Source organism: Sinohyriopsis cumingii, chromosome 17, assembly GCF_028554795.1.
Source record: "Sinohyriopsis cumingii isolate HCF-2022 chromosome 17, ASM2855479v2, whole genome shotgun sequence".
Taxonomy (NCBI): Eukaryota; Metazoa; Mollusca; class Bivalvia; order Unionida; family Unionidae; genus Sinohyriopsis; species Sinohyriopsis cumingii.
The window spans coordinates 70,299,844-70,545,753 of record NC_142977.1 but is presented as its reverse complement, the minus strand read 5'-3'; the positions used below and the strand labels follow the sequence as shown (position 1 = coordinate 70,545,753).

Below are 245,910 nucleotides of genomic sequence, written 5' to 3'. Positions count from 1 at the left end.
ATACATTTTGTAGTTTAATACATGGTCATATGGTGATGCATTCTGTAGTTTATTATATGGCCATTTGGTGATACATTTCTTAGTTTTATACATGGTCATATGGTGATACAATTTATAGTTAATACATGGTCATATGGTGATACAATTTGTAGCTAATACATGGTCATATGGTGATACAATTTGTAGTTAATACATGGTCATATGGTGATACAATTTGTAGTTTAATACATGGTCATTTGGTGATACATTTTGTAGTTTAATACATGGTCATATGGTGATACATTTTGTAGTTTAATACATGGTCATATGGTGATACATTTTGTAGTTTATTATGTGGTTGTTTGGTGATATATTTTGTAGTTTAATGCATGGTCATATGGTGATACATTTTGTAGTTTATTGCATGGTCTTTTGGTGATATATTTTGTAGTTTAATGCATGGTCATATGGTGATACATTTTATACTTTAATACATGGTCATATGGTGATGCATTTTGCAGTTTAATACATGGCCATTTGGTGATACATTTTGTAGTTTAATACATGGTCATATGGTGATACATTTTGTAGTTTATTACATGGCCGTTTGGTGATATATTTTGTAGTTTAATGCATGGTCATATGGTGATTCATTTTGTAGTTTAATACATGGTCATATGGTGATACATTTTGTAGTTTAATATATGGTTGTTTGGTGATATATTTTGTAGTTTAATACATGATCATATGGTGATACACTTTGTAGTTTAATACATGGTCATATGGTAATGAATTTTGTAGTTTAATACATGGCCATTTGGTGATACATTTTGTAGTTTAATACATGGTCATATGGTGATACATTTTGTAGTTTAATACATGATCATATGGTGATGCATTTTGTAGCTTATTATATGGCCATTTGGTGATACATTTCTTAGTTTTATACATGGTCATATGGTGATACAATTTATAGTTAATACATGGTTATATGGTGATACAATTTGTAGCTAATACATGGTCATATGGTGATACAATTTGTAGTTAATACATGGTCATATGGTGATACAATTTGTAGTTTAATACATGGTCATTTGGTGATACATTTTGTAGTTTAATACATGGTCATATGGTGATACATTTTGTAGTTTAATACATGGTCATATGGTGATACATTTTGTAGTTTATTACATGGTCCTTTGGTGATATATTTTGTAGTTTAATGCATGGTCATATGGTGATACATTTTGTAGTTTATTGCATGGTCTTTTGGTGATATATTTTGTAGTTTAATGCATGGTCATATGGTGATACATTTTATACTTTAATACATGGTCATATGGTGATGCATTTTGCAGTTTAATACATGGCCATTTGGTGATACATTTTGTAGTTTAATACATGGTGATATGGTGATACATTTTGTAGTTTATTACATGGTCGTTTGGTGATATATTTTGTAGTTTAATGCATGGTCATATGGTGATTCATTTTGTAGTTTAATACATGGTCATATGGTGATGCATTTTGCAGTTTAATACATGGCCATTTGGTGATACATTTTGTAGTTTAATACATGGTTATATGGTGATATATTTTGTAGTTTAATACATGATCATATGGTGATATATTTTGTAGTTTAATGCATAGTCATATGGTGATACATTTTTTAGTTTAATACATGGTCACATGGTGATATATTTTGTAGTTTAATGCATGGTCATATGGTGATACATTTTGTAGTTTATTACATTGTCTTTTGGTGATATATTTTGTAGTTTAATGCATGGTCATATGGTGATACATTTTATAGTTTAATACATGGTCATATGGTGATGCATTTTGCAGTTTAATACATGGCCATTTGGTGATACATTTTGTAGTTTAATACATGGTCATATGGTGATACATTTTGTAGTTTATTACATGGTCGTTTGGTGATATATTTTGTAGTTTAATGCATGGTCATAAGGTGATTCATTTTGTAGTTTAATACATAGTCATATGGTGATGCATTTTGCAGTTTAATACATGGCCATTTGGTGATACATTTTGCAGTTTAATACATGGTCATATGGTGATGCATTTTGCAGTTTAATGCATGGTCATATGGTGATTCATTTTGTAGTTTAATACATGGTCATATGGTGATGCATTTTGCAGTTTAATACATGGCCATTTGGTGATACATTTTGTAGTTTAATACATGGTTATATGGTGATATATTTTGTAGTTTAATACATGATCATATGGTGATATATTTTGTAGTTTAATACATGGTCATATGGTGATACATTTTTTAGTTTAATACATGGTCATATGGTGATATATTTTGTAGTTTAATACATGGTCATATGGTGATACATTTTGCAATATAATACATGGTCATATGTCTGATTCAAATGTTATGGTAGAGTCTAAAAATATAAACATCTATTGATTTGAAATATACATGTTTTATAAGCTAAAATGAATTTAACCATATAAATGAACTGGAAATTGTTCTTTACAAAAGTGTTGGAACCATGTTGGTCCAAATGAAAATGATGCAAATCTGATATCCTAATGTCCAGAACACAAATTTTACATTACCCTCAGTTTAATACACAGTCTCTACCCTCAGTTTTATACACAGCTTCTACCCTCAGTTTTATACACAGTCTGTACCATGTTTTCTAGAACTCTATTTACAACTGATATCTTTCAATTTATATGCATTCTTATATCCTATGGGTCAAGGTGCTGAATTTATACACTGCTTGAATTTTGTGGTCAAGAACATTTAGTTTTTATCACAATTTGAAGATAATGGTTGGAACTCTCACTTCAGTACATAACTTATACTGTATGATACAGATCTCAATTTCTTATACAAGTCAGTCCTAATGGTATAGAACTCTCTATTGTATACACAATGTATACCGTATGATGGAACTCATTGTATGCACTACTTATGCCACATAACTTCCACAGTATGGTCTAGAACTCTCTTGTGTATACACAATATATACTTTATGATAGAACTCAATTCATGCACTAATTATACCACACAACTTATACAGTATGGTCTAGGACTCTCTAGTATATATACAGTATATACTTGATAATATAACTCATTGTATATACTACTTATACCACATATTACTTAAAAGGTATGGTCTAGAACTCTCAGGTGTATAAACAATATATACTTTATGATAGAACTCGATTCATGCACTAATTATACCACACAACTTGTACAGTATGGTCTAGAATTCTCTAGTGTATACACAATATATACTTTATGATAGAACTCATTGTATGCACTACTTATACCACATAACTTATACAGTATGATCTAGAACCCTCAATTGTTTACATAATATAGACTCATTGTATGCATTACTTATACCACACAACCTATATCTGATGTTCTAGAACTCATAATTTGTATACTGCAGTGCATATATCTTGTGATGAAAAACTGGGAAATGTTTTACTCAGCTTATTCCTTGTGGTATAGGACTCATTCTATACACAACTTCTATCGTATGGTCTAAAACTCTCAATATGTACAATGCTTTTACCATATGTTTTAAATTATAAAAAATATCTTCAGCTTCTACTGTATGGTACAGAACTCTCAATTTTATTCACAACATATACCCTATGATGTAGAACACTCAGTTTTGTACACAAATTATACCCAATGGTCCAAAACTCCCAGTTTTATAGATAATCTATATTCATTGTTCTAGAACCCTCTGATTGTATGGTACTTATACCTCCGATTGTACGCTAATTTTACCTCCGATTGTACGCTACTTTTACTTTTGATTGTATGCTACATCTACCTCAGATTGTGCTCTTCTTCTACCTCAGATTGTATGATACTTATACCTCCGATCATATGCTACTTTTACCTCCAATTGTACGCTACTAATACCTCCAATTATATGCTACTTATACCTCAGATTGTACGCACGCTATTTATACTTTAGATTATACACTACTTATACCTCAGATTATATGCTGCTTATACCTCCGATTGTATGCTAGTTATATCTCTGCTTGCACGCTACTTATACTTCAGAATGTACACTACTTATACCTCAGATTGTATGCTACTTATACCTTTGATTGAATGCTACTTATACCTCCAATTGTATGCTACTTATACCTCCAATCGTACGCTACTTATACTTAAGATTGTACGCTACTTATAGCTCAGAATGTACACTACATATACCTCTGTACGCTATTTATACCTCAGATTGTGTGCTACTTATACCTCTGATTGTATGCTACTTATACCTCAGATTGTATGCTACTTTTACCTCAGATTGTATGCTACTTATACCTCAGGTTGTATGTTACTTTTACATCAGATTTATGCTACTTATACCTCAGAATGTATGCTACTTATACATCAGATTGTACGCTACTTATACTTCAGATTGTACGCTACTTATACTTCAAATTGTACGCTATCTATAACTCAGATTGTACGCTATTTATACCTCATGTTGTATGCTACTTATACCTCAGGTTGTATGTTACTTTTACATCAGATTGTACGCTACTTATACTTCAGATTGTACGCTATTTATACCTCAGATTGTGTGCTACTTATACCTCTGATTGTATGCTACTTATACCTCAGGTTGTATGTTACTTTTACATCAGATTGTACGTTACTTATACTTCAGATTGTATGCTACTTATACTTCAAATTGTACGCTATCTATAACTCAGATTGTACGCTATTTATACCTCATGTTGTATGCTACTTATACCTCAGGTTGTACGCTATTTATACCTCAGATTGTATGCTACTTATACCTCTGATTGTACGCTACTAATATATCAGATTGTATGCTACTTATACCTCAGATTGTACACTACTTCTACCAAATGGTGTAGCACTCTGTTCATACATAACCTGGGACATACAGCATATAAATCTCTTCTATATGCAACATTTACTCTTTGGTGTAGAAATCCCAATGTTCTACACTACACGTACGTTACGATCCAGAACTGTCAGTGTATACACTACTTTTACCCAATGGTCTCACATGGTTCCCACACTACCAGAAAATCGGGGAAAAGTTAGCAGAAATAATAGGTTTGTTACAGACCAGGAAAAGTGGGTAGCACGAAAGACTCCAAACTCCACCAAAATACCCCACAAACTACCCCAATCTATTTTAATGTAGCCCAAACTATGTGATATTGCTCAAATCTGTATGTAAAAACCAGTCATTCGTTCCTAATGCTATATTCAACGATAGCATTAGTTTAGTCAATCGGAGCTGTTTTATGTCTCTTTGTTTTATCATCATGACACATTCTTGTTTGGATCGCAACTTACTGCTTATTCAGCCGTGTGTATTTTATGTATTTTTAATTTTTATGAAATATATACACATTTGCATATTTGGAATATTTTTTTCTCCATATAATATGTCCTCAATTCAAGTGAAACGTTGTCATAAAGCAAACAGCCACTCACCCCCCCAAGTATATCTGAAACTAAGTTTCAATATATTTTTAATGGAGCAAATTATTAAGTAGACTGGAAATAGGGGTTTGGCATTTTTGGTTCTATACGCGTCGCAACCTCCATCTCCCATGACTTTGGCCCATTTTAGTAAGCAAGCCGCACACGTTATGCAACCCGTGGATTATTAGCATTACGATCCATCCCTATAATAGGGAATCTGCATTGTGAAACGGGTCTTTTCATGAACGTTTGAAGGCATAATGTTATAGTTTCCGACCTCTTATCTCTCATCACTCATGGTTCTGCTGCATTGTTTACAAACATTCCTTTATAGCAGATAAAATATTATCATCATAAGTGTTTGTATATAGTGTAAAAAAAATTAGAAAATTAGTTACATGATTTAGTTCTTTATATATATATATATATATATATATATATATATATATATATATATATATATATATATATATATATATATATCGCCTTTATAAATAGGAACGGAAGTCGAAGTTGCTGCCATTATGCTTTTAGCATACAAATGACCTTTTAAATAACAAGTTCGAGAAATATAAAAAAAAATATGTTTATTCATATAGGGTATTAGTTTGGCTGCAGGTATTACGAGAATAAATATGAACTATGCTCACATTAGATTAAACGATATGAATCTTTGCAGCGTATTGACCAAACAAGTCAAACAAATTACAATACTGAATAGTGTTAAAACCATATTCCATTCAAAATGCAAAAGCATGCAGCAGAAGTCATAAAAAAGATGAACAGTACAGTGGTTGAAGAAGTCAATAAACCTTTCACGCACAGCCACGTAACTCCGAGCAATTCGTAGCTAATGTACTTTCCAGTGTTAATAAGGAAGTCATCTATGTTCTAAAATTCCAACAAAATTGGATACCCCCCCCCCCAAGACTATCAGGGTTATGGAGTTGTGAAAAATGCACATTTTCTAAATCTCTACTATGGAAAATAAAAGATTGCCAAGAAAGCCACCAAAAACATGATTCTGTGAACATATTATATGCAACAATTCTAGGGAAAGTCATCAAAATCACATATTTGATCGAACAGCTCCTGCGAAACATTTCTGCTAGAGCTTGGTGCCACCAAATTTATTGTACCGCGGTAGTTTTAAACATATCGCTATATCTACCACGGTAGACTGCATTTATGCTAGTACCAACAATTTAATTTTCTGGGGCAGGAGCCTGGGATTTTTTAATGTTTGTTTTCACATTTCCGGATCGCAAATAGCTGTAAAATTAACTTGTTTTGATTTAATGGAATAAAACAACAAGATATTATATCCGTTCTGTTATTTGGAATCAAATTATCTTAGAATAAAATAAAATATCATGGCTCGAAAGGAAATCGTAGTCCACCGAAGAAAATCCAACCTGTCACATATAGTAGATGAATATGCTACGTGTATGTTAACTGTTGCATACATTGTCATCCAAAAAAATACATAAGGTAGAATCATTCAGCTTATATAGCTGACACCTTTTAAAAGACACTGTCCTGACATTACAAAGCTTATTAATAAAACTTGGAAGACTGAAGCTAACGCCTGATACCTACAATTTACTGCTTACATTATTACTAGGCAGGGAATCTTTGAAAAGGATGGTAACAATCAGGACACGATGTCTAGCACAGAGAGAGAGAGAGAGAGAGAGAGAGAGAGAGAGAGAGATCATGAAACATACGGGCTCAGCAAATGAGAAAATATTTAGTTGACCAGATAGATTACGTGAAATTCGAACAGAGAAGAAATGGTTCCCTGAAAATCCTTGGATAGTTTTCGGTCTTAAAAATGAATGCTTGTACACACACACACACACACACACACACACACGAATATAATGCTTTTACTTACACACACACACACACACGAACATAATGCTTGTACTTACACACACACACACGAACATAATGCTTGTACTTACACGCACATACTAACATAATGCTTGTGCTTACACACACACACACACACACGAACATAAGTTACAATAACGAGAAAGATGGCAATTATTTTTTATTCCGAAAATTTTACATCTTTAAACATAATTTGTAAAATTGGGCAGGGTTTCTTCTTAAGTATGTATCGGCCAGACGCTAAGCATGTATATGTTAACTGTGCACGTAAATTGTAGAGAAATTATAATCGTTTCATATAAAACAATTTTCCTGCATTGATCATTAAAATGATATAAATTATAAATGGAGGAATAGTATGCAGTTTTAACATTGAAGCATATTTTTATAACTAGCAAAATGAAAAACAAATGTATGATTGCAAGCGTCTTTGATTATATAAAGATATTGAAAACTAATTTTCATCAGCTACGTATCCTAAATAAACTGTATACGTTTGCAAAAATGTGTACAATTAGTTCTATACATATTGTTGGTAATTTAGTGACATATTTCTGCATTTGTGATACGTAGTTACTTATGTTTTGTGTATAACACGTACACTTAATAAATGAGTCTTTATCCTTGTACATTGTAGTCATTTGCAAAAATATGGGGTACTTTAGAAAACATGATACAATTAGCAAGCTTTGTATGGCTGATGGTCTACATAAAGGGGAAATACTAGACTAAATCCTATATATATCGTGCATTTTGCCTTTAAACCATTATTTTGATACCAAGAAAGTGGTTAGAGATATAAACTTATTATTTAATCAAGTACAGGCATCTGAACCACCAACTGTGGTACACTATATATATATATATATATATATATATATATATATATATATATATATATATATATATATAGTGTTATGACCCTATCATCAAAGTCAAAACGACAAGTTTTGTACAATTCAACAAATAAATTATTTCCTTAGAATGCACAAGTGAATCTGTTAAAAATAAACTTACGTTATTGCGAATTAAATCACAAATTGTCCATTAATTTCTAGCGCAAGTTCTCATGATTAAAGTTCTGAATAAACTTTAGTGGTATTACAAAATAAATCAAACGCTGAAAGTGTTCACGTGCCTGTGATGGCCTGTTTCATAGTGATGTGCCAGCAGTCATTTGTTGAATCATAATAATGCAAACCAAGGATATATCCCTATTTGAACTATACTATAACTCCAAATCTCGATTTCCAACAATGTTAATTTTGATCACTTTGTATTTCCAGAGAAGAAATACTTGAATTAAATAATTTGAATAAATAAATTCCAGCCCAAATAAAATACTGGACACAACTATAATACAACTGAATCTGATTATATCTTGCAGCGCGAACGAATAATTTCTAGATAACCACCATTATATAGTCCTCCACTTTACTTCAGGTCACAATTAGCATTTTCTATGAAAACTATTACTTAATGGAAAATTTAATTCTGGAAGGTTCCAAATATTTACAAAATAAAATCTTAGTCATAATTAGAAGGTCTCTTACTAGAATTATATTACAAAATGTGGTAAAGAAGAGGTAGACCCGGTATTTCATGGTCAATTTCCAGTGTTCTGGACTCTGATTGAGATAATCATATTGCTTACAAAACTGAAATCATGACAGGTAGGAAATGACCTCGATTTTGGACAAGGTCAAGACAAAAATACATTTATACATAACATTTAATGAATAAAAAACCAACTAAAAATTCATATAAAATATACATAACAATAGACGGATGGACAAATAGATATATGTAAAGCATGCACATAAATACATTTGAGCAGAAAATATGAAAATATTCCAGACTTTATTTTGGGGACCATCATTATGTTTGGGACGAAAAATTGTGTCATTATTATCATTACCAAAATACATGGAGAACCCGTGTTATTGTCTTCGTCATAAAATGCAGCTTATGGCCAATACACGTCTACCATACTTTTTGTTGTTGATAAGGTTATTCGGGACTAATTTAAATCCATTTTATTTGGCAAGTCCAGAAAAACTGCCCGTTTTCAATTTCTTCTAGTAACATTCCAAGTCCACATCTAGCCACTAAATGGATTATTCGTTAGTGTCAGTGACATTTCATTTTCACTGTATCATACATACTCCTTTGTACATTGCATCGAAGTATGTGGATGAAAGGTTACCGATTTTCGTTATACAAGTAATTTTTTCATGAATGTTGCAGGATGCTTTACTGAAAGAAATTGGACATCACTATTACCATCAGTTGTAGGCATTCTTCACAGAGTACCATCCCCACCCACCTATACTGAAATTTGCGTTAACAATTGGCTTTAAATATCGCCCATATGGAGTGTGCTACTTTAAACCCGGAAGAATGTCCAGCAAGTTTTAATATCATTTTCCGAGTAGTCACTATATTTATTATCACATGACATGATCTAGTTTAACCGGTACACATGAAACCGATAAACATACATTGTTAGCACGTGACGTAACTCCATGTATACATGTACATTTATATGGACTATACTCACCTGTACGTCAGGGCCAATTGCAAGCAGCATAGGCCCTGATCTGCTGTCGCATACTACGCCAGCATATCAACGTCTACGTTGTTTGTTCTACTAATTACTGGTAACAAACTGCATAGACTCAGAATTGCTTGAGCATCATGCTAAGGTAGATATGGGTCTATGCATATTTTACTTGGACCCGACTTGCACGCGAGTATAGTTGATAAGGGGGCGGGGTCACCTCTCCCAAATACGTTAGTTACAATTAGAACGCTATATGTATTTAGCATTAGAACGTTATATGAAGCTTTGCAGTACAGTGATGTCACGGTCATAATAGTAATGCATCTTAGATAAAATGTGATACTTTTTACCATCTTATAATTAGTCAAATTAATAAAATGTTGACTGTTATGAATATGTCCCTTAAATTTATTGGCGCCGTTTCTTAAAATACATAACTTTTGTACCCCTACAAACAGCATGTAAGTAACATTAGATTGTTTTGAAACATAATTATTTAGAATTTGTGAATTAAAGCGATAATCGATGATTATTTTATCCAATTATATTGGAGTTTAGCATATTGCTGATTTACTCCACCATAACAAACAATAGCACCGGGTCCATTGAATTTCGTTTTACTTGTATAATTCTGCTATCTTCTGACTCCAAATAATCCAATAATTACGAAAAATTGTGTTTCCTTTGAAATCATTTTTATTGTGTTGGTACTCGCACATACGTTGTTTACATTACTCATAAATCAAAGTTTTAGTCAAGATTAACGTGTCCATGGTACTATTCTTTCAAGGTCTGCAAAAAGTCTACAACTCTTAGAAGACAGGTTCTAAATGCTGTCATGTTTATGACCTAATGATGACACTAGTTTGTGTTTCCAGTTATTAATCATGATCTGTGGTGTGCATCTGTGATATTGTTTCAATTTGTGCATATTAATATATGCAGGGTACCATTTTTCCTTTGTAAAGAAACTTAAAGTAGGTAGTTATATGAAAGGTTAGACGCTGTGCTGTTGTATTGTAACAAAAACAATCCGTCCTGTCGGTTAAGTTTCTGAGAAGACACATAGCCTCTTTTTCTACCTATTTGATCACAAACGATTTCCATCCATTTTTCTTTCTTCTGCCTTTCTTACATTTAATAATAATAATAATAATAATAATAATAATAATAATATTGTTCTTATTATTTTGTGATTGGGCTTCAATCGCTTGTCTGCATAATATTTTGTTAAATCCGCATCGATTTATGGACAAATGGTGTAAAACCTAGATGATAGCAATAACACGCTAAATGATATCGCAGAGGAGCATATACGGTCAGATAATTGGGCGATAACATCTTGATCTTCTGAGCTCTCATGTTTCCCCGATTCACAATGAAAACATATTGAAAAATAAAACGTTGCATTTGTACATACTAAGAAGAAACTGTTCACTATTTAATTTATCTTCACCGTAAAGAATGTCTGTGCTGTAGTACATCGTTTAATGCAACATAATTAACATGGTGATTGAAGTGCATTCCTTGCTGGATCGTCGTACTTTTTAAAGTCATTGTATTGCCAGCCATACCTTGTATGATTTGAATACGGTCCCGAACACTCTCCAAAGGCCATGTGTAGTGTGGCGTGAAGTTTTAGCTTGATTCTACTGACAAATGTGAAGGCTGAACTGATTGCTCTACGTTTTTGTGTAAGAACTGTGCAGATAGATACACATTACTTCGAGTATAACAGGACTGGTACAGTCTAGACTGACTTCGCTATACGTTTGTTAGTGATAGGTCATGCCAGAATTGAATATAGTTCACATATTGGATGGATGCCTGTCATTTTCATTGGGTTCAGCACACATCTTTTTAAGTACGAATTAGAGTGTTAAAGTCAAACTGAAGTAATGTTTTACGCTGGTGAATCCATGACATAATACACTTTTCGAAATCTAATTGATAGATGCATTTGCATAAATAAGATGGCGTATACAACATGAATACTGTGTATTTCGTGTTCAAAGCCAAGAAAGGACCATTGTCAGAAGTTTCAGTCAAAGAAAAGAGGAGTGCTACTACCACTGAGTGCGAAACTGGTTACAAAGAACACGCGTAGTCGGGTAGGTTTTTACAATTAAGCTGATTTCTTGATACTTTCTTGATTTCAAGATGCCTCCACTATGCACTTATTGCCCTCGCGAGGTAGAGCTATAAAAATGTGTTCACTCAAAGCAAGTAATGTTCCATTAGCGCGAACATGGCTTGTCGCTGGTGAACACATGTTACATATATTCCCCTAACAAGGAAAATACATTGTTTATTATTCTGAATATTTATATTTGGCAATGCGGATTTATTGAAGGATATTTAGACTCTCTCCGACACACCATTATAAAAATTCTCTCAGTAGCACACACTGCAGAGGGAGCAACTCCTCGAATTCCAAACTGTTTTGTCCATTTTGTTTTAAATAATCCCTAAGTACTGCAATAATTGTGTTCAGCGAATCTGGTTTTACCCAGATTAAAATGTATTACGTAGTCATTTAATACTTATATAGGTGACCTGGCGTTCGATACTGATGTTCGTTCTGTGATTCCGTATCGCTCATCGTAAAATTTCCGTACAGCACACTCAACCAGGAAAAACTTTTACAACTTAAATTATTCCATAATATTAAACTTATACAATACAGGAAAGGATCTATTGCTTTACATTTTAAGCTATTCAAAAATGCAAAGACGTATTGTGAAGAAATCCGGCCATATTGGGTGCAAAAATGTCGCTTTTGCTGCAAGGGAATATGAGGGAATGCCATAGGAAAGTAGCGACGATCAGATTATGGACTTTTAACGGAATCTACCGCCGACAAATGAGAGTTTGATTATTTAAGATTAACAGCAATATTTTGGAAAGAATGTTTGACATTGAGTTCTCAGATGAAGTTGGTTTGCAGAGCAACATCAACCGTGTGTGTGTGTGTGTGAGAGAGAGAGAGAGGGGGGGGGGTACTTTGCCGCTTAATTATTGTATTGAAATTTAAAAAATCCAGACAAATTAAGAAAGACGCAGTCACGATAAACATATAATTATGGGACAATAACTTTTTAACTTCAAGAATGTAGTGTGCTAGAAGCAGTGCTGTTATGGTAAACTAGACTTTCCTACTGCTGTTTCAGTATCCGAAATACCAGAGATAAGGTTGATGTCTAGGCTGCTAGATGTAGGTCTGACAAGTGAGATAAACGAGTATGATGTAGTATGCATGTAAAGGAATAAACACGTGTCTGTAGAAACAGGCTGTCTTCTCTCTCTCATAACAAAACAAGAACATTACACCAATGAGTTTGTATGTCAAGGAATAAACACGTGTCTGTAGAAAGAGGTCGTATCCTCTCTCATTACAAAACCCAAAAATTACACTTGTCTGCAGAAAGAAGCTGTGTCCTCTCTCATTACAAAACCCAAAGAGTACACATGTCTGTTGAAAGAGGCCATATGCTCTCGCAGTACAAAACCCAAACATTACACTTGTGTGCAGAAAGAGGCCGCGTCTTCTCTCATTACAAAACCCAAAGAGTACACATGTTTGTTGAAAGAGGCCGTATCCTCACTCATTACAAAATCCAAGCATTAAACTTGTCTGTAGAAAGAGACCGTATCCTCTCTCATTACAAAACCAAAACATTACACAAATGAGTTTGCTAATTGCCACAAAATGCCGAACTCTGGGCGCAAACACAATTGTCTAAGAAACAGAATAACAAAACCCCCTGAATCCGTTGTTATTGCTCAAAGCTACAGCAATGATCACACATACGCAATTCCACAATATAAATCATCTAAAATTCCGAACGTGACCCAAATCCATTTCAACTTCATTTTTTGTTAAACTATTTTGTAAGGAGCAAGTTTAAGTGGAGGAACTTTTCAATTTGTCAGATCACCGAGGAACCGAATTTGTTTAGCAAAGCTCGTGATAATTCGCATCAAAGAGGTAGTCATACCAAATAGAGCAGTAGGTGTTTAGACTGTGGTGTAAATTTAGAAGAATGACATTGTTGAGACCTTTATATCACTGGGGTACACGCAGGGAAGTGAATTTTTGATTACTTTTTAAACTTTTGCGACTGTTCAACGTAGAATATTATGAATATTAAAAATCAAGTATCCTCCTTTTCTTAACATATATTCTTAACTTATCTACATTAAGCTGAATGCATAAATAATTTCTTGTTTTATATGAAAACATAAAAATACAGACCGATGACGCAACTAAACAGAGAGTATATGTGTGTGTGTGTGTGTGTGTGTGTGTGTGTGTGTGCTTAGCCCCGTTTATGTATGTCATATATCTCTCATAAAGCTCGAAATGCCTTAACTCATTTTTTTTTTGAATATACATTAAAAAGATCATAAAGATTATGTGTGAATAAAACGGGATATGTAATAAGACAAAAGCACATAAGTTCGTTGTTCCGAGTCGGTAGAAAGAACGGCGTAATAACAAAAGTATCGGCCTGAGGGCCTCACATTTGCATGTCCTATCAGCCTTGTTCTTTGCGTTCACTCCGAACAAAATACCTGTGTAGTTCCTCTGCTTATTTCCTCCGCATTCAGAATGCTACAGCGGCTGAACACTACCTTCCTTGTCTTCTGCTTGTCATTATATACTTGGAACACATTAACAGAGAAACATAAACTGGAAATATGATCCTCTGCTGGTGATACTGTATTTTTTATTTCTGAAACGTGACATCATCAACGACATCGTTGCTTTTATGAGATATATAATAAAATATATTACGGGATATTGCATGTAGAAGACATGCTTAAGATGCTTCAGACACAAAGAAACATACAATTTTACATTCGCAATCTAAGCAAGTTAAGCGGGAGAAGAAAAAAAAAATTAATTAAAAGTTGTCTTAAAGGAACAACATGCATCCTATAGCATATTTACATGTACATAAAAATTTGCATACAACATACCTACAACCAACCTAGGGGCCCCGAGTGGCCGAGTGGTTTAAAGCGCTCTCCATTTTGGATCACTGCATCTCACCTCTGTCTGCGTGGGTTCGAGTCCAGGATTCGGCCAATGTGGGTATGTGAGAAAGCTTGCCAGTAGCTTCTCGTGGGTCGGTGGTTCTTCTCGGGGTTTTCCCGGGTTCTTCCTGCACCATTAATACTGGCCGCCATGCATAGCCTATCTTGTGCTGAAAAATGGCGTTAAACCCCACAACAACAACAACCATCCTAGTACGGCAGATGTTTTATAACATCATACTCACATATACACCGATATACAACATCCAAAATACACAGAAAATCATACAAATGAATTGTACGATCTTGATCAGGTGGAAAAATTGAAATAAATGCAAAATAAATAATAGGTGCAAACGAAGCGATATCTATATCTATCTATCTATCTATCTATCTATCTATCTACATATAACGTCGGTTTTTGTTGTATTTATATACTCTCATACTTTTGACTTTATATTCTTTCATGACTAATCAAGCAAGTGATTTCTGTCTTTGCTGTATTTTTCTTCCTTCTGAAACTATCGAAGTCGAATTAAGTATTCTTTTGTATGTACATTTTGTTTTCACTATCTGATCTAACATAATCTTACTATGGAACCCAACTGTGCTTACAGTCACTTTTATTCTTTCTGACATAACTTGTAAAGCTTTACTGTATGCGAATGGACACGTTATATAGAAGCAGAGATTAAAATAGTACGTTCAACTGGTAGAAATCCTTAGTGCAAAAGCTGTATTTAGACAAATCATATAAAAGTCTAACGGCAACGTCAATACTATATTTGCAACTACGCAAATATTTACCACATATAAAACAAGCTAATGCATGTATAAGCTAATCTTTATCACCAATCCAGGTAAGATAATGGACAACATAGATTAGCTTATCATGCTCATCAGGGACAAGGTAAACCACGCTTATAATACACTGGCGGAACAAAGGGTCACTGCTCTCATTTCCATTTGTTCCAGAAAGTTAAGATACATTTTATAGTGAAACGATCAAAGAAACAATGGCAGTCCTGATTTGTTTTGGTGTTCTAAAAGTTTTGAAAGAAATAGTACTATTTCTAGTTAGCTTCAAAGACAATCCGATTGAAAACAGACCTTCCCTGTCCTACGTGAGGATCTGACAACGACCAGTTAAGCGTCATGTTCTGGTTACCCATGTTATTACCATAATCGCTAATTTTATCAGCAGCAGGGGGGGGGGGGCGAATCCGACATTTTGTCCAATCGTCATTTGGCTTAATTAATATTTCTGCACTCAGCGGATCCGGTGTAGTCAGCGCCGGTAAAAAAAAAACGACGACGGTCCATCCTACACGACGGTGACGTCATTTGGTTCTGCGAGCCGATCCCAGCGTCGTCAGCGTCCGGTAAACACAGCGACGACCGCGTCGATGTCATTTCCCCCCTGCTGCTAAGTGGTTATTTACAATGATCTTACAAACAGAGTGATTACTAACTCCTCCTCTTGTAGATCAATTAGGTTATTTGACTGATCGGTAAGTCTAAAATTAATTCTCGTTAAAAACCGATTATGGCATCGCATATAGACCGGATTAATCGGGCTCTCAACGATTAAGAATCCGGGGAGGGGCTGTTGGTGAAAATGAATAAAGGATATACCCCTGTTGAGCTTGATTTGATTGATTGGTATCTACCTGGTAACTCCCTTCGATAACATCGCACACTAGATTGATTGCTATCACCGATGCGATATTTACATTGTATGGGGCAATATGCCTACCACCATCTCCGTTATCGTGTTTGAGGATAGTTAATGGATCGAGAAAATCATTAAGAGACTTTCTTAGTTCTGGCGCGTTGTATCCTGGAAACTTGAAATCGGGTAAATCGGCTTCTGTGATATTATACTCGGTTAGGAATTTTTGTTTATTACCATCGCTGTTAGCGGATATTATTTTAACGATTCGTTCATTGATATATTCCATGTCTGATATAAGTTGATTTAACACCTCAACGTGTTTTCGTGCTTTTGTTTTCCGTAGTTGTTCTAGTTGCAATTGGTAATTACGATTAATTTCAGTAAAAAAACTATTGATATCATTTAAATTAACTGTTAATATGACGCGCGATTCAGGAGTTACCTTATACTGAAAATACCAATATATGGCATTCCTGTCTTGAAATATAAACCAACTGGGAAATAACATGCTTTTCATAATAGACAAATCATCTTGATAACTGGTAATAATTTTATGATACGATTGCGCATTCGTGTGCAAGTCCGCGGGGATTTCATTAGGTGGATTCATGGGCCAACCTAGTATGGTTCTTATTGAACTGTTATAAATATCAACCATATACCCCGGTGTGCTTATTTCAATCGTCGACGATAACGTCGGTTCATGAACCGTAATAGCGATTTTTGATTCTTTTCCTGTGATCGATTTTATCCTGCGTTGAAATTCTTTATTGATTTGTTCTACTTGGTATGACCCAGTTGGTATTGTAACCTCATTCCAGTCTGGGGTCCCATCGGGTTTATTTGTCCATGCAAAAACCAGTTATTAGGTTGTTGTCCATTAAATGCTTCCGCTCGGATATTAGGCCAACTGTGATATATTCGCAATTTTGCCAGCGCTATTTCCTTCACTGGAATCGGAGAAGGGAAGTTTATACTGAATTCTGGCTTCGTTGATGTTATCGATATCATACTTGTTTGTACCGGAGTGGTGTTCTCCGCGATCCGTTGAAGTAATTGAAACCCATCGGGGTTCAGCGACATTATTATTATTCGCTGTTTCTAGTGTTTAATTTCAACACCGAATATTAACAACCTGCTTGTTTTCAGGAGAATGTTTTAAGCCCATTGAAGTGGTTTCAGGAGAATGTTTTAAGCCCATTGAAGTGGTTTCAGCCACGTGGTTTCCAGCTTCCAGTTGAAAATCCTCGATTTTTGACATCGCGGAGTCATACAACTGGACCATCGTGGAGAATTCAACATCGGATATAAACGAATTATCTATCGCCAACGAGATCGACCCGGATAATTTCGAGTACGCGTCGGATACTATTTGATGTTTTACTGTATACTCGTTGAGTTTTTTCTGAGAACACGATGATATCTTTCTAGTGATTGCGTTGGCGACTCCAGCAATTGTTGTCGCCGCGGAGATAGCGATTGGAACAGCGATCGGGGCCATCATGGTTACCGTGGATAAAATAACACCGGTACCGGCTACTATACCCGACACCGAGTACACGACCGCGTCGATGGTGGTTATTTTTCGACGGTATTTTTTTATTTTTACACGGTATTGTTCGGAAAGCGTTTTCAAATTCGCGGAGAATTCTTTTACGGTATCGAATCGATATTGATGTGACGTCGGTGATACCTCTGATTCAATTACCTTGGTGGTCATTTTTATTTTAAAAGAGCTAGTGTTTTTAATTACTTAGATCCGCTACAAATTCCACATACCATGTAATGTTTGCCCTGGTTAAATTTCTATCAACGGCTCTAATTGTAAACGGTTCAGTTGCGTCTTTGTCTATAATTGTTGATATTGTATTGTTAAACCCGGATGAACTTGACGATGATATATTAAACTGCATCATTGAAACCAGTGTCAATCGATAAATACCCTTGACGGTTGCGGTGATATTTATTATATTCTGTGTAGGAGTCCAGATAAATGTTCCATGCCGAATTGTGTATACCGAGTTGATGGTGTTTTCATGAGGGGTTTTTATTTTTGTCACCTTCGGTTGTCTGTCTTTAATCGCTGCAACATCAGTTTTGATTGTTCTTATTTCATATGCATGCGCGTCTATATCCCTTTCGTTCTTTTTAACATTAGTTTTGATTGTTCCTATTTCCTCCCGATACGCGTCTATACCCTTTCTGTTCGCTGCAACACCAAGTTTGATTGTTCCTATTTCCTGTGTATGCGTTTCTATATCCCCTTTGATCGCTTCAATATCAGTTTTGATTGTTTCTATTTCCTGTGTATGCGCGTCTACACTCTTTTTGTTCGCTGCAACATCAGTTTTGATTGTTCCTATTTCCTGTGTATGCGCGTCTACAGCAATTTTGTTCTCTTTAACATCAGTTTTCATTGTTCCTATTTCCTGTGTATGCGCGTCTACAGCAATTTTGTTCTCTTTAACATCAGTTTTGATTGTTCCTATTTCCCGTATATGCACGTATAACCCCGCTTTGATCGTTTCAACATCATTTTTGATTGTTTCTATTTCCTGTCCATACGCAGTGATATCATTTATAGTTATTGTAATTTCATCCGGTTTGGTATTTTTTTTTACCAAAGAATTTATCAATGGTGTTATCAGCCCTGTTAAAATTTTTTCGTAACATGTAAAATTGGCCCGACAGCGTTGTAAACTTCGAAATAGTACTTTTTATCCCCACAAGATTCGGTTCGGTTACCGTCGGGGTTCCAAAAAAACTAGCAGTAGTGAGTTGTATATCGGTGACAGACTTTTGTATCCCCTCGAACTGATTTGCTTGCGCGTCAAATTTATCATACAAATTTTTTAACGAATCCGACACGGATATATAATTGTTGCCAAGTGTACTTATTTTTCCATTTATCGTCAAGATGGATTCACCTGATTTAAGTCGTCCGTCATCGGTATACAACACGATATTGTTCTCGGTGGCATCACGCTGTCGTATTAAAACGTCATTCAGCGACACATTACTGGATTTCAATTTACCCTGGCGGTCTTGAAATACAACTATTTCGCCCGGGTCAACACTGGTTAAATTTAACGTATCAGCGATTTCATCCTCGATTAGTTTTTTTATGTCATCGGTGGCGAGCGTTTCCGTGGGTTTTTTCAGCGCCGAAACCGGTCGTCCCCAGATATCAATCATTATTATTGTAAAAAAAACAGTGTTTTTAATTAACCCGCCAGGCCTCTACGACCCCACTAGTGTATTCGTTTACAACCACATGAGGTGGTTTCCGCGATGATGAAATCGCCGCGAGTACGTTCAATACCTCACGGCCGCATATCGGTGGGTCACTTAATTGTTGTGTTGGCAGCGTGGAATAAAAAACCGGGGCTGAACACGCCCGGATATACCGCATGAACTCGTTTGGCGGGGCTAACCCGTATGAATCAAAATAGACGATCGCACGCGGATCAATTGCGTATGCAACCCAATGAGTCCCCGCTCCGGAGGATTTATCGAGGTTAATTATACCGGTTTCAATATTCCTTGGTTTTGTCGGTAATTGATCCCTCATAAAAACACCTCTGAAGTTTTTTATCGCTAACGCGTTTGCGGCATCTATTAAATCAAAATTAGACATAGGAGTCATTAAACGGTTCCCGGTAGTCTTAGACCCTTCCCCGAGTACCATGAATACGGGGTTCCCGGTAGTCTTAGACCCTTTCCGGCTACGGGTCGTTTTTTTTTTATAGCCTTTCCCGGTTGCCTTCTTCAATGCCATTCCCGCCGCGGTACCAACGGCCCCCAACGCCGCCGCCTTCGCCACTGCTGGGGCCGCCGCGGCAATCAACGCTGGAATCGCAGCTAACAGCGGAAATATCCCACCGGTCTTTTCCATGTTTTTAATCGCTGCGGCTGAAAAATCTATTTGAACACCCTTTTTATTCTTCATCGCATCACTGAAATGTTTTATTTGACGCGCCGTCAACGATATCTTATGATTACCACCTGCCATCTGTGACGGCTTTAACGTTATTGTGGTTCCACATTGTTTAGCCGACTTTGATCGTAATTTCTTGACTTGACCATAGGTCAACTCTACACCGACAACATTATACGACATTTTTATTGTAAACGCGTTTATGTTTTCAATTACGTTTTCCACTGGTGCATCAACGATTCTCATTCGTCCACCAACACCTTCCAACAGCATTGATTTATCGCTGAGAATGACAGCAACCGCTCTATAATTAACAACACCCGGGGCTATACGAGCTCGGAAGTGTATATCAACGACGGACTGTCTCGTTAAATCAAGATGTTCCAACGAAAAGTAATAAATCGGATACAGGTTTTTAAAATCAAGTTGTGATATTTGCAAACCGGTGTCAACGTTTTGATCACGCGCCATAAATGACAGCAATCGATGGTACACACGTGCGACATGGTTGTCGTCGTAATTAAGCTGTATATCCTCGGATGGTTCCTGTTGTCCGTTTATTCTCAGCGAAACCTCCCTGACTCCTAATCGATCAAATATCATATGACTGTGTTCTTGATTACCCAATCGTTCCCTATTCTGTAACGCAACAAATATATGACGCGGGGCTGAAACGCCTTGTTTTGATGCTAGGTGCCATGTAAATGTATCGCCGACATTATCCTCTTTAGCATCAGTTGTTACCGCTAGCCAACTCAACAACGATTTTCCCCCCTGTTCCATAAATGATAACAATCGTGCTTCCGTGGTAACTGATGGAGTTAACACCGGCATCCACAATGCTATTTTAGTTAAAATGACTTTACCGGCAGCGACACCAGCAGCATGCCATATTACATTGTTATCATCGCCCCTTCGCGATAGCGCAATTGTATGCTTAGCCCCATAGATAACTTTTCTGACATTTCTACAAAATCCGAATATGTGATGGAGTGGAATCGCGCATGAAAACTGTCGGCGTTGTCCTTGTAATGTTGCTACTCGTGTTGCAAACCCTAGATTGAAATCACTGTTAACACTTCTTATAACAGTGAAATTAGCGAGTGGTTTTACTCTGCGGTCTGGGTTAGCTGCTTCAGCCTGTGGGTCAACTACGGTATCTTCTTTCATCAGCAAATTAATGTACTGAATATGATCAGCGTTATTAGTGGTATCCTTCGCGAACATCATAGATGGACCCGCCGATCTTGTATAATCATCAAAATATCTTGCTAGCCCGATTATCGTTGTTGCAACATCAACATCGTTTTCTATTGATTCAATTTCTCGTCCGTCAATAAGATATCTGGCACTCTCAAATAACGCCATGATACCGTTGTTGACGAAGCCAACTCGAACACGAGGGTCATTTGCGTATGGTGTATTATCGGCAACATTTGTTACAAGTTCTCCCTCAATTTCGATAAACGCTTCACACGGCAAAAAGTATTTACTGGTATCTTGGACTTGAAGTTCAATTCGCGATCGTAGGTTGGCTTGTGGTGGTTGATAGGAATAAAATTGATAATCACGGACAGAATCATCCCTGCGCACTGGGGCGTCCATATCAAACGCGGGATCAGCGGTTCGCGCAAACATTTTATTATTTATCATGTTGATGTTTAATTCATCAACGTCGTTTTCGTCGTAGGCCACTTCCCGTTATCGCGTTCATGAGCGCGTTGGTTGTTGCATCGGTGGATGGCTTTGCCAGAGCCGCCAACGACTCTAGTTTTTCTTCTACGGCGTTATTTATTACTTTACTGACATTTGCAGGCATCACTGTCGTTGATGGCATCACCGGTGGTTTCTGTTTTCTTTTTCTCACCAACGACATTAGTTTATCTCGTGCTGCAGAAAACGCCCTTCCGGCAACATCTCCAATAGCACTAATACCCTTATCACGAATAACATCAATAGCCTTCATTCCTAATTGTTTAGCTAACGGCGCCACTTTTGGAGCCATTCTTGTAAATAACCCCGCAATGGTGCTACCGAGACCGTCTCCGTACCACTCGCGGTATACGGGTAATCGTGAGTTTACCACGTAGACGCTGACTGGTTTATCATGGTTGTAGTGTATAATCATCTTTATTATAAAAAACACCAGTGTTTTCCAATTAGTGATTGATCACCAGTGATTGATCACCAGTGATTGATCAATCGCTGTAATGACCGTGGTCCACGAGTTCGTCTATGAGCGTTCGATATACATTAATGTCCATGATACCACCGGCAAATAACCGCCTGCAAATATCAGCGGCCTCATTGATTATTTCCGGAGAGTTATTTCCGGCTCGTTTTCCTCCGATTAGTATTTCTAGCCGTGATATATCACTGAGAACATTACCAGGACAAGTAACGCTAGCGTTGAAACCAGAAGAGTATCCTTTTCCTTTTTTTGGTCTTTCACTTTTTACTTTATTGTGGAATATTATATAATTATTATCACGCGGTGGTAATTCATTTTTATATTTATTTGCCAAATACACTATTCTTGTCCAGTCCTTTAACGACCTTATATTTTTCTCGTAGCCGCTATTGATATGCACATCTCGTGTGTCCTTAGCAAAATTTGTAACAGTAAAATCAACTAATTCTTCGTAGCCGAGATTTCTAATTGTGTCTATTGTGCTCTTTTTAAGCACATTACGGGGTATATTCCCCTCTTTCTCTATTTCTTCCGGTATTTCTTCCGGTATTTCTTCCGGTATTTCTTCTTCTGGTTCTCTTGCGGTGGCGCCTAGTTCTTCTTCATCGGCTATTGTAACATAAGGTTCTTGTGGGTCCGTTATAGCGAGTGGTGGCGGCCTCTCCCTCCGTTGGTGTGTTGTAGCAACCGCTATTTTCGCAGGGAGTGTTTCCAGAGACTTTTTTGTTTGTTCGGTCTGAGCCGCTATCTTTTCAAGCGCACCGAGGACGGGCACAGTTGCCGCCGTAACATCTTTGGTCGCTTTAGTTACCGGAGCAAAGAGTTGTTCGCTTCCAACAGCAAAATCAGTTTGTAGTTGTTGCCGCGTTTGAAGTTGTTTTCGGACCCTGTCTCGTAACGGTATGAACTTTTTAAGCGCTACTAGCCGCTCTCTGGCTAGCCGAGTAGTAAGTGATTCGCCTACCATTATTGCAATTGCTCCGTAATTTCTAATTTCCCGCCGAGTGTGGCGGGGGGGATATGTCCCAGGGGCTCCACGGAGTTTTCGTCTATAATCCTTCTAATGTTTTTAATTTTATTAGAGATTTCTCGACGTCGTTCAAAAGCCTGTCCGAGTTTTTTTCGTACTGTCTCAACGGCAGTAAATAGTCCAATAAATGCATTTACGTCATTGCCATACAAGTTTTCATTGATCGTATATTGTAATCGCTTTATAAAAGAATACTCGCGTGGCAAGGTATATCGACCTTTCTTTGATTGCTCGTTAATAATTTCATAATCGGACAATATTTTTTGGTTATCAAGCTTATCAGATAATACAATTCCTTGATTTTTTAATTTTAAAATCTCGGTTAATATATTATTGATGTCTTCGATATTCATATTCTTATAAAACATCTTATTTCTAAATAAAAAAAAATTATTTTACAAAATGAACCCTGCGCAGTGTGTTATTTATTACTATTGATAGTATTTAAACAATTACAGACAATTCGTCATGGTGACCTTATTTATATACGAAAATCGAATTCTGTGTCCGGTCCTTTTTGAGATCGCTGTTTGATATACTCGTTCTGCTACTTTTCGTATTGAGGCGATACAAATGTCAAAATATTTTCCTGCCTCATTCATCGACTGAAATATTTTTTCCTCGTGAGTTGTTGTATCAAATGACTTTACGGGTTTTGCTTTCTTTGAGTGTTTACCAGTTCCGCCTTTTTTGGTATTTTGACTTTGCGAGATGGCTTGCAAGTTTATAAGAGAATTATCAGTCTTATTATTATTAATATGATCAATCACAAGCCCATTCTCGATTAATCCGTTGAATACTTCAAATACCACCCTATGAACATAATACTTCTTCTTTCCGGCACCAAACATCAAATACCCCTGATTATTTACGGTACCAACCGGCTTCTTCAGTCTACAATTTCTAACAACGCCGTCGCGAGATGCCTCGTAATTAACGAGCACAGGATGCGGCTGAAATTCTTGGTCCATTTGTATAATAATACTACTTGTCTAATTCATTACTTGGTTTAATTATAAACCTTGCAATGTAGTCCTGAGGAGTTTTGATGACTGAGTCAGCGGTGGGGTCAATGACGGCGTTTTTTATTCGTTTATCATAATAACGTTTTAGTTCCCTGTATCGTTTGCCGCCACAATTGATACATAATTGCGATTTTCCTCTTACACCAACGTGGCAAACCAAGCACGGTAGGGGGCCATTTGAACCATTACGAACGCTTTGTAAATGATACCCGCAGAATTCACCTCTACATGATTTATTGCACGGGGTTGTCGACCCAATCATCAGCCATTTGCAGTGATTCATTATACTATATTCTTTCATTTAAATACTTGTTTTAATTATATGGAGGAGTTCGAGAGATTAGCAGCAATTAAACCCTGGAAAAATATTAAGTTTAATCTCGATAGAGTCCTCAAGGACGCACCAAAAGCGTTAATAAACGATAGAACCCTGTTGAATAAAATACGCGACTGTATCAATGAATTCAAGCGTGATGGTGCATCTCATAGTTGGTCAACATTTCGAATTGATGGCGTTGTTGATGCTACCATGAACGACAAACGCGCGGCAACGATAATATCACAACTTGACGGTAAAAAGTATTTCTTCAGAGTAAAATTCATTGTCCGGGTGGAATCAGGTAATTGGATCATACGTGATAAATTTGAACCGGTTCTCAGCGACAAGAAAACAGTTATTGTTAGCCGCGACTCCAAGCCAGGGCTGTTAACCGGAATTGACAGACCATACTATGAACGAGCGTATCCTGAAACAGCAGTTGTCTATGGAATATACCCGTTAAATAAGAAACCTGATATCGGAAAACTAGCGCCGATGAAACAGTCAACGGGGATAAATTGTGTAGCAGAACGAGTAATAGAGCATTTTACAAATGCGTGTCGAGGAAACAAATTGACTGATTTACGACGTAGCAAAATAAACCAATGGGAGGAGACAGTGCGCGAGCGAGGAGCAACCATCAGCGACATAGCGAGATTAGAAACGTCGCTGAGATTTCCAATAACCGTTACAACGATAACCGGTGAAGTATTATATGAATCAAAGTATAAATCAAATGGAGCCCCAATCAAAATTATTGATCATAACGAACACGCGTGGACGCCCGCGGTCACAATATTTCCACGGGATAGAACAGTAAAGTATATCCCCGGGGAATTCCTGGGAGAGGATGGTTTTCTCGCGGAGAGGAAACTATTTGATGCTATTGCCTGCTTGTGTAAAAACGACCCTGTATCAGTGTGGTTACTTCGAAGCGCTGAAAACGATGTGGATACCTTTGATCAGTTTGTAAGACCAAACGGTGAATTATATCGCACTGAAACGTTTCACAACAAGATGAAAAAAACCGCCATGGAATTTGAAGAGCATGATGAACAACTGCTAACAAATTGTTTTACGATTCCATCGGTTGCGGCTCATGTTGCAGCAAGGAAAAATGCGTGGAGACCAACGCGCAAGGAATTTCTACCGGATGTACAATCCAGTTGTTTGGAATACTATCACGGTGGACTATGGAACACTGAATACAACCGCGACGCTATGATGTCGGTTGATATGATTGCCTGTTATCCAGCGAGTTTTCTCGGGTATGGATCCGCCGCCGAGTACTTAAAACGATTTGGACACCCCAGACATGAAATGACTCGTATTGCTATTAATGGACCACTGCCTGATTTTGATTTAACCGGATTCGCTCGCATAGTATCATTTGAATTCGCGGCAGGACTTCATCGCTGTTGTTATATTTGGATCGGTAGACACATGGCTGAAAAGAAGTAGCTCCCAATAGCGCTGCTACGGTATATGATTGATTGTAGCATGCTTGTATCGTTGATTGTCAGTGACGCGATTATATCATATCGGGCGCAGACTGAAGTCTGGTTACCAGAACCAGAGCGTCTAGATAGCATAATTGACGAATCCAGAAAACACATTGATGCCGACGAGGAATATATCATCGAATGGTCCAAAAAGATATTCAACCAACGAAACCGCGAGGCAAAAGATCTCGGTAGAAGAATAATTGGTAAGTTCACACAAGGTGGAAAAAACTGCGACTACAAACGATATTGCTCACGGCTGATTATAGATGACGCAGAATATGATTTCGTAATCAAGGACGCAGTGGCAAAAAATAGATACGTGAACTGCAAAACAGCTTTCTTGTCCAATGGAACAAAGTTGGGTACAGTTGTTACTTACGCCGATGGAGACAGCCCGGCATATCCGCATTTGAGGGCGTCTATGCTGGGTTACGCCGCTATCAATTTATTCTCGATGATAAATAGATTCCCCGACACCGCGGTTAGAGTAGCCGTTGATTCATTTTACATAGACGTAAAGTATAAGGGAAACATAGCCGAGTTTACTAGTCCGGACGAGAGTTGGGGTATATGGAGAATTAAAAATGAAATACGACGCGATTATTCCCCGTCAGCAAATGTCACCGTTGAAAATAATTACTTACGCGGTGATAATTTATCAGAATGGTCTAATGCACCACCGTGTCCTGATCCAATTTGTAAATATAAAACAGTTTATTTAAGCGGCTGTGGCGGGTCAGGAAAGACGACTCAGGCAATTGAATTATTTCGAACGCGGGCAAGTATAATCGTGCTTACACCGACCCATAGACTAGCGCGAGAGATAAAACAACGAAATGTTGACGCCGTTACTTATCACAGCTTTTTTCGATACAGCGGCGGTGAGTGGACTCCTGATCGAATGGGGGAAAAATTTATTCCTGAGGTTATCATCTGGGATGAGATATGTACTGTTTCGTTAGATGTTTTACAAATGTTTCTTGAGTGGTTGCTGCGCGCGAATACAGCGGTAATCATGTGTGGCGACCATGGCCAACCACCACCATTTGTCGGCGAGGGTCCACATGATTGGTTAAAGAATTTTGTGGACTATTATTAAGAAACCGATACTGATTACCGAGCACTTGATGAACAACTGCGCGAGGTTAAAAAATTAATCAGATTACAGCCGGATAGAGTTCAATGTGAAATAATCCGCGAGGTGATTCCGGAAACGCCGTTAAATGAATTCTGGGAAACATGGAGACCAAACGATTTGATTGTAGCGAGTAGAAAGATAGTCAGAGACACACTTCAGCGGAAGTTGTTTACGTTGCATAAGGAAAAGTTTCCAACGCGCCCAGTGCCGTTATGTTATAGACCCGCGGACACACGGCGGCAGAACATTGAAGTTGAAATCCCGGGCCCGACAGCGTCAGGGACAAAAAAACAAATTCTCGTGCTGAATGATATTGTGCTCGTTGATATCAGCGTCGTCGAGGACGCGCTACGTGCTGATAAATCCCCGTGGACGCTAGGATACGCAACGACAATACATTCCTCGCAAGGATTGACTATCACGGATACAATTGTTTGGATAGTTGATAATCGCATCGAATGGTCAAATCTAGTCTATCTTGCAGTGTCCAGAGTACGGAGAATGAATCAGCTTCGAAGAATTGTTATTGATGAAGCCACCGACGAAGCCGGCGACAACGATGACATTATTGATGCTAGCGTCATTGATAGAAAACTCTCGGGTTACCGCCAACAGGATAAAAAAAAACAGCGGCGTTTTGATATTGATGCCGAATTAATAATTGCGTTACGACAACAACAGAATAATCACTGCGCGAGTTGCAATTGTGTAATGCGCTGGCGTTATTCGGATAAAGACGCTCGCCAATTTACCGTGGACAGGATCGATAACAGTCTCGGTCATGTCAAAAACAATGTGAGGTTAACTTGTCTTGAGTGCAATAGACGCAACGGCGCTAGTTAAGACCACGCGGGGGCAATTGAGTATCGTCAGGTATCACTTGTAGTTGCTCGCGAGTAAATCCGCGCTGAGGAGCAGTTGAATCCAGTCTATAGATCGGTGGTCTACCAGTTGATCGTGTTATCGTTGATATGTTATGTGTGGTAACACTCCAAATAGGATCAGTAGCTCTTTTTTTACCGCCTTCAAGCTCTCCTGGTTCATACAGATATCTAACAGTGACATCGCCGAGAATCGGCTTGGAAACGCTATCTATTTTTGATCTTCCGGGTATGTACTCGTATTTAATCGCGTCGCTGGGCTTCATGTTGATTGCTCGGGTAATCTCGTTATTTAACGCTGCAATTACGCCTGGCAACCTTTTGACCCATTCACGAGATCGTTTTTCTTGGATGAATTCCTTCGCGTATTGATATCCAAATAACCGTTCAGCAAGAGTCCGATTGAATCGTTCAACAATTGCCTGATCACGATGTAGCGCAGTATGACCTCGTCGTATCGCGACGCTATGATGTTTCAGCGTTGATAAAACAGCGCCGCGAAATTCATTGCCAGGATCAACTTGTAATAGATTTGGCCAGCGCAGAGGACCCCTTCGGTAAATCCGCTCAAACGCATCGGCTACTTCAGTTGCTGACTTTGTTTTTAACGGTTCCGCTTGTTTGTATCGACTCGCAACATCAACTACGGTTAGCGCGTATTTGTAACCGTTGTCATGCGGCAGAAATAATATGTCAGCTTGATGAACTTCATTGGGTACGGTAACATCAAAGTGCGAGAAGTTGATTTGTTTAGGTGGTGGTAGATAAATTTGCCATATAGCCTGTTTGGATAACCAATTAGCCGCAACGGCCTTTGTTACCTTTGCAGCGCTTGCGAGTTTACCAATTGCGGCCTTCCCCTTCCAGTATCCTCTCGGAGAATAATAGATGGATTCCATGTTGTTATTATAAACGTTAGCGTTTTCAATTACCAGCGCGAGAAGCTCCGCTTCCAATCATTAATTTACCTTTCATAGCCGATTTTACCAACCATGAAGCCAATTTTTCTTTGAATGATTTATCAGGAATAGCATTTAACGCGTGAATTAATTTTACATCCGCGATATGACGCTGTTGCAGATCGCTACTTTTGTAGTAAGCAACATCATGAGCATGACACGCCTTATCGATAGCGTTTATTGGATACTCACCGGGTTTGGGCTGATTTTGATCATCGAGTCTGATATCTAATCGTGTTCCGGGGCCACAGTAGCTATATCCTGGGAGGTGCTTTTCTCCTGGATACTTTGCCCACGGTGTTCCGGGGAGTTTTGATAACTTGGCTGCAATATCACCTCCTCGCTTTTTTTTAAAGCATCCCCGGGTCTAGCAGAAATAAATCTAAATTTCTTTGTACCGCATTGTACACACTTACCAGTAAGCGCCGATCTGTTATTTCTCGTTGTAACGGTTGTCATATCATTTGTGCCAGTACGCACTCTACACTTCACACAATATAGATCCATAATTTATGTATAGAGATATGAATATAATTGATTTTTCGGCGACTAAAACGAGAGAACCAGTTAAGCATGTTGCAGCGTTACCAAACTCGATCCGGATGATTATCATCGGACCATCTGGATCCGGCAAGACGCAATTGTTACTCAATTTAATAATGAGATGGATGAAGTGGGATAAGTTGTATTTAATCGCCCCTAGCGTGGATGATCAACGATGCTACGAGGTGTTGAAAGATTTTAACGAGAATGCATCAGCGATCGCTGAAAAAAATGTTATTGAGTTTATTACAGATATCAATGATGCACCGGGTATTGATGATATTGATGGCGACGTTAACAATCTAGTCGTGTACGATGATGTTATGTTAGACAATCAAAAAAACCCAGCTAGGATATTTTCCAGAGGCAGGCATAAAAACACCGACGTGATATATGTCACTCAACGATACACTCAGATTCCAAAAGTAATCAGAGACAACTGTAATATTCTTGCTGTATTCAACGGCGTTGATACACACACGCTACGAAATATTTGGCAGACATGGTGCGGCGGTGACATGGACTTTAATGGTTTTCGAAACTTTTTTAGTCATGCTCAGTCGACCCCACATGGATTTGTAACGATAAATTTACATGATCCTCGGACACGATATCGTATTGGACTTGACCAAATATTCGGTTAGTTGTAAATAATTTTCATTGTAAATAACTTCTTAGCAGCGGGGGGGGGGGGGGAAATGACATCGACGCGGTCGTCGCTGTGTTTACCGGACGCTGACGACGCTGGGATCGGCTCGCAGAACCAAATGACGTCACCGTCGTGTAGGATGGACCGTCGTCGTTTTTTTTTTTTACCGGCGCTGACTACACCGGATCCGCTGAGTGCAGAAATATTAATTAAGCCAAATGACGATTGGACAAAATGTCGGATTCGCCCCCCCCCCTGCTGCTTTATCAGCCAATCAGATGAGGCCTTTATTTTAACGTTTGGGAGACTGAGCAGTATGGCTGTATAGCATCAATGTGTGACAAACGATTTGATTCACTTTCAGGTTTCTGAAAGCTGCATTTCCACTGGATAATTCAAACGTCTTCCAGAAAATGACCCTTAAGCTGTCGCGTCAGATGTTTACGTAGGAAAGCGGAGATCTGATTTTATCAGCTTGCTTCAAAGATAGAAATGTTGACTCTTGCACTAAAGCGTCATAGGTGTTGCAGCTGTCATAAAACAGAATGATCGTTCTTGAATGTTCTCGAGTTGGCTAGCTTAGACAAACGACATAGTGTTAAATGCCATTTGAAGCATGGCAGGGTCCATTAAAACTGAAGCACACAATTTGTTTTTTCGTACAAGGTCTTGTTTCCGGCTTTGATAGGATTCATCAGGACAGTTTAACAGCCATAACCATGGGGAAGGTTGACAGTAAATCGGGTAATATATACCCTCCAGCAAGCTTTCAAGCTAGAGAGAGGCTGCTAATAGGTCTCTAATTAGCTTTATTAGCAAGGTTTATCTTTTCATATATTGACCCTATTTAAGTATTTTGGAGGGTGGACACACAAGGGTATTTACAAATGTGATGTATATATATATATATATATATATATATATATATATATATATATATATATATATATATATATATCAGTTTGGGATCTCAGAGTGACAGTTCATCTACCCATTATTGTCCCGTAGGTCATCAAAATGTGAGAAAATTTAAAATGCACATCCTACAATAATGTTCAGTGATTATGATCGAGTCCTGTTCATAACTATTAAGGTAATTCAGTAATAATACGAAAGAAATATTCCAAAAAAATATAGAACGTCAGAGGCACTCATGGTAATAATTAACAAGATAATAATCAAGGCGTGAGTATGAATGAGGTTTAAATTTAATCTTTTCAATATCTTTCTTCTGATTCACACATCCATGCACGGAAATATCTCCCCATGTAGAAATATAAAATATATGTTTGTGTCTGTGTGTGTGTGTGTGTGTGATTTGTCTCCCCATGTAGAAATATCAAGTATGTGTGTGATTTTTCTCCCCATTAGAAATATCAAGTATGAGTTTGATTTGTATCCCCGCGTATAAATATCAAGTATGTGTGTGCATGTGTGATTTGTCTCCCAATGTAAAAATATCAAGTATGTGTGTGTGTGTGTGTGATTTGTCTCCCCATGTAGAAATATCAAGTGTGTGTGTGTGTGTGTGTGTGTGTGATTTGTCTCCCCATGTAGAAATATCAAGTATAAAAATGATCAAGCTGGAAAATAGTTTAGTCAAAAAAGTTCACAGTTAGTGAGTGAATTAGCAAACTAAAGAATAGGTTCAGTATAAATACAAAAATATACATAAGGAAATTCCTAATTATTCATCGGTAGAAATATTGTTTTAGTGGGTGTACAGTACAGCTTCTACATCGTCCGGTTTTCACTTTGAAATCGGCGACATGCATCTAAACTAGCCTTGACAACCCAACATTAGAGAATGGTGATGCGAGAAGACATATTGTATCTATATGATTATTTGCGAAACCGTGTGCATTTGTGATTATTACAGGAGACTTTTCAGTCTCCTGTAATAATCACGTACACAATAGATAATAAATGCTTCTTGTGGGTGCGCAATGTTGGGACAGATCTGGACATTGCCAAACATAAAGCCTTACAAGCTGAACCCAGTCCTTGCCTTTTTTGTCAATTCTGTTTGTCACAGCCGAACATGAGCATGTCCAGTGCTAGGTGATTTATAAGGCATACACAAAACATGCATTTTAAATTTGTATTGTATGTCTGACCCTCATCTGTAACCGAGGGTATGTGTTTATACCTACGTGACTAATGTCATTTTGATTAAAAGTGGATGTTTCCTTTGAATTCAGAATCTTAGTTTTTCCCTTGGAATTTTTATTATCTACGTGATTTTTGACATGTTTATAAGCTTTAATTAGGTTGTTTTTTATAGCTCAGTTCAAGTTCTAGTTTATGTTAGAGATTTAAATCGTTCTGGAAGATAGCTTTTGACCAACATTCTGGTCATTTTATTTTGTCTTAGAATTCAAGATAAGGTTTTAATAATCATAACTATTTCATTCATCCTTTAAATCTAGTCTCTGAATTGATTTTCTGTTGTGTTCAGAGAAAAAATAGATATTTTGGACAAAAGCAAAGTTTTTGGATTATTGAAACTTCATTGTTCATTTTGTTAATCTTGTTGGGTTTTCTTTATCAGTTATTTAGTTTAAGACCGTAGAGTCTTACCAATATATATATATATATATATATATATATATATATATATATATATATATATATATAGAGAGAGAGAGAGAGAGAGAGAGAGAGAGAGAGAGACAGACAGACAGACAGACAGACAGACAGAGAGAGATGCAAGTTATCATTGCTTTTCACTGAGATTAATATAATAAATAATACATGCGTTCATCTCCTCCATATCAGGTAATAAGCACAGTTATGTCATTTCAGGAACTATTAGCAATGCTAAGAACAAGTGATCGGCAGATTTAGCAATTGTGTAGATTCAAATAATCCCTGATATGATCGATGATTTAAAAGTGACTCAATAAGAATGCTTGAAAACGCTGTCCATGATTATCCTTTTTTGATCTTTCATTATTAAATGGACTGAAACATTTCATGACTAAATGCTTGAACACGATGTCCTTGATCAACCTTTTTTGATCTTTAACTAAATGAACTGAAATATTTCAAGACTACATATAATATATTGGCATATCCTATAAGGTGAAATATTTTTTTAAATAACATTAGTCATATGGATATATTTTTCTTGGACACATTAATTAACTCAAACAGTCGCATTAATTCAGACACACCGTTTCATCTTTCAGCTTGCAGTTTTGATGGAGTTGCAAACGGTTTGGAATTATGGTGATAAAATCAAGGAAACTCACTTTCTTTGAAAACTATCCATTAATTTTAACCTCATCCCGTCCTAATGCTTTTAATTTTGTACTTTTTTGAGGTTCATTCTTTTGATACCGGAGCCTTTGGGTGCAATTGAGTTTTCAGTTCATCGTGCAACAGCGTCTTCAATAATGGAAGAAGAAAAATCTGTTGAAGAAAGTACTCTTCTCCATAGCTTTTGTAATCTTTTAATAACTGTTGGCAGGAAAGTTCTGAGACAAGTTGTCATGGACATGTGTGTGTATCCAGAACAGTGTCTTTCGAATTACCTTAAATCAGATGAGGTAATTGTTACACTTCATGACTGTCCCCATTTACACGAGGTGCAGTTAGCCTTGTTGTTTCCTCCAGGCGGAGCACTTTCTGACATAAAAGAATTTGACTTACCATTACTGTGCCAGCTGATATTATTAAAACCCTCCCATGTTGATCCCAAGCTCGAGAAAGTGCAAAAACTCGTTAAAAAAATTCAATCGATACACCATGATCATAGTTTAAATACTAGGCTTCCTAGGAAGGATAAAAGGTCCTACGAACAACGAAAAGATGAAGTCAGAGGTATCCTTAGAAAACTAGTAAAGAAATTGCCGGAAGGACAAAAGTCTGATGAGCTTTCGCAGTTAATAGAAGGTGAAGGAAATGATAGCAAAGGAAGAAACAACGGTGGCGGCTTAGACGAACATTTAAGGTAAGATATTTAAGAATTGAAGTAAGTTGCTGACTCCTGTAAATTCCGTATAAGTTTGTGGAAATTTCATTTGGGACTTGAATATAATATTCAACCCCAGGCAGACAAGTTACATATATTCACCAGGCGTTTGTAGTGTTGAGAGGTTATTAATTTTAGTCAACTGAATTTGAAAACTTGATGGATGGATGGATGTTAATTTCCTGCCTGCACTTAAATATAATGATTACGTCAGACATTGATTGTTCTTATTATTTCGATTGTAGCTGTATAGTTCAGATCAATTAGACGTAAACCTATCTAAAACAATATTTTTCAGTCTAGTCAACTATACTCAAATTTCAAGATAGTCATAGTTGTTCTAATGAATATACATTATTACTCACACTGTCACATATTTCCCGGTATTTAAAATCTAAAGGTGTATCCATAACGATTAATGCTGAATTTATTTATTCAGGGAATACAGTGATATGGACAAACGTCAAGTAACTGCAGCAATTGTTCATTATACAAAGATAACATAGGTTAATAAAAGCTACCCTTCCTTAGCAAGATTCTTCATCGTGAGATTAAAGCAACCAGATATGATCTCTTTGGAAATTCCCAGTGTGGGTTTGGGGACGGAGGACAAGCCCGAAGCTTCCATGCTGAATGTCACGAGAGAAGGAATCCCGTTTGCCCTGAGATGAGTTATATGCCACTAGATGAGTGATTCATTGTTGTCGAGTAGAGGAAAGGCCAATGGTGAACATATAGCTGTAAAACACTACTTTGTCTGAACTTCAGCTACAGGGGTGGTCAGAAGGGCCCTATCATATCAATCGTCTAGTCAGGCCTGGCTTCAGGAACTTTGTTAAATACATTCAATATCGGTGATTTGCATAATTTGCATAGGTCACCTTTGTGACTAAATGTTTCTTTAAAGGACACCGCCACTGTGGACGGTGGCAAGACTCAATTCAATAGTTTCTTTAACCTCGTGTCGACCCAACCATTAGAAACACACTAAAGACCGTACATGTTAGTCTCCTTGTTGGATAGTTACCGTATGGCATTGATACCCGTGTATATACATTTGGATGCATTCAATGCATTCATCCACCCGAAAGAAGTTTGGAACTTTTGAGAGAATGCACTTTGTGCTTGCAATTTTGATTAGATGATTGTCATGAAAAAGAACTTAAAAACTCACTTGAATCGAATGCTTTACTTACTGAATTTGCTGATATGAAGAAACAAAGAAGGAAATTACAGTTATAAAGAAGGAACGATCGTGGTTGTGATATTTATTTAAGTGTGCACGTGTACCTAAACCCTCAAAAGGTAACACAAAGTACTCGAACCTAATTAACTTTGTGAATGAACAAGCGAAATATTACACTTCAGTAAATAACTATGATCATTTAATTGTATAATACATCACACATAACATAGTCAGGCCCTAGAGATAAATAGAGCAACGGAATATTCGAGTGCCAACTATCTTCCCCACAACAAACTACCGAGTCTCTTTATTCTAATCAGTGTTGCAGATGGCTACCACTTGTCGTCGAACAGAAAAAAGATCATGGGAACTCCTGTTTGTTTCAGGAGGCTATTAGTGAAACTGAAGCCACTGAAGTATATGTTCTTTTAGGAAACAACGGTTCTTATGAGAAATTGGAGACCACCCTAGGTGATCGCTTGTCAGGATCTGTCAGTGAGCTATCAGATTGTTGTTCATAAATTGTAGAAACAGCAAATTCAAAGTCTGGCCTATGCAACTATTTTGGCTGGTGATCTAGGGATCAATGAGACTTATCACAGATTTTGAAACAGCTGCATTGGCCAAACATCAAAAGAGATGTTTGTAAATAACGTAGATCTTGCCAAACTTGTGAAATGGTTGGAATACCCATCTGCATCCTATTCCAGCATTTGATGAACTGTTAGGCATAATAATCGTAAAATGTGTCGGTGCATTATCTAAGACAAAGTCAAAATGTGAAATTAAGGGATGACAAAAATACAATGGAGAAGAGTTTTCAGCCTGGAAATAAAGTTCTGGCTCTATTGTCCTTACCTGAAAATCATCTTCTAGCTATGTTTTATCGACCTTATAATGTTAGGAAGCAGATCAGTGACTTAAATTAAATAATTAATACTCATGGTATGTGAATATGTTAAAGAAGTATGTTTTATACAGATAGCCATGCTAATCATGTACTTAATTAAGTTGTACCTGTCCCTCACAGTGAGAATTCAAACGATGGAATGAAATCGGACTGTAGTGACTTTGGTGTAACTATTCCTCTGAATTCAGAAATTATGAATAATCTGTACCAGAAACATTCACATTTACAGCTACAAAAAAAAAAATGAACTAAATCAGCTGTTATTTGAATATGAGCACTTGCTTCCATATGTTCCTACACGAATAAATGAAATATACCATGACGTTGAATCTGTAGATTCCCCACATCTGAAACAGCATCCTTACAGGATGAACCCTCTCCAACGAGAATATTTGAAAACAGGAATTCAGTATTTGATTGAGAATGATTTGATAGAACCGCGTAAAAGTGATCGGAGTTCACCATGTAATTCTGTACCGAAACCATTTAATAATCCCGCATGCGCACCTACTATTTAGAAGTGAATTTTGTGACCAAAGAGATTGATTTCCATTGCCACGAATGGATGACTGCATTAATAAACTGGAAATACAAAGTGTGTCACAAAATTTGACCTTTTGAAAGGATTCATGCAAATGCTGCTGTCGGAAAGGGCAAACGAAATGTCTGTATTGGTAACTCCAGATTGACTTTATCAATATAAAGTGATGCAGGTTGGGATGAAAGACTTGCCTTGTACTTTCCAACATTTAAATAAACATGATTATATCTGGTCTAGATAATTGTGACGCTTACATCGATGACGTTATCATCTACAATGGCACCTGGAAAAATCATTTGGAGACCATTCAGAAATTCTTTGACAGACTCACTCATGAAAATTTGACAATTAATTTAAGTAAAAGTGAGATTTGCATTGCCTGTGTCACATTTCTAGGCCATACTGTAGTACATGAAAAAGTTAAACCTATTTATTCTAAGTTAGAGTCTATTTCTAAATTCCCTGAGCCTATCAGCAAAAAGCAACTGATGCAATGTTTGGGTTCGTCTGTATACTATCTGAAATGTTTTTCCTATTTTTCTTTAATTGCTGAACCCTCGATCAAAATACTGAGCAGGAAAACATAGTTGTATTGATCTGACTAATATCAGGAGACTTTTGATAAGTTAAAGGCCATACTAAACAGTGAACCAGTTCTTTCAGCTTCAAATTTTAGTTTATCATATAAAATGTCTGGTGATGCAATGGCTGTAGGAGATAGTGCAGTATGGATTCAAGAATACAAAAATTGTGTAGATCATCCAGTGTGCTTTTTTTCAAATAAATGAAATAAGCACCAGCGAAATTATGTCAAACATCGAGTAGGAATGTTTGGCTTTGATATTGGCATTGCAACACTTTGAAGTTTATATTAGTTCAGCTCCTTCTCCGATTATTGCATATAGTGATCATAACCTTCTAAATTTCACTGGCAAGATCAACAGAAAACCAACGATTATTAAAGTGGAGTTTGATGTTGCAAGAATAAAATAATGACATCAATCTATTCAGGAGAAAAGACAACCAAATAGCGGCTGCATTTTCACTTGTATATAAATATTCCACTATTTCATGTATAATTTGTATCATTCATAAGGCATATATAATTACGGTTTTATGTTGTCAAGTACAAAAATACTATGTTTAAAAAAATCGACTTTTACAAAGCATGTTGCTTTTCAATCTTTTCTATCACTTATTTTATGAACATATACTCGTAATAAATGCAGTGGGCAACAGGCAGCAAACCCATTAACTTTAATCAGATGGATCACCGGATACCGGTGATCGAACTTAATATACCGGTCATCGGATATAAGGCTTATGTCGTTGTCTAACAATCTACAGAATTAGACAATGCACCAGTCTAATCTAAATGTAACGTATCGATTGAAGTCCACGGTAACATCGCGGTTCTCTACCGGTACAAGAAAGCATCCTGTCCCCTCTTGGGAAGAAATATATCATATCGACTGCCTTTTCACAATGTTTCATTTAGGTCCCTATGGTACCTGATGTCTCCCCGTACCTGGTGGAGAGTCAATAGTTTAAGATGTATTCTATCCCAAACACAGTCTCGCATCATTGATGAATTTACAATGGACTCTATGGTCAGTAGAGTGGCGATTCATACGGTCCGTCTACACTTCCCATTCTGTTTCGTTATGCCACTCTAGTCTTGCATCAAGGGGTACTGCCAACGTTCTTCTCGAAAGAGAAAACAAAAATGAAACGGATAGTCCTATATCGCCTCGCTAGCGGAGATGCTTCTCCTTTTCTATCGTCACCCTCTCTGTACAAGCCCCGCTGCTCAGGCGACGTAATTATGGAGACGTGTATTTCTTTCATTTTCCGGATATGTGTCCAAAGTCTCTTGGGTCAATGAACTCTAGGATCCACTTCATCAAACACTCGGATATTCTCTTTCTTTTTAACATAGATATGGTAAGAAACGTAACGCAGAAGGTGACACAAGGCCAGGAAGCAGCATGACTTTAGACGGTATGGTCCTTCCCCATTTCTACCCTGAAACACTTTGTTCCTAAGGGCAGCTACAGGCATGTGATGTCTTTGCGGCGCCCTCCTTTCACACTTTGATATATCCGTCAAGATCAGTTTTCAAGTTGGGTTGCCGACTTCTCCACTTAGACTGAAAGACAGTAGACCTCCAGTGTTTACGTTTTGCAGTAGTCAACAGATTGGTCCGAAATGCTCCTCTTTGTCCAAGGTTGCAAGTTTTCTTCCCTATATGTTCTAAGAAAATAAATTGCATAGTCTTCAACATCAAGTGTCATTTAGCAATCTCTCCAATTTTATTAAGTCCTCTCTGGTCTCCACCATCTTTGAAAACTTGAGCTTCAAAAAAGATTATTTCGTTCTTTAACGCCATGGTAGAACATTTCGATTGTTCTTTGGCCAGTACCTAAAATATCTTACAAACCCTGAGTGAAGCTTCCTCGAGAATCTCTACCTTAAAGATGCTAGCACGCTTTCCTTTAACGTCACATAGGAGGAGTGATATTCATGTCTTGTTCGTGAAAAAATGTTTGCATACGACTCAGCGAAAATTAGGCTCAGCTTCACTTCTTTGTCCACCCGGCTTCCGGCTTCCTGTCCAAGAATTGTATACTTTCGATAATTCCTGAACAATCTGAAACCCTATGTATTAGCTGCGACTTCTTGTTCTGCTAGAGCTTTAAATTTGCATCTGGCTAAATCAAAATGGGAAAGAAATGGTCAAAACATTCCTTTCTGCCCTTAAAGTTACCCGGATATTTTGATATACGTCATTCCTGAGTGAATTATTCTGACTCTCAAAAGAGCGTATAAGTCTCTCAATCATGGACACCACTGCTTCATAAGAATCAACGTCCATGTTGTTAGAGTTGTTGGTACATCTTGGACCTTTCTTAATCATTCTTCGTTAGATGATGTCACGAAAGCCTCCCTATGGTGACTTCACTCAGCATTCATTTTGTTCAACTGCAACTTACTAGCAACAGATAATATGTTATTGCTGCTAAAATTTGTGTGGGGGATGAGAAAGAGGGAAACGAATTTAAATTTTGCGATAATTACCTGTTAGTTTCATCAAAGGCCCTCTTGGCTCGCCGCTCTGGTGTCCTTTCCGTCTTGGTCCAAGAACAATATTTTGAAATATTGAAACCGCCAAGCCATCGGGCTGGATGTATTTTTTTGTTGTTGGTCTCAGCTTAAAATTGAATTAGTGTTACCCCTCAAAACTACTCTTAACCATTGCTGAATTGTCCTAGACGTCATCTGATTTTATTTTTTGCCTCTTGTTTTCTGTGCACTAACTCAATATTTCGATGATTGCTGTTAATACCCTGTCCTCTTGTTGCAGGGAATAAAGTTGCTTGCATTAGCAGAAAGCATCCACCGCCAGAAATCAATTAAAACTGTTTAACATGCAAAACTGTTTACCCAGAGCACGGTAAAGTTGTCCGCCTTTTTCAGATTTAGTAGGAAACAAACTACATCACTTTATCATTACAACAAACGCTTATTTTACTTCCTAGGAAAGAAAACGAAGAGCAGTGTCCAAATTTGGAAAAGACGGTAATAGTAACAGTAGCACTTCCCAACAACCCAAGACCTGGAGAAATAATCAAAATAGCTTTGGAAGATATGAAGACGTATTGCAAAAGTAGTGAAGGAATGGACAAAGGGTCATTTGGAACTTTGTACAAAGGGGGTAAGGATGCACAGTTTAGTATTTTTTTCTTTCTATTTTGATCCATCCAGACAAAACAGCAGTATAGAGAAAGTAATATTATTATCTAATAATCAAATTCGATTATCATCTTGACTTCGAAACATCTAATGGACAGTGTTTCGTTGTTGGTGATCCTGTCGTCGCTAACTAATATTGTATCATACCATGTATCACTTTTATTGCATCTTTGTGTTACAAATCAAATGTCCTAAACTAAGTAACAGAAAGAAGCAAAACCAACAAGTTTCATAAAAGTTAATAACTTAATTCTCAAAGTATAAAATGAAAATTTAAGAGGAGCTTACCATATTATGAATCAAATCCAGTATAATCCTATAGAGTTCTACACAACGAAAACAAAAACAAACGAGTATACCGAATGAAGTCCAGGTCCTCAAATGTGCTGATATGCCAACAGTCTTGATACATCACAATGACATTGACAAAATAACTCCTTTGAATATACTCACAATAATCCCAGAATACTGTTTTAGTCTAGAGTCAGTAAGCACTATGTAACTCCAATGAATATTCCAATCCAATGTTTCTCTCAAACTATATCTAAACACAGCATTAAACACATGCGTGATCTGATATAGAACATAAGTCGTAAGAATATAGGGATGAATCAATTATTAAAACTGTTGTTCTTATATACACACTACGGCTGTATTTCGAATCTCAGTCGCAGCACATTCTACGTGACCTATGTCACGATACCTTATGTAGCAACATAGCTTACATGACTGAACCATCCAATAGGAAATAACCCCAAACTTGTTAACAAGTTTATAATTAACATTGATTTTATTTTAAAACATTTCAACACCTATTTATAGCTTGCATGCAATATACCTAGACGTGCCAAGCGTAAAAGGCACACTACAGATATACAAAATAATGTTGCAGGAGCTTTGTGCGTTTCCTGTGCTATCATATCGCAACTGAGTCATTGGCTTTAGTTGAGCACCTTTCTATGTTTCAACTTAATGACTGTCATCTACAATCATCATTGTATGCACTCTGCTCTGTATGATGAACATAGATGGATGCACATAATAGTAATTATTACTCAGAATTACATGTCAAAATGTTCACGCAAGTGAAAGCAGCAGTAGAGCCAATGCATTTAGTGATATCGATAAATAGTTCTTGTGCATGTAAAGTATAGTTTTGTGTTCTCAAGTACACATATGTTATGTTTAAAAAATATACTATATAGGTCGGCAAATCAAAAAGTAAACAGCATGGTCTATGTTTTAAAGAACTATCATGAATATTCATTTCAAATGTCTCTGCTATTTTAATCATTGCAGGGTTAGGTCTTAATGTTTGTTCTGAAATAAGAAACCATGTGTCGTACGACTATAGATATAACAATTTATATTTTATTATTGTATAGTGGTAAATAAAGTGACTTTGCAACATGTTAATTACAAAACGTCTAAGAATTCCATCACTAACAACCACGACAAACGTGCTCCATTTTTTACCACTGTGATGAAAACATTCCAGATGAGTTCGAAATTACATTAAAAAATTCCTGTGACAAGGAAAATATTATTCTGCCTTGGACGAGAGTATATGCAAAGATTACCCCGAATAATTACCAGAACATACTGTGATTTTTATTTTGTTCTTGGTACCTATTTTGTTGATTTAGTTGATTTTGTTGTTGTTGCAAATCATGTATTGAAATAGGAACAATGTACATTCATCTATCTGTACAGAAGAGCGGACCCCTCTCCTATCCATGAATCTGAGTTCCGACGGCATTGTATTTTTATTGCAATGTCACCATAATTGATGCCAAGGAAATAGAAATAAATGCCAGTGTATCAGTTAAAGGTATATCGCATGCAATCAACGTACAGTATACCTAGTTATATATGCTATAAAAATTTACAGGTAAGCTTTTGGGTTTGCTTTGGATGTTCATCAGATTGAAAAGGGTGAGTGGGTGATTGTTAAACTCGTCCGTAAATACCATACCAAACGCCATTCTTCATCGAGGTTATTCTGATAATCGCCCAGTTTTTGTTCTGGGGCAAACCCAATAATATACTTGCTTTCAATATTGGATGTTAAGAAGATTCGTCAGACTCCTTTTACCTACTCTTTATTGCCCTAGATCTTAGGAGTTACTTTCAAATACAAATGATCAATATAAAAACAGATCTGTACTAACTATATATTATGTTTTAAAGGTAGTAAGTAAACACTGAGTCATAGTTAACTCACTCAGAGCAAAACGAATTCTTTTTTATTGGCTGCAGTTGCTACTACTACTGCTACTACTACTACGTGCTTCTCTCTTCCAAAGTATTCTTAGTATTAGTTTGACTGCTCTTCCTTGGGTGTTTATGCTATTTCTTATGACTTTATATCTTAAGGACATCATGCAGTATTTTGTTATTCCGATTAGTGCCATTCTTTGCGGTAGGTCTGCCTTTAGAGTTTTTATGCTGTCTTTAAAAGTGTACGGTATTGTCAATAGTGTTCTCTCTTCCATTCTTACTTATCAAGTTTTCCAGACCTTTCCACGTTTTCTGGCAAGGCCACTGTATTTGTTGACTTAGTTATTTCTTGCGTGCGAAGTGAGAGCTCCCTGATACTGATATATCTATGTTGTAGGTCAGTTTCTTCTCCGTGTCGACCACAGCTATATCTGGTCCCATGTGGTGGATCTGGATGTTGATTTGGCTCTTATATTTCAGTCATCCTATCTGCCTTTCAACTGTATCATTTATTTCTGTCCTCAGTGTGATACCACTGTGACAATTTCCATTGAAAAGATGGTGCTAGTTTCTTTTTGCCGATTTTGTTAAACTCACTTGGTCATTTTGTTCATTATTCCTGTGCATTCTGCATCTTGCTGAGACTTCTTGGATCTTGTGCCTACTGTAGTATTATTAGCCATGGATGTTTGGTCCTTTCCAGTTCTTCGGTTTATTTTCATAGTTCTTCCAGTTAGGAACATCTCCAGATGCCCCCCCCCCCCCCCCGCCTGTTGTTGTTTCCGCTATAAACTACCCATGAATTGCATTTTCTATCCATCCAGAGTTTCTCTCTTTGTGCGTTTTCTGCTCGTAATCCTTCTTGTTTCTCTTTCGGACGGTCTTCTTCCTGGACGAATGCTATAACATACTTTATAAATCTTCTCTTTTCTAACACTGCTCTTTCTTTCGGGCCATGTTATCAATCCTCACAGGATAGTTGTATTCTGTTCACATCACGCCTTGGTTGCAGGGCATCATGAATGACTAATAGGTTTCTAATATTTCTAATATATTTCTAATATTCCATTATTATTGTTGTTGTTGTTGTTATTATTATTATTATTATTATCGTACGGAAATTCATTTTCTATTCATGTCCTCAATTTCACAGCATGTGCATGTAACATGGATCGTACAAAAGAGACATTTTTGTGAAATTATTTTGTATTCCTCATACTGTATAATTTCTAATATTATACTACATGTGTTAGGACCAGTCTCGATATGAATATAGCTTTATGATTGATAGGACCAGTCTCGATATGAATCTAGCTTATGATTGATAGGATTAGCTTGCATTAAATAGTCCCATGTTTATTATCGTTTCATATCGAAAGTTAAACGCTGGCAATCATATGTCGTTCGACTTTATGTTGTTGTGGATTTTAACGCCACTTTTCACCAAACCACACGATAGAGACAGTACATGGCAGCCAGTATAACTGGTGAGGGAAGAACCCGGGAAACCCAGGTAGGAACCAACCTCCCACGGGGAGCCGCTCGCAAGCTTAATCACAAACTCACAGTGTCCGTGCCCGAGACTCGAACCCAGGTGAACAGAAGTGAGATAGCAGTGATCGGTAAAGGCGAACGCTTTAGACCACCCGAGCACCTTCTATATCATGTATTGTATCATAGAAGAGTACAAGTTTTCTTTCCAATCATAATTATCTCTCATCTCCTGACTCCAGGAGTCAGCTAAATCATTCAAAACCATTTCAACTGATTTCTCTCGTTAACGTACAACAATCATATAACTGGTTTCCTATTCTTTCATGGCGCGTATCTGAGTATTCTTCATCGGAGCCATTGTGACCAAGTTGCAGGAAATTGTTTTGGTGTAGAACAGGAACCCATCAAGCATTTGTAGATTTATACATACCAGCTACTGTTGTACGTGGATTGACTGTCTTAAATTAACCTAAAAAAGATTATTAGACAAAAGTAAAAATGTACAAGATGGCAGGTGTAAACTCCTGTCTACAGGATTCATAGAAATGTGCTTATCTCATATTTTTTTTTCTTATCTTCCATTAACAAGCATATAAAGATATTGTATATCACACATACTTTGGAACCCTTGTCAACACGAATTGTAGGAATGTATATATCGTACATTTGATACAATTCGGACCCCTATCAATCCATGTACACCCTATCAATATATGTACACCCTATCAATCCATGTACACTATCAATCCATGTACACCCTATCAATCCATGTATACTCTCAATCGATGTATACCCTATCAATCCATGTACACCCTATCAATCCATGTAAACTCTCAATCCATGTACACCCTATCAATCCATGTACACTCTCAATCCATGTACACCCTATCAATCCATGTACACTCTCAATCCATGTACACTCTCAATCCATGTACACCCTATCAATCCAAGTACACTCTCAATCCATGTACACCCTATCAATCCATGTACACTTTCAATCCATGTACACCCTATCAATCCATGTACACTCTCAATCCATGTACACCCTATCAATCCATGTACACCCTTTCAATCCATGTACACCCTATCAAACCATGTACACTCTCAATCCATGTACACCCTATCAATCCATGTACACTCTCAATCCATGTACACCCTATCACTCCATGTACACCCTATCAATCCATGTACACCCTATCAAACCATGTACACTCTCAATCCATGTACACCCCATCAAACCATGTACACTCTCAATCCATGTACAACGTATCAATCCATGTACACCGTATCAATCCATGTACACCCTATCAAACCATGTACACTCTCAATCCATGAACACCCTATCAAACCATGTACACCCTATCAATCCATGTACACTCTTAATCCATGTACACCCTATCAATCCATGTACACTCTCAATCCATGTACACCCTATCAATCCAGGTACACTCTCAATCCATGTGCACCCTATCAATCTATGTACACTCTAAATCCATGTACACCCTATCAATCCATGTACACCCTATCAATCCATGTACACCCTATCAATCCACGAACACCCTATCAATCCATGTAAACTCTCAATCCATGTACACCATATCAAAGCATGTACACCCTATCAATCCATGTACACCCTATCAGTCCATGTACACTCTAAATCCATGTACACCCTATCAATCCATGTACACTCTCAATCATTGTACACCCTACCAAAGCATGTACACCCTATCAATCCATGTATACTCTCAATCCATGTACACCCTATCAAATCATGTGCACCCTATCAATCCATGTACACTCTCAATCCATGTACACCCTATCAATCCATGTACACCCTATCAATCCATGTACACTTTCAATCCATGTACACCCTATCAATCCATGTACACTATCAATCCATGTACACCCTATCAATCCATGTATACTCTCAATCCATGTATACCCTATCAATCCATGTACACCCTATCACTCCATGTACACCCTATCAATCCATGTACACCCTATCAAACCATGTACACTCTCAATCCATGTACACCCCATCAAACCATGTACACTCTCAATCCATGTACAACGTATCAATCCATGTACACCGTATCAATCCATGTACACCCTATCAAACCATGTACACTCTCAATCCATGAACACCCTATCAAACCATGTACACCCTATCAATCCATGTACACTCTTAATCCATGTACACCCTATCAATCCATGTACACTCTCAATCCATGTACACCCTATCAATCCAGGTACACTCTCAATCCATGTGCACCCTATCAATCTATGTACACTCTAAATCCATGTACACCCTATCAATCCATGTACACCCTATCAATCCATGTACACCCTATCAATCCACGAACACCCTATCAATCCATGTAAACTCTCAATCCATGTACACCATATCAAAGCATGTACACCCTATCAATCCATGTACACCCTATCAGTCCATGTACACTCTAAATCCATGTACACCCTATCAATCCATGTACACTCTCAATCATTGTACACCCTACCAAAGCATGTACACCCTATCAATCCATGTATACTCTCAATCCATGTACACCCTATCAAATCATGTGCACCCTATCAATCCATGTACACTCTCAATCCATGTACACCCTATCAATCCATGTACACCCTATCAATCCATGTACACTTTCAATCCATGTACACCCTATCAATCCATGTACACTATCAATCCATGTACACCCTATCAATCCATGTATACTCTCAATCCATGTATACCCTATCAATCCATGTACACCCTATCACTCCATGTACACCCTATCAATCCATGTACACCCTATCAAACCATGTACACTCTCAATCCATGTACACCCCATCAAACCATGTACACTCTCAATCCATGTACAACGTATCAATCCATGTACACCGTATCAATCCATGTACACCCTATCAAACCATGTACACTCTCAATCCATGAACACCCTATCAAACCATGTACACCCTATCAATCCATGTACACTCTTAATCCATGTACACCCTATCAATCCATGTACACTCTCAATCCATGTACACCCTATCAATCCAGGTACACTCTCAATCCATGTGCACCCTATCAATCTATGTACACTCTAAATCCATGTACACCCTATCAATCCATGTACACCCTATCAATCCATGTACACCCTATCAATCCACGAACACCCTATCAATCCATGTAAACTCTCAATCCATGTACACCATATCAAAGCATGTACACCCTATCAATCCATGTACACCCTATCAGTCCATGTACACTCTAAATCCATGTACACCCTATCAATCCATGTACACTCTCAATCATTGTACACCCTACCAAAGCATGTACACCCTATCAATCCATGTATACTCTCAATCCATGTACACCCTATCAAATCATGTGCACCCTATCAATCCATGTACACTCTCAATCCATGTACACCCTATCAAATCATGTGCACCCTATCAGTCCATGTACACTCTAAATCCATGTACACCCTATCAATCCATGTACACTCTCAATCATTGTACACCCTACCAAAGCATGTACACCCTATCAATCCATGTATACTCTCAATCCATGTACACCCTATCAATCCATGTACACCCTATCAATCCATGTACACCCTATCAATCCATGTATACTCTCAATCCATGTACACCTTATCAATCCATGTACACTCTCAATCCATGTACACCCTATCAAATCATGTGCACCCTATCAATCCATGTACACTCTCAATCCATGTACACCCTATCAATCCATGTACACCCTATCAATCCATGTACACTCTCAATCCATGTACACCCTATCAAATCATGTGCACCCTATCAATCCATGTACACTCTCAATCCATGTACACCCTATCAATCCATGTACACCCTATCAATCCATGTACACCCTATCAATCCATGTACACCCTATCAAACCATGTACACTCTCAATCCATGTACACCCCATCAAACCATGTACACTCTCAATCCATGTACAACGTATCAATCCATGTACACCGTATCAATCCATGTACACCCTATCAATCCATGTACACTCTCAATCCATGTACACCCTATCAAATCATGTGCACCCTATCAGTCCATGTACACTCTAAATCCATGTACACCCTATCAATCCATGTACACTCTCAATCATTGTACACCCTACCAAAGCATGTACACCCTATAAATCCATGTATACTCTCAATCCATGTACACCCTATCAATCCATGTACACCCTATCAATCCATGTATACTCTCAATCCATGTACACCTTATCAATCCATGTACACCCTATCAATCCATGTACACCCTATCAAATCATGTGCACCCTATCAATCCATGTACACTCTCAATCATTGTACACCCTACCAAAGCATGTACACCCTATCAATCCATGTATACTCTCAATCCATGTACACCCTATCAATCCATGTACACCCTATCAAATCATGTGCACCCTATCAATCCATGTACACTCTCAATCCATGTACACCCTATCAATCCATGTACACCCTATCAATCCATGTACACTCTCAATCCATGTACACCATATCAAATCATGTGCACCCTATCAATCCATGTACACTCTCAATCCATGTACACCCTATCAATCCATGTACACTCTCAATCCATGTACACTTTATCAATCCATGTACACTCTCAATCAAGTACAATTGGTAAAGAATGACAAACTGCCTCATTCCATGCCACATTCCAGAACATTAAACATGTATCTGTTTTGATATTTGTTTCCATCTTTATTCATTTTAAAGCAAAGATAAACAAGGAAGAGTTGGAAAAGTACCTGATAAAAAAACTCAAGCTCACAGATGAGGATCGTGAGAAGACTTATTACACGGTAAGTAATAAGAACATACGTAGGGTATGTTAAATGTAAATTTCTTGTCTTATATTGCTCAGCTTTTTCTCAGCTGCTGAATTGATGTTTCGATTTTATTTTCCATTTAGCTCATTTATAGTGAAATATGTATTACAGTATCATTAATATTAGCTGTCAGTATTTTAAATTAGATTCCTTAGGTTCCTACCACATCCCGCTTTCTCTTACCAAAAGTTTTAAAACCTGACATGTGGAAACGTTAAGGTATACTGAAAAAACTCCAGGTAGCCAATTAGTCAAATGATCAAATATCTTGGTCAACGTGGATGACATTGAATGTTGGCGAGGCTAACATATTTGTGGAAAAAAAAAATAAAGAAATAATCTATTTATTAAATGTGATCATGTTTACTAAAGCTTTTAAAAAAAATGTAAAACTTTGGGGCTTTTACATTCTTCCGTATGCTTATGCAAATGCATGAATATAGATTTGACGAAATTTTTTATATTCTTTGGTTCCATTGAGTTCAAATCGACGTCCCGTGCTGTTTAAAAATAAAATTTGTAAACAGATTGGTAAAATAGTCCGCGAGGTACCATTAACACTGGCATGATATTATCGACATCCTTAATAAAGCATCTCTTTGCTCATTACTCAGATCCAGGAATGAACCCTGTTTATAAAAGTGCAAATTACAAATAGACAAGTTTCCCGTTTTTGAAGAGATATAGCAAGTATAAAACATAAAGCAAAACCAATTTATGCTGTTTTGTTTTGCTTTTACCCTTGAATCTGAAGGCACGCAACACTAACAATTTCAATTATATTTCATTACGATAACAAATATGAGGAACCCAATAAATGAGGTTATTTTAATTTGTTTTAAAAATGGCTTTCTTGCATAAATTTGTATCCACAATGAGGCAATAGACCCTTTTTTGTAAATTATCGTTCCTTTTATAAGCTTTATTATTGCAAACATTCAACTTTACATCCAAAAGGCTGCCGATTGCATGATTTTTGAGTGATATCTATTAGTCATATAACTCTTGAAATTTCTTTGACATTTGTGTTTCGAAATAAAAGGCACTCGTCTCTACTAATAAACAAACTGGACAACTTTAGATGCGCGATTGCTGTGCCAAACGCCCAAGCAACACAAACTACGTTAATCATCTATTGTTTACGTAATAATTACAGCTATTGTTTACGTAATAATTACAGCTATTGTTTACGTAATGCAGCTATTGTTTACGCAATAATTACAACTATTGTTTAGGTAATAATTACAGCTATTGTTTACATAATAATTACAGCTGACCAATACACATTTGCTATTTGGCAAGAAAGTCGATGGATACAAATAAGTGTTCTTAAATAATTATGTTGTGAGTATCCATTGATCATTTAATTATTCTAATTTTCATTATTGTTGAAATAGTCGAAGGAAGAAATGTACTAGAGTGTATAAGCAAAGACACAAACCTTGACGTATTACAAAATTATTAAAATTAACTTACCATTGTTCTATTCTTGGTTATATGTGACTATTCAGTTCAAGGTCTGTTATTTCAACCCCGAAATCCCTGGATATTTCCAAAGCCTTTTAATTTGTACGTCTGTATGATGATAACATAACAGACGTTGAAATCTGTCTTTGTTCTTGTCAACTTTATATGTGTTATAACCATACCACGTTTCTCATCTTTGAATCTTTTAACATTTACTACTTCATATTTTTTTTTATAACCGTGATTATTGGCATATTGCATTAATGAGCAAACAAAGATTAAAATTTTTTTTAACTTGTGAAATAAACGTAACGAGATTTCAATTATACATTTCATATTTTATGTTACCCTCCCCTTTAAAATGTCTTTATTGTGACTGCTCCGGTGGCCTAGCGGTTTGAGCGTCTGTTTCGGATGCGGGAGGTCGCAGGTTCGAACTTCGGCCGAGTCTTACCAAAGACTTATAAAAATGGTAGGAACATCTGCCCCGCTTTACGCTCAGCATTAAGAGTTTAGTGTGAGGATAGGTGGGCCTGGTGTCAGGATAATGTGACTGTGTGGGACATCATGCTACATATCTGCATCATGATGCCCCAGTGCTAGACATCACTATAAACTGACACACTGCAGACATCGTAGCGATATGACTGAAAAATTGTTAAAACTACGTTAAAAAACCAAATCAAACACTCTCTCCCTCTCTTTCTCTCCCTCTCTCTCTCGTCATTGTGATATTGTGTTATATTTTTTCGGGAAATTTCATCTCCCATGAGCACGTTCAATTTTCCACACAGATTGCATTGTGACAAGCTCTAATATTTTTCCACACCCTGAACACTATAAGTTGCATGTGTCAAGGTGTATTCATGCATGAAAAAATTATATGTGAAAATTTTACTATCACCTGATGATCTAGATTGCTAGAAGTCACTAATCGGTTGAAGTATTTCAGCTTCAGACACTAATGTGAACGAGTTTAAAAAACTATAATAATAATAATAATAGTAATAATAAATTACTGCTTCTGGAAATAAGAGAGCTTGAAAAACAATTTAGTCGATATTACTTTTTTTTCTAATCTCTTGTAGTTTCTTAACCTTCATTTTTCTATGGGAATTAACTGTAGATAAAAGGATTTAATGTTGATTTTACAAAAGAACAATAAAAAACAAGAAAATATAAAATTGTGACAGCTTCTAAGAACAAATTTCATGTCTTGATGCCACGCTGTTTCAGAGAAATAGATTTCATATTGCAGATGCCAGTTTAGTTGAGCATGCTAGAAAAAATAATGTTCTCTGTAAACAGAAATCTAGGATTGACGACTTACCTATATGTAATTGTACTTTCTTTGAATTTTAGTTTTATCTGAAGCCACGGTTTTGCATGTAGCTATATGACATTTGTGTCTGATTTTAAATTTCAACAGCGATTGACGATGTTGTCAATCAATGCAGACTTTACTATTGTAGCTGAAGAGTAGGATATCATAGACTACCGATATAGTGTATTAGATGGTAGACTACCTCTATAGTGTATTAGATGGTAGAGTACCGATATAGTGTATTAGATGGTAGACTACCGATATAGTGTATTAGATGGTAGACTACCGATATAGTGTATTAGATGGTAGACTACCGATATAGTGTATTAGATGGTAGACTACCGATATAGTGTATTAGATGGTAGACTACCGATATAGTGTTTTAGATGGTAGACAATTAATATTTTTGATAGTGTTAATGTTCATTTTATGTGAAGCTGGTGACAAAAAAAATTAATAACGTTTGAATTGTCCTTTATATTAAGATTCTAAAACAATTTATACAAAACAGTTTTAATATCGCTATAGTTCTTACAAAACTACAAATTATTGCAATAGGAACAAAAAGATACATTTTGAATTATGTAAATCAAATATAGTTATAGTTAGGAAATTTGTTAGTAATTGAATATTTAGCCCTATGTTTATGTATATATGTTTGGCCTTGGCTTACCACAAATCACAAAATGGCATAACGTTATTTATTCTGCTTAGTTGGCATTCTTCAATGAAATATGTTATATTATGCTCACCTACTGAATATAGGGTTTATTAATTATTCTTTAAATCTTTGTGATTAAACGCTTTTGAAAAGAGTTTCCCCCCAAAATGTGCACAAAAAACCCATGTAAATATTCTTTCTCACTATGTAAAATCAACAAACAAATAAGCATGTCCTAAGGTCCTTTTTCTATTGGGGCGTCTCACATTAACTAATATATCACCAAAAAGGATTTCAGTATTTTTCAATATATAACTTTGGCTGGAAATTACTAACAATATACTAGTTCGTCTAGAATTAGCGTTTTGTCGTCCAAGCATCTCTACACATGTTGGTACATTTCAAATGTATCAGTTGTAAAATGTTCGGTGTGTTGTATGCATCTTTAGCGGAACAATTACTATACCAACACCCTCAGTGCAATCATTTCCACAATAACTCTCGTAACCCTGCCTTAAAATGAGTCAGATCTTTACTCCGAATGTCCCTGAAAGTGCACTTATACGTAGTAGACTGATAACAGAGTTTAGCCTGTGATGACGTGCACGAGAATATTGTGATGACGTGCGCAAGAATGTTGTGCAGCAGTGAATTTTGACCTGATAACCAGACAAAATCAGCATTCCGATCATTTGTTGACATTCAGCTGAGTTCAAAACATGAATCCATATTTACGTCTTACTAAAGTTACTTTCTGGTCAGAGCGTTTAAAAATCACCTGAGTAGCTATTGCTCCAATCCACCTAAATTGAACGTACGGGTAAAATATAAGACCGGTTAATACATGGGGGTGGGGGTGGCAGTTGTGACAACAAATATGGCAAGTTATAAAGCATTGCTCAATGTCTTGGAGTTCTTGGTTGATCTGACTTCTAAGTATGAATCCGTCTCTTTCACAAATATTTATCTCGGCATAACGCAGCTCTTTCAAACAACTGTCCTTGTAGCTAATAGAGCTTTACGAACAATTCGTTCATCATTGTTCAGGATTATGGCTTTCATACGATAGGTGGGTCATTTTGTCGTCACTTTGGTATGTCTGATGTACTTTTAAATTGGTCATGTTTTCATGTTTCTTCTAAGTCTTTCACAGCTAGCAGCACTTAAGTTGTTGTATTGTAATCGACACATTGATGAATACATTTTGCCATGCACAAAAACTAAACCATTGTAACCTATTTTGCTATTTCCTATAAGAATCACTTGAAATGAATGTATAATTTATATATTCATCATCAGATATTCATGTATACGTTTCAGCAATAGTTTTAAAATTCTAACTATAGATGTCGAATATTGAAAAGTGAATGCATTTTATAGAAAGAGGTAATACATGTATAATAATAATCTGGTGAAAATTGAACATACAGACATGAATGGTATATGATAATATGGTATGCTATTTACCTTTTAATACTCTATAACAATGTCAACATTTGAGCAATATTTCTTCTTCTTTTAAAGGAACTTTATCACGAAACAATACTTCACCCTCACGTCGTCCCTATCATAGCACGTGCTGAAAATATTTTAAAACCTCACAGGTAAGCAATCACGTTGGCTCCTCCCGTCCCAAAAAAGTCCTTTGTCGGATAACCAGAGATAGTGCTAAACATTTGAGTGGAATCTAACGAATTTCATTAAGTAAAGGTTAGGGCACTTTTAATCTCAGACTAAAGGATAAATGTGCCTAATATTTACCTCCTCCATATTTTATTTTGATTTAATGAAAGTTTGTAAAAAAAATGATACTTTAATACGTCGGTACATCTGAATTCAGCTGACAATTGAATAAAAGATTTTAGAGACTTACTTTTGAAAGGTCGTATCATTTGCCTCCCCTTTCTTTGGATTCTTTTCTGTTAGTGCCTTTCGTCACCCACTCGACTGCCATGTGTCAATATGAGCATAGTATAGTAGTCGTAAATATTAATCAGTACGTCTATCCGAAACATTGTACTTCTTACAAGTACTAAAATAACGAAGTTCTTGTCGCGAATTCATAAAAAAATATGCAAATGTACAAACCTAATTCTTAGGACTAAAGGTTAGGTCATTTCATTATAACTATCTGATGAATATGTACCACAACAATGCTTCTTTCGTGTGTCGGACTTTTCTTTAAAAGAGGTCCTAAAACTTTATGGTGCCAGGGTAATGTTTTTCTTTTTAATGGCACCCAGCCTCTGGAGGTGAAAACACTCCGAACGTGCATGTCTTAAGCAAGAAGATGCACATTTTTCCAGAAACTGTTCAACCATTCGAATTTGACATTTTGATTAGCAAAATATTACATAGATTTGCAGCCAGAAGTGTCCATTGTTGCTCGATTGGAAATAACTTGAAATGCATATTCTAACCATGATGTAATCATTTCAATGTAATTTGGCAATGTTTTGTTACATTACGAAAGGCTCGTCCGCGTCTGTTTAATCAACGTTTATTGTACAGTTTGAAACGATATGATTATTTTATTATACACTTAAATATGAAAACTAAAAAAATGGCGAAATAGTTTTTATATTTTCTTCATTCCGATATGTTCACTTGAAAAATGTATCATCACATTTTCATGAGAAGCTGAAAGATTCCCGTAATGCCATGCGACTATTGTGTATGTGCCTAAAGAAGTTATAATTGCAACAAGAAAAATAACCACTGAATGAGCTAGAAGAAATATATGGAAACTGCATTACCTTCCAGTAATGGAAAATAATTTTTTGTTGTTGATGAAAACTTAGTCAACGCCATTTGAAACCACCTATGAAGTTATTCCCCTTACCACTAATAATAATGATGAACCAGAGATGACTGATACAAGCTTAATGATGAATATGAATATATATATATATATATATATATATATATATATATATATATATATATCCCAAAAGATCACTCATATGACCAGTTTTTACACCGGACCATGTCAATCATACTACAAAAAGTCAAAGTAAATAACTTTAAAACATTTCGCTGTATGCTTGATTCTCGGCCTCTGTGACTTACGGTCATGAACAGAATGAGACAAATTCTGACTGATTTTAAGCCTGATAAATTTGTCAATTTATTTAGCCATGTTGATTTTTTTTTAAGGAGCACCAGATTACACTTACTGGCCCCGTAAAGAAAAGAATTGCCATAAAACAACCCCCCACTAAGAAAGTAGCGATTTTTCAATTAAAGATTTAAAATTAAGTGGTTATTTGCAATTCATCAATTTTGGGGCAGTAACATTAATTTGGTTCAAGGCAGAAAATTTCGATGTTAGCTTGACGGGTTCAAAAATATATCAGGAGTGAACTGAGCTGTATATATGTCCGATTGTTTCATAGAAGGAATATCACCCTGAGATCATAGGTCAGATGGGGAACGTAGTACTTGGGGAATACTTACTTTGTCTCTTGTACAGTACGAATGGTCCCAGTTTAAGAATGGGACATAGGAATACTCTAAGAAACTCTTGGCACGTATCATAATTTCGTTTTCTCTACTCGGTTGGATTTTTTTTCAACAAGTCTGTGGGTACGAGACCTAGGTATAAAATTTCAATTTATGACCTGCCGTAAAACAAGTTAGGCCCAAAATGATATAAATCAGCTACCAAGGTTTCTATCACGATCTTTAGATTAAAATGCATGAATTTGTATTTAGTCATTTGCCTATTATTTTATCAGAAATTGTTCCCACATATTTTAATTTAATGACTTAATAATTTGGAATATGTAACTAAGATTGTTGTAAGAAAAACACGTCATTTCGCAATTTTTTTAAATATACAACTTGGCATCTGTTGGATTATTTGCTATGCAAAAATATACATTTGTAACAAATATTTAATACTCCGACAGGGTCTCGAGTGGCCGAGTGGTCTAAAGCGTTCTCCGTTACGGATCACTGCCATCTCACCTCTGTCTGCGTGGGTTCGAGACTTGGATTCGGCCAATGTTGGTATGTGAGAAAGCTTGCCAGTAGCTTCTCGTGGGTCGGTGGTTCCTTCCGGGGTTTTCCCGGGTTCTTCCTCCACCATTAATACTGGCCGCCATGTATATTTTATCGTGTGCTGAAAAATGGCGTTAAGCCCCACAACAACAACGATAATACTTGGACATTTCACTAAGCCACCATGCTTAAGATCTTCCGACTCAATAGAAATAACACTAGTCACATTAAAAAAAAAAAGTATCTGCTCATATGAGTTTAACTTGAGAGGAAACACTATTAAACCAGAATCTACCCTTTATAAAAATAATAAAATATACAAACAAGTCCAGAATAATAAATACCTTTAAATATGATCTTTAAATAAAGGTTAACCAGCAAAGCGTGTTAGCATTGTTTCTTTCATTTAAATAAAATGGTGTCACATGTCATTTCAATTTGCTCATAATGGACAACATATAGGTGCCACTTTTAAACAGGTTCACTATATTTTCGCAAACCTAAGAGGGAACATTCATTTATTAACACAGTTAATTTGATACAAATTATATTGATTTTCTCTCCTAAGTGCCAGTGAAGGGTAACCTTGTTCACTTCCAAAATAGCAGTCAAATAATCTTACATGAAAATATGAAGAATATTATGTCACATTAGATAGATGTCACATTAGAGAGCATCATAGTATTAAAAACTTTGAAAGGTTTACAAACAATTCTGTAATCGAATAAAACTGTAAAAAGTAACAAAAGGACTTCTCGATATATCTTGACCTATTATTATTATTACTGTTGTTGTTGTTGTTTTTGTGTGCTGTCAAGGATGTGAAGAATCTCAGACCCGCAATTTTGTATTCTTAGCAAAGTGGGTGGGGTGGGTGGATAATTAATCTTTTTTGTACTAATGGAGGGAACATATGGGTCCTGGTACAGTGATCTAGTTTTGCTACAATTTGAATCATATACATACCGTGATGACATTGATTGCTGTCACGCCAGAAGCTTTTGTGCTTTTTTCCCATGAATCGTTTTTCTTTTGAGTTTCAATGCATTACAGTCGAGATCTAAAGTTTATGCAGAGTAGATGTCTCGTAATGAAGAAGATGGTCTTGACATTTCATCAACGTGTACAGTTTTCAGACATAAGCATTATTATGAAAAACATATGTTAATATTCCATTCGATTTGTTACGCTAAATAGAACCAGTCTGTTTTCACTTTCAGGGTTGTATATCTTATGTATCCTTACATGGAGAAAGGAAGTGTTCGTGATAACATTTTACTTGAAAATAAAGGGAATCTTCTCAGTCCTGAGTACAGAAATTGTAAAATCTGGTTACGATGTATGTATCAGGTAGCTCACGCCTTGGATTACCTACACAGCCAAGGAAAACATGGAATAAGGTTAGTTCCTAATGATTTACACCTTTTAAATTCAACCTTAGGTTTCACTCACCTTTCCTAGCTTGGGATTAACTCTTATTTGCGTTTCAGTCTGATTAAAATCAGATCTCCACTACATCTATGACAGTGGAGATACTATTGTATGCGTCTGTATTTGATTTTCCGTGTTTAATACACATCGTCCGTACCTTTATCCCACTCCACAGACTATATTTCGGGACAAAGGATAGTGTACCTTAACAAGTAAGCTTATTAATACAAATTATGAAGTGCTAAAGTATTATATATATATATATATATATATATATATATATATATATATATATATATATATATATATATATATATATATATATATATATATATATTCTGCATCTGAATGTTTAAGACTTTTACCGTGCTGATGGTTGAATGTCCATAGTTTAATTTACCCAAGGATGACATCCAAGCTTACAGAATATTAACTAGATCGTCCAAGATCTGATAGGCGATGCACGTTTCTATTGCATACGCTGCAAATACTATTTCTCCATTGAATGTATGCTAATTTATGAATGTTAGAATATCCTCTTGATTAGACTGAAGATAGGGCAAAAGTAGATAATAGTGATCACAGACACTTCCTGTATAGAGTCATAACATTTGGGATTTAAGTTATCACATTTGAAATCACTTCACACAGAAGGTATATATATATAACCTTTCCAGTCCAAGTATCGTCTGATCTTTCCCATCGATATGTATTGAAAAGAAGAGATTCATTTTCATCAGACTGGGCTCGTACGTTGTCTTTTTAAAATGACGAAATAACCTTTAAATGTTATGATTGAGAAGATAAATATTACATGTGTATCACATATTTTGGTATACTTCATAAATAGCGTGGGAAGTTTAATATTTTTGATATTGGTATCATGTTAATATATCATTTCATGCGAATCTTATTGGTCCAGAAATGTTTAGGAAATTCTTTAGTAGTGGTTCTCTTTACTGATTGACTGCAACCGTGAAAATATCCTTTACCTCGCCTTCACAGCCATTGGTAGGACAGATTGTTGAACGTGCATTGCCAAGAATGCTTTTGTCGGAATATAGTCCGTTTATCACACATATGCTCGTTACAAATACATTAAAATTAATGGTGAATGGAAAGAGGGCTGGGGATATAAATCTTTAAGAGGAACCATTCCCTATGATAAACATGGTTTAAATGTTCAGTTACAGGAGTAAATAAATTCACCCCTGTTTAGACAAGAGTACGGACTGATGTCGGTCTCCAAACTGACAGAAAGTTACCCAGCCACAGCATAGTTCCGAAGCTTGTTGTTGTTGTTGTTGTGGGGTTTAACGCCATTTTTCAGCACGATAGGCTATACATGGCGGCCAGTATTAATGGTGGAGGAAGAACCCGGAAAACCCCGGAAAGAACCACCGACCCACGAGAAGCTACTGGCAGGCTTTCTCACATGCCCACATTGGCTGAATCTTAGACTCGAACCGCCGCAGACAGAGGTGAGATGGCAGTGATCCGTAACGAAGAGCGCTTTAGACCACTCGGCCACTCGGGGCCCCAGTTCCGAAGCAAATAATGCAAATATATGGCAAGATAAGTTGATTCTGGAATTAGAATACTCAGCAACACCTTTAATCTAGATTTCATATAAATTTCTGCATTTAGTACTCATTCATACACAGGAACTGGGATGCCATGTTTTCTGCCATATACAATACTGCTTACATAATAGTAGATTTGACACACTTTGTGTGCAAATATTGTAAACATTTTCATGGAAATCGATGTATTCTGGGTCGCCTGACCTGGCCCAAGTGAACTAAGGAACATCACAGGAATTTACGTAGGATGTCCCATGTTGAAAAATCATGTTTTCTGTAGTAAATGGTTACTTCATTTAGATGGACAGTTGCTATTTGAAATGTAATTTGTGGAAACAAATCTAAACTACTTCTTATGTCACTGGTTACAGAAGTGCTCATTATTAATTGAACTAGCGTCTGGGATTATTTTTATTTTTCTCGCAAAAATTCAAAGTTGCAGGTTCTAAGCCAGAAGAAACCAATTTATTTCCTCTTCTTTCTAAAATATGTCCGTCAAAATAAAAAGTTAATGCGATAAATAGAATCTTAAACATGTAATGATTAAATATTTATGATACGAAACCGTTGGATAATGTCCAACGTTTGAGAGCCTTATTGTATTGCTACGTTTCCTGTATAGGTTGTAAACAGTTTTGTGATCTGATACTTACATACTATCAAGATAAAAGATGGCTTGCATGATAATACTGATGGAAACTTAGAAAGCTCTCTTACAAGACCTGATCAGTACTGGTGGAAACACAAATAGCTCTTATACATAACTTGATCAATTTCTATAGTACATGTCTTCGTAACCAATGATCAGTGAAACCCAGTTTTTGTGACTATACTCTGCTCATCTAGCAGAAGACAAAACATTGCTTTTCTACTCTTATGTCCGTTAAAGATTTCCAGTAATCGTATAATTACAAAAACGCAGAAATAATGTATTAAACACAGTCTTCATAACGCATGTATTTTGATTATCGTGCCAAGGCAATCAAATGAACAGAACAGTGCTTTACTCGTTGCAAGATAAAAGCGATATTTTCTGAAAAATTCATTGTATTTACTAGTTCGTGTCTGTATATATGTTAGTATTCGGGTTTATTAATTTCTTACCAAAGTGTTATCGAGGTTGTCAATACTCTTTCTGATCTACCGCTCAGACTTAAAGACACAAATGAATACATTTTTTACCATATAAATATGGCGCATATACTTTCGTTTGATACAAGCCTGTTCGAAAAGATAACATTTATTATTTTAGTTGTATTAAATAAAATATACCAGAATATATAATTCAGGTATCTTTTATTTCTCTCTCAGGGGACCAATCTTTCATCGGGATCTTACGTCTCTTAAAATTGTTTTTAATGAAGACTTTAATGCAAAACTGTGTGACTTTGGAAAAGCGGTTGAGGCTAAGCACAATGAAAATGATGCAAGTGTCGTCAAATTCAACAGGGTACGGGGATATCATCCAAGCAATGTGGATCAAACACCCTACAAGGCTTCTTATGATGTGTACAGTTTTTGTGTTGGTTAGTATATATAGCTGTGGTCACGTTCGTAGAGGATAAGATAGATGTATTTAGCACTTTGATGTTTTAAATATAGATTGCGTATGTGTAAGCATCATGAATTTGTCTTTACGCTGCTTCAGTCGGCCACATGACTCTTTACCTAACTTTACTTTGTGCACTTATTTCATATTTCCAAGATGTTCATTTTAGTTCATTATTTTTGTCTAGTTTGTTCCATATAAATATCCAGGGAGCAACTGCTGTATCAATTAATGTTAATTTCTTATTGCTTCCTGTATTATATATATATATATATATATATATATATATATATATATATATATATATATATATATATATATATATGCATATGCATGCACACCGTTTCCGATCACTTGTTGAAAAGCGTCTTACAGATATACCGTTGTTCAAGAAACGTACACAAAAATGAATTCCACAAGTGTAAAGCCAACTTTAAATAATGTCATGAGTAACATGTAACTTGCTTCAGACCTCTCCAACTCTATCAAATCACAATTTCCAAATCGATATATCAATTTGTCTAAAGAGACCTAACGAGGCTTGGTGACCTTGAGGCTTATAATAGATTACTTAGATTGTGAGCAATATTGCTGATCTGCAATTCATAAATACTTCTAATTCCGAGAATCTCCCTCTCCCTCGTGTTTTGCATTCGAAAGTGACAGCATATCAGTAACTGTTATTAAACTTTTATTTTATTATTTCAGTACAAAGTAGTTTCAACTTTGAATGTAAGGCTTCAGACACAAACGTATTCACATCAAATTGAGATCCTTGTTCATATCCATCATTATTACAAATAATTGCACTAAATGAACGTGTAGCTTTTATAAACTGTAATAACATACGAATATATTCGAAATAAGTAAGTTATTATTGTAATAATGTTAATAAAGAAACATTCTAATTTTGCAAATTGTTACATTTTGATAATGCTAGTTAATGCCGCTCAATTATGATTAACATTGTATTTTGCCTCCTTTCCCTTTTTATAGAACGATAGCGATGTTGTATTAAGTTATTTCATTATATTATCACACACACACACACACACACACACAGACACACACACACATATATATATATATATATATATATATATATATATATATATATATATATATATATATATATATATATATATATATATATATATTCTTAAAGACAAGCCGATGGGTGCCGTTAATTATATATATCGTGTTCATTATGTACACAAATAATACATATCCATCTTCTTGTTTTCCTTCCTCGCTTTAATGTGATTCTTTAGTTGTAAATCTCCTAACGGAGAAAGTGAACGAATTAATGAATGAATGAAGGAACGAACGAGTGAATTAATGAATGAACGAGGAAAGGGTAAATAATATAATGTTTGTGTTATATGTTGGGGATGGGGGGGGGGGGGGAGAAGCAGTGACTTGTCATTTCAAAAATAGCTAAGATTCCTACCTTATAGGTGGTTATACATCTACAATTTATATTTGGGTGTGTAGCGTAAATAAATCATAATGTCTTTATTACATTTTTATATTTCAAATATGTCAGGCGATTTACAAAATACAAATCCTCTTTGATGGGAAACAGATGTAATAGTTAAATAAAAATGGAAGTAATTTAGATGTTGCAGTGGTTGGAATTAATGGATTATAACTTGTATTCAGTAAAACCAACACAATCGATACCTCGCCAAACTGGCTTCTTTTTACAGCAATGCGACATATTTTCTTGAAGAATTAGGAACCGCTAATAGATTTAACAACAAATATAAACATTTTGTACTTCCTTCTCTCCACACACCCCTGCTCAAATACACATACTAACGAACGGAAAAATAACTTTAAAAGTAATACTTTCTTTAGTCTGAATGTAAAGACATTAACTGTATCTGAGTTTAATACACGAAACAAAATGCAATACATAAAAGGAAATAGTTCTGTACAGTTTTCTATTTTTTAAAACATTTTATGCACGCATGAGTCAATTTAAAGAATCGGTCAACATTGTTTTGCTTGTTCTTTTTCGCTGGTCTTAGCGTCACGTTTAACACCTTATTGACTAAATCATGCTGAGGAAATGAGATCTAAGTGCCCTTTGCAAGGACACACATGGTCAGCCGATTTAGACAGGCCGAGACAGGTATGGAACGCGCGACCCATATATTACGTGTCTGCCGCTGTACCAAATGAAGTACCTCCGTTTCCTACCGCAGGTCAACATTACATGCCTATTCAATTGACTGAAACTAAGTCCACATCTATTGATATGCACATAGGAGTATTTAATGGGGCACACGTAAGCATGTATAATTAAAGGATCTACGCATTTCAGTTGAAGCTATGAAACCAGTTTAATGTCAGTACCAAATTTGATTTCAATATGCATTTTAGTATAATGACTGTTGCGTGAAAATAATTACTGGTCAGAAATCAGACTATTTAATTTATGTACATACAACAGGATACAACCATACAAATGGCTTTTGTTTTATGGAAATAGGAAGTGTAACATATCTTTTATAGATGAAACAAATTGACTTATGAAAAAATGTTGGTTTTTTTTTTATCTTTTCAAGTAATGCCCATTTTCAGTGATTCTGGAGATCCTAACAGGTGACGTTGTGAAGGGTGAAAACACTTTTGCAGATTATAAAAATGATTCAGATTCCACACGTTTGCTCCAGAACATCGTAGCTGTAAGTAAAGGATTTATTTTCTTATATATTCATTCACGATATCGTGGCAGTGAAACGTGGAAGCTCGTATTTATTTCTTTGATACGAAAAATTAGTTTGATACAACGCTAATACTGACCTCAAGTACAGTAGCATACCAATAGCTACAACACCACAGTGAACGTATATAACAGTTCTAAATATCCTTTGGTTTTATCCACGTGGTTTATCATCATATCAATGTAATGTCCGATCTTAAGACAACTTCGCCCATTGCATCATGCTAGAGTAAATCGATCTGAACAGAAAATACATTACAGCGCCATTCATTTCATGCATATATCCAGTTAAATTAAAAAAAGAGATTTTACTTGGCACAAATTTAACCAATATCCAATACTAAATTTAAAATCATGTCGGATAGAACTGTCTAATTGATAAGGAAGAAAATCCTTAACACGTGTATTGTACTGCAATAAACACATCAGCAAATAACTGATTCATTACCAACCATATGTATAATATTCGTTGTTAAAAATTAAACATGAATATCCTATTTGTTGGCTCTTTATTATAAATCTCAAGATCTTTAATTGACACGCTTTGGATCAGTTTGAAGCTGAAGGAGATTTTACTTTATCTGATCGTTCTAGAAAATGCTAAAAATATTGCCATTCTTTAATAGTAAGTGTAATTTAAGGATCAACTATTTAAAAGCAATTAAAATAATTAAGAGAGTGACAGCAGGGAGGTTTGGGCGTTTGCTACTGTTTACCTGTTAGCAAACAAATAGACCTATAAGCCATATACGTGTCGTATTGTCTCGTATTGGTTACCTCGAAGTACATCTTTTATGACCCTAGAGTCGGTATTAGCCCTGGTGTCGCACGAACAATGCAAGCAGTAAGATTAATAGCACATTCTAGTGCCATCTGCCAAATATTTCAAAATTAGCACATTATACACTAAGGTTGTTAATAACAAACGATATGGAAAGGGAGTCAGTATCTCAGGAACAACTAAAATAAAACACATCACCAAAAGATGGTGCTGTGCTTTTGAAGGCAAATGTTATCATTAGTTATTTACAGCTTGCATTCAAGTTAAAAATTACTCCATACTTCACCACGTGTGCAAAGTCTTATAAGAGATGACTTTTTATAGCCACCATTCTTCTTTTTCTAATTGTTAATTCTTTTTGACATGTACACGTGTTTATACAAGCGGACATCAGTTCTTGAACAAAATCCGTTGGTTCTCAATTCGAATAAAACGTTTTTCCTTTCTAAATGATCATTTTTATTTGACGAGCAGGGGCATCGTGTGTTACTAATGTAAACATACGAGACACTTTTCAGATTGAGCTATCTTGTTTGCATTCACAAATTATTTACACCTTATCGATGCACTTCTGAGTTACGTACGTTGCCTCCCTCACACAAATCTATCTAATGATTCTGTATGTAAAGTTGACCTTTTGTTCATTACAGAGTTTTTATTCAGATTTTGAGGTAGCATTACTTACTGGTCATGCAATACAAACATCAAATTTTATTTTATTTGAAAACTAAAGATTCAGGGAATTGTATCAAATTATTATCATCTAATTCAAGTTCATTCTTAAACAATACCCGTAAATCAGACTTGCAATAATCACAAAATGCGAAACGAATGCATTCACAACAGATGTGGTTTGACCATATTTACAGTTACTTTGCATAATAAATGTTTGCTTTGATCAAAATACTTCCCTTAGCTCTATTGATACCAGATTTCAACTATATGTATCAGCGCGTTCACCTTTTAATTTATGTTAAGTTTGTATACTCTTTTCCGTTCCTGCCGCCGCACTAAACAATTAGCAATATACACCAAAACCTCAGAAGCAAATATTTCTTACACTTGAAAATTACTAACAAATCTAAATTACTGATATATATATATATATATATATATATATATATATATATATATATATATATATATATATATATATATATATATATATATATATATATATAAGCAATTTTTCTTTAATCAGCGTCTCATCCTACGTGCAGAGTTTGTGTAACTGAACCTTTAGGTGAAAACCATTAATGAAACAGATTACATCCTGGAATGGCACCTATATCCGATCTTTACGTTATACAGGTGGCCAGGATAGATTGCCTGTACGAGATCTCTTCAAGAAGCTTATAAACAGATATTCAGAAATACTTCCAGTATACCATATATATATATATATATATATATATATATATATATATATATATATATATATATATATATATATATATATATATATATAATTTCCAACCTACAATTATAATGGCTTGCTAAATTAGGCAGTGCACTGGCAATCACTTTTGTTCGCTTCCCAAACTTGGTAAAATCACAGTCTGTAGATATCCATTTCATGTTAAATCCCACTTCAGAGATTGTAATAATGTTCTGTTGAGAATGGGCTCATGTAACGGTTTTTATTTCAGCTAAACTCTTAGTCAATTGAAAAGTTTCTGTACTGCTTGCAACATCAACAGAAGATACCTTTAATTTCACTCCATGAATGTTTGCAGCTGCCAAAACGAACATCTAAGTTGCTGTCAAGATATAATTTTCTACTGTTGCATGCATGCTGATCAGAGTAACAATGTACTTCGTATGCTATTGCAGGACCTCTCGCCATGGCTTGTGGCCAAAATGCAATTATGCTACATGTCGGTAGCCATGTTTGCAGTGGCACATATTAGATTCTTGACGTTGTTTTATTGGCTGGTTGCCCCATCACTGAAACATATGATGTTCTTGAAGGATGGTATCATGGTCCTGAAAATGTGTATCACGTAAATGAATGTACAGATGCAGTGTCATGTTGGAGATAATAGAAAAAATACAAAACTTTTCAAGCGTTTTAGCTCGGTCTTCAGTTTGTAATATACTACAAATTGGTTAAGTGTGACTTGTAAGGTGTCTCAGTAATAGCCTTCCAAAGCATCTGTGGCAATGCACATGTAGTTTTAAAGAAAGGTCAGTAAGATAACATCTTCATCTTGAGTGTGATCATCCTTTATTTAGTTGCATAAGTTGGACTGAGCTTTATCAAGACAGTGGAGCTGCCACATACAATCACATGCATCTGTTACTATCTGAATGAACTCGAAAACTGACACTGGTAGAAACAGAAGACTGTCTCTGTCAGTGTGAACCCACTGCTTGTATAAAATTAAATTTTTAAATCATGTGAAGTGAATAAATCTGATAAATAATCAAAACAGCAGTTTTTCAGGGGTATGGTTTAGAAAAATAGAGCATACAATTGCAGTTAACAAGCTTTCTTCAAAATGTAATTGTTTCTAGGAACAGACGTTGTTTTAAGTTCTATATTCGAGTACTGTTGACAACTCCAACAGGACGCATGCTAGATGCAGTGACTTACAACACTATATTTGGGTCTTAATTCACAATACTTAAAAAATACAACCTTATTGTTTTCGTGGGAGGGGGCATGTCTTATGTACACAATGTAAAGTTTCTGGGATTAGTTAGCAGCAGACATTTTTGCTTATACTCTTTCAAATCATTTACGATGATTTTTGTTTCTTCATGCCAGGGAATATCCTAGAGTAATCATCCTACTGGTGTACATCCAAATCCTAGTCAGTCATTCGTGTCAGTTTCAGTTAAGATACCATTTTCCTTCTTTCCCTGCTTGGTTCTCTTTATGACATTTTCTGTAGCACTGAATTCCGAAATGGTCCTCTCCTTTGTCCAGCATTCTGGTGTTAAGGTCGATAACCTAACCATTTTTGTCTGATAGAAAATGTTATATTGTCTTTTAATTCACACCAGTTTGCTGTCAGAATTACTCGCATAAGACTGGTAAAAATCCACATCCCCGTCAGTCACTCCCTGGGAATGCTTCTCCCTTGTTTGTTATCAACATCGGCTAAGACACCCTTTTCCTTTTATTAGTTTCATGTCTCTTTGCCATATTTTTCGTAACACTGAATTCCAAGATTTACCTCTCATTTGTCCCACTCGCTGGTTTTAGGGCCAATAACCAAAACTGATTCCTATCTCGCTGAATGGTTTATTCTGTCTTTTAGAAGAGGTATCGGTCTCCCCAGCTCACTGCCAGGGTCGCTATTGTCTTCTGTGGTCTGAATTAAGTCATTTCCAGGTCATGGGCATAGGTCTGAAATTAAATCATTTCCACGTCCAGGGCATAGGTCTGAATTAAGTCATTTCAAAGCCCAGGTCGTAGGTCTGATTTAAGTCATTTCCAAGTCCAGGGCAGAGGTCTGAATTAAGTCATTTCCAAGTCCAGGTCGTAGGTCTGATTTAAGTAATTTCCAAGTCCAGGGCATAGGTCTGAATTAAATCATTTTCAAACCCAGGGCGTAGGTCAGAATTAAGTCATTTCCAAGTCGAGGTCGTATGTCTGAATTACGTCATTTCCAAGTCCTGGGCATAGGTCTGAATTAAGTCATTTCCAGGTCCAGGGCATAGGTCTGAATTAAATAATTTTCAAACCCAAGGGATAGATCTGAATGAAATAATTTCCAAGTCCAAGTCGTAGGTCAGATTTAAGTCATTTCCACGTCAAGGGCATAGGTCTGAATTAAATCATTTCCAAGTTCAGGGCATAGGTCTGAATTAACTCATTTCCAAGTCCAGGTCGTAAGTCTGATTTAAGTCATTTCCAAGTCAAGGGCACGAGTCTGAATTAAAACGTTTTCAAACCTAGGGCGTCGGTCGGAATTAAGTCATTTCCAAGTCCAGGTAGTAGGTCAGATTAAAATCATTTTCAAACCCAGGCCATAGGTCTGAATTAAGTCATTTCCAAGTCCAGGGCATAGGTCTAAATTAAATCATTTCCAAGTCTATGGCTTAGGTCTGAATTAAGTCATTTCCAAATCCAGGGCAAAGGTCTGAATTAAGTGATTTCCAAGTTCAGGACATAGGTTAGAATTAAGTCATTTCCACGTCCAACGGCATAGGTCTGAATTTAGTCATTTCGAGGTCCTGGGCACAGGTCTGAATTTAGTAATTTCCAGGTCCTGGGTATTGGTCTGAATTAAATCATTTCCATGTCCAGGGCTTAGGTCTGAATTAAGTCATTTCCAAGTCATGGGCATAGGTCTGAATTAAGTCATTTCCAATTCTTGTGCATAGGTCAGAATTTAGTCATTTCTAGGTCCTGGGCAGAGGTCTGAATTACGGCTTTTCCAAGTTCAGGGCATAGGTCAGAATTAAGTCATTTCCAAGTTCAGGACATAGGTTAGAATTAAGTCATTTCCACGTCCAACGGCATAGGTCTGAATTTAGTCATTTCCAGGTCCTGGGCATAGGTCTGACTTAAGTCGTTTCCATGTCCATGGCATAGGTCTGAATTAAATCATTTTCAAACCCAAGGCATAGGTCTGAATTAAATCATTTTCAAACCCAAGGTATAGGTCTGAATTAAGTCATTTCCAAGTCCAAGTCGTAGGTCTGATTTAAGTCATTTCCAAGTCAAGGGCATGAGTCTGACTTAAACGTTTTCAAACCTAGGGCGTCGGTCAGAATTAAGTCATTTCCAAGTCCAGGTCGTAGGTCAGATTTAAATTATTTTCAAACCCAGGCTATAAGTCTGAATTAAGCCATTTCCAGGTCCAGGACATAGGTCTGAATTAAATCATTTCGAAGTCTAGGGCTTAGGTCTGAATTAAGTCATTTCCAAATCCAGGGCATAGGTCTGAATTAAGTCATTTCCAGGTTCAGGGCATAGGTTAAAATTAAGTCATTTCCACGTCCAACGGCATAGGTTAAAATTAAGTCATTTCCACGTCCAACGGCATAGGTCTGAATTTAGTCATTTCCAGGTCCTGGGCATAGGTCTGATTTAAGACATTTCCAAGTCCAGGGCATAGGTCTGAATTAAAAAAATTTCAAACCCAAGGCACAGGTCTGAATTAAGTCATTTCCAAGTCCAAGTCGTAGGTCTGATTAAAGTCATTTCCAAGTCAAAGGCATGAGTCTGAATTAAAACGTTTTCAAACCTAGGGCGTCGGTTAGAAGTAAATCATTTCCAAGTCCAGGTCGTAGGTCAGATTTAAATCATTTTCAAACCCAGGCCTTAGGTCTGAATTAAATCATTTCCATGTCCAGGGCATAGGTCTGAATTAAGTCATTTCCAAGTTCAGGGCATAGGTTAGAATTAAGTCATTACCACGTCCAAGGGCATAGGTCTGAATTACGTCATTTCCAGGTCCTGGGCATAGGTCTGATTTAAGTCATTTCCAGGTCCAGGGCATATGTCTGAATTAAATAATTTTCAAACCCAAGGCATAGGTCTGAATTAAGTCATTTCCAAGTCCAAGTTGTAGGTCTGATTTAAGTCATTTCCAAGTCCAGGGCATAGGTCTGAATTAAATCATTTCCAAGTCCAGGGCATAGGTCTGAATTAACTCATTTCCAAGTCCAGGTCGTAAGTCTGATTTAAGTTATTTCCAAGACAAGGGCATGAGTCTGAATTAAAACGTTTTCAAACCTAGGGCGTCGGTTAGAAGTAAATCATTTCCAAGTCCAGGTCGTAGGTCAGATTTAAATCATTTTCAAACCCAGGCCTTAGGTCTGAATTAAATCATTTCCATGTCCAGGGCATAGGTCTGAATTAAGTCATTTCCAAGTTCAGGGCATAGGTTAGAATTAAGTCATTACCACGTCCAAGGGCATAGGTCTGAATTAAGTCATTCCCAGGTCCTGGGCATGGGTCTGAAGTAAGTCATTTCCAAGTCCAGGGCATAGGTCTGAATTAAGTCATTTCCAAGTCCTGGGCATAGGTCTGAATGAGGTCATTTCCAGGTCCTGGGCATGAGTCTGAATTAAGTCATTTCCAATTCCTGGGCATAGGTCTGAATTTAGTCATTTCTAGGTCCTGGGCAGAGGTCTGAATTACGTCTTTTCCATGTTCAGGGCATAGGTCAGAATTAAGTCATTTCCAAGTTCAGGGCATAGGTTAGAATTAAATCATTTCCACGTCCAGCGGCATAGGTCTGAATTAAGTAATTTCCAGGTCCTGGGCATGGGTCTGAAGGAATTTCCAATTCCAGGGCATGGGTCTGAATTACGTCATTTCCAAGTCCAGGGCATAGGTCTGATTTAAGTTATTTCCAAGTCCAGGGCATAGGTCTGAATTAATACATTTCCACGTCCAACGGCATAGGTCTGAATTTAGTCATTTCCAGGTCATCGGCATAGGTCTGATTTGAGTCATTTCCAAGGCCAGGGCATAGGTGCAATTGGCCATAACATTTGTCTTTAGCTGCTTTACGAACGTTCTGCCATATGACAACATATCAAGCTGAGTAACATGTCTTGTAAGGAGTACAGTATAATCAAGAGACTGGTCTGTTTTGTTAAGAGAGTTCACTGATGTTTCCACTTGATGGTATTTTTTATCGGGCATTTCTGGCTAATGAATGATTTTGTCTTTCATTTTTATTTCTCTTAAAACGTTACGGGGGTGTACAGATTTGTCGAGGCTTTAAGTGTTGCCGATGGATTGCTGTCTGATCACCTGTTCTTAGGGACTCTTTAAAGCACAAAATCGGGAGATTATTTACTTGAAACTTTTATTTCCACTAGCACATTGGATATTGATGCTCTGTAACAGTTTGAACATTTACATTAATGAGAAAATAAATCACATATTCTTCGGCCAAAAACAAATGTGTTTAGAAATAAAGATGACTTTTACAAAAGTTATTTCAGTAATTAAGTCACCGTTATGTTCCTTATACAATGTAAAACAAAACTATCAATCACTAACCAAAACCTTTCTCATAAGTTTAAAAAAATCAAACTTACTTGTGATACGCTTCTTATGCCTACAAAATTAATCCAAGCAATAGCTTTCAAAGTTTTCAAAAGGTGTTAGAAATACCTTTTCGTTGTTGTTGTTGTTCTAGGGTTTAACGCCATTTTTCAGCACAAGATAGGCCATATATGGCGGCCAGTATAACTGGTGGAAGAAGAACCCTGGAAAACCCAGGAAAGAACCACCGACCCACGAGAAGCTACTGGCAGGCTTTCCCACGTACCCACGTTAGCCGACCTTTTCGTGATGGAGGCTCATTTGGTCGCTGTCTTTATAGGATCTTTACATTGAATTTCATATCGCCATTGTAGTACTTTCTTATCTACTCGCATGAGGTCAGAAACAGTAACAAATCATGTGTTTCTACTGTATGTCAATATTTGAGACTCCACATTTAGGCATTTTTCTGTTGTACAAGATCATTTGTCTGACACCATCTGTATGCTCAGTGTAATAGAATGTGTCAATTTACAGCATCATTAATTCTGCTGATGATGCAATATTCCCACCCAATAATTACTAGAAGATGAGACAATGATTATGCAATACTCTTACCAGGTGATGCAGTATCCCCGCGAACTGAACATACATCCAGTGCTAATAGATGACGCAATATTCTCTTAGAACTTGACAGAATATTTATTGTACGTAATAAACTCTTAATGTAGCATAGGGACTTGAAATATGAACCAATAACTCTGCTGTCTAAATATTTTATAACCATTGTATTAATATAATTCCTATTTTATATCAACTGTACGTTCACGTGATTAAATGAAATAAAAAGTTAATTTGCAAATATTTGCAATTGCTCTTTCCTTATGGTGGTATTAGATATGCTGATTTTTAGCATTGTCGCTAGCTTGAAATACGAGTACAAATACAAAATGCTTTAAGGCTAAAAGCACTGGCACAAGTAGTTGAAATCTGGCACAGCAAGATATGTATCTTGATCGTATAAAAACTCATTACGCGAAATAATTGCATACATGACAATGCCACCTCTGTTATCAGGGCAAAACTTTCACATTTTGAGCCCAGGTAAAGCTTAACAATAAACGTGTTTCAAATAAGATTAACCATTTTCAATGTCCTTTAGGTATAGTTATCAAGCAAAATCATATTGAGTATTTGTAATGGATTACCAGTTATGAATGCCTTTCTCAAGAAATAACATCCATAATTAACAAAAGGCAAACTTTTATGAAGTGCCTATGCCCAGGCAAAATATGTGAATTATTGAAAGCCTGGGGTCTGATTATTTATCCCAGGTCACAAATATGTGGTATGATTGTAAATTGCAGCTGGATATCTACATAATAAAAATATACTTCCACGTGAAAATGCCAGCTGTAAGCCGATGAATGTGCAAGTGAAAAACTATGCTATTATTTCGCACCTCAGTCGGCGATATCTTCACAAGTGATTGCAGCATTTTACTGAAATTTTTCATGCAGCCATCATTTAAATAAGTATCGTCGAAATTGGTGATTGGTGTACCGGGAACGTTTTGGGATTTTTTGTGATTTGGTACGGAATGAACAAGTAAAGATAAAACATCAAATATTTAGTAATAAAAGCTCCCCAAAACAAAGGGATCATTAATTGCATTTGCTAGTTAATAAACCCTTAACTACTTCGCAAAACAACCTATTTAAATAATCATTTATATCTTTATAATAATAATAATAATATGAACTATAACAGCATTATTACTATTATTATTATTATTATTAATAGTAGTAGTAGTAGTAGTAGAAGTGAATGCTCAAATGAAACGTTAGAGGAATACCATTCCATATATATTCTCGTCCACAATTTATTTTATCTGAAAACTGAAAATATTTATGTAGCATTTTGTTTTGCATCAGAGAGGCAAAAAAAGGGGAGGTAATTCTAATAATGGTACCAAGGTTCCTAAGTGGGATGAAACATTAAAAGAAACAAGAAACAAGCTGGCACAGAAGGCATGGGAAGTTATGAAAATGGATGGGACAAACATCTTGGATGGGACAGAGACGGCAGAGGTGCAGGCAGCTGACTTTGTAAAGATCATTGAGGTTAGACTTTGAATATATTACGCGTTAAGCTACAGCTTACATCTCTAACATTTAGGTCTAGCGTAAAGATATTTAATTGTTATACTCTTATATGAATTAAGCTTTTGCTATTTATATTGCTCATTCTGCGTCATAAATTCAGGTAAATATATAATTTTATTGATGTAATTTAAAACAGAACATGTGCGTTGATGAACGGATTATTCACAGAACAACATTTATTTACACAGCTCATATCATCTCATCTTCGCTAGTCAAGGTTCTGATATGATAATCCTATCTACACCTCGGCGGCTCGAACATATATATTGGTGCTTAATCCTACTGGATTTCATGAGCTGCCTCCCTTAGCATGTAACGCCAACTAACCAATAGCGTGGTGTATTGCACATCGACAGAACATGGTGGAGGCAATTGACCTAAAATGATACATTGGACGTTTGACATCGAAAGTATGACTATGTACCTGAGGAAAGCCATTACAGGTGTATTTTTAGTTAAAGGTATTTGTGCAAACACGTATAGACACTGGAAAATTGTGTATTTATCAGTCCATTCAACTTGTGTTCTCCGTTTGACTTGATCATGTAGGAACAGTGTTCCAATCTAAACAACTTAATTTTGATTCGATGTAGTGGCTTGCTGCGACATCCAATGAAATTCACTGACTCGTATTACAGAAATATCTGCTCGGTACGCCAAGTTGTTGAAAGGGTTATCACATCGGGACCTTGTCTAGCGAAGATGACATTAGCTCGATTTCTACTTTATTATCGTCATCGTGACAAACGTATAATTGCAAACCTCTTTCATATTTGCAATCCATAGTTTCGTATCGTAAATTTTATTTTCGATCATCCAGATTATCCCACATTTTTTTCAGATGATAGAGAGACAGTTCAAAACTGGAATTAAAAAGTTTTTAAGTTTTTCACACAAGTATCTGACTTATGAGCCTTAGTGATGAAATTTATATGAAAATTAGTAATAAACCCTTTTGAACAAAGGAAGAAGAAGCATAATTATCCTAGTCGTTTATGCAAACATAATTCAGAAGTGTACATTCATAAGTATATTTCACTGGCATTAAGGAACGAATACATCATTATGCAACTTTTGTTTCAAATATGCCTTTGGAAAGGCGGAAAGCCATGACGGGTACTATTTATGCAGTTGTGATATTCTTATGTTGTAATTAATAATTTATCCGAGGGCAATTTTAATCATGTCGTTATTCACGTTATTTGCTTTAATGCATTATCTTTTTCAAATACGTTACACGATCATAAAGCCTTAGGAGAACTATTACGACCTCGCCAATCCAGCCCTTCCAGATTAAAACATTTAGCTAAAATTATAGGTTTTCTGGCGGTTAGAATCAAGTAATCTCTTCCCCCTATACAGGAATTTGCGCCAAATCATGTGAAAGCTCCAACTGTTACTTTTGCTCGTGCCGAGTAGCACGTTCTCTATAGACATAGAGTCCTTACGCAGAAGCTTGGCAAACTCTGTACAAGCAGTTTGGAAGTTTTCTACCTTAAAACAATCTGGAGAAATTTCATCTTTGAAGGGAGTTATATTTCATCTAATTTTTGAATTTTTCCGTTCTTTATATCGTCGACGAGAATGTTTCTAAATTTTCAGTATTATTACTTTGCCATCATCAAATATCGTGTGTCGCGATGGCGTTCCCTCGCATTGATATAACGGTAAGCATGTCTAGTTCGTGATATAGAAAACCCATTTAATATTGCTATTTAATTTACGCTACGTCCTGATACATACAGGTACGTTTTCTATAGTATCTTGTCTCAGGATCCACTTCATATTTATATAGGTGACGCTGTACTAATTTTACCTTTAGAGAACGTCTTTGGGACTTTCACACAGGTAACATTGTCTCACAATGGATATTGTACCGTCTATTTCGAAAGTTTTAGTAATGACCCTACATTGCCTATTTTACGTGCAGGTTTGGTGGGTCCTGTAGAACATTCATTTATTTTGTGTTTAGCCTCCGCCGTGGTCGGATAAGTACAGGTACGTTTTCTATCCATGGCGTACTCACAGCTTCCATTTCATTCATGTAGCTATTATAAGCGAAGCTTCAGTGATTTTACCTGTAATGGTAACTTATTATTAAAAATCATTATTTAATTCCCTTTTTGCAAGTATTACTAATGAAGATCTAATTCTCTAAATGTATAGGCCACATGCCCACTTTTGCAGGTATTTATCATAATATATGCACGGAAACTCCTAATTTAATAAAGTAGGAAGCATTTCGCACTAATGTATATGATGAATGCTCTATTTATTTTGAACCGATTTAGACCATTGGCGATACCAGACTTTCAAGAACTCGACATGTGTAGTTTTCTGGTTGTCATTTGTTTCTCTCAAAGCATATCAGACTTGCATATTATGTATACAAGTAAATGGGCGTTAAAGATATTGGTACTAAAGAGAAGGGGCAGAAGCATAACTTTTGGGACAAATACATCATGAACTTCCACACACTGGTTCGAAACCATATCACTTATTTGGGAGCAAATTAGAGAACAAGAACAGCCTGAATTAAATATCCTGTACCCGGTCCCAGTCTGATATCTGGACCGAATAATGCCAGCCAAGATGGCCATGTTCCTTCACTACCAGATTCGGCCATATAACTAATAGGCCACGATCAAAATAGATTATACAATATCAGCCATCAGATAAACTAACTTTTCCGGCTCCACGACTTGCACAGTAGCGATCTTTCAATAAACGAAACACAGCTTACCTTCTCCCATCCCGAATCTTACCGGGCATGCGTGGGTGTATGTTTATAGAATGGTATACTTAATAAACATGGAGGTTCAATATAATAAGGCCATGTCCATAACAGGAGTTATGAACTTACAGCTGGTGGAACGAGATGCAGTGCTCTCTAACTTACAATTCTTAAAGACCATCATGGGCTAAACTACGCTCGCAACCTTGATAATCTAATCTCTTTAATGATCAGGTTGACGGAATTCAAAAGAAGTCACGAATAATATATTCTTTACATCTCTCAGTTTCCGCTTGAGTGGAGTTATTTGGACGGCAATCACAAAAAGCGGCACTTACGTCCCTAGAGCACATTTCAGTGGGAAGCAGTCCTACCGAATTTACAAATCGTCGAAAACCCCAGTTCTCCCGACCTAAAGTGGAAGGGAGGGAAATGTAGGTGATCGTTTACGCCAGCATTCCTCTACAAGAGACCGTTCCTATCTCAAATGGCAAAACCTTCATGCCCCCTTATCACAGATCTAGGAATAGGGAGTTTCCATCTTTCGCTGCCCAATGGAGAAGATTTGGCACGATGATTTATGGACCCAGCAAGTGGTTTCCGAGGGATTCAGTATCACGTTCGTAGCACCTCCTTGATTGCTTAGAGTTACTTCAGCTACAAACGTGACGCTCTTTACGCGTGGTCGTCAGAATAAGCCCATTCAGTCAGCTCTTACATGCTTTTGAGTTCACAATAAAATGCAAGAATGAGTTATAATTGTCATTCGTTGGGGAGACTTGTACAGTCAGTGTGGAGTTGTAAGAGATGCGACTTAATGTCCACATTCACACAGGGTTCTAGAAATCGTATTATTCGTCCACAAAAACAGGTTCCGAAACTGTGGGCTGTTTATATCTCGGGGCAAGACATAATATCACTTGTTTCCGTCCATTCTCATTCTCAGTCACCTTGGCATTTAGGAATTCAGCAACCTTGTAATATTTCAAGATTTCGGTCATCTGGTCTAGAACTCAACATTCAATTAAAACGTATGAGACGTACGTTTTAACTGAATGCTAAGTTCTAGACCTAGATGACCGAAATATTGAGAGAACTGGGTTATACTAATAATGGATTCCGGGCCTGAAAGAAACAACCCACCCGTTAGAGAATTAGTTCTTTTGCTGGATTTGGTCAATGCGTAAGCAGTGGTTGTAGCCCAAGGTCGCCTTCTGAGACTGCTACCATAATCAGTATTTGGTACAAATGGAGACCGAACCTTTAAAGTTTGGATTCATATCCACAAACTGCACAATATTGGTACATCTCGAAAGCATGGATACCTCAATAACCTCATGAAGAGAATATCTCTGCAAGATTATTGACCGGCAAGCACGACCTGTACGAACGCGAATACAGAACTCGGGTGGGTGAAGGCAATTTTCCCCTATCTTTCGGATGACAGTGGAGTGTGGCTTCCTCAGGAACATTCTTTACAGATCAAACTTCTCGAGATAAAAGTCGTTCCGAAAACTACAAAATTAAACCTTTTAATTTTATTAAGTTTCAACTAGTTTAATTTAGCTTCCTGCTGATAGTGGAAAATATTTGCATTGACCTAGAAATTAATGAGCCGTAACGACATCCATTATTTTATGTAAATTTATGTAAGCGAAATTATATCCCGGATATTTCATTTTATAGTAGTCGTAAGGCTACTAAGCAAATTTAGAGAATTATTTAAATTTTGAATTTGCCACGATGATGAAACATTTCTATAAAGGTTTGATGAGCTATCTAATAATTTAATTTACCGAGGCTACGACAAAATACCTTATTAAGGAGGAAATCAAAAGGGCTAAACAAACAAACCGCGATGACCTACAGAAATTTGGAAAGAAGGAAAAGGCCGATAAGATACCATTTATCCTCACCTACCACCCAGACAACCCCAAAGTAAGTAAAATCATCGGGAACATTGGTCCATCGTGGAAACGTCGGACGCAATAAAATTAATCATCCCTAACAGACCTGTAGCAGCCTACCGGAGACCAAAAAACCTCAAGGTCATCCTAATCAGGGCGAAGCTTACACCAATCACTATTCAAGGCCACCCTAGTCAATTGGGCCCCTGTGGCGATAAAAGGTGCAAAACCTGTTAACATACGATAGAGACCAGGACATTTTCTAGCAAAGTGACTGAGAAAAACTAAAAATACATGGTCAAAACAGAACTAGCAAAACAGAGAATGTCATTTATCGCATCACATGTAAGATTTGTAGCCTTCAGTATATCGGAGAAACTGAAAAGCTACACAAAAGGAACATCCTTCATAGAATTGATTGGATGACAAAGAAGCTGTACTGAAGCCCGTTCGCAGAACACTTCTCCTCCTCTGGCCACACTTTCAGTGATATAACACTTAATGCAATTGCTCACAACCTCAACTGGAGTTCCCAAACCAGGAAAGAAAAGGAATCTTACTGGTTACGCCGCCCTAGAACATTGAAGCAAAGCGGTTTTAAACCAAGAAGACTAGAAACAAGAAACAACCATGTACAACTAAAATTATCTTTTGTAACTGACACATTTTCTTTTAAATAATTCTCTAAATTTGCTTAATAGCCTATTTCAGCTATAACAATACTATATCCGAGATATAATTTGTGCTTACATAAATTTACCTAAAATAACAGATGTCGTTATGGCTCATCAATTTCTAGGTCAATACAAATATTTTCTGGTATCTTCAACAAGCTGAAATAAACTAGTTAAAAACTAATAAAGTTAAAAGTTTTAATTCCTGTAGAAACGTCCAAGTAAAGTTTGGCTTAGATAACCGTTTTTCTGTTTTATTTATTTGTCTTGTCTATGTTTTGCATTTACCTTTGTAAAAAAACTCATTAAAGAGTCAAAAGCGCTCATGCTAGTTTGATACTAGTCTCACACTGTTTGTTGTCCGTCTATTGCATTTATCTTGGTCAATCCCTGACACACGTGATCCCTTGCTGGACCATTGTCTCGTCAATCTCGGATCCATGTGCATGGAGATGGGAATGGCCATATGAATACGTTTCTCCTTTAACACGTCCGCGTGCGAAAGTGATACATGAGGAAAAAGAATCGGAGTGTCTTTTCGTCCTAATTACTCTATTAAAACGGGAAATCATAGATCATCCTCATCAATCTCGCAACGGAATCGCAAGGAAATCAAAATATGCCCTCATCTGCGCACTAGAACATTTCATACCACTTGAATAGCTAGCATCCTATGGCTGTTCGACAAAAATAACCCAGCACTAATAACAATCAAAGCCTACCATTCAATATCACTAATACACTGTGTTATAATGGAATACATGATATTGTGTGAAATAAGGGTCAATCCGAACTTCTGTCCATGTAGATTACACACGTCCAGTGACATTGGATCATTACACAAGTAGAATCGATTTCGAGTTCATGTAAGTCCTGCCACCGCACAGCATTAGCCAAAGGCTGGCAGAATGATCAAATATATATCCCCTTGGTGGACCCGTTTACATGCAGTTCCAGAAACATGGGTCAGTACCATTCATTTTGGTTCTTGCTTTCATTGCCAGTGACTGGCAACCATTCTTGAGTAATCAGACTTTTATAATAATTCCTTTCTACTTTGGACACGTCATGTGGAGGTCATCTACGAGGCTCAGTGCAAATCCTGAAGTTGTATTTAAGAACGACCGAGCCGTTGCATCGATAGAGATCATGCCTTTTCTTGCCCTCACAGAGGAAAAGGACTGTATGAATACAGGTACTCACTTTCGTCCTGGATAGAGTGGGTTATTTGTTCAGTATATAAGAAATATCCTCATACCGATGAATTCGCTTCGCATCTCGGATCAAGGAATTGGGACAGTCGCCGCAAACATTATATACGAGGGAATGTTATTGTCCATGCTATGGGATGGAGATCCAAGTACATTTCTCCAGTCGTTATCTCAGAGATATTTCGTGCTAAAAGGCTCAGCTCGATTTGCAGGAATATATAGCTGTGGTGCAAAGATTAACATCACGGGTAGTTCGACAAATTCCTAATTACGAAGTTTCATTACTTCCGTTAGATTTGACACAGCTACTAGATATAGGGAGTATGATTTTCAATTGGGTTATCAAGAAAAGGTCTCTCAACCCTAAATGGACCGGATATGACCTCTCTGCAGAAAAAGGGATTTATCGCCCTGCACCTCATACCTATTCTCCTCAGTTATTATGATCGAGCCAAGTATTTGAAGAAGGAACCAATTTTATAGTAAATTATGTTTCTTAGATAATACTAAACTGATCATAATAAACATACACCCTTCCATGCTCCCCAGTTACATCGCAATAGAGTGCTTGCTTCCTGCTACAGGTGTAGCTGAGGATTTCACTCAAGTTTGGGTCAATCCATTAACAAGGAGGGATCACTCTTTCTAAGTGCCTTGTATGTGGCAGATAGCTTTTACCTTTTATTTAGCTGAAAGGTTTTAATCTGGGAGGGCTGCATTTGCAAGGTAGTAGTGTAGTAGTTAGTCGAATGTATAATCATCATGGTAAGTAATATCGAAGAAAACAAATTTTACGAGAAAACTGGTTACTTTCAGTGGTCTATGCACATTGTTCAAGTAATGCTTTCTCTTAATTTCTTCAACAGGCTGCTCGTCTAGAGTCATATACACTCTACAAAAAAAATCCGAGGAATGCCAAGAGATGCGTATCATGCTACATAAACCCAACAGGTTGATCAATTCATAATTTTATACAAAGAAAAATGGGGGTCAGTTTCATTTTTCCCACCTAAAAAAAGAGTTTTAAAGAAAACAATTGTCAACTATAGGCCACTGTCCTGAGCAAACTCACAAACATAAACACACACACACACACACACACACACACAACTTCATCCAAATGGAACATTGTACACCTTTTAGATGCCCATGATAGTAACTATAAACAGCGACCATGTTTTCATAACATGATATCCCTTGCAAGAGTTAGAACGTATATTAATTGTTTTACTTCTTTCTTTCTCAATTGCCATTCCAGATAGATAAGCCATGATCACATCAAACTTAGACTTGTGTTGCTCACCTTGTATATTTGAAGAAAAAAATAAGAAGGCAGTCTTTATGAAAATAACCTGGATTAGTGTTTTATATTATTTATATACTTCGTCAAACAGTTGGACGTATGTTCATTCAAAGATTTATGTACACGTATCGAGGGAGGAGTACATTATTGTCAAATGCAGATGGATTTATATATTCTTTGTACGTACACAGTAAAATTATTTAGATAGTCGATGCTGAATTATCCAAAGGGATTGGTGTGTATCTGACCAAATATTTGTTAAGTGTGGCAATAATAATAGAGTTTGAATATCAGCTTTATGTATTTATCTACAATTACTATATGATTTTAGAGTATAATTTTCTTCACGACATCAGTTAATCTACATAAGAGAGCCTGCAGAGATCTCGGAAACGCTTAATTACGCGTATTTGGACGCCAATGTTTGATCTGGGACGCAGAAAATCACTGAGGCGGGGGTCCTCCGTACGCATATAATAGGTGTGCGGCAAAATTCAAAGACTTGCCAGTTCTGCTTCAGTCACCTGCTTTGTGGGAAAATATGTTGATCCGTTAGTTGTGCTGATATTTTCAACGATAGAATTCAGTGACTGAAAGACCCCTTGATGTACATACATGTTGCCATTTCGTAAGAGTACATACAGAAAAGAACATGATGCAATCAATAGCTGGGCGTCAAGTTCAAAAGCTTTGACTGGCGGCCGGGTGGGAAAATGTACTGATATTTACAGTGATTGAATGCACATGCTTAAAGACTCAGAGATGTACATGTAGTCATTTATACAAGTACATCTAACAACTTTAGCTGTCATTATTGTGTTCATTTCCAAATGTAGCGGAATAAGCAGTCCACGTGACCTCAGAATCAAGACATGTTGAGACTTAGACAAAATGCCATTCGTAAGTGGGTGACAAGTCGCCTAAAAATATCAACTTTGCCTTCTTCTGGTAGGAAGACGAAAACGACTTCGCCCTGTGATTATTTAAGGTTTGACCATACCATATTTTTTTTTAAATGCCCCTCGCCATAACCCGGTTAGTTCTAGTGTTGTAGCGAAATTTATTCTTCAACGCATCAGTAGCTAGGTCTAGTTTTTATATCAATTACGTTGACAAACAAACTCTTGCCCATTCACCAGCATTATGTTTTGATAGCTGATTGACCATTAACCCATGTCCGAGTAAGGTAGCAACTATCAATTTCCTGCATGATATCCTTTGATGATAAAACAATCTTGTGTTTTAAGATCAGAATCAGTGATCTGGATATATATTAACTGCTTCTTGTACACTATTTCGTCATAAGATTAGTTTGAAACTAAGTGAACCAGTAGGCCTAACGGGAAATAATGGCGGACTTTGCTAAGTCTGGGACGTACCAGTTTATTAAATTTTCTGTTTTCTTAAATCATCGGGCAAATTCATTCAGAAAAAATAAGCAAATCATTGAAAGTAAAGCCTAGGCATTATTTTATTAAAGATTTAACTTAAAATGCAAATTATGTAGGTCAGAAAGGTATGGGACAGTGCTATGTTGTGGAATTCGCTAGATGTGCTTTAAAGTCTAAGCTGTTTTCTGACTTGACACGTATTTGCGAAAATACGAAAAAAAAACCAGCAAATCAGATACTATTTATTTGCCTAAAATTACTATAAGTACGTAACAAATAAATAAACCATAAATGTGCGATCCTGTCGATGGACTGTTGTAATGAAGCTATATTATAGTGAGTGATTACATTTCAAAAACCTCTCCATCTAAAAATAGATGCACTCACGCCTGTGTTGATTCTGTCGGAAACAAGGGACTGCAACTTTTGATGGTGGGACTCCTATTTTTACCAAAATGGGACTCCTGTACTCCTAGTTTTAAAATCCTAGCGAGACCTCTGAGAGAGGTATATTTAAGTCATGTAACATGTTTTTCCTAGCTTTTCAATTGATGTTATCTCGTTAAACTTAATATTTCAAATATAAGATTTTATTTCCGTTTCCACCATATTGAGGCTATTGCTCTGGATCCTTTATTCGAGGAACGAAACGAATAGAATCAGTATAGGTATGGATTAAAAATTATTAGCAGTACAAATCCAGCATCCTTGCCATGTACATTTCTTACATTTTGTTCTTTTTAATTAGGTTTTGATGCAGTGGATAGCTCATGCAAAAATTCAGGTAGTCTCTCTGTAAGCTGAATGTCTCTAAACTTACACCCCCCCCCTTGCGGGTCCGGGGTTGTAGAATTGGCCCGACGTGCCTCGCTAAGTGTCGTAAAAGGCGACTAAGTAGAGGCAACCTGTTTGCCGTGGGTTGCGTCCCGTGTCGGAGGAGGAAAGGATCCTGGTAGTTGAGCAGAGGCTTTCCATGCAATACACTACTTTGGCCTCTACTTCTCTTAGACGGGTGGTCGGGATGGGTCCGGTTCCGACAAATCAGCTGGTCACGCCGAGCCCTAGGAAGTCTTTATTTACTCTTTCACCTTCTTTATCTGTCTCCTTGTATCTCTCTTGATACCACCGTTGCCCCTATATTCTATTCTTTTATCTTTCCCTTTTCCAAGTCTTAGAAGACTTCCTAGAAGGCGGTGGCTTAACGGGTCAATCGGAGGGTAATTTTACCGACCTGAGAAATTGGCGACTTCAGGGTCAATCAAAAGGTAATTTTATCAACTGAGTATGGCATCTGTGTATCCCTGGCACTTGAAAAGTGTCCCCTTGTTGGGCTCCTTGGTGGGTGGGGAGCACGGGTGCTGAATTTTTATTCAAGCCATCATGGATAATTAAAAAAAACAAAAACATAAACATACCAAAACTGGATCAGAGTCGGATGATGAGCCATGTAGTGTGGAATCCTTTCCTCGCTTCATGGTCATCCAATCGAAAGACGAGGCTAAACAACTTGCTGAAGTATCGCCATTTATAGTCGAAAAGACTATACCTGGATTAGTCGGCAAGCCGAAAAGTGTCAAAAAACTAAAATCAGGCGGCCTACTGCACCACCAAGATCACCAAACAGTAAGAAAAAGTTGCAAACAAATAGGCAGCAAAAGGGGTCTGATGACCCCATAAAGCTGCACAATAGGTTTGGAGACTTGGAGGACATGGATGCAGAAGAATCTGCTCCATGCCATCAAGGTGGCTTCAGACCTAACAACAAAAAATACATCCCCATACTTCCTCCAGATAAATAACCAAACAGATTGCCTCCGCGAAAGGTCTGACCTAGTTCCAGAATCTTTAATATAAAGTTGTAATGAAGAACACCATCTTACAATGGAACTGTAGAGGACTTAAAACCAACTACCATGATATTCTTCTGCTTTTAAACGAACATGATCCTACTGTACTATGTCTTCAGGAAACATTTTTGAAAAATACGGATAACATCACACTTAAAAACTACTCCCAGTTTAAGAACTACTCTCAAAATCTTGACAGGGCCTCAGGAGGAGTCTCTGTTATTGTAAACAACAGAGCCCCTCATAGCATCATACCTTTAAACACAAATTTACAAGCCATTGCTGTAAGCGTCACTCTACATCGAGTGATTACATTTTGCTCTATTTACTTACCACCAAACACTAACCTAGTACCAAATGAATTAGACGACCTTGTTCAACAGCTTCCCGTGCCATTTGTTTTACTCTGGGATTTTAATGCCCATAACATTTTATGGGGATCGAATCTTATAAGTGATAGAGGTCACAAAGTTGAAGACCTTATTTCTAGACACGATCTGTGTCTATATAATACCAAAACACCTTTATATTTACACCCAGGCACGGGTACATGCACATGCATCGATTTGACAATTTCTTCTCCTTCGCTGCTTTTGGACTATGAATGGAAGGTCGCTGATGATCTTCACAGCAGCGATCACTTCCCAATCTCCCTTGTAAATCATAACTCTACAATTGATGAAGTAATTCCACAATGGAATTTAAAGAAGGCCGATTGGGCCAAGTTTGAAACACTCTGTAAAACTAGGCTGAATGAGGATACAGTTTTCAATGTTAACGATCCCATTCAGCATTTTACATCTATTGTAACAGACATTGCAGAATAATCTATCCCCAAGTCCTCAACAAACTGTAAAAGAACCCTAAAACCTTGGCTCACTAAGGAATGTAAGGAAGCCATACGGCAACGCCGAGAAGCATTAAAAAAATTTAATAATCACCCGACGCCCGAAAACTTAAATATATATCGCATTGTCAGGGCCAAAGCTCGCCGCACAATCAAAGAAAGTAAAAGAGCATCATGGAAGAAATATGTTTCTTCTTGAAACTCTCGTTCCTCTGTTAAGAAAGTTTGGGACACTATACGCAAAATAAACGGAAAGAGAAAACAAAATCCTCTGCGACATCTGACACTGAACAGTAACAACTTTAGTCCAAAATGTGACATTGCAAATATTCTTGCTGACAGTTTCTCAAAAAATTCCTCATCATCTAATTATTCAGAAGCCTTCCGAAAACTTAAAACTCAAAAAGAAAAGTCACGTTTAAAATTCACATCCAACAACTCGGAAAGTTATAATCAATTGTTCTCACTATCGGAGCTTAGGGAGGCTTTAGATAAGGCCCATGATACATCCGCTGGGCCTGACGAAATACATTACCAGTTTCTGAAACACCTTCAAAAATCATCATTAACAACTCTTTTGAAACTCTTCAATGATTTATGGATTACTGGTAATGTACCAAAAATCTGGAAAGAAGCAACTGTAATACCAGTCCCCAGACCCGGTAAATATAGCGAAGACCCCAACAGCTATCGACCAGTTGCACTCACAAGCTGTGTGTGCAAAACAATGGAACGAATGATCAATTCTCGGCTTGTCTGGTATTTGGAAACTAACACTTTAATATCTCCTTTCCAAAGTGGCTTTCGATATGGCCGTAGCACCAATGATCATCTGGTTAGACTGGAAACATTTATTCGCGATGCATTTATTAAGAAAGAACATTTAGTAGCGGTTTTCTTTGATTTAGAAAAGGCCTATGACACGACATGGAAGTACGGGATATTAAATGACCTGAACGATCTAGGTCTAAAAGGCCGTCTGCCCTCTTTCATACCCAACTTTCTCTCCGACCGAGAATTCAAAGAACGAGTGGGGTCTACCCTCTCAGATCTGCACGAACAATAGATGGGTGTGCCCCAGTGCAGTATTTTATCTGTGACGCTCTTTAACATCAAAATTAATAGCATCACCAAGCGTTTGACTCCTGGTGTGGATTGCTCGTTATACGTTGATGATTTTCTAATATGTTATCGGTCAAAGCACATGCATACAATTGAAAGACAACTGCAGCAAAATATAAACAAAATTCAAAATTGGGCCAATGCAAACGGTTTCAAATTCTCGAAATCAAAAACGGTATGCATGCATTTCTGTCAGTTACGAAAACATCACGATGAACCGAACCTCACGCTGGATGGAACACCTATTCCAGTTGTTGAGGAAACCAAATTTTTAGGTATAATCTTTGACAGAAAACTGACCTTTATTCCACACATAAAGAACTTAAAAGCTAAATGCTTAAAAGCACTTAACCTACTTAAAGTAGTAGTGCACACTGACTGGGGTGCTGATAGAAAAGTCATCCTAAATTTATACAGAACGTTTATTCGCTCCAAACTGGACTATGGTTGCGTTGTGTATGGTTCAGCCAGAAAATCGTATCTTAAAATGCTTGATCCAATTCATCATCAGGGAATAAGACTGGCTCTGGAAGCATTTAAAACATCCCCGTGTGAAAGCCTTCTAGCTGAGGCGAATGAACCACCGTTATCGCATCGTAGAGAAATGCTTTCCGCACAGTATGCTCTCAAATTAAAATCAAACCCTCTGAATCCTGCTTTTTCGGCTGTTTTTCAACCCAAATACAAAACTTTATACGAAAATAAACCAAACGCCATACCTTCCTTTGGCATTAGAATATGATCCAGCCTTGACACTACAAATATAGATCTTCCTAAAATTCAGAAAACATTCATCTACGAAACACCACCCTGGCTAATTAAACAACCAAAAGTACGTTTTACGCTACACGATGGAAAAAAATCCGAAACAAACCCTTCTGTCTTCCACAACTCTTACCATGAACTCCTCACCGAATTTAAAAACTACACCAGAATTTACACTGATGGATCAAAGGATGAGGAAAAGGCTGCTGCAGCCTTTGTTTGTGGAAATCACACAACGCAAGTTCGCTTACCAAATGGAGCATCAATTTTTACAGCCGAAATCAGAGCAATAGACCTTGCTCTGCAACATATAGAAAAGAACCATATTTTAAACAGTATCATCGTCTCTGACTCGCTATCAGTACTCCAATCTCTACACAATAGAAAACTGGAGAACCCATTATTAAAAAACATACTCTTCAAAAATACCGAGCTGAGTGTCTCCCACAATATAATATACTGTTGGTTACCTAGCCACATTGGTATTAAAGGTAACGAAAAAGCAGATCGCGCTGCTAAAATGGCCCTTACTCAAGAACCATCTGATTTTAAAATACCGTATACTGATTTTAAACCTTGTATCAGAAAGTTCTTTCGTCAGAAGTGGCAGGCATCATGGAATGATGCCGTAAATAACAAACTTCATGCAATCAAGCCAACTCTAGGAGAATGGACTCCTTCCTACGGAACCATGCGTAGGGAGGAGGTAGTCATTGCAAGAATCCGAATTGGTCATACTTATATCACCCACACCCACATACTTAAAGGTGCAGACCCACCAGAGTGCGTTTCTTGCAATGAACCATTCACTGTCAAGAACTTTATGATAGAGTGCTTTGACCTACAACCTACGCGCGATCGTTATTACATTGTGCATGACATGAAAGAACTTTTTGATACTATAAATATCACTCGTATTATAGAGTTCCTGAAAGTCGTAAATATTTACTCTAAACTCTGACTTTTATGATATCACCTTGTGCAGTTTTATGCAATATATATATACCGTCCCATTTTAATACCTTTTCATCTTTTTTCATTAACATAGAACATTTACATCTCCCGTTGATCGGGAAGCTTTATTTTGCACCGTTACCATCTTACCGTTTTTAATTTCAACCATTTCATCTTTTATATCGCTGGTCGATATAGGACCTTTTATAAGTTTTAAAAGATTATACAAATAACACTTTGTTTGGCGCTAAATAGCCTAAAAGTGCTGATGCGCCGTTAAAAACAAACAATCAATCAATCAATCAACCATCTTACCGTTTTTAATTTCAACCATTTGTTCTTTTATATCGCTGGTCGATATAAGACCTTTTATAAGTTTGAAAAGATTATACAAATAACACTTTGTTTGGCGCTAAATAGCCTAACAGTGCTGATGCGCCGTTAAAAATCAATCAATCAATCAATCAATCTAAACTTACACAGCATTTAACATATAATAAAATTAGTCCCTTGGAGCCTTCGGCATGCTGTTAACTAGATTAACCCTCCCATAGGATTAACGTTTAATGACCTAGACATTCTACAAATGTTATTCTTAATTTATTGGGAGCTTGAGTCTCATGAGTAAAATGGCTTGAAAATGTATGGCATGATTTGCTTGAGCTTGATGGATATGATATTACCATTCATTGCATAGCTAGTTTCAATGTAGAAAAAATGCATTGCATAATAACAAGGGAAGGATGAGTACCCGACCCAGTCACAAGGATCTGGCTGGCTTTGCACTACCCGGAAATGCTCGGCCCAGCCGGGATTTAACATTAGTTAATTATGACAGCAGGATGAGCGAAGTCAAAGCTCATGCTTTGCGATATTGTCGATTAATTTTTGTAATGGCGAAGAGAACACGCATAAATAGACCAAGAATGAAACTAAAGTTAGGACAAAAAATAAGCGAAAATGTATTGCTAGTCTTGTCACTGCTGCCAGATAATGTATTTTCGTCACTACGTTGAAGGAGGCAATATCACATATTGGCTAAATACAGAATATGCAAACTAATCGTTTCATGTTAATTAAATTCCGTACGGTCACATATCGCATAAAAACAACGAAAAAGTAAATAGAAAAAGAAAGGTAACATTTTGGTTATGATATGATTAATAATAATGTATTTTCGTCCACATTTTTTATTATTTATTCCTTGTTGCTATGAATGCGTTAACAAATTAAATGACATTGAATCATCGAATGGTTTACTAACTAACGTGTCTTCGTTAATGGGTGATTTTGTTTTCATTTGTTTGTAAATAGTTATCGTTTATTTAAAACTTACCATGCTTTATTTTATTTATTTATTTACAAATTTCAGCAAATCTGCCTTTGAAGGGTGAACTATGCAAAATGAGTAATACCGACTGTACAATGTTCTGTGTTCATTGTTTATCGGATCATCATAATGAGCTGATTTGTCCATTTCATGGACCAACTAGACCCCCACTGGGTGAGTACTAATGTTGATACTTGGAGCTGAATTTGGTTAATATCGTACAATGTATTGTTGTCAAGCATTGCTTGGCTCTTTCTTGAATGTTTACTAATTAAGAGACATTTCTCCTTTCAATACATTCTCTGATCACATTTACGTTTGGAAGATGCTAGAGTTCAGCAATCACAGAAGGAAGAACAAGTTGTCTTTTCTGTCATTATTCCGCATGGCTGAAGGGACGAAACTCTTCCAGACCCAATCCAATCCCTCCACTTTCTGCCGATGGGTGGCTTTGTTTTTTTCCCCAGGCTTTACTTTCGCTGATACGAGATGTATCGTATGCAATAACTCTCAGGGACGCTAATTCTTGTGGATTATTAAAACATTCGTGTTTGGTATATTATCGAACATAAAGGTATAAGCTATATTATGCTCTCATAATGCCTTGTGAGACTATTTAAATTAAGTTTATTGCAGTCATGACTTTGTGATCCAATACGTTATGTGAGTTTTGGTTTTGTGAATTCAATGCCATTGATTTAGATCATGATAGGTTATACATAGCGGTTAGTATGCTTGGTGAAGAAAGAAGACTGAAAACCCCCAAAAGAACCATAGACAAATGAAGTTCTACCGGCAAGCTTTCTCACGTACCCACATTGGCCGAAATCAAGATTGGAACCCACGCCGACAGAGGTGAAATGACAGTGATCGGTAAAGGCAACCACCTTAGACCACTTGGTCACCACTTAACCCGTTCAACACGATATTGTCAGTACACAATGCTGATTATTTTCATACACTGTTCGGACATATCGTCACTTATTTAGTACTACGTTTCGTTTGTTGTGCACCAAAACAAATTTGGTTTGATATTTCCCAAAATTTCTCATCCTTCTTTTTTTTCAGAGACGATTAAAGAGTATGTATGAAATACAGAAAATTCAAGATGTATATAGCAATCAAGACTTGCACGTGACATGTCATGTGTGTACAAAATGTTCGTCAACAAATACATACAATTTGCGCGAGTTGTCTTAGGAGAGCACCTAGTTCACGGTACCATTACAAGGAATAAAGACCAAAGAGCTACGTGGCATGTCCAGGGAATGGGAATACGATATACTAAGTCAACATTCAAAAAACCCGCCACAGTCATCATTACATCAATTCAGAAAAATAGCTGCCAGCCATAGTTTCCATGACATCCATTTTCAGAGATGCAGGTGTGGCGATTTATTTCAAGAGGTGACGACACAATTGCTGGCCGAGTCAGTTCCATCTCGTCACTCTGATTTCTCCAATCTTGAACTGGAAATTACTGGAGAGTGTCATCCCTTTTCTATGCTGCTTTGTGGGAGTAATTTGCCTCCATTCCGGAACTTGACCCAAATTCATATACATCATGGTGGATAGGGTATTTTCCATACCTGAATATGGCGAACGACCGCCAGTACACTGCATATAACACCATTCTGGTTGTCGTCTATCATTCCATCACCCCAGCAAGCTTTGCCGTATTTGAGCTAATCGCGAATTTGTTGTTGTTGTTGAGTTTAATTATAGTGGCATGCGCACAGTTGTGCACATGCCACATTTTTCTGACTGCACCGCAGCCTGCTAGTTGTTCCTGGGGAAGGGAATGGTACCACCTCCCCCAGGCTTTTATAGATTCAAGGAACCCTGATGGTTTGTCCTCAATCTGTGGGTCCATAAAGGTCCCTTACAGTTGAATGGTTGGCTGTCATTAGTGGGAAGGAGAGCTCGGGAACGGTCCTGCTTGCTTTACATCGCTGGTTTCTTGTTGCATTTGCCTGGTGTTTCTTGCGAGAAAAAAAAATCGATTTTCTTTTCTTCTTCAAAATGTTCTAATGGGGGGAGGGGATGTTCTATGCTCTTTTATAGAGGTTCTTAGTAGAAATCGTGTATGAAGAGAGATTTTCAAGGTTATTATGGTATTACTAGTCGAGGTGTTTAGGGTGTGTTTCCTACGTTATGTTATTTATAAGTTTTTAGATATTACCTCTTTAAGTTATTTATTAATTAATGGTTTTAGAGATTGAATGTTATTTATACTTTATTTAGCAAGAGACCGGAGTCCTAGCCGATTACACGGTTCCTTAAGGACATCTAGGTCTGGAATCCTAGCTGATTACTCGGTTCGTTAAGGACATCTAGGACATCCGATTTTGCAGTTTCCTTAGGTTTTTATAGGTGCTTCGTAAGTGAATTATTTATTAATACTTTTATAAAATTGAATGATATGTTATGGGTTTTTATATGGTGGCTTCTAAATTTATTTAGCTAGTTACTGGGTCTTTTGGTTTTGTGGGGATAGTAATTATATTTTGTTCCTAAATCCTGCTGAGTCTATGAATTGATTTATATTCTTATATGCTGATTGTTTATTTTTATTAGAGTCCATAAGTAACTCTGGGTATGTGTGTGATGATCCAATCTCTTTTTGTTTTTGATAAATATTTTCCGAGCGGGTTTATATTTTGGGCATATATTGAATACGTGGTGTAGATCTTCGGTGGTGTGGCAGCTAAAGCAGTTAATGGTTGCTGGTTTGGATCCTATAAACCTTCCAAAACTGCTTACTACTTTAGTTTTTCCAGTTCTTATCCTGTTTATGGTTTTCTGTTCTAAATAGGTACCTTTAGGTAGCTGTATGTTCCTATCTACGGTTTTTTTTTGGGGGGGGGTTCATGGTGCTTCTTACCTTTTGTGGAGAAGTTCCAAAACATTTGCCATGTTTGGTCTATATATGTTTGTGCAAAGCTTATTGCTTCTGTAGAGCTATAGTTAAGCTTGATAGAGTTTTGATCTCCTAGTTTGAATTTTGCAACTTTGCTGTTTCGTTGCCAGAGATTCCAATGTGCGACGGTATCCACATGAGCTCGACTAATTTATGTGCTGTGGTGATATCGTCGATTAATTGGCATGCTCGGTCGAGGAATTGTTCCCTAGAGTGTGCTTTGCGATTTTGGATCGATTTGATAACGCTTAGGGAATCGCTTATAATGACTGCTTTAGGTATTTGGTTGTTTTTGATCCATTGTAGTGATTCAAGTATAGCCCAGAATTCAGTGGTGTAAATGGAGCAATGATCAGGTAATCTGGATCCCGTTTGTATATTGAATTCAGAGATGACTATTGCTGCTGCTGTTCTTGGTGGGTTGTTTGTTTTTGATCCATCGGTATATATTTTAACATAGTCCGGGTATTTTTGGTTGATTTCGTTTACCAGTACAGGTTTTAGTAAGTTTTCTTGTTCTTCTTTATTGCCTAATTTGGAATCTTCAATGTTAATCCATGGTGGTTTTTGTAACCATGGTGATTTGTTCTGGTCTGTATTGTTTGCTACCTGTTTCTTTTAAGTAGAGGTATCTTTTCTATTAGTTCAAGGATTACTTTGCCACTTGGTGTGATGGGTATGATTTAGGGTTTGAAGACAATTTTACACTTATTTATAGCTATTTTGGTGGGATGGTTGTCTGGGTGGGTAATCGAATGGAGTATCGGAGGAGCAGTTCTTGCCTACGTAATTTTAAGGGTAGTTCTCCTGTTATTGTTTGTAGTTTTTCTAATGATGTGGGAACCAGACTCCTTCGTTTGGAACCGCGCAGATTGAAACGATTGGTCGATCCAAGTTGTTTTGGAGAGGCTTCGAAATTCATTTATCTAGGTCTCTCACCGTTAGATTCCCCTTTCCATGACTAACTTAACTTCTGATTGGGAGAAGGCAGCAACATTAGCGAAGGAAATTGGTGGCTATTCGAAAAGCGGACGGTAAATGTAGTTGGTAAACGTAACTACCCAAGACAAACTGGAATCTCAGACAAGCCATAGACCTCAACCGACTCGGCGTGTACATAGATTCGCCATGGTTCAAAATGGAGGAAATGTCAGTCATACTTTCAGCAAACATGAGTCAATTTGCTGTCAGTTTAGACATAACAGACAATTTGTAAATTTCCCTAATATCCCATCACTTCTTATATTACGGCATTACACCTTCGAATACCTCAATATTAGAAATGGCTAACGTTTGTGTTTGCTTCGTCAAGAAAAAATGTGAGCACCCATTACAATCAAAGGCTTTCTTTTCTTGATATCCGACACAATTATACATCATAGTAGAGAGGATATAGGTAATAAAATGTTTTTATCCGATGTATTAGGCAGTTTTGTATGTAATATACCAGAATATCTCACCTCATTTCCTAAGGAGAATTTTTCGTACGTACTGACATGGCCCAGTTCAGATCAGATCATTTCCTTAGCCTGCACCTCTTGAAAGCCTCTCTGGTAGAAAACACGTTTTCGGATAGTTCTAACATCAGCATGCACGGTCAGCGAGGTGCATGCCCATTTTGTCAGCCGAACTATCTATAGTTCAGACAAGATGCAATCAAGCTTCGTAGCAAGCAACATGCTGCCTTAAATTGACAATCATAGAATCGTCATCCATTCTCTCTCCTCCTTCGATAGGTCTCAGTAGGCAGTGATTCAGGTCCGGTACCACGCGCTTAAGTGCAACTTAAAGTGCACGGGAAAGTGTCAGGTATATGGGATTGGCTGGGCAACGCCTTCATCCTTATGTCAAAATCTGGAAATTGATTATAATCACCAAGGCTGAAGTGGGTTATACGCTTGGTGTGCTCAGATATCCCAGTGCATTAAGAACGCCTCAAGCATATTACACAGCTATGAAATTAGAGTTATCTCGGCAAGCCTCTCCTAAAGAATCGTGGTTATAAAGACATAAATGGTGATGATCGATATGTACATGTGCTGCAACTCAGACCATTACAAGATTTGTTTAAAGTCTGTTCTGTCTTGTCACGGGCGTGGAACACCAATTTCTCTACATTTTCCCAGTGATATATCCAGTAACAAAAATGCTTGCCTTCCTTAATCCTAGACGAATACTGGCTTTAAAGCTTAGGTGACTGCCGATGGAACAGTTTTCTTATTAGGTGTGCAATTTACTTTAATACAGGGCACAATCCTTGTACCATCAGTTTGACTATCGAAGAGGTAGGATACTGATCAATGATTCGTCCTGGTACTACTGTCCTAATGGTAATCTGATCGGGAAATACATTCAAAAGAGAAAGTAAACTTTGAAGTAAATCATATATCTCAAAGCATACTTATTCAGTTACGTTACTATTAAACCCTTCTACACCTAAACGTAAATGTGAGCATCCTCGCTGAGGTATCCTTCAAGCAAAACTGTCAACAAATGTAGCTACCTAGCAGTAGTAATGACTAAGCATGGGGAGAATTTATTTCCCTTGTCCATATGGAATTGAGATCGAAAATATAAATTGTATTCGATTTTCCATTACTGCTACAGTGGAAGACTGTTCTAACACTAATCTGATCGGATCAATCTTCCCTGTGAAACATAATTTACTCCAACATTTGCGTTTTGTATTTTTAGAGTTCACACAATTACTGTGGGACGAAATTCAAAGATTCCTGCAATTTTGTTGGTGTTTACTGATTGTCTTAAAACAATAATCAAAAGACGGTAAAATAGCACAAACAAGTATTTTAACAGCTTTTAATATTTGAAGATATGCTAAAAAATAAAACGAAACAAAACGAGAACACAATGGAAAAAAGCAACAACAGAAACAAACAAAATATAACCAGATATATATGGTTTGCATAGGAGAATTCGTTTTATTGGTAAAATGGATAAAATGTCATTCATATATATATATATATATATATATATATATATATATATATATATATATATATATATATATATATATATATATATATATATCAGACATACCAGAACTTGGGCCGATGCTATGTGTTAAAATATTTTTAGCAAAACCAGCATATCCTTACACCTTCTTAGGTTTTCTCAAATTTGCATGTATTAGAGCCATTCCTGGAAGCTGGATTCAAGTTTCTGTGAATGTTGTATTGGCCTGTATACAAATCTTAACTATCCTGGTTCGTCTTGCTGCTGTTCCAGCGGAATTTATTTATAATAACACACGCAGCAAAGGTACAAAGCAATGTACTCTATGTCATTTCATTTTGAAAGTATTAGCATATACGTCCCATTTTACAATCACTGATTCTAAAGTAAAATACGTTTGCCGTATTTGTCTTTGCAGGAAATCACGTGTATGGTGTGTTTGTGGTAGGGAATCATACAAAAGACATGGAAATGATCATGCGTTATGAAAATACATCTGTAGACACCAGAGACATCGCAAAAACCTTCATCAGAGATGCAAAGAACTTACGCAATGTTCTCATATCAAAGTTTCCATTGGTATTGGGAGCAAGGTGGGTAATATTTATAAAGAACTGATTTAACGTCTGTGCTAACTAAGCGTTTTCTTCCAAACTAGTCTGCTTTCCTTACTTTGGCTGTTTTCATGTTAGTCTACTGCTGAATAATTTCAGAAATAATTGCATTTTACCGCCTAGACCGAAATCCGGACATCGGTCTCAAAGGTCGATGAGGTCACCATTCTTAAAGTGTGACAATGGTGGAATCATTGCAAATTTTAATAAGGCGAGGATTATGATCAAGAAGTCCATAGAGTTTACGGTCATTACTCAGTGTTAATTAGCAAATCTTGTCATAGAAAAGCGGCATATCATCGTATGTTTATATGAACGAATTATTTAAAAGCTACACTTATTCAATTCTCATAGTAAACCTATGCAAACACCATGATATTTAAAATTCAATAACTTAAAGATTGTGAGTGCTCATAATCAAACCTACATTTATAAGTATAGATGAAACCTGGATGTCAGCTTCTGTGTAGAGGAAAGGATATGAGCCGCGGCATTTTCTGGACCCGCATGTGTTTGAAACATGTGTTTTCAAGTCCGCACCAAAGAGTCAGGTACTAAGTTTAGTAATGAGTGTTCCAAACTCAAGACTGTTAAAGGTCTGAAATTCCATCAATAAAACAATGTCGGTATTCTTTTCAATTACAGTTAGGATAAACTCTCAAAATATTATTTTTCCTAAAACATAATTTACATTATTAACCAACCCTGGTCAGCCAAACCTATATATACACCCATTTCCAGGCTGGTTCCCATTTATCCATATCATTAGTACAGTGTGTCCTAAAAGGATTTTTTACAGGAGAAAACAGGCATTTTCTAAGTACAGCATTTCAATTATTAATATAATTATAAATAATATATAAGACTATAACTTGGGCTAAACTTTGCCTATAATTTGAGGGATCAATATGTTTACCAGTGATTCATCTTTATGCAATGCAACCACATTAAACAAAACTTCCTCGTTTGTAAACCTTATGTATGCGATGAATGCACAATGAATGTTTATGATGGAACAAACATAAACAAGAAAACCGCAAACGCAAACGTTCTTAATAATCTTGTCACTAAATAACCAACTTGTGTTTTCCATGCATTAAAACACCAAATCAAGTTTTTCATACTTCTTGACATGAAGAAATAAAAACATGACTACGTTTATTTATTGAAAGAACAAATCTGGGTAATATATATAGGCTCTTACTCTCATTTTCAGGTTGATATGAAGATGCCTTAACGATAAAACCTGACCTTTAGCCTTTATTTTGATGCTTGGCCTTAGTGTAAAGATCATATAGTTTCATCGGAATATATAGCACTGAATTTTGAGTCTTTCTGCTATGATATAGTTGTTAAACAAAATATACTATTAAAAATTCTATGACTTTAAACTATTGTTTTGCACATCCGTTGCAAAAAATGGATGCTGTACAAAGTTTTTTGTTCTTGCGAAAATATTGAGTCTGAACAGGATATACAGAAACAATTGGTTAACAGAGTTGAAAAATAGATCGCTAAGGTTTTCGATTGTTGAAGGCAAATAGTTATCAATCATGACGTTTTCACACCACTAAAACAAAACAATTTGATTGTTGAATGCAGTGTTCAAGTATCATGGCAGTGTATCTTATTTTAACGATTCAGTTGTCTTCGAGAACATACTTTACTCAGTTCACACTGTAAACCTTGCAACCACCATTATATAAAAAATTCAATAACTTTAAATTTCTGAGTGCTCACGATCAAGCCTATATTTATCAGTATAGACGAAACCTGGGTGACAGTTTCTGTGTGGAGGAATCGATATGAGCCACTGCATTTCCGGACCTACGTGTGCTTGAAACATGTGCTTTTAATTCCGCACCAAAGGGTCAGGTGCTAATTTCAATAATGAGTGTTCCAAACTTAAGAATGTTACAGGACTGAAACTCCATAAATAAAACAATATCTCTGTTTTGTCAGTTACAACAAGTATAAGCTCTCGAAAGAACCTTCTTCCCTAATGCACCTTTCATTATCATCCAGTCCTGGCCAGTCAGTCCCATATATACTCTATTTTATGTTCACCCTTTTAAGGAATTGTTTCCATTTTACCAAGCTATTAGTACCGTGTGTCCTAGAAGCCTCCAAATCCGAACGATCAGGAGTTCTGTAAAATGTGCTAATAACATGACGGTTATCACTTGCGTCTACCATCAGAAATGTTTAAATGTCTGTTTTGTGTTAGGGTGCTATCGACTGTACCCGTTCAAATCATATTTTCAGTATTTATTTTGTTTGTTAATTAGACACAACAGGAAACTATTGAACTTTATTATCAAACAATTTATATTTTTGTTTAAGGGAGGAACATTTGAAAGTTGTAAGGCCAAAAAAACCAGGGAATGATGGACAAATGCTTGAAGATATTAAAAGAGCATTTGATGAGATCAATACATTTATTGGACAAGAACTAAGTAAAAGAGACAAAAGTAAACTTGAAGACTCACTTTTCATTTTTTACTTTACTGGTCATAGTGATCTGAAAGCTACAAGTGGCGAATATGTAATGTTTCTTGGTGGCATGAATGAAACAATAAATTCCTCAGAAGAATGGCTGAAAGAGATGCTACATCATAAATTACGGGTGGATAAGGTGCTAGTTATTCTAGACTGCTGTTATGCGGCAAAACAAGAATTTGTTGGAAGCAAAGAAGAAGCGATTTGTCAACTTTCATCGTGTGCCAAAGACCAGAAATCTAGATGCACTGTTGAGAGAGGTAGCTATTTCACCCACTTCCTATGCAAGGCTTTGGCGGGAGATTTTGTTCAAAAGTGTAAAGAGGGCTTTAAAAAATGTTGCCAAGACTGTGAAACGAAGATGGATAGCTATGACAAATCTCCTTGTGGAATATTACACCTGAATTGTTTACGCCAGCAACATGTTACACTGAGTGATGTTAAAAAATACATTCTGGGGCATTACAAACTTTTAAACTTACCGATGGATGTGGTGAACGTAACGAGCGATGAGGGGAATGTGGGTGAAATCTATCTGGCTTATTATAAGCCATACAAGTCCACAATTTATGTCTCTTTGGAGGGATCACAGAATAAAGAAAAGTATACCTTCAGTGCAGCTCCAAGAACGATTGGGCGCTTAAGAAAGGACATAACTAAATACATAGGTACTCTTGATTCTTAGACATATATAGTCGAAACAAAATATAAAGAAGAATATTACTGTAAATGACGCTTCAAGATAAACCTTAGAGACCAGTTTTTTTAATTCGTTTTTATGAGGAGTTCTTTTTCTTAAGGCATTGGTCTTTTAATATTGATTTTAGTCATTTTGGACATTACGAAATTACCCCGAAATTGAGAATTTGATAAAAATTATATTCCCTCATTTCTACAGCCAGAGGTTCAAGTCAGAACATAATTATATATGTCATCTTGCATGAAATCGGTCGGAACATCGTGCATCTATTAGCGTACATAAAGCCTGTTTAATTAAATATAAAATCTAAATTGGCTTAATAAGAAATGCAATTTTGTTTGCTCATTTTCTTGAGGATATTTATTTTGAGACATGCTAAGACCTTGAACCAGTTTTGTCTATTATAAACAGCTTGCTTTGTCTGATTATTACAGGATCTCTGTAAAGCAATGCTCATTCTGAATTCTCTGAGATTGAAACCTTAACTCAGGATAAAAACAAAGTAATTTTACATTATATCTCAGCATCACTGTAAGGTATAAGGCAAAAGATGCCACCAGTTCAAGACAATAATGGACCTTTTATTATTCCAATTACAACATATCAATATATTCTGATGTAGAGATTGTGTGTCTGTAATTTGGCTTATATGATACTTGTGTAACAATGGGTCAGATGTAAGATACTCAGAGATTAAACTGTCCGCTACGACCTGTGCACAGTACACAATACGTGGGCAAGCTGAAAAGGGCAGAGCATTTATGAGGGATACTTAATTTCAATTAAATGACTTTATTGGTTTGAGAATTATCCAGTTTCGGAGAACAATCATTGTGATGAGAATATCGCTTGATATAACCAATCATGAAGATCTATAATTATAATGTATTTGTGGGTTCATTTAACATGCGGATCGACATAATTCTGAGATTTTAATATGTGAATATCATATCAAATGCAGCAAAGTGATAATTATAACATCTTCCCGAATAATCTTTTTTGATCATATCAGCGTGTCTTTGAATCCGCAAAAATGCCCACAAAAGTTAATGTTTGAAAATAAGCTTTTATTACGTACCGTAACCCTTATTTTTGTACGTCTTTGGAATTGATGCCCAGTTTTCACAACCTTTGATGATTTCCCAATTAATATTTATAGAACTTGCAACAAGTCATAGGGTAGAAACTACGCGAGGTCTATATACAATATCCAGAAACGAAACCCGCATCACGTTTTCAACCGATTTAACATGATCCACTTAAAATCTAAAGACGTACAGATATTATGTTATATAAATCTATATTACTGTAGCATAAAAATTACGTTTATATATATATATATATATATATATATATATATATATATATATATATATATATATATATATATATATATATATATATATATATGGAACAAGCAGATAGTGATATAAAATGTACAAATCTGATAAACGTCTCAAAACAGGAACAGAACAATAATAAAAATGGTATGACTCTTGAATAAAATTTAAATCTGGGTCATTCTCTTGTATTAATGGAATTGTCTAAATCACTACTACACTAATAGTTTGTCTTGATGTCTTTTTTATTTTGCATTACAGAAGAAAAGAAAATAAAGTGTCAGATACTTGACATGTTAGAGTTTTACAAGAAAATAGACAGACGGACTGAAGATAGCAAGACAAGAAGTAAGGATTTGATAAAAAGCAGCAGTCATCTAGTAGCAATTTGTCAAACGTACAAGAAGGACAAGGAGGAGCTGACAGGTTTAAATGACCTTTGGAAGATCAAACCCAGTTTCCGGTCACTGGTAGCGAAGATAAGAAACAATGTAAAGGACCTGCCAAATGGTCCAGTAAGGTGCGAAATCAAAGAGGAGATGGCAATGAGTTATCATGAAAGTTATTTTGACAAATGCAGCCTTTTGGGAATCAGTCAGGTAAGAACCTGCTTAAATAATTAAATCGACGCCCGGATTTACTTCTTCCATTTGTTTTCCAATAGTTTTGTCTTTTACTCAGTAATGTTTGGTGTGTGAGAGGTCAGCGCATCCATATGAAATAATTATCATTGGTCCCCCATCTGTCTCCGGATTTATTCTCAACAAAACATAGCAGTCGCCATACATAGCCTATCATGTGCTAAAAATGGCCTTAACACGGCAAAACCAAACAAATCAAATAACTTATTTTCTTTCAAATCTTGTATTACTGGTAGTTAAGCATATATATATATATATATATATATATATATATATATATATATATATATATATATATATATATATATATATATATATATATATATATATATATATATATATATCAAAGGAATCGAGGCTTCCCGAGTTTCTTTTTAAAGAAAAATGTATACAACGAGCGATATATCATTGGTACAGCGTGTATACCATTCATATATTTTATTTATATCACATAAATATACACATATTTGCCATTTGAACGGAGTTAAGATTTACTACAGGCAGCTGTATATTGACAGAGTGAATAAACACCTCACATCCTCAAGAGCCTCCGCTACAAAATGTAGTTCTATGCCTTTTCTGGATATTCACAATCACGTTTGCATATTGATAGTTTGGATTTTTTTCAGTTTCTATTTTTCCTGACATTGGTTAAATCAATACATTATGAAGTTTTTATTTTAACATGAAATATGGTTTAAATGATGAAATTAGAGCACTACAAACGCTTGGTTAGCTATGCCATTCACATGAACGATTAGCTTTTCACGTAACGGCGCATGCGAATTAATGTGAATAGAAACTAAGCGAAATGACAAATCAACAAGAGATAATCAAAATATTTTAATATGTTTACAGTTGATCTAAGTCAATATACTGCTTTAATAACAGTACTAACGACCATAAAAATCTTTCTCTCTCTCTCTCTCTCTCTGGTCATTATGACTTTTAAATTCTCCGTTTCTCTGCGGTTGCTTTGAGTTTAAAACCCTCTCTCTCTCTGGTCGGTTTGACTTTAAAACTCTCTCTCTCTCTCTCTCTCTCTCTCTCTCTCCTTTGGTCGGTTTAACTTAACTTTTACACAAACAAAAATCCTCTACACTCGTCATTTCATAGATTTTAGCCTGTATCTTGCTATGATGGTCCAGAGAGAGAGAGAGGGAGTGCGGAGCGACCTTTGTATATTTTCATATTTAATTAATAATAATCGATTTTAGAGCATTATAACATGTTTAAAAAGCAACAGCAATAACAAGACATTAAATACATCACAGTATGTAGAGCAGGTAACTGAGAAATGTACTAAATAATGTCGACATGTTTTGCAACTTTATATCATTGATAAACACTGTTGATAAATCCCAAGAAAAGCGAACACATATCATAAGACGAACCATATTATTATAGGTTACTTGGGGTAATTTCTATTTCAATGTTTTATTCCAACTCATATTTCTTTTTTCTCTCACGACTCATTTCTGCGTAGTTGTCCGTTACGCATTAGAGGGGACAGGGGAATATAAAGCAGAAAGGATTGTGAAGAAACTGTGTACTATATTAAATTCATTTAGAAAGCAAGGATTATTAATATTTGTATCGTTATTTTCATACGTCACTAATGATTAATGTGTGGAAATTCATCATTGATCGAGTAGAATGAACTGCACACGGTCGCGAGAATGCTTATATATGCGTACTATATACCAATAGTATTGGTATATCAAATTGCGCTATACCAACTCCTTAAAAGCCATGTTTTTTTATGTATGTGGTATATACTTTGTTCTGATCGTCCACTAAATCATTAAGTAGTTATCAACACCCAGGAGTAGCCATATATAGATTTTGTGGACGATCAAAACAAAGTTCAGAGGTCACGATATTAATATCTGTTACTGTAAACTAACATTTTCATAACACATTTTAATTAGTTGTTTATTAGTGTTAATTAGATGACGCCTGCAAAACGTCTGATCTTCATTCATTTTCTTGAGCAAGTGTTCATCAAACCTTAGAAGTCGACTTTTGTTTATGGTGTTAAACTGAAAATGTTATATTACTTTGGCCTTTGGTTTACTAAACTACCCTGACCATCCACGTTTTGTACTAATCTGTGTGTTAGATGGATCAAACAGGAGTTACAAACATTTTAGACACAATGGTAAGTATTAAAAGAGTTTTTACCAGCATATGAAAATGCAATAACTTTCTGATTAGCGATTCAATGGCAACGTTTACAAGAATCGTGCCACCGCTTACGGCAGATTTATCTTAAATCGTGCTTTTGAAGCCAATCAATCAATATTAGGTAAGATACATTCTTTCTTTCTACACATTGGTTAGGGGTCTCTTTACGGCTTAACTGCATGACTTAAATAATAATAATAATAATAATAATAATAATAATGAGGACTTTGTATAGCGCCTAATCTTTAGAACTTCTAAGCGCTTTACAACATTAGACAACACCTATAACATGAAAACATATATAATGATATTATTACAAAAAACAAACACCAGGAAATTAGAAAACATAAAAACATGCTAAAAATATTTAAGGTAGGAAACATTATTAGGTCTTTAATTTTGTTCATGCAGTCGAAATAAGTGAGTTTTAAGAGCACTCTTGAATGGGATTATTGTGTCTTTGTGTGTAAGTTCAGTGGCCAATTCATTCCACTTGCTGGGCCCTGGTGTGCAAAAGAACGTTGTCCATACCACTTTGTTTTCGTAGTGGGAATAATGAATATACCATTGTCAGAGGAGGAATGTAAGTATCTTGCTGGTGTGTAGACATGGGTGAGGTCGGATAGGTATGTTGGACTGGAGTCCGTTAGTGAAACGTAGCACAGAGAACAAATTTTGTTTTTGATTCTGGATTGAATGAATAGCCAGTGTAGGGTACAGAGCAGCGGGGAGGTGTGCTCTGATCGTGGGACTCAAGTATGATCATAGCAGCTGTGTTTTGAACTTTTTGAAATTTCTGGAGTAGATATTGAGATGAACAAGACAGAACTGAGTTACAATAGTCCAGTCTTGAAAGTACTAATGAACACAAGCGTTTTAGTGGCATCATCTGAAAGATAATACACTTGAAGAATTTTTGTATGTTGTTTTGGGTAGGACAGAATATGTTCTTACAGGCAAAAGGTCACATATCAGACTTATTTAAAAGTTATATGATCTCTACTAGTTCGTTATTGCACAAAATAAACTTGTATTTGTTGCGATTTTCTCCACATCAACTGAGTATACATTTTAACATTTTGTAGGTTATTTTAGTACTTACAATTATTCCGTTTGTTGGGGAAATGAAACAATATAGTTTGATAGTCCTTATCGCAATGGAGTATATGTATATGTATATATATATATATATATATATATATATAAATTGGCTATACACACATACATTGCATTGATTGTTGTCAGCAATTAATCGGTCACGGAAAATTAAACAGATCATCTACGCTATGACTTGTTTTAATGTCTAATAAATGTTATTTTCGTCAAATTTATCTTATGTTTTGTCCATTCACTTTGAAAAGTCCTTTCGCCCTTATTTCGTTCCGTTTTGCTGTTTCATCTGCAGATTTCTTTCTTGTTACTTCGCGCTCATCTAAACTGACAGTGTTTTAAAAGTGTTGTAGAACTCGGATATATATTGATAAAAGTATAAGAACAGATTCAAGCTTGACATAAAGGCCAAAATACCTTCTACGAGTTTGGCCATGAATATACAGTTTGAAATTATCCGATCGAAACGAAAGTATAATATTTACAAGACTGAAAACTTACTTTGTATGATCATACCACCACATTCCAATATTTGGATAAAGTTATTGCAAAACAGTTTTAAGTTCGAAATACGCGCCGCATCTGTTCTATTTGTAGATGTTTTGGCCACGTCGTAACGAACCTGATTTATTCAGGTATTTTTGGTCATGATTATATGTGTCTCACTACGAAGTTTGAATCACAACAACAGCTATATTATGTTATCATTTACGTAATATGTGTACTACGATAGTATCATGTTTGATTTCCTTAGATGTTAAAACTGCATGATTAATACTTTACATGTACGTTTTTCTATTTCTTCATCCACGTATATGTTTGCTTTGCGAACTAATTATTTCGCGTGACAAGCATATCCACAGGCTTAAATGGAATCATTTAATATCAAAAGAAGTCTTGTATGTGCCCTTGTGTTCTTAACAGGCTTTTCTCTTGATCGTTTTTTTTTTAATAGAAGTTTTAAAATTCTTATCTTTTCATATTTGAACTAACTTGCTACTTTGCAAAATTCACCTTTGCCTTAAATTATATTACATTTCGGGGTTCAGCATGTACATATATAACTCTATGATTACAAAAAAGTTAAATGTATGGACGGCTGGATGGAAACAATTGGAAAAAGCTGAGAATGCAAGAATGATCTCTCATTTTATTTGTTCTATACTTTCAGAATAGCATCCAAGTACTGAACAGTTATGACTTCAAGGTAAAGGACGCTTTGGAAGAGATAAAAAAGCTGAAGATGGAAGCAGAGTCTACTGAAAAGAAATGGCTTCTGAGTTATCTTTATCAAATATTAGATGAATGTAATCGCACACGTGTTTTTAACGACAAAGAAGACAAACTCCTTAAGTTCAGACTATATAAAAGGTTTTCGATCTTAGAAATGAAATAGTTCATATTCTGAAAAGAGGTGAAACGAGTCTTCCAGTCGAAAGGAAAACTGATATGCAACTTGTACGTTACCACTGCAAGGGATTTCCACATGTACATGTGTTTATATCCGTAAGATTGTATTTCAGTTTTCAGTATACATATTTAGTTTGTGAAAAACCGAAATAATATTTTGTTGAAAATACTCTGGAAAGTGTCTTAAACAAAACGTCGAAACCTCAAGAATTTAAGAATTTCTGGTATAATGTTTCTTTTGAATGTTGGTAACAAGAAGGTGATCAGGGGTGAATAAATCAGATTTATTCCATGCGTTTGAAAATAAAACGATAGGATGAGAAATCACGAAAGTATGCAAATTAGCATGGATAAATATCGAAGCAAGATCAATAGATTATTCATATCAAGAGTTAGCTGATATGTATGAGGGATGAACGGTAGTGAATAATTTATTATTATAGGTGAATGAAATGGATGGAGGGGCCCACCATAATAGGTTTGTCACAACTTGAATTATTCAGTATGGACTATATGTATTTCCGTCGCATTGTATAAAGGATTCTGAAGGACTTTTGACTGGTTTGGATGTTTTGAGAATGCTTTTACATTTTCCTACATTCAGATTCCTCTTTATTTTATTTACGAACAATTCAAAACCCTTTGTAGCTGATGGCAGCCGGAGAGTTTTGGTGGAAACATTAAAATAGTTTTACTGTTGTTTGCAGACGATTTAAGTGTCTTTGCTGACACTGCCCACAAGTTGCAAAATATGCTCAGGAAGATATGAAAATATTTGCTTTGAAGAAAAATTGTGTCAAATTTGTAATGTGAATATCAAAAATGAATTCCATGTTATTACTGCTTGTCCGCAATGAGAAGAATTACGAAGAAAATATTTACCCGTCTTTGTATATTAAAATCCATCTTTAGGCAGTACCCCTTTCGAGATGAGTACACAGATAAAGTTTCACAATTTTCCATGCAATATCCCTTTCTACAGGTTGATTGACAGGTGCATATCATATTGTTTTCTTTTTATATACCCTAAACCATAGGCAAATGGTATGTGTAACCCAGACTGGTGATATTAGCCAGTGTCACTTGCCTATCAACATATATAACGAATTTGTCGAACGGCATCGTTTATTCCGAAATCTGAGTATGCAGTCAAGACATGTATAATAAGGGCATCATTTGTTCCGGAATCTGAGCATGCAGTCACGACATGTATAATAACGGTGTCATTTGTTCCGAAATCTGAGGATGCAGTCACGACATGTATAATAACGGCATCATTTGTTCCTGAAATCTGAGTATGCAGTCGCGACATGTATGATAACGGCATCATTTTTTTTCCGAAATTTGAGTATGCAGTCGCGACATGTATAATAACGGCATCATTTTTTTCCGAAATCTGAGTATGCAGTCGCGACATATATAATAACGGCATCATTTGTTCCGAAATCTGAGTATGCAGTCAAGACATGTATAATAAGGGCATCATTTGTTCCGGAATCTGAGCATGCAGTCGCGACATGTATAATAACGGCATCATTTGTTCCGAAATGTGAGCATGCAGTCGCGACATGTATAATAACGGCATCATTTGTTCCGAAATGTGAGTATGCAGTCGCGACATGTATGATAACGACATCATTTGTTCCGAAATCTGACTATGCAGTCGCAACATGTATAATAGCGGCATCGTTTGTTCCGAAATGTGAGTATGCAGACGCGACATGTATAATATCTAGTAGCTACTATTCATTCATATCCAGGACAATTTGTTTCTGACTTATTTAAGGAAGTAGCCATGGAAAATATATAATTATATGTGCATGTGTTTCTTTTTGTGGGAATGCCTGGGGTGGAGTGAAAACTGGAATTGCTGGACTGCAAGCTTGATAAATAAGCATAATTGGATTTATCATAAGAAAGAAAGATCTGATCAAGAGTTCTGAATTTCAATATATACAGATCAAATGATCTTTCTTTTGATATTTGTGAGTTATAAATATCAATAGATTAGTGCAGAACAAACAGTACTAATTATGCAAAGAGCACGTGTTTTTATCGTGATTAGCCATGGAGTAAATAGATCAATTGACCCTGGCCTTGAAAGAAATTCATATATTTCAACACTCTTTCAATGAGCGATCAATTCTCTCTTGCGCAAATCAAGATTATTCCAAAGTTTCTTTTCATTCCATTTGTATTGTTATTGTTTTGACAGAAATGATAGTTTGTTCATTTTCGATGATAGGATAATGTTGTTTTAATTTTAAAAATCCTATCCTAAAACAATAAATTGATTGCATGGTTTAAAGTTTTGTTTCCATCAGTGTATTTTTGCAATTTATTTAAACCATTAAACCATCTTGCTTTATCAATTATATATATATATAGATAGATAGATAGATAGATAGATAGATAGATAGATAGATAGATAGATAGATGTGTGTGTGTGTGTGTGTGTGTGTGTGTGAAATAAGGAACAAAAGTGCAAACACATAGTACAATCATTGCCAGTAAATAAAAATATATAATTTTAATTTTAGTTTATGCACAACTTAATATCTTGATTTTTTTAGGTACATATGCCGGTTTTATAATGAACTTTCTCATGATAATGACCATGAAGGGTGTTATTGGTTGTGTAGCAGGCTAATAAGACGTAGGATTATAATTTTCCACTGGCAAACCAACACTTGAAATTATTAAGTAGACAGGGCTTGTGGAACTAAAAATACTTAGCCCTGTAACTTGCTGTCTACATGGGGTTAGTTGGAGAATCACATGCGGCGAGCACGATCAGAATCCTTCCTATTGGTTAGCATTGACAGACGAATGCAAAGAGCCAACCAATGAAGATGGCCTGTGTGAAGCATCAAATGATAATGTAGAGTACCACGTGATCAGTTGCTTCTCTTGCATTTCGAAGGTACATACAAAGAGTTTGGAGCCTATACATTTATATTTCATGGATATGTACTGGATTGGAGTTTGATGGATTTTCACATCGCTAAAACTTCTGTCAGTTACGAAAACATCACGATGAACCGAACCTCACGCTGGATGGAACACCTATTCCAGTTGTTGAGGAAACCAAATTTTTAGGTATAATCTTTGACAGAAAACTGACCTTTATTCCACACCTAAAGAACTTAAAAGCTAAATGCTTAAAAGCACTTAACCTACTTAAAGTAGTAGCGCACACTGACTGGGGTGCTGATAGAAAAGTCATCCTAAATTTATACAGAACGTTTATTCGCTCCAAACTGGACTATGGTTGCGTTGTGTATGGTTCAGCCAGAAAATCGTATCTTAAAATGCTTGATCCAATTCATCATCAGGGAATAAGACTGGCTCTGGGAGCATTTAAAACATCCCCGTGTGAAAGCCTTCTAGCTGAGGCGAATGAACCACCGTTATCGCATCGTAGAGAAATGCTTTCCGCACAGTATGCTCTCAAATTAAAATCAAACCCTCTGAATCCTGCTTTTTCGGCTGTTTTTCAACCCAAATACAAAACTTTATACGAAAATAAACCAAACGCCATACCTTCCTTTGGCATTAGAATATGATCCAGCCTTGACACTACAAATATAGATCTTTCTAAAATTCAGAAAACATTCATCTACGAAACACCACCCTGGCTAATTAAACAACCAAAAGTACGTTTTACGCTACACGATGGAAAAAAATCCGAAACAAACCCTTCTGTCTTCCACAACTCTTACCATGAACTCCTCACCGAATTTAAAAACTACACCAGAATTTACACTGATGGATCAAAGGATGAGGAAAAGGCTGCTGCAGCCTTTGTGGAAATAACACAACGCAAGTTCGCTTACCAAATGGAGCATCAATTTTTACAGCCGAAATCAGAGCAATAGACCTTGCTCTGCAACATATAGAAAAGAACCGTATTTTAAACAGTATCATCTTCTCCGACTCGCTATCAGTACTCCAGTCACTACACAATAGAAAACTGGAGAACCCATTATTGAAAAACATACTCGTAAAAAATACCGAGCTGAGTGTCTCCCACAATGTAATATACTGTTGGTTACCTAGCCACATTGGTATTAAAGGTAACGAAAAAGCAGATCGCGCTGCTAAAATGGCCCTTTCTCAAGAACCATCTGATTTTAAAATACCATATACTGATTTTAAACCTTGTATCAGAAAGTTCTTACGTCAGAAGTGGCAGGCATCATGGAATGATGCTGTAAATAACAAACTTCACGCAATCAAACCAACTCTAGGAGAATGGACTCCTTCCTACAGAACCATTCGTAGGGAGGAGGTAGTCATTGCAAGAATCCGAATTGGTCATAGTTATATCACCCACACCCACATACTAAAAGGTGAAGACCCACCAGAGTGCGTTTCTTGCAATGAACCATTCACTGTCAAGCACTTTATGGTAGAGTGCTTTGACCTACAACCTACGCGCGATCGTTATTACATTATGCATGACATGAAAGAACTTTTTGATAATATAAACATCACTCGTATTATAGAGCTCTTGAAAGCCGTAAATATTTACTCTAAACTCTGACTTTTATGCTATCACCTTGTGCAGTTTTATGCAATATATATAGCGTCCCATTTTAATACCTATTCATCTTTTTTACATCTCCCGTTGATCGGGAAGCTTTATTTTGCACCGTTACCATCTTACCGTTTTTAATTTCAACCATTTGTTCTTTTATATCGCTGGTCGATATAGGACCTTTTATAAGTTTTAAAAGATTATACAAATAACACTTTGTTTGGCGCTAAATAGCCTAATAGTGCTGATGCGCCGTTAAAAAACAAACAATCAATCAATCAATCAACATCGCTAAAACAGCAAAATCTTTCTTCTTATGTGAACAGTTTTAGACCTCCGTCATATATGTATGTAAAATAAGGAACAGAAATGCAAACACCTAGTGCTAGCATAGGTGTTAACTTGACACAAATAGTATATACTTAGTACACTTGACACAAATAGTACATACTTAGTATACTTGACACAAATAGCACATAGTGCACTTGACACAAATAGTACATACTTAGTACACTTGACACAAATAGTACATAGTACACTTGACACAAATAGTATATACTTAGTACACTTGACACAAATAGTACATACTTAGTATACTTGACACAAATAGCACATAGTACACTTGACACAAATAGTATATACTTAGTACACTTGACACAAATAGCACATAGTGCACTTGACACAAATAGTACATACTTAGTACACTTGACACAAATAGTACATAGTACACTTGACACAAATAGTATATACTTAGTACACTTGACACAAATAGTACATACTTAGTATACTTGACACAAATAGCACATAGTGCACTTGACACAAATAGTACATACTTAGTACACTTGACACAAATAGCACATAGTACACTTGACACAAATAGTATATACTTAGTACACTTGACACAAATAGCACATAGTACACTTGACACAAATAGTATATACTTAGTACACTTGACACAAATGGTACATACTTAGTACACTTGACACAAATAGCACATAGTGAACTTGACACAAATAGTACATACTTAGTACACTTGACACAAATAGCACATAGTGCACTTGACACAAAAATAGCACATAGTACACTTGACACAAATAGCACATAGTGCACTTGACACAAATAGTACATAGTGCACTTGACACAAATAGTATATACTTAGTACACTTGACACAAATAGCACATAGTGCACTTGACACAAATAGTACATACTTAGTACACTTGACACAAATAGCACATAGTGAACTTGACACAAATAGTACATACTTAGTACACTTGACACAAATAGCACATAGTGCACTTGACACAAAAATAGCACATAGTACACTTGACACAAATAGCACATAGTACACTTGACACAAATAGTACATACTTAGTACACTTGACACAAATAGTACATACTTAGTGCACTTGACACAAATAGTATATACTTAGTATACTTGACACAAATAGCACATAGTGCACTTGACACAAATAGTATATACTTAGTACACTTGACACAAATAGTACATACTTAGTGCACTTGACACAAATAGTATATACTTAGTATACTTGACCCAAATAGCACATAGTGCACTTGACACAAATAGTACATATTTAGTACACTTGACACAAATAGTACATACTTAGTGCACTTGACACAAATAGTACATACTTAGTACACTTGACACAAATGGTACATATTTAGTACCCTTGACACAAATGGTACATATTTAGTACACTTGACACAAATGGTACATATTTAGTACACTTGACACAAATGGTACATACTTAGTATACTTGACACAAATAGTACATATTTTGTACACTTGACACAAATAGTAAATACTTAGCACACCTGACACAAATGGTACATACTTAGTATACTTGACACAAATGATACATAATTAATACACTTGGCACAAATGGTACATACTTAGTACATTTGACACAAATAGTATATACTTTGTACACTTGACACAAATGGTACAGTAACAGTATGCTTCACACAAACCTATATAAGGTCACTTGCCTACAGTCATTCAGGAACACACCCTGACAATTTTTTGGTCGAATAATGTTATTTCTATGTGGCTATGTACCATAATATGTCAAGTTTTAGGACGTATGTATTATGTAGAGATATGTATATCAAAGTTATGTTTACTTTTTTAAGATGTGTAAAAATGTACATATTTTGTTAAGTATATTTAATTCGAATAGTTTGTTAGTTTTTTATTTCTTATATGCTATGGGTTAAATAAAATTGTATTTTGTAGCTGACCTTGTTCAAAATCAGTTTCCTTGTCTACCTGACCAAAAACATTGCTTTTTTAATTATGTAAGCAACTAATGCATAGCTAATATTTTCTCTATGGGTGTAGGTTTAATAATAAGATCACAAATCCCCTAGCTTAGTTTAATTGTCAAACAATCCCATAGGTACTGCTCAATATATTTAACTGCTATTACCAAGAAACAATTTATTACAAGTGAGTGATACTTATAGGCAACCAATGAAATGTTTACCAGCTTGTTGCTGATACTGGAAGCCCGGTCGCAGAACACTTCTCCTCCCCATGCCACACTTTCAGTGATATAACACTTATTTCCTCAGAACCCCAACTGGAGTCCCCAAACTAGGAAAGAAAAGGAATCTTACTGGATACGCCGCCTTAGAACATTGAAACCCAGCGGTTTAAACCAAGAAGACTAGAAAAAGAAAACCATGAAAAAATAAAATTATCTTTTGCAGCCGACACATTTTCTTTTAAATAATTTTCTAAATTTGCTTAATAGCCTAATACTACTATAACAATGAAAAATCCGGGATATAATTTTCGCTTACATAAATTTACATAAAATAACTCGTTACGGCTCTTCAATTTCTAGGTCAACACAAATATTTTTTAGTATCAGCAACAAGCTGAAATAACCAAGCTGAAACATAATAAAGTAAAAAGGTTTAATTCCTGTAGAAACAGCCTTGTAAAGTTTCGCAAAACATAACCGTCTATCTGTTTTATTTGTTTGTCTTGTATATGCTTTGTATTCGCCTTTGAAAAAGACTCATTAAAGAGTCGAAAGCGCTCAGGCTGGCTAGATACTAGTTTTGCACTGTTCATTGTCAGTTTATTATATATATATATATATATATATATATATATATATATATATATATATATATATATATATATATATATATTTTATAGTGTCGGTATAAAGCAATTTGATATACCAATAACAAATTGGCATCCACCTCTGCACAAACGTAATCTAATACACTGCTGTCGGGCATTTCTGCGCACCTAAGGTTTTCGTTTCCAATATTGAAGCAAAACGCATAAGGAATTCGAGCGACTGACAAAAATAAAATACAGCAATGCTTACCATTTGAAAAGATGCAATGGTCACCAAAATATTCTGTTCAAAATAATATTAATTTTGGACACAGAGGATACCACCTCCCTGTTTTCCTGACTCGCGATATGTCGGCCTATTCTGCGCATAGCTTTGAAAATATGTCATGTTTATCCATTTGGGCTAGAGAAATGAAATATATTACTTTGGACTGTTTCTGTCAGCAGTTCAGTCGAGTAATTAGGTCAGGTTTATAGATAGTTTTACAAAATTCAACGTAAAAATGCCAATAAATGGCAAGAGGTATTAAGCAAATTAAACCGATCTTGTAAAAAGGTTCGTAAAGTTCAATATTTTATGAAAAATAAGCTATTACGTGGAAGAGAAACAACAATGAATATGATGTAATGTGATTACAACGTATTGTTGATGGGGAAAAATTACTACAGAATTTAGAAACAGACTATACGCCGAGGACTTGGTTGATAATTTATGTTCTAGCGGCAAGTAGACACGTTGGGTAGCAGACGATTTTGTACGTGTGGGACAACTTCTTGCAAAAGTGGAAACTTGGATTAAAATACAGTTTTGTTTTAAGGTACACATTTCCATCTTTTATATAATGTATTTATTTGTATTATTCTAAAAGATGCATAGTAAATCGAATTTTCTGGGTTACAGGTTCAAGAAGGTCATGGAGTGGGTCTTCACGTTGCCATTTAGAAATCACATTTTTATGTGCATTTCGAATCTAAATGTAGGATATTTTTGTACACTTTATGAATATAACTTTTCTTAATTAATATACGATTGTTCTTTCTGGAGACGAAATGGATTTTTGACCCAAAATAGCACGTGATCCAATGTTTACAGAAATGATGTATCGTTGCGCAGAATTACCCGACTCGCAGAATTGGCCGACATGGTGGTATATACTTTTGAAATGGTGCAAATTTTAGCAAAATTAGATGACTATGGAAATTTTCAGTACTCAATTCAGTGTAATTTTTTCACAAATACAGACTGAACTTGTCCGTTGCATGAGGACGTTTTTATTAATAAGACTCTCTGTCAAATGTCACTTTCACAGATAGCTATAGCTTCTACCACATTCTGAAAATGATGTTGAAGCAATATTTGCATACATATGTTGTATCACCAAAGGAAGCTATTCTTTGATAACAAAAACATAATTGAATAGTAACCAAATATAATTCTTCAATGATCACATTGGTTTTACACGTGTAATTTGGTGATGTTAGTTACAATGAACCATTGTAATAATAAATGCTGAGTTCAGGTTTTTGTGTGAAACAAACTTCTTTTAGCTTTTGGTATATTAAATGTAATTATTCATGTAGAATATTGTAATTAATTATGCACAATTTTGTTTATTCATGTAGAATATTGTATTTAATTATGCAGAATTGTATTTATTCATGTAGAATAATGTAATTAATTTTGCAGAATTTTGTTTATTCATGTATAATAATGTAATTAATTATGCAGAATTTTGTGTATTCATGTAGAATAATGTAATTAATAATGTATAATGTTTTATTCATTTAGAATAATGTAATTAATTATGCAGAAAAAATAACTCTTTACGTAGAGTAATGTCATTAATCATGGAAAATAGTACTGTAATTAATAATGCAGACTACTGTAGTTTATTCTACAGAAAAATAATTATATGGTGTGCAGGAAAACATTTGGAATAACCTCTGTCTGCGTGGGTTCGAGTCTCGGATTCAGCCAATGTGGGTATGTGAGAAAGCTTGCCAGTAGCTTCTCGTGGGTTGGTGGTTCTTTCCGAGGTTTTCCCGGGTTCTTCCTCCACCATTAATACTGGCCGCCATGTATAGCCTATCGTGTGCTGAAAAATGGCGTTAAACCCAACAACAACAACATTTGGAATATCCTAATATTGAGTCAACAAATGCTTGTAGCCACCAAGTAAAATCTTCGTTGTAACAGCCCGATTTGAGAATTCAGGAGAACTCTGCTTGGTCGACTGTTAAGGACACATGGCACTAATCGGAATCCAATAATGACCCTCTGGAAACGTTACAATATTGAGAATTCAATAGCTTTCAGTTTATACATTCTCAAGATCAAACCTTTATCTGACAGCATGGAATCATCCTTGATGTATGCTTCTGTTTCATGAAAACTGTACACGCCAAGCCTATTTAAATCTACATGTGCTTGAAACTTGTGTCACCTATTCTGCACCCTTGAAATAAATTACTACATATATTATTTGATTCCTGAACACTTAGTCCATTCAAATACTTACAGGATGTAAGAAATATGATTGTATTTTAGACAATAACTTTCTCTAGTTTTTTGTTTCTCATTGCTAATCAATCATGGTCTCCAAAACCTGTGTATCCTCCTTTTTATGTTCACTTATTCCTAAACTTGACGAATACTTCTATATAATGAGCTCTGTGAGTTCTTAATAGACCAACCTACCCATGCTTACATTTTGGTACTAAAATTGTGCAATTCAAATTCCTGCTTTATCTTTGATCTATGGATGACATTTAAAGATTTAATTTTATTACTTCAAAATTTCACCCATTTTAACACAAAGATGATGTATCTGTACTAATCATTGTATAATTTTTCTCAATACAATTTGAAAATCATCGCAAAAACTTGTTCAAATATTTTTTGCTTTACAAATAAAGTTACTAAAATCAGAAATCAAAGAGTCTTTAACCAGAAAGAGATAATGATTTTTGTCCAGTTTTACGTCAATTTCATTCATAATTTAACTTCACTGATGATCAAAAGGTAAATTCCCACAAAAAAATGAAGTAAAAAACAAACCAGAGACAAAACTGAGAACCATAAAATTTTCACCAGAAGACAAATAATAAACATTTATTTACATCTCTTTATTTGATCACAGATATTTTAAAGCAATTTGTTAAATGCCTTGCTTGTTCAATCCAATCCATTACATAGCCTTAATACTACAAATAGGTCACTGCTTCCTACTACTTTGTTTTAAAAAGAGTACAGGCTGTACCATTCTAGATAGTTATGCTGATAAAGTTTCATTGGCAAGTATACTGATATTGCTTAACAATCTAAACAATGCATTCCTAACATTGCATATTTTGGCTCATGTATGAGAACTTACAATCACACAATATGAAAGATCAAGTGGCTACCATTCATCAAGTGGCTACCATTCATCAAGTGGTTACCATTCATCAAGTGGTTACAATTCATCCAGGTTCAGACCAATCTGTTTCTGATTGATTTCAAAGTATTAGCAGTAGGAAATATGTAATTGTATGCATGTGTTTTTGTATAGGAGCATGCAAGAGAGAGATGGAAACTGTTGGGCTGCAAACTTGATACACAAACAAGATTGGACCTTACAGTTAAAAAATACGGCTAAAACTGGTTGCTGCATTTAAATTTATCCAGTTATATTAACTACTTGTCTAAGTACAAGTTCAAAATTTCAAGAAATCTCTTCAGAAATGTGTTGATTGATTGTATCCCATGTTATTGCTAAGTATACAAGAAGCTGCTTCTCTTTCTGGTCAGCATTACACAAACACATACACACACTCTTTCTGGTCAGCATTACACACACACATATACACACTCTTTCTGGTCAGCATTACACAAACACATACACACACTCTTTCTGGTCAGCATTACACAAACACATACACACACTCTTTCTGGTCAGCATTACACAAACACATACACACACTCTTTCACACTGAGATCACTACAAGATCGGCTTTTGTTTTGATTCTTTTGTTTATTGTTTGTTGTATTAGAAAAATATATATTTTTAATTATTATTGAATTATTTTTTACCAATTGATACTATAATTTTAATTAAAACAATTAATTATATAGTTTAGATGCTGTTTACAGTTGACCATCAAAGACAATGCAAGAACAGCTGCATTAATTTGTTTTCAAATTTATTTAAACCATCATGCTTTCTGAATTTCTGATAAGGTCAATTGTAATGGTGATGACTGCATTTCCTGACATGTCACAGGCATGAGATGGTATATATGAATTCTAATATGGGGATGTACATCATCGTATGAATCAGTCCTTGATCAGCCAGACTGAACAAATTTAATTCTGTATTGTGACCAAAATGTAGAAGTGGAGCTAGCATGATCAGTAAATCATGCATGTAACAGAAAAGACAGGTCATATCAGAGATTTCTAAAATTTGGTCAGATGTTTTGACCTTGAAATTGGAGGATTTTCACTGACCCAATATTTCACATGCAAATGGACAAAAGTTACAGCTATGGAACACACTTACATTTTATAATGTTAAAATATGCACATCAACTCATCAAATCAGTTTTTTCACAGTAACTTGTTACTCTCCTTACATGTACCACAATCATTTTAGTGTTTCTTAGTAGATTATTACTTCGATTATATTGGTGGCAGTCCTCGTCATTCTTGATCTTAACACTTAGGAGACGATGTATTGTTACTGGAAACAGCTTTCCGCTGGAGTCAGCATTAATTTTCCTCAGAATGGAAAATGTCCATTTGTTGTCTGCATTGGAATCTGACAATGTTATTGGAACCCCAGTTAGTCCACCAAGAAGTTCCTTCAGGCAGCTTCAGATTGCTGCCTGCCTGCCAGAACTGCTCAATATTGGTACTGTCTAGTGTAATGTTGTTTTAATGTCTGTCAGATTACCCATATGTAGCACAAGTGCATACATTATACCATCACACCCTTTGTAACTTTAAGCCTAATTTGCGGACATCTTTATTTCCATCATTATCATCACTATCATGTCTCTTTAATAATGATGCTTAAATCTGGAAAACAATGATATAGACATGTGCCTCATTCATCCTAAACCATTATGGGTAATTACAATCACAGTTAGTGACATGTACATTAGGTTACTGGTACATTCATATTTCCCAAGGATTACATGAAGGTCATTGGTATTTATATCAGTTTCTGTGATGCAGACAGATATGTAGATTAGAAAAAGTTAGAATGCAGATACGTTTAGAAGAGCAAAAGCAGATACGCACATAGACAAAGGATCTGCAGATGCAGCATAGTTCACTGTCTTTGATAATATCAATAATTCCATCAACAATATATGAAAACAATTGTCCAGTTATGTAAAAGAATGCACTAGATATAAAATGCTAAAGGTGTTGATATATGTATTGTGGCAAGATTGTAGGGTAGAAAACTTGCAAAACATAAAGCATTAGGACCTGAACATGGTTCCTTGTCAGTAAAATATCTTGCACAATGCTAGTGGTTTTTTTTACCCAGACTACTTTTATTATATCTTGCATCCCTCGCTAAAACTTTTTTTTGTATCTGCCCATTTGCAAGTGCTGTGAAAATTTTAGATTGCCTGAACCAAATCTAAGCTTGTCCTGGGAGTCAGGCAAGTGGATTTGTAAATCCCAGCAACTGATCTCTTATGTAAGATTGTCCTGGGAGTCAGGCAAGTGGATTTGTAAATCCCAGCAACTGATCTCTTTTTTTAGATTGTCCTGGGAGTCAGGCAAGTGGATTTGTACATCCCAGCAATTGTTCTCTTATGTTCATATAATGAATAATTCATATTATTATTGTTATTATTATTATTATTATTATTATTATTATTATACAATTAAGACCATGATATCTTATAATAAGCAATAAAACGGTCATTGTGTGAGTAGCTTTTGTCTGCTATCACAAGAACTTTTGTGCAATTTCTTAGTCTGGGAATATTACTAAAATGATCTGCTACCAGATTACTTTCGGCTTTAAAGTTGGTAAATGGTATCTCAACATGAAACTTTATCCACATTTCCTGTGACAAGGATTTCAGTAATGGATTATCTGATGTCATTCTTAATATGCTTTTATGAAATGGGCGTTCCACATGATGCATGATATCACTCTTAATATGCTTTTATGAAATGGGCATTCTGCATGATGTGTGATATCACTCTTAATATGCTTTTATGAAATGGGCATTTTGCATGATACCTGATGTCATTCTTAATATGCTTTTATGAAATTGGCATTCCGTATGATGCGTGATGTCACTCTTAATATGCTTTTATGAAATGGGCATTCCACATGATGCATGATATCACTCTTAATATGCTTTTATGAAATGGGCATTCTGCATGATGCATGATAACACTCTTAATATGCTTTTATGAAATGGGCATTCCGTATGATGCATGATATCACTCTTAATATGCTTTTATGAAATTGGCATTCCGTATGATGCGTGATGTCACTCTTAATATGCTTTTATGAAATGGGCATTCCGCATGATGTGTGATATCACTCTTAATATGCTTTTATGAAACGGGCATTCCGTATGATGCATGATGTCACTCTTAATATGCTTTTATGAAATGGGCATTCCGTATGATGCATGATGTCACTCTTAATATGCTTTTATGAAATGGGCATTCCGTATGATGCATGATGTCACTCTTAATATGCTTTTATGAAATGGGCATTCCGCATGATGCGTGATGTCACTCTTAATATGCTTTTATGAAATGGGCATTCTACATGATGCGTCATATCACTCTTAATATGCTTTTATGAAATGGGCATTCTGCATGATGCATCATATCACTCTTAATATGCTTTTATGAAATGGGCATTCTGCATGATGTGTCATATCACTCTTAATATGCTTTTATGAAATGGGCATTCTGCATGATGTGTGATATCACTCTTAATATGCTTTTATGAAATGGGCATTCTGCATGATGTGTGATATCACTCTTAATATGCTTTTATGAAATGGGCATTCTGCATGATATCTGATGTCATTCTTAATATGCTTTTATGAAATTGGCATTCCGTATAATGCGTGATGTCACTCTTAATATGCTTTTATGAAATGGGTATTCTGCATGATGCGTCATATCACTCTTAATATGCTTTTATGAAATGGGCATTCTGCATGATGTGTGATATCACTCTTAATATGCTTTTATGAAATGGGCATTCCGCATGATGTGTGATATCACTCTTAATATGCTTTTTTGAAATGGGCATTCTGCATGATGTGTGATATCACTCTTAATATGCTTTTATGAAATGGGCATTCCGCATGATGTGTGATATCACTCTTAATATGCTTTTATGAAATGGGCATTCTGCATAATACCTAATGTCATTCTTAATATGCTTTTATGAAATTGGCATTCTGTGTGATGCGTGATGTCACTCTTAATATGCTTTTATGAAATGGGCATTCCGCATGATGTGTGATATCACTCTTAATATGCTTGTATGAAATGGGCATTCTGCATAATACCTGATGTCATTCTTAATATGCTTTTATGAAATTGGCATTCCGTATGATGCGTGATGTCACTCTTAATATGCTTTTATGAAATGGGCATTCTGCATGATGTGTGATATCACTGTTAATATGCTTTTATGAAATGGACATTCTGCATGATGTGTGATATCACTCTTAATATGCTTTTATGAAATGGGCATTCTGCATGATACATGATGTCATTCTTAATATGCTTTTATGAAATTGGCATTCCGTATGATGTGTGATGTCACCCTTAATATGCTTTTATGAAATGGGCATTCTGCATGATGTGTGATATCACTCTTAATATGCTTTTATGAGGTACAGCTTCAAATTGCAATGATGGTTCTTAACCAGATTTATGCCAGGGAGTCATTAACACTATCAATTTATCGACGTTTCAAACCAAATTGAAGCTCCTGATGTAAGTAAACTGTTCTTTTCTAGTTTCTATAACTGTTACAGTCCATTTCAGTAACAGCTGTCAACTGGATCCAATATCTGCAATGTCTAGTTACAAGATTTCTTAAAGAATTGAACAAAGGAGGAACTCTTATGTATATTTGTTCTAAGAGATGTAACTCCACAAATGATGGACTTATTGATGTTATCAAAGACAGTGAACTATGCTGCATCTGCATCTAGAAAACAATCACTTGCCCATGTGAATATGGCAACCATGTTACTAAAAAAAAACTCTCATTTGATTCACAATACCACAAAGTTGACTGTTTTGGGACCCCTTGGCGACAATCGGGTTACAAATGATAAACTGATGAAAGAAATAACCTTGTTTTGTGTATTTTTTAAAATATATTTGATGAATTTTGTTTTTAAAATTGATGGGTGGAGACAAATGGGAGGGTAAACAAATACTATACAGGGACATTCTTCTTAAAAGTTAGCCAGGCAGTGTATTATTTTCACCATTTTAAAACTCTGCCCTTGATTATTCATAAGATGTAATTGTGCAAATTAGTTGCCCTTAAATATACATTGCATATATGGGTAACACTAATTGTTCCTCCACACCAATGGCAGAATAAACAAAAATTACAGATGAAGAAAGCTGTGATATAACACATACTATGTTCTTGATGTAAGTTTAAACTGACTATTCGCACACTATAGGCTATACATGGTGGCCAGTATAACTGGCAGAGAAAGAACCCAGGGAAGAACCAATGACTCACGAAAAACTACTGCCAAGCTTTCTCACATGCCCACATTGGCTGAGACTCGAAACTACACAGACAAATATGAGATGGCAATGATCAATAAAGGCAAATACTTTGGACCACTTGGCCACAGTATAATCAACTCAGTAGAGGTCTGTGGAATTTTCACAGCTAAAACCAAATTGATCAAATTGTAAAAAAGTGCAATTTTTGTTACATAATGAAATCCATAAATATGTTAATTACTTGCCTGCATTAATTGATAGAAATAACATACATATGGCACTTTTTCCGATTATAAATTGTTGTTGTTCTTGTAGGGTTTAACGCCATTTTTCAGCACACGATAGGCTATACATGGCGGCCAGTATTAATAGTGGAGGAAGAACCTGGGAAATCCCCGGAAAGAACCACCGACCCTCGAGAAGCTACTGGCAAGCTTTCTCACATATCCACACTGGCCGAATCCGAGACTCGAACCCATGCAGACAGAGGTGAGACGGCAGTGATCCGTAACGGAGAGCGCTTTAGACCACTCGGCCACTCGGGGCCCCAATTATAAATTGCATAAGTTTCCTTTATTAAAAATGAAAACACAATTTTTCATCACAGAGGGCATCTTTGAAACGTTTATTAAAATAAACACAAACTCTAAGGGCAAGGTAATTAAAATAGTAATAACTGCAGACTCCCCAGCTGAACTCACTCGCACATATTACTTTCCACTTGGTCTTTGCATACTATGGAAATTATGGTCCACTCTTTTTGAGATTATCCTCAGGAACAAAGTCTTGTGAAACAAATAACCAGTCTAGACATATCCAACTTTTCTCATCTCATCAACTGACAGATAACAGTAATGAGTATTTTCATTACATTTACAGGTGACTCATGAGATCACATTATAATATTAGAAAACAAATGCCACAAAGGAAATAAAAACAGAGATCCAGTCTACATAGATCCCATTACACTTATTCCAAAAGAGAGGAAAAACAGAGACCCAATCTGTATATATCCCATTACACATGTCCCATCAAGCAGTATATATGAGCTATTCAATATTGATATTCAAAGAACAGTTTCTAAAATTACATAAAAGCATGTTTGTTTTGAGGACACAAATCTCTGTAATCATATCTTAATCATCTGACAGATCGGACATTGACCAAATATGTATAACTTTTGATACATGCAAGAGCATGGTAGTTAAGACATACAGAGTGTGGAGATGGTAATTTGGAAAGAACACACTTGAGCCTCTCTCTCTTTCTCTAGATATATGGCTTATAAATGGAATGGCTTATAAAAAATACACAACATAAACACTTTGTGGAAGAAAACAGATCAAAACACTAACTGTAGAGATGTCAGAAAAACAAGCTTTTGACCACATAAATATCTTTTAAATATGGATCAATGGCTTAAATCAAAAATAATTTGTAGCCACCCACTTCACATTTACAACAAGCAAAGAAATTTAAATAGACTTGAACCATAATCTTATCCATGACTATTTTGAATTGAAGCATTTTCTGTTAATTTCACTGCAAATTTTTACAAAAAAACAAACTTGGTGCAGGAAAACAGATCAAAACCAGAACTAGAAATGTCAAGCTGCATTGTTAAAAATTAATCTGCAGAATGTGCAAAATTTTGGACAAACAAAATGTTATTTCAAAAGTTACTTTATGGGCAGCCCTGAAAGTTTCTGCATTGCCCAGGAAGGGCCAATTTTGTTCAAATGAAAGAGTGGTTGTCTTTTACACTTTTGAATTACACTATGAGCACAGTGGTAATGTCATGGAGAAGAAATAGAAGCTAAGTTCCTATTCCAAAGTCATACCAGACCAGTCAAGCTGGGTCTACATTAAAGTAAGCCATGTCACTTGGATTATCACCATGAAGCACTGAGCAACCATGCCTCTTAACAGTGTAAACTGGTATATGATGAGATAAGAATTTGCTCTGGATCTGACCCCTTATTGATAAATAGATCAAATCAATCATGTAAATTTAAATGCTAACTGTCAAATGAGATAAAAAATTTAATATCAACCTCTGTGTCCATAAATAGATAAAATAAATGTGTTAATTTGAATGTTAAAGTATTATATAAAACTAAAACCTTCTGTCAAAGAATCTGACCCCACCCCACCCACTAAAGATACAAATCCTAAAGTACTTTTTCATTGAGCTTTTGTTAATATAATGTCTATGCATATGAAGTATGGAATATAATTTATTTGCCTGCTGTGATAAGGGTAATCACATGTTAATTACATGTATTTATATGTAATTATTAAAAGGGAATCTGAATAACATTATTACCACATGATATTCAACATAATGTATCATGATTATCCACATATACAGGTATCATGATGAAAAAGTCCACCACATATACAGGTATCATGATGAAAAGTCCATCACATTTACAGGTATCATGATGAAAAAGTCCATCACATTTACAGGTATCATGATGAAAAAGTCCACCACATATACAGGTATCATGATGAAAAAGTCCACCACATTTATAGGTATCATGATGAAAAAGTCCACTCAAAGTGAACAAACCTATATTTCATTAGCAATCATTTGCATTTCTTCAAGATATCCTGAAAAAATTAATTTTTACCAATCACCTCTCTAAAAATATAAACAATGTATACATAAAATGTTGATTTTTTTGCACACAAATCACACATATCAAACAAGTGAAGCTTTCCAATCTCTGAGCAGTTCTCCAGCTTTCTGTAGGGTTTTGTCATCCTGTAAGAAGAAACCATAAACAACGTATGACTGCACTGTAATATGATATTTTTCAAACTCTAATTTGTAATATGATGTCAATCCATAAAATAAACATGTATAGTTTTCCTCTAACATTTTGGACAAATAAATTTTTTAAATAAAAATTTGCAAATTTGAGGAACCTGAAAAATAAATTATTTGATCCTACTAATACTTGTACACATTAACAAATAATAAGTCAATTATATCCTCTAACCCACCAAACATGTCTTCAAATTTACGAAATTCACATTTACAAAGTATATAAGGAAGTGATAGGCATCAAGTGTCACCACTTGTTCAATTGTTGTGAATTGGTTATTGTTTTGTTAATTTAGCTTCTAGTGACACGTGATTGAATAACAAAAAGTCTTGTTAATTTAGCTTTTAGTGACACGTGATTGAATAACAAAAAGTCTTGTTAATTTAGCTTCTAGTGACACGTGATTGAATAACAAAAAGTCTTGTTAATTTAGCTTCTAGTGACACGTGACTGAATAACAAAAAGTCTTGTTAATTTAGCTTCTAGTGACACGTGATTGAATAACAAAAAGTCTTGTTAATTTAGCTTCTAGTGACACATGACTGAATAACAAAAAGTCTTGTTAATTTAGCTTCTAGTGACACGTGACTGAATAACAAAAAGTCTTGTTAATTTAGCTTCTAGTGACATGTGACTGAATAACAAAAAGTCTTGTTAATTTAGCTTCTAGTGACACGTGACTGAATAACAAAAAGTCTTGTTAATTTAGCTTCTAGTGACACGTGACTGAATAACAAAAAGTCTTGTTAATTTAGCTTCTAGTGACACGTGATTGAATAACAAAAAGTCTTGTTAATTTAGCTTCTAGTGACACGTGACTGAATAACAAAAAGTCTTGTTAATTTAGCTTCTAGTGACACGTGATTGAATAACAAAAAGTCTTGTTAATTTAGCTTCTAGTGACACGTGACTGAATAACAAAAAGTCTTGTTAATTTAGCTTCAAGTGACAAGAGACATGTATACCAAACATCTGAATATATTTTCCTGAGTACATGTATCATTTCCACACTGAAAATTCCAATAAGCACAAGGCATATCTTAACCCTGACCCTAATAAGGAGTCATATAAAGTGTCATGGGGATATCATACAATTTTGGATTGTGACTCCATAAATAAAAGTGTGGATGACGGATGGACAGACAGGTGGAAAAATTGAAAGATACTGAAACAGAGGAGTGCGAGACAGATCAATGGGTACACATTTTTTTCTTCTGAAAATTGAAGAATTCATAACAAGAAAACACACTAGTCTAAAATGTGTTCAAGTTTCAGAGATATCTTTAATGATTTTGGAATTCTACCTTGAAAATAAAACCATGAATGTTTGATGGAAAAACAGTCAAATCATTGAAAATATTAAAATTATTCACAGTACTGTGCATCACGAAAGGTAATCCACACCACTAGTAATCATATATATAACTTACAGATAAATTGGGGGCCCAGAGTGGTCAAGTGATCTAAAGTGCTTACCATTACGAATCACTACCATCTCAACTCTGTCCGCGTGGGTTTGAGTCTCGGATTTGGCAAATGTGGATATGTGAAAAAGCTTGCCAGTAGCTTCTCGTGGGTAGGTGATTTTTTCTGGGCTCTTAATCCACCATTTATACTGGCCAACATGTATAGCCTATCTGGTGCTGAGAAAGGGTGTTCAACAGATAAATTGTGAGCACTGATACAGCTCATATGTAGAGACTCATGTGAAAAAGATCTGCACACAAAATGGACATGTATGATAAAATCATCCTTGGCTAGCCAGCATGTAGGGGAAAAACCCTGATCCAATCTTGTCATATATTAGCAGCTTTATCTGAAAGTGTGAATTAGAAGTTTATAATACAAATTCCCAACAAGATGCACAATTGACCACCAGCTGTTAATTTTGTTTATTTGATTATTCTAATATACCACTGACCTACTGAAAAATTTAAGCACATCTGTGTGAAATATTACATAATTGTACTTAAGAAATCTGATTAAATGACTGTCTGACACCTGGTAATTTTCTCTATATAAGAAGCTACAGTATTCAGAATTAATTGAGAGAACCTACTGCTGAAGTTTGGACAAATTTAAATTATTACTATATTCAACTTTCTTTATGTATATTGCACTTTTAAAATTACCATTTTGGTACATTTCAAGACTGAATGCAGCAAGTCCCAATGTCATCCACAGTGTCCCAGCTAGAAGAGTTATTTCATCTTTGCCGAGAGCTCTTCACTTTGGAAATTCACAACACATGTACCTCTCCACCCTCAAATTATCCCATCCAATAAAACTTGTGTAATATTTATTTCAGAGACTGTCTTAACTCACAAAGTTAAGCAGTAATGAGACAACAGGCATGTGTGATGTTGGTGTCCAGCAGGTGGATTTTACTGTTGCTTTTTCCCAATGAAGCATGCTAGAATTGCCATGCGTGTACTTGATGCTTTTATGTAAGCTTTCACTCAAGAATGGGTGGGTATAGGTATTATACAGAATACTACATAACTTTAATATTATTCATCCAATGTCAGTAAAATTTCCACCATCATTTGAAAATAAGTCTTCTATATATTATTTTAACAGAAAAGGAAACATGGATCCTTTATAATCCTATTTTAATGAGTAGGCACAGTTATTCAGCTGATGAGATTCTCAAATTGTAAGAAGCTTATTTCAAAAGGCCATTGAAAACATGATTCTTTGACCTCACACTTGCTGTTTAAGGAAGGTCATTAGATCAAGTTGAATCACTAGCAAGACTAAACTTCAAAGTACTTCTAAATGAAAAACATAGTTCTGCAAAGATTTTGATCATTACACTGAATGTTTTGTTTTGCATGGTGCATTTTACAGCATACTGACACTTTATAGTGGCCACTAAGACAAGAGAAGAGCCACCGACCCAGAGGAAGCTACTAACAAGCTTACTCACGTACCCACAATGGTTGTTGTTGTTGTAGGGTTTAACGCCATTTTTCAGCACACAATAGGCTATACATGGCGGCCAGTATTAATGGTGGAGGAAGAACCTGGGAAAACCCGGAAAGAACCACCGACCCACAAAAAGCTTCTGGCAAGCTTTCTCACATACCCACATTGGCTGAATCCAAGACTCTAACCCATGCAGACAGAGGTGAGATGGCAGTGATCTGTAACGGAGAGCGCCTTAGATCACTCGGCCACTCTGGGCCCCCTACCCACAATGGTTGAACTGAGAGTAAAACTCACACAGACAGAGGTGATACATGTGAGTGATCTGTTAAGGCAAGCAAATTAGACAAAACCCAGAACTCCTGGACTACGTATTGAATATCCCAAGTATATTTTCAGGCAGACTGTAATCAATTTAAATACATCTAAAATACTGTTGTTTTTATATATAAAAATAAACAACAAAGGCATGCCAGGCACAAAAAGGTATGACTAATGCTGATGGCTTGGAGGGTTCAGGATCAATGGGATCAACACATCTTTTGAGATATTGATAGTAACTGTTATATTCCTTGGATGTATCCCTCTGTTATATCCCTCTATCTACATGAATGGGCCCTGGGTATCTGGTGCTGAGGAATGGCATCAACACACAAAAAAAAAACAACAATGCACACAGTCTCTAATTATATATCTTAACACATAATTGACTAATTGATTCATGAATATTTTGAGAAAATATGAAGACAATTACCATATATGAAATGATTCTGTAATATGTTAGGTACTGCAAACAAGCTGTCAAACTGACAAATCATTTCCACTCAGGATTATAATTTGAGTTAAGTCCCTTTACTTATCTTGATTGGTCTTTCAAGGTCCAAAAGACAGAAATGCTAAGTATAAACAGTACCTTATTATTAGATCACTCGGCTACCTAAGGTCCACAGAAAAAAATTGTAAATATTCTGGAATTTAATTAGGGCTGTTCCATTCAAATAAACTCAGTACCTTGCGAAGAAATATAAAAAATATGTACAATAACCTGTAGTTAGATAATAAAAAGCATAATCATTTTAATCATAATTATCATAATATGTATGCTTATAAAATATCTGTGTAGAATTTACCTTTATAAAACAGAAGCGTACAAACTTATCTCCCAGAGACCTGTGGTTTCTACTGTAGAAAGCGGATGTGGGAATGGCTGTGAATTTCTGAAAGGAGGTCCATGACAATTAATATTTTTAATTTCAAATAAATATTGCAAAGGAAATTTGCAGAACTAAAGTTTTAGGGTCATAAATTAAACTCTCGATAACTGATGCATATACAGAATAAAAGTGCAGTCCTGAAGTATTTTAGCAGTAAGTACATGTACATGTGATAGACAACACAATTCATAGATGTACAGTTTAAGCCAATTTTACTTTCTTTTATCAACCATATTTATGAAATACGTTCTTACAATTTTCCCTTAAATAAAACATCAAAACTTTCAAAAATGTTTATAAAATAAGATATCACTATTGTTCAACATATACAAAAGGACTGAACACATGTTTCATAATAAAGTTATCAAGACGCAATTCTCAATAAAGGTATGTACAGATGATTCTCATTAAAGGCTTGTACACGTGATCCTCAAGAAAGGTGTATATATATATATATAATTCTCAATAAAGGCCTGTAAACATGATTCTTAGTAAAGGCCTTCACATACAATACTCAATAAAGACCTGTACATGTGATTCTCAAAAAAGTCCAGTACACATGATTCTCAATAATGGTCTGTACATATTATTCTTAATAAAGGTCTGTACATATTATTCTTAATAAAGGCCAGTACATATTCTCAATAAAGGCCTGTAAACCAGATTCTCAATAGAGGCCTGTACATATTATTCTCAATAAAGGCCTGTAAACAAGATTCTCAATAAAGGCCTTTACATATGATTCTCAATAAAGGCCTGTAGACATTCTCAATACCTTCAAAAAAAGTGCTTCACTTTTTCTAGAAAATTACAAGATATTTTCTTATTTAATATCTATTCTACAGAATATCAATGTTATGGTTTCAGAGAAATGGAGATACATGCTAAAACTTAATATCAAAACATTCAGGAAGGAGAAAAAGATCAATAACAACAATAACTACATTTGGAAAGTAATATATATTTTTTGCCTGGTATGTGGCTTGTGAATACTTTGCATGGAAGACAAAAGGACAGGTCAATGTATTTTGCCAAATACACTAGCCTCTTAAATAATATAATAACAAAAGTGTTCCAGAATGTCCATTTTCAGATGTGTAACTGTTGTTGCTGTTCTTATTTTGTTTTTGTTTTACCAATTCTAAGCAAAACATGGCAATGAGTATAACTGGTTGAGAAAGGACCAAGCAAAAACTTGGGGAAGAACCACCAACCCACAGGAAGCTACTAGCAAGCTTTCTTCCATACCCACATTGGCCATGTCCAAGACATGAACCTATGCAGACATCGGTGTGATGGCAAGTGATTGTTATAGGCAAATGCTTTAGATCAATGAACCACATGAGACCAACTTGAATTTTTTGTATAATTAAATAAAGTAAAAATTCTCAATATTTTATTATTCTTTTGCAAGCAATAAAAAATATATATTTTATTGTAATTACTGCTAACCACCTTTTCTTTTGTCATCCAGCGCACAAATTTGAAGTCATATGCATCATCTGTGCCATCATCAGGAATCTCCAAATCTAGGAATTCAAACAAAAATTTCAAAATTAAAACATTATCTACTGTACGTCTGTTGTGAAACAAGTTGCAGCAAGTGATGGAAATCATTCTATATTTTCATTTCTTTTCCTGCACAATCTAATCATTTACTCCCAACCACTCAGCACTCTCACATTCTAATCATTTACTCCCAACTATTCAGCACACTTTCCAAATCTAATTATTTACTCCCAACCATTCAGCACACTCTCACAATCTAATCATTTACTCCCAACCATTCAGCACACTCTCACAATCTGATCATTTACTCCCAACCACTCAGCACACTTTCACAATCTAATTATTTACTCCCAACCATTCAGCACACTCTCACAATCTGATCATTTACTCCCAACCACTCAGCACACTTTCACAATCTAATTATTTACTCCCAACCATTCAGCACACTCTCACAATCTAATCATTTACTCCCAACCATTCAACACACTCTCACAATCTAATCATTTACTCCCAACCACTCAGCACACTCTCACAATCTAATCATTTACTCACAACTACTCAGCACACTTTCACAACCTATTCACTCCCAACCATTCAACACACTCTCACAATCTAATCATTTACTGCCAACCACTCAGCACACTATCACGATCTAATCATTTACTCCCAATCACTCAGCACACTTTCACAATCTAATCATTTACTCCCAGCCACTCAGCACACTCACAATCTAATAATTTTCTCCCAGCCACTCAGCACACTCTCACAATCTAATCATTTACTCCCAGCCACTCAGCACACTCTCACAATCTAATCATTTACTCCCAGCCACTCAGCACACTCTCACAATCTAATCATTTACTCCCAACCACTCAGCACACTTTCACAATCTAATTATTTACTCCCAACCATTCAGCACACTCTCACAATCTAATCATTTACTCCCAACCACTCAGCACACTTTCACAATCTAATTTTTACTCCCAACCATTCAGCACACTCTCACAATCTAATCATTTACTCCCAACCACTCAGCACTCTCACAATATAATCATTTACTCCCAGTTACTCAGCACACTCTCACAATCTAATCATTTACTCTCAACTACTCAGCACACTCTCACAATCTAAGTGTTTACTCCCAACCACTCAGCACACTCACAATCTAATCATTTACTCCCAACCACTCAGCACACTCTCACAATCCAATAATTTACTCCCAGCCACTCAGCACACTCTCACAATCTAATCACTTACTCCCAACCACTCAGCGCACTCTAATGATCTAATCATTTACTCCCAACCACTCAGCACACTATCACGATCTAATCATTTACTCCCAATCACTCAGCACACTCTCACAATCTAATCATTTACTCCCAGCCACTCACAATCTAATCATTTACTCCCAGCCACTCAGCACAATCTCACAATCTAATTATTTACTCCCAACCATTCAGCACACTCTCACAATCTGATCATTTACTCCCAACCACTCAGCACACTTTCACAATCTAATTATTTACTCCCAACCATTCAGCACACTCTCACAATCTAATCATCTACTCCCAGCCACTCAGCACACTCTCACAATCTAATCATTTACTCCCAGCCACTCAGCACACTCTCACAATCTAATCATTTACTCCCAGCCACTCAGCACACTCTCACAATCTAATCATTTACTCCCAACCACTCAGCACACTTTCACAATCTAATTATTTACTCCCAACCACTCAGCACACTCTCACAATCTAATCATTTACTCCCAACCATTCAGCACACTCTCACAACTGGAGCCACATTCAGAATCTGAATCTTAAACCTGTTTTGTCATTTTGTTTTATTCTATTGAAATACCAAAACAAATATGATCACTGTGTATACTGTATTAGCAAAATAACAGATACATCAATGGAAGGACATATGGATATGTTTGATTACAGTTTATCACCAAAATAACAGATACATCAATGGAAGGACATATGGATATGTTTGATTACAGTATATCACCAAAACAACAGACCTATGAATGGATAGACAGAAGGATATGTTTGATTACAGTATATCACCAAAACAACAGACATATGAATGGATAGACAGAAGGATATATTTGATTACAGTATATCACCAAAACAGCAGACATATGAATGGAAAGACATATGGATATGTTTGATTACAGTGTATCACCAAAACAACAGACGTATGAATGGAAGGACATATGGATATGTTTGATTACAGTATATCACCAAAACAACATACGTATGAATAGAAGGACATATGGATATGTTTGATTACAGTATATCACCAAAACAACAAATGAGTTAATGACTGGACATATGGATAGTTCTGATTAAAATGTTAGTATAACAAATGGCTATCATTTTACATTTCTTTATGTAGTACCAATTTTGTAATTTGCTTGGTTATTGTCTTCAAAGAAAACTGATGCCCCCAAGAAAATACATCTATTTACAAAAATGACAATAATAATACCACAAAAAATTGCTATCTGCAAAAATAAATGAATCCAAAGTTTACTATGTATATATGTTCTCTACAGCCTATGGAAATATATACAAGTACTGCCACCACAGAAGCTGAAAGTTATGAATTATCTGCATCGCCTTTATCGTAAATGATACAATATATGCCTGATACTGGGTAAACAGTATTCATAAACATTTTTTAAGTAAAACCCTCCTGAAATGATTAGATACTTTGCATTTTCACCCCAAAATGAACGGGTGTCTTCTTTGTCTTCAGTGCAAGCAAACCACACAATGTTTGGTTAAGGTAGTTGAAAAGAAACTCAAGATCTGACACTGTAATATTTTACCTTTTGATCTGTAAGTCAATATTTCAAATACATGTCATGAACAAAGTTTGACTAAGGTATCTGATATCTTTGTGAAGCTTTTACATGGAAAGAGTTTTTATTCTTTCAGCTGACAGGCTAGACTTCTGACCCTTTCATCCCAACATAGGTTTCTTCCTTGCCCCAAATGTCAGCTATCTTCCAAAGTTTGATAATGTCAGATTGTGGAAAACTTGGGTTATTGTTATCAAATTAAATACAGAATTGATAATATCATAACATGATAAATTCCATATTATGGCAGGTGTTTAAAATGTCCTTGCAGAGGTTTGGATGAAATATGACTAGTATCAAAATGTGATATGAAAAGAAGGTAGTTATATTTTAAATTACATTACTTGTCCAAACGTACAGCACATTTTGTGAGGTTTGTCTTACAGAATTACACTAAATGTATTTCATCACATGAACGAAACAGCTCTAACATTTACACTCATTTCATATGTAGATTTACACAAATGTTAAGATATTTCAATCCTTTGTTTGCATCAAAAGAAAGCTATTTCCTGACTAGTTTTATTTTTTATTATAGTGATATATTTTCATAACAAACTTTATTTTTCCTTTCATTTGAAAGTTCATCTTACTTAGTTTAGAAATGTCTGCCATCATAAAGTAGCCTCCCTCTGGAATTGTAGGAATCATTCCAAAGTCACTGAGTGATTTTGCCAGGAGGTCCCGTTTAGGCATCAGTTCCTTGGCTAGGGTATAAAGATAGCAATTTTCAGGGTGGTTTAGTTGGGTAATTTCATAGTCCAGACCACTAGCTACAGCTTCCTGGAAGACAAAAAAACCCAGCTCACTGAAAACTAATATGTAACGTAAATCATCATTAAGAGATGTAAGGATTCAGCAGAACTCCATGCTTTGCATGTACATGTAAAATATGTTTTATAAATAATCTTGAATAATAAGGGCTATTCTATTTTTAGAAAAGCTGTACAAGAGTCAGAAAGTAAAACCAAGTTATATACAGTATCTGAGTTAATGTTGATATGCAGAAGTTCTCCCCTCTCTGATGGCATCATAAAACTATCACATTAAAAATTGTTATGGGCGATTCAATCTAATAAAACTTGATTTTCTGACCCTGATGTAGCATTTTTAATGGAATAGCCTGTGCATCTTTTACCAAAAAAGTGATAATACTTGTCTTGCAACTTAAATTACCTGATAGTCCAGCACTCTCAATGTTAATACTTTAGTGCCAATGGTCCAACACTTTCAATGGCATACCATTTACATTAACACCACAATGTCAAGCACTCCTAAAGTTTATACTCATATTAGTACCCCTGTATCCAGCAATTTCAATGTTTATACTACTTATGCTAGTATCTCATGGTCCAGTACTCTCAATTTTGATACTATTTATACAAGTATCTAATTGTCCAGTACTCTCATGTTTATACTGTCAATGTTTTACTATTACCCAATAGTCCAGTACTCCCAAAGCTTATACTAATTACACCAGTACCTCATGGTCCAGTACTCTCACAGTTTACTCTGCTTACACTATTTCCTCATGGTTCAGTACTCCCAATGTTTATACTAATTACACCAGTACCCCATGGTCCAGTACTCTCACTGTTTACTCTACTTACACTATTTCCTCATGGTTCAGTACTCCCAATGTTTATACTAATTACACCAGTACCCCATGGTCCGGTACTCTCACTGTTTACTCTACTTACACTATTTCCTCATGGTTCAGAACTCCCAATGCTTATACTAATTACACCAGTACCCCATGGTCCAGTACTCTCACTGTCTACTCTACTTACACTATTACCTCATGGTTCAGTACTCCCAATGCTTATACTAATTACACCAGTACCCCATGGTCCAGTACTCTCACTGTTTACTCTACTTACACTATTACCTCATGGTTCAGTACTCCCAATGCTTATACTAATTACACCAGTACCCCATGGTCCGGTACTCTCACTGTTTACTCTACTTACACTATTTCCTCATGGTTCAGTTCTCCCAATGCTTATACTAATTACACCAGTACCCCATGGTCTGGTACTCTCACTGTTTACTCTACTTACACTATTACCTCATGGTTCAGTATCTCATGGACAAGGCCAAGCGTCATGATGCAACTTAAAATTTATGCAAGAAATATTACACTATTTCATAAGTGTGCATCACAAAGATATCCATAGGAATATTTCATATATATAAGGACAACTTTGGCATAATCTACTGTTTTCTATGGAAGGCTGTTAATAACTTGGTAATTCTGATGCTTTATTTGAGTGATTGCCCTGCTGTTTGATAATAAATATTACCAGAATTATGAATGCATGATCGAACAAGTATCTGCATAAATTTCGACACAGTTATGTTAATGTTTGGTATAAATTATTTCAATTGAATTTTGGTACCATGTACTTTACATCTTAGGCTCTAATGTGTATAGAGACAGATTATAATTTTTTTATAATAACAATAAATAATAATTATTTAGGTTTACATAGATACAGCTACATTACTTACTCACAATATTTGTAGCTTTAATGAATTAGTGTACAAAATATGCAATTTCAATGGAAATAGGAACATAACCAAGTGATTCCAATTTAATCTCACTATGGACACATAATAAACCAATGGAAATAGTATTTTAGTCTCCTTATCTAATCACTGTGACACAATAAAACTTTGTGCAATATCCAATTGGAACTGAATCCAGGATAGAGGTGGATAATACCAAGCAAGATTTAAATAAAAAAACAAAACCCTAAAAAATATCAATTTTAAATGTTCAACAATAACCCAGATGTCCCTTTTATATGGCATTATTGTTTTAGCCAAAACATCTAAGATTTGTCTAAGGATCACAGAGTCTACATTAAAGAATTCTTATTACTAGCCATGATAAAAACATTTATTGATTCCAGTTTCTTTCGGAATGGAACATCTGATTATGACAATTATGATGAACATGGATTAAAAAATTTCAATTAACACTATAATTGTAATTTGCATAATTAACAAAGCAGTGCATTGCTTACCTAGCTATCTTAACACTCACCTGAATGGGTGTAGGACAAGTGTAGATGCAGTTCTGGTGCAACACCTGCAGGCATTTAATCAGATGAGCTGGCCCAATACCCCATCCTAGTTTCCATCCTGTTACACTGAAAGCCTTGCCAGCACTACCAACTGTAATTGTTCTTTCCCACATGTCAGGCAGAGTGGCTGAAGAAAAAGAAAAAAGAAAACAGCATTACACATTTTATCAGGATCCTGATATGGCTGTAACAGTTTTGGAATTAAACAGTGTTATGCAATTGATTGTACAGATATGTTCCTAACCAGACAGAAAGTTTTAGCAATTTTATACAGGTGTCTGCTATGTAGAGGTTGATTAGTATTCCAGTGGCCTTGTTGGATATGACCAGTCTGCAGAGAAAGTCAAGCTAAAGTGTAGCCAATTTTGGGAAATAGATAGTCAGGTTAAAGTGGGGCCAATTTTGGGAACTATCACTGCAGTTAGCAAAATAAAATACATTATATCGATGGACAAAATATGAATCTGATAATAATGTCCACACAACTTTTACAAATGACTTGATTTAATTTAATATTCAGAAAAAAAAGGATAAACTTAAAGAAAATTATTACATAAGAAAATAATTACTTAAATCCTGAACTTCTTGATCAATTTCTCATGTTTGAGGTCAACAGGTAATGGAGGAAAGAAAATTAACACTGTGACACTTTCATAGACTTGTCCATAGACCTTCCCTCCTTCACATACTGTCCAATTATTTTAGTCAAAATCTGGCCATTCCAAAACAAATCAAACCCCTATTTAAGTACGCTAGTGACCTATGGAATTTAAGTATGCTATTGACCTATGGAATTTAAGTAAGCATGTGATCTATGGAATTTAAGTATGCTAGTGACCTACAGAATTTAAGTATAATAGTGACCTATGGAATCTAAGCAAGCTAGTGACCTATGGAATTTAAGTAAGCTAGTGTCCTATTAAATTTAAGTAAGCTAGTGACTTATAGAATTTAAGTATGCTAGTGACCTATGGAATTTAAGTACATGAGTGACTTATAGAATTTAAGTACGCTAGTGACCTATGGAATTTAAGTACACCAGTGACTTATAGAATTTAAGTATGCTAGTGACCTATGAAATTGAAGTATGCTAGTGACCTATGGAATTTAAGTATGCTAGTGACCTATGGAATTTAAGTAAGCTAGTGACCTATAGAATTTAAGTAAGTTAGTGACCTATGGAATTTAAGTATGCATGTGATCTATGGAATTTAAGTATGCTAGTGACCTATGGAATTTAAGTATGCATGTGATCTATGGAATTAAATGATGCTAGTGACCTATAGAATTTAAGTACATCAGTGACCTATGGAATTTAAGCACACTAGTGACCTATGGAATTTAAGTACGGTAGTGTCCTATTAAATTTAAGTACACTAGTGACTTATAGAATTTAAGTATGCTAGTGACCTATGGAATTGAAGTATGCTTGTGACCTATGGAATTTAAGTATGCTAGTGACCTATGGAACTTAAGTATGCTAGTGACCTATGGAATTTAAGTATGCTAGTGACCTATGGAATTTAAGTAAGTTAGTGACCTAAGGACTTTAAGCACACATGTGATCTATGGAATTTAAGTATGCTAGTGACCTATGGAATTTAAGTACGCATGTGATCTATGGAATTAAAGTATGCTAGTGACCTACAGAATTTAAGTACACCAGTGACCTATGGAATTTAAGCACACTAGTGACCTATTGAATTTAAGTACGGTAGTGTCCTATTAAATTTAAGTACACTAGTGACATAGAATTTAGGTAGGCTAGTGACCTATGGAATTTAAGTACACTACTGACCTATGGAATTGAAGTATGCTAGTGACCTATGGAATTTAAGTACGCTACTGACCTATGGAATTTAAGTATGCCAGTGACCTATGGGATTTAAGTAAGCTGGTGACCTATAGAATTTAAGTAAGCTAGTGACCTATGGAATTTAAATACGCTAGTGTCCTATTAAATTTAAGTAAGCTAGTGACCTATGGAATTTAAGTATGCTAGTGACCTATAGAATTTAAGTAAGCTAGTGACCTATGGAATTTAAGTATGCTAGTGTCCTATTAAATTTAAGCTAGTGACCTAGGGAATTTAAGTACGCTAGTGTCCTATTAAATTTAAGCTAGTGACCTATGGAATTTAAGTAAGCCAGTGACCTATAGAATTTAAGTAAGTTAGTGACCTATGGAATTTAAGTACGCATGTGATCTATGAAATTTAAGTATGCTAGTGACCTATGGAATTTAAGTACGCATGTGATCTATGGAATTAAAGTATGCTAGTGACCTATAGAATTTAAGCACACCAATGACCTATGGAATTTAAGCACACTAGTGACCTATGGAATTTAAGTACGGTAGTGTCCTATTAAATTTAAGTACACTAGTGACTTATAGAATTTAGGTAGGCTAGTGACCTATGGAATTTAAGTACACTAGTGACTTATAGAATTTAAGTATGTTAGTGACCTATGGAATTGAAACAAGATACTGACCTATGGAATTTAAGTATGCTAGTGTCCTGTTAAATTTAAGTAAGCTAGTGACCTATGGAATTTAAGTACACTAGTGACCTATGGAATTTAAGTATGCTACTGACCTATAGAATTTAAGTAAGCTAGTGACCTATGGAATTTAAGTATGCTAGTGACCTATGAAATTTAAGTATGCTAGTCGCCTAAGGAATTTAAGTAAGCTAGTGACTTATAGAATTTAAGCATGCTAGTGACCTATGGAATTTAAGTACGCTAGTGACCTATGGAATTTAAGTAAACTAGTGACCTATAGAATTTAAGTATGCTAGTGACCTATGGAATTTAAGTAGGCTAGTGACCTATGGAATTTAAGCATGCTAGTGACCTATTGAATTTAAGTAAGCTAGTGTCCTATCAAATTTAAATACGCTAGTGACCTATGGAATTTAAGTATACTAGTGACCTATGGAATTTAAGTACACCAGTGACCTATAGAATTTAAGTATGCTAGTGACCTATGGAATTTAAGTATGCTAGTGACCTATTAAATTTAAGTAAGCTAGTGTCCTATTAAATTTAAATACGCTAGTGACCTATGGAATTTAAGTATGCTAGTGACCTATGGAATTTATGTATGCTAGTGACCTATGGAATTTAAGTATGCTAGTGACCTATGGAATTTAAGTACACTAGTGACCAATGGAATTTAAGTATGCTAATGACCTATAGAATTTAAGTATTCTAGTGACCTATGGAATTTAAGTACGCTAGTGACTTATAGAATTTAAGTAGCTAGTGTCCTATGGAATTTAAGTACACTAGTGACCTATGACCTGTCCAGAGATAATTGGTTATGAAATATAGGCTATAAAATGTCTCCTTGTATTTGGAGACAAAAATTAGGCCTTCTCAATAGGTGCTTTACAGGTCACAAATATCTCTGTTGGAAGACTCACATTTACTTCTGTTGGAATGGTCACATAAATCTCTAGTAGAAATTTCATGTATATCACTTGCAATAGGAAAAGCCAGTTGTTATGGCTCAAAGGTCATAAGTTAAAGAAACGAGTAAAAACCATCAAGTTCTGTAAAATGCAACAAATAATTTATTTCCTTAGAATACAATGTGAAGATTTAAAAAGGACTATAAATATTATGAATCAAATCCCAAACAGTCCTAAAAGTTCTTTCACAAGTCCAAAAGTATAGAGTTTTCTGAATAAATTCCAGTTGTTTTCCAAATGAATTCCAATCTTGGAAGTGGTGATGTACCAAGAGTATGGAATAGTGCTGATGTGCTAACAATCTTGATGTATCAGAATAATGATAAAATCCAAAATGTCTCTAAATGAATTCACAAATATCCCCCCAAAATGACTTAGTCCTAAAGTCAAAGAGCATTCTGTAATTCCAATAAATAATTTAAATAAATAAATCCTCTCAAATATTAACTGAAACACAACTAAAATTCCTCTAAAGACTGATATCAGGGTAGGATGAGTTTATTACTACCTTTATCAACGGAAATACCAATGTCCTGAACTGAGATCCAAGTAAACATGTTTACCTATAAATAATAATAACTTTAATATTGAACTATAATTATAAACAAAGATTAACAATGTAATATGTTGTTTATAAGAAAGATATTAGCCAGGTAGGCCCAAACTCCTACCCTCAGTTATGGACAAAGGTCAAATATATAATATAAATTAAATACTCATATCATATAATCATGGACAAAATCCCACACACAATACAAATTAAATGTACATAACAATGCAATAAAAAATGCAATATGTTTCATCTCTCCATGTTAAACAAAAAACTACTGGATGTTTAAGTTCAGTGAGATACTTGAGTATGTCTTTCAATGACAGGTGCCTTTGTCATAGAGGTGTTCCTCGAGGCATGCTTTGCTAAAGAGACACCTGTACAAGCAACCATAGTTGGAAGACGATCAGTGTGCAAATAGGGTTGACTCCTTAATAAAGATTTATTGCTACAATAATTAAAATGTCAACAGGATCATGAAAACGTGTCTGTTTAAGGCATGTAACTGCTTGATACAAGTGACCTTAAAGTCAGGTTAGGCTAGTTATATCAATCTTACCTATCTTGATGTGTTTATTGCCTTCATAGACCATCCATTCATAAACTTCATCAGATATGCAAATGACATCATGCTTCTTACACAGATCTGCAATCAATTCCAGCTCATCTCTGTTGAAAACCTGCAAAATGGATGGATTTATGAATAAATGTGTTAAGTGAGTTCATGAATTCAAGATGAAGACATCTCTACCAAAATATTCAACCTCCATCATCTACAACCCCCACTCTCCAATGCAGTATCTACCAAAATATTAAACCTCCAACATCTAACATCCCTGACTCCCCACAGCAATATCTACAAAAATATTAAACATCCATCATCTACCATCCTCATTCCCATTGCAATGTCACCCAATGCAACTCTGTCTAAATGACGTTTTGCCTAAAGGGACATTTCCATACTACAAATGGTATTGTAACCAGACCATTTCTGTCTATTTCCAAAGACACTGCATCCAAGAACCATTCCAACTCAATAGATATCATACAAAATAAAATTATCCTCTCTCTCTAGACATAATTGCAGTTATGAGTGAAACTTTTAGACAAATGGATGGATAAAAGGACAGACAGTTATACAGACACTTTCATCCATTCAAGCATGAGGGATCTATAAAAGGAAAAAGTATAATAAACAAATTAATCAACTGATCAATAAATCCATTCATCAAGCAATCACCAATAATTATAATGAAAAGAATTTCACTGCAGAAGTCAGCAATATATTTGTTGCCTTACTATGAAATGTTTTTTTTTTGGGTTAAATGCCATTTCTCAGCATAAGATAGCTATGAACAGCAGCCAGTATAAATGGTGGAGGAAGAACCCAGGAAAAACCAGGTAAAAACCACCAACCCATAGGAAGCTACTGGCAAGCTTCTCATGTCCATACTGGCCAAGCCCAAGGCTCTAACCAATGCAGACAGAGGGGAAATGGCAGTGATCAGTAAAAGAGAGTAATTTAGACCACTTGACCACCCGGGTACCACCTCATCATAAAATCTTACTTTGGATATCAACCAAACCATACAGTTAAAAAACATTGTGTTCTGATAAGAATACCTACTATGTTGTTCTTAAAAATGCATCTTTCTTTCTTCTTCAACATTTACCATGCAGCAAAAAAAAATTGACAAAATGCAGACTTCATATCTTAGGAAATGCATCATTTCCATGGCACATCACAACTTTGTGTAATAATTCTAGATGAACTGTCAGCAAGAAAGTAAAATATATATACCTTTCCAAGAGGATTATTTGGGTTATTTACAATAATGGCCTTGGTCCTACTACTGAACTTGCTTGAAAGCTCTTCTGGATCCAATTTCCAGTCAGCAGTGCTCAAAATCCCACCCTTTTCAGCCTAGAGAAATGCAAATGTCTTCAAAATAATGATACATATATAGTGAAATAATGAGAATGACCAATCTATTTTCCTTTTGGACAGGAACAAACTTTATAACTGCACACAGCATAAGCTAAACCACATTATGTGATATGATTTTCAACTGAAAGCATATATATATATATATATATATATATATATATATATATATATATATATATATATATATATATATATATATATATATATATGAACGGACAATGTAATATCATTTATTGTTTGGTTTTGTAAACAAAGGACATTTTCAACTAAATTTGTGGTTTTGCCATCATGATAATATTTGTCTGTCTGTTTGCAAGTATTAAATTTTGTGGCTTAACCTGTACACAAACTCCCTGAACACGAACTCAAAAGAGCAAAACTAAAAACTATGCAAACAACAAAATGACAGCTATTACAATAGTTAAAACAATACTACCACCTGTATCAGCATAAATCAAACACATATCAAGATCAACCGCTAACCATCAACATCAAGGGGAGCTAATGCAGCCAACATGACTAAGCTAATTGATTACTAAAATACATGTGCATGATCTCTTTGTTAGAACACTGCCCATAAAGTTGCACCATCAATTACTTTCTGACCACCATATCAGTGACAGAAAGCAGCAGGGAAGTTCTACAGACCAGACGGTTCCAGCAAAATAAACCTTCCTACGAGAACTTTCTCCGTAGAAGCCTCAGATTTCAAAAATAAACCTTCCCACGAAAACTAATTTGCGTAAATTCGACCCAGAGTGCAATTTTTGTGTGCAAATTATATTATTCTGGACAAGGAAAAAATACAACTTTTTGGGGGTGGGTGGGAAAAATATCGGGTGTCGAGTGTGCACGCAAGATTTGGGCTGCAAATTTATGAATAAATCTGATCAAGACCGATTCGATACCTACTACGCGGATCATGAAGATTAATCGTGATAAAACCGTGCGGTGTTGCCTGAGCGTGACTGAAGAAATTTTTTAATTTATTTATATCCATGTCGCCGTTACACCAAGTTTGATGGATATTTCTCAACGTGTGAGTATCAACACCATTGAATACCGATAAAATATTACAATTGTCTCTAATCACCTTTGGAATCTGCGTATATCGCTGCGTCACGTAAATCACATCGGTATTCTTGTGTCGGCCACGCGAAAATATCCTAGCTGGGTTGGTCTGCTTATCCAGCATCACATCATCGAAAACAACAAGATTATTAACATCGCCATCTAAATTTTCCACCGATGGAGCTTCATTGATGTCCGTTATAAATTCTATTGTGCCCTCATCAGTATTATCGCTAAATTCTTTTAATACTTGATAACATCGCTGATCGTCAACGGACGGCGCAACCAAATACAACTTATCCCATTTCAGCCATCGCATTATCAAATTCAGCAACAACTGCGTCTTTCCAGATCCTGACGGGCCAATAATTATCATTCTTATCTAATTTGGTAATGCCGCGGTGTGTTTTATTTGCTCGCGTTTCTTCGTGGCCGAAAAATCAATTACATTCATGTTACTAGAATACATGGATCTATATTGTATTAAGTGTCGCACTCGTACTGCTACGCTAAATCCAATTGAAATCGTTACACGCAACAACAGGAACGCAATCAAGGGTGAATGCGCAGTTTGCGGGACAATCAAATTTAGATTTGTAAAAAAAAAAATAGAACCGGAGGAGACATTACCGCCTCCATGAAAAATCTACCTGGGCTGCCCTGGGCGAAATATCCCGGAGAGAAGCATCTACCAGGATACAATTACTGCGGACCTGGCACGAGGTTAGATATAAGACTCAACAATAATAATCAGCCAAATCCTGGTGAAGAGCCAGTAAACGCCATTGATAACGCATGCTACTATCACGATCTTGCATATCGCAGCGGGGATTTAGAACAAAGACATCTCGCTGATATTAGACTAATTCACGCAATAGACGCAATTCCTGATAAAAATTTCAAAGAGAAATTGGCAACTTGGTTGATAAAAGGTGCGATGAAAGGTAAATTAGTATTCGGAGCTGGTAGATAATAATGGAACAAATATATTATTCTCCGCGAGGATTCTGGCGAGGAAAATCAGCAATTGCTAAACTTGCTAAGGCAGCAAAAGTAAAGCATTCGGTTGCTGAATCATGGTTATCGAGACAAGCGGCCTGGCAAATATATCTTCCTCCGCCTAAAAAAATACCGTATGCGAGTTTCTCTGTCAGTATACCCAACGAAGTCCATCAGGCTGATTTAATGTTTCTTCCTCATGATACCGTTGACGGAGTTACATACAAGTACGTATTAACGGTTGTTGATATTGCTAGTAGGTATAAAGAAGCAGAACCATTATCGAATAAAACAGCAACAGAAATTTCAAAGGCATTTGAGAAAATTTACTCGCGATCTCCGTTAACATGGCCGAAACTTTTCCAGATTGATCCAGGACGAGAATTTCTTGGTGCGGTTACTTCATTGATGAAGAAGAATAATGTTAAAATCCGACGTGGCATAGTTGGTGTTCATCGTAATCAGGCCATCGTTGAAAGATTCAACAAAACACTAGCGGAACGATTATTCGGATATCAGTACGCGAGGGAATTCATTCAAGATAAACGATCTCACGATTGGGTAACAAGATTACCTCACGTAATTAACGCATTAAATAATGAAGTAACACGAACAATATCAATGAAACCCGCAACTGCAATTACAAAACCAAATATACCACTAAAGCGAGATTCTAAAATTCCACCTGTGCTAGGTAGCGTCACTGTCAGATATTTATACAAGGAAGGGGAAGCCGAGGGAGGAAGAAAAAGAGCAACCGATCCAACTTGGAGCGTTACGACACATAAAATATCAGCCGTAACAAGATCATCAGGAAGACCAGCAATTTATTTCTTAGATTCACTAGCACCACAACGAGGATTTACCAAAGAAGAATTACAAATAATACCGAAAGATACTCAACTACCGCCAGCGTCACTTATGTGAAATTTAATTCTACCTAACTGAGATAATTTTCTTACTCGAGACACGGCTAGATAAACTAAATTTGACCAGGAAATTCTATCATCGACGATCCAAACTTGGCCATCTACGGTCAATCCCTGCGATGAATGTATCGTTGTTGCGTATCCGAGTTTCCATGGTGATCTTTCTGCGTTTATCGCATCATTGACAAGATTAATATCAACGAAAATAATATCATTCAAAACTAATATTTTTTCCTCTCCGCATGGCAAAGTAACATTAATATTTTGTTTCCTGGTATCAGCGGGCCTGTAACACAACGGCACCTGCAATGTTGGAAATTTCTCACAATGCAACTTGAATAACATTTCCTGAATAACATCACGAACAATTTTCCTGCTAGCAACAATCAGATGATCTGGACGCCACGAATTTAGAAAAATATCCATCGGAGTCTCGTCGATTATTCTTCTCATTACATCGCATTGAAACTTATTCGGTTGCAATCGAATTATTTTCTTAAATTCGGTCAGTAAAATATCATCAGATCTATAATCAGCGTCAATCTCTTCATAATAGTCTACAAAGTTTCTAAGCCATTCATGAGGAGATTCGCCATCAATAGGATCAGGCTGCCCATGATCTCCGCACATTATCACAGCGGTATTTTTTCCTTCCAACCAAACCAGGAATGATTTTAATACAACTAAATTTACTGTGCAAATTTCATCAAATATTATAATCTTGTTGATATATTTATTTCCCATACGAGCCGAATCCCACAATCCACCGCTGTACTTGAAATAGCTATGGTATGTGCCAGAATTAACGCCGCGTTGCCTTATCTCTCGCGCTAATCTATGAGTTGGAGTCAGCACGACCATATCAGAGTTTGAAAATAAATTTATCGCTCTCGTTGTTTTACCACTACCACCAGGACCATTCATGTAGACAAATTTGTTACGTGAAATTGGATCGAATGCAGATGCAGCCGTTGATATTTCTTCGCATTTATCTCGATGAAATTTATCGCAATCTTCAACATCCGCGTCCTCGCAATAATCTAGAATATCCTCGTTTTTTATTCTCCAAGTTCCCCAAGATCCATCAGCGATTAAATTTTCCAATCTACACTGATATTTCTTATCTATATAAAACGAGTCCGTTGCAACCCTTACCGCGATATCAGAAAATTTATTTATCATCGACAGCAAATTAATACTCACATACGCGAGCATCGATGACCGCAAATGCATATACTGCGCTGATTCTCCATTGAGATAACTAATCACGGTACCTAACTTCGTTCCATCAATAATAATATTCTCTCTGCTGCAGAATATTCCACGCGACACTGTATCGGCAATAATAAAATCCATTTCGGCATCATTAATAAACAACCTAGCGTGTCGGTGTTTATGATCAACCGATCCTCCTTGAGTAAATTTGCCAATTATTTTTCTTCCAATATCTTTCGCATTTTCACAATCCGTTGGCAACCACACTTCGGTCTGCTTTCTATACGATATAATCGCCTCGCTCACCGTCAACGATATTAACATCGACGAATCCAGCATATATCTCAACAAAACCGTAGGGACCCATCTTCGCTGAGATAAATGCCGACCAAACCAAATATAACAAATTTTATGTAAATTTTCAGCAAGTTCGAATGAAGTAACATGAGCGAATCCTGTCATGACAAAATCAGGTAACGGTCCGTTAATTGCAACTCTCGTCATCTCACTGGTTGGATGACCAAATTTAGCAAAGTAATCTGCACAATCACCATATCCGAGAAAACTTCCAGGATAGCATGCGCTCATGTCAACGGAAATCATATCTTCGAAATAATATTTGGTATTCCATAATCCTCCATGGCCGTATTCGATACAGCTAAGTTGAATATCATTGAGAAATTCATTCCTCGTAGGTTTCCACGAATTTCTTTCTCTAGCAGCATGAGCAGCAACAGATGGAACAGTAAAACAATTTGTCAGTAACTGATCTGGATTTGATGAATACTTCACCGCGATATTTTTCATCGATTCGTGTAATATTTCATCACGGTAAATATCTCCTCGCGGCAAGATAAACTGATCATACTTTTCTTCACTCGAAAATAACCAGACCGATATTGGATCAGACGCTGCTAATATTTTGATATACCTAAACATTGCATCGGAATTGTCTTTCCCAGAATCAACTGGATAAAATTTAACAGAACGATCCCGAGGAAATATCATCACTGACTGCGCCCACGCATGTGAATTATGATCAACAATTTCGATTGGTGTTCCTCGAGAACTATACGGCGATGAATATAATATTTCTCCTGATAATGTTTTTACCGTGATAGGAAATTTAAGTTTCTTACTTAACGCAGCAACATCGTCAATCGATGCACCATCAGTAACAGTCTTTGCCCACGTGTTAATTTTATCCAATCTCAATTGAGTCAGACCAGATCCACGACGAGCGTTTTTCATATGCTCGATAACTCGCTCAGCAACACAATTTATCATCGGCGATTCTTTCATCGCAGGTAGATTTTTCATGTCAGGATTATTATTCAGCCGGTAAATTCCATAAACAACAGCGCTAGATGGATAAGCTCTAGCATAATAAGGACCGTCTATTCCCAATAACAATACTGGCTTCGAATTTTTATCAAGAATAACATTTTTCTTACCGCCGCGTACTGGATCTCGTTTATCGCGAATGATCCAAGTATCATCGGGCATTTGTGCAATAAATTTTATTCCAAAGATGAATCGTTCTTCCTTATGTGAGTTTTTTATATGTTCGATTATCTTTTTCGCTCGCTCTAGATTCATCGTAGCATCAACTGAGTTAGTTTTCCATGTTGACCAAACATGAATCGCTCCATCATCGAAAAATTCCTTCTTCGCACGATCTACCTCTGGAATGATATATTCTGCCTCATCAAGATCAAATGCATCCATTATTATATTTTAGACAAATGTTTAAATTATATAATGCAATGCAAATGGATAACTGTTGGATCAACAAAATCATGTGACAAATCCTGCAGAGGTGAATATTGCGGAGCTCATATTTATGCAATTCGACGAGGCAGTAAAGGACCACAGCGATGTTTAGTTTGTCAAGTTGGCACTCGAGGAAAGACTCGATTGTGTTTGTCCTGTGGAGGGAAAAATTATCGTGAGTTACGGAGATATTATGAAAGAAAATCTTCCTCGATAATAACTTGTGAAGAAGATTATATTAATCGATTCAAAGCAAATTACGATTTAAACAAACAGAATATTGTATATGAATCACAAATCGACGATTCCTGCAATGAAAATCACACACGAGTATAAATCACACCCAACAATCAAGGGTTACGAGGCATCTGAAGATGGTAACGTCAGAAACATAAAAACGAAACATCGTGTTGGATGTATTGGTAATACGGGATATCTCAAATTTACAGTGGGTAAAAAAGGAGAAAGACACGCGTGTTATTCGAATCACAGATTTATATACGAATGCTACAAGGGACCGATAGAAATTGGACTTGTTATCGACCACATTGACGGTAATAAACTTAATAACAAACCTTCCAATCTTCGGGCTGTAACTTCAAGTGATAATAATAAATTTGGTAATACCGGCAATCATCCGAAATATGCGAGGGCTGTTAAATCAGTGAATCAAACAACAGGCGAGGAACTTGCGTTTACGTCGATGCGTGCAGCAGCAAAACATTTCGTTATTGACTCACAATCGGTAAAACGAGTTGCGGAAGGAAAATACAATGCGACGTTTTCTTATGATGCTGACTCGTGGATTAAATTCTCCTATACTCGAATAATATTTGATTCGGAAATCGACGAAGAATAATTGAATATTACAAAATTAATATAATGAATGAGGAAACTATAAACGACATCATTGTAGCGATTGATGATCTGAAGAAAAAAATAAATCTTCCATCGGAGTTGGACACGAATAAAATTCGATCTGAATTCGAAACAATTGTTCAAGGGAAACTTGAATATAAATATACGCTACCGTCGGAGTACAAATTAATAAAGAAAATTCAGATTGCGATATACCAATCACTTTCAACAGTCAACGATGATCAAATCGAGGATTTTGTTAAATTATCGATGTTGGTAGAAGATGCTAGGTTGATTTTATCAGACGCATATGAATCACGAAAAATTACAAGTTCTCGTGTCAGACAGTTGAAAAGACTTGTCGATGACAGTAAAGTTAGGGAATCTTCTGATTCCTGAATATCTCCACAAAACAAAAAAAAAGATTAATTTTGAAATTTCCCCTGGTTTTTATTTATTTTTTTCGCCCATTTTTCCCTGGGATATAGATTGATTCTCACGATCTTACTAGCAAATTGATACTAACAGTTTCTCCTCGTATATCAAGTAAATTTCCTTTTTGATCCGTTAGTTTGAAATTTATTCTCGTCAATAACCGATTATGACATCGCAGGTAGAACGGATTTACCGGCTCCTTTATTATCAAATAACCAGGAGAGGCGCTAGGTGAAAACGAATACAAGATAAATCCTTGATTCGCTTGATTTGACACTGACGAATCAACATTATAGCTACCCTCGACAACATCCGCGTGAAGATGAATCGCGATAACATCCGTTATATTAACGATACCTGGCGATATATGCCGTCCACCATTAGTTGGATCGTTATTGTGTTTGAGAATTAATTCTGAATGTACTTTTTTAGTCCACGCCGCATGTAATTTCGGAAATAAATCATCAATGGTATCAGTAACAGATTTTCTCATCGCATCAACGTCGTAATCAGGAAATTTGAATTTTGGCAGTGTTTCATTGGTTAATTCAAATACTCTCATGAATTTTTGTTTTTCTCCTGAGTTTTTTATCAACTCGAATTTGCTAATAGGAAGAACATACTCGGCAATTGATATATCGTCGACTATCGCCTGAATAAACATACCGTGATAATATTCAATATCATTCGCAAGCTGATTTAAAATCTTCACATGTTTGATAATTTCGTTACATGAACCAGATTTATTTAGGATGCATTCATGAAATGATCCTCGCAATAAATTTAATTGTAATTCGTGTTCTTGAATAAACTCGTCTAATGTTCTTCTTACCAAGATACCATCTATGGGGGCTATTATCCTGTTAATGTGGGTAGCGTCGAAGATTTTCACATCTGGGGGGATTTTAGGAAGAGGCAGCCATGAGAGAATTCTTTCGTTAATAAAAGTGAAAGCGAACATTACTAGATTAAATTTGTGGTTATTCATGAGATTGATAGCGCTGTGGATCAAAGGTTTATGTTTTATATTTTCGTACCATCCTTCGTCGGTTGTAAAATCCGATTTTTTTGGTTCCGGTAGTTCTGGAAGCGTTTCCTCGTACCAACCTGGAATAATAACATCCGATTTTTTTGGTTCTACCAGAGGTGCGACCTCGGGCCAACCTAATATGTTTCTAATCGTTGATTGGTAAATATCTACCATGTACGGTGATTTCACTTCTATCATTGACGATAGTGTTGGATCGTGCGCAGATATCTTTATTCCCGGATTAGCATCGCCGGTTATATTTGATATTCTAGTGGTAAACTCATTATTCAGCTGATCAATTTCATAACTGCCCGTTGGTATACCAACGACGATCCAATCGGGCGTTCCATCGGGTTTACTTTTATTTGCAAAAACAAGTGAATTATTTGATAATAAATTACCGAATAATTTTGATCTAACATTAGGCCAGCTGTTGTAGACACGTAACTGTGTTAACGCAATTTCATTGACGTTGATTGGTGTTGAAAAATTAATGCTAAATTCTGGTTTCGTTGAACTTAGCGATATTAACGTTGTTGTCGGTGGTGTCGTGTTTGTCACGATCTGGGCTAGCTCGGACATTATTAATATTCATTTGTTCAATCTCCGAGTAAATATTGATCATTGCAGAAAATTCTAGATCGGATATAATACCATCATTGAGACTCTCCGAAAGTAACGATGATAATTTCGAATACGCGTCATTGATTTTAGTAAGTTTATTCTTGTACGATGATAATTTCTCACTTGTGCACGAGGATATCTTTTTTGCGATGATATTAAGAACACCCGCGATTGTTGTTGTTGACGAGATTATTATTGTTGCTACGATTGGCGCGATTGTTGTCACTACGGATAAAATTATTCCTGCACCAGCGACCACAGCAGATACCGCGTACACAGCAACATCAATGGTAACTAACCTTCGCTGATATTTCTTTATTTTTATCTGATAATCATCGAGGAGTTTTTTTTAGCGAATCCTGCCATGATCGCGCCTGATTGTATCGGTAATCCGATGCGGTCATTTATTAATCTACGATAACAATTATCCAGTCGATTTAATCTATTTTAAATAATCAGTTTGTAAATTAGTACCAACCTCGGTCAATCCTGATAAATATTCGAAAATTGCAAAATAATCCACCGGTTCTGTGATAGTTCTATCTGGTGGTTCCATGTCGAATAATGCTTTACTATTTTCAACTAATGAAACAATAAAAAATCCAGGACGGAATTCATAAATTTTACCTTGCATTGGTTTTATTTTAAATTCGACATCGGAGATAATATGCACTCGATATATACCAGTAATTGGCGCCCTGAAGAGAAATACACTACTCTGGGGGTACCAAGTAAAATTATATGTCTTTAACACAAATGGTACATGACAATCGATCTTTTTTGTTTCTACCTCCGCTGGTATCGAAATTCGCGATAATCTTTCAAGGTTCATTGACGATATTTTTGTGTTGATGTAATCAAACCTCGTAGTTGCTCTGAGAATATCCTCGTTAATATCTCGAATTTCTTTCTCGTACACTGATGTTTCGACTCGTTTTGATATCATTTTAGTTAACATGTCAGTGTCATTGAGATTATTCTCGTCGAGTTTTTTTATTTCATCGTTGATGGATTTTATTTGTTCTTGCATCGCGTTAATCCCCTTGGTAAATTCGGGAATAATAACATCGCTGAGTTTAGTAATTTCCTCGTTGATTTTTTTGTTGAGATCGTCGATTGATGGTTTCTGACCAATCGAGGTATTTATTTCGCTAATTTCCTCGTTGATGGATTTTACTCTCTCGATGAGATCGCTGTGTGCAGCTGAGGAGGTATCGATGAATTTTTTTATATCCTCGTCGAGTTTTTTATTGAGATTTTTTGATACTTCGTCGAGTTTTTTAAGGTCGTTAGTTAATTTGTTAAATCTTTTTGTCATTTTATCTTGAAGTTCGTCATGTAATGTTTTATCGGTTTTTAGAAGTAACGCCGCTGATAGCTCGTTATTTTTTTGTTTTATATCCACGATATCGGCCTTTGGCGGAAACTCTGCGATGATATCGGTAATATCAGCGATAGATTTTAATACCAACTCCGATTGGCGGGTAAATTGACCGATATGATCGTTATATTCTTCTCGCTTGATTATATCAGCTATTTTTACATTGCTAGTTTGTAATCGCCCTTCTACATTTTGAAATACAGCAACCTCGCCAGGATTTATCTCCGATAACGATAGAAGATTGCTAATATCGCTCTTGGTTGCGAATTTTGATGTATCAATGTCGACTGCTTCCCTTTTTTCTTTCCTAAAGAGGGATCTACCGTAAATGTCAACCATGATATTTATCTACGGTATATTCAAATAAAATTTTGCGATAAGGGTTGGATGATTTTGAAATTGCGTCAAGGACGTTAATTGACTCTGGACCGCATATCGGTGGATCTGTTAATGTTTGTGTTGGAAGCGTTGAATACCAAACCGGAAGTTTCAACGAAGATACATATTTGATAAATTCGTTTGGTGGTGCTAATCCGTATGAGTCAAAATAGACAACTTCGCGAGGATTAATCGCGTAAGCAACCCAATGTGTGCCAGGGCCGGTATTATCATCGAGATTTATTATTCCTGTCTCGGTACGATTCGGTTTATCCGGTAGTTGATCTCGCATAAATACGCCTCTGAAAAATTTTATTTTCTTTTTTTTTGCTTCACTTATTAAATCTAAATTTGAGGCTGGTAGGCTCGACTTAACCCGGATCCGTACGGGGGTCGTCTTAGATAAAGGCCCGATCCTTGCTTTTGTTTTAGCAATCCTATGAGGTGAGGGAGGAGAAATCCTCCCTTTTTTTTACGATATCTTCCTCCGGTAACTTTTTTTGCTATTGCGGAACCTATCCCTCCAAGCGCGCCCAATCCTAATGCTTTTGCACCTGCTATTACCGCGGGTATAAGCGCGGCCAATGGAAAAATACCACCTGTTTTTACCATGTCTCTGATGGCTCCTATGGAAAGGCTCACATGAACACCAGTATTTGCTGATTTGGCCTTAGAGAAACGTTCACGTTGACTTTTGCTCAACGATAGTTTGTTAGGTCCACCTTGAATTTGATCGTTTTTCAGGGTTAGTTTCATACCACATCGTTTTGATATCGCTGATTGGAGCTTTTTCATCTGACCCGGGGTCAGAGTTACGCTGACGTGTTCGTATGGCATATTAATAATCGTTTCATCTAAATTTGGAATTTGTTACATGTTTTCTACTGGTGCATCGATGACTCTCATTCTGCCACTGATGCCTTCCAAGATCATTGTTCTATCACTGAGAATAACCGCGAATACCTTATATAAATTATTTCCTGTTCGAATTCTAGCTTTGAAATGAATATCGACGACCGACTGCTTTACCAAATCGAGATGTTCCAATGAAAAGTAATAAATAGGATAAAGTTTATTAAAATCTAGCTGTGATATTTGCAATCCAGTATCGATATTTTGATCGCGACCCATGAAACTTAACAATCGATGATATGCGCGAGCTGTCGAATAATTTTCAAAATTGATGGATATTTCCTCGGATGGTTCCTGTTGGCCATTTACTCTCAGTGACACGTTCGTTGCGTGGATATTATCGAATATCATGTGGCTATATAATTGATGATATCTTCGTGTATGCAAAAAAGCGACAAAGATATGCCGTGGTGCAGAGGTACCTTGCTGTGATGCAATGCGCCAAGTAAAATCACCATCAATATCGGTAGTTGTGGAATCTGTTGTTGTTGTTAGCCATGACATGATAGATTTACCACCTTGATTCATGAATGATAATAATTTTTCTTCCACGATTATTGATGGAGTTATCGCTGGCATCCACAAGGTAAATTTGGTTAAATTTACCCTACCGTCATTAGCCGCGGCATCTCCGGCTTGTATCACGTTAGTAGCGTAATTGATATCACCCGCTCGCCAGATAGCATCATCACTACTTCCTTTTCTAATAAATGTTACGGTATGTTTTGCTCCGTAGATAATTTTTCTGAAATGCCTGCAAAATCCGAATATATGAGATAACGGAATAGCACAAGAGAATCTTCTACGTTGTCCTTGCAACATAGATTTTCTCGTGGCAAATCCGAGATTGTAATCATTATTAGTGCCAACAGGGAGATCCTGAAGATTTGCAAAGGCGGCTGGATTGGGTTGTGCGCGATCGTTGGGTTGTCTGATATCAAGCGGTCTACTGTCGGGACGATCAGAATTATCTTTGGCAAACATCATACCCGGACCAGCTGATCTAGTAAAATCATCCGAGTATCTCGCTAGACCTATTATCGTTGTTACTAAGTCAACATCATTGGTAATTGACTCAATTTCTCTTCCATCAATCGTGTAAGTGGCACTCTTGAATAATGCCATAATACCGTTATTGACAAATCCGACTCTAAAATCTGCTCCATAGAGAGCAACATTATCTGCTCTAATAATTTCCCCGGTAACTTCGATATATGCCTCAGATGGAAGAAAATATCTTGTTGTATCGTGAACTTGAATTTCCAGGCGATTATCAGTATTTGGTGTCACTGAGCAGCAGGGAAGTTCTACAGACCAGACCGTTCCAACAAAGAAAAACCTTCTATGAGAATATTTTCTGCAGAAACCTCAGAAAACAGAAATAAACCTTTCCAGAAAAACTAATTTGCGTAAATTCAACCCCTAATGCAATTTTTGTGTGCGAATTATGTCATTCTGGACAATAGAAAAAATATGATTTTTCGGGGGGGGGGTGGAAAAATGATCGGGTGTCGATGAAGTTTGCAAGGGAAAGGCTGCAAATTTATGAGTAAATCTGATCAAGACCGACTCGATACCTACTACGAGGATCATGAAGATTAATCGTGACAAAACCGTGTGGTGTTGCCTGAGCGTGACTGAAGAAATTTTTGAATTTATTTATATCCATATCGCCGTTGCACCAAGTCTGATGAATGTTTCTTAGCGTGTGAGTATCAACGCCATTGAACATTGATAAGATATTACAATTGTCTCTAATAACCTTTGGAATTTGCGTATATCGCTGTGTCACGTAAATCACATCGGTATTCTTGTGTCGGCCACGCGAAAATATCCTAGCTGGGTTAGTTTGCTTATCCAGCATTACATCATCGAAAACAACAAGATTATTAACATCGCCATCTAAATTTTCTACCGATGGAGCTTCATTGATATCCGTTATAAATTCTATTGTTCCTTCTTCAGTATTATCGCTAAATTCCTTCAGTACTTGATAACATCTTTGATCATCAACAGATGGCGCAACCAAATACAATTTGTCCCATTTTAGCCATCGCATTATCAAATTCAATAACAATTGTGTCTTTCCAGATCCCGACGGTCCAATGATTATCATTCTTATCGAATTTGGTAATGCCGCGGTGTGTTTTACTTGCTCGCGTTTTTTCGTGGCTGAAAAATCAATTACATTCATGTTATTAGAATACATGGATCTATATTGTGTTAAGTGTCGCACTCGAACTGCTACGATAAATCCAATCGAAGTCGTTACACGCAACAACAGGAATGCAATTAAGGGAGAATGCGCGGTTTGTGGAACAAGTAAATTTAGATTTGTAAAAAAAAAAGTAGAACCGGAGGAGACATCGCTGCCTCCTTAACAAATCTGCCTGGAGCTCCCTGGGCGAAATATCCCGGAGAGAAGCATCTACCAGGATATAATTACTGCGGACCTGGTACAAGGCTAGATATAAGACTTAACGATAATAATCAACCAAATCCTGGCGAGGATCCAGTAAACGCTATCGATAACGCATGCTACTATCACGATCTTGCATATCGCAGCGGAGATTTACAACAAAGACATCTCGCTGATATTAAATTAATTCACGCAATAGATGCTATTCCTGATAAAAATTTCAAAGAGAAATTGGCAACTTGGTTAATAAAAGGAGCAATGAAAGGTAAATTAGTACTAGGTGCTGGTAATTTATAATGGAGCAAATATATTATTCTCCGCGAGGATTTTGGCGAGGAAAATCAGCAATAGCCAAACTTGCCAAGGCAGCAAAAGTAAAGCAATTTGTCGCTGAATCGTGGTTATCGAGACAAGCAGTTTGGCAAATTTATCTTCCTCCGCCTAAGAAAATATCATATGCGAGTTTCTCTGTCAGCGTCCCTAATGAAGTCCATCAGGCTGATTTAATGTTTCTTCCTTACGATACCGTCGACGGAGTCACATATAAATACGTGTTGACGGTTGTTGATATCGCTAGCAGATACAAGGAAGCGGAACCGTTATCGAATAAAACAGCAACAGAGATTGCTAAGGCGTTTAGCGAAATTTATTCACGATCTCCATTAACATGGCCGAAACTTCTCCAGGTTGATCCAGGTCGAGAATTTCTTGGCGCGGTTACTTCACTGATGAAAAAGAATAATGTTAAAATCCGTCGCGGTATTGTAGGTGTTCATCACAATCAAGCTATCGTTGAAAGATTCAATAAAACTCTTGCAGAACGATTATTCGGATATCAGTACGCGAGAGAATTTATCCAAGATAAACGATCTCACGATTGGGTAACAAGATTACCTCACGTGATTAACGCACTAAATAACGAAGTAACACGAACAATATCAATGAAGCCCGCAACTGCAATTACAAAACTAAATATACCACTAAAGCGAAGTTCCACAAATCCGCCTGTGCTAGGTAGTGTTATTGTAAGATATTTATATAAGGAGGGGGAAGCCGAGGGTGGCAGAAAAAGAGCAACTGATCCAACTTGGAGCGTTACGACACATAAAATATCAGCTGTAACAAGATCATCAGGAAGACCAGCAATTTATTTTCTAGATTCGCCAGCACCACAACGAGGATTTACCAAAGAGGAATTACAAATAATACCGAAGGATACTCAATTACCACCGTCGTCGTTAATGTGAAATTTAATTCTACCTAACTGAGATAATTTTCTTACTCGAGAAACTGCTAGATAAACTAAATTCGACCAGGAAATTCTATCATCGACTATCCAGACCTGGCCATCTACTGTTAATCCCTGCGATGAATGTATCGTTGCTGCGTATCCGAGTTTCCATGGAGATTTTTCCGCGTTTATTGCATCATTGACAAGATTAATATCAACGAAAATAATATCATTCAAAACCATTATTTTTTCTTCTCCGCATGGCAAAATAACATTAATATTTTGTTTCCTGGTATCAGCGGGCCTGTAGCACAACGGTACCTGCAATGTTGGAAATTTCTCACAATGAAGTTTGAATAACATTTCCTGAATAGCATCGCGAACAATTTTTCTGCTAGCAACAATCAGATGATCTGGACGCCACAAATTTAGAAAATTATCCATCGAAGTCTCGTCGATTATTTTTCTCATTACATCGCATTGAAATTTATTAGGTTGTAATCGAATCATTTTTTTAAACTTGGTCAGTAAAATATCATTAGATCTATAATCAGCATCAATCTCTTCATAATAATCCACAAAGTTCCTAAGCCACTCGTGAGGAGATTCGCCATCAATAGGATCTGGTTGGCCGTGATCTCCGCACATTATTACTGCGGTGTTTTTTTCTTCCAGCCAACCCAGGAACGATTTTAACGTGACAAGACTTACCGTACAAATTTCATCAAATATTATAATTTTATTGATATATTTGTTTCCCATGCGAGCCGAATCCCACAATCCACCGCTGTACTTGAAATAACTATGATACGTACAAGAATTAACGCCGCGTTGTCTTATTTCTCTCGCTAATCTGTGAGTTGGAGTCAACACGATCATATCAGAGTTTGAAAATAAGTTTATTGCTCGTGTTGTTTTACCACTACCGCCAGGACCGTTCATGTAGACAAATTTACTTCGTGAAATCGGATCGAACGCAGATGCTGCTGTTGATACTTCATCGCATTTATCCTTATGAAACTTATCGCAATCTTCCACATCAGCGTCTTCGCAATAATCTAGAATATCCTCGTTTTTTATTCTCCAAGTTCCCCAGGAACCATCGGTGATTAAATTTTCCAGCCTGTGTTGAAATTTCTTATCGATATAAAACGAATCCGTTGCAACTCTTACCGCGATATCAGAAAATTTATTTATCATCGACAGCAAATTAATACTCACATAAGCTAGCATCGATGATCTTAAATGAGTATATTGCGCTGATTCTCCATCGAGATAACTAATCACGGTACCCAACTTCGTTCCATCAATAATAATATTTTCTCTGTTGCAAAATATTCCACGCGATACTGTATCAGCAATAATAAAATCCATCTCGGCATCATTGATAAATAACCTAGCGTGGCGATGTTTATGATCAACTGATCCTCCTTGAGTAAATTTACCAATTATTTTTCTTCCAATATCTTTCGCATTTTCACAATCTGTCGGCAACCACACCTCGGTCTGCTTTCTATACGATATAATCGCTTCACTTACCGTCAATGATATTAACATCGACGAATCCAGCATATATCTCAACAATACCGTAGGGACCCATCTTCGCTGAGATAAATGCCGACCAAACCAAATATAGCAAATCTTATGCAAATTTTCAGCAAACTCGAATGAAGTAACATGAGCGAATCCTGTCATAACAAAATCGGGTAACGGTCCGTTAATCGATACCCTTGTCATATCGCTGGTTGGATGACCAAATTTAGCAAAATAATCTGCACAATCGCCATATCCGAGGAAACTTCCAGGATAACACGCGCTCATGTCAACGGAAATCATATCTTCGAAATAATATTTGGTATTCCACAATCCTCCATGGCCGTATTCGATACAGCTAAGTTGAATATCAGTGAGAAATTCGTTCCTTGTAGGTTTCCACGAGTTTCTCTCTCTAGCAGCATGAGCAGTAACAGATGGAACAGTAAAGCAGTTCGTTAATAACTGATCCGGATTTGATGAATATTTCACTGCGATATTTTTCATCGATTCGTGTAATATTTCATCACGGTAAATATCTCCGCGCGGCAATATAAATTGATCATATTTTTCTTCGCTCGAAAATAACCAAACCGATATTGGATCGGACGCGGCTAATATTTTGATATACCTAAACATTGCATCGGAATTGTCTTTCCCGGAATCTACGGGATAAAATTTAACAGAACGATCCCTCGGGAACATCATTACCGACTGTGACCACGCGTGCGAATTATGATCAACAATTTCGATTGGTGTTCCTCGAGAACTATACGGTGATGAATATAATATTTCACCCGATAGTGTTTTAACCGTAATAGGAAATTTAAGTTTTTTGCTCAACACAGCAACATCGTCAATCGATGCACCATTAACAACCGTCTTCGCCCATGAGTTAATTTTATCCAACCTCAATTGAGTCAAGCCAGATCCGCGTCGGGTATTTTTCATGTGCTCGATAACTCGCTCGGCAACACAATTTATCATCGGCGATTCTTTCATCGCAGGTAGATTTTTTACATCAGGATTATTATTCAGCCGATAAATTCCATAAACAACAGCACTAGATGGATACGCCCTAGCATAATAAGGACCGTCGATTCCCAATAACAATCCTGGTTTCGAATTCTTATCAAGAACAACATTTTTCTTACCACCGCGTATTGGATCTCGTTTATCGCGAATGATCCAAGTATCATCAGGCATTTGTGCGATAAATTTTATTCCAAAGATAAATCGTTCTTCTTCATGTGAGTTTTTTATATGATCGATTATCTTCTTTGCTCGCTCTAGGTTCATCGTAGCATTAACGAAGTTAGTTTTCCAAGTTGACCAGGTATGAATCGCTCCATCATCGAAAAATTCCTTCTTCGCACGATCAACTTCAGGAATGATAAATTCTGCCTCATCAAGATCAAATAAATCCATTATTATATTTTAGACAAATGTTTAAATATAATGAATAAATGTTCATGGATAACAGTCGGATCAACAAAATCATGCGACAAATCCTGCAGAGGTGAATATTGCGGCGCTCATATATATGCAATTCGACGAGGCAGCAAAGGACCACAGCGATGTTTAGTTTGTCAAGTTGGCACCCGAGGAAAAACGCGTTTATGTTTCTTCTGTGGAGGAAAAAAATATCGTGAGTTACGGAGATATTATGAAAGAAGATCTTCCTCAGTGATAAAATGTGAAGAAGATTATATTAATAGATTCAAGGCAAATTTCGATTTAGACATATAAATATTATATAATGGATTCAAAATCAACGATTCCTACACACGAATATAGATCACATCCAACAATCATTGGATACGAGGCATCTGCCGATGGTAATGTCAGACACATCAAAACAAAAAATTGTATTGGTAGTGTTGTTAATTCGGGTTATCTCAGCTTCACCGCCTCCAGCAAAACCAAAACAAGATATTATAATCACAGATTCATTTACGAGTGTTTTCGAGGACCAATAGAAATTGGACTTGTTATTGATCATATCGATGGAAATAAACTCAATAACAAACTAAATAACCTTCGAGCGGTAACCCAGAGTCAAAATTGCGCCTTTGGTAACACAGGTGGTTCGCGATTCGCTAAATCTGTCAAATCGATAAATCAGGAAACAGGCGAAGAACTTGCATTCGAATCAATGAATGCTGCTGCAAAACATTATGAAATTAATTCCATCACAGTATGGCGAGTAGCAGAAGGAAAAATTCATGCTACATTTTCATATAATTCCGACGCATGGATCAGATTCACCTACATCCAAATAATACCAGACTCAGATAACGAAGATTTTGAAGAATAATTGAATATTACAAAATTAATATAATGAACGAACAAATCATAAACAATATCATCGAAGCTATCGATGACTTGAGAAAAAAAATAAATCTTCCATCGGATCTAGATACAAGTAAAATCAGATCAGAATTCGAGACGATTGTTCAAGGAAAACTCGAATACAAATACACACTGCCGTCCGAATACAAATTAATAAAGAAAATCCAAATTGCGATGTATCAATCACTAGCTACAGTCAACGATGATCGCATTGAGGATTTCGTTAAATTATCGATGTTGGTGGAGAATGCTAGATTGATTTTATCTGACGCATACGAATCAAGAAAAATTACAAGTTCGCGTGTCAGGCAGTTGAAAAAACTTGTCGATGAAAACAAAATTAGGGAATCTTCCGATTCCTAATTCCACAAAACAAAAAAAAAATTAATTTTGAAAATTTCCCTGGATTTTATTTATTTTTTTCGCCTATTTTTTCCCGTGGACAGATTTAAAAGTCAGAGATTCTCACGATTTCACCAAAAGATTGATACTCACAGTTTCCCCGCGTATATCAAGTAAATTTCCTTTCTGATCCGTTAATTTGAAATTTATTCTTGACAAAAATCGATTATGACATCGCAGGTAAAACGGATTCATTGGCTCCTTGATTATCAAATAACCAGGAGATGCGCTAGGTGAAAACGAATACAATATAAAACCCTGATGAGCTTGATTTGATTCTGACGAATCCACGTTGTAGCTACCCTCGACAACATCCGCATGAAGATAAATCGCGATAACTTCCGTTATATTAACGATACCCGGCGATATATGTCGTCCACCTTTGTCAGGATCGTTATTGTGTTTAAGAATCAATTCTGAATGTATTTTTTTGGTCCATGCGGCATGTAATTTCGGAAATAAATCATCGATGGTATCAGTGACGGATTTTCTCATCGCATCAAAATCAGAATTAGGAAATTTGAAATTTGGCAGTTTTTCCTCGGTTAATTCAAATACTCTCATGAATTTTTGTTTCTCACCCGAGTTCTTGATCAACTCGAATTTGCTGATAGGAAGAACATAGTCGGCAATTGATATATCGTCGACTATCGCCCGAATAAACATATCATGATAATATTCAATATCATTCGCAAGTTGATTTAAAATTTTCACGTGTTTTATAATTTCGCTACATGAACCAGATTTATTTAGGATGCATTCATGAAATGATCCTCGCAATAAATTTAATTGTAATTCGTGTTCTTGAATAAACTCGTCGAGGGTTCTTCTTACCAAGATACCGTCTATGGGGGCTATTATCCTGTTAATGTGGGTAGCGTCGAAGATTTTCACATCCGGGGGGATTTTAGGAAGAGGCAGCCATGAAAGAATTCTTTCGTTAATAAAAGTGAAAGCGAATATTACTAGGTTAATTTTGTGGTTATTCATGAGATTGATGGCGCTGTGGATCAAAGGTTTGTGTTTGATATCTCCATACCATCCTTCGTCGGTTGTAAAATCTTCCTTTTTTGGTTCCGGTAGTTCTGGAAGAGTTTCATCATACCAACCTGGAATAATAACATCCGATTTCTTTGGTTTTATCAGAGGTGCGACCTCGGGCCAACCTAATATATTCCTGATCGATGATTGGTAAATATCTACCACGTACGGTGATTTCACTTCTATCATTGACGATAGTGTTGGATCATGTGAAGATATCTTTATTCCCGGTTTAGCATCGCCGGTTAAATTTGATATTCTAGTGGTAAACTCATTATTCAGCTGATCAATTTCGTAACTACCGGTTGGTATACCAACGACGATCCAATCGGGTGTTCCATCGGGTTTATTTTTATTTGCAAAAACAAGTGAATTATTTGGCATCAAATTACCGAATGATTTTGATCTAACATTTGGCCAGCTGTTGTAGACGCGCAATTGTGTTAATGCAATTTCGTTAACGTTAATTGGTGTTGAGAAATTAATACTAAACTCGGGTTTCGTTGAACTTAGCGATATTAACGTTGTTGTTGGCGGTGTCGTGTTTGTCACGATCTGGGCTAACTCGGACATTATTAATATTCATTTGTTCAATCTCCGAGTAAATACTAATCATTGTAGAAAATTCTAGATCGGATATAATACCATCGTTGAGACTTTCAGAAAGTAACAATGATAACTTCGAGTACGCGTCATTGATCTTAGCAAGTTTACTTTTGTACGAAGATAACTTTTCACTTGTGCACGAGGATATCTTTTTTGCGATGATATTTAGAACACCCGCGATTGCTGTTGTTGACGAGATTATTATTGTTGCAACGATTGGCGCTATCATTGTTACCGCGGATAGAATTATTCCTGCACCAGCGACCACAGCAGATACCGCGTACACTGCAACATCAATGATAACTAATTTGCGCTGGTATTTATTTATTTTTATCTGATAATCGTCAAGTTGTTTTCGCAACGAATCCTGCCATGATCGCGCAAGATTATATCGATAATCCGATGCGTTCATTTATTAATCTACGATAACAATTGCATAATTACTTCCTATATTCGGCTAAAAATTCGAAAACTATACTATAACCAAACGGTCCCATATTGGTTCTATCTGGTGGTTCCAACACAAATATATTATCATAACCTTTGTATATAATATAATTAAAATTTTCTCCGTAGGTGCCACTATTAGTATTTACCTTAAAATTTGCCATAGATTGAATAAATATTCGATAATATCCACTAATTGGCGGGTTAAATGTAAATGTGTTATTCTCGGGTGTCCACCATGCCTCTTTTCGTACCTCTACCACAAGTGGCACACTACAGGTAAGATTTTTTGTTTCTACCTCCGTTGGTATCGAAATTCGCGATAATCTTCCAAGGTTCATTGACGATATTTTTGTTTTTAAATCTTGAATTTTTTCATCGTACGTTGATGTATCTAACTTTTGACGCGCTAATTCACGTACCACGTTAATTTCATCGTTGATGGATTTTATTTGTACTTGCATCGCGTTAATCCCCCTGGTAAATTCAGGAACAACAACATTACCGAGTTTAATAATTTCCTCGTTGATTTTTTTGTTGAGATCGTCGATCGATGGTTTCTGGCTCATCAAGATATTTACTTCGTTAATTTTGGCAAGAATATTAGTAATTTCCTCGTTGATTTTTTTTATTTTCTCGCTAAGATCGTCATGTGATGCTTGATCTGATTTTTTATTTGCTAGTTCGTTTGCGGCGGAGGAAGTATCACTGGATGTTTTTATATTCTCGTCAAATTTTTTGCTAAATTTATCTAAAGCATCGTCAAGTTTTTTAAGATCGTTATTTAGCCTATTAAGTCTTTTTGTCATTCTATCCTGAAGATCGTCGTGTAATGCTTTATCGGCCTTCAGGGGTAACTTTGCTATAATATCGGCGATATCAGCAATAGATTTTAATACCATCTCCGATTGGCGAGTAAATTGACTAATATGATCGCGGTATTCGTCTCGCTTAATTATATCAGTTATTTTGACGTTGCTAGTTTGTAATCGCCCTTCAGTATTTTGAAAAACAGCAACTTCACCAGGATCCACCTCTGACAGTGATAAAAGATTGTTAATATCGCTCTTGGTTGCAAACTTTGATGTATCGATGTCAACTGCATCTTTTTTTTCTTTCCTAAAGAGAGACCTACCGTAAATGTCAACCATGATATTTATCTACGGTATATTCAAATAAAATTTTGCGAAAAGGATTGGATGATTTTGAAATTGCATCAAGGACGTTAATTGACTCTGGACCGCATATTGGTGGATCCGCTAATGTTTGTGTTGGAAGTGTTGAATACCAAACCGGAAGTTTTAGTTTTGACACGTATTTGATAAATTCATTTGGCGGTGCTAATCCATATGAGTCGAAGTAAATAACTTCGCGAGGATTAATCGCGTAAGCAACCCAGTGAGTGCCAGGACCGGAATTTTTATCGAGATTTATTATTCCTGTTTCGGTGGGATTTGGTTTATCTGGTAGTTGATCTCGCATAAATACGCCTCTGAAAAATTTTATTTTCTTTTTTTTTGCTTCACTTATTAAATCTAAATTTGAGGTTGGTAGGCTCGACTTAGACCGGATCCGTACGGGGGTCGTCTTAGATAAAGGCCGGATCCTTGTTGCGGCTGCATCAATTTTGCGAGAAGAGGGAGAAGAGGGAATATCCCTCCCTTTTTTTTGCGATATCTTCCTCCGACGATCTTTTTTCCTAATACGGTACCCATCCCACCAAGTGCACCTAATCCTACTGCCTTTGCAATCATGGGGGCCGCTGCAGCTATTAATCCTGGAATAGCGGCGAATAAAGGAAAAATACCACCTACTTTGATCATATCTCTGATTGCTCCTATTGAGAGATTTAGGCGAATACCAGTATTTGCTGATCTGGCTCTGGTGAAATGTCCGTGTTGATTTTTAGTTAACGATAGTTTGTTAGGTCCACCGTGAAGTTGATTACTTTTTAAGGTTAAACTTAAACCTCGTCGCGCTGTTGTTGCTGATTGAAGCTTTTTCACCTGACCGGGGGTCAGAGTTACGCTGACGTGATCGTATGGCATATTAATAATCACTTTATCTAAATTTGGAATTTGTTACATGTTTTCTACGGGTGCGTCGATAATTCTCATTCTACCGCTGATGCCTTCCAGGAACATTGTTCTATCACTGAGAATTACTGCGATGGCTCTTGCATTTCCTCCTGTGTTAATTCTGGCTTTGAAATGAATATCAACAACCGACTGTTTTACCAAATCGAGATGTTCCAGGGAAAAATAATAGATGGGATAGAGAGTATTAAAATCCAATTGTGATATTTGCAATCCCGTATCAATATTTTGATCGCGTCCCATGAAACTTAGTAATCGATGATACGCGCGCGCCGTGGAATAATTTTCAAAATTGATAGCTATTTCTTCGGATGGCTCCTGTTGGCCATTTATTCTTAATGATACGTTTGTTGCCCCGAATTGATCAAATATCATGTGACTATGTTCTTGATCGTATTTATTCATGTTTTGGAGAGCAACAAAGATATGTCTTGGCGCGGAGGATCCCTGCTGTGAAGCAATTCGCCAGGTAAATATTCCGTTAATATCAATATCGAGGGAGTCGGTCATCGTTGTCAACCAGGACATGATGGATTTTCCACCTTGATTCATAAATGACAATAATTTTTCTTCTATGATCATCGACGGTGTTATTGCTGGCATCCATAAAGTAATTCTTTCAAGGACAACTTTGCCGATATCAAGGGGATCTACACTTGCATCTCGCCAGATGGCTCTATCATCATTGGAATCTCGAACAAAAACTATCGTATGCTTCGCTCCGTAAATAACTTTTCTAAAATGTCTGCAAAATCCAAAAATATGAGATAACGGAATTGCACAGGAAAATCTTCGTTCGGCGTCTTTTAACATTTTATTTCGTGTGGCAAATCCAAGGTTGTAATTGGGATTAATGTCAATTATCATATCTTCAACATCAGCATTGAGAACAGCGGGATTTTGGCGATCAGTTGGTTGTCTCTTGATAAATTGTTTATTACCAGGATGATCATAGTTATCCTTCGCAAACATCATGCTAGGACCGGCCGATCTGGTAAAATCATCAGAGTATCTTGCTAATCCTATAATCGTCGTTGCTATATCAACGTTATTTGTGATTGATTCGATCTCCTTTCCGTCGATCATGTAAGTGAAGCTCTTGAATAGTGCCATAATTCCATTATTAACAAACCCAACTTCAAAATCTGCTCCAAAATTGGTATCGTTTGTCCTAACAAGCCTTCCAACAAATTCGATATACGCCTCAGATGGAAGAAAATATCTTGTTGTATCGTGGACTTGTATTTCCTTTCGATTTCTTGAATCTGGCTCAACTGCATCGTACGAGAAATACTGGAAATCTCGCACTGATGTATCCCTACCTACTGGTTCATCCATATCAAATACTTCATTTGATACTTGTGCGAACATTATTATTAATAATATCGTCTAAAACGAAGACCATCGCCTGAAATGAAACTTGTATTTGCTAGATTTGTATTAACAACTTCATTTGCAATATTTGTCTTAGCAACCTCCTGCGCTAGATTTGTTATAGCAGCTTCTTGTGCTAGATCATTTATTTTTTTATTTGCCGCATCATTTATGACCTTACTGACTTCAGGTGGCATTTCGCTGGTAATGGGTAATTTGACAGGTTGCTTTTTACGTACTAAACTTAATATTTTATTTTTGATGGCGTTGAAGCCTTTACTAGCCAAATTACCGATACCAGAAACAGCAGTCTCACCTATCTTTCCTATCGCTTTCAATCCTAGTTGTTTTACCATTGGTCCAATTTTAGGTATTACTCGCGTAACGAGACTTCCAACAATATCGCCGAATCCGTTGCCGTGGATATATTTGTACACGGGTAATCGAGAGTTAACTACGCGGACTTGTCTTGGTCTGCGCTGATGTTTGTGAACAATCATGTTATTTCAATTGTGTTATTTTAATCGATAAGCTCATCGACGAGTTCCTTGTAAATGTGAGAATCAATGATACCACCACGAAATAATCGCTGACAAATATCTGAGGCTTCGTTGACTATCTCACGGGAGTTATTTCCGGCTCGTTTTCCTCCGATTAATACTTCGAGGCGAGATACGTCGTTGACAACACTGTCAGGACAGATGGTATATCCACTTCCTGATTTGGGTTCATCTTCAGGTTCATCTTCAGGTGAATCTTCAGGTTCATCTTCAGGTGAATCTTCAGGTTCATCTTCAGGTGAATCTTCAGGTTCATCTTCAAGTTCTTCGGGTGATTTTGATATTTCTTCCTGATCTAATTGTCTTATTTTTCTTGTAAAATTTTTGTAACCGGGATCTTCGATATCAACAGGTTTTTCCACAGAAGCAAAATACACAATAGGTATCCATTGTCCCTTTGTCATATTTAAATCATGATATTTTGTTTTCAAATATTTTTCTGATTCTGCAAAACCAAACCTTGCGATTCGAATTAATTTATCTTCGTCACTAAATTTTTCAAGAGCATCACGGGTAAAATATCTTGATGGCATGATTCTTTTTTGTCTAATTTTTGTAAATTCGGATTCAACTCTCTCTGGTTCAGTTTCAACTTCGTGAGATGAAGACAAAGATAGCAATAATGGTTTAGATTTGTATATATTTTCATAACTACCTACCAAAAGAATAAATTTAGCATATTCTGGATCATTAAATTTAACTACTTTGACATTCTTGTATGCATAATATACCCACTTTATCCAATTTGTGTATGTTACTCTCTCGGATTGACCCGGTTTCATCAGTTTTTTTCGTCTGTTTTTCTCAAAATTTTCCACAGTAAATTTTACAACCTCATCCGGATTCATTGATTTTATTCTTGCGATAGTTTCATCGGTAAATTTATCGGAACCCGAAATTTTTATTTTTCCACTTTGAGGTTGTGATTGTGCTTGTGCTTGTGCTTGTGCTTGTGCTTGTGCTTGTGCTTGTGCTTGCGCTTGTGCTTGTGCTTGTATTCGTGTTTGTTCTTGTTCGTGTCGAATTTGCTCAAGTTGACCCGGAACCACTTGGGTATGTTGCTCAATATCTCTCGTCATGGGAATAAGCCCAAGATCTTTAAGTTCCTTATCCTTTTGTTGTTTGCCATATGCGACTTGTTCGATAACTCCAGTGACTGGACTCAACCATTTTGACGATACCTCACCAATATGATATTGAGCATCATCGTACTCACGAACTTTTTTCTTAAATAATTTTTTTGTCGGAATGAGTTTCCTTACTGCCGCTAATTCTTCTCGTGTTAATCTTGCAGAATGAGGTTCTCCAACTGTGCTAGTTTTTCGACTCATCTTATTTTCAATGATATTGTTTTATTGTGAAGTAAAATTAGTATCCGCAGCCTTTCCCTTGCAAACTTCATCGACACCCGATCATTTTTCCACCCCCCCCCCGAAAAATCATATTTTTTCTATTGTCCAGAATGACATAATTCGCACACAAAAATTGCATTAGGGGTTGAATTTACGCAAATTAGTTTTTCTGGAAAGGTTTATTTCTGTTTTCTGAGGTTTCTGCAGAAAATATTCTCATAGAAGGTTTTTCTTTGTTGGAACGGTCTGGTCTGTAGAACTTCCCTGCTGCTGTCACTGCGTCGTACGAGAAATACTGAAAATCTCGCACGGATGTATCCCTACCTACTGGCTCGTCCATGTCGAACACTTCATTTGTCACTCGTGCGAACATTTATTATTAAGAATATCATCTAAAACGAAGACCGCTGCCTGAAACGAAACTTGTATTTGCAATTTCATTTACTAGATTTGTCTTAGCAACTTCTTGTGCTAGATCATTTATTTTTTTATTTGCTGCATCATTTATGGCTTTACTGACTTCGGGTGGCATTTCTCTGGTGATAGGTAATTTGACGGGTTGTTTTTTGCGAGTTAAACTTAATATTTTATTTTTGACAGCATTGAAGCCCTTACTAGCCAAATTACCGATACCAGAAACGGCAGTCTCGCCGATCTTTCCTATCGCTTTTAATCCTAATTGTTTGATAGCGGGTCCGATTTTAGGTACTATTCGTGTTACGAGACTTCCAATGATATCGCCGAATCCGTTACCGTGAATATATTTGTACACTGGCAATCGAGAGTTTACTATGCGGACCTGCTTAGATCTGCGCTGATGTTTGTGAACAATCATGTTATTTCAATTGTATTGTTTTAATCGATGAGTTCATCGACAAACTCTTTATAAATGTGAGAATCAATGATACCACCGCGAAATAATCGCTGACAAATATCTGATGCTTCGTTGACTACTTCACGGGAGTTATTTCCGGCTCGTTTTCCTCCGATTAACACTTCGAGGCGAGATACATCGTTGACAACACTGTCGGGGCAAACGGTATATCCCATTCCTTTTTTTGGTTCTGGAGATCCCTCCAATGGTGATACGTAGAATACTTCTCCTGACGACGATGAAGATTTCTTCTTCTCCTCCTCCTCTGCTGACCCTGGTGATGTCCCTGACGACGACCCTGGTGAATATTGTAATATTGGAGATGAGCGGCTTCTAGAAGCCGCCCCGGCCTCATCTCTCGGGACATTCCATTTTTCTGGGGGGGAAGGTGTTTTTGGTTTCCAGTTTGACGATGTTGGTTCTGGAGGTGCGGGGCGCGAGGAGGGGCGCTTTGTAGAAGGATACACCCTTTCACGTAATTCAGGAAATTGAGGGGTATGGCGAAGATCAAAGGGGGATATTTCAGAACTATCACTTTTAGGTGGCGAACCTTTAGGTGATGAACTTTTACTTTTAGGTGGCGAACTTTTCTCACCTGTAGGTAATGAAAGGGGAGTGGGGCGAGGAGGGAGAAGAAGTCGGGATAAAGCAAGATATTCTTCAGGTGATGATGATGATTGGAGGCGGGGTAATATTAATGCAGGATAATCCTTTTTAGGACTATCCTTTTTAGGTGTTGTTGAAATTGATGCTCTTGCCATTCCCTGTGATAACTCTGTTCTGTATTTAATAACATCTGATAAAAACTTTAAAAAATTATCATCTTGAAATTTTATTGGTTTTCCTAAACTACCAAAATAAATTATCGCCTGCCAATCAGTATCTTTGACTTTATCAGCATCAATATTTTTATTCAAAAGGAATTTTTTATTATCCGGAGAATTATCCGCAGCCATCATAATTTTTGATTTATAGTCTTTGGTTAAATGCAACAAATTTGTATCCAAATAATTATCCGCTGATATATTAGGATCAATTTTAAACAAAATACTAGCCGGTGATGATTTGTACTCGGGTACAATTATCGGTTCATCACTCTGATCTTTTTTCTTTCTTGGTTTTCTTTCCTTTGGTCTAGCTCCTAATTCCTCTGGTTGAACTATTGGTTCCTGCGGTTGAATATCTTCCTGTGGTATTACTTTTCTCCCTCGTGTTTTAGCTTTTTCTTTCTTCTCCTGTTGTTTTCTTTCTTTCTCTTGCTGTTTTCTTTCTTCCGCCATCTGTTTATTATAATTATATCTATCGTCTGCTGCTTCTAAAAATCTTCTAAAAGATGGATCCCTTTCACTCGCCTGTGTTTTTCCCGCATAAATTCTATATAACGGACCAAACCAACTATTACGACTTCGATATCTTCCTCTTCCTATATCAGTCAAATATTCATTTCGAGTACTAAACATATCTTCCGCAAGTTGACCAAATTGATCTAAACTATATATCGTAGATAGCGGTTGTGATATTATATTCCATCCCTCATCGGTAAAATTTTCTCTTAAATCATCGATATTAAATTTCCTTTTTTTTACTCCCGATTTTCCTACTCTAGGTTTTCCTAATCCAGGTTTTCCCTTACTACCTATTTTATAAGCAATTGCAGGTTGTCCACCCCGTTGCGCTGCTGCTGCTGCTATTGCTAATCGATCGGGTAATGTTCGTGATTGTTCCTCAATACCTTTCAACATAGGAAAAATTCCCTTTTTCTTAGTATCCGGATCTTTTTCGTCGCCAAATACAATTTGCTCGATTGTTCCGGTAACTGGCTTCAACCATTTCGCCGAAGTTTCTGAAATTCCATGTTGTACATCTTCGTAACCACGAACATTTCTCTTAAATAATTGTTTTGTCGGAATGAACTTCCTTAATGCGGCTAATTGTTCTCGCGCTAATCTAGCAGAATGAGGCTCTCCAACTGTGCTAGTTTTCGGACTCATCTTATTTTCAACTATATTGTTTTAATGCGAGGTAAAATTAGGATCCGCAGCCTTTTCCTTGCGTGCACACTCGACACCCGATATTTTTCCCACCCCCCCCCAAAAAGTTGTATTTTTTCCTTGTCCAGAATAATATAATTTGCACACAAAAATTGCACTCTGGGTCGAATTTACGCAAATTAGTTTTCGTGGGAAGGTTTATTTTTGAAATCTGAGGCTTCTACGGAGAAAGTTCTCGTAGGAAGGTTTATTTTGCTGGAACCGTCTGGTCTGTAGAACTTCCCTGCTGCTGACGGAATTCAAATCAGGTACTGTTAGTTCAGTTACGTTGTCATTTCACATGTGAACCAAAGAAGTGACCAGCTGCCCATTGCTCAATACAATCAACAAGCAGTGTCAGCATTTGATGTAATGTGCAAATATGCTAACTAAATTGAAAAAACAATGGAATCACTCCTTTGTCTGAGCCTGCCTCATGTACAAACCACCTTCAACCAGTAGACTTTACTTGAAACTTCATCATTTAAGCCAATCCCAGCTGAATGGGTGATTGCAGCCCACATGGAAATATGTCAAATATCAGGCCTAATTAACCAGGGTGTTGAAAATACTGGACTTATTTAATCCAACAATTTAATGATTATGTACTTAACAAAATTTTGGGTGCATCACCAGACTTGATGGACATAATGTTGATTTGGTGGTTTTGTCCAAAACAGTGAAGTGCGAGTTTCGATACTCTTTAGAAATTAGTGTATATACACAATGTTTCCTTTGTAACAGTGCTCAATGCAATAGTTCAGGTATCTTACAGTCATGTCTTTCATTTGGATTAAGCATTCATGGGTAAAACATGACATGCTTTCAGCAGGATTACAATTTTTCAACAGCAGCTGCACCTGAATGAAAAATCAATTAGATTAAGTATTAAATCTAATTTTCATACAGCCAGTATCGTTTATTACCCTTATTAAATCTAATTTTCATACAGCCAGTATCATTTATTACCCTTATTAAATCTAATTTTCATACAGCCAGTATCATTTATTAACCTTATTAAATCTAATTTTCATACAGCCAGTATCATTTATTACCCTTATTAAATCTAATTTTCATACAGCCAGTATCATTTATTACCCTTATTAAATCTAATTTTCATACAGCCAGTATCATTTATTTCTTTCAATTTCACTAATACTAGTGTTGAATACCTTATGCTTTTTCTTAAATTTCTTTCTATCCTTATTTATGTCAGTACAGCATATCAATTCAAGCCAGCAAGAGAGAATTATGATAATGGATAAGTTAAAGATGTTACAGGTTGTTTAACAAACACATAAAGAAAGGTTTATAATGCAGGGGCAAATTTACCTTTTACAATACTTTATTGAAATCACATTTTTTTATAATAAAGATCAAGTGAAGAAGAGTTAGGTGGAAAAAAAGGAGAAAAAAATGTCACCATCAAGATGAAATTTGAAATCTGAACTAATGAAGCTGTACCTTTAGGTAGGTCAGTCAGTGATATATATCCTATTGGTGAAGACCAGTTTCAAGTGCTATAAATTTAAAAATGTTTTTGTTTTGGAACTGATGTTTATCTTGTCCTCATTCTTAAAGAATGATTCAATGTTGATGATAATCAGGTTGTTTTTCATAAGGCTGTGTGTATTGTGAGGAGCATTAATGGTCAAAGGCTATGTGTATTGTGAGGAGCATTAAGGGTCAAGTGATGCAGGATGACAGTCATGTGATGAAATATTAAAAGAATCCTAAATATTCATTGGTGTAGGACACAAAAATCTGGACTCAGCTAACATTATCCTGTCTTAATAATGTATTGTGAAGGATTACTTTTCAGGCTAAAGAGTGAAGGTTATGAACGAAATGGTATTCCAATGGAACAAACCACACATGAAAATAACAAAATATCCCTAAACATGATTTTGTGCTTGTAAAGCATATATATCTCCTCTGCCAACAAAAAGTCCTAAGAAGTTTAAAACCTTTCAAGAATTTTGGAAAAACTGCTATAATGGCATGAATTTGTAATCACAACATCTACAAATTGTGCATACAAACATACCAAGCAAATTTAATTTGTCACCCTTTTTGTGTGTGTTAATAATGCTTACAAAAATGGTGGATATTGGCAGCTAAAATCATTTTACAATATGTTATATAAATTATTGTATTTCAATGTGTCTGGATTGTATGGCTACCAAGATGAACAGTAATTAAAACTAACTGTCAGGATTAATTTCTGAACCTGTAAGTCTATGTTATTGTAAATAACATACTCTTAGACTATCAACTGTGTTTCTCCTCAATCTGTGAACAAAAAAGAAGGATATGGCCAAGTAAGTAATGAGAGTTGGCACCTTAATGGTAAATAATGACAACCTATCAGAGATGGTTGATGACGACACATTTGTGTAGTGAGATTGCTAGTAGTCCGTCCAGAATAATTCATGGTACCAAAGACCTAATACTTACTGCTAACAATTGATTAATTTCACTATCTTCGCTGTACTAAAGCCAGAGTAAATCTAAATAGTACTCTTCTATGCCTTGTACAGAGATTCTTTACTTCTTCAGTCATAATGACCCTGTCCTTTGCCCCTTTAATCCACAAATCGACTGGCTTTGTCCACCAATCTTAAAAACAATCTTATCAGGATGGATGGAATAAAGTATGGATGGACAGGATGAAATAATAATGTCCCCATAATGTTCCAGCAAGGCATGACAAATGTTTCAGCACTTAAAATGAGCATATAGTTTTTTGTTTATAAAGATGTCTCCAGTGTTGAAATGTAGTTAAAATGCAGATAAGTTGATAACTAAAATTTAAGTGTAAAAACAAAATAGCAGACAAGTATCAAATCATTTGTTTCTTGATATAATACCCAAAAAAATTATGTGCAGCAATACACCAATAAAAATGCAACTCTGACATCATGTGATGTTAGACAGCAATCATGTGATAAAATACATATTTTCAATTTGTATTTTACACTGGAAAACAGTCATACACATAAAGCATATTACTAAGAGATATACTTAAATGGTGTTCTACACTTAGAAACACAATTATACACATATAGAAATGTGAGAAAGAGATATACTTAATTGGTGTTCTACACTTAGAAACACAATTATACACATGTAGATCTGCCAACCCTGACGAGTCCATCTCAGTAAGGCAGTTGATTTTTTTTTTTTTAAGATTGACCAGTTTTCAGTAAGGTGTAACAAAATATCAATAATTGATACTGTAAAGCTGGAAAACGTAATTAAAAGTTTGATGCAGCAACGATATACATTATATTCAACTGAAAAGTTTGTAAAGTACATGTAGACTTTATTTACCACAAGTACAGTTGCACAAATTTTAGTTCCAAACCCTATGCAACTCAATGGCTTGTTGCTATCTCAACTTGACATAATTCTTGGAAATTCTTTTTCCATTTAACACGATGATGGCAATCATATCTCCCGCTGCGAGACAAACTCAAATTGGCATGTGATGTCCAATGACGTAATTGTGTCCTTTCCAGCTTTTATTCACAAGAATCTGAATACTCCTTTTTATTCTTCTGTGTTGATTATTAACACTTTTTAGAAGCTTTTTTTTTCCTTTTGTCTTAAACATGCATCACTTTCTGAACACCATTAAAAAAAATCTATAATCAACAGTTTGATCATGCAGATGCTTTGCATGAACAAATAGCTGCAGGTTAAAGCATCTGGGGTGCTACTGTAAAGTTAGTCTGGTTCCTTGACTTATTTCACTAACCCTAATATGAAACCCGGATCCATATCAAACACTGATGAATCAATTATTCAGCAACTATCATTTTCCTGTAGTTTTTGCTTGTATGATGTAAGTCCATATTTTAGGGGTAATTGTTTTAAGACTTATGGCAAAATGGTAAGAATTGGCAGGTCTGCACATGTACAAATATGAGAAAGAGATATACTTAAATGGTGTTCTACACTTAGAAATACAATTATACACATGTACAAATGTGAGAAAGAGATATTCTTAAATGGTGTTTTACACTTTTAAATGCATTCATACACATGGAGGAATGTTAGAAAATATTTTGACTATTAGATCACTTACAGGTCGCAAGGGGACAAAAACTGGTTTACCTCCAGCTACCATCACCATCGGCTCATAACAGTCAAAGAATGGCTCAATTATGATGACCTGCAAATTAAGGGCAATTTTGAACAATAATACATTTAAGCATTAAATGAGTGCCTAACTAGCAATATGTCTGAAGCAATACAAGTAAATTGCAATTGTATGCTAATTTTGAACAATTTGCATGCATGATGTGATCATTCAAAAAGTGATACACTAAAATGATCTTTTATTGTTAATTATGTTTCTCCATGGATATTTATTCAATCATAATAACATTATGATATAAACTCTAGAAACCATAGTGATAAGACAAAAGATAAGTATTTTCCATTTATATACTCCAGAGACAAAGGGAAGAAACTCCTACAAATTATACCCCTTTTCTAGCTCTCGAATTGTATACCAGCTGTACACCAGTATAGGCACCACCAAGACCAACAACATGAATGACTGAATCCAAACATGTTTAAGATTGAGACTCAACAAATTGGCTTGAATTTCAGAAGTGTCAGACTTCATGATTTAAACCTGAGACAGAAAGAATTAATACCCAGTATCTAATGCACAAGGACAGTCCTTGCATACTTATATCTTGCTTTTCAGCCTTATCTGGCAGACAGCTGGTAACCAGCTAAGGTGTGGCATGCTGGGATAGCCTGCTAAAAGGCTATATGGATAGACTAGGTTGTTGGGGAAAGTGTAATTGACCACTGCATCGTCAACTGAATTGAAGTTTATAACTTTGTATGAGTTACCTCCATCTGTCTATACAACATACAGACCAAAAGTCTTTTTCCACTGAGAAGTTTATTCCCAACTGTTAATTTATTAGGCAATGTATTCAATGGAATACTCTGGACAATAAGTCTATATACTGTCTTAGATTTAAAATGAACTTCAAATATATGTTACTTATTCACAGTCATTCCAAAATGATAAAAGTTTTCTTAAAGATTCAATGTAGATTCTTACCAGCTAGATTTTAACAGTCTATAACAAAAAGATCATTGCTAGATTTAACAGTCTATAACAAAAAGATCATTCCTAGATTTGGCATTGTATAACATAAGATTACTGGACTTACTATAAATTCCTGAAAGCCAATGCAACTATTTTCCATACATGTTTTTTTCTGTGTATAGTTTTGTCTTCTATGTATTTATTATCTATATTTTACAGCAGAATTACATATATTTAATCTAAAATGTAAACACTGAATATAAAACAAAAGATTTTTAATCCAGAGATAAAATGCTATAACTTCATTAATGCTAAACATTTTAACTCTGGGTACATCCTCAGATATGTAATCTGGCTTCATTAACACTAAACATTTCAACCTTGAGTACATGCTCACCTATGTATTCTGACCTTGTCAACACTAAACATTTAACTCTGAGTACATGCTCAGATAAGTAGCTTGGCCTCATTACCACTAAACAGTTTAACTGAGTACATACTTCGATATTTACTATGGCCTCATTAACAATAAACATTTATACTCAGTACATGCTCACCTAGCCTGGCCTCATTAACATTAACTAAATATTTTAACTCTGAGTACATGCTCTGTTAAAATTTCAGAACCCCACTTAAGGTAACATGATAAATCAGATATACTGCTTTACATGTTTTTTATAAAAAGAACAGTCACCATAAGCTGTACCATGCATTACACATGTTAAAAAGCAGGACAGCCACAATAAGCTGTAACATGCATGACACATGTACAAAAAGGACAGTCACCATAAGCTGTAACATGCATTACACATGTTAAAAAGCAGGACAGTCACCATAAGCTGTAACATGCATTACACATGTTGAAAAGCAGGAGTCACCATAAGCTGTAACATGCATTACACATGTACAAAAAGGACAGTCACCATAAGCTGTACCATGCATGACGCATGTGCAAAAAGGACAGTCACCATAAACTGTAACATGCATTACACATGTACAAAAAAGGTCACCATAAACTGTAACATGCATTACACATGTTCAAAAGCAGGAGTCACCATAAGCTGTAACATGCATTACACATGTACAAAAAGGACAGTCACCATAAGCTGTACCATGCATTACACGTGTTAAAAATAGGTCTGTCACCATAAGCTGTCACATGCATTACACATGTACACAAAGGACAGTCGCCATAAGCTGTACCATGCATTACACATGTTAAAAAGCAGGACAGTCACCATAAGCTGTAACCTGCATTACACATGTTAAAAAGTAAGACAGTCACCATAAGCTGTAACATGCATTACACATGTTAAAAAGTAAGACAGTCACCATAAGCTGTAACATGGCAAGTTCTTGAAAAACTGACTTGACAAAAAGTTTGAATCTTGCACATACCTGGTTAGATAACTTAATGAAATCACGTTTGAACAATGTTTGAACTTGGCAAACTTTGCATTATCATAATAACTGGATAAGCATCAAAGAGATTTGTTTTCAATGAAAATAATTTTCAAGCTGTGCTTAACACAAACTTCATGTTTGGAGTAGATTCAAGTATCCTTAAGGAGGCATTTTACATTTTGAATGTGGCCAGTTTCTATTCTAGTACAGTCTCAATGAATAGACCCTCATAGCATGTTTCAATGAACATGACTGATAAATAACTTTTAATAAATGAAGATAAACATCCAGTTCTTTATCGTTATTATTTGGACAATAGTGGTGACCATGTTTATGATAACACGTTGTATTCATTACAACAGCATAACAACAGAGATATGATGAACATTTATTATGACAGTAGTACTATGTGTTGTATTCACTGCAACAACATAACAACAGAGACATGAAAAACATTTATTATGACAGTAGGACTATGTGTTGTATTCATTACAACAGCATAACAGCTGAGGCATCACCAACATGTGTTATGACAGTGGGACTATGTGTTGTATTCATTACAACAGCATAACAGCTGAGGCATCACCAACATGTGTTATGACAGTGGGACTATGTGTTGTATTCATTACAACAGCATAACAGCTGAGGCATCACCAACATGTGTTATGACAGTGGGACTATGTGTTGTATTCATTACAACAGCATAACAGCTGAGGCATCACCAACATGTGTTATGACAGTGGGACTATGTGTTGTATTCATTACAACAGAGACATGAAAAACATTATGACAGTAGGACTATGTGTTGTATTCACTGCAACAACATAACAACAGAGACATGAAAAACATTTATTATGACAGTAGGACTATGTGTTGTATTCTTTACAACAGCATAACAGCTGAGGCATCACCAACATGTGTTATGACAGTGGGACGGTGTTGAATTCAATAAAGAAAAGCATAAAAGCTGAGGTATCACCAACTTGAGTTATGACAGTCGGACTGTGTTGTATTCATTACAATAGCATAATAATAATAATAATAATAATAATAATAATGAGGACCTTACATAGTGCCTAATCTTTAGAAGCTCTAAGCGCTTTACAACATTAGACAACACCTATAACACAAAAAACATATATAATGATATGATTACAAAAACACCATGAAATTAGAAAACATAAAAAACATGCTGAAAATATTTAAGGTAGGAAACATTATCAGGTCTTTAAGTTTGTTCTTTCAGTCAAAATAAGTTTTAAGAGATCTCTTGAATGGGATCACTGTGTCATTGTGTCTAAGTTCAGTGGGCAATTCATTCCATGTTGCTGGGTCCTGGTATGCAAAAGAATGCTGTCCATATGACTTTGTTTTCATAGTGGGAATAATGAGCATACGATTGTCAGAAGACGAGCATAAGTATCTTGCTGGTGTGTACACATGGGTGAGGTCGGATAGTTATGTTGGTCAGTGAAACGTAGCACAGAGAACAAATTTTGTGTTTGATTCTGGATCAAATGGATAGCCATTGTAGGGTTCAGAGCAGCGGGGAGGTGTGCTCTGATCGTGGTACTCTAAGTATGATCCGAGCAGCTGTATTTTGAACGTTTTGAAGTTTCTGGAGTAGATACTGAGATGAATCAGACAGAAATGAGTTACAATAGTCCAGTATTGAAAGTACTAATGAACACACATTCAAGTGTTTTAGTGGCATCAACTGAAAGATATTTGCGAATTGAACTGATGCATCTCAGCTCAAGATAAGCAGCCTTGCATATATTCATGACATATTGTGTGAATTTAATGTTGGTGTTGCTGATATTTATTGTTGGAGGTAAAGGATGTGAATGAGAAAGTCTTTGTGTTGTGATCAGAATGGCCTCAGTTTTATCATAATTCATCTGCAGCTTGTTACATGTCATCCATGATTTCACATCAGAAATGCACCTCTTTACACCCTGGATGGTAGTGTTAACTTCCATTGGGTGGCTAGATTTGTATATTTGGGTGTCATCACAATTGGTGAGACACAGGATGATGATCTATGACACTTGAGAGTGGCTGAGTGTATACAGTGAAGAGAACAGGTCCAAGAACAGACCACTGTGGAACACCACAACATAGATTAACTGGGCTGGAGTGTATTCCATTTGCATATACAATTTGTGTCCTGTTGACCAAGTAGGACTTGAACCACAGTAAGGCTGTATCAAGAATGCCAAATACATGCTGGATACGGTGAAGTAATATATCATGGTCTATTGTGTAAAATGCTGCAGACAAATCAAGAAGGGTGAGGACTGTAACCTTTCCGCTATCCAAAGCAGAGAGCAGGTCATTAACTGCTTTTCGAAGTCTTAGAGTAGTTTCAGTACTGTGGCTAGGGCGATATGCAGATTGTACATTGCTAAAAAGACTGTTTGAATTCAGATGATATACAAGCTGAGAGAGAACAACCTTTTCTAAGATTGTTTATATGAATAGGAGATTAGAAACTAGGTGGTAGTTCTTTAAAACGATATGGTCTAGTGTTGGTTTCTTTATCAGAGGCTTTACAACGGCAGTTTTAAAAAATGATGGGAATTCCCCAGATGAGAGAGAGCTACTAATAACATCAGTTAGTGAAGGCAATACTGGATCTAAGCACTCATGCAGTAGTGATGTTGGAATTGGATCAAGTTCACATGACTTTGGACACTCTTCATCAGGACTGTACATATGAAATCCATAGAGACAGGTTCAAATGCTGTTAATGGTTGCCACTGAAATTCTGTATTCCAACTGTATGGTGACGATGAGTCAACTGAAATTGTGGGGTCAATCCTATCTCTAATGGTTTATACTTTGTCACAGAAGAAATCTGCAAACATGTCTGGAAGATCGACTGGAGAGAAGGTAGTTGGAAGTGGTATACATTTGGTCCATCTCAAAGAGCTCTTTGCAGCTGGAACTTTCCATGAGTTATGATAGTCAGACTGTGTTGAATTCAATACAAAAGCATAAAAGCTGAGGCACCACCAACATGTGTTATGACAGTGGGACTGTGTTGTATTCATCACAAAAGCATAAAAGCTGAGGCATTACCAACATGTGTTATGACAGTGGGACTGTGTTATTCATTACAAAAGCATAAAAGCTGAGGCATCACCAACATTTGCTATGACAGTGGGACTGTATTGTATTCATTACATTAGCATAACAGCTGAGGCATATCACAGCAAATATAGAAAACTAGATCTCTGGAATGAAAACAACCTCCACAAGCAAAATTCCTATAAAAATGCTTCAATAGCTAGTTAATCAATGAATCCATATTCAAATGCAAAATATTACTTTGGCAGTCAATCTAAAAATCAAACACCTACATTATTCAATTAGGATATATAATATTAATGAAGGTTATTGTTGTTGTTGTTGTAGGGTTTAATGCCATTTTTCAGCACATGATAGGTTATACATGGCGGCCAGTATTAATGGTGGAGGAAGAACCGGGGAAATGCCTGGAAAGAACCACCAACCCTCGAGAAGCTACTGGCAAGCTTTCTCACATACCCACATTGGCCGAATCCGAGACTTGAACCCATGCAGACAGAGGTGAGATGGCAGTGATCCGTAACGGAGAGCACTTTAAAGCACTCGTCCACTTGGGGCCTCTTAATGAAGGTTACAGGTTTTATTAGTGTCAGGGCAAATCATCTGCACATAATTTTCATGCACTCACATATTTTAAAGGTGAGATTTATTTACCAAGCATCAATGGTACAATTATGCAACCTAAAGAATGTTAATAGATGAGACACTCTGGTACAAATATTTATAAACAATGGCTGTCAGAATAAAAAAAGAATTACTTGCTTGTCCTTTTTAAAGGAATTTTAATAGTAACAATACTACATGGTTAATTTCAAACCAATGTAGTAATATTACCCTATTTCCAATAAAAAGTAAGTTTTGTGATCTCCAAAACTTGATGTAGTAACAATACTACATAGCTCTCCTTCTATCCCAAAAACCCATGTAGTAACATAAACCTATTTCCAGGCACTGATTTTGTAATCTCCAAAGCTTGATGCAGTAACAATACTAAAACTGGTGTAGTAACAATACTACATAGCTCCCCTGCTATCTCCCAAACCCATGTATTAACATTACCCTATTTCCGGGCACTATTAGCATTTTACAAAGTTCTACATACTTGTTGTAGAGTCTTCCCACTTAAAGTCATTGTTTCAATGTTGTTACCTCATCTCCTGGGTTTATCAGCCCCTGTACTGCACAGAAAAGTATTCCATAGGCTCCTACACTGATGGTAATTTCATTCATTGGGTCCACCTCACGACCTAGGAATGGTCCATATAGCTTGGCTAGAGTATTTACCAAATGGGGATTTCCCTGACGAAGAAACAAAATGTGTTAGTGGAAAACAGGGGTGGATGCGTGTTCAGTAACATCAACTTTGCTGTACCAGGCAAGACAGTGCACTAAAAACATGTACAATAATAATAATATAATAATAATAAAATATAATAATAATAATAATACCATAAAAAGTTGACAAGGCTAACCTTCATTTATGCACTAAAGCCCCAACCATCCAAAAGTTTCTTAGTTTCATTTTGATCTCATCCAAGCCAACAACATATTCTATAAATATCTTACTAAAATATAAATACAGCAGTTCATACATGTGTCTTTATGCATGGGACAAGTTAAGTGACTTCTGAAGAGCACATGCACTAGGTGCAGATTTACATGTATATGTACTTATCCCAGAAGAGTTTTTCTGTATTATTACTAATAATCAATAGAAACAAAGGTCATATTGCTCTTAGAGAAAGATTAACCAATAAAAGATCAAGGTATCAGAAGCACTACTCTGAACAGACTTGATAGTTTGTACTCCTGAGAATGTGGGGTATTCTGTTGCCCCTTGTCAAGTTCCAATAATCAGGATTCTCCTGTTAATATAATGCTTTATCTATGCAAATATTTTAGTCAGGACTTTATGTAAAATAAAAAATTGGATTTATATGCAACAATTACTGAAGAAAGTTCTTTTTTATAACATATTTCTAGAAAAAAAGGTGTATTTGACAAACCACCAAAATATGCTTTATCCATTAGTGTGTTAATTAATTTGGAAGATTATTTTGTGTTTGATGAACAATTCACTCACAATTTCACACGAATAACTATAACATCTTCATTGTGTTTGTAAGATATCCATGAGATTTCAAAATGCTGTCTACCCTTAAATAACCCAAAAGGACTGAGTATCTAATTATTTGACTGGTAACTTCATGAATGCTATCATAACAAATAATTTCCTTTTAAATGGTTCAAACTTTGTTACGCCATAATCTTGTGTTAAAGTAATTGATTATGGACCAATCATTGTTAGGTTTGCAAACCAGTCAGCTGAACATAAAATTCTGACTAATTCCTAACATTAGCAAAGCATTTGTACTACTTTAAATTACAGTGATTCCTTGATAAGACAGTTTGTAATTGGGTACATTGTATGGTGATGATTGCTATAATGCTGTTCAAGGTAGCCATGTTGGTGTACCATGAAATAGGCAAAGAAATCTTATAATGGGGTAGGTTTTATATTGTATTACATAATGTAACAACATCCATGAATATTCCCATGTTATGAAAGTAACTGTGTCATATTGATGAGTCTTATAGTGAGAGACCAATCTTGTAAGGACACATTCATCATAACCCTTAAAATATTATATAGAACAAGTTGCTTTTACATTGTAATAATATAAATATATCCACTACAAGAGGCATAAAACTTGGCTCTCATAAAATGAAAATTAAAGCCAGCATGGCAGAATTTGACATACATCAATTAGTCCAAACCTAACACATAATGGAAAGTTGTTCAGACAATCTGAAGCATTCAATGCACCTGTTCAAGTTAATTCAGATGTCTGAACTGTGTTGGAAGCTTTAAGATACCATTATGTAAATATTATATTGTTCCTCAGAATATATGAGCAATGAATTATCTCTAAACAGGTCAATGTGTGCTATAATTTCCTCATATTAAATCACAGATACTTATGCAGCAGACCCACACCATAAAGAAAGAATAACAGTAAACCTAATCCATATAGATATGACAGTAGACCCACTCCATATAGATTCTGACAGTTGATCCACTCCATATACTGACAGTAGGCTCAACCCATATAGATACTGACAGTAGATTCACTCCACACAGATGCTGACAGTAGATCTCTCCATATACTGACAGCAGGCCCAAACCAAATAGATACTGACAGTAGACACACTCCATATAGATACTGACAGTAGATCACTCCACATACTGATGGTAGGCCCACCACATTTTCATACTGAAAGTAGACCCACTCCATTTACTGACAGTAGGCCCAACCCATATAGATACTGAGAGTAGACCCACTACATATGCTGACAGTAGCCCAATCTATATAGATACAGACAGTAGACCCACTCCATATATACTGACAGTAGATCACTCCATATACTGACAGTAGATCCAACCCATTTTCATACTGACCTTAGAACCACTCTATTTACTGACAGTAGGCAGAACCAATATATTTACAGTAGACCCACACCATATACTGACAGTAGGCCCAACCCATATAGATACTGACAATAGACCCAAGACGTATAAATACTGACAGTAGATCCACTCAGTAAAGATACTCATACAGCAGGCCAACTGCATACAGATAATGACAGTATGCCCAATCCATGTACTTACATAGGAGCGGGTGTATTGGTGAATGAGTGAATTATTTCCTGTAATGGCCTTTACTAGCTCGTTCACCACATGTTGAGGAGGGGGGTAGTCTGGAAAACCCTGAAAGACATTAGTGTCAACTTCCTTAATTATGTGAAAATGTTTAAGTAATGAAAGTTAAATTTAAATTTATTAATGGTTTCATCCATGATTAAGAATGTACTCCTACAATGCAAGAGAACAAGGTCGATGAAACTGATATGCAGCATCGTATTATATATATATATATATATATATATATATATATATATATATATATATATATATATATATATATATATATATATATATATATATATATATTACGGGTAACAAGCTTCAGGCCACCGTCATTTGCAGCAACAGACCTTAAAGATAATTTCTTTCCTGGAAAATGAGAGAATATTTTACATTAAAGATGAAGTATTCAGGTTTAAAAATCAATTGTTATTCACTGAATCTAAAACAAAATCTTCTCCAAAATCAGCTTTGTTGCATCTTACATATCTTCAGAAAATATTAAAACTTTTATATTCTACTGGCCAAAAAATTTTACTCTAATTTTAAAAATGCCATCAATAAATAAAATTCATTATTATCTCAACCCTGAACTTTCTGCTTGGACCTCAACTGACAATATGGCTATCTTAACTTAGATCTATCTGCTTGGGACATCTACACACAACATGCCATCTAACTTAGATATATGTGCTTGGGACATTTACACACAACATGGCCATCTTAACATAGACCTATGTGCTTGGGAAATCTACACACAACATGCCATCTTAACTTAGACCTATGTGCTTGGGAAATCTACACACAACATGCCATCTTAACTTAGACCTATGTGCTTGGGACATCTACACACAACATGCCATCTTAAATTAGATCTATGTGCTTGAGACATCTACACACAACATGCCATCTCAACCCAGATCTATGTGCTTGGGACATCTACACACACAAAATGGCCATCTTAACCTAGACCTATGTTCTTGGGACATCTATAGACAACATGCCATCTTAACCGAGATCTATGTGCTTGGGACATCTACACACAACATGGCCAACTTAACTTAGACCTATGTGCTGGGGAAATCTACACACAACATGGCCAACTTAACTAGACCTATGTGTTTGGGAAATCTACACACAACATGGCCATCTTAACTTAGACCTATGTGCTTGGGACATCTACACACAACATGGCCAACTTAACTTAGACCTATGTGCTTGGGAAATCTACACATAACATGCCATCTTAACTTAGACCCGTGTGCTTGGGACACATACACACAACATGGTCATCTTAACTTAGACCTATGTGCTTGGGACACCTACACACAACATGCCACCTTAACCCATATATATGTGCTTGGGACATCTACACACAACATGCCATCTTAACTTAGACCTATGTGCTTGGGACATCTACACACAACATAACCATCTTAACTTAGACCTATGTGCTTGAGAAATCTACACACAACATGCCATCTTAACTTAGAACTATGTGCTTGGGACACCTACACACAACATGGCCATCTTAACTTAGACCTATGTGCTTGGGACACCTACACACAACATGCCACCTTAACCCATATATATGTCTTGGGACATCTACACACAACATGCAATCTTAACTTAGACCTATGTGCTTGGGACATCTACACACAACATAACCATCTTAACTTAGACCTATGTGCTTGGGACATTTACACACAACATGCCATCTTAACTTAGATCTATGTGCTTGGGACATTTACATACAACATGCCATCTTAACTTAGATCTATGTGCTTCGGACATTTACACACAACATGCCATCTTAACCCAGATCTATATGCTTGAGACATTTTCTCACAACATGCCATCTTAACCCAGATCTATGTGCTTAGGACATCTGCACACAACATGCCATCTTAACTTAGACCTGTGTGCTTGGGACACATACACACAACATGGCCATCTTAACTTAGACCTATTTGCTTGGGACATCTACACACAACATGGCCAACTTAACTTAGACCAATGTGCTGGGGAAATCTACACACAACATGCCATCTTAATTTAGACCCGTGTGCTTGGGACACATACACACAACATGGCCATCTTAACTTAGACCTATGTACTTGGGACATCTACACACAACATGGCCATCTTAATTTAGACCTATGTGCTTGAGACACCTACACACAACATGCCACCTTAAGCCATATATATGTGCTTGGGACATCTACACACAACATGCCATCTTAACTTAGACCTATGTGCTTGGGACATCTACACACAACATAACCGTCTTAACTTAGACCTATGTGCTTGAGAAATCTACACACAACATGCCATCTTAACTTAGAACTATGTGCTTGGGACACCTACACACAACATGGCCATCTTAACTTAGACCTATGTGCTTGGGACATTTACACACAACATGCCATCTTAACTTAGATCTATGTGCTTGGGACATTTACACACAATATGCCATCTTAACCCAGATCTATATGCTTGGAACATTTTCAAACAACATGCCATCTTAACCCAGATCTATGTGCTTAGGACATCTACACACAACATGCCATCTTAACTTAGAACTATGTGCTTGGGACACCTACACACAACATGGCCATCTTAACTTAGACCTATGTGCTTGGGACACCTACACACAACATGGCCATCTTAACTTAGATCTATGTGCTTGGGACATTTACACACAACATGCCATCTTAACCCAGATCTATGTGCTTAGGACATCTACACACAACATGCAATCTTAACTTTGACCTATGTGCTTGGGACATCTACACATAACATGACATCTTAACTTAGACATATGTGCTTGAGAAATCTACACACAACATGGCCATCTTAACTTAGACCTATGTGGTTAGGACATCTACACACAACATGCCATCTTAACTTAGACCTATGTGCTTGAGAAATCTACACACAACATGCCATCTTAACTTAGAACTATGTGCTTGGGACACCTACACACAACATGGCCATCTTAACTTAGACCTATGTGCTTGGGACATTTACACACAACATGCCATCTTAACTTAGATCTATGTGCTTGGGACATTTACACACAATATGCCATCTTAACCCAGATCTATATGCTTGGAACATTTTCAAACAACATGCCATCTTAACCCAGATCTATGTGCTTAGGACATCTACACACAACATGCCATCTTAACTTAGAACTATGTGCTTGGGACACCTACACACAACATGGCCATCTTAACTTAGACCTATGTGCTTGGGACACCTACACACAACATGGCCATCTTAACTTAGATCTATGTGCTTGGGACATTTACACACAACATGCCATCTTAACCCAGATCTATGTGCTTAGGACATCTACACACAACATGCAATCTTAACTTTGACCTATGTGCTTGGGACATCTACACATAACATGACATCTTAACTTAGACATATGTGCTTGAGAAATCTACACAGAACATGGCCATCTTAACTTAGACCTATGTGCTTAGGACATCTACACACAACATGCCATCTTAACTTAGACCTATGTGCTTGAGAAATCTACACACAACATGCCATCTTAACTTAGAACTATGTGCTTGGGACACCTACACACAACATGCCATCTTAACTTAGAACTATGTGCTTGGGACACCTACACACAACTTGGCCATTGTAGCCTGGATCAATTTGCTTTGTCTCCCACCTTAACCTCGATCTATCTGCTTGGACCTCCACAGGCAACATGGCCATCTTGACCTAGATTTATCTGCTTGGACCCCTACGCACAACATGACCAACTTAATCTATATCTACTCTGAACTGCACACAACACTGCCATCTTTGACATCCACACACAACATAGCCTGGATCTATTTCCTCACACCATCACACACAACACTGCCATCTTTGACATCCACTCACAACATGGCCTGGATCTATTTCCTCACACCATCACACACAACACTGCCATCTTTGACATCCACACACAACATGGCCTGGATCTATTTCCTCACACCATCACACACAACATAGCCTGGATCTATTTCCTCACACCATCACACACAACATAGCCTGGATCTATTTCCTCACACCATCACACACAACACTGCCATCTTTGACATCCACACACAACATGGCCTGGATCTATTTCCTCACACCATCACACACAACATAGCCTGGATCTATTTCCTCACACCATCACACACAACACTGCCATCTTTGACATCCACACACAACATGGCCTGGATCTATTTCCTCACACCATCACACACAACATAGCCTGGATCTATTTCCTCACACCATCACACACAACATAGCCTGGATCTATTTCCTCACACCATCACACACAACATGGCCTGGATCTATTTCCTCACACCATCACACACAACATAGCCTGGATCTATTTCCTCACACCATCACACACAACATAGCCTGGATCTATTTCCTCACACCATCACACACAACACTGCCATCTTAACCTCAATCTTCACTGACCTCCACATACAACATGAACATCTTAACATGGATTTATCAAGATCTCTCTGCCTAAACCACCACACACATCATGGCCATCTTATGCTAGATCTATTTGCTTTGATGTCCACACACATCATGGCCATCTTAAGCTAGATCTATTTGCTTTGATGTCCACACACATCATGGCCACTTTACCTTAGATCCATCTGCATGAACATCCACATACATCATGGCACTCAAAACTATCTGCTTCAACTTCCATACACAACCATTCTAACCTAGTTCTTTCTGCTAAGACCTCCACAAACAACATGGCCATCCCAACCAAGATCTCTTTTTGTTTGAACCTTCACACACAATATGGCCATCTAAGCCTGAATCTATTTGCTCGCACCTTCACAAAATACACATTTTACCCTAGATCTATCTGCTTGGTCCCAATCCACATAAGATGGCCATCTTAACACAGATCTATTTGTTTTGAGCTACACATACAGCATGACTATCTTAATCTTAACCATGATCTCTCTGTTTTGACCTCCACAGAAAATATGGCCATCTTAAGTTAGATCTATCTGGGTTGACCTCCACACACAACATGATCATCTTAAATTAGATCTATCTGTGTTGACCTCCACATACAACATGGCCATCTTAACTTAAATCTGCTTAGACTCACACACACAACATGGTTATCACCTAGTTCTTTCTGCTTTGAAAAGCATGCAATCATGGCCATCTTAACTGAGATCTCTTAGTTGTGACCTCCACACACAACATGGCCATCTTAACCGAGGTCTCTCAGCTGTGACCTCCACACACAACATGGCCATCTTATCCGAGGTCTCTCAGCTGTGACCTCCACACACAACATGGCCATCTTATCCGAGGTCTCTCAGCTGTGACCTCCACACACAACATGGCCATCTTAACCGAGGTCTCTCAGCTGTGACCTCCACACACAACATGGCCATCTTATCCGAGGTCTCTCAGCTGTGACCTCCACACACAACATGGCCATCTTATCCGAGGTCTCTCAGCTGTGACCTCCACACACAACATGGCCATCTTATCCGAGGTCTCTCAGCTGTGACCTCCACACACAACATGGCCATCTGATCCGAGGTCTCTCAGCTGTGACCTCCACACACAACATGGCCATCTTATCCAAGATCTCTTAGTTGTGACCTCCACACACAACATGGCCATCTTAACTGAAATCTCTCAGCTGTGACCTCCACACACAACATGGCCATCTTAACTGAGATCTCTCAGCTGTGACCTCCACACACAACATGGCCATTTTAACCAAGATCTCTCAGCTGTGACCTCCACACACAACATTAACCTAAATCCTTCTGGTTTGACCTCCATGGGAAACATGGCCATCATAACTAGATCTATCTACTTGGACGTCCAAATCACAACATGGCCAGCTAAACCTATATTTACTTACACCCCTACCTACCCTAAATTCAAGGCCTGTCATTCTACTGTTGTACCATGATATTAATATTTACCTTCCATAACTTCAAGGCCTGGTATTGTATTTTGCTGGACCACAATTTATAATTACCTGCCCTAAATTCAAGGCCAGGTGTTCAGCTCCTGTACATAATTAATATTTACCTGCCCTAAATTCAAGGCCTTGTGTTCTACAGCAAGCTTGCCGAATTCTACCCTGTAAGAATAGAAGAAGATCAAAATTAAACAGTACTGTTTTTGCTTCCACACCATACAACCTGACTGGAAATATTTGACTTAATTTACAGATGTCCAATAAAACCTGTGAAGAAATATATGAAAATTATGTCACCAAACGGTACTCCCTTTCTAAAAAACAGTAAAAGGAATAGAGAATGGAGAGAGGAAAAGAAAGAAATGTGTTCATGGAACCTGGGTACCCCACAAGTATGAGTGAAAAATGACTGTAACACAAACTCTAATAATGATGTCAACAGAAAGAGGGATCGACAATGGTAAAACCAAGACAGAGTGAAGGACAAAGGTAACACAAAATGTACTTCTGCTGTTGTAATGTTGCATAAATTATAATCCGGAATATTTTAGATGTAAATGAAGCAAAACAAAGCATAAAATTTTATTTTCATTCTGATCTATTTGTTGTAATTTTATAATACCTGACAAAAATGCTATTATATATTTCATCTAATGGATTCCAACATTTCACTTGGACTGTGCTATATTTTTACAAAATGTCCACAATCAATTGCTTCAAAGCTTTGCATAATACTTATGTTGTTCTCATAATGAACGTTCTACTTCACTTTACATGTGAAATATTTCCAGAAGCATGCTGAAATGGTATAATTTAATAAGAGTGGAGAAATAATTTTAATAATAAATGTCAATTATTCTATTTTTTTAAACAGACAATATCAAACTTCCAACATCATAAAGGCCAGGACCTGCATGTTGAGCCCAAGTTCAAAATCATGATGAAACCGATTAACCACAGCAATGAACAAGAATCCCATGATAAAACCGATTAAATACTAGCTGAAAAGACATTTCTAGTAATCCAAGATATGACTATTCCTTATGTCATTCTTTTAAATACTGAGTACTGAAACTACCTCTGATATTCTTGAGAAACTCAAACATACCAAATCTTGAGAAACTCAAACATACCAAATTTGGTATAAAAAAAATTTCTATCATGTCCTGTTCTTGTTAACATTTTTGCAAGATGCCTGTAAGTGTGGCACAAAAATTATTTGTTGTGGCCTTTGACCTTGAACATGATTCAGGGTTTTCTTCAGATATATCCATATGTAACATCTGTATTCTAATTGAGCTACTCTTGTTAAATAAGGAATTATTATTATTATTATCAACAATCAGATTTATTAAAAAATCCAATCACAATTATTTGCATCATCAAGCTGACATGCCAGTACTGCAAAAAACACAAAGTCAAGAATTTTGACACTGATACCAATGACAGACTGCTGTCTATCAACTTGTTCACTGGTCAGTGTAACTAAATACTAAATGGTCAAAGTTCTCTTGTATAAGTAAAAGTCACTGTATTCATAAACTCATGGAATTACAAAAATGAAAGCGACGACCCTTGACTTGACAACAGTCTCAGTTTGGTCTGGTTTTCAAAGGTCCCTCACAATAGCACAGACAAGTTAGTGGTCACATCTGGACTATATTCTTATAGAACCAATTAAGCATTGCAAGAAACATTTTAGTGAAAACTCTAAGCAAATGTAGTGACAAGATTCTGCCAGATGTTATTTTGATGCATCTATTAGCATTTAACAGCACATCAGCACAATAATGGCTATGATGCCAATTGAAATAAAACTTCAGTAAAGGAAGAAGAATGACACACTTTAAGACCATCTTGATATCATAAGACATCTTTTAATTCCAGTCTCCTGCTGATATGATCATCTATTCAAGTAAAAAAAAAAATTAGAAACATTTTCAAGATGGCTGCAGTTACAGCCATATTTTGATTTAAGATTAGCAGCATTTTCTATTAAGACCAATCAGACATCATAAGAATTCAGTTAGTGAAGTCCTATCTTAACATGACAATATATTCTAAAAATAGCACACAGGTTTAAATATCACAACAGTATAAGATGTCAGAGGGACACCATTTTCATTTAGGACCAACAAGACATCGTAAGTCATTTAGTGAAAATCCCATGTTAATCAAACCATTAAATCAGGGAGTCAGAGTAGTGATAATAAGAGATCAATATGGCCAACATGTGTCCATATTGGAAGTCATATCAACATGTGTCCATATTGGAAGTCATATCAACATGTGTCCATATTGTAAGTCATATTAACATGTGTCCATATTGGAAGTCATATCAACATGTGTCCATATTGGAAGTCATATCAACATGTGTCCATATTGGAAGTCATATCAACATTTGTCCATATTGGAAGTCATATCAACATGTGTCCATGCTGGAAGTTATATCAATATGTGTCCATATTGTAAGTCATATCAACATTTGTCCATATTGGAAGTCATATCAACATGTGTCCATGCTGGAAGTTATATCAATATGTGTCCATATTGTAAGTCATATCAACATGTGTCCATATTGGAAGTCATATCAACATTTGTCCATATTGGAAGTCATATCAACATGTGTCCATATTGGAAGTCATATCAATATGTGTCCATATTGGAAGTCATATTAACATGTGTCCATATTGGAAGTCATATCAACATGTGTCCATATTGGAAGTCATATCAACATGTGTCCATATTGGAAGTCATATCAATATGTGTCCATATTGTAAGTCATATTAACATGTGTCCATATTGGAAGTCATATCAACATGTGTCCATATTGGAAGTCACATCAACATGTGTCCATATTGGAAGTCTTATCAACATGTGTCCATATTGGAAATCATATCAACATGTGTCCATACTGGAAGTCATATCAACATGTGTCCATATTGGAAGTCATATCAACATGTGTCCATATTGGAAGTCATATCAACATGTGTCCATATTGGAAGCCATATCAACATGTGTCCATATTGGAAGTCATATCAACATTTGTCCATATTGGAAGTCATATCAACATGTGACCATATTGGAAGTCATATCAACATGTGTCCATATTGGAAGTCATATCAACATGTGTCCATATTGGAAGTCATATCAACATGTGTCCATATTGGAAGTCTTATCAACATGTGTCCATATTGGAAATCATATCAATATGTGTCCATATTGGAAGTCATATCAACATGTGTCCATATTGGAAATCATATCAACATGTGTCCATACTGGAAGTCATATCAACATGTGTCCATATTGGAAGCCATATCAACATGTGTCCATATTGGAAGTCATATCAACCAGTTAGGACCAAGTAGATATAATAAAAAATTTTTTACTGAAAGCCCCCATGTAGATATGATCAGCCATAACAAGATTTTTAATATGGCCACCATGGTAGCTATATTTGATGTCCACATGGCACTATTTGATACAGAATCAACTAGACTTTGGAATGAATGCATGTTAAGCTTCATGGCAATCTTACAAGTAGTTTAGGAGGTGTCATGATAACAAACTTGTACAAATGGCTGGAAAATGGACGGAAGACAAGTGGACAGACAACTGATGGATGAATGACACAACACAAGCTCTTCTGGTCCTAGATAACATAAACTCCTTTTAACCTATCTTTTATTGCAAATAATTCTTTAATATTAAACACAGTAATGAAATCATGAAAATTCAGCTCCATCTATACAGATTGCATTATATTAAAAATGCAATAATGAAGTTTCATTTGTCCAAAGGAATGAATAGTTGCTTGTTATACATGTTTTCTTGTTTATATATATGTATAGTTTAATGTAGATGCTTCAACCAAATATCAAAGAAAACCTTTAGCTCGTCCCACTGCATTAGCATATTTCTTTATCTGTCAAAATTTTTAATGAAGTTGCAAGGTATGATAATGAGTCATGCCAAATAATAAACAAAATTTGGCCTCTAATTACTCTGATATATTGATGTTCAAATTACTATTTCATTAAAAGAATTCAGCCCACAATTTCTTTCAGATATTTTCTAAATTTCTTTTACATGTACAATTTTATATAAAGTGTACAAGATTAATTACATTTTATCTGCAGTCACTGCTGGCATCTGACTGGCCAGGTTTTAGGCAAGGTAGAGAGGTGGCAGGAGTGGCGTTTGGGTCAAGTACAGTGAAACTTGTCTTGAAAGACCACTTCTATGTGAGACCATCTGTCTTGAGAGATCATATTCTCAATGCACAAATTTACTGATTATAAAGCATTGTGTCTTGAGAGACCATAATTTTTGGCATAAAGGGTAGTCTTTCAAGACAGGTTCTACTGTATTCTGCATGCTGTTGTAAGAACCATTCATTTTATTAACAACAGGATTAGTCTTTTGATCATGCAATTGGTCCTCACACTGAAGATTTTTGCTAAAGGTTTTAAAAGTTTACCAACTGTATATACATAGTGAAGCAAAACTCTAAAACCTATTATTACCATATATTTTTCTCAGTTCCCTTCAATCGATCAGCAAGTTTTGCTTTTGTAGACATTCTTCTCTGAAAATAGAAGAAAAGATATCAAAACAGTTCATTAAAATATTGAAAAAAATTTAGTTCTTGAACTTTAGTTTGATTAAGAATTATAGAAAATATGCATAATGGACTAAGAGCTAACAGAAAACAGTACATAAGATATTAATGTATAAAAAGGATTAAACTTTTGCCAGATTAAATGATAGTGTCTTTGTACTTTCTTCATACATTCCTTCTGACTTCTAGATTAAGTCTGAAATTTTCCTTTTTTATTTTGAAGTTATATGTCCTCCAACAAATGCATTCTCACTAAGCCCAATTACTAAATTTAAATTTATACTACTTTTAGAAAGAAAAAAAAACGTCCATAATTTATAAGCTTGGAGCCAAACTAAAAAAACACAAAAAGCAAGCAGGAAGTTTTAAAAATAAGCAAAATAAAAATAAACTGTAAGCATGAATAATCATCATCAATTTAGCTGTTACAGACTACAGTTTGAAAAGATTCTTTTGTCAATGAAAGAGAAAATATTAGTATGGAATATACAGCATTTGGAGTCACTGACAAAGTTTATATATATATATATATATATATATATATATATATATATATATATATATATATATAATAAGTCTATCTTCCATATAGGTAAACTTTGTACTGTAGTTGAGCAGTATATATTTTGTATCTATTCATTGTATAAATCGAAATGCATCCTTTTTAAAATTCACTCTCAACAAGTATCTTTAAATCTGGCAAAAATGTCACAAATGTCAAGCATCTAGTCTTGGGACGTTTGAGTAGTCTAATACATATCAGACTTTCAATTTCAGATTAGTCTAATGCATGTCAGACTTTCAATTTCAGATTAGTCTAATGCATATCAGACTTTAAATTTTATATTAGTCTAATGCATGTCACACTTTCAATTTCAGATTAGTCTAATGCATGTCAGACTTTCAATTTCAGATTAGTCTAATGCATGTCAGACTTTCAATTTCAAATTAGTCTAATGCATATCAGACTTTCAATTTCAGATTAGTCTAATGCATGTCAGATTTTCAATTTCTGATTTCCGCTCCAGTGGCCTAGTGGTTTGAGAGTCTGCCTTAGATGTAGGAGGTCACTGGTTCAAACTCCGGTTGAGACATACCAAAGATTTATAAAAAAAATGGTACTAACAGCTGCCTCACTAGGCACTCACCATTAAGAGGTTATTGTTAGGACTGGTGCGCCTGGTGTCAGGATAATGTGACTGGGTGGGACATCATGCTAAAGTCTTTAGCATGATGTCCCAGTGCTAGACAACACCATAAACACTGCAGACATTGTAGCAAGATCACTGAAACATTTTTAAAGCTATGTTAAAAATCCAAATCACACACACACAATTTCAGATTAGTCTAATGCATGTCAGACTTTCAATTTCAGATTAGTCTAATGCATGTCAGACTTTAAATTTCAGATTAGTCTAATGCATGTCAGACTTTCAATTTCAGATTAGTCTAATGAATATCAGACTTTCAATTTCAGATTAGTCTAATGCATATCAGACTTTCAATTTCAGATTAGTCTAATGCATGTCAGACTTTCAATTTCAGATTAGTCTAATGCATGTCAGCCTTTAAATTTCTGATTAATCTAATGCATGTCACACTTTCAATTTCAGATTAGTCTAATGCATGTCAGACTTTCAATTTTAGATCAGTCTAATGCATGTCAAACTTTCAATTTTATATTAGTCTAATGCATGTCACACTTTCAATTTCAGATTAGTCTAATGCATGTCACACTTTCAATTTTATATTAGTCTAATGCATGTCAGACTTTCAATTTCAGATTAGTCTAATGCATGTCAGACTTTAAATTTCAGATTAGTCTAATGCATGTCAGACTTTCAATTTCAGATTAGTCTAATGCATGTCAGGCTTTCAATTTCAGATTAGTCTAATGCATGTCACACTTTCAATTTCAGATTAGTCTAATGCATATCAGACTTTCAATTTCAAATTAGTCTAATGCATGTCAGGCTTTCAATTTCAGATTAGTCTAATGCATGTCACACTTTCAATTTCAGATTAGTCTAATGCATATCACTTTCAATTTCAGATTAGTCTAATGTATGTCAGACTTTCAATTTCAGATTAGTCTAACGCATGTAAGACTTTCAATTTCATCTGATTAAATTTCTTGAAACTGGACTTTTGCAAAATCCTTTAATTTTTCAACTAAATGATTTTGGGATTTAAAAAAAAGACAGCTACCAAAACAACACTGATGATGCGTATACATTACACAATAAACTGATCATAAAGAATGTGTGCCTTGCTAAATTTTGTCCTCAGGAACAGTGTGACTTCTTTCTACTGCCCTTACAAAACTGTGCCCTCTGAACCTTGCTAATGTTGAACAACGACATTTGACATGTCATCAGCATGTTAGTGAAAGCAAGAAACACACAGCAAGATCACAGCAATCCGATTTTAAGAAGAAAAAAAGAAATAACATCTAAGCAATATATCTGTACATAAGTAATAAGTCAATCTACTTGCAAATGTCTGTGCATAAAATTATACTGTGTACTTGAAAATATTCATATATAAAATTATAATGTACTTGCAAATATTAGTATGTAAAATTATCCTGATTCCTTGCAAATATCAGTATGTAAAATTACACTACTTGCAAGTATTCAAATATATATATATATATATATACACATATATACATATACATACATACATACATACATACATATATATATATATATATATATATATATATATATATATATATATATATATATATATATATATATATATATATAATTTCACTGTGTACTTTGAAATCATCCATATGTAAAATTACACTGATTACTTGCATATGTATTAAAGACAAAAGTGCAAGAGTATCTGGAATACAATGGAAGTTTTCTCTGCCTTTTTACTTGTTTTACATGAAATAAATAAAAAAGGGATTCTATTTATCTCACATAAAAAGTGAATCAATAAAATTAATCTAAGATAATTATGACTGAATTCAATCATTCCAACAATCAGATAAGAAAGATTGCTACCATATTCAGTGATAGAATGGCTTGAAAATCTCCCATTCAAACATCCAGTAGGAAAATCCAGGAAAAAAATCTCTTTGTCGTTAAAGAACGACTTCCATGAAGCAAATTCAAAACAGCCAACATCTCTGAAACTTATTTACTAAGAGCAGCCTGCATTATGCATTCTAAAACACTGCATGCATAGAATTTATTCTACTTCAAACATAAATGATTGTACATTATTAATGATATCAAGAAATGTAAGGATAATCAATTAAAAGTGTTAGGGCATTTAACTTTTTGAAAAAGGAATTTATATCTGTACATAGCTATGAGTACAAGCAATTCAAACACACTATAAAATTTATGGTGTGGATTTCCTTGAGCTACTGAATCATGTGAGTACCAATTATTTTATCATGAAGGACACAATGACCATTTCCTCATACCTGAGGAATCCCTTAATTCTTGTTCAAGAATTAAAATAAACTTACAGTTGTAGAAGTATATTCATATTTCATCCTGACAACCATGTTTACCTTGAGAATATTCACCAAATTATCTGAAGAATGATACTAAGCAAAATCTGATCCCGAGTAACTATGGCAGCCACTGTTGCCAACCCTCTATTGGTACAGTTATTCCCCCGTCTACAATTTTGCCATGTGAAGGGGTATTTTCTATAGTAAAAATAGAGAACCATCTATTTTTTCCACTTTGCAGAATTCTTTCTTTGCAGGTGACCTAAGTTGCTAAGTTATAAAGCAGTTAAATTTTCTACACAGCTAACTGGACACATTTAAGATCCCGAATTTAGTCAAGCCACGATGGTACGATGTACCATCACCACACATTTTCTGTGAAACCTAGTCTCATTTATACAGCCACATGTACTATGTGTTGGTCCCTAAAACAATCTCTGACAAACTACCAGTAAATATCACAATGCAAGACTTGCATGTAATCTAATTTTAACAATTGCATAATGTACTGATAATTTTGATTTTTGCCTTGGCGGCTTTGGGATGTAAAATAGGTTTTATATGTCCTCTTGTATGTCATAAAAAGTTACTAAAGGAAGATGGATCGAGCCAAAGTGGACTCAGGTTAGTGTACCAGGCTTGTGAGCAAAATGGTCTGAGTTAAAATCCTATTACTGGATAATCCTAGGTCAAATATACTGATACATTCTTGGGCAAGGCCCTTTAATCCAATTGTCTTGGCACTAAACAAGTTAACTATGTTGATGTTCTGTAAAACACTAAAAACAAAAACCAATAAGTTTTGCCCATGAGTGATTCAAAAAAACTGTATATCACTGGCATGCTGAAATTTAAAATTTGCTAATACTTAATAATGTTAAGATATTGTCATCTACTCTGTATAAGATACACAATGTGTCCTAACACAATAAGATACACAATGTGTCCTAACACAATAAGATACACAATATGTCCTAACACAGTAAGATACACAATGTGTCCTAACACAATAAGATACACAATGTGTCCTAACAATTTGCCATTATTGGTTGTAAATAGTCCTTTTATACCCCAAGTACCCTACTCACATATAAATAAGATACAACTGCACAAACTTGTATATGTCATTGCATAATGTGGTAGCAGATATGGGTTTCTGCAGTTTGTTAGTAGTTATCAGTAAAATAAAGAGCACAGTCTGGTGTATTATATGATGGCAGATGAGGGTTTATGTTGTTATGCTGTTTGCAGCCATGTATGGTACACAGTCTCAGCACACTACAAAACAATTCTACTGATTAATTTAAAAACTTTATTAACATATACTGTCTAACTAACAAGTCCATGATTTGTGTCTCTTATTTCACTTTTATGGTGATACTCAATATTTTACAACAAGCACATGCCTTGACTTTAATAGTGATTACTAGGATTTTTACAACTAGCACATGCCTTGACTTGAATAGTGACTACCATGACTTTTACAACAAGCACATGCCTTGACTTTAATAGTCACTGTTAGGATTTTTACAAAAAGGACATGCCTTGACTTTAATAGTGACTACTAGGATTTTAACAAGTACTTGCCTTAACTTAAATAGTGACTACCAGGATTTTTACAACACGTATATGCCTTGACTTTAATAGCATCTGCCAGGACTTTTACAACATGGACATATCTCAACTTTAATAGTTTCTACCAGGATTTTTACAACAAGCACATGCCTTGACTTTAATGGTGACAACTAGGATTTTTACAGCAAGGACATGCCTTGACTTTAATTGTGACTACTAGGATTTTTACAACAAAACACGTGCCTTGACTTTAATAGCGACTACCAGGATTTTTACAAGGACAAGCCTCGACTTTATTAGTGGTTTCTAGGACTTTTACAGCAAGCACATGCCTTGACTTTAATAAAGACTGCCAGGTGTTTTACAACAAGGACATGCCTTGACTTTAATAGTGACTACTAGGATTTTTACAACAAGCACATGCCTTGAGTTTAATAGCATCAGCCTGGAGTTTTACAACAGGGACATACCTCGACTTTAATAGTTTCTACCAGGATTTTTACAACAAGCACATGGCTTGACTTTAATAGTGACTACTAGGATTTTTACAAGAAGTACATTCTTTGACTTTAATAGTAACTACCAGGAATTTTACGAGCACACACCTTGACTTTAATAGTGACTACCAGGATTTTTACAACAAGCACATATCTTGACTTTAATAATGACTGCCAGAATTTTTACAACAAGAACATGCCTTGACGTTAATAGTGACTACTAGGATTTTTACAACAAGCACATGCCTTGACTTTAATAGCAACTGCCAGGATTTTTACACCATGGACATACTTCGACTTAAATAGTTTCTACCAGGATTTTTACTACAAGCACATGCCTTGACTTTAATAGTGTCTACCAGGATTTTTACAAGTACATGCCTTGACTTTAATAGTGACTACCATGAATTTTACATCAAGCACATGCCTTGATTTTAATAGTGACTACCAGGAATTTTACAAGCACACACACTGACTTTAATAGTGACTACCAGGATTTTTACAACAAACACATGCCTTGACTTAAATAGTGACTACCAGGATTTTTAGAAGGACATGCCTCGACTTTAATAGCAACTACAAGGATTTTTAGAACAAGGACATGCCTTGACTTTTAATAGTGACTACTAACATTTTTAGAAGAAGCACATGCCTTGACTTCAATTGTGACAACTAGGATTTTTGCAACAAGGACATGCCTTGGCTTTAACAGCAACTACCATGATTTTTACAAGTACATGCCTTGACTTTAATACTGACTACCAGGATTTTTACAACAAACACATACATGCCTTGACTTTCGTTGAGACCATCAGGTTTTTTACAACAAGCACATTCCATGGCTTTCAATGGGACAATTAGGTTTTTTGCAATTATAATTTTTTTCAATTATTTTGTATTTATTAGCACTAAACTTCACATTTTACAGAATTCATGAAGTGCCAAAGCTTGAAAATATATCACACCAAAAGCATGTAAAGATCTCGTTTTGCTAGTCATTCATGTAGTGGATAATTAGTATCCAAGCTTCAGGCTTTCATGAATCCTGCAAAATATATAATTCAATTCCGAAGTAATCATCTTTCCAATATCATTAATATTTTACATCGGACATGCTGAATTACCCTCAAGAGGCCAATGTGAAATGTACATTAAGCTATCAATGACACGCAATTAAATGTGTTTGGAAATGATTAGCAAACAAGATGAGCTGAAATGTTAACAGTCTAAACTCAGCAACAGCATAAAAACACACCAGCAACTGAAGAGTTAATACTAGTAGTGTAAGCTGAGAGAATCAACCATGTGCCACATTCCAAGAATCTGTAATATGGGCAAAACTTGAGGATCATATCTTTCAATCAAACAATTGAATGCTATACTTTGGATTTCTTTGCTTTCAAACTGGAAACTTTAGGAAAGAAACTCCCATGAATTGATGAAACAATTGTAAATTATATCCTATTTTAACTTTCCACTAAGATCCATTTCAAATTTAAACTTTGCACTTACTGACTTTGAGAAATCAGCAATACTGAGGAATGTCTATATGACAGTGACAAAAATGGAAAATATGAGACAAACTTAAAATTCTGCATATAATTCTAGCATGTTTTTTTTTTACCACAGTTCTACGCTTAATAATCTCTGTAGATTACAATTAAGAAAATTTTAATTAAATGATTAATTAATTTTTTGGGAGCCCAGATGTATCTAATTAAATTTTAATTTACTTTTATGAGCCCAAGTTCAGGCCCAATATCCACATGACTCACCCAATTCCATTCAATATGTACTGAAACAAACTGTCTTGGGTTCATAAATAAAAACAAAATATTTTTTACTGGTATGTATAATACAGCATGGTTAAAGTTGCCACCATTTCAAATGAAATTGATATTTAATACAGATAAAGGTATCTGAGTGCCTATTAAAGTTGAGAAATTTTCTAAATACACAACAAGGTCTATACAGTACATCATTAGATTAGGCATACTTTTTCTTGGAGAAAAATCCATATTTTAATTTCGAGTCAAATAAAACTACAGCACGACTAAGGCACCAGGAGTGTCTGGACTCACTTGGGAGCGATGACCCAGGGTCTGTATGGCTGCTGGAACAAGAGTCAGTGAATTTTTATTCTTTTCAGTCAAAATATTTCTGTTCAGACTCCCTTTAAACTGTCGACAGAAAGTTCCAAGTAAAGAAGCTGCTTTCCTCATTTGTTGTCTGTAGCTAAATGGAAATTCTTGGCCTGTTTAAGCAATTTTTTTCCTGCAAAAGCTGAAAGCATCATTTCAATTAACATTCTGAGAAATGAAATTAAAGTCAAATTGGATCCAGTTTTGTTGATCTGATTTCAGCCCCCATTACTTTGAAGAGTTATCATATGTAGTAGTAACCCACCATAATGCCACCCAGTAAATTACTGCCTTCCATAACACTGGTATTGTCATGGATACCATTGAAATAGGCAATTTTTTTATTTTTGTTTCATTATTATCCATATGCTTTAACAAGGAAATACTGTGATATCCTCAATCTGTCCATCCATCTATAACCTTATTTTCTTCCATAACTATAGCTGTTAATTCATGAAAGCTGGTACATGGCTTGCATATATTGGGCATAATGTACATGAAGAATATGGACTTTCTGTGCCCATGCCCTGGGGTCCTGGAAGCAGGTGAAAATTTATGTGCCCATGCCCTGGGGTCCTGGAAGCAGGTGAAAATTTCAGGTACAGTGTAATAAAATTGCAGTTACAATCACATTTTTTAAAAATATTTTGTTGACCAACTTTTTCCATGGATTTCTTGGAGGAAAACACAATAAAATTAACATATTTTGAATTTAATTAAGACACCCTGGAAGAGAGGTGGTCAGAGACTAGAGTAGGGAATAAAAATGCATTTTAACATCTGCCATAGTGACCCAAAGAATATCTCCAGTTGCCATTTAGTAATTTTTTTTAAAAGTATTTTTTGGGAGCTTCATAGAAAAAACTGAGGTTGAACGTAACAAAATACCCTATTTTTGTGTATTCAGACACTTGTATGAACAGGCTAATGCTGGGACATACCCCAATATCAAGCAAGCTTAGAGTCAATCATAATTCATTACATAAATTTTACATTTCCCAAGAACAGCCTTAACAAAAGAAGGATTGATGTAATGAGTATTATTTATAAGGTACTTCATATTTTAGCATATCTGAGAACATTTTATCACATATGAACACAATTTAGCATATTTTCACAGGTTTTTAAAACTTAAAGTCCAATTCTCTTGGACATTAATATTTCAAAATGCTGGTCTCAGACCCTACTAATAGCCAAGTTATCTTCTACACTGTATGTTATTAAACTGACAGAAGTTACTGTTGCTTAGTAGTTAGCATTCTGAGCTTGTGACCTGAAAAGGTTCAGGTCTGATTGATGCTCAGGTCGGTTATTGTCGTGCAATGTCTCAGAGCAAGACTCTTTGTACAACAGCTTCTGCAAAAGAAGTCTGGGGCCCTGAGTGGTCTAAAGCCCTGGCCTTTACCAATCACTGCCATCTCACCTGACTACACATGTTGATATGACCATCAATCAAGGAAAGGTAGAGATAACAAGATTTTCAAGAGGCTGCTGTGGTAGCCATATTAAATGTCCAGGGTTCACCATTATCAAAAGTAATAATTTGACTATAGGATGAACATATTGTATTTAAAGTTTGATGGCAATTCTCCATGTAGTTTAGGAGATGCAGTAACAAACTTGAGCTAAAGTGTAGACTGAACAAAAAAAAAAACCAGGCCACTCCATAAGTTCTTTTAATCTACAGCTACAATACAGTTCACAACCTAAATCAAATACTTTTTTGGTAAGAAGCAAAATGTTTCTTATAACACCATCCCGCATCTTTCATATATTTTAGCCTTTGTGAAGAAAACTCACAAAATCAAACTTAAGATAAAACAAAGAACAGCTTGAGGAATGCTCAATTCAGTTTCTTTATAGATTTTATCTTGTAAACTTCTTTTTTGTGTGGGACACTGGTGTTGCTCAGTGGTATATTTCTGATGTGGACCCTGTGTGTGGACCATACGTACAACAGACAAATAGGTATATGCAGGTATATATAATGTGTAAACGAACACATCATGTAACACACAACTCTCCAACAAAGGGGTCCTATGTTGCAAACATGCCTGGACATATATGAAAGAACATAAAATTAACATTTTGTTTGCCATCAATAGTAAATGAAATAAAGTCTGAAACAAGAAAGTCAATAGCTGCATACTGAGTTTAAGAATGAACACCCACTAGTGCAAAACATGTGACCCTGACCACAAGATCAAGGGACAACTGAGCAGATCACATGATGATATTTCTCATTTTCACACTGATTCATCCCAGGTATGAATAAATTTCACCAAGGGGTTATTCAAATCACAGGTATGAATAAATTTGAACAAGGGGTTATGCAAATCCCAGGTATGAACAAATTTCAACAAGAGGTTATGCAAATATAAGCTAATGAAGAAACATTAGCCATAAATATGGTAAAACTAGTCTTCCAAAATGTTTCCTCTCCTTCATAACAGCTTATTTTTTTCTTTTCAGGATGCTGTCAATCCAGTCTATTTTGGATCATACATTGGTTGGCTTCATCTATAGTAAAAGTCATACAGTCATGTACGTGCATTTACTTATGTTAAATTAAATATAAATTGTTGCTTCAAAATACAATACTAATTTTGTTTAAACAAAGTCTATTAAATCCTGATTATTGAATGCTCTGCACATTAACTGTCATAAAGATATTTCCTGACGAAAATGAGTATCAATCACTATGCACTTTTACAATGATGGCCAGATATCAAACTGGGTCAAGATAAGAGCATGTTGAGTTTAATCGTCACAGCATAGATTACCAGTAGTACAAATCTGTTTGTCAACTTGCGCAGCTATCATTGTGACATCAGAGCATGTGACCCTCAATCAGGATTGCTCCATATTAGGTTGATTTTGTCCAAAAATGATGATGTACTTAAACATTGATCTTGTAGTATATACTTCTCGGGGCATGTGCATAATGATCTTTCAAAGGAATAGTAATTTATAAGCTGATTCAAATAAAGTGAATAATTACCATTTAAAGGTATGTAAAATTACATTCCAAAAAATGACACCATTACCGAAACAATCTTTGTTGAATGCCTATATGATCTGACTTTTACTATAAATGTGGAGAAGTATTTTAAGACTGGTTTTGCCATATGCAATTCTTAGTGCATTTAGATCACAGTATTCCAAGAAATATTAATCAAACTCGCAATGTTACTTCTATTCTACGTATTGAAGAGCTCCAACGGTTAGAAGCCATTCACAATAAGTCTCCATATGGACGGAATTTTAACAGTAAAATAGTTAAATAATGCCGAGTTGAGTTATCTTATATAAATGTGTATGTATACTGTAAATTTTGTCTCGTGATCTAAGATGTCTACCCTGATATTTATGTTGGGGGGGGGGAGACTTATTACTTTCTATTTGAACCGCGTTGTGTAGCTCGTTTCCCGGTCGATTAACACGGGTACTAGAATCTATAATCTATCTATATTTTCAAGAATATCTCACACACCTGACAGCTCGTACTGACACGTTTCCACAGATTATAATGACCGTTACTTAGACCATACTGTACAGTACTTACTCTGATGCCTTTTTCTGATAAAGCCAAACTGAAACAAGCAATTGGCAAGTTACATTGACAAACAGTTTATTGGTTGAAATGCGATATTAGCCAAGCAATGCCGAAGTAATTTAAAAGCTACGATATCCGCTCCTTTAGTCTGTTTTCCTTTGTTTCGCCATACATGCTAGCTACATCTCTCCGTTTATTTTGAACGTAAGACGTTGCCCCAGACAATATAAATATTTGGTAGATGTCTTACATTGTGAGACTTATGTAACTGAGTCAGGATAGATTCTTGCATATTTTTTTTCTGAAATATATTTGTGATAAATATAAAAGAACACGCCTTTGTGCATTATGCAATAGTGGAATGACCCCTGACCATACGCAAAGGGACATCACTCGTACAAAGTGGCAATTAGCTATTCTAAAATATGACACGTATAACTGAAATAGCTTGTAAGACTCACAGTACTAATTCAGTTCCCATAGTGAACCTATGCAAACACCATGATATTAAAAATTCAATAACAAACCTATGTTTATCAGCATCCTGGATGATAGGCCGATAAATCAGCCCTTCACCCGTGATGATAATAATTTTCGTCCACCAATATCATCATAGATTTGTGGAGTTGATTTATCGGACTACATGGACGACAGCTTCTATTTAGAGAACAGGATATAAGCCGCGGCACTTTCAAGGCCTACATGTGTTTGAAACATGTGCTTTCAATTCCGCAACATCGAGTTAGGTGCTGTATTTCAGTAATAGGTGTTCCAAACTCGAGGCCAAACTCAAGACAGTAACAGGTGTTCCAAACTCAAGGCCAAATTCAAGACAGTAATAGGTGTTCCAAACTCAAGGCTAAAGTTAAGACAGTAATGAGTGTTCCAAATTCAAGACCGTTAAAAGATTGAAATTCCATCAAATAAAACAAGGTCTCTATATTTTCTTTTCATTTACATCTATTATAAGCTCTCAAAAGATTATTTTTACTAAAATCTAACTTTCATTGCCAACCAGTTCTGGCCATCCAAAACCCATGTATACTCTATTTTTATTTTCTGACTAATTTCCATTTTTCCATACCATTTGTACTTTATGAGCTGTACTGGACACCTAGCAATGACCCAGTACTTTACCTTGGGTTCGACAATAAAAAAAAGTATTAATCTGAATGGAGTATATTTCAGAAAAGGTAAAGGAAAGTATTTAAGAGCGTCAATGCAAACGCATCCACGATTCAACGCTGATAGAGTTTTCACATCCAATTAAAGGCAGCGGCGTTCTAAGGGTAAATGGCGCTCTAGGCGACGATGATAGTCCAAAGGGGGTTAGGAGCCCCAAGACCTATGGTTCCCGGGAAACTGCCCCATCTGCCCCACCCCCAGTTAGTACGCTACTGACTATCGGCTTAATGAGTACTGATAACTATATCCACTATAGCGATAACTATTTTTGCATTAGACTGACCGCTATTTATCCAATAGACCGACCCAGTGGTGTAGCAAGGATATTTGGGCCTCTGCCTAATTTATAGTGCAAAAAAAAAACAACATAATTCGTGGGATCCTATACTTTGCATGCTCTCGTCTTATGGTAGCTACCCCTTGAACCGACCGCTAACTTTCCATAAGACCAACTCTTTCCAGATGGTGTTTAAAGTACACAGATAAATATCAATGCTGAGCCCTCTAGAATTGCTTGGTAATTATAGGTTACTACATTTGAATGGAATAATATGAACGAGTTTTTTGGATGTAATACTGTACGACCTCGGGAGTGCAGTATATCCATCCAACAAAACGAGTTCATATTTTTCCATAGAAAGGCAGTAACCTTTTTATTATATGCTCATTTTCTTATCCTACCTAAGGCTTAATTATATAAACAAAATACACTACAAGAAACAAAGTAAATGAATGTATGTCGTTTTCCATACTAAATACACAAGCGCAGATTCATCATTACACAACAACATGATTAATGCGCACATAATTCCGCCCAAATAAATTTGAACTTAGTCGCGCGCTAGACATCAGTTTCGAAAGAAAATGGCGTTTCTGTCTACTTAATATTGAAATTTGGAGTCATGTTGTGAATGAATGCACATTGCAACAAGTTTTCCATTTGATCTGATTTGATCTGGAATAAATTTTGGTATTTTTATCGATTCTACGAAATTTCGTGATTATGGACTGGATTTGTATGTGACAATTCCACATGAAATACTTCGGACTGAAGAAGCGAGGGATAAGCGTGTTGACATTTGCAAACGTGTTTCTGTTTCTGTCATTGAATATTTGAAATCATAATGTGGGAAAAATATGAAGTCTTTCAATTGCAGTTATCAAAAAGGCGCTATGGAATGTAATGCTTATTTCATTTTGAGTGCAGTAAAGAGGATGTAATTGCACTTATATTCGAAATTACTGTACAATTTCGAAATGTGTAATCAAGATTGAGAACCTATGATATGGCTCATGTAATTCGGATTTGCAGAACTAAGAAATTACATTTTGAGTAAATTCAGGATGTAAAACTGTAAGCATATTTTTTTGCCATTCTTATTACAAGCTAAAGAAGACATTTTATGCCTTGTCACTTCTATGTCATTTGTAAGGACCCTTTCTGGCGTCTACTGTATAGCTAGCCTAAATCCTAAACGTTGTATCAAAAACGTTAACACGGAATGTACCAAATCAGCTGGTATGTGGCAGTCCACGAAACATTTACTTTACTTCATTTAGAAACAAATTTCATCAACCAAAACGTATAACGCCTACTACGTGAGTGTACATGATTTGTTTACAAATCAAAAGTGCTGGAGTCTGCATCCATTGTTTGTTTACAATAGAAAGTAGTTTCTTTATGCACGTGAATGCAATATGAAGGTGTGCAATATCGTAAACTACTGAACGATTCTGACAATGTAAAGTTCACGGAGAAAAAAATGAGCATATAATAACTAGTGTTAAGAGCAAGTCTCAAAAATTAAGTTACACACAAAAAGGATAAAAAAGAATATATTTCTGGTTACGAATATAGTCCCTGATTTGCAACTTCGAGGTCAATTCTACGGAGCATAACTCGAATGTATGCCGACAGTAGTCCGGTTATATATCGTTCCACATAATATTCAAGATTTCGTCAAGTATTAGGATCGACATATCAACCGTCTTGTATGAAGGGGTGAGGGTGACGATATGTTAGCAAATATTGGACATTTACGACAATGTCACCTAAATAATTCAGTTTGCAATTGATTCCTTAAAAGTAAAGAAGCAACCCTTGCAACAGTGGGGAGGGGGAGGCAGGCCATGTGGGGACTCAACATCCATGTAAGATATCATCCTATAAAGCAAAAAATAAGTTAAAATAATAATTAACAAAAATAACATAAAGAATAGTTTAAGAACATTCCTTTCTGATTCGGACTGCACTCATTTACTTTGTAAACTAGCAGGTTTTTTCCTGCATAAGATGAATACAACTAGTTTAGGATATCATCAGTCAAACTGAAGCCAAATAGGCGAAACAGAACATTTTCAAACTTTACTTCCATTACAAATAGTCATGTAAACTTGTATAATGTCAACGCTTTGTTGTGTTTATCGTTTGTCTTGTATCTTCTTCGTGTTATATTTTGACTAGGACTTTTAAAAAAAACTAACTAGTTTTGCACTGTTCATTGTAAGTTTGTTGCGCGCGCGCACACACAAATATATATATATATATATATATATATATATATGAAGCATTTAAATTATGACCATTATTTTCGATTGTGTAAAGAATATAAATATTAACTAAAACATATTTTATTAAAAATGTTTCACCCATTATTCTGCTGACATTAATTAAATATACAATAATATTAAATTTAAATTCCCCAATCAAAAATAAAATATGTAACTTAATACCATGAATATTTGATCAAAAATGTTTTCATGTATATATACTTAAATTTAATTTTTGAAACAACAACAAGTTTTCTTTTTAAGTGCTCAAGTAAGCACATAATTTGAGCTTAAATAAAGGTGTTATTAATGTATATTTTGGACGATATAGTCATAATTGGAATTTTTATTCAATTACTCCCTCTCGATACGTGTCTCATTTCCCCCTCACAAAAGAAGACTGGCAATTTGTTTATAATCAGCACTCCAGGTACACAGAAATGAGAAACACTTTCTTTTTACCCCCAATGACCTTCTATATCCCCTTCTGACTCTTTCTACATCACCCCCTTTAAAATGTGTTGTTTCACATTCATTCCTCGCTTATCTAATGTTTATCTAATGTACGATCAAGATATGGACCTTTATCTTTTAAATAGTAGCATTTCATGCAACAAAAGTATTCCCCTTTGTTAAACATTCATAACTGACGCATGATTAATCTTTGGCAAAATCTGGGCGGATGCAGTCGTAATATTAGTACAATAATATTTTCGCATATATCGCGTCGTGAAAGAAAGTTGTTTTTTTTTTTTATCCTAATTTGTTACAAAATATGGGCTGTCATGTAGAACGATATATCAATATCGATATAATATTGATATATGCATAGATTGCTAACAGAATGTTTTAATGTGTGAAATGTGCAATATTTGCAAGACAATCGCTATACTCAACCCCTAGCGAAAGAAAGTTGATATTTTCGTCTAAACCTCTGACAAAGTTTGGGTTGTAATATATTATCTCGTATAAAGTTTGGACTTACAATTTATCAAGAACTCGATCGAAGATGGATTTTTTTTTTTTTTTTTTTGATGACGCAGTGGGAAATGTATAATATTTAGAAAATATAGTTATGTGCAGTCCTTTCCTTCATCATCACCTATTAGTAAAATTATTTGTAGAAATAATTGTATAACCAAGTTTCTGGTTAAAGTTGAACACAAGATAGCTATTACTATTGATGAAACTGAACATATTAATAATGTTTGTAGTGCGTCATTAACAAAAAGGAATAAATCGGGAACGGTTCCATTACAGAGCTCTCTTGATATACGGCCGATTTGTTTGGATTACATGACAATATGCCGTCTACTCTCATGCGGACTGAGATCACAATTATTTATCCTCTATAGTCTCTACATTTGTTTCTAAGTAATGAAATTTCCTCTGTGACCAAATCCTAATAAATTACATGTTAGTCTAAAGCACCTTCAAAGATGAACTCATTGTGAAATTCTTGTCATAGGTTATAAGGTTTGTTTGTTTATTTGTTTGTTTCTTTTTAAGGCAAGGTGCAATAGGTCACAGATTTCACTTCCGGATCAGCGCCAGTGCCTATATATGCATTGTGCACTGTCGCTACGATACACTGAGGCAATATACACCGCAATGCTCAAATTCTGACGAATAACGATTACGTTTAAATTAATAACAATAATGCCTAAAACTAGCTCTTTGTATCATTATCAAAATGAAAGGGAAACATATGCTGTTAAAATACACTGGGACTACATTCGTAGAAGTAATAGTTATGACCCGAGTCCGTCTGACTTATTACCCCCAGGAGCAACGTAGTGAGCATACGAAGCAGAGAAACATACTAAGCCAGCAGATGACATGCGAACCACATCGGTTATTTACGATAAAAGACACCGAAAAGTTATGAATGCACCAAACTATTTTTGTTTTCATTCGTAACTACTCAGTCAATCCAACGGTCGATCCGATCATATAAATATTCAAAGTAGTATGACTATGTTCTTTTTCTCTTTCTGCAGAGAAGTTTCCACAGAACAAAATGTTTGCTTTTTAAGTAAATTACTGCCCCGACATATATTAGAGCGAAAAGTTAGTATTGCAGAAATAGCTGAACTCTGAATGTGTAGTCCTTATCCCCTTGTTGGGGAGGCAGCGTTATCTTTTTATTAGAATGTCTTTTTCATACGGGTATTTTGGGGTTGTTTTTATTTCCTGTTCTTTATTGTTTAACATAAAAAGAATAAGATATTTGAAGCGCAGGGTTTACAAGGCCAGTACACTGTAAAATGAATGGTGTTCCTAGCAGTGTTTGGGCTGTTTTTCGCAGCGTACACGAGGATAATCTACTTTTATTGATGATGTAATGTCCTCTTTCCGCTTTGGGGATGGGGCGGCTTGTGTTGTAATCGATCTGGCAACGTAGAAGGTAGCAGTTGTAAAGTGCAACTTATGATCTATAAAGAAGCAATGAGCTGGTTCAAATACTTTGTATTTAGTTGCTCCACGGACACCCCTCTTCATTTAGGCATGGATTTTAAAGTGTCTGCAAAAAACTACAGTATTGTCACTCAGTTGATGAACTTTTCCTGTTATTTATTCAGAACAAGTAAATTTTCTTTCATTTTATGCTGAAAAGAAATGACTAGATAAAGTGTATTAAGAGTTTGAAAGCAACCCTTTCTTAGTTAATGTCAGCTGTTTACGGTTTATGTTTATGTCCTATGTTTATTTGCATTTGAAATCTGCGTAGCATAATTCTTTCTTAATCCAAGAAAACAAATGAAAGATTGAAAATAAAATAAAATGAAAATGTTTGGAGTAAGAGTCAGTTATAGATATTCTGGGTGACATGTCAACATATTTCCACTCGACAACGGTGATGGACATATTGAAATATGATATTTCTTTCTTTATGTTATTAGAGTCTATTGAAAACAACATTCTGGACAACTAAAGTAAATATGAATTGTGATTTGTTTTCCTCTCCTGTGAAAATCAATAATTCACTGACTAGTCAATAAGTTTTTCTACGTCATATCTAAATTAGTATAATCCAAATTGGGCGACAAACAATCGCATTCGAAAATTGTAAGCGAACGCAGCCATGCGAATAGTCTTTGTGAAAAGTTAGTACACAGCCGCTATACGGGAAAGATAATATGAAACAATTAGATTTTTGAAGAAAAAGAATTTTTCCCAGTTTTCCTCGCCGGTTATATTGGCTGTTTAATAAAATACCTTGTATGTCTTTGGCATTGTAAAAACGAACATTTGATTCCCATTATATTGGTGTAGATTGTGTAATATGGCTTGTAGAGTATTAAGCTCGGCCTTACTCTAGATGTGCATCTATGAAAACATTGTTAGCCCACGCTTGGTCACTTTCCTTTCATGGACTTCTGGGATAAATTATACAAAATAAGAGGCGGTAAGATTTTGTTTTACATTTTTTATTTGTATTTGGTAATTCATTCCTTGCGCTTTCAGATGCTAATATTGTCTACTCAGGCAAAATTTGTTTTTCCTTTCTGGATAACTGCTAAAGATAGTGTACTTTAGACTAATATATTATGAGCACATGGGAGCAGTTATTTTGGTTACCTGTTTACTAAGATTATGTACAAGTTCCACAAGTTTATTATCGAAATAAATTACAAACACAGTACCTGAAAGTAACATAGAGGTATGCCAACATTCTCTCCATTGTGCACGTTACAAATGCAAACAACTTCAGACTACACAGGCCACTCTCTCAGAAGTTCATAATATCCGTAAAGCGCCCCCCCCCCCATGATATTGATGAGTATAAGTTTACAAGTTTATAAGTGTATAAGTTTACGAGTTTACGTTATTCGGACTAATTTTGACTCGTCCCTGACGCATTGACCTGTCGCCTTGCGGATAATCTTTTCAATTATGGGCCCATGACGGCCGTGTATTGTCTTTCCAAAGCTTTACACGGAGGCAGTGCAAAATAATAATTCTTTAAAAAAGATGTAGTGTCCGTAAAATAATGGCTACACATAATAAAGTCACATGACGCCGCAAGCTTTAGTTTTAGACGCGAATACCGCTTAAAGTTCCAAATGCTTTCATGCTAATTGTTGCTTGAATAAAAGACTAGTTACTGCTATTACCGTTTGAATGCACAGTAATGTACTGTAATAAAATTAGGGCATACGCTGTTTGTAGTTGTCTCAGTTATTTTGAATGCACAGTGATGGACTGTAATTGACCTGGGGCATACGCTGTTTGTAGTTAGTCTCAGTTACTGAATGCACAGTAATGTACTGTACTAAACTTAAGGCATACGCTCTTTGTAGTTAGTCTCCGTTATTTTGAATGCACAGTGATGTACTGTAATTGACCTGGGGCATATGCTATTTGTAGTTAGTCTCTATTTATAGCTTTGTTCGATTTTAGTGATTATTTATTGATTATGGGTAGTCGGTGTTGGGAAGTTATTTGTCGAGCAATGAGCCAATTTCTAGGAGCAGACGTCATAATGTACAGCATTAACATGACTATATGACAGCATGAATTAGTTTCGTTAAAGGGACCCTCCTTCATTCCTTAACGTAGGGAATTATCGATATGTTTAGGCACAATCATTTTGTAATTGATATAGAAATAATTATTTGTATTTGATGTTTGGGTCGTGTTTTGTATGGGTGATCCATAAGATAACAAATGTGGCCACAATAACAGATGGATGATCCATAAGATAACAAATGTGGCCAAAATAACAGATGGGTGATCCATAAGAGAACAAATGTGGCCACAATAACAGATGGGTGATCCATAACAGAACAAATGTGGCCAAAATAGCAGATGATTGATTCTATAAGATATCAAATGTGGCCAAAATAGCAGATGGGTGATCCATAAGATATTAAATGTGGCCACAATAACAGATGGGTGATCCATAAGATAACAAATGTGGCCAAAATAGCAGATGATTGATTCTATAAGATATCAAATGTGGCCAAAATAGCAGATGGGTGATCCATAAGATAACAAATGTGGCCACAATAACAGATGGGTGATCCATAAGAGAACAAATGTGGCCAAAATAGCAGATGATTGATTCTATAAGATATCAAATGTGGCCAAAATAGCAGATGGGTGATCCATAAGATATTAAATGTGGCCACAATAACAGATGGGTGATCCATAAGATAACAAATGTGGCCAAAATAGCAGGTGATTGATTCTATAAGATATCAAATGTGGCCAAAATAGCAGATGGGTGATCCATAAGATAACAAATGTGGCCACAATAACAGATGGGTGATCCATAAGAGAACAAATGTGGCCAAAATAGCAGATGGGTGATCCATACGATAACAAATGTGGCCACAATAACAGATGGGTGACTCTATAAGATAACAAATGTGGCCAAAATAGCAGATGGGTGATCCATAAGATATCAAATGTGGCCAAAATAGCAGATGGGTGATCCATAAGATAACAAATGTGGCCACAATAACAGATGGGTGATCCATAAGATAACAAATGTGGCCAAAATAGCAGATGGGTGATCCATAAGATAACAAATGTGGCCAAAATAGCAGATGGTTGATTCTATAAGATAACAAATGTGGCCAAAATAGCAGATGGGTGATCCATAAGATATCAAATGTGGCCAAAATAGCAGATCGATGATCCATAAGATAACAAATGTGGCCACAATAACAGATGGGTGATCCATAAGATTAAATATTTAACACTGCATTTGTACAGGTGTCCACCTCTTAGAGCAAACATGTATTTTTATTTTCCTGAATGATTTCAGAACAAAAGTTTATAAATACCTAAAGTGTAAAGACAGTATAATTTTGTTATGTCCTGTGGTAGTATCATTAAGTGATGAAGTAGATAAGAGCATCAAAATGACCCTGAACATGCAATGTTCATAATGAGCCATTATTTTATGCGACCATTACGGGTCAATAATTCTGCTTGACTAGCTTGGGATTTGTGTATAATAAATTACATACTCGCACCATTGCTCTCACTTGGACCATTATCGAACTTATCTCCTTGATTTTCACTCTCTCCCCATCTCTCCAAATTAAATTTCATTTCTGGATATAAAAAATAATAATTTGTTATTTTTAATGTCACCGTAATTATAATTGTATGCGATCATATTCTATTGTCATTAAAAAATTTTGTATGTCATTCTGTTTTATGTTGATATTGTGATCGTCAAATTAGAATAATTTATTGATAAATATATATTGTAATAAGAAAAAAATCACAGGGAAAACATAAATTTCCATGCGACTGAATAATTTGCAATATATATATATACATATATATATATATATATATATATATATATATATATATATATATATATATATATATATATATATATATATATATATATATAATTTAGGCTTACACACTTACTTTAAAATTCCTAACATATATTTCATTTTAAGTAAAAGTCATTAAGTCAATGTCATTCTGACATTTAGTTCAATTTACATCATACTGCATTAAGAAAGAAAGAAAAAAAAAACAAATTGATCGAGTGAGAGTTTTTTTACTTTCGAATTTTCTATCGCTGACTATGCATACATCTGACTTAGTTGTCTTTGTGCAATAATTTATTTTGCTCAGAATGGGTTGGTGGTGGTGTTAGTTTGGAGTTGGAAACAAAAAATCTATCTTTGATTAATGAATCCACTGATTCTCCTTTTCCTGTTTTCTCAGTGTTTTCTTTGATATGGCCAATGATGACATCAGAATTGCTGAAGTTTTGTTTCTTTTTGTATGCAAAATTATCTGTAAGTTGTTTTCAATTGTTGTGTCTTGATCTCATTTTTGGGATATGCAATTATTTGTGCTGAATTGCGCTATCTTGTAATATATATTACATTTTACACTAATGTCCAAGGGATTTACTTATTTTGTATGTATAGTCTTGTTTAATTCCGTGCATTTGCATTTTTAAACTTTGATGGGAATATATCTCAATCTTAAGTGTTCATTTTTCAGCCCTTATACATGTATATTTTTGTAACCCTTGCACGTGCATATTTTCGATCTCCATAGATAGATAGATAGATAGATAGATAGATAGATAGATAGATATACAGGTAGATAGATGGATAGATCCTACAAATAACACATACACTAGTTTTATTGCAATATATAACTAGGGTATGCGTTATTTGTATGTACGTTTATAGCTATGTTAGAATATTTAGTGACTAAACGTTTGAATATGTTGAGCAGTATATTTTTTATAACATTCAGACAGATGTGAAACTGAAACTGAATTTGAAAGGTGATAAATCTGAAAATTAGTATGAAATACTGACGGGAAGAACGGTATTGATGCTCACCGCTCGGAACACAAAGCAGCTGAAACAAACTGTATTAAACGGGTTTGAGTCACTAAGAAATAGAAGGTATGACAAATATGGACAAACTAAATTAAACGGGTTTGAGTCACTAAGAAATAGAAGGTATGACAAATATGGACAAATTATATTAAACGGCTTTGGGTCACTAAGAAATAGAAGGTATGACAAATATGGACAAATTATATTAAACGGCTTGGAGTCACTAAGCAATATAAGGTATGACAAATATGGACAAACTATATTAAACAGGTCTGAGTCACTAAGAATTGTAAGTCATGACAAATATGGACATGGTGATCATATTCGATTTAGATGATATTCCTAACCACTACAGTGACAGAAGATTTCATTACGTTGGAATAAATCTTTGTCGAAATTGGTCTCATCACATATAAACAATCATGAATGGATAAAACTATACATAATTTAAAAAAATGCTTGAATAGGTTCGAGTGTCCAAAAGAGGGTATCTGAACACAGACAATTGTGCTATTGTGTAGACAACTCAATACAATGAGTCCTGAAGAGGGATCAGATGTAAATGTAAAAGTTTACAAATCAGCATCAGCAAGTAAACTTCAGCATGCTGCTTATTGTAATTTTGGAATTTGCATTGTACCATGACGCATACCACACAACTGTAACAGCAATGCATATCAAACATATACTCGTTGCTAATGGGAGCATCCTTTGGATACGTATCACCATCGTGTTCCACCACAACAACAGCAACGCTGGATAGTGAAAATATTTAAACTCTACATCAGGGTATTACATGTATCTTTATGTGAAGTAAAAACAAAAATACAGACCAAACCATTTGAAAGGTAAGGATTGCAGCATTTACACGTGGTTGGGTAGATTTGACAAAAGTAGTGTCCAATCGATTGAGATAAAAGAATACTCAGGGAATGACTTTCACTTAAGAAGTCGAAATGTATTTCAATTCAACTAACATTTTGTAGCATTTGTGATAAAAACGAATCGTATAAACAAGGTGCAATATTATAACCAATATAAAGCAGTTCTACACATAAAAAATGCAATATACAATTTTTAAAATATCCAAAATTCACTCCAGCTGTCATTTTTAATTTGTCAGGCTATGAATCACACATTTTCACAAAGGAGTTGTTCAAAAATCAGTAAGCATGTTATCTATAGTTGTTGGTAAAGAACGTCCAAGATGTCAAGTTCGTTGACACAACGAATCAGTTTAGAGACATGACAAATACATGTTTGATGAAAGACGCTTACCTGCATGATTACATGGATACGTTTAGTAGATTCAATGATACAATGTTAACCAATATAAAAAAACAGTATTGCTTATATTTTAGCGACTTAATTACATCCAGCTACAATTAATTTTTTGTAAATACTGTGGTGTCATATTTCCACCTTTAAGGATTAGGTAACTTACATGACTATTATGTAAAATACATTCCTCAATATTGTTTGACAATTTCATGGCAGACCGCTCCTGTGGCCTAGTAGTTAGAGCGTCCGCCTCGGATGCGGTAGGTCGTGGGTTCGATCCCCGGCCGAGTCATACCAAAGACTTACAAAAATGATACTAACAGCTGCCTCGCTTGGCGTTCAGCATTAAGAGGTTATTGTTAGGACTGTTCGGCATGGTGTCAGGATAATGTGACTGGGTGGGACATCATGCTACATGTCTGCGGCATGATGCCCACGTGCTAGACATTACTATAAACTGTCACACGCAGACATCGTAGTGATATGACTAAAAAGTTATTAAAGCTAGGCTAAAAGTTCAGATCACATACACTCACACACAATTTCATGGCAAGAGTTTCGTAATATCTAAGCTAAATACCATAAATCTGTTTATTAGGAATTGAAACTTCTGTTAGAGTACGACATGTTTTAATTCTCAATAGTGAAATTAAACTTTGTACTTTGTATGATACCACATAGATAAGCCAAATCAAATAACGAATGCTACTCGGACATTGATGAAAGTTTATAAACTGATGGCGAGTACAAGATTTCCTGATAATTCATGACTCCACTAATGCATACGTTTGGGTCATGAACAAATACATGCTATTAAAAATCTTCATATCATAAACAAAGCAGATTATGGAAGAACTTCTTCCAGAAATAAGTGATACAGTTTTCACAGGTTTCTTTAAGGGGCCCCGAGTTACCGAGTGGTCTAAAGTGCTCTCCGTTACGGATCACTGCCATCTCACCTCTGTCTGCGTGGGTTTGAGTCTAGGATTCGGCCAATGTGGGTATGTGAGAAAGCTTGCCAGTAGCTTCTCGTGGGTCGGTGGTTTTTTCCGGGGGTTTCCCGGGTTCTTCCTCCACCATTAATACTGGCCGCCATGCATAGCCTATCGTGTGCTGAAAAATGGCATTAAATCCCAGAACAACAAAAACAGGTTCCTTTAAGAACTACATTTGTGCGACCATTTCAACGACTAAACAGATAATTTGATGCCATATGAGAATCATTTATCTCCAGTACAAAATAAATAGATAAATGATTCAAGGCTATAGGACCAAGTGTACCAAACATAATGAGCACGTTGAGAAAACGTGAAGGAGATACATTATGTATTATTACATTTTAAACAATGATCCGCACAGCTGTTTATCTGAACAGGAAACTTGTCCGAATTCATACACAGAACGGACTACGAGTTTAATACAAAAGAATTACAATGAATTTAAATGAACTCGTTCAAAATAATGAACAGTTCGGTATTCGGGAAAAATATAGAAGATGTAAGAAAAAGAACAACAGTAAAACTATAGTGCAGATGATGGATACGTTTCTGTCGATAAAATGGTGGTAGTAAGTCGGAAGAAAATAAAATCAAATTAACCATATCATTCTATGGTGTTTTATTGTATTAGAGTTATTGAGATGGTTGATGAACTAATTCTAAATGTGGTGATCGACTGAGAGACGTGACACCTATAAAGATTCATTATGAATTTAATTGAGAATTGAAACAATTACAGCAACATGAAGTGCGACATTAAGTCCTATGGAACAAGTGTTTATTTAACTCAAAGACAACTTGTTTAACATCCGTCATGCGAATATAATTGCTATTGGCCGATTCATGGACGAACAAACTAAATATATTAATTGCTTAAGGTCGATGTTTTCTTCATTCAGTACTAATAAATATGAAATAAATCTAAGTAAAGGAATAAAAAAATGTGTGGTCAAACCAAATTCAAAAATTCGATTTGTATAGAAATCACCGTTCCGAACAAGAAGAAAATTATAAGCATGAATTTGATCCGATTATGCAATCATAAGATACACTGCATCACAATGAGTTCAGTGGTGAATTTGATCCGATAATTCATTTACAAAATACACTACATCACAATGAGCTACGTGGTGAATTTGATCTGATAATTCATTTACAACATACACTGCATCACAATGAACTCAGTGGTGAATTTGATCTGTTAATTCATTTACAAGATACACTGCATCACAATGAGCTCAGTGGTGAATTTGATCTGATAATTCATTTACAAGATACACTGCATTACAATGAGCTCAGTGGTGAATTTGATCCGATAAATCATTTAAAAGATACATTGCATCAAAATGAGCTCAGAGGCGAATTTGATCTGAAAATTCATTTACAAGATACACTGCATCACAATGAGCTCGGTGGTGAATTTGATCTGATAATTCATTTACAAGATACACTGCATCGCAATGAGCTCAGTGGTGAATTTGGTCTGATAATTCATTTACAAGATACACTGCATCACAATAAGCTCAGTGGTGAATTTGATCTGATAATTCATTTACAAGATACACTGCATCACAATGAGCTCATTGGTGAATTTGATCTGATAATTCATTTAAAAGATACACTGCATCACAATGAGCTCAAAACGTATTATCTTACGGATACGTACGAGTGTCTACGGCAGTGTGTAACTACATTGCAAGTGAACTTAATGAAAATAAAATTCAAAAGTCTCATTATATGATATCGCAATAAATCTTCGGTCTCTCAGTGATAAGACCATTTTCCGTTTCCACTGCATTTTGTCATTGCTACGAAAGACGACCATGATGTATTTTCTGTCTCTCTAAAATATTTGATTACAGACTTGTACTTGTACACGTTGTCTATCACAGATAGTTCAATATATCTACTACCAAATGCTAGTCTAGTTTGGCTAGGTGCTTTCTTTTCACGTCATCAATTTTGACACAATCGTTAATTAGAAACAATGTATTTCTGCCTTGATTTATATTAACTAGTAACTCGTGGCGCTGATCTATCTCCTGGATCTATTACTATCACATTTGCATCTTTGAATTTGCTGTGAAAGAAATTTGTAAAGGGCTTAAGGATGAAATTGAAAACGTCATTGTATTCTGTCTTCATCAACTTTATTCCAAACAATTAATTCCCCACAATTAGTCACACTCATAAAAACCTGCTTTTTAAGTTGATTGTTTTGAATGTTAATTTCATCATCAAACACAAAACAAATACACATGGTGTGAGCATAAGCATTTACTTCTCCATTAATATGAATACCTTGTTGACAATTAGCTGTTTTATGACCGCTGCCATGTAACCTGTTAAGTCAGTACTTCACATATGAAGCCAGATACAATGAAAGTCAGTGCAAAACATGTCAAAACTTACAACACTAATTTCTGTGTGTTTTTCTTGTTAACAAAAGAAATGCATACTCGCTTCTGCAAATTGCTGTATCATCTGAAAACAACTTAATATATATATATATATATATATATATATATATATATATATATATATATATATATATATATATATATATATATATATATATATATATATATATATATATCTGATTAACCGTCTGTAGTAACCGAGATAACGTTTCATGATAACTTTCGCCACTCCTTTCACACAGGACAAAAACAGCGTAGTATTGAGACGTATTTTCCACTTAACAGTTACGATACCTTTATATTAGACGACACGAAAAAATTATCTGGCACAATCATGATCTTTGGGAATAGCTTTGATAGACAAACTTGTATTGTTTTATCAGGGTTAATGCAGCGGGGGTGGGGGTGGGGGTGACATAATATGCTGGACTGGCGTATTTAATTCTTTGTAGTATTTTGTCCTGCTTGTTAGGTATTATGCATGTATTTGATTCATTGCTTGTTAGGTATTATGCATGTATTTGATTCCTGCTTGTTAGGTATTATGCATGTATTTGATTCCTTGCTTGTTAGGTATTATGCATGTATTTGATTCCTTGCTTGTTAGGTATTATGCATGTATTTGATTCCTGCTTGTTAGGTATTATGCATGTATTTGATTCCTTGCTTGTCAGGTATTATGCATGTATTTGATTCCTTGCTTGTCAGGTATTATGCATGTATTTGATTCCTTGCTTGTTAGGTATTATGCATGTATTTGATTCCTGCTTGTTAGGTATTATGCATGTATTTGATTCCTTGCTTGTTAGGTATTATGCATAAATTTGACTCCTTGCTTGTCAGGTATTATATATATATATATATTTGATTCCTTGCTTGTTAGGTATCATGCATGTATTTGATTCCTTGCTTGTTAGGTATTATGCATGTCTTTGATTCCTTGCTTGTCAGGTATTATGTATGTATTTGATTCCTTGCTTGTTAGGTATCATGCATGTATTTGATTCCTTGCTTGTCAGGTATTATGTATGTATTTGATTCCTTGCTTGTTAGGCATTATGCATGTATTTGATTCCTTGCTTGTCAGGTATTATGTATGTATTTGATTCCTTGCTTGTTAGGTATTATGCATGTATTTGATTCCTTGCTTGTCAGGTATTATGTATGTATTTGATTTCTTGCTTGTTGCTTGTTAGGTATTATGCATGTATTTAATTCCTTGCTGTATTTTCTCCTGCTTGTTAGGTATTATGTATGTACTTGATTCCTTGCTTGTTAGGCATTATGCATGTATTTGATTCCTTGCTTGTTAGGTATTATGTATGTATTTGATTCCTTGCTGTATTTTCTCCTGCTTGTTAGGTATTATGTATGTATTTGATTCCTTACTGTATTTTCTCCTGCTTTTTTATTAGTTACGTTTGTACTAAAGTCGATATATTTCCTATAATTTTGGTGAGACCATCACCAACAAAAATGTGCACCTCACCTTCGGTGACGCAGTGTTAGAAGTGAAATATACCTGTGACATTTTACATAAACTGTCAAACAATACGAACAATAACACTCATCCCTAGTGGTGTGAAAATGCATTGGCGGTATACTTGATGTTCAAAAGATTCGAATAAATCATTCCGTTTGGGCTTCCTTGGGCTTTCAAGTTTGGCTTGTCACTGATACCATTTTAATCATATCTGACATTATCGCGTATAGATAAAATGTATTGTCCAAGTTGTTAAAGTACTTTGTCATCTCACCTTTCTCGCTCCATCTTTCATTGCGATAATCAAGTGTCTCTGTTTGCATTAAATTTTATCCTATCACTGTGTTTGTGTCTAATTCTTTATTCATTAGATTTATTAGGATCAAATACATTGAAAAGAGAGCTGATTCCGGAATGTGCTAGATGTAAAGCTATTACCATAACTGAAGTTGCTAATTCTATTTGTTGTATTCATGAGTAAGAAAGTGTTATACATGTTCAATACAAAATTGTTGAATAGTCTCTACGCTCCTTTAATGTCATTCGCACAAATAAAAAGCTGACTTCTCTTACATATAGCATCTTTGATTATTTACAAAACATATCCTGAATCCGTCTGTGGTTTCACTTTATAAGTAATAAGCTAATTGATTACCACACTCCTGTATAAAAGACCAAATATAATGGAGTTTCCTTATCGTTTACAACATGCCAGGTTTTTAAATAAATTTGAATTGAATTTATTTCAATGACATATTGATGCAGTGTATCTGTTGTGCGTAACTTGCGTTCAGTAAAATGTGATGGAGCTCTGTCCATACAAAATTTTTGACCACAATATTTGTCTACTGGGAATTCTAACACGCCCACACTATAAGTTATGGTCCTCTAATCAGTGCATGACTACAAATATAGCAACTACAACTGCATCATAACTTCACAATTACATGGCAACCTCACCATTCCCTGGTTTCTCCTTATTACATTTCCGTAACGTTGCGCTGTACTTCACGCCGTGAAATTATAAATACAACTCTAACACCCAGTAAAGTGAATGTATTTTCACCCTAAACATCCAGGTCAGTCAAATCATAATTTTAAGCCTCATTTCGCATGTGACTCTACTCCATATTTACCATCATAGCAACAATAAAAGGCGACTCCAGATAATTGAATAACCCTTTCTCAATTATTCCGTTGTACAAATTATCAGCCTCTGTCACAAATCCTTCTCGTGGCGATACACTAGCAATCAACACAATTAGATTTTAACAGGAACTACTTGGCTAAAGGCCCATTTATAAGACTCTGACATGGACTAACTACGAAGATTAACCTTGAAATCTCATCAACACTGCACTCTGTGACATTTGCACCTAGCAACGGTCTACTTCCTCGGGCTGAGGAATATTTCTCCAACACTGACTTCCCATAATCAAACAAGTAATCACAAAAATCAAGTAAATCCATATAATGGAGACGTACATACAAACTTTGCGTACCCCAAATGTATCACAATATTTCATTTTTTTTCTGATAAGCAATCAGTTTAATGACAGATACTCCAGGCTCTATACAATTCGAAAATCGTAAAGCTCTAGAGAATACTATATTTTGTCATAAATTTTTATTTTTACTTTATTAGTATTATCTGTTTCAATGTCTAATGCACAACTCGTGATTCGTATTTCAGTGTTCAAATTAGTTTTGAATGTTTGAGCTTTTTTCGGTTTAACACTAGTATCAATGCTACCGCTTGAAGCAAGAGTCTTCTTGTTCAACTCCAGGTGTGAATGGCATCTATATCTCTCGTAAATCCGTTTTTTTCTTTGTTTCATCCTTGAGGCTATTTCGGCAATGTTACTTTGTGCCACACTGATATTGCTGACCACTTCTCGATTAACATATCCTCTTGTATCTGTTTTACTTTATTGAACCTCAGCGTACGATTTGCTGTAAATCTGTGTAACTTCTTTATCAATGTGTGTGTGTGTGTGTGTGTTTGATTTTTAACTTTCCTTTAACACTTTTTCAGTCATATCGCTACAATTTCTGAAGTGTGTCATTCAGTTTATGATGTCTAGCACTGGGTCATCATGCCGCATAGATGTAGCACCATGTTCCACCAATTAACATTATCCTGACACCAGGCCGACCAGTCCTAACACTAACCTCTTAATGCTGAGCACCAAAAAGCGAGAAAGCTGTTAGTAACATCTTTATAAGTCTTTGGTATGACTCAGTCGAGATTTGAACCCGTGACCACTCGCATCCGAGGCGGATGCTCTAACCAGTTAGATCGCCGGGGCTGTCTTATCGTTTTGTTTTTAACACTTACACGTGGAATATGTAATTTATTTGTTCCTTGCTCGTCTTGATAATTTTAAGTTTTAATTTATCTTTCTTCTAAACTATACAGTTCTAATTATATATATATATATATATATATATATATATATATATATATATATATATATATGATTTACTCTATTTAGTGCAAATGGAAAATATACATTATAAGCATACCATAAAAATGATTATATGTCCAATCAATATTTTAAATGCTGATATTCAACTTAATACTTTTATCCCTTTTGCAATTGTTTTGTACTGTTACTAAAACTGGATGCCACAAAGTCACCGTGAAAAACATGGCAATGTAGAACAACTGCATGGTATATCAGATTATTAGTGAATCTACTTAAACATGAATAAATTTAGAATCCCGCGATTATTACGTACATATTCTTTAAACAAAACAGAACACAATTTATGTATTATGTTCTTGGAACAAACATTTGTTCCAAGGATATCACTTGGGATAACATTTGTGTTGTACAGTTTCAGTGGCCTACATCTGTCTAGATTTTGTTAGTCTACATTGTCTTAATCGCCAAAGTGCACGTATAACGTAGTGTGCAAGGCACGAAATGATGCCTTAATTGTCAATCAGCATGTGTCTTGTTCTTAACCACAACATATCTGTCCAAATATCTTGCACAGGACGGGAAAGGTCAGATGAAACTATTAATCCTGCTGCTGCTACAAATACTACTGCTGCTACTACTACTACTGCTATTACTGTTACTAATATTGCTGTTGCTACTACTACTGTTATTACTACTACTATTAGTACAACTAATACTATTAGTACTATCAGTAAAACTCAATACTAACCGCAGGTAAAACTTCTACTAACACCACTATTTCAACTATAGCTAATATTGATGCTTCTATTTTTACAGTAGCATGACTACTACTGGTCTCAGTTCAGAACTCACAACAACGACAGCAACAACTACTACTACTACTACTACTATTACCACTAGCATGAATACCGCTGGTTTCTGTTCAAGATCTACTAAATTACTAGTGCAAATTTAAATTCAGTACTTACCACTTTTCCTCAAGTCGAATCCAGAATATCCTAGGTGTATTGTGGTTCAACCTACATACAACAAGATTATCCCGGACAGTTATCAGTTGCCTTCCAATGTATGCAGAAGACAATATGACACTTACTGTTCTATATTCGGATATACTTGTGTCCTATATGCTTACAGCCAGATTTCTATAGTATTTGAGACAGACAGGTGAGAGATAATCATTTAGTGTTCCATATTCTGACAAGGCTTGATCGTGTCCTACATTCACAAGACTATTCTCCTTTACAGATAATGTTTACAAGTTTGCGGCAAGTAAAGTCAGGACGAAATTACCTAAAGATGCCTTACTTTCTTTCGTCAGCTGTTTGGTTGTTAACATATATTTGCAAGGCGATCAATAAATAAATGAATATGTAAAGTCTTAAAAAAAGTATGACTCAATTCAGACAGAAATTACTTATCGTGTTTCTTAAATTATTAGCAGTCCATTTCATGATGATTAATTTTAAACTTAATCGACAGTTTTAAGGTGATCAATGATATTTTGCAGAAAGATTTCTTATAGTTCTTACAATCTATCAACATTTAGGGAAACAAATCCACAATTTGAAGAATATTAATAAGGACTTTGATCTTAATAATACTCACCCCCTCCCAAAAAATTATTAAATTACGCATATATTAAATGAGAGTTGTTTCTTTTGAATTTCCTCTCAGATGCATATATTTCCTATTACCGTTATATTTTTAAGGAGAATATATTTAACTCGACATGCAGAAAATAAAAAGAGATAACAAGTCCAGCAAAGTAAATCTGAAAATGTAATATGGTCCGCCCTCATAGATTATAAACCTGGATGTCCATATCTGTCACAAACAAATCTAAAAAAATGTGGAAATATCCGCACAATATTTATTGCTCACAATCATTATAAGCCTATAAATACACCAGCATTTGGAGGACTGATCATCTGGAGGACTGAGCAACAAGATTATATTGTGCTCTCTCCACAGTAACAATACATTTAATCTGGATCATGTATGACTGCCTCGTACCCACGGATGCTGACCGACAAACCGATCACGGCTGGCTGACTCGTACCAAGGATACTGACCGTCTTACTGATCATAGCTGAATGTCTTAGTGACTGTCATACCAATTATAGCTGACTGACTCATGCTCGAGGATGCTGACTATTATACCGATTAAGGCTGACCCATGCTCAAGGATACTGACCATAGTACGGATCTTGGATGACTGGCTCATGCCAAGGATACTGTTCGTCATACCGATTACAACTGACGCATGCTCAGGGATACTAACCATAATAACTATCCAACTCTGACCAGAGGATACTGATCATAATACCGACCATGGCTGACCGACTTATAACACTGGTCAACAGTGAAATCATTACTGACTTAAAAAGGCCCTAATCTGTAGTATTTTGGTGTGCCGAACACGAATATAACCGTGAAAAATTTGTATTGGCTCTCGTTTTGAAGATATTCATATACCTCATTTTCTATGTTTCACTGTGTAAATTTCTCCAGTAGGACTGCAGCAACATCCGGAATAATGATGTAACATTGCATAATACCATCATGCTCACATCATCCACAGTTGATTGCATCATTTTCTGATGCAATGCAATACTAATGCCATGCGGCTGCTGAAGTAAGTTGACGTCAGCAGTGTACTATACATGTGTAGGCCTATTATACTAATGCCAGGCGGCTGCTGAAGCTGACGTAAGCAGTGTACTATATAAAGCCCAATCAGATAGGTTCAGCATTTAAAATATTTTAGACGTTGTGCGAGACAGTTCAAGCTACTGTTACATAAAACTTATTATTTTATCCATTTACGTACAATAAAGAACAGTAATGCCTCGAAAGTGTGTTAATACCGCGGACAATTTTTGCTATATTTGTGGGGAAGTGACATTTGCCAACCAGAAGAAAAGTATCAATTCTCAAGTGAAGAAGGCATATCATCTTTACTTCGGATGCAAGGTTGGTGACCAAGACAAGCCTTGGGCTCCGCATATATGCTGTGCTACATGTACAACACAGCTTTCACAGTGGTTGAATTGCAAAAGGTCATCAATGCCGTTTGCAGTCCCAATGGTGTGGAGAGAGCCAAGCAACCACCTAAATGACTGTTACTTCTGCTTGGTTCCTCCTCTTTCCGGCGGAATAACGAAGCGAAAGAAGTCGAGAATAGTCTACCCAAACATTCCGTCTGCATTGAGACCAGTTCCACATGGTGAGGGACTTCCTATTCCAGAACCTCCAGCAGAATATTCTCTTGATTCATCTGACGAAGACAAAGGTGAGTCGACCTGTTCTTCTCCTGGTCCATCAGCATGCAGTGATCCAGATTTTCACTGTGGTGCATCATCAACCCCACACAGAATAACACAGGAAGAACTAAATGACCTGATTTGTGATTTGGACTTATCAAAGAACAAGGCAGAATTGCTAGGATCAAGACTCCAACAATGGAATCTTCTAGAAGAAGATGTCACAATTACTGCATATCGAAAGCGCCACCAGCAATTGGAGCCTTTCTTCAGAAAGGAAAGTAATCTGATATTCTGTTCCAATATTGAGGGCCTCATGAATGCTTTAAAAATCACTCATGACCCACAAGAATGGAGACTATTTGTGGACTCTTCGAAACTGAGTCTCAAGGCTGTGCTTTTGCACAATGGAAACATTCTTCCATCTATTCCAGTAGCGTATGCTGTCCACATGAAAGAGACATACGATAACTTAAGGCAGCTACTGAATTCCATTGAGTATAACAAGTACAGCTGGCACCTCTGTGGTGATTTGAAGGTAGTTGCCCTTTTAATGGGACTGCAGCAAGGATATACAAAATACATGTGTTTCTTATGCGAGTGGGATAGCCGAGCAAGGGAAATGCACTACATGAGGAAGGAATGGACTCACAGGCAGAATGTAGCCATTGGAGAGAAGAATATCCAACACCCAGCTCTGGTTGAGGCTCAGAAAATCTTGCTACCACCCCTTCACATCAAACTAGGTTTGATGAAGAACTTCGTGAAAGCCATTGACCGGACTTTGCCAGCATTCCGATACCTGCATGAAAAATTCCCTCGACTCAGCGAAGCAAAGATTAAAGAGGGAGTTTTTGTGGGTCCTCAGATTCGAGAGCTTTTCAAAGATGACCGGTTCAACAACTTGCTGGAAGGTGACGCGAAACAAGCATGGAATGCTTTTCGCCTAGTTTCTACAAACTTCCTCGGAAACGTTAGGGCAGAAAACTATAAGGAACTAGTAGAAGACATGTTGATGAAGTATAAGAAACTTGGCTGCAATATGTCTCTAAAGATTCACTTCCTTCATTCCCATTTGGATTTCTTTCCTAGCAACTGTGGTATTGTTAGTGATGAACACAGCGAACGTTTTCATCAAGATATCGCAACAATGGAACAAAGATACCAGGGAAAATGGTCCACTACAATACTGGCTGACTACTGCTGGACACTCCTCAGAGATGCTCCCGAACAGCTGTACAAGAGACAGGCGAAGAAATCTAAGATGTAGTCAATGACTTGATTTTTTATAGGTAGGCTATTACAGTTGACCTTTTACTATTGGAATGCATTTCGTTATGTAAACATTAATTTCTTGCAGATTACAAAAAAACTAGAGCCAATTTTGCAATTTGACTGTCATATTCGTGTTCAGCACATAAAAATTGATAAGAATTGACTAATTTTATTTCAGTAACATGACTTTTGTAAAAATTTGTTGTCCAGTGTAATAAAGATACAGACATTGAGAACGTAGATTCTTACTGCCAGTTAAATGACACTGGTTCATACTCTATGCACATTCTCAGAGAATTACAATCCCTCTACAGTGGCGGATCCAGAATTATGGTTAGGAGCAGGAGGCGTACATGCGAGGGATATGTATGATGGAACACCAGTTGGATTCTCCCTAAAGTTATAATCAATTCCAAGGGATACATTTAACCATCTAACTGTAAAGATAATTTACTCTTGCAAACCTTTCGATTCTTTTGTTCTCTTTTTTACGGGATAGGTAGGTGGCTGTATACCCCCTAATTCCACCTCCACTGGAGATTGCATAACACATATTTTTCAGCACATGCATTTAGAATGCCAAAACCTACAAATCCCTAAGATTTAGACTCGTGTGATGATTGGTTTCATATTGGTTACTACTCTAATAATAGGGCCTGCAAATAACAAGCCAGCTAAAATACATTTCATATTAATTACAAACCGGTAAAAATAGCCATAAATTGAAACACTTGCGGACACTTGTTTAACGTTTGATACTAATCTAGGGACATGCCACGAGAATAAAGATATAGCAAATTAACCAGCAATCCGTCACTGGCTGATAACCAAGAGGAGATGATAGTAGTTAATAGGGACGATTCAGCGTCAATGGGAATTAGCATTACAGACCCCCCTGGGATTGTTTAGCGTCAATGGAAATTTAACATTAACCACCCTGGGACTGTTTAGCGTCTATGTAAATTTAACATGGACGAAAAACCCTGGGACTGTTTAGCGTCAAGGGAAATTAACATGGGAATATGGAAATTTAACATGGACGAAAAATCGTGGGACTATTGAGCGTCAAGGGGAATTGAACAATGGAAATTGAACATGATGGGATTGTATAGCGTCAAAGGAATTTAAACAGGGTGGGACTCTATAGCCTCAAGGGAAATTGAACATGGGATTTATTTTTAAAAAAAATGGGGTAGGCAATGGAAAGTCAATCTCTTTTCGAGAAATGTGGGTGGCCCTGAAAAGGGCTTTTGGGTTTATGTTAATGTATCCATTAACATAAGGGGCACCGCATTGGTCTTCTTCTTGTCCTTAGGCTGCGCCTCACTGTAGGACCGTAAATCAGGACTCTTTTGAGGCATCCTTGTCTTTCTGCGTAGATCCTACGTATCCACAGACTGGTGTCTGTCCTGTGGACAACTGTCCACTTGGACCGGACATACATGGGTATGTCCGTCCGGAACATCATCGAAGACACAAGCGTAGAAGATTGCACATCGGTCCACATCTTGAGGCGCCGAGAACAGGTGAATCAATGCAGTGAACTGCACTTATTTATAGGTAGAGGAAGGATTGAAACGGATTGAGTTCATTGACCACTCCAAACACGCGTTACAAAATTCAGTCAGCCCGCATCCAATCCGAAGAGAGCAGTCTGTGACGTCACTTGGTCTATATAGATTCGCTAGCGTCTGTGTGCAGTCAATCTATGCGACAGTGATTCAACATGAAGGAAACTCAGAAAACGATTCATTGGGGTGCACCATCAGTGGAGACCGTCCAAGGGAACCCGGGCTTACTTTCAGAAGAGGTAAATTGGGATTTTGTGGATTTTCTTACCTCGCAAGAATTTGTTCCGGAACCTTCGTCACCTTCATTACCGCAAGTGGAGAATTTTAGACAGAGACAGAAAGAAGAATTGAAGAAATTTATACAACGACAAAAAGAAGCGGAACAAGCTTTTCTCCTACAGCAACAGCAGCAAGAAGAAGAGGTAAGAAAAAAACAACAAGAAGAAGTAGCAGCAAAGAAACAAGAGGGTGAAAATCAAACGGTCACGGTACTGTTGGACATTTTAGCGGAGTTAAGAAGTCTGAAACAAATGTATCAGACTTCTTTATTACGACCGAAGAGAATACGACCTTCCCGAGCTAAACACGTCAACCCTGTGACTAAGCCTACCGTACCACCCTTAGTGATTTCAACCAAATCATCATCATCATCAACAGTATGCAGTCCAGAAGTAGGCCTTGGCCGTGGCAAAGGCTTAAGGCAGTTAAAGTTGATTGCTTAAACTCATCCCAACACCAAAAAAGGCCATTTTCAGGGCCACCCACGTCTCTCGAAAAGAGATACACTTTCAATTTGCCAATAACTAAAAAAAACCCACCATTTTACCCCTATAGTACGTGTCTGTGTATGAGTGCGTGAGTGTACGTTCTTATTTTAAAATCAAAACCCAAAGACACTTACCTTATATAATTAATTTATTCTTTTATCAATAGTTACAATCCAATTCACAACAGAGCACTTTAAAAAGTTCATACACTTATTCTGTCTCATTGTTTAGTCTCTCTGTTTTTTAAATTTCTTCACCGTGACAGTCTTTTCCTCTTCTTCATCCTTACTTTCTTCCCTTCTTCTTTTCTTCTCCTGTTTCTTTTTCTTCACCTGGCTGCTTTCTTCCTCTGAAGAATCCCTCTCTTCTTCTGAAGAGTCCCTCTTTTCTTCTGACTCCTCTTGTTTCTTTTTTGGGCAATCTGGAGACCAATGTCCTTTTTCTTTACAATAATAACACGTATCTTGACTTTTGTCTTTTCTAGCCCCTGTTTTTTTTCTTCTTTTTTGACGGTCTGGACACTCTGAAGACCAATGCCCTTTCTTTTGACAGATATAGCAAGTATCTTGACGTTTATCTTGAAAGGAAGGAGAGTAGTCCGTCGGCTGGTCTGAAGAGAATTTTCTAATGACCCCTCGCAAAGCTCTGATGAAACGTTCGATTTGGCTAGTCTCTTCCATCGTTGTGCTCGGTTTGAGAGTGAAATGAATAGTGAAAGGACAAGACACACACCCTTTTATATACGCTGGTCTGCCATGACTATAAATTAGCCTATGGTGTTTAAACTTGAGTCATTTGACGTTTTTCACTCAAGATGAAACGATCCCATTCATTCGAGAAGAAAGAAGAAGAAGAAAGTAAGAGGCAGAAACGTGATCTATCGTCTCGTACCAGGGCTGAAGTCTTGGCACAAATTCATGCCAGTGATTTTGAAGAGGACATGAGTGAACCAGAATCCAAACCCTCTAAACAAAGTTCACCACCCTTAGTCAACCCTGAAAAGTACTATTCCATTCGAGAGACGGAAAAGCGCTCCTCTAGAAAATTTAGTATCACGGCTTACAAATACTCAGTGAAGTTTAAAGATTTCAAGGCTGAAGTACCGTTAGAGAAAGCAGAAGGGTTCGTCACTGGGGTGTGAGATTCTTTGCTCACCGCACTCAAGCGACAATGTCAACCAAAGAAGACGATCGCTTGAGACTTTCCATACAACACGACGGTTTGAAATCCCCTGTTTGATTCGAGTTTAGCAGACCCGCAGAATTGACTGCTTCCAAAGCCATGGACAAGATTCAACACGTGCAACAATCTAATGACCAGTTTGACATCACCGATGGAAAAGCCACACTGGACATGACCCACGTCTCTCCTCCTCAAGGGACCGGACAGCCCTATAAGGTGTTATTTGTGAACGACCTTCGCAGCACCAAAAAAAAAGAGTCTCGTCCAAATTCACAATTCTCAAGACCAGATGTGTTTAGCCCGAGCCATCGTGGTGGGACGAACCTATGTGAACAAGAACGACACGGTAGAATGGAAAAGAACCTGGAAAACTATTCGACAATCCGACCGAGCCAAACAACGAAATGAAGCAGAATTCCTGTTACAACAAGCCGGACTGTCCAAAGACACACCCTGTGGCATTCCTGAAATGCAAAAATTGCAAGATGTCCTAGCTCCACGATACACCTTGAAAGTGCACCCTCAAGAAGTGCGCGGACCTCTGTTGTTTCGAGGCCAAGACTTTAAGGACGGAAAATACATTCATGTCTATTATCACGATGAACATTTCGATACCATTACCGCCATCCCCGGATTCCTGGGATACAGATATTACTGTGAGAAATGTGACCGTGGTTATAATAATCGAGAGCAACACAAACATTGTGGATTGAAATGCTCAGGATGTTTGGCTTCTCCACCCTGTCTGAACGAAGGACAAAAACCAGTACATTGTCCTGCTTGTCTGCGCACGTTTGTCGGCCCTGCCTGTTACCAACAACATCTGAAGACGCAAGGTTCACAGCAGAAATGTGCTTGTCAACTCCTGAGATTGTGCCCTACGTGTGGACAAGGCCTATGTACCAACAGTGCCAAGACACACGTATGTTCAGGAAAGAAAAAATGTCACATTTGTCACCACATCGTGGACTTGGAACACCAATGCTACGTGCAAAAATACCAGCCCCCACCAGAGAAAGAGGACGGTCACAAGAAGAAAGGCAATTTCATCTTTTTCGATTTCGAATGCATGCAAAAGACCGGCATTCACATTCCTAATTTCTGCGTGGCTCATCGAGCGTGCGAGAAGTGCATTCAAGAACCTATCTTCAGTTATTGCCCTCACTGCAGCAAGATTCCCGGAGGACGTGAAAAAATCTTTCGGGGACCGAACACGCTAGCCGATTTCGCTCGATGGGTCTTAGACCCCATCGACAAGACGTGGAGCCAAGAGGACATCGAACGTTACGGAGATTGTCATCGTCATGCCACGGTGATGGCTCACAATTTCTCCGGATACGATGGACAGTTTCTTCTCAGATACTATACGGAACATGGCACCGAACGTCCTAGAGTGACTTTGAACGGAGCCAAAATCATTTTCATGCAAGTGGGACAAGTACAGTTTAAAGATTCGATGAGCTATTTGGCCATGCCTTTGAGTCGAATGCCTAAAACGTTTGGAATGACAGAAATGGCTAAAGGGTACTTTCCACACTTTTTCAATACGGAAGCCAATCAACACGCCGTTCTACCCCATTTACCCGAGGCTCAGTATTACTACCCCGACAACATGCGTACCGAACAACGAGAAGCTTTCTACGCTTGGTACCAGGCTCACGCCTCGGACCCTTTCGACTTTCAGGAAGAAATGCTAAAGTATTGTCGTTCCGACGTGGACATTTTACGGCGTTGCTGTGGAAAATTTCGAGAACTGTTCATGGAACACGGAGGGGTCGATCCTTTGAAAGAAGCTTGCACCATTGCCAAAGCGTGTTCCTTAGTGTACAGGCAACGATTCATGCCTGAAAACACCGTGGCTGTCATCAGTCCTCAAACGACCAACTATGTCAAACGTCAATACTCGGTCAAAGCCCTACGCTGGTTACATTACTTGTGCGACAAGGAAGACAAATGGATTCAGCATGTCCGCAACGGGGGAGGTGAAAAGACCATCGGAACGTATTCGGTCGATGGCTGGGACTTAGAAAACCCCAAGATTGTGTACGAGTTTAACGGTTGCTTATTTCACGGATGTCCCGTCTGTTACCCTGACCGCGACACTAAAAATCAATTTTTACAACGAACCATGGAAGACTTGTACCAGGCCACTTGTCAGCGACGCCTAAAGTTAGAACAGGAAGGATACCAAGTGGTGGAAATGTGGGAACACGAGTACGATCACCGTTTGAACCGATCCCGAGTTTAAACGCCTCGTGGAAAGTTACCAGTTCATGGACCCGCTGAACCCGAGGGATAGTTTGTACGGAGGAAGAACCAATGCCACCTGTTTGCTGTACCAAGCCGACGAAGAGAAAGGAGAAGAAATCAAATACTTGGACGTGTGTTCGCTGTATCCTTACGTGTGCAAATATTGTCGCTTTCCTGTAGGGCACCCACAATTGTTCACGGAACACATCGACCTGAAAAACATTCGACAATACGAAGGTCTGATCAAGTGTAAAGTTTTGCCTCCCACGGACTTGTACCATCACGTGTTACCTCACCATTGCCAAGGCAAGCTGCTGTTTCCTTTGTGCCGTACTTGTGCCGAAACGCGCAACCAAGATCAGCCTTGTCAGCACACCCAGGAAGAACGGGCCTTGACGGGGACGTGGGTTAGCGTGGAATTGTTCAAAGCTCTGGACATGGGATACCAACTGTTAGAAATGTACGAAATTTGCCACTTTCCCAAGACACAACAATACCACAAGGGTGACCCCACGCAGAAAGGCATTTTCGCCGGCTACGTGGATGCCTTTTTGAAACTGAAACAAGAAGCCAGCGGCTATCCTTCCTGGTGTCACACTCCCGAAGACCAAATACAATTCAAAGAGAAATACTATGAACAAGAAGGCATCTCTTTAGACTACATCGAGAAAAACGAAGGCAGGCGATCGTTTGCCAAAGTGATGTTAAATTGCTTGTGGGGTAAAATGGCACAACGGCCGTGTTTACCCAAGACGGAATATTTGACAGAACCTTCCCGCTACTTCCAGATGATTCACGACAAAACCAAATACATGAAACACGTGGACGTCGTTCGCGAGGATTTGATCTTGGTCAATTACGAAGAAGATCTGCACTTTGTACAAGACGACCCTTTTGGAAATGTCATCATTGCGGCTTACGTGACAGCTCATGCTCGCTTAAAATTGTACGAAGCTTTAGAACTGTTAGGGGAACGCGTCCTGTACTTTGACACGGACAGTTGCATTTACATCCATCACCCGAGTCAACAGCACCCTGACATCGAAGGAGACCGTTTAGGGGCCTGGACAGACGAGCATCCCGACGACAAGATTCTAAGTTTCGTCGGTGGTCGTAAAAATTACGGTTACGAATACCGGGACAAACAAGGAGAAGTGCACACGCAGTGCAAAGTGAAAGGATTGACTCTGAATTATCGTACCAGTCGAGTGGTCAGCTTTGGGGTACTGAAAGAAGCCTTGCAGTCTGGAAAAGATCAACCCTTTAAAGTGACCACCTATCAACCGAACAAGATTGTACGTTTACCCACTCACCACATCGTCAGTCGACCCTTGGAAAAAGTCTATCAAATCGTGTACCAGAAGCGAGTGCGACTTCCCAATCATTTCACCTTACCGTATGGACACGTCGGTATTGGTCTGTATATAAAAAGGAACCCTAGGCAAGATCGATAGTTCATTGTGACTACCAAGACCAAGCGAACAAGATGAATACTTTCAGAGAAACACAAAACAAGTTTAGAAAGGCACAATTCAAGTGTGGGGCTTCGGAAGTGGAATGCGATTGTGAGCCTTGCGATGGGTACGATGCTGTACGTTGTGACCTTAGCGATGCCGTAAAGCATCATGGGAACTTTGTTCTCACTCCCACTATCATGGAAAGTGATGCTGTGCGTGTCAAACCTGAGGGACGCGAAAGCGATGCCGCTCGTCCTCTTGGACATTTTACTGGGTTTCGTTTTAAAGGTGAATGTTCACCTTCACGTCTACCCCCCTACGGATGTCATCCAGCTCTGAGCAAGCTCCTGCCCATGTCACTCAACCCTCATCGAAACGAACCTGTGAAAGACGAATATTCGTTTCCTGTGCGTTTGTCGGAATACTGCGATTTTGAAAATCGTCTTCAATTGTTCAAATGAAAATGGCCTAAGTATCTGGGAGGCCCGACCCCCGAAGAATTAGCCAGAGCCGGATTTTTCTACTTGGGCGAAGGAGATAAAGTCAAGTACTTCAGTTGCGGTGTGTCACTTCACCACTGGGAACCGCAAGATTCGGCCTACGTAGAAGATGCTCGATGGTCACCGAATTGTCATTACTTACCCTTAGTGGGACCGAGACATTGAAGTAACTTACCATAATCTGTTTATGGATACTTTACAAGAGAACATTCGTGCTTTGCCTGTGGAGTTGAGAGAACGCATTTACCGAAAGCTGGTCAAAATACAAGTGAAACGTAAAGAACAATTGCATCCATTACGTCACCGGTGTTTGAACCACTGGTACCTGAATGCTATACAAGGACTGATTGAGTTGAAAGTGTTCCATTGGACAGACATTGATCAACGACCCCCCTGGTTTTAAAAAGGAATGGTTTGGTATGGATAATTCTATCTACTACATTGTAAACTTACTGGATCCAATTCCAAAGGAAGAGTTAACGAATTACCAACATCTTTTACGCAATGTCGACTTAGCGAAAGAGGAAACTTCTGAACGAATTGTAACGTGTAGATTAGTGTTTAAACGATTTAGATTCGACAATGAATTAAAACCATGTATGTGCAAAGAATACATGTCTTGTGTGAGACAAAAGAGGATTTAGCATGACCTATTCATGGATACTTTACAAGAGAACATTCGTGCTTTGCCTGTGGAGTTGAGAGAACGCCTTTACCGAGAGCTAGTCAAAATACAAGCCAAACGTAAAGAACAGTTGCATCCGTTACGTCACCAGATCTTTAACCACTGGTACCTGAATGGTATAAGAGAACTGATTCGTCAGAAATTGTTTCAGTGGTCAGACCGTGTTCAATACTTCCAGGCCCCCGATGATCCACGTGTTGATCATTTTGGTTACTTCGAGATTCACCTAGTACAACACATTGAGGATGACAAGGTAAAGGATTACCGACATATTTTACGTGGAATCTACTTAGCGGAAGAGGAAACTTCTAAACGAAGTCTGACGTTTCGGTTACAGTATGCAACATTTATATTCCCCACTGGAGAACGAAGATGTCTGGCTAGAAAGTACGTGTATTGTTTCCGAAACAAAGAGACAATAAAAACAGACTGCCATGCCACGACTTTTATCGCATGTAATCCAACAGATTCCGTGGAAGGAACTCAATGACCATATTCAAACCGTGGATAATTACCATCGATTATTACAAGAACTGTATCCATTCAATTTGGGTCGACAAGTGGTGTGTGTCTTAGTGACTTGTTTTCTGGGATTTCGTTTATCAGCCGATTCCTTGTGGACTCTTTACGAACAGTATTTACCACCCATTCAACATGAAAGTGGTGCCTTTAAATGTTCACGAGACACTCCTTTTGCTCAAAGCCTTACGTTTTCATATGGATACTTCTCGACCTCTACGGAAAAAAAAGATTCGTCAACTTTTAGCTACCCAAGACGTGTATGACGATGTGTGTGTAGCTTGTGACTTACACCCCCATTGGACAGATGTCCGTGCCTGGAAAGAATGGGATTTTGAGGCTTGGACTCAAGAAGTGGCCCAGTATGCACGAGAGTTGTTCAAGGAAAAAAGTCACTTTTCAACCTGTGTTAGTGACGGTACCGGAAGAACCCATCACCCAGGACAGGACTGTCGTGGACAGGCCTGAAAGACCCTTTCGGGAGGACACTTGTGTGACCTTACCCCTAAAGAACTGGTCAGAACTTTACCCAAAACATGTTGTACAGACACTTGTTTTTATTCCACGTTAATGATTTTCATGTGCCTTTTATCGTTGTACTTAAGCCTTTGGCTTTTATGTATTTTTGTCTTTCGTATTCATGTTTAAAACATTCAATAAACGTGTTCTGATAAAAGGTATATAAACTCTCGTGTTGTTTGTTTTCGTGTCACAAGTGACATTCCTCACACTATGGCACCTCTGCTGTCTCTGCTCCCTCTTCCTCCACTGTCAAAGTCATCGACGAACACTTAGATCGTGCCAGTTGGGAGGCTTTGTATCTTCGCCATCCCTTGAACATGCTCATTGCTGGACCTAGCGGTTCAGGCAAAACCGAATTCGTCAAACGTTTGATCGAACATAATCATCATTTGATCGATCGACCACCTCAACGTATCGTGTGGTGTTACAAAGAGTGGCAATCGGCGTACAACCTCTTGCGAGAAAGTCAAGGCGATTCCATCGTGTTTGTGGAAGGCATTCCTAAAGAAGACGACGGCATCGTCTCTGACTCCCGTCAAACCCATTTGGTCATTTTTGACGACATGTTAGGAGAAGACGAAGAAGAAATTAAACTGTGGTTCACGCGCAAAGGGCATCACCGTAATGCCAGTGTCGTTTACATCACCCAAAATTTGTTTCAACAAAGTAAAGCCCATCGCACCATCAGTCTCAATGCGCATTACGTGGTCTTGTTTAAAAGCCCTCGAGATAAATCGCAAGTGCAAGTCTTAGCCAAACAGTTAGGAACGCCTTGGCTGACTCAGGCGTACGACGATGCCACTCAAACTCCACACGCCTATTTACTCGTCGATTTGAAACCTACGAGCCCCGATGATTTGCGATTTCGTACCCACTTGTTTCACCACTGGTGCCAAGACGGAGGACCTGTCCTGTACACGTCTCCGTCCTCGACTGAACTTCACTCCACAAAAAAAATCTATAAAAACCTCAGACCCTTTTCGTCTGTCTCACACAACGTCAACATGACGTCCCTTCAGTCGCATCTTCCCGTGAAATTGATTCGTGCCTTGTATGGCATCAGTCGAGAAAAAATCCACAAATACGAGCTCGTGTCTTAGAAGCTAGTCTCAAAGAAGTCTTACGATGTTTCACGGTGACGGCACGTCAAATACTCCAAGGAATCATTCAGATTCCTCATCAAACCAAACGCATTTTTGATTGAAACAAAGTCGCTTTGACCCAACTGGCCGATCCCCGCATCGACACTTAAACCAAAAAACAAATCATTTTGAAACCTGGAGGGAGCGGTACTCTAGGAGGGGTCATTATTGGCTCTCTCTTAAGATGGGATCCTAATGCCCCCAAACTTCTCCCCAAGAAAAAAAATCAAACGAAGCTCCAAGAAGAAGAAAAAGACCAGGTCCCCAAGGAGAACTTCTCCAGTGGCGGGACCCTCCTCTTACCAGACACCACCCCGGAAAAAGAAAAGAAGCCCCCAGAAAAAGAAACAGAGAAAAAGTCCCCAGAAAAAGAAAAGCCCACAGAAGAAAACTAGTCGCAAGAGAGGCACTTCTTCGGCCAGGACTCAACCTTACACTCGCAAACCACGACCTGCCACGGCGGTGACTGCGTCTCAGGCAGCCTCACGTTCAACCACTTCTTCGTTGATGACACAAAGAACTGAAGAGTACTTGGAGACGTTGATCACACCAAGAACGTCTCCGTTGATGACCCCAAAAAGAACTTCCCCAGTGGCAGGACCCTCCAATTTAGTGGCAGTGGCTGCTGCTCACAAAGTGCCTTCTCCCAAAATCAAAGTCCAAGAAAGATCAGGCATGTTACAAAGTTTACTGGATTTGTCCAAGCAAGAACTGGCTCGATTTAATCCGTTGCGTACCCCTGCACGACGTGTCATGCCTGTCCTCAAACTGATACGACGTAAAGACAATCAGTGGCGACGCGTTCCAGTATAAAAAAGGCCTGTGACCAAGTCGGGGTATCAGTGTTTTTGGTGCTCCTGAAGACTCAAAGATGTCACCCTCCAGAAAACATCCCTCTTCTAAACAACCCCAAGGAAAGAAAAGAAAAGGGCTGCCTCCTCGTTTAGTCAAACATGGGGACATGTTATCTGTCCTGTCCAAAGCTTCTCCACCTCTACGAAAAAAACTCATTCAATCAGCCTCCAAAGAGGTCATCGATACTGTGTGCGAATGCTGTTTGAACGTCTTGAAAGGCACGATCCCTTTGTCCAAACACCAGAAACAATGCTTAGGCAAACATCGTCACGTTCTTCGCCAAATGGTTCAAAAGAAAATTCCCATTTGTCAAAAGAAGAAGAAGATGTTGGTCCAAATTGGAGGCATTTTACCCCTCTTGTTAGGTCCCTTGCTGAAAGGAGTCTTGGGAACCATGTTGGGAGGACTGGTGGGAGCAAGATAAAAAGGCCCATGGAAGTCCCAAGACCTCAGAATCGACCCCTGACAACCCCATGGAAGGACGAAAACTAGCTTTAGTGCCTTACAAACGATGAATGGAATACCATCGTTGGCAAGAACAACGCACCCCGCATTTACCTCCCAATCCCAGTTTGAGCGAGATGTCCCATTTACAACACGAATTGCAGTCCTTGATGGATCGCCAAGATTTGTCCGAAACAGAAAAATCGCAAAAAGTACGGTCAACTCTTGCAACGACTGCAACTCTTTCACCAGAAAGCTTTAGACGAAACAGCTCTACCCACTCTGAAAGATTTTAAGACCTTGATGAAAAGTCCAGCACCATCACCAGTATCAGTACCACCACTACCAGTGACCAAGACAGAAAAAGGAGAAGAAGAAGAAGAAGAAGAAGAAGAAGGGTTTCAAACTCCACCAGAAAAAGTACGCAAGTTAACAACACCACCTACCTCCAGAATTGGATGGATTAAAAAGATGATGGCCACCCCTTCTTCATCACAAGAGAAAAAGAAAGTGAAGACAGAAGTGAAGACAGAAACAAGAACCGATATCCCCTGTTCACACATCCTCCGCCTCGACACCTATTGCCGGTCGCACACGCAAAGCATTGCAATCCAAGAAAATACCCCAAGAGAAAAAGAGTAGCATCCTCCAAGAGTGGGTGTCTTATTAACACACAAACACAAAAAATGGAAAAAGTCTTAGCCAGCATTTTCTACGATCCCTCGCATCCTGCAGGTTACGCAGGAGTTCAAAAATTGTATCGTGCTGCCAAAATGCGACTGAAAAGTCTCCGTTTACCTCAAGTGCAACGATGGTTACAAGAACAAGCTACCTACACTTCACACAAACCCATTCGACGCAAGTTTTCCAGAAGTCGCACCCGAGTGGAAGGCATCGATCATCAATGGCAAGCCGATTTAGCCGATGTCTCTCATTTGGCCAGCTACAATCGTGGCTACAAATATTTATTTTGTGTCATCGACGTCTTTTCCAAATTTGCCTGGGTCGTGCCCTTGACTTCCAAATCGAGC

General features: G+C 36.3%; 2 protein-coding genes across 7 annotated transcripts; one reads left to right on the top strand and one right to left on the bottom strand.

Moving 5' to 3' along the window:
- The first annotated feature begins 11,647 nt into the window (after nucleotides 1–11,647).
- Nucleotides 11,648–113,687, top strand: LOC149779201 (uncharacterized). Of its 2 annotated transcripts, XM_089939768.1 has the most exons (15): nucleotides 11,648–12,034; nucleotides 34,141–34,770; nucleotides 40,968–41,143; nucleotides 49,650–49,735; nucleotides 54,739–54,818; nucleotides 58,437–58,616; nucleotides 61,542–61,756; nucleotides 64,369–64,472; nucleotides 74,184–74,372; nucleotides 81,807–81,891; nucleotides 90,542–90,673; nucleotides 96,811–96,985; nucleotides 99,350–100,173; nucleotides 101,807–102,144; nucleotides 106,655–113,687. In XM_089939768.1, the coding sequence occupies exons 2-15, from the start codon at nucleotides 34,214–34,216 to the stop codon at nucleotides 106,877–106,879; spliced, it is 3,366 nt and encodes a 1,121-aa protein (XP_089795894.1). In that variant the 5' UTR covers nucleotides 11,648–12,034; nucleotides 34,141–34,213; the 3' UTR covers nucleotides 106,880–113,687. The 2 variants fall into 2 exon arrangements, with proteins under 2 accessions (XP_089795894.1, XP_089795895.1); XM_089939769.1 differs by lacking the exons at nucleotides 11,648–12,034; nucleotides 58,437–58,616 and having other exon boundaries at nucleotides 33,506–34,770.
- Nucleotides 113,688–123,900: 10,213 nt separating this feature from the next.
- Nucleotides 123,901–229,465, bottom strand: LOC149779200 (kynurenine--oxoglutarate transaminase 3-like). Of its 5 annotated transcripts, none has more exons than XM_089939771.1 (15): nucleotides 208,771–208,866; nucleotides 207,617–207,725; nucleotides 205,146–205,348; nucleotides 197,417–197,478; nucleotides 193,001–193,052; nucleotides 186,872–186,970; nucleotides 184,351–184,500; nucleotides 177,718–177,804; nucleotides 143,559–143,681; nucleotides 142,317–142,437; nucleotides 137,693–137,859; nucleotides 135,237–135,426; nucleotides 131,718–131,791; nucleotides 130,179–130,265; nucleotides 123,901–126,056 (listed from the first exon to the last, which is right to left on the bottom strand). In XM_089939771.1, exons 3-15 carry the CDS (start codon nucleotides 205,284–205,286, stop codon nucleotides 125,994–125,996), a joined length of 1,416 nt encoding a protein of 471 aa, XP_089795897.1. In that variant the 5' UTR covers nucleotides 205,287–205,348; nucleotides 207,617–207,725; nucleotides 208,771–208,866; the 3' UTR covers nucleotides 123,901–125,993. The 5 variants fall into 5 exon arrangements, with proteins under 5 accessions (XP_089795897.1, XP_089795898.1, XP_089795896.1 ...); XM_089939772.1 differs by lacking the exon at nucleotides 208,771–208,866 and adding an exon at nucleotides 208,399–208,534; XM_089939770.1 differs by lacking the exon at nucleotides 207,617–207,725 and having other exon boundaries at nucleotides 205,146–205,347; nucleotides 208,771–208,921.
- Nucleotides 229,466–245,910: the final 16,445 nt, after the last annotated feature.

Bases quoted from the DNA above. Each gene is read 5' to 3' on its own strand.
- LOC149779201 (XM_089939768.1), top strand. From the start codon at position 34,214: ATGGAAGAAGAAAAATCTGTTGAAGAAAGTACTCTTCTCCATAGCTTT. The intron at 41,144-49,649 runs GTAAGGATGCAC...TTCATTTTAAAG, and splicing joins TGGAACTTTGTACAAAGGGG to CAAAGATAAACAAGGAAGAG. The intron at 102,145-106,654 runs GTAAGAACCTGC...CTATACTTTCAG, and splicing joins GCCTTTTGGGAATCAGTCAG to AATAGCATCCAAGTACTGAA.
- LOC149779200 (XM_089939770.1), bottom strand. From the start codon at position 205,286: ATGAGGAAAGCAGCTTCTTTACTTGGAACTTTCTGTCGACAGTTTAAA. The intron at 135,427-137,692 runs GTGAGTGTTAAG...TTTGTCTTCCAG, and splicing joins CTTGTCCTACACCCATTCAG to GAAGCTGTAGCTAGTGGTCT. The intron at 131,792-135,236 runs GTAAGATGAACT...TTGAATTCCTAG, and splicing joins GGCAGACATTTCTAAACTAA to ATTTGGAGATTCCTGATGAT.